This window comes from Hypomesus nipponensis, chromosome 15, assembly GCF_054491055.1.
Source record: "Hypomesus nipponensis isolate SF chromosome 15, ASM5449105v1, whole genome shotgun sequence".
Classification (NCBI taxonomy): Eukaryota; Metazoa; Chordata; class Actinopteri; order Osmeriformes; family Osmeridae; genus Hypomesus; species Hypomesus nipponensis.
Genome location: NC_140375.1, coordinates 7,024,057 through 7,311,827, shown reverse-complemented (window position 1 = coordinate 7,311,827; position 287,771 = coordinate 7,024,057). Strand labels below are relative to the sequence as shown.

The 287,771-nt window shown below is 46.2% G+C and overlaps 12 protein-coding genes across 21 annotated transcripts in view; 6 read left to right on the top strand and 6 right to left on the bottom strand.

The window, feature by feature from the left end:
* Positions 1–50,844: 50,844 nt before the first annotated feature.
* On the bottom strand, positions 50,845–56,537 carry shox2 (shox homeobox 2). Of its 2 annotated transcripts, none has more exons than XM_084674887.1 (5): positions 56,294–56,537; positions 54,563–54,771; positions 52,273–52,330; positions 51,727–51,815; positions 50,845–51,175 (listed from the first exon to the last, which is right to left on the bottom strand). In XM_084674887.1, exons 1-5 carry the CDS (start codon positions 56,535–56,537, stop codon positions 50,882–50,884), a joined length of 894 nt encoding a protein of 297 aa, XP_084531013.1. In that variant the 3' UTR covers positions 50,845–50,881. The 2 variants fall into 2 exon arrangements, with proteins under 2 accessions (XP_084531013.1, XP_084531014.1); XM_084674888.1 differs by having other exon boundaries at positions 50,845–51,139.
* Positions 56,538–59,431: 2,894 nt separating this feature from the next.
* rsrc1 (arginine/serine-rich coiled-coil 1) lies at positions 59,432–136,892 on the top strand. Of its 3 annotated transcripts, XM_084674611.1 has the most exons (11): positions 59,499–59,545; positions 59,926–59,993; positions 60,199–60,399; positions 63,054–63,176; positions 79,634–79,810; positions 90,496–90,532; positions 98,955–99,006; positions 119,640–119,708; positions 134,040–134,146; positions 134,811–134,924; positions 136,632–136,892. In XM_084674611.1, the coding sequence occupies exons 3-11, from the start codon at positions 60,224–60,226 to the stop codon at positions 136,722–136,724; spliced, it is 948 nt and encodes a 315-aa protein (XP_084530737.1). In that variant the 5' UTR covers positions 59,499–59,545; positions 59,926–59,993; positions 60,199–60,223; the 3' UTR covers positions 136,725–136,892. The 3 variants fall into 3 exon arrangements, with proteins under 3 accessions (XP_084530736.1, XP_084530737.1, XP_084530738.1); XM_084674610.1 differs by lacking the exon at positions 59,926–59,993 and having other exon boundaries at positions 59,432–59,545; XM_084674612.1 differs by lacking the exons at positions 59,499–59,545; positions 59,926–59,993; positions 60,199–60,399; positions 63,054–63,176 and adding an exon at positions 76,961–77,148.
* A 976-nt stretch (positions 136,893–137,868) lies between these two features.
* On the top strand, positions 137,869–146,446 carry mlf1 (myeloid leukemia factor 1). Of its 4 annotated transcripts, XM_084674326.1 has the most exons (10): positions 137,869–138,040; positions 138,693–138,701; positions 138,845–139,007; positions 142,944–142,982; positions 144,082–144,168; positions 144,287–144,415; positions 144,701–144,860; positions 145,038–145,179; positions 145,366–145,447; positions 146,299–146,446. In XM_084674326.1, exons 1-9 carry the CDS (start codon positions 137,994–137,996, stop codon positions 145,445–145,447), a joined length of 858 nt encoding a protein of 285 aa, XP_084530452.1. In that variant the 5' UTR covers positions 137,869–137,993; the 3' UTR covers positions 146,299–146,446. The 4 variants fall into 4 exon arrangements, with proteins under 4 accessions (XP_084530452.1, XP_084530453.1, XP_084530455.1 ...); XM_084674327.1 differs by lacking the exon at positions 138,693–138,701 and having other exon boundaries at positions 137,870–138,040; positions 145,366–146,446; XM_084674329.1 differs by lacking the exon at positions 142,944–142,982 and having other exon boundaries at positions 137,870–138,040; positions 145,366–146,446.
* A 943-nt stretch (positions 146,447–147,389) lies between these two features.
* On the bottom strand, positions 147,390–148,853 carry med29 (mediator complex subunit 29). Its single transcript, XM_084674337.1, has 4 exons — positions 148,654–148,853; positions 148,244–148,302; positions 148,067–148,151; positions 147,390–147,857 (listed from the first exon to the last, which is right to left on the bottom strand). The coding sequence occupies exons 1-4, from the start codon at positions 148,801–148,803 to the stop codon at positions 147,630–147,632; spliced, it is 522 nt and encodes a 173-aa protein (XP_084530463.1). The 5' UTR covers positions 148,804–148,853; the 3' UTR covers positions 147,390–147,629.
* A 40-nt stretch (positions 148,854–148,893) lies between these two features.
* Positions 148,894–158,151, top strand: ppp2r1bb (protein phosphatase 2, regulatory subunit A, beta b). Its single transcript, XM_084674336.1, has 15 exons — positions 148,894–149,049; positions 149,829–149,919; positions 150,214–150,314; positions 150,550–150,782; positions 151,132–151,279; positions 151,503–151,658; positions 151,955–152,069; positions 152,289–152,359; positions 153,937–154,071; positions 155,392–155,565; positions 155,667–155,727; positions 155,945–156,099; positions 156,413–156,555; positions 156,688–156,779; positions 156,897–158,151. The coding sequence occupies exons 1-15, from the start codon at positions 148,972–148,974 to the stop codon at positions 156,911–156,913; spliced, it is 1,770 nt and encodes a 589-aa protein (XP_084530462.1). The 5' UTR covers positions 148,894–148,971; the 3' UTR covers positions 156,914–158,151.
* A 3,276-nt stretch (positions 158,152–161,427) lies between these two features.
* Positions 161,428–188,337, bottom strand: sik2b (salt-inducible kinase 2b). 4 transcript variants are annotated; one of them, XM_084673839.1, is made up of 16 exons: positions 187,761–188,334; positions 187,390–187,605; positions 184,443–184,559; positions 182,071–182,134; positions 176,595–176,756; positions 173,653–173,777; positions 172,749–172,872; positions 171,009–171,235; positions 170,620–170,772; positions 169,935–170,093; positions 168,357–168,585; positions 167,965–168,246; positions 166,280–166,437; positions 165,609–165,722; positions 165,256–165,347; positions 161,428–164,991 (listed from the first exon to the last, which is right to left on the bottom strand). In XM_084673839.1, exons 2-16 carry the CDS (start codon positions 187,528–187,530, stop codon positions 164,433–164,435), a joined length of 2,706 nt encoding a protein of 901 aa, XP_084529965.1. In that variant the 5' UTR covers positions 187,531–187,605; positions 187,761–188,334; the 3' UTR covers positions 161,428–164,432. The 4 variants fall into 4 exon arrangements, with proteins under 4 accessions (XP_084529965.1, XP_084529966.1, XP_084529967.1 ...); XM_084673840.1 differs by having other exon boundaries at positions 165,256–165,344; XM_084673841.1 differs by lacking the exon at positions 165,609–165,722 and having other exon boundaries at positions 187,761–188,337.
* Positions 188,338–188,765: 428 nt separating this feature from the next.
* On the bottom strand, positions 188,766–194,788 carry laynb (layilin b). Its single transcript, XM_084673389.1, has 7 exons — positions 194,379–194,788; positions 193,283–193,592; positions 192,449–192,606; positions 192,285–192,329; positions 191,643–191,729; positions 191,251–191,362; positions 188,766–190,625 (listed from the first exon to the last, which is right to left on the bottom strand). The coding sequence occupies exons 1-7, from the start codon at positions 194,449–194,451 to the stop codon at positions 190,301–190,303; spliced, it is 1,110 nt and encodes a 369-aa protein (XP_084529515.1). The 5' UTR covers positions 194,452–194,788; the 3' UTR covers positions 188,766–190,300.
* A 7,393-nt stretch (positions 194,789–202,181) lies between these two features.
* Positions 202,182–207,213, top strand: LOC146257229 (zona pellucida-like domain-containing protein 1). Its single transcript, XM_084673374.1, has 12 exons — positions 202,182–202,284; positions 202,904–203,012; positions 203,357–203,583; positions 203,857–204,047; positions 204,355–204,427; positions 204,701–204,798; positions 204,973–205,056; positions 205,280–205,451; positions 205,858–205,954; positions 206,149–206,175; positions 206,268–206,498; positions 207,017–207,213. The coding sequence occupies exons 2-11, from the start codon at positions 202,916–202,918 to the stop codon at positions 206,423–206,425; spliced, it is 1,224 nt and encodes a 407-aa protein (XP_084529500.1). The 5' UTR covers positions 202,182–202,284; positions 202,904–202,915; the 3' UTR covers positions 206,426–206,498; positions 207,017–207,213.
* Positions 207,208–209,593, bottom strand: LOC146257228 (uncharacterized). The gene is made up of 3 exons (XM_084673375.1): positions 209,360–209,593; positions 209,162–209,246; positions 207,208–208,691 (listed from the first exon to the last, which is right to left on the bottom strand). Exons 1-3 carry the CDS (start codon positions 209,406–209,408, stop codon positions 207,839–207,841), a joined length of 987 nt encoding a protein of 328 aa, XP_084529501.1. The 5' UTR covers positions 209,409–209,593; the 3' UTR covers positions 207,208–207,838.
* A 3,439-nt stretch (positions 209,594–213,032) lies between these two features.
* Positions 213,033–232,580, top strand: LOC146257227 (uncharacterized). Its single transcript, XM_084674718.1, has 33 exons — positions 213,033–213,093; positions 213,488–213,673; positions 213,929–214,081; positions 215,851–216,035; positions 216,436–216,559; positions 217,115–217,310; positions 217,543–217,705; positions 217,994–218,182; positions 218,305–218,476; positions 219,000–219,142; positions 220,085–220,398; positions 220,717–220,874; positions 221,308–221,535; positions 221,821–222,159; positions 222,401–222,549; positions 222,921–223,005; positions 223,222–223,374; positions 223,585–223,755; positions 223,927–224,084; positions 224,340–224,480; positions 224,998–225,145; positions 226,369–226,517; positions 226,707–226,832; positions 227,064–227,268; positions 227,530–227,604; positions 227,879–227,986; positions 228,507–228,566; positions 228,799–228,924; positions 229,553–229,704; positions 231,056–231,142; positions 231,291–231,437; positions 231,696–231,845; positions 232,050–232,580. The coding sequence occupies exons 1-33, from the start codon at positions 213,033–213,035 to the stop codon at positions 232,167–232,169; spliced, it is 5,121 nt and encodes a 1,706-aa protein (XP_084530844.1). The 3' UTR covers positions 232,170–232,580.
* LOC146257226 (interferon-induced transmembrane protein 3-like) lies at positions 232,570–233,470 on the bottom strand. The gene is made up of 2 exons (XM_084675152.1): positions 233,282–233,470; positions 232,570–233,064 (listed from the first exon to the last, which is right to left on the bottom strand). Exons 1-2 carry the CDS (start codon positions 233,393–233,395, stop codon positions 232,921–232,923), a joined length of 258 nt encoding a protein of 85 aa, XP_084531278.1. The 5' UTR covers positions 233,396–233,470; the 3' UTR covers positions 232,570–232,920.
* Positions 233,471–236,715: 3,245 nt separating this feature from the next.
* The window catches only part of ttc12 (tetratricopeptide repeat domain 12), a 64,358-nt gene continuing 13,302 nt past the window's right edge, over positions 236,716–287,771 (top strand). Inside the window, exons 1-8 of the mRNA XM_084674985.1 lie at positions 236,716–236,876; positions 237,374–237,540; positions 237,675–237,705; positions 283,467–283,544; positions 283,918–284,039; positions 284,286–284,345; positions 285,063–285,134; positions 285,939–285,999. Of these exons, the coding sequence (XP_084531111.1) occupies positions 236,822–236,876; positions 237,374–237,540; positions 237,675–237,705; positions 283,467–283,544; positions 283,918–284,039; positions 284,286–284,345; positions 285,063–285,134; positions 285,939–285,999 (646 nt within the window). The 5' untranslated portion in view covers positions 236,716–236,821. The remainder of the gene's footprint in view (positions 236,877–237,373; positions 237,541–237,674; positions 237,706–283,466; positions 283,545–283,917; positions 284,040–284,285; positions 284,346–285,062; positions 285,135–285,938; positions 286,000–287,771) is intronic.

The following is a 287,771-nucleotide window of genomic DNA, read 5'->3' as shown; positions in this document are numbered from 1 at the left end:
CCCTGCTCCCCCCCCCCATGTTGCCCTCCCCCAGGGCTGATCAACCTCCACAGCTCCTTCAGGTCAGAGGTCAGAGATTAAATACAGTGCATAACACTAAAGAGAGGAAGGAGAGAGCGGCGGGAGTAAGGGCAGGAGAGAGGGGGAGAGGGGGAGAGAGAACAGATGCAGAGAAAAGGGAAGAGAGGGAACTGGAGGAGAGGAGAACATTTTTAATTCATTGAGTCACATGATAACCTCTCATAGTGTTGCGTAGCTTGGCCTGGCCACATCCAGTGCAGCACAGGCTAGCATTGTGTTCTCTCAGGTACCCACAGCTCTCAGGTTTATGTCCTCTGATTGCCTCCACATCCTCCCATCAATGTCTGTCCTTCCTTCCTTACTCCCTCCCTCCCATCCCCCCCCCCCCCCCCCGTCAATCCCTCAATCCCTCTGGTCCGTAGAGAGCCATCTAACTGTCAGGGCAGAATGTTCCACAGGGTTCTCGAGTGTTTCCGTAACATTCCAGGTGTAAAAGCGGCTGTAATTAAGATTTTTTTAACACCCTCCAAACACATCATCACTACTCTAGACTTTCCCAGGGCCCTGTGTGCTGTCTGGGTCATGGGGCAGAAATCCCTCCCTGAAACAATGGAGGCCTTCCTACACTTAACCTCTTAATGGGACTTCAATGACTCCCCTGACTCCCCCTGGCTCTCTGAAAACTATCAGCTACTGGATTCATTTACTGCCACTCCAACTGTCAGGCATGTGTGAGGTCTTGATACTTCACACTCTTCTGATATGTGTGTGTGTGGGGGGGGGGGGGGTCTACACGTGTGCATGTGCTTTGGTTGTGTGTTCTGGTTGTGTGTGTGTATGCATGTGTGTGTCATATTCCTGCGCAGCTATTTGTGATGAGCTAGGCATTTTCAGAGTAGCCATACACAGGTGGCAGGTGGGAGAGTTGAAAAAACGAAAATTCTCATCCCCTCTTTCTCATCCTCACAAAAACACCGGAATGATTATGCATGTCAATCTGGAGGGGGCACACGTATTTGGGGAACATGTATGTTCAGGAGGTGGCATGACGTACGCGCGTGTGCATGCGTATGTGTGTGTTTGAGTAAGTGTGTGCACATGCACGGTTCCGCTAGTTAAACTTCAGTAATTACTCTGCACTCTGTCCCTAAACCCGGGCAGCGCCGGTTCAGCTCAGAGAAGTGGCCTCATTCGTACCCACGAAGGGAGATCGCTTAGCAGCCGGGCTCTAACGAGCGCCAGCACTGGGAGCCCTAATTAGACTCACTTTGTTTGTGTCATTTTAATTATGGTGCGGTTCTGCGGCGACGGAGGCGGAGGTGATCTTTCAGCCTCCTAACTTAACGCTACCTGCCTGGTCCCCACACGGCCCAAAATACACACACAAACACACAAACACTTACACGCTCAAGCACACACACATACACACTCAAACACACACAATCACACAAGCCCACGCACACACACACGGAGCATGCACACGGAGCAATGCTTGAATGAGAAGACTAAAACAAACTGGGAAAACAGCAACATGAAGTATGTACACACACAGACACACACAGTGTGTACACACACACACACAGCAAGCACATACACATACACATAGGTACACACATCCATGAAGACACTTGACACCTTCCTTACTAATATAAAACAAACACACTCTAAAGTTTCATAAGTGATGAATCACTTTTTATAGTGTTGAATAAAAGACGAGGACAGCTTCTCTTTCTGCCTCTTTCCCATTCCCTCTCTGTCTCCCCCTCTCTCTCTCTCTATCTCACTCTCTCTCCCTCTCTCTTTCTGTCTGTCGCGTAAACGACGTGTTTGCATTCTGTTCTGAAGGCAAAGCTTCCCTAAACCAAAGCACTTTGAAGCTCTTTTGAAGTATTCCCCCCAGACCCGCGTGGCAATTATCATCCTTTTTTTTTTCATGATGGTTGCGGCCGGCTTCATTAGACGTTCCTAACTGATGTTCATCTTCTCAGATCAGACCTGCGCCGATGTACAGATTGAACCGTTTAGATGATTGAGTGATTAGTACAGTAGATAGCTAATGATCGTCTCTCAAGTTTTCCTGCCTGTCTCTTCATTTTCAAAGGCAGGTGGTGTTGTTATGGCGTTATTACCTGTTTACGACCACGTTGGGCTCGCTCTGAGGACTGCTAATGGGATCTCTGAGGTCAGCTAATTGTCACGCACAGAGATAAATACTGTTTTAATCTGCGTGAATGGTCCTCTCGGTCGGCAATCATTAGGTTTGAAGTGTTGCTTCACACATCTGGCTGTTTCCAGCGCTGTGAGTCTTCATTAGATTAATTGATGAAACGACACAGAAAGACAGTACCGCATCAAACCTGAAATAAATAAAATGAAAGTATTTAATCCGTGGTCGATTGAGCTTCCATAGCAAAATGAACGGGTCCCAACAGTGTACAGTCCCGCCTATCATGGCACTGCATTCAGGCTAAAGTAAACGATCAATGTGTATGAGGGGATTTCAAACATCCTTTGAGTGGTGTCTGTGTTATGCCATTGTTACTGATCTGCTCTCCACCTGCCATTGGATCCTCAACCCCAGAGAGGGTGTGTGTGTATGTGTTTGTGTGTGTGTTTGTGTGTGCATGTGTGCGTGTTTTCTCTGTAGTGTTTCATCCTGGTTCTCCCAGCTGGCCTGTCTTTCTGTCTGATGGTGACCAGTCCTGGGGGACCTGTCTCTCTCTCGCTCTCTCTCTCTCTCTCTCTCTCTCTCTCTCTCTCTCTCTCTCTCTCTCTCTCTCTCTCTCTCTCTCCCTCTCTCTTTCCCTTTCTTTCTCTCTTTTTCCTCTTTTATCTCTCTCTCTCAACTCTTTGACTCTCATTCCCCATCCTTCCCCCCTTCCCTGCTTCCCTTTCTCTCCCTCTCCACCAGACTCTCTACAGATGAGACCTTCCTGATCTGTCAATCACCTCGCTCCACTAGGTGCCCCAGCGAGACAGTGACCAGGCCAGACGGGCCAAAGAACCAAAAGCAGGCAATCAAGAACATTCTCTGCCAGTTGAGAAACAGTCAGCCAGTTCAGCCAAGCTCTGAGCCATTACCTCAGCATGTCACTACTATCTGTGGCCATGATCCATGCTCTGTTCAATAACCCTAGTCATATCTTTTGACTTATTTGGTTATGTAAAACCATGCAGAACATTTTAAAATAACTTTTTTCAACTCAGTGAGGTTCTGTCTGAAATCATGGTTGATCCCGGGCCGAATCCAGGGGGGGGCTGGGGTGGGCTGCGCCCCCGCAGATTTCTGCCGCGCCCCCCCAGATTTCTGTCGCGCCCCCCCCCCCAAGCTCCTTCTGACTTCAGCCAAAATGGTTACATGTTGAAGCTATGAAAAAGTCTGTTAGTGCTTTCAGTAATAGGCTTCTTTTTTTTTTTACCAGTGATTGTCTGGTTTATAATGGGCAACGTATGTTGGAGCTCCGCATCCACGTTTACCGATAAAAGTTAAATCAACCTCGAATCTCTTGCCACTCACTTGTTCTCGAAGTTATTGTTCAACACACATTCTTAAAACATGTTTTTTTTGTGGGTCACACAATCTGACGGCCGTTAGAAATGGTGACCTGTGTGGTAATGGCTCTATGAGGACTGTAAATCGGAAACAACGGCTAGAGATTTGTGTGAATCGATTAAATAACTACCCCAAACGATCTTTGAAAGTTTTAATACCTTTGGGAAGCACTTACAGTGGGAACACACATTCTTAAAACATCTTTTTTTATTTTGGGTCACACATTCTGACGGCCGTCAGAAATGGTGACCTGTGTGGTAATGGCTCTATGACGACTCTAAATCAGAAACAACGGCTCAAGATTAGTTTGAATCGATTAACTAACTACCCCAAACGATCTTTGAAAGTTTTAATACCTTTGGGAAGCACTTACAGTGGGAACACACATTCTTAAAACATATATATTTTGTGGGTCACACATTCTGACGGCCGTCAGAAATGGTGACCTCGGTGGTAATGGCTCTATGCTGACTCTAAGTAAGAAAAAATGGCTCCAGATTAGTGTGAATCGATTAAATAACTACCCCAATCGATCTTTCGAAATTGTAATACCTTTAGGAATCAGTTACGGTGGGAACACACATTCTTAAAACATATATATTTTGTGGGTCACACATTCTGATGGCCGTCAGAAATGGTGACCTGTGTGGTAATGGCTCTATGACGACTCTAAATCAGAAACAACGGATCCAGATTAGTGTGAATCGATGAAAGAACTACCCCAAACCATCTTTCGAAATTTGAATACCTTTGGGAAGCAGTTACGGTGGGAACACATTCTAAAAAATATATATATTTTTGGGTCACACATTCTGACGGCCGTCAGAAATGGTGACCGGTGTGGTAATGGCTCTATGACGACTCTAAATCAGAAACAACGGCTCAAGATTAGTGTGAATCGATGAAATAACTACCCCAAACCATCTTTGAAAGTTTTAATACCTTTGGGAAGCAGTTACAGAGGGAACACACATTCTTAAAACATATATATTTTGTGGGTCACACATTCTGACGGCCGTCAGAAATGGTGACCTGTGTGGTAATGGCTCTATGACGACTCTAAATCAGAAACAACGGATCCAGATTAGTGTGAATCGATGAAAGAACTACCCCAAACCATCTTTCGAAATTTGAATACCTTTGGGAAGCAGTTACGGTGGGAACACATTCTAAAAAATATATATATTTTTGGGTCACACATTCTGACGGCCGTCAGAAATGGTGACCGGTGTGGTAATGGCTCTATGACGACTCTAAATCAGAAACAACGGCTCAAGATTAGTGTGAATCGATGAAATAACTACCCCAAACCATCTTTGAAAGTTTTAATACCTTTGGGAAGCAGTTACAGAGGGAACACACATTCTTAAAACATTTTTTTTTTGTGGGTCACACATTCTGACGGCCGTCAGAAATGGTGACCTGTGTGGTAATGGCTCTATGACGACTCTAAATCAGAAACAACGGATCCAGATTAGTGTGAATCGATGAAAGAACTACCCCAAACCATCTTTCGAAATTTGAATACCTTTGGGAAGCAGTTACGGTGGGAACACATTCTAAAAAAATATATATTTTTGGGTCACACATTCTGACGGCCGTCAGAAATGGTGACCGGTGTGGTAATGGCTCTCTGAAGATTCTAAATCAGAAACAACGGCTCAAGATTAGTGTGAATCGATTAACTAACTACCCCAAACGATCTTTCGAAATTGTAATACCTTTAGGAAGCAGTTACGGTGGGAACACACATTCTTAAAACGTTTTTTTTTGTGGGTCACACATTCTGACGGCCGTCAGAAATGGTGACCTGTGTGGTAATGGCTCTATGACGACTCTAAATCAGAAACAACGGATCCAGATTAGTGTGAATCGATGAAAGAACTACCCCAAACCATCTTTCGAAATTTGAATACCTTTGGGAAGCAGTTACGGTGGGAACACATTCTAAAAAAATATATATTTTTGGGTCACACATTCTGACGGCCGTCAGAAATGGTGACCGGTGTGGTAATGGCTCTCTGAAGATTCTAAATCAGAAACAACGGCTCAAGATTAGTGTGAATCGATTAACTAACTACCCCAATCGATCTTTCAAAATTGTAATACCTTTAGGAATCAGTTACGGTGGGAACACACATTCTTAAAACATTTTTTTTTGTGGGTCACACATTCTGATGGCCGTCAGAAATGGTGACCTGTGTGGTAATGGCTCTATGACGACTCTAAATCAGAAACAACGGATCCAGATTAGTGTGAATCGATGAAAGAACTACCCCAAACCATGTTTCGAAATTTGAATACCTTTGGGAAGCAGTTACGGTGGGAACACATTCTTAAAAATATATATATTTTTGGGTCACACATTCTGACGGCCTTCAGAAATGGTGACTGGTGTGGTAATGGCTCTATGACGATTCTAAATCATAAAAAATGGCTCCAGATTAATGTGAATCAATGAAATAACTACCCCAAAGGATCTTTCTAAATTGTAATACCTTTAGGAATCAGTTACGGTGGGAACACACATTCATAAAACATTTTTGTTTGTGGGTCACACATTCTGATGGCCGTCAGAAATGGTGACCTGTGTGGTAATGGCTCTATGACGACTCTAAATCAGAAACAACGGATCCAGATTAGTGTGAATCGATGAAAGAACTACCCCAAACCATCTTTCGAAATTTGAATACCTTTGGGAAGCAGTTACGGTGGGAACACATTCTTAAAAATATATATTTTTGGGTCACACATTCTGACGGCAGTCAGAAATGGTGACCTGTGTGGTAATGGCTCCATGACGACTCTAAATCAGAAACAAAAGCTCAATATTAGTGTGAATCGATGAAATAACTACCCCAAACCATCTTTGAAACTTTTAATACCTTTGGGAAGCAGTTACAGAGGGAACACACATTCTTAAAACATCTTTTTTTTTTGTGGGTCACACATTCTGACGGCCGTCAGAAATGGTGACCTGTGTGGTAATGGCTCTATGACGATTCTAAATCATAAAAAATGGCTCCAGATTAATGTGAATCGATGAAAGAACTACCCCAAACCATCTTTCGAAATTTGAATACCTTTGGGAAGCAGTTACGGTGGGAACACATTCTTAAAAATAGATATATTTTTGGGTCACACATTCTGACGGCCGTCAGAAATGGTGAACTCTGTTGTATTGGCTCTGTGATGACTCCAAATCAGAAACAACGGCTCCAGATTAATGTGAATCGATTAAATAACTACCCCAAACGATCTTTCGAAATTGTAATACCTTTAGGAAGCAGTTAAGGTGGGAACACACATTCTTAAAACATCTTTTTTTATTTTGGGTCACATATTCTGACGGCCGTCAGAAATGGTGACCTGTGTGGTAATGGCTCTATGACGACTCTAAATCAGAAACAAAAGCTCAAGATTAGTGTGAATCGATGAAAGAACTACCCCAAACCATCTTTGAAACTTTTACTACCTTTGGGAAGCAGTTACAGAGGGAACACACATTCTTAAAACATTTTTTGTTGTTGTGGGTCACACATTCTGACGGCCGTCAGAAATGGTGACCTCGGTGGTAATGGCTCTATGCTGACTCTAAATAAGAAAAAATGGCTTCAGATTAGTGTGAATCGATAAAATAATTACCCCAAACGATCTTTCGAAATTGTAATACCTTTAGGAAGCAGTTACGGTGGGAACACACATTCTTAAAACATCTTTTTTTATTTTGTGTCACACATTCTGACGGCCCTCAGAAATGGTGACCTGTGTGGTAATGGCTCTATGACGACTCTAAATCAGAAACAACGGATCCAGATTAGTGTGAATCGATGAAAAAACTACCCCAAACCATGTTTCGAAATTTGAATACCTTTGGGAAGCAGTTACGGTGGGAACACATTCTTAAAAATATATATATTTTTGGGTCACACATTCTGACGGCCGTCAGAAATGGTGACTGGTGTGGTAATGGCTCTATGACGATTCTAAATCATAAAAAATGGCTCCAGATTAATGTGAATCGATGAAAGAACTACCCCAAACCATCTTTCGAAATTTGAATACCTTTGGGAAGCAGTTACGGTGGGAACACACATTCTTAAAACATTTTATTTTTTGTGGGTCACACATTCTGACGGCCGTCAGAAATGGTGAACTCTGTTGTATTGGCTCTGTGATGACTCTAAATAAGAAAAAATGGCTTCAGATTAGTGTGAATCGATTAAATAACTACCCCAAACGATCTTTCGAAATTGTAATACCTGTAGGAAGCAGTTACGGTGGGAACACACATTCTTAAAACATCTTTTTTTATTTTGGGTCACACATTCTGACGGCCGTCAGAAATGGTGACCTGTGTGGTAATGGCTCTATGACGACTCTAAATCAGAAACAACAGCTCAAGATTAGTGTGAAACGATGAAATAACTACCCCAAACCATCTTTGAAAGTTTTAATACCTTTGGGAAGCAGTTACAGAGGGAACACACATTCTTAAAACATTTTATTTTTTGTGGGTCACACATTCTGTCGGCCGTCAGAAATGGTGACCTCGGTGGTAATGGCTCTATGACGATTCCAAATCAGAAACAACGGCTCAAGATTAGTGTGAATCGATTAACTAACTACCCCAAACGATCTTTCGAAATTGTAATACCTTTAGGAAGCAGTTACGGTGGGAACACACATTCTTAAAACATCTTTTTTTATTTTGGGTCACACATTCTGACGGCCGTCAGAAATGGTGACCTGTGTGGTAATGGCTCTATGAGGACTCTAAATCAGAAACAACGGATCCAGATGAATGTGAATCGATGAAAGAATTACCCCAAACCATATTTCGAAATTTGAATACCTTTGGGAAGCAGTTACGGTGGGAACACACATTCTTAAAACATTTTATTTTTTGTGGGTCACACATTCTGATGGCCGTCAGAAATGGTGACCTCGGTGGTAATGGCTCTATGCCGATTCTAAATCAGAAAAAATGGCTCAAGATTAGTGTGAATCGATGAAAGAACTACCCCAAACCATCTTTCGAAATTTGAATACCTTTGGGAAGCAGTTACGGTGGGAACACATTCTTAAAAATAGATATATTTTTGGGTCACACATTCTGACGGCCGTCAGAAATGGTGAACTCTGTTGTATTGCCTCTGTGATGACTCCAAATCAGAAACAACGGCTCCAGATTAATGTGAATCGATTAAATAACTACCCCAAACGATCTTTCGAAATTGTAATACCTTTAGGAAGCAGTTAAGGTGGGAACACACATTCTTAAAACATCTTTTTTTATTTTGGGTCACACATTCTGACGGCCGTCAGAAATGGTGACCTGTGTGGTAATGGCTCTATGACGACTCTAAATCAGAAACAAAAGCTCAAGATTAGTGTGAATCGATGAAAGAACTACCCCAAACCATCTTTGAAACTTTTACTACCTTTGGGAAGCAGTTACAGAGGGAACACACATTCTTAAAACATTTTTTGTTGTTGTGGGTCACACATTCTGACGGCCGTCAGAAATGGTGACCTCGGTGGTAATGGCTCTATGACGATTCTAAATCAGAAACAACGGCTCAAGATTAGTGTGAATCGATTAACTAACTACCCCAAACGATCTTTCGAAATTGTAATACCTTTAGGAAGCAGTTACGGTGGGAACACACATTCTTAAAACATCTTTTTTTATTTTGGGTCACACATTCTGACGGCCGTCAGAAATGGTGACCTGTGTGGTAATGGCTCTATGACGACTCTAAATCAGAAACAACGGATCCAGATGAATGTGAATCGATGAAAGAACTACCCCAAACCATATTTCGAAATTTGAATACCTTTGGGAAGCAGTTACGGTGGGAACACATTCTTAAAAATATATATATTTTTGGGTCACACATTCTGACAGCCGTCAGAAATGGTGACCTCTGTTGTATTGGCTCTGTGATGACTCCATATCAGAAACAACGGCTCCAGATTAATGTGAATCGTTTAAATAACTACCCCAAACCATCTTTGAAACTTTTAATACCTTTGGGAAGCAGTTACAGAGGGAACACACATTCTTAAAACATTTTTTTTTTTGAGGGTCACACATTCTGACGGCCGTCAGAAATGGTGACCTCGGTGGTAATGGCTCTATGACGATTCTAAATCAGAAACAACGGCTCAAGATTAGTGCGAATCGATTAACTAACTACCCCAAACGATCTTTCGAAATTGTAATACCTTTAGGAAGCAGTTACGGTGGGAACACACATTCTTAAAACATATATTTTTATTTTGGGTCACACATTCTGACGGCCGTCAGAAATGGTGACCTGTGTGGTATTGGCTCTATGACGACTCTAAATCAGAAACAACGGATCCAGATGAATGTGAATCGATGAAAGAACTACCCCAAACCATATTTCGAAATTTGAATACCTTTGGGAAGCAGTTACGGTGGGAACACACATTCTTAAAACATTTTATTTTTTGTGGGTCACACATTCTGACGGCCGTCAGAAATGGTGACCTGTGTGGTAATGGCTCTGTGACGACTCTAAATCAGAAACAACAGCTCAAGATTAGTTTGAATCGATTAAATAACTACCCCAAACGATCTTTCGAAATTGTAATACCTTTAGGAATTAGTTACGGTGGGAACACACATTCTTAAAACATTTCTTTTTTGTGGGTCACACATTCTGACGGCCGTCAGAAATGGTGACCGGTGTGGTAATGGCTCTATGCCGATTCTAAATCAGAAAAAATGGCTCAAGATTAGTGTGAATCGATGAAAGAACTACCCCAAACCATATTTCGAAATTTGAATACCTTTGGGAAGCAGTTACGGTGGGAACACACATTCTTAAAACATTTTATTTTTTGTGGGTCACACATTCTGACGGCCGTCAGAAATGGTGAACTCTGTTGTATTGGCTCTGTGATGACTCTAAATAAGAAAAAATGGCTTCAGATTAGTGTGAATCGATTAAATAACTACCCCAAACGATCTTTCGAAATTGTAATACCTGTAGGAAGCAGTTACGGTGGGAACACACATTCTTAAAACATCTTTTTTTATTTTGGGTCACACATTCTGACGGCCGTCAGAAATGGTGACCTGTGTGGTAATGGCTCTATGACGACTCTAAATCAGAAACAACAGCTCAAGATTAGTGTGAAACGATGAAATAACTACCCCAAACCATCTTTGAAAGTTTTAATACCTTTGGGAAGCAGTTACAGAGGGAACACACATTCTTAAAACATTTTATTTTTTGTGGGTCACACATTCTGTCGGCCGTCAGAAATGGTGACCTCGGTGGTAATGGCTCTATGACGATTCCAAATAAGAAACAACGGCTCAAGATTAGTGCGAATCGATTAACTAACTACCCCAAACGATCTTTCGAAATTGTAATACCTTTAGGAAGCAGTTACGGTGGGAACACACATTCTTAAAACATCTATTTTTATTTTGGGTCACACATTCTGACGGCCGTCAGAAATGGTGACCTGTGTGGTAATGGCTCTATGACGACTCTAAATCAGAAACAACGGATCCAGATGAATGTGAATCGATGAAAGAACTACCACAAACCATATTTGAAAGTTTTAATACCTTTGGGAAGCAGTTTTAATACCTTTGGGAAGCAATTACGGTGGGAACACACATTCTTAAAACATTTTTTTGTTGTGGGTCACAAATTCAGACGGCCGTCAGAAATGGTGACCTCGGTGGTAATGGCTCTATGACGACTCTAAATCAGAAACAACGGATCCAGATGAATGTGAATCGATGAAATAACTACCCCAAACCATATTTCGAAATTTGAATACCTTTGGGAAGCAGTTACGGTGGGAACACACATTCTTAAAACATTTTATTTTTTGTGGGTCACACATTCTGACGGCCGTCAGAAATGGTGACCTCGGTGGTAATGGCTCTATGCTGACATCAAAGTAAGAAAAAATGGCTCCAGATTAGTGTGAATCGATTAAATAACTACCCCAATCGATCTTTCGAAATTGTAGTACCTTTAGGAAGCATTTACGGTGGGAACACACATTCTTAAAACATCTTTTTTTATTTTGGGTCACACATTCTGACGGCCGTCAGAAATGGTGACCTGTGTGGTAATGGCTCTGTGACGACTCTAAATCAGAAACAACAGCTCAAGATTAGTTTGAATCGATTAAATAACTACCCCAAACGATCTTTCGAAATTGTAATACCTTTAGGAATTAGTTACGGTGGGAACACACATTCTTAAAACATTTCTTTTTTGTGGGTCACACATTCTGACGGCCGTCAGAAATGGTGACCGGTGTGGTAATGGCTCTATGCCGATTCTAAATCAGAAAAAATGGCTCAAGATTAGTGTGAATCGATGAAAGAACTACCCCAAACCATCTTTCGAAATTTGAATACCTTTGGGAAGCAGTTACGGTGGGAACACATTCTTAAAAATAGATATATTTTTGGGTCACACATTCTGACGGCCGTCAGAAATGGTGAACTCTGTTGTATTGCCTCTGTGATGACTCCAAATCAGAAACAACGGCTCCAGATTAATGTGAATCGATTAAATAACTACCCCAAACGATCTTTCGAAATTGTAATACCTTTAGGAAGCAGTTAAGGTGGGAACACACATTCTTAAAACATCTTTTTTTATTTTGGGTCACATATTCTGACGGCCGTCAGAAATGGTGACCTGTGTGGTAATGGCTCTATGACGACTCTAAATCAGAAACAAAAGCTCAAGATTAGTGTGAATCGATGAAAGAACTACCCCAAACCATCTTTGAAACTTTTACTGCCTTTGGGAAGCAGTTACAGAGGGAACACACATTCTTAAAACATTTTTTGTTGTTGTGGGTCACACATTCTGACGGCCGTCAGAAATGGTGACCTCGGTGGTAATGGCTCTATGACGATTCTAAATCAGAAACAACGGCTCAAGATTAGTGTGAATCGATTAACTAACTACCCCAATCGATCTTTCGAAATTGTAATACCTTTAGGAAGCAATTACGGTGGGAACACACATTCTTAAAACATCTTTTTTTATTTTGGGTCACACATTCTGACGGCCGTCAGAAATGGTGACCTGTGTGGTAATGGCTCTATGACGACTCTAAATCAGAAACAACGGATCCAGATGAATGTGAATCGATGAAAGAACTACCCCAAACCATATTTCGAAATTTGAATACCTTTGGGAAGCAGTTATGGTGGGAACACATTCTTAAAAATATATATATTTTTGGGTCACACATTCTGACAGCCGTCAGAAATGGTGACCTCTGTTGTATTGGCTCTGTGATGACTCCATATCAGAAACAACGGCTCCAGATTAATGTGAACCGTTTAAATAACTACCCCAAACCATCTTTGAAACTTTTAATACCTTTGGGAAGCAGTTACAGAGGGAACACACATTCTTAAAACATTTTTTTTTTTGAGGGTCACACATTCTGACAGCCGTCAGAAATGGTGACCTCTGTTGTATTGGCTCTGTGATGACTCCATATCAGAAACAACGGCTCCAGATTAATGTGAATCGTTTAAATAACTACCCCAAACGATCTTTCGAAATTGTAATACCTTTAGGAAGCAGTTACGGTGGGAAAACATTCTTAAAAATAGATATATTTTTGGGACACACATTCTGACGGCCGTCAGAAATGGTGACCTGTGTGGTAATGGCTCTATGACGACTCTAAATCAGAAAAAACGGCTCCAGATTAATGTGAATCGATTAAATAACTACCCCAAACCATCTTTGAAAGTTTTAATACCTTTGGGAAGCAGTTTTAATACCTTTGGGAAGCAATTACGGTGGGAACACACATTCTTAAAACATTTTTTTGTTGTGGGTCACAAATTCTGACGGCCGTCAGAAATGGTGACCTCGGTGGTAATGGCTCTATGCTGACTCTAAATAAGAAAAAATGGCTCCAGATTAGTGTGAATCGATGAAAGAACTACCCCAAACCATCTTCGAAAGTTTTAATACCTTTGGGAAGCAGTTACGGTGGGAACACACATTCTTAAAACATTTTATTTTTTGTGGGTCACACATTCTGACGGCCGTCAGAAATGGTGACCTCGGTGGTAATGGCTCTATGCTGACTCTAAGTAAGAAAAAATGGCTCCAGATTAGTGTGAATCGATTAAATAACTACCCCAAACTATCTTTCGAAATTGTAATACCTTTAGGAAGCAGTTAAGGTGGGAACACACATTCTTAAAACATCTTTTTTTATTTTGGGTCACACATTCTGACGGCCGTCAGAAATGGTGACCTGTGTGGTAATGGCTCTATGACGACTCTAAATCAGAAACAAAAGCTCAAGATTAGTGTGAATCGATGAAAGAACTACCCCAAACCATCTTTGAAACTTTTACTACCTTTGGGAAGCAGTTACAGAGGGAACACACATTCTTAAAAAAAATTTTGTTGTTGTGGGTCACACATTCTGACGGCCGTCAGAAATGGTGACCTCGGTGGTAATGGCTCTATGACGATTCTAAATCAGAAACAACGGCTCAAGATTAGTGTGAATCGATTAACTAACTACCCCAAACGATCTTTCGAAATTGTAATACCTTTAGGAAGCAGTTACGGTGGGAACACACATTCTTAAAACATCTTTTTTTATTTTGGGTCACACATTCTGACGGCCGTCAGAAATGGTGACCTGTGTGGTAATGGCTCTATGACGACTCTAAATCAGAAACAACGGATCCAGATGAATGTGAATCGATGAAAGAACTACCCCAAACCATATTTCGAAATTTGAATACCTTTGGGAAGCAGTTACGGTGGGAAAACATTCTTAAAAATAGATATATTTTTGGGTCACACATTTTGACGGCCGTCAGAAATGGTGACCTCTGTTGTATTGGCTCTGTGATGACTCCAAATCAGAAGCAACGGCTCCAGATTAATGTGAATCGATTAAATAACTACCCCAAACCATCTTTGAAACTTTTAATACCTTTGGGAAGCAGTTAAGGTGGAAACACACTTTCTTAAAACATGTTTTTGTTGTGGGTCACACATTCTGACGGCCGTCAGAAATGGTGACTTCGGTGGTAAAGGCTCTATGCTGACTCTAAGTAAGAAAAAATGGCTCCAGATTAGTGTGAATCGATTAAATAACTCCCCCAAACGATCTTTCGAAATTGTTATACCTTTAGGAAGCAGTTACGGTGGGAAAACATTCTTAAAAATAGATATATTTTTGGGACACACATTCTGACGGCCGTCAGAAATGGTGACCTGTGTGGTAATGGCTCTATGACGACTCTAAATCAGAAAAAACGGCTCCAGATTAATGTGAATCGATTAAATAACTACCCCAAACCATCTTTGAAAGTTTTAATACCTTTGGGAAGCAGTTTTAATACCTTTGGGAAGCAATTACGGTGGGAACACACATTCTTAAAACATTTTTTTGTTGTGGGTCACAAATTCTGACGGCCGTCAGAAATGGTGACCTCGGTGGTAATGGCTCTATGACGACTCTAAATCAGAAACAACGGATCCAGATGAATGTGAATCGATGAAATAACTACCCCAAACCATATTTCGAAATTTGAATACCTTTGGGAAGCAGTTACGGTGGGAACACACATTCTTAAAACATTTTATTTTTTGTGGGTCACACATTCTGACGGCCGTCAGAAATGGTGACCTCGGTGGTAATGGCTCTATGCTGACTCTAAGTAAGAAAAAATGGCTCCAGATTAGTGTGAATCGATTAAATAACTACCCCAATCGATCTTTCGAAATTGTAGTACCTTTAGGAAGCAGTTACGGTGGGAACACACATTCTTAAAACATATTTTTTTATTTTGGGTCACACATTCTGACGGCCGTCAGAAATGGTGACCTGTGTGGTAATGGCTCTGTGACGACTCTAAATCAGAAACAACAGCTCAAGATTAGTTTGAATCGATTAAATAACTACCCCAAACGATCTTTCGAAATTGTAATACCTTTAGGAATTAGTTACGGTGGGAACACACATTCTTAAAACATTTCTTTTTTGTGGGTCACACATTCTGACGGCCGTCAGAAATGGTGACCGGTGTGGTAATGGCTCTATGCCGATTCTAAATCAGAAAAAATGGCTCAAGATTAGTGTGAATCGATGAAAGAACTACCCCAAACCATCTTTCGAAATTTGAATACCTTTGGGAAGCAGTTACGGTGGGAACACATTCTTAAAAATAGATATATTTTTGGGTCACACATTCTGACGGCCGTCAGAAATGGTGAACTCTGTTGTATTGCCTCTGTGATGACTCCAAATCAGAAACAACGGCTCCAGATTAATGTGAATCGATTAAATAACTACCCCAAACGATCTTTCGAAATTGTAATACCTTTAGGAAGCAGTTAAGGTGGGAACACACATTCTTAAAACATCTTTTTTTATTTTGGGTCACACATTCTGACGGCCTTCAGAAATGGTGACCTGTGTGGTAATGGCTCTATGACGACTCTAAATCAGAAACAAAAGCTCAAGATTAGTGTGAATCGATGAAAGAACTACCCCAAACCATCTTTGAAACTTTTACTGCCTTTGGGAAGCAGTTACAGAGGGAACACACATTCTTAAAACATTTTTTGTTGTTGTGGGTCACACATTCTGACGGCCGTCAGAAATGGTGACCTCGGTGGTAATGGCTCTATGACGATTCTAAATCAGAAACAACGGCTCAAGATTAGTGTGAATCGATTAACTAACTACCCCAATCGATCTTTCGAAATTGTAATACCTTTAGGAAGCAGTTACGGTGGGAACACACATTCTTAAAACATCTTTTTTTATTTTGGGTCACACATTCTGACGGCCGTCAGAAATGGTGACCTGTGTGGTAATGGCTCTATGACGACTCTAAATCAGAAACAACGGATCCAGATGAATGTGAATCGATGAAAGAACTACCCCAAACCATATTTCGAAATTTGAATACCTTTGGGAAGCAGTTATGGTGGGAACACATTCTTAAAAATATATATATTTTTGGGTCACACATTCTGACAGCCGTCAGAAATGGTGACCTCTGTTGTATTGGCTCTGTGATGACTCCATATCAGAAACAACGGCTCCAGATTAATGTGAATCGTTTAAATAACTACCCCAAACCATCTTTGAAACTTTTAATACCTTTGGGAAGCAGTTACAGAGGGAACACACATTCTTAAAACATTTTTTTTTTTGAGGGTCACACATTCTGACGGCCGTCAGAAATGGTGACCTCGGTGGTAATGGCTCTATGACGATTCTAAATCAGAAACAACGGCTCAAGATTAGTGCGAATCGATTAACTAACTACCCCAAACGATCTTTCGAAATTGTAATACCTTTAGGAAGCAGTTACGGTGGGAACACACATTCTTAAAACATATATTTTTATTTTGGGTCACACATTCTGACGGCCGTCAGAAATGGTGACCGGTGTGGTAATGGCTCTATGACAAGTCTAAATCAGAAACAACGGCTCAAGATTAGTGTGAATCGATGAAAGAACTACCCCAAACCATCTTTGAACGTTTTAATACCTTTGGGAACCAGTTACGGTGGGAACACACATTCTTAAAACATCTTTTTTTATTTTGGGTCACACATTCTGACCGCCGTCAGAAATGGTGACCTGTGTGGTAATGGCTCTATGACGACTCTAAATCAGAAACAACGGATCCAGATGAATGTGAATCGATGAAAGAACTACCCCAAACCATATTTCGAAATTTGAATACCTTTGGGAAGCAGTTACGGTGGGAAAACATTCTTAAAAATAGATATATTTTTGGGTCACACATTTTGACGGCCGTCAGAAATGGTGACCTCTGTTGTATTGGCTCTGTGATGACTCCAAATCAGAAGCAACGGCTCCAGATTAATGTGAATCGATTAAATAACTACCCCAAACCATCTTTGAAACTTTTAATACCTTTGGGAAGCAGTTAAGGTGGAAACACACTTTCTTAAAACATGTTTTTGTTGTGGGTCACACATTCTGACGGCCGTCAGAAATGGTGACTTCGGTGGTAAAGGCTCTATGCTGACTCTAAGTAAGAAAAAATGGCTCCAGATTAGTGTGAATCGATTAAATAACTACCCCAAACGATCTTTCGAAATTGTAATACCTTTAGGAAGCAGTTACGGTGGGAAAACATTCTTAAAAATAGATATATTTTTGGGACACACATTCTGACGGCCGTCAGAAATGGTGACCTGTGTGGTAATGGCTCTATGACGACTCTAAATCAGAAAAAACGGCTCCAAATTAATGTGAATCGATTAAATAACTACCCCAAACCATCTTTGAAAGTTTTAATACCTTTGGGAAGCAGTTTTAATACCTTTGGGAAGCAATTACGGTGGGAACACACATTCTTAAAACATTTTTTTGTTGTGGGTCACAAATTCAGACGGCCGTCAGAAATGGTGACCTCGGTGGTAATGGCTCTATGACGACTCTAAATCAGAAACAACGGATCCAGATGAATGTGAATCGATGAAATAACTACCCCAAACCATATTTCGAAATTTGAATACCTTTGGGAAGCAGTTACGGTGGGAACACACATTCTTAAAACATTTTATTTTTTGTGGGTCACACATTCTGACGGCAGTCAGAAATGGTGACCTCGGTGGTAATGGCTCTATGCTGACTCTAAGTAAGAAAAAATGGCTCCAGATTAGTGTGAATCGATTAAATAACTACCCCAATCGATCTTTCGAAATTGTAGTACCTTTAGGAAGCATTTACGGTGGGAACACACATTCTTAAAACATCTTTTTTTATTTTGGGTCACACATTCTGACGGCCGTCAGAAATGGTGACCTGTGTGGTAATGGCTCTGTGACGACTCTAAATCAGAAACAACAGCTCAAGATTAGTTTGAATCGATTAAATAACTACCCCAAACGATCTTTCGAAATTGTAATACCTTTAGGAATTAGTTACGGTGGGAACACACATTCTTAAAACATTTCTTTTTTGTGGGTCACACATTCTGACGGCCGTCAGAAATGGTGACCGGTGTGGTAATGGCTCTATGCCGATTCTAAATCAGAAAAAATGGCTCAAGATTAGTGTGAATCGATGAAAGAACTACCCCAAACCATCTTTCGAAATTTGAATACCTTTGGGAAGCAGTTACGGTGGGAACACATTCTTAAAAATAGATATATTTTTGGGTCACACATTCTGACGGCCGTCAGAAATGGTGAACTCTGTTGTATTGCCTCTGTGATGACTCCAAATCAGAAACAACGGCTCCAGATTAATGTGAATCGATTAAATAACTACCCCAAACGATCTTTCGAAATTGTAATACCTTTAGGAAGCAGTTAAGGTGGGAACACACATTCTTAAAACATCTTTTTTTATTTTGGGTCACATATTCTGACGGCCGTCAGAAATGGTGACCTGTGTGGTAATGGCTCTATGACGACTCTAAATCAGAAACAAAAGCTCAAGATTAGTGTGAATCGATGAAAGAACTACCCCAAACCATCTTTGAAACTTTTACTGCCTTTGGGAAGCAGTTACAGAGGGAACACACATTCTTAAAACATTTTTTGTTGTTGTGGGTCACACATTCTGACGGCCGTCAGAAATGGTGACCTCGGTGGTAATGGCTCTATGACGATTCTAAATCAGAAACAACGGCTCAAGATTAGTGTGAATCGATTAACTAACTACCCCAATCGATCTTTCGAAATTGTAATACCTTTAGGAAGCAGTTACGGTGGGAACACACATTCTTAAAACATCTTTTTTTATTTTGGGTCACACATTCTGACGGCCGTCAGAAATGGTGACCTGTGTGGTAATGGCTCTATGACGACTCTAAATCAGAAACAACGGATCCAGATGAATGTGAATCGATGAAAGAACTACCCCAAACCATATTTCGAAATTTGAATACCTTTGGGAAGCAGTTATGGTGGGAACACATTCTTAAAAATATATATATTTTTGGGTCACACATTCTGACAGCCGTCAGAAATGGTGACCTCTGTTGTATTGGCTCTGTGATGACTCCATATCAGAAACAACGGCTCCAGATTAATGTGAATCGTTTAAATAACTACCCCAAACCATCTTTGAAACTTTTAATACCTTTGGGAAGCAGTTACAGAGGGAACACACATTCTTAAAACATTTTTTTTTTTGAGGGTCACACATTCTGACGGCCGTCAGAAATGGTGACCTCGGTGGTAATGGCTCTATGACGATTCTAAATCAGAAACAACGGCTCAAGATTAGTGCGAATCGATTAACTAACTACCCCAAACGATCTTTCGAAATTGTAATACCTTTAGGAAGCAGTTACGGTGGGAACACACATTCTTAAAACATATATTTTTATTTTGGGTCACACATTCTGACGGCCGTCAGAAATGGTGACCTGTGTGGTAATGGCTCTATGACGACTCTAAATCAGAAACAACGGATCCAGATGAATGTGAATTGATGAAAGAACTACCCCAAACCATATTTCGAAATTTGAATACCTTTGGGAAGCAGTTACGGTGGGAACACACATTCTTAAAACATTTTATTTGTTGTGGGTCACACATTCTGACGGCCGTCAGAAATGGTGACCTGTGTGGTAATGGCTCTGTGACGACTCTAAATCAGAAACAACAGCTCAAGATTAGTTTGAATCGATTAAATAACTACCCCAAACGATCTTTCGAAATTGTAATACCTTTAGGAATTAGTTACGGTGGGAACACACATTCTTAAAACATTTCTTTTTTGTGGGTCACACATTCTGACGGCCGTCAGAAATGGTGACCGGTGTGGTAATGGCTCTATGCCGATTCTAAATCAGAAAAAATGGCTCAAGATTAGTGTGAATCGATGAAAGAACTACCCCAAACCATCTTTCGAAATTTGAATACCTTTGGGAAGCAGTTACGGTGGGAACACATTCTTAAAAATAGATATATTTTTGGGTCACACATTCTGACGGCCGTCAGAAATGGTGAACTCTGTTGTATTGGCTCTGTGATGACTCTAAATAAGAAAAAATGGCTTCAGATTAGTGTGAATCGATTAACTAACTACCCCAAACGATCTTTCGAAATTGTAATACCTTTAGGAAGCAGTTACGGTGGGAACACACATTCTTAAAACATTTTATTTTTTGTGGGTCACACATTCTGTCGGCCGTCAGAAATGGTGACCTCGGTGGTAATGGCTCTATGACGATTCCAAATCAGAAACAACGGCTCAAGATTAGTGCGAATCGATTAACTAACTACCCCAAACGATCTTTCGAAATTGTAATACCTTTAGGAAGCAGTTACGGTGGGAACACACATTCTTAAAACATCTTTTTTTATTTTGGGTCACACATTCTGACGGCCGTCAGAAATGGTGACCTGTGTGGTAATGGCTCTATGACGACTCTAAATCAGAAACAACGGATCCAGATGAATGTGAATCGATGAAAGAACTACCCCAAACCATATTTCGAAATTTGAATACCTTTGGGAAGCAGTTATGGTGGGAACACATTCTTAAAAATATATATATTTTTGGGTCACACATTCTGACAGCCGTCAGAAATGGTGACCTCTGTTGTATTGGCTCTGTGATGACTCCATATCAGAAACAACGGCTCCAGATTAATGTGAATCGTTTAAATAACTACCCCAAACGATCTTTCGAAATTGTAATACCTTTAGGAAGCAGTTACGGTGGGAAAACATTCTTAAAAATAGATATATTTTTGGGACACACATTCTGACGGCCGTCAGAAATGGTGACCTGTGTGGTAATGGCTCTATGACGACTCTAAATCAGAAAAAACGGCTCCAGATTAATGTGAATCGATTAAATAACTACCCCAAACCATCTTTGAAAGTTTTAATACCTTTGGGAAGCAGTTTTAATACCTTTGGGAAGCAATTACAGTGGGAACACACATTCTTAAAACATTTTTTTGTTGTGGGTCACAAATTCTGACGGCCGTCAGAAATGGTGACCTCGGTGGTAATGGCTCTATGCTGACTCTAAATAAGAAAAAATGGCTCCAGATTAGTGTGAATCGATGAAAGAACTACCCCAAACCATCTTCGAAAGTTTTAATACCTTTAGGAAGCATTTACGGTGGGAACACACATTCTTAAAACATTTTTTTGTTGTGGGTCACACATTCTGACGGCCGTCAGAAATAGTGACCTCGGTGGTAAAGGCTCTATGCTGACTCTAAGTAAGAAAAAATGGCTCCAGATTAGTGTGAATCGATTAAATAACTACCCCAAACGCTCTTTCGAAATTGTAGTACCTTTAGGAAGCAGTTACAGTGGGAACACACATTCTTAAAACATCTTTTTTTATTTTGGGTCACACATTCTGACGGCCGTCAGAAATGGTGACCGGTGTGGTAATGGCTCTATGACAACTCTAAATCAGAAACAACGGCTCAAGATTAGTGTGAATCGATGAAAGAACTACTCCAAACCATCTTTGAAAGTTTTAATACCTTTGGGAAGCAGTTACGGTGGGAACACACATTCTTAAATCTTTTTTTTTTTGTGGGTCACACATTCTGACGGCCGTCAGAAATGGTGATCTCGGTGGTAATGGCTCTATGCTGACTCTAAGTAAGAAAACATGGCTCCAGATTAATGTGAATCGATTAAATAACTACCCCAAACGATCTTTCGAAATTGTAATACCTTTTAGAAGCAGTTACGGTGGGAACACACATTCTTAAAACATATTTTTTTATTTTTGGTCACACATTCTGACGGCCGTCAGAAATGGTGACCTGTGTGGTAATGGCTCTATGAGGACTCTAAATCAGAAAAAACGGCTCCAGATTAATGTGAATCGATTAAATAACTACCCCAAACCATCTTTGAAAGTTTTAATACCATTGGGAAGCAGTTTTAATACCTTTGGGAAGCAGTTACGGTGGGAACACACATTCTTAAAACATGTTTTTGTTGTGGGTCACACATTCTGACGGCCGTCAGAAATGGTGACCTCGGTGGTAATGGCTTTATGCTGACTCTAAATAAGAAAAAATGGCTCCAGATTAGTGTGAATCGATGAAAGAACTACCCCAAACCATCTTTGAAAGTTTTAATACCTTTAGGAAGCATTTACGGTGGGAACACACATTCTTAAAACATTTTTTTGTTGTGGGTCACACATTCTGACGGCCGTCAGAAATGGTGACCTCGGTGGTAAAGGCTCTATGCTGACTCTAAGTGAGAAAAAATGGCTCCAGATTAGTGTGAATCGATTAAATAACTACCCCAAACGCTCTTTCGAAATTGTAGTACCTTTAGGAAGCAGTTACAGTGGGAACACACATTCTTAAAACATCTTTTTTCATTTTGGGTCACACATTCTGACGGCCGTCAGAAATGGTGACCTGTGTGGTAATGGCTCTATGAGGACTCTAAATCAGAAAAAACGGCTCCAGATTAATGTGAATCGATTAAATAACTACCCCAAACCATCTTTGAAAGTTTTAATACCATTGGGAAGCAGTTTTAATACCTTTGGGAAGCAGTTACGGTGGGAACACACATTCTTAAAAAAATTTTTTGTTGTGGGTCACACATTCTGACGGCCGTCAGAAATGGTGACCTCGGTGGTAAAGGCTCTATGCTGACTCTAAGTAAGAAAAAATGGCTCCAGATTAGTGTGAATCGATTAAATAACTACCCCAAACGCTCTTTCGAAATTGTAATACCTTTAGGAAGCAGTTACGGTGGGAACACACATTCTTAAAACATCTTTTTTTATTTTTGGTCACACATTCTGACGGCCGTCAGAAATGGTGACCTGTGTGGTAATGGCTCTATGAGGACTCTAAATCAGAAAAAACGGCTCCAGATTAATGTGAATCGATTAAATAACTACCCCAAACCATCTTTGAAAGTTTTAATACCTTTGGGAAGCTGTTTTAATACCTTTGGGAAGCAGTTACGGTGGGAACACACATTCTTAAAACATTTTTTTGTTGTGGGTCACACATTCTGACGGCCGTCAGAAATGGTGACCGGTGTGGTAATGGCTCTATGACAACTCTAAATCAGAAACAACGGCTCAAGATTAGTGTGAATCGATGAAAGAACTACCCCAAACCATCTTTGAACGTTTTAATACCTTTGGGAAGCAGTTACGGTGGGAACACACATTCTTAAAACATCTTTTTTTATTTTGGGTCACACATTCTGACGGCCGTCAGAAATGGTGACCTGTGTGGTAATGGCTCTATGACGACTCTAAATCAGAAACAACGGATCCAGATGAATGTGAATCGATGAAAGAACTACCCCAAACCATATTTCGAAATTTGAATACCTTTGGGAAGCAGTTACGGTGGGAAAACATTCTTAAAAATAGATATATTTTTGGGTCACACATTTTGACGGCCGTCAGAAATGGTGACCTCAGTTTTATTGGCTCTGTGATGACTCCAAATCAGAAGCAACGGCTCCAGATTAATGTGAATCGATTAAATAACTACCCCAAACCATCTTTGAAACTTTTAATACCTTTGGGAAGCAGTTAAGGTGGAAACACACTTTCTTAAAACATGTTTTTGTTGTGGGTCACACATTCTGACGGCCGTCAGAAATGGTGACTTCGGTGGTAAAGGCTCTATGCTGACTCTAAGTAAGAAAAAATGGCTCCAGATTAGTGTGAATCGATTAAATAACTACCCCAAACGATCTTTCGAAATTGTAATACCTTTAGGAAGCAGTTACGGTGGGAAAACATTCTTAAAAATAGATATATTTTTGGGACACACATTCTGACGGCCGTCAGAAATGGTGACCTGTGTGGTAATGGCTCTATGACGACTCTAAATCAGAAAAAACGGCTCCAAATTAATGTGAATCGATTAAATAACTACCCCAAACCATCTTTGAAAGTTTTAATACCTTTGGGAAGCAGTTTTAATACCTTTGGGAAGCAATTACGGTGGGAACACACATTCTTAAAACATTTTTTTGTTGTGGGTCACAAATTCAGACGGCCGTCAGAAATGGTGACCTCGGTGGTAATGGCTCTATGACGACTCTAAATCAGAAACAACGGATCCAGATGAATGTGAATCGATGAAATAACTACCCCAAACCATATTTCGAAATTTGAATACCTTTGGGAAGCAGTTACGGTGGGAACACACATTCTTAAAACATTTTATTTTTTGTGGGTCACACATTCTGACGGCCGTCAGAAATGGTGACCTCGGTGGTAATGGCTCTATGCTGACATCAAAGTAAGAAAAAATGGCTCCAGATTAGTGTGAATCGATTAAATAACTACCCCAATCGATCTTTCGAAATTGTAGTACCTTTAGGAAGCATTTACGGTGGGAACACACATTCTTAAAACATCTTTTTTTATTTTGGGTCACACATTCTGACGGCCGTCAGAAATGGTGACCTGTGTGGTAATGGCTCTGTGACGACTCTAAATCAGAAACAACAGCTCAAGATTAGTTTGAATCGATTAAATAACTACCCCAAACGATCTTTCGAAATTGTAATACCTTTAGGAATTAGTTACGGTGGGAACACACATTCTTAAAACATTTCTTTTTTGTGGGTCACACATTCTGACGGCCGTCAGAAATGGTGACCGGTGTGGTAATGGCTCTATGCCGATTCTAAATCAGAAAAAATGGCTCAAGATTAGTGTGAATCGATGAAAGAACTACCCCAAACCATCTTTCGAAATTTGAATACCTTTGGGAAGCAGTTACGGTGGGAACACATTCTTAAAAATAGATATATTTTTGGGTCACACATTCTGACGGCCGTCAGAAATGGTGAACTCTGTTGTATTGCCTCTGTGATGACTCCAAATCAGAAACAACGGCTCCAGATTAATGTGAATCGATTAAATAACTACCCCAAACGATCTTTCGAAATTGTAATACCTTTAGGAAGCAGTTAAGGTGGGAACACACATTCTTAAAACATCTTTTTTTATTTTGGGTCACATATTCTGACGGCCGTCAGAAATGGTGACCTGTGTGGTAATGGCTCTATGACGACTCTAAATCAGAAACAAAAGCTCAAGATTAGTGTGAATCGATGAAAGAACTACCCCAAACCATCTTTGAAACTTTTACTGCCTTTGGGAAGCAGTTACAGAGGGAACACACATTCTTAAAACATTTTTTGTTGTTGTGGGTCACACATTCTGACGGCCGTCAGAAATGGTGACCTCGGTGGTAATGGCTCTATGACGATTCTAAATCAGAAACAACGGCTCAAGATTAGTGTGAATCGATTAACTAACTACCCCAATCGATCTTTCGAAATTGTAATACCTTTAGGAAGCAATTACGGTGGGAACACACATTCTTAAAACATCTTTTTTTATTTTGGGTCACACATTCTGACGGCCGTCAGAAATGGTGACCTGTGTGGTAATGGCTCTATGACGACTCTAAATCAGAAACAACGGATCCAGATGAATGTGAATCGATGAAAGAACTACCCCAAACCATATTTCGAAATTTGAATACCTTTGGGAAGCAGTTATGGTGGGAACACATTCTTAAAAATATATATATTTTTGGGTCACACATTCTGACAGCCGTCAGAAATGGTGACCTCTGTTGTATTGGCTCTGTGATGACTCCATATCAGAAACAACGGCTCCAGATTAATGTGAACCGTTTAAATAACTACCCCAAACCATCTTTGAAACTTTTAATACCTTTGGGAAGCAGTTACAGAGGGAACACACATTCTTAAAACATTTTTTTTTTTGAGGGTCACACATTCTGACGGCCGTCAGAAATGGTGACCTCGGTGGTAATGGCTCTATGACGATTCTAAATCAGAAACAACGGCTCAAGATTAGTGCGAATCGATTAACTAACTACCCCAAACGATCTTTCGAAATTGTAATACCTTTAGGAAGCAGTTACGGTGGGAACACACATTCTTAAAACATATATTTTTATTTTGGGTCACACATTCTGACGGCCGTCAGAAATGGTGACCTGTGTGGTAATGGCTCTATGACGACTCTAAATCAGAAACAACGGATCCAGATGAATGTGAATTGATGAAAGAACTACCCCAAACCATATTTCGAAATTTGAATACCTTTGGGAAGCAGTTACGGTGGGAACACACATTCTTAAAACATTTTATTTGTTGTGGGTCACACATTCTGACGGCCGTCAGAAATGGTGACCTGTGTGGTAATGGCTCTGTGACGACTCTAAATCAGAAACAACAGCTCAAGATTAGTTTGAATCGATTAAATAACTACCCCAAACGATCTTTCGAAATTGTAATACCTTTAGGAATTAGTTACGGTGGGAACACACATTCTTAAAACATTTCTTTTTTGTGGGTCACACATTCTGACGGCCGTCAGAAATGGTGACAGGTGTGGTAATGGCTCTATGCCGATTCTAAATCAGAAAAAATGGCTCAAGATTAGTGTGAATCGATGAAAGAACTACCCCAAACCATCTTTCGAAATTTGAATACCTTTGGGAAGCAGTTACGGTGGGAACACATTCTTAAAAATAGATATATTTTTGGGTCACACATTCTGACGGCCGTCAGAAATGGTGAACTCTGTTGTATTGGCTCTGTGATGACTCTAAATAAGAAAAAATGGCTTCAGATTAGTGTGAATCGATTAACTAACTACCCCAAACGATCTTTCGAAATTGTAATACCTTTAGGAAGCAGTTACGGTGGGAACACACATTCTTAAAACATTTTATTTTTTGTGGGTCACACATTCTGTCGGCCGTCAGAAATGGTGACCTCGGTGGTAATGGCTCTATGACGATTCCAAATCAGAAACAACGGCTCAAGATTAGTGCGAATCGATTAACTAACTACCCCAAACGATCTTTCGAAATTGTAATACCTTTAGGAAGCAGTTACGGTGGGAACACACATTCTTAAAACATCTTTTTTTATTTTGGGTCACACATTCTGACGGCCGTCAGAAATGGTGACCTGTGTGGTAATGGCTCTATGACGACTCTAAATCAGAAACAACGGATCCAGATGAATGTGAATCGATGAAAGAACTACCCCAAACCATCTTTCGAAATTTGAATACCTTTGGGAAGCAGTTACGGTGGGAAAACATTCTTAAAAATAGATATATTTTTGGGTCACACATTTTGACGGCCGTCAGAAATGGTGACCTCTGTTGTATTGGCTCTGTGATGACTCCAAATCAGAAGCAACGGCTCCAGATTAATGTGAATCGATTAAATAACTACCCCAAACCATCTTTGAAACTTTTAATACCTTTGGGAAGCAGTTAAGGTGGAAACACACTTTCTTAAAACATGTTTTTGTTGTGGGTCACACATTCTGACGGCCGTCAGAAATGGTGACTTCGGTGGTAAAGGCTCTATGCTGACTCTAAGTAAGAAAAAATGGCTCCAGATTAGTGTGAATCGATTAAATAACTACCCCAAACGATCTTTCGAAATTGTAATACCTTTAGGAAGCAGTTACGGTGGGAAAACATTCTTAAAAATAGATATATTTTTGGGACACACATTCTGACGGCCGTCAGAAATGGTGACCTGTGTGGTAATGGCTCTATGACGACTCTAAATCAGAAAAAACGGCTCCAGATTAATGTGAATCGTTTAAATAACTACCCCAAACCATCTTTGAAAGTTTTAATACCTTTGGGAAGCAGTTTTAATACCTTTGGGAAGCAATTACGGTGGGAACACACATTCTTAAAACATTTTTTTGTTGTGGGTCACAAATTCTGACGGCCGTCAGAAATGGTGACCTCGGTGGTAATGGCTCTATGCTGACTCTAAATAAGAAAAAATGGCTCCAGATTAGTGTGAATCGATGAAAGAACTACCCCAAACCATCTTCGAAAGTTTTAATACCTTTAGGAAGCATTTACGGTGGGAACACACATTCTTAAAACATTTTTTTGTTGTGGGTCACACATTCTGACGGCCGTCAGAAATAGTGACCTCGGTGGTAAAGGCTCTATGCTGACTCTAAGTAAGAAAAAATGGCTCCAGATTAGTGTGAATCGATTAAATAACTACCCCAAACGCTCTTTCGAAATTGTAGTACCTTTAGGAAGCAGTTACAGTGGGAACACACATTCTTAAAACATCTTTTTTTATTTTGGGTCACACATTCTGACGGCCGTCAGAAATGGTGACCGGTGTGGTAATGGCTCTATGACAACTCTAAATCAGAAACAACGGCTCAAGATTAGTGTGAATCGATGAAAGAACTACTCCAAACCATCTTTGAAAGTTTTAATACCTTTGGGAAGCAGTTACGGTGGGAACACACATTCTTAAATCTTTTTTTTTTTGTGGGTCACACATTCTGACGGCCGTCAGAAATGGTGATCTCGGTGGTAATGGCTCTATGCTGACTCTAAGTAAGAAAACATGGCTCCAGATTAATGTGAATCGATTAAATAACTACCCCAAACGATCTTTCGAAATTGTAATACCTTTTAGAAGCAGTTACGGTGGGAACACACATTCTTAAAACATATTTTTTTATTTTTGGTCACACATTCTGACGGCCGTCAGAAATGGTGACCTGTGTGGTAATGGCTCTATGAGGACTCTAAATCAGAAAAAACGGCTCCAGATTAATGTGAATCGATTAAATAACTACCCCAAACCATCTTTGAAAGTTTTAATACCATTGGGAAGCAGTTTTAATACCTTTGGGAAGCAGTTACGGTGGGAACACACATTCTTAAAACATTTTTTTTTTGTGGGTCACACATTCTGACGGCCGTCAGAAATGGTGATCTCGGTGGTAATGGCTTTATGCTGACTCTAAATAAGAAAAAATGGCTCCAGATTAGTGTGAATCGATGAAAGAACTACCCCAAACCATCTTTGAAAGTTTTAATACCTTTAGGAAGCATTTACGGTGGGAACACACATTCTTAAAACATTTTTTTGTTGTGGGTCACACATTCTGACGGCCGTCAGAAATGGTGACCTCGGTGGTAAAGGCTCTATGCTGACTCTAAGTAAGAAAAAATGGCTCCAGATTAGTGTGAATCGATTAAATAACTACCCCAAACGCTCTTTCGAAATTGTAGTACCTTTAGGAAGCAGTTACAGTGGGAACACACATTCTTAAAACATCTTTTTTTATTTTGGGTCACACATTCTGACGGCCGTCAGAAATGGTGACCTGTGTGGTAATGGCTCTATGAGGACTCTAAATCAGAAAAAACGGCTCCAGATTAATGTGAATCGATTAAATAACTACCCCAAACCATCTTTGAAAGTTTTAATACCATTGGGAAGCAGTTTTAATACCTTTGGGAAGCAGTTACGGTGGGAACACACATTCTTAAAACATTTTTTTGTTGTGGGTCACACATTCTGACGGCCGTCAGAAATGGTGACCTCGGTGGTAAAGGCTCTATGCTGACTCTAAGTAAGAAAAAATGGCTCCAGATTAGTGTGAATCGATTAAATAACTACCCCAAACGCTCTTTCGAAATTGTAATACCTTTAGGAAGCAGTTACGGTGGGAACACACATTCTTAAAACATCTTTTTTTATTTTTGGTCACACATTCTGACGGCCGTCAGAAATGGTGACCTGTGTGGTAATGGCTCTATGAGGACTCTAAATCAGAAAAAACGGCTCCAGATTAATGTGAATCGATGAAATAACTACCCCAAACCATCTTTCCAAGTTTGAATACCTTTGGGAAGCCGTTGTGATGGGAACACATTCTTAAAAAAAAATATATATATATATTTGGGTCACACATTCTGACGGCCGTCAGAAATGGTGACCTTGTATTGACTCCAAATCAGAAAACATCGCTCCAGATTGATGTGAAGGGATGAAATAACTACCACAAATTATCGTTCGAAGTTTAAATTTCTTTGGGAAGCAGTTACGGTGGGAACGCATTCTTTGAAAACATCTTTTTTTTGGGTCACACATTCTGACGGCCGTCAGAAATTATGTCCTCTATGGGTCTATGGTAATGGCTCTCTGACGACTCTAAATATGAAAAAATGACTCCAGATTAGTGTGAATCAATTAAATAACTACCCCAAACTATCTTTCGAAGATAATTATTACCCTGTACACCTAAATCATAGAATCAACATACGTGGTCTGATCCAACATAGCCTAAGCCTTACCAAAGGGAATTTTGTTAATTACTTTCTCAAGAAGTTACAGAGGAGTCACATATTCTGGAGCCCCCTGGAGCGCTCCAAATAATACAACGTTTTTTGGGGGGGTCACACATTCTGACGGCCGTCAGAAATGGTGTTGTATTGGCTCTGTGATTACTCCAAATCAGAAAACATCGCTCCAGATTAATGTGAAGGGATGAAATAACTACCCCAAATTATCGTTCGAAGTTTTAATTTCTTTGGGAAGCAGTTAAGGTGGGAACACACATTCTTAAAAAATATTTTGTTGTTGTTGTGGGTCACACATTCAGACAACCGTCAGAAATGGTGACCTCTGTGGTAACGGCTCTATGATCCTTTGGGACCTCTATGGCAAATCTGTTGAAATCCATCACAGCCCTGCTCGAAGATAAAGTCACAAGAGATAGACAGAGAGGCAGACAGACAGACAGACAGACAAACAGAGATAAAATGAGAGAGAAATAAATTGAGATGCAGAGAAAGTAAAGAGAGTGGGAGATAGACAGACTCTGTTCCTTCTGTGTCTGGGATAGTTCCAAGGACAGTCTCAACATTTACAGTTCTGCAACCTGTTATGGCTAAGTCACCTCTGATCCTCCTGAATGTGTCTGTGTGCATGCTTGAGTGAGCATGTGTGTGTGTGTGTGTGTGTGTGTGTGTGTGAGTGAGTGTGTATGTGACACTAACACAGCTTATGGGTTCCCTTCAAACACCTCACCTGGCCTCTCAGCTGTATTGTTTTAGAAGCCCTGCTGGACTATAGAGGAGCAGAGGTCACCCAGCTGTGTGTCCCTAAGACCTGTGTCAGGCCTTGTCAGGGTTGGTACACACTCACAACTGCACACATCTATCACACACACACACACACACACCCGTACATCAAGGCATGCTGGTTCGAGAAACATGATTACAGTTATATTGAGTGTAGGTAGTATGGTTTAGGGCAGAAAATAACCAGGAATGAGAAATAATCATTCCCCTATGAAGTCCTCATATTCTGTGCTATTGTAATACCACAGCAATGCATGTTTATGCAAAATGCTACAGCACTGGTATGCAAAAAGCTACTGCAGGCTACATAATTTCACAAGATCATGTGTGTGTGGGAGATAATGTGCATACCCATGAGCAATTCATTTGTGAGTGAGAACACACACACACAAGATGGGGTGTACTAGCATGGGGGCCATTTGTATTTCCCAGGGGAAATGCTCTGTCCTCTAGCAGTGAGAGCTCTATTACCCGTCCCCTAACAAATGATGCTATCAGCTAGTGCTAAATGGATGAAAGCCTGCTAACAGCTAGCTAATACCTTAACAGATGACACTTACAACTAGCTTACACCATATCTGATCATGCTAACAATTACAATGCCATATACCTTGATTGACGACGCTAACATCTAGCTCTGATAAAGCTAAATGCTACCATTTATAATAATTGATGATGCTAACAGTTACAGCTAAAATAGTAGCACGCTGCGATGAAATGTACCTCATAGTTGCCGTTTTATTCATAGGTAATTGATGACATAATCAGCTAGATACTAAACTACAAATAACCAATCAACTGTTAACAATTAAAATATCAATTGGCCAACATTGAACACATATTTCTATATAAAATATTAGCTTTCACTATGAGACTCATGATGACAAAAAGTTTAGTGGTTCCCTGTCTCTGATTGAAACGACGTTCTCGGTAAATCCTACCCATCATAGACCCATGACGTCAACAACAGATGCATTTCAACGATGCAGTAAAACGCCACCCCACAGGAGAGAAGGGAGTGATGTGAATACAAGCTTAAAGTGGAATAAAACTGGTCATTTGCAAACAAAGTTAATCAATTGAGGCCAGTGAGTAGGATACAGGCTGGACTGGCCTCTGTCTCAGCCGCTGTCTCCTGGAGCCCCGGGTCGTATTGACACAGACGAGGAAGGCCGCTGTGACACGGGACACTGTCTCAGTCTATTGATCAGCCTATTATGGTTTCTCAGAGAAGATCTTAATGATCTCTGGGCTTTTTATCCAGCTGACAAGAAGACAGATTGGTCAGAATCCACTGAGATCCTTGTTCAGACGCTACTTACAGTAAACTGTATTTTTTGTGGACAAACACAAGAAAATATTGAATTCTTTTCACTGTATGAACATCAATTTTTGGACAAGAAGGAAGAAATGGCAAATGTCCCATTACATTGAACAAGGAAAATGTCTCTGAACATGGAATTAATTGAAGTAATTGAGGATAATCTAGCCATTTGTTCCCCTGTGTCATCTTGACGCTGGTGCAATATTCTCATGATTACAAAGAAGAGGGTTCCCTCAGACTTGGATCTGATGGAGTCTGCAGCAAAGAAATTATCCCTGACGCAAATTAATATGTTTATCAAGACCACCGCACGATTTAATAACTCACCTGTCACCGTTCTAACAGATATGTTCCAGAACGTTACGGATGATGATGATCCGGGACACCATTGCCAGCCGGAGCCACATTTCTCTGAGGGCAGGCTCCGCCGGAACACGACCTGAGTGAGGGACGCTACGCCCTTCCCAGGTGTGATTGGAAGGACCCTACGTCAGAGGAGAGATGCTCGGTCAGGTTGTTGAAACCATAAGTGCTCTTCCAAGCCCTGCCCTGCTCATGTGATGGCCAGGGTAAAGTTACCCGGCCTCTCCATTAGGGGGGTTGTGTTGCTGGTGGGTAGTGATCTCAGACGATTGATAGGAGGCTGTTACGGGAGGTGCAGCGGGGTGTGGGAACACCGACGGCGTCCGCACATCCAGTCCCTGCCCTGCTTTCAGGCCACAGGGTGAGGAGCGGCACACACACACACTCTCGCTGGGTCGTATTCATACAGCTTGATATGGATGCGTCTCACTTAATGCACTCTGTGGTCACTTCTGGCCACCCTACCCCCACCCCACAACCCCCCACTCTGGCCCGACAGATTTGAGCTGAGTCATTGGTTGAATCATTGGGTTCAGTAATGGGAGTGTGTGGCTTCCTGAGGTGGCATCACTTTCCTTCCCAAATAAACTACCTGATAGGTACTGTGCCACTGCAAGCGTGTGCGTGTATCTCTGCGTGTATCTGAGTGGAACTGCCAATTTCAACATGAAAACAACAGTTTTCTGTCGTTTTTTTTACTATGAAGTTCTCGAAAACGCAACCACGTCTTGAGGCTTCCATGGCATCTTGTGGCAGCGACCACTCCTGCCTCAGAAAGACCGCTCCTGCCTCAGAACCACCGCTCCTGCCTCAGAACCACCGCTCCTGCCTCAGAGCGACCGCTCCTGCCTCAGAGCGACCGCTCCTGCCTCAGAACGACCGCTCCTGCCTCAGAACGACCGCTCCTGCCTCAGAACGACCGCTCCTGCCTCAGAACGACCGCTCCTGCCTCAGAACGACCGCTCCTGCCTCAGAACGACCGCTCCTGCCTCAGAACAACCGCTCCTGCCTCAGAGCGACCGTTCCTGCCTCAGAACGACCGTTCCTGCCTCAGAACGACCGTTCCTGCCTCAGAACGACCGCTCCTGCCTCAGAACGACCGCTCCTGCCTCAGAACGACCGCTCCTGCCTCAGAACGACCGCTCCTGCCTCAGAACAACCGCTCCTGCCTCAGAACAACCGCTCCTGCCTCAGAGCGACCGTTCCTGCCTCAGAACGACCGTTCCTGCCTCAGAACGACCGTTCCTGCCTCAGAACGACCGCTCCTGCCTAAGAACGACCGCTCCTGCTTCAGAACGACCGCTCCTGCCTCAGAACGGCCGCGTGGTCAGGATGGTCAGGAGAGTCTCCTCTGTCCACGCGTCTCTCTGTCATTAACCTGCTGGCCCGCTAGACTGCTCTCAGCCCTCTCCCCCCTGACTCCCACCTGCTCCGACTAATGAGCTCGCAATTAAAGCACAAGAGGGGCGAGAGGCGATGGTGTCACCCCCTCCACAGCCCCCCTCGCTGGGGGCTACTCCAGGAATAGTGAGGGGTGAGGTGAGGAGGAGTGGAGAGGCGGTGGAGAGCCTGCGTGGTGGGTTTCTAAGTCTGTACACTTCTAAAGATGTCAGGACATCTGAAAGACTGTGAAGAGTCACTGACCTAAATATGACAGGTTCCATACTGTACTCAACTATACTGTGCTGTTCACAAACAGTTGCATGTTGAACATTTTTGTTTTCAAGGTGAATGTAAAAAAAAACATTATTTAATAGATGTTTTGGTTTGTAAAGTGTGTGTTCTGACTGGGTGAAAGAAAGCGGAGCTCTCAGTTCTGGGCCTGTGTGGACCATCCCATGAGTTCCAGAGATCGTTTGTTACAGCACCTGCTCCCCTGCTGTGTGTGTGTGTGTGTGTGTGTATAGTATACGTGTGTACAGTATGTGTCTGTATGGAGTGTGTGCAGTGTGTGTATATGTGTTTGTATGTGTAAACAGCCTGTGTGTGTGCATGCCAACCCACATGGCTGCTCTTTACCCCTCCACACCTGTGTTGTCTTCAGTGAGAGGGCTCTCTGCCCCGACTCCATTTGTATTCATTTATTTGTGCGAAGCCTGAGAACTGCCGCCCTTGTCTCAGCGTCCCCTGGGCGAGGGGAGGCTGCCCGGATTTATGCATGGCAGCAGAAATTAATTAGGCATCAATTAACACATGCTAATCTGTATGCATTGAATTCTTTCTCTTTTTTTGCACCGCCTGCCTGTTAAGTAATTTGTAAAAGTGTTTGAGAGGCACGTCTGCAGAGGGGAAGACAGTATCGGGTGTTTGTCCCTAATAAAGGCTGAAGAACAAGATGAGAGGAGAGAAGACGGGAGGAAAGGCCCTGAGATGTAAACAAACAAAGCTCTGTGTGTGTCTGTGTGTGTTTGTGTGTGTGTCAGTGTGTGCGTGCGTGTGTGTGCCTGTGTGAGTCAGCCCTTGGAGGTCTGAGTATAACAGCGTAGCTCGACTGTTCATTTACCAGTGGTCCAGGCTGGAGGGCCCTGCAGGCTACAGAGACTGACTGACTCAGAGTTGAGGAGGTGTGTGTGTGTGTGTGTGCTTATGTGTGTGTCTGTGTGTGGTGGGAGGCTATAGACAGCTAGGGACACGAAGGGGTGAGATGGGGGGGGAGTGTTTATTTGTTATTTCATTTTTTAACAGGCTGCAGAAATCTCAAAGGTAGATTTGAAGTGAGACATTGTCTTTGTGTGTGTGTGTGTCTATGTGTGTATTTCCTGACCCTTTCCAGGCCATGGAATATTCTCCATCACCAGTCGCTACCAGCAAAACACCAGTGCTTCCTGCTCTACCACACACCAGCTAGCCAACATTCACAATCTACAGGAGCTATTCAAGTAGCTAGCCAAAACAGTGGTGAACAGACACAGCAAGCACTGTTAGCAAACACTAGCAAACTTTAGCTAGCAGGGAGTAGCTAACACATTTAAAACATGCAGAGAGTAAACACGAGCTACCAGACACATCTGGCAAACAACAGATGGCAGATACAGTTAGAAAAACCCTATTTAGTAGAGTCATGACGATGAGTAACCAGCCTATTAGCAGACTAGAAAACAGCTAGTATACATTAATGGTAAAGTGATCAAGGTTGCTTAGGGCTCAGTGAAGACAGTCTTATGTTTTCCCCCCGAATAACTGATTCATTATATGAATGAACTGTCAATAAAGGTTTTGTTGTTCGTTTTTTTTCACCCAGTCATGTCCAAGCACCTGTGTTTGTTTCCTAACTTACCTCCTACGGTGCAGGCAGGCAAGCGTGCTCAGCAGTGATTGTGTCAGGCACGTCAGAAATGCCTGGAGAGATAACCCGGCATTTACATTCAAACATGGCACCTGACAAAGCTACAGCAACAGGCCCCCTTAATCAGCTGTGCTGCATAGAAACCATCACCCCCCTCCTTAACTACCACCCACAGCGTGTCACCCCCACAACTACCCCCCAGCCACCACTCTTTGCCCATCACATCACCTTCCCCTCACAAATACCCCCAACTGCCCTAACCAACTATATCCCCCTCCTGTTAAGCCACCCTCCCCCAGCTTCAAACTGCCACCATACAGCCATGATCTTGAGAAGGAGTTTTAAATTGGAAATTATTACACATTCAAGACTCAACGAGGGACAGGATCGAAGCAGATCGATATCTTGCCCAGTGCAATAAATCAGCCAGCCAGCCCCCCCCCCTCTCTCTCTCTCTCTCTCTCTCTCTCTCTCTCTCTCTCTCTCTCTCTCTCTCTCTCTCTCTCTCTCTCTCTCGTGCTCTCTCTCTCTCTCTCACTCTCTCACTCTCCTTCTCTCTCTCTCACTTACACTCACTCCCTCTCCTTGCTTTCTCTCTTTTCCTTTCTCTTTCTCTGTCTCTGTCTCTCTTTCCTTCTACTTTCTCCCCCACCTCATTTCTGTTTCCTCCTCTCTCTCTTTCCTCTGCGGTTTCTGTTTGTTGAACATATTTAAATTTTCCTTGTAACAAATTAATTCCAACATTTTCTCTTGATTGAATTAGGCCGAGTGCGAGGCCTGTCACAAGTGTTTGGCTGTTGTGTGGAGACAGATTGGCCTGGCCTGGACACGGGTAACAAGCGGCGGTGTTGAGTCCGTGATAATCTCCCCACTAATTCTCCATTACAGCAAAATGAAGCCATACATCTTCCTGACAGCTGATCGATGTAAACATTGTTTCCCCCATGATTGCCAGCCCTCCCAGAGGGCCTACTGTCCACTCACACGCTGCTGAAATTACTCCCCTCACCAGCCCAGGGTCCCTGGGACGAGGGAGGGAGGGAAGGAGGGAGACAGTGAAGGGAGGGAGGGAAAGAAGAGGGAGACAGGGAGGGAAGGGAAAGAGGGAGAAAGATGGGGGGAAAGGACAAAACAAAGAGGGGGGAAAGAAGGGAGGGAAGAAGGTAGTTGGAGGAAGGGACGGAGATAGAGAAAAAAGGAGAGGAGGATGAGGGAGGAAAGGGGTAGCACTGCATCAGTGGAGGAGGACAAGGACCCAAACTCTCTGCAGAGAAGAACCTAATTCTAGCTTGCGGCTCCTGCTAACTAAATAAGAAATATGAATCAAAATGGCTGTGTTTAACCAGTAGGCTGTGGCAATGTTTCACTGTTGAGCACAACTCTATTAACTGTCTCTCTGGTCATGCAAGAGCAATAGAATAACCTCAAACTGGGACGTGGGAGAAAAGAGGGAGATGAAAATAGATACTTATCAAAATGTTGTCAAATACAATCCAGGAGACTGTCAGCTATATGAGCCAGTCTACAGATGCAACTGACAGTCTTTCACTGTTGACTGGACACTTATCTGTTTAGGACCTCATGTGCTTTATTGCCTGTGGAGAACTAGAGAGTGTGATAGAAAAAGTATGTGTGTGTGCCTTTTTGTGTGTATGTGTGTGACAGAGAGTGTGTGGGTACATGGGTATTCATACATGTATGTGTGCAGGTGTATGTATGTGTGTGTGTATGTGTGTGTGTGTGTGCGTGTGCTTGTGTGTGCGTATGTGTAATGGCATTAAGCAGAGAAAACGCCTGTGAAAGATTGAGTTGTCAACAGTCAGAGTCTCAGTGCTCGTTATCAGGCTGTCTGATAATATTCAACACCATTATTAAAATCCAATATGCAAGCAATTACACAGGCGGGGGTGGAGGAGGGGTCCTTAAAGGGGATTTTTCTCTGTATCCACAGAAAGAGAGCCACAGAAGGGGAAAACAGCAGAGGTCTTAAAGGGGATGATGGCCTACCTAGAGTAGAGTACAGCTTGTATCTATGACAAACCCCCCCCACCCCCCCACCCCCACACACACACACCCAGGTGCCCCTGCTCCTCCACTGTCCCCAGTCTGATGACCTCAGAGTCCGGAGTGGTGGAGGACAGGAAGAAGACCAGTTTACACTCATCCGTCAACGTCCATCTCAAATTACGGCTCAACCAATCACCAGCCAGGATCAATAGGGAGAAGCCTGGCAGAGAGTAAGGGAGGGAGGGGGGAGGGAGGGGGGGGGAGGTAGGGGGGAGGGAGGGAGAGAGGGGTGAGGAAAGGGAGGAAGATGCCCATGAAAAGATTAAAGAATAACTGATCAATAGGATAGGATGGATTTTGTCATTTTGAAAAGGTCTGTCAGTAGGAGCTACTCCCACCTGCTCTGGGTGATATCCGTCCCCACACACACACCAACATACACTCAAACACAGACACACACATGCACACAAACACACATATACACACGCACCTGCACAGACTTTCATACGTCTAACCTGCTCATCACTAACTATTCATCTCTGACCTTCCACTCTGCAGAAAGACTCCACATACCAAACCCACAGTGTAGTGAGGGGCCATACCTCAGCTGTGTGTGCGCTCCACGTGTGTGCCAGCTTACGTCCGTGTCTCCATGGAAGGCAGTGTGCTGATTAACTCAATAAGGAAGCCAGATCCATGGCCTGTTCTGCTCTGTAACGGCTGGTTGATTTGTGCTCCTGGTATTGATGGGTGAAGTGGACTGATTAACGAGCCCAGGAGCCAGTCAGAACACAGTCCTTTACTGGCCTTATTTAACACTCACACAATGACGGATGCTGCTGACTTAACCTCACTCATTATGTCTGTCTCTTTCAAATAAACACGCGCGCGCACACACACACACACACACACACCTTGTAATCCCCTTCTTGGTGCCAATGAAGAGCTCTGACGATAACACTGGGGTAAGCCATAGATTAGATGGCTTGTAGATGGCTACAAGCTGTACTGGACTGTACTTTACTGTTCTGTTCTGTACTATGTTATACTATACTGTACTGTACTATGTTATACTACACTGTACTGTCCTATACTGTACTGTACTATACTGTACTGTACTATATTGTATTCCAGACTGCCTTGATACCCTCCTCCAAAGTGAGCTGTCATCGTTAATATAAATATGCTCAAAATAAATCATTTAAACTATATTCAATATTAAAAGCCATTCAACGCCTATGGCTGCCCCCTTTACCATGTGCTATGGTAATAGAGCCTGACCTCTTGTGCTCGTACAGTACAGTGTGTTTGTTGGGGGATCTTGAAGGATTTGCACATGAGTGCATCCCCCAATCTGGGAGAAATAGTCCACATTAAGAGATGCGAGTAGCAAACACAATGTCTCAGTACTGTATCTGTCATGGATGTCAAAGGTCACGGAGCGGGGTCACGGTTGAAGCTCGGGTTTCAATTCAGTGGATCAGAATATCTCAAATTGACACCAAGACCCGTCTGCCCACAGAGTTAATCCTCCACACTCCTCTACTTGGCATCATCTCTCTCTCTATTGTTCTACTCTACCTCTCTCTCTCTCTTCCTCTCCAGCAGCAGTCTCTCAATGCATTTGTTTATTCATTTTGTTGACTTGAGAGAGGGGGAGAGGTGACAAGCCTGGGGCCAAGTTGGGTTTTAAAGCAGCACACGGTTTAGAGAGTAACATTTCCAGACTGCAGGGTCACGCTCACTCTGTGTTGTTCTCCTCGTTTTCCTCCGTCTCCTCCTCCTCGTCCCCCCCTGGAAATCGATCGTGTGTGAGGAGCAGCACAGACGGAGGAGGAGAGGGAAAGAGATAGAGATAGATAGAGAGAGAGAGAGAGAGAGGGGGGGGGGGGGGAATGAGAGAGAGAAGAAAATAAAGAAATATGGGGGGGCACAACCTCAGCCTCAGACCCAGCCTCAGACCCAGACTTTGCTTCCCCCAGCCCCAGCCCCAGCCCTAGCCTCAGACACAGCCTCAACCCCAGCTCCAGCCTCAGCTTTGCAGGCAGCCAAGGCTCTCAGACTGAGTGAGTGCAAATTAAGTGGAATAAATGTTTGCAAGGTGGGTGTCAGTGTGGTTTGTAACTACATGTTGAGCTCTAATGAGGAGTGTTCTGTTCCTGCTGTCCTGATGAGCCACTAGATGTATTTTAACTCTGCTACAGTAGGCCTAGGCAGCAGGAGACAGGACTGTCTGTGTGTGTTTGCGTATGTGTGTGTGGGTGTGTGTGTGTGTGTATCAATGTTGGTGTGTTTCTGTGTGGTAGTGAGCCTGTGTAGAGCAGAGCTTTCCAGACACACAGACAGAAGACAACAGCTATGAGTGGTTATCAAACCTACAATAATTCACCAGAAAACAGCCTCGGGTGAGGGAGAAGGACTGAGAGAATGCAGGATGGATGAGCAGAAAGATCGAGAGAGTGACTGAATGAGACACCTGGGAGGTAGAGCAGGTGTGTGTGTATGTCTGTTTGTTTGTGTTTGTACTGTACTTCTGTGTGCTTGTGTGTCGATGTGTGTGTGTTTACGTACAGTGCATGTTGAAGTGTGTGTGTGTGTGTGTGTGTGCAGGTGTGCGTGTGTGTACTCAGCAAAGCCATGCTTTCCCCACATCTCTCCTTTCTCCGGTCCTGGTGTCAGCGAGGATCCCGTGCCGCCTCCGTCCGCTCCCCCCCCCCGCCCCCCCCAGCCCCGTGGGGGTCAGCCGTGTAAGGAACATAAAAGGCCAATTTAATTTAGCACGTCCGCGGCCGCAAAGTATTTTAATTCTGACAGCTGAGACTGAGGAGTTAATATCTGAGTTGTCAGAAGAGAGGCCAGGGCCAGTGAATCACTCTAATCCTCATTAAGAGGATTCTCTCCCGGCACAGCTCTAATTCAGAATAATGAAAGTAGAGATGGAGTGGTGTCGTAATGCCAGTTGAGGCCTATCTTTTAATATTCCCCTCCTGATGGATTAGGCCAGCAGGAGATTCATCTTGGATCATAGGCCTTAATTTAATAAGGGATCATTCCAGGAGTATTGCATTTTATAATAATGTCATTTAAAGTGTCGTCTTCCATTGTGACCCTCCTATATGTAAGCTTCTAGAACGTTGCCAGAGGGAGGCGTCGCCACTCTGGGATCGCTTTGCTCGAACTCACCTCCCACCCCTAAATTCCTCTCTCTCTCCCCCACTGACCCCCTCCCTCCTCAAAGTCTCCCTGCAGTGTGAAATCCCCCCCCCCCTCACACACACACACCTCCACCCAGGTGAAGGAGGACAGAGACCTGGTGATAGGAGTTGGGGATGGGGGAGATGTTCCGGCATTGTGCTATTCCCCCCAATTACACCATAATGAAAATAGTGTTTCTAGTATTTAGGGCGACGGCTGTGTGTCTGAGAGTGAGGACACATGGTGACGTCGTGTGACGGGGCTGTGAGGAGTCTGGGTGACACACGCAGCAGCTCTGCCAATTGGGAGCTTCCTATGGCATCACTTTTAACCTGTCATTACTACATTAGAACTAGATCGTTGTAAACCTGTCTATATTACGTTACTACATTTCTGTTTACCCCAGCCTGATTGTTTACCTCAGGATTACTACATTACTGCTCCATTAGGACAGCACTACATTACTACATCACTGCAAGAACATCACTACAGTACTAAATTACTGTTAGCAGCAGTATTACTGTTTCCCCCAGTATGGCTGTATATCCCAGCATTACAACGTTATTATTTTCTCATATGTTTTTATACAAGCATTGCTGTTTAGCGCATAATTTCTGCATTTCTCCTGACATTGTTTTCTACTATACTATTTTCATTGCTTTTTCTACCAGCATGACTCCATTACTCCATTACTGCATTCGAGGCTGGGCTGGGGTTGGATCCTGGGTCCTCCCCTTGACTCACACATGCTACTGACCACCTCTTATAAACATGCCAGCTGCGCCACAAAGAAGCTAACAGCTCTGGCGCGGGAGGCATTTTCACTGAGACTTGAACCCATTCAACTGGGTTCCATGCAGGCTGTGTACAGCCGGGCACTTTACTGGAGTCACTGGGTAAGGCTGCACCATGAAGGCTAAAGCCGTACGTAGGAGCCTGGGTTCACATCTGGCTTACGCGATTTCCTGCATGTCTTCTCCCCTCTGTCTCCAACTGTTCCATAAATAAATATAGCAGAAAATAAATATATTTATAGAAAAAAAGAGAGCTGGATCATTCAGGCTGTATGCCCTGGGCCTCCAAAACGATTTTCAAGTGGAAGAAAACAAAGTATTCCCTTGTATGTAATCTGACTGCATTGCTTGCCTCAATGGATATGGTCAGGTCATGGTTTGGGTGTTTATTGTTGTGTGTTCCAGCAACATTGCCTTTATGCGAGGTCTCCGTCAATTCAGAATAATGGAGAAACACATGACCGTGTGACTGCTGTCTCCATGCATTCCCCAGTCCATCCAGGGTGCCCCCCCCCCCCCTCTGCTCTTCCCTGGACCCCCCAGGGAAGTTCTAGTGGACAGCGTGTGACCCTTTAAAAGGGTCTTGGTGCTTATTAAGATAAGCTGCAGTCTCTCCAACATACTTTAGCGGGACAAAGTGCTCCCTCACTGCCCCTCTCTTGTCTCTGACACCTCCGCCTACCTCCACTCGTCCCCTCTCCTCCTCCTCCCCCTCTCCTCTGCTAGCTTCCTCTGTGTTCTCTTGACTTGACTCCTGTCCTCCTCCTCTCCTCTCGTGGCGCCTTTCCTTCTCAATCAGACTTTCTCTCTCTGTCTGTATGTTGTTGCTCTGTCTCTCTCACACACACTTTCTCTGTCTTGGTCTCTCTATTAATCTGTCCATCTTACTTTCGCTTATCTCTGTTTCTACATATGTCTACCTGCCTTTGTCTCTCCCTCACACTCTGTTTTTCTCTCTTCATTTCTCCCTTCATCTTACTTTCTCTCCATTTCTCTCTCTCCATTTCTCTCTCCACTTTCAACCTCCAGAGTGTCCTGTGCTCCAACAGTGGAATATTCATGTGAACCTTTCTACAGTTCAGACCTTGCAGTCAAGTTCAGACCTACGGTCTTGCTAATTTCAAACTTAAAAGTAGCCAGAACATTCCGAAGAACCATCTGTGTCAAAATCTTGATTTTAACTATTCAAAATTCTTAGAAGCAGAGGTTGAAAAGAGTAGTAGTAGTCTTTTATCCCTGTGAGAAACCAGGAGGCCTCCAGCCTTCCTCCTCCTCCTCCTCATGCCCTATGGACATCTCTGTGATCTCTTCTCCCAGGTTAAAGAGGAGGGTCTGGGTTACATCATAGACTATGGTCCAGCACAACTTTGATACGTCAAGTTAAAATGTTTCTGGAGATCTCTGCATCATCTTTGTCTTTCTCTCTTTCTTTCTTTCTCTCTCTTTCTCTCTCTCTCATCCTCTCATCCTCTCATCCTCTCATCTTCTCATCCAATCTACAATTGTCAAGATGAGCTACTGCTAAAGGACACATGTGGTTTTCATTTTCTGAACATGTGTCACTTCCTTCCTGGAGTATTTCCCCCCACCCCCCCCCACCCCCTGCACATATCGCCACCTAGTGTTCTGGTGGAAAATTCTAAATCTGGGGATGGTCCTTCTCCAGAAGGTTCTTTGAGAACTATGTTTCAAGGACAAATCACAAGACACATTGAATAAATACTTACTATGTTGCTGTGTGTGTGTGTGTGTGTGTGTGTGTGTGTGTGTGTGTGTGTGTGTGTGTGTGCAGATGACATTGTCATGAACATGAAAAGACAACATGTGAGTACTTTATAATGTCCTTATGTGCACATTGAACAGCGTGCACATTTAACTGTCTCTGCATATGAGGGAAACAAGGGCAGAAGAGAGAGTGAAAGAGAGAATGTGTGTGTGTGCATGGGTTTGTGTGTGTGCGTGTGTGCGCGCGTCCTCCCGTACCCGGACGGACACAGACGGAGTGAAGTGTTCTGTGAGTAAGGGCTAACTTGCGACGTCTATTTTTACATCCATTTCAGAATGAGATAGTGTCCCTCTCTCACACCCCCACTGTGCAGGAAGCTAATGCAGGGCTATTTAATTAGACGCCGGCAGATTGTTGAGCCAACAGTGTAATTCAATAGAGCTTGGGATGCCTGTGAAGTCCTGCCTGCTCCAAGCCCTGCATAGCCTCATAATGCATTTCAGCCAGCCTTTCTCTTTGTGTCTGCCCTCATCCAGCCTAGGACATCAATTTGCATTACATTGCATTATAATAAGCTGCATTCTTCCCACCAGAGGCACACACACACACACATACAGGGTACCACTTAAAGTTGAACTTGATGTCAGCCCTGGCGATCATACATTACCTCCTCTATGCTCATTATATGTGTGTGAGTGTGCGTGTCTGCATTTGTGTGTGTGTGTGTAAGTGTGTGTGTGTCTGTCTTTTGTACATTAATGGTCCATTAGGCCGGGCCAGCGGGCAGCATGGTAAATTACCATAGCAACACACCTGTCAATGCTGCAGAGTGGGCGAGGTGACAGGATCAATAAGACTAGATATTGACGGCCCAGACGACAAAGACCTCTGTTCCTCGCTCGCTGCTTGCTGAAGCTTGACCTCACGTTAAATCACACCATGCCTACCGCTCACACTACAGAGAAGGGAGCGAGGTCAGGTACGTTTGACGTCACAGTAACTTTCAGAAACAAGCTTCTGTACGGTAAATAAATACATGTTTCTGGTGGATTGTAAATGTTTTACGTCATCAAACATGAATCCAGTATTTTCTGTCATTCTGTTGGATGGTTTTTGTGCTGATAAATGTTTGTAAATGTCACCAGAATAGTCATGTATTTGTGGTTTAACTTTAAATTTGTTGTTTAACTTTGTGATGTTTTCCATCCTCGCGGTTTTGGATGTGAGTTCATAGGGGCACTGAGGCCACCCACGTTTCTCTGAGTTCTTGTGTTGTGTGTGTATTGTATTCATTTATTTATTTTACATATGTGTCTATGTGCAATTGTGTGTGTGTGTGTTAACACGTGTGTTTATATGCGTTCATTTGTGTCTGTCCGTGTCTGCGTGTGTGTACTCGGTGTTAGAACACAGTTGACTGATGGCTTCTCATGAACAGAAAGCTGTTATGGACACTGTGACAAAAAAATGTCACACACTCAGCAAAGCATGAATGAACAGTCTTCCATCTTATGCCCCCCCATTACCCACAGCCCACCCCCACATTAAAGACCCAATTTACCATTGTGATGCCAGTATGTGATGTGTAAGTATTTGATGTCTGGACCATCTATGTTATTGACTGTTCCTCCAAACCTCACACTGATGTGGTTAAACTCGGAGCAAAACAATCAACGAAGCTCAATGTAATTTCCCAGAATGCACTTTGTAATTTAAAACCCTGTGTACAAATATCAGATGATTGAAAAGCAGAAACATAATCATATTCTTTCTCTACACACTAGCTTAAACATGTACACACACGGAAACACACAAACACACCCCCACACAAAATTGATTGGATTTGGCCGAACTTCGAATATAACAGTGAGTGTAAAACACTTATAAATGTAGCATTGCATTCTCAAAGATACACACACTCACACACCTACACACACACACATGTGCACACATCCCCCTCTCTACACACACATCCTCTCCCTCTCCCCTCCACACCCACACACACTTGTACCGCGTCCTCTATTCGTATGAATACAATCCCCCTGGTCTTGCCCATGTTGAAAGGTCTCTCACACACAGCAATGTTATGACTCCCTTGTAGGCCTGACCATAAGTTACCCCCCCACACACACCCTCCCCCAGCACCCCTCCTCTTTCCCCAGCTGCAGAGGGAAATGAATTAATAACAAATAAAATGCAATGAGTACATAAAAATGATTAGATTGCCTGTGGCACCTAAACAGGAAGACGAGAAACAATTCGACTTCTTGTTTTGTTCTGGCATCGTTGTGTTCTGGTCCAGTTAGACTGCCGGAGCCAGTTGGACTCTATTGTGGCTCTGTAATCACCAGGTCAGCTTTTTCCCTCTCTCTCTCTCTCTCTCTCTCTCTCTCTCTCTCTCTCTCTCTCTCTCTCTCTCTCTCTCTCTCTCTCTCTCTCTCTCTCTCTCTCTCTCTTTCTCTCTCTCTCTCTCTCTCTCTCTATTTCTCTCTCTAAGTCTCTCTCTCTCTCTCAGTCTCTGTCTTAGTCCATCTCACTACCTCTCTCACTCCCGGGTCAAATCTGTGTGAGGTGAACACCCACTTTTTTCGCCCAGATGAAATCTCAGACAGACTTAATGTACTCTATGAACAGCAGACTGTAATTCTCCGCTGACTGCAGCCCACACCAGGTTCCATGGTGAGGCCTGCGGGCCTGCCTCCCCGTAGCGGGCATGATGGCGGGGGCCGTTACGGAGCCCTAATTGCCGGTCTGGAGTGTTGTGTTTGGAGGGGAGGGTTTTCAGCTTCACTTTCGCTCCATTTGATGCCTTTGAAGTCTCTCTTTCATCCACGATGCTCCTAGTGGCTGTTGTCTTTGGTCAGGGGCTGTGTGCTTCGCGATCCTAACATGTAACAAAGACCAGCCTTCGGAGACAGGGAAAAAGGGAGGGAGGAAGAGAGGGAGGGAAAGAGAGATGCAGGGAGAGTGTTTTCTCTTTCTTTTCTTCCAACCACCTTTTTCCATATTCTGTAGTTTTGCCTCAGGTGACACAGATACACAGGGACACAAAATACGAACACTGCAGGCCTTAGCACACACACACACACCTGCCTCCTCTCACAAAAACATTTTCCTTGCTAAGGTATCTTCCTACTTGAGGTTGTTTACTGTAACTGTGTGCCATGTGATATATCCCACTCACAGTCCTCTCATCGGAAAAATAAATCAATTTTCCATTAAACACACCGACGCCACTGTTAGTATAGACTGTTCTCTGTGAATGGGTATATAACATGAACTCATTTGATAACGTGCAAGTCAAGGGCCCCACTGAACCAGAAATGATAGTATTTGTCAGCTGTGTGGAGGTAAATTTAGCACGGCAAGAGGACCAGTTGATAGGACAGATTCCTCTCTGAGTGTACCCTGCCCTGAGATGCTGTGACTCACCGGCCAGGAGTGTGTGTGTTGGTGTGTGTGTGCGTGTGTGTGTTTTCCCGCATGAGGCCCGCTTCATTGCAACTCCACCACTGCTCTTTGTCCGCCTCCTGTGATTCACTGTACTGAAGTGAATCACAATAGAAAGAGGGAACAGGGGGAGGGAGGGGTGAGGATGGGGCGGAGGGAAGGAGGGAGGGTGATTGAAGGAGAGGAGGACAGGGAGGGCAGTGCCTGGCTCCCTGGTGCCTGTGTGAGGGCATGTGTCTAGAAGAGAGTGTGGACAGGAGAGTGAGAGTGGTTGTTGGCTCCATCTCCTATCTGGAGAACACTTGTGTGTCCCCGTCTCGTAGTCTCCTGGGGCCCTCAGAGATCCCCCACCTCAGGCTGGTCTGACTGGGGGGTGGGAGGGGGGAGAATGCTATAGGAAGTAATGGGAAGTGTTGTTGATGGTAGGTTTTTCAACTTTTTCATGAGTAGTTCACCTTCTTCTTAATTACCACAAATTACATTTGTTGTACAGTGTATAGCCAACCCAATCATAGTCTCCTTTAAAACCCTGAATGAAAGGATGGACCAAGACAGACACGCCATCAAACTATCCAGCTAATGGGCATTTTGTGGTCCGACTGAAGTCTTAAACCCGGTTGGTCATAACAAACGAATGGTGGTTCTGTCCAGTAAATACATTGTATTACTGTGCCCTCCTTCTTCCAATTACACGAAAGGTCGTGAGCAATTCTATAAAACAGTTTATATAAATGGACCTAGCCGACTGTGGTTTCCAGAACGCCTTGCGCTCAAGAACGGAATATTCATTTCCAGAGCAAGCTGGCTGAGTGGCGCGGGTCAAGTGCGCGCATTTCCATTAGTGTTTCCCCCTGTTGTCGTTCCAGCGCATGCAACAGCACCAGCAGCCAGCAGCCAGCCAGTGCGCGGCTTCACAGTTCCGTCTCCATTCCATTACTGGCGGCGCTGGGATCAATAATTCAATAGATTTGGCGTCTGAGTCCAGCCCAAATGTAAGACACACAGGCACTGCAGACTCCAGTGCATCTAAGGGGACCGGTATTAATTAATAGCTGAAGACATTGTGTTTTGTATGGAAATATCGGACTGTTACGTGATCCGCGAGCCGGGATCCTCTAAAATAGGCTCGCGTGTCAGGTGTTTATTAAATGTTCAATAAAGGGCGGTTAAGATGTCAGGAAATGAATCGGGTAATTTTGCTCTGGAAGTCAAGTGGTGTCCAAGAACTGTGCATGCGTAAACACTTCTTCATCCACAGACGCTTTAGACAGCAGTTTTCCCCCTTGCACACGCTCATAGACAGCCTTGCCTTCAAGTGGAAGCCCAAACGTAGTCCTAAAGGATCATCGTGATGTCGTTTTGCTCAAACAACAGTATATTGCTTTGTTCAATCCCCACAAATCACGGATATTAGACAGTTAATCAAACACACCTTATATACCCATGGTTTGTATTTGAACTGACAAATAGTCTAGCCTACTTCTTAGTTTCTACACCTGAGACAAAATTTCAATTATGACTCAGGCATTGTAGGTTAACTATACGTGTGAAATTAGATTATTATTTCAGGTTCTAATTCTTAATTCAGCTCCTAAACTTGTATACCCCCTCCCCTTCAAGTAATCTACACCCTCCTTCAACTCATTTTAACAAAGCGCTCGATGGCTTCTTATAGGCCTAAAGTTGAACAATAGCCTACATGGTCATGATGAGATTGGAGTGATAGTCCGCATGATCCCGACTAAACGGCTCTGTCACAGCTATCAAAAACCCACAGCTACTATAGTCCATTATTAACTAATTATTGCAAATACATAATAATAGTTATTATTATTATTGTTCGGATGCAGTGCCAAATTGTGTTTTTGTTGTTAAAATATTCACACTTTCGAGTATTTCATACAAAGAAATGTTCGTTGATTTATTGTGAACTGAAAACTGTTTGTTCATGGTGAATTCACGTTTCACATAAGTGGATGGAAAAAAATTAAATTTATATGATATTCTTTTTATAAACCCGTGCCTCTGGTACGTTCACTTTCACTTTTCATAAAAACATCAACATTACATACAGAATGCACATGATCGGAACACACTGAGTAAAATCAACTGGAAAATAGCCCCCCACAACGCATTCATAAGCCACAAAACCATAAAAAATAATGCATGTTTTTTTGTGTATTAACATATTTTACATGTGCCCGTACCGTCTTGCAGATAATAATCAAATATTAATCTGCTGATCTGATAAAAATTGTAGGCCTATTATGCTATTTTCCGTTTAAAAAACACTTGGAAATTGTATCCTGACAATTTAATTTCCAGTTTTCAAATATGTGGTGTAACCTCTGTCTTTTGTTTTAATAACACCTCGTTTCCACCGCACATACACACTCGGGGTGAAGCCGAGTTTCCCAGCAAGTGTTAAGTGTGAGTTACTTTCTCGATGTCTGTCACTGGATAGAGAAGCCTGATTGAGGGAAATGGAACCGGCTCAAATTACATCATCTTTGTGTGGAGAGAGAAATAAATGCAGAAAAACTGCCGAGGCGTTATCCTTTGGACATAAGAAAGAAAGAAAAACAATGTTTTTGTCTTTCTATTTGTTCAACAACGAACATCCGCTGTTTCCTTTTACAGAGAGAGAGAGAGAGAGAGAGAGAGAGAGAGAGAGAGAGAGAGAGAGAGAGAGAGAGAGAGAGAGAGAGAGAGAGAGAGAGAGAGAGAGAAATGTTTGAGAGAGAACGAGGCCAGCCTCTATAGTTTTCAAAACGAAATGTTCATCATAATAATTACAAATCAAAACAGAACAACGCAGAATAGTTCGCTTTGTTTCACAAAGCTTCGAACGTCCCAGCTGCATACTCGTCCCTCCGCTGCCGTCCATCTTACCCCCGTAGTGTAGGGGGTCGGGGTGGCTGAAACGTCCATCCTCTCCCCCAACCCCTTTGGCGTCCATAGTCACTATGGATTCACAGTCTGTTATCTTTGTTTATCTCATAAATAGCCTATATTTTCTATAGTTATACATGTGGTCCTTCATTAGAAAAAGAGAAACATAAATATTGTCTTTGCCCGCCCATCCCCCCCCCCCCCTCCCCGCTTTGTAAGCGCTGTTTGTTTTGATGTCTTGTCGTTGACTATCAGTCACAGATGGGGATTTTCAGACGCACGCGCCATCCGCGCGTGTCACAGTCCCAGGGCGGCCGCGTGCTTTTTGGCCTTCAGTCTCAGATCCGCGATGCTGGAGTTTTTGTTGGTGTTTTTGGCGGCAGCAGCTGCGGCCACAACCGACGCGGCGGAGGCAGATTCAGCCGCAAGCGTAGCCAAGGGCAGCCCAAATGGCGGAGCCGGGAACATCATGTAAGGCGCGTGCGCCGCCAGGTGAGAGTGCAGGTGATGGTGCGCGTGGGCTACCGCGCTGTCCAACTGCAGTTGCGCCTGGACCTGAAAGGAGAAGGGCGGCACGTTGCAATGACTATCCTGCGGACGCACGCACGGGGAGAAGAGGGGAGAAATACATTAACTTATAGAAAGGCCTGCTTCATGCTAGACTATGTGAAACCTATGCACTGTTATTTAATTATAATAAGCAAAAGTATCAGACGTTTTATCAGGATTGTTATTGTCAATATGGGCAGATATAGGCTCATACGAAAACAGGGACTGACAGCTGGGAGCGGAAACCAATATGGCATCATCAGCGGACAAATCCCCCATCATATAGCCAGCCTACATATCGCCTATCACTAAGCACAAACATTGATCAACTGTAATTCGTCTAATGACACTTTACATCTCTTGATTAGACTACTCTATATCCTCATCAGCCGTAAGGGGATTTCCAGTTGGGCCTCTACAACATCACACCATGCATGGATGGCACTACATTATTTCCAGCCTGGGTAATTAGAGTTTTGTTACCCCCTACATTGGGACTGCAGTCGCCCCGATAGCTCTTGGACCGAACCTGTGCCAAGACAGCAGTCCGGGGATGGTTTTAGTCAAAGACTACAGGCTTCAAAGTAACTTGCCTGTTGGAATGGCATCCGTAGGGCCCCCACGTTGACATATGGCGCTACACGACAAGCTTCAAACTGACTCGCCGCTCCAATCAGAACTCCTGGAAAGAGACAGAATTTGTTGAGGGAATTTTCCATCCAGACATAAACCCAATCAAGAGGAATAAACTTGACAAAAACAACATAATCTGGCATCCTTTCCAATACCTAAAATTATTGTAATGCTTACTAAACAGAGGATTGTTTTCAGACACATTTTTCAAATATTTCGCTTTTCGAAAATATTTTTGACCCCTGTTTACCAGCACTCAATTTGAGCATAACAGCATCAGGCCTATTAGCCTATGACACATTGTTATAGGCCTAAACACAACGTTATGTATTTGTTACTTTCAGAAGGCCTATTGTTTGTTTACTTCCTGTTATTGTCACGTTGTCAGTCCAAGCCTATTGTTATCCCTTTATAAATTAGCCTAATAGTAAACCATAATTGGTAACCTCAAAGTTACATCTTAACGTGGATATATCCGTGTTTGGAGTGTGTATATTATAACTTACCTTTATGTAGCTGGTTCTCCTGCTTTCTGCACTTGGCCCTCCGGTTCTGAAACCAAACCTAAGGGAAGAGAAATTAATTAGAGGCCTGTGATTGGCAGCTGCTTGTGAGGGCATGTGTAATTCGTCTCAAAGTGACAACAACCGCAGAAAAAAACAACATCCCTAAGGAGCACTGAAATTTTAATGCCGCTTAACCCTGGATTTTAATTATTATATTTACAACAAGGGGGCAAAGAAACAGCTAAACGAAAACCAAGGAGAAGAAAAGGAAGAAGAAAAAAACACTTTGTACCACAAAACGAAACGAGAAACGCCATGACTATGTTAGAGCCGCAGAAACACCCTTGTTGGAGATTTGCAGCCTGAATTGGACTATAATAAATAACCTTGTCAGCGTTGGTTTCATCTTTCTATAGATTAGCGTCCCTGAAGAACCAAATGGACCCTCAGATATCGAATAGCAGCTAGCGATGACGGTTTAGGACATCAGAGCAACGCGATCTGAGAAGTGCTCTCTCTCTCTCTCGTCCTCTCTAGTTCCCTCTCTCTCATTAATGTAGCTAAAAATTAATTACTTTAATCTTCAGGAAAATCTATGTCGCTGCAACATTTAGCTGCCTTACAGTTTTCATTTAATTACTGCCATAACACGTCTAGAACAAAGCATTTCAAAAGATAGCTTCTTTCTCTTTTAATTCTGTTCCTTACAAACGTCGTTTTCAGAGGGGCATCTTGGAACGGAGATAAAACGTCTCATTACTATGGTAATCTACTTTGAATCCCATACAAAGCGGTGGATAGATTAGCCTATAATACAGTTTATCAATTTCTCTCTACATCACTTATCACTTGCAGGATTGAAATAAATAGCATATTGATCTCGCTGTAAATTTTAACCTTGTAGAATCTATACCTTTGACACCGGTGTGTCAGACACATGCGCGCGCGCACATACAGACACACAGACACACAATCACTATTCGTTCGATAATGAAAGATATCGTGGATGATGAATGAAACGACAACAAATAGCCGTCCAATACAGACTAGAAAGGTCCTGCATTGTAACGACAAAATAATTGGGCTTTTGTGTCGTCTATACACGCAATTGTGGCCATTAAAGAAACATGTATGGTCGTTCAAATCATGGCCTGAAAATAGAGAGCGAGACAGAAAGAGAGGGAGGGAGAGCAGCGGATCTTGATTTGGGTAAAAAATAATACATAATTTATGCAAATCCTCGAGCTGTGCTCCTTGCTCTCGCCTTGCTGGTGACACAATACGCCTTGGTAAAATTCCAATTCGCGCCGGGAGACCCTGCAAAAAGCGCTTGCTTTAACTTTTTTTGTGTGTGTGAGGGGGGGGGGGGGGTTGGACCCGTTTTATGATTTTTCAGAGAAGACCGACATATTCAGCGAGGAGACAATCGCTCAGCCGTCTCCACGAGCTGACAGAAGGGGATAAAAGCAAGCGAAATAAGATATTATGGGGTTTGATAAATCAGATCAGAACCAATGTCTATGTTCATAGTCATTGCTCTGCTCGGTCTCTCCTCTCCCGTTACACGGAGATTGTGCCCCCCTTTCTAAAACGGCTTATTAGGTTTCTGTGCAGATGGTCCCTCACGGTGGAAAAAACACACACACACACACACACACACAGGAGTACAGATGTAGCTGGTTGGGGTAATGCACACCAATGAAGTGAGGACAAACATTGTAGGGCAATCTGTTTAGGGGAGTTTAAGGGAACGATCCCTGATAAAGATGACGTTTATACCACAACCACGATCCATGTAAACGATGTTAATTATGTACCACCAAATACACTTCAATTTCAAGACATTATTTAGTCTTCCAAATTGGAGGGCTGTTGTATTATAATCTAGTACTTTGTAGGCTACTGGGGATTGCAAAACATGAAAGGCGATGTTCGACTTTTGTACGTTCATTATGCCACTGACACACACATAGGCGTACACACATACACACGCACACTTTCACATCATTGTAAGACTCCTGTTTATGACTATTCGATCTATTGCTTTTCATCAATAATTCATAGTAACATCAACGTGTCACGGGGGTAAACGTATGCCATAAAAGCCTAAATGCAGAGCATCCTTCAAACACGACAGGCTTCCATCCGAATGTGTGCTGTTTGATCCAGTAATGTATGTTGTTAAATTGTTTAAAAATATTGGTTTCCTTTTAGCCACACGACAGATAGGCCTATAACTCTGAAACAGCTTGATCAACACAATAGAAGAAAATCAGCGAGAGCATCTTACTTGTACTCTTGCCTCGGACAGCCCCAGCCGCTGGCTCAGCTCCTCGCGCATGAAGGCGTCCGGGTAATGGGTCTCATCGAACAGCCGCTCCAGCTCGTTCAGCTGTTCTAGCGTAAAGTTAGTCCGACTTCTTCTTTGCTTGATCTTTGTCTGAGCCTCGTCTTCCATCGTCTTGGCGTCCTCTTTTCTGTCTTTCATGTCTGTGTTGCCTGTAAGGGTGAAGGAAGAGGATAAAACTATGTATCTGTCCTAACATTATACGTCAATTGTGAGGTAAGAGAGAAATAGAGACAGAGCAAGAGAGAGAGAAAGAGAGAGTGGGAGAGATGCTAGTGTACAAGGCCTCACCTGCAGAAGAGCATGCAGGCAGCGCAAACGAGAGTGACCTTGCTAAAACCAACATGTGGTTCCGCCCAGCATCACAAGAATATTATCAACGGATGTTTTGTACTCCTACATAAAGCTGTTCAATTATTAACAACTTATAAATATGCATGGACACTTTTGGACGTCCCGTCAGATGTGCTCAACATTCCAGTCCAATAGCTTATTTTTTCATGATGCCAGTGAATTTGATAGACATAACAGAATAATTCACACGTGCCCACGTGATAGTAAACGGATTTTAACAAGTTGGCTTATCAATTAAGATTTGGCCTACAGTCTTAAAATCAACGTGGCTTGAATTGATAAAATAACTGCATATTAGGCTACATGGGCTACATTTGTAGGTTCCTTCGGATAAAGCGTCTGCTAAATTAATAACATGTAGGCTATGGGCAGCCTTATAGGGTGAATTCAGGTAATGTCTGGGACATGACATTTTAAAAACATGTGGGTCTAATCAGAAAATGATGTAGATACATTTGTAATCAATTTATAATTTAACAGAATTCTTTTAACAGTCTATGTCTAAAATTTCTTATATAATTAGCATGGCCAATTACTGGATTTTTATAGCCTACATTTAATATTAAAGGCCCAATACATTTTATTATTATGTTGATATTAGCGTTTTTGTCTTCTTAAAATAGGCTACAATTCTCAAATACACCACAATTACAATTGATCAAATTTAGCAACGTTGCCTCACATTTTTTTAAATTGTGAAATGTGAAATTATTATTAAGTAATATGTGGTCTTGCAGTCTAATAGGCCTATATTTTGTTTATAATCTATTGTTATCCCACGGTCTAACATTTAACTGAAACAACCATTTTATCTGCATTGCCCGAAGAGGCTTCAACAATGACATGTCTTCATATTTTGTTCCTTCAACAGGTTTTAATTGAAACATTTTGTGCCAAACATATCAGTTTCTGCGTTTATTCTATCAAACCATTTGCCTGGAGGTACACCGCGAGATGTATTATTTAAAATCTATATTATGACATGATATAGGCCTAGGCTACAGCCTATACACTATACAACTAACTCGTCTACAACACGTTTGGTTGTATTTACCCCAAAGGGCCCACGACATGCCAGTAGAAAACTTTCCAAATGCAAACAAATAATCCAATTAGCTCCAAAATTATAGACATTTAAATAACGTCCCCACATTATTAAGGAGTATAATTCCGACAATCTCCTAAATCATTCATGTTTCATGTACAGGGTATTCACAAGCTATTAAACTTTTAAACACTGCAAAACATTACATAGCTACTACAAAGGCCGGGAAAGGACTGGCTCAATGATAGTATAAATTCTACTTTGCAGTGTCTTACCGTCAATGAGTTTCGGGCTTCCCGTATCACGGGTCCTCTCTGGCCCTAGCATGTCCGGTTCCCTGCCCGGAGATCGCGCACCTCCTCGTACTATAGCGTTCACTTCCTCGCGATTCGGTTCAATGACACCGTCCCTGCCTCGCGCTGATCCGGTCTCCAGCACCTCACGGTACGTGATCGCCTCCTTCTTTTCCTTCACTTTTTGATCAAAAGACTTGGACACAAAAGCGGTGAGCTCTTCCATCATTGCCCCAAAATATATTTTCCCAGTCTTGTTCTCTCTCGCTCGTTCTCCCTCTCTCCCTCACTCTCTCTCTCGTGCTCTCAATTTCTCTACAGCTTAAGACATCAATAGTGTTTCTTTTGTCGACCTAAATGCGAGGTGATGGTTCTTGCCAACTCTAGGTCTCGCGCGCAACTAAAAAACTGTGGAGATCTTGGCCAATTCCTCTCGGTGCGAAGTACCGACCCGCTGCCGCTCCTCTATTGAAGTCACAGTATTTATACTTTGCAACGCCTGCCCCTTGATCCGTGCAAATTACCTCCCCTCAGGATGCGAGGATGAGCCCCCTTCCCGTCTCCACGTAGTGACAGCGGAGGGAGAAAAAAACGACATTAGCAGCCCCTCGCATTTCACATCATAGTTACGAGGTAGCTATTGGCCATTAACCCAAGATTGACAAGAAGGACTAATTAATTTAATTAAGCGTGGATTCGTTGCTATTGTCCTGAGTTAGTTTTTTAAACACGAGGGAGATGGGCAGGAGCTCTCTGCAGGGGGTGTGGCCAAAACTGAAAATGACAAGCTCGTGTGGAGGGGAGCACATGGATGAGGAGCTTCCTCCAAATCTCTGTGATCTGGGAGAAAAAAAGAGACAGCGACAATGACACGAGGAAAGGTAAAGAGCAGACCAACTGGGAAGCTGTAGAGAATAGGAGCCTCGCAGGAGTTAAAGCAAAGCGTGCGGAGACACATAGGCCTATACACGCGCTAAAATTATGTACACTTCACGAGCTTTAATTGTGAATAAAAAAAAGAGATAGGCCCTAAATTAGTGACAAGTGGATGCCAGTTTTAATAGTGTGAGATAGACGTGTTTATCGTATAAATTATGTAAAAAAATTATACCACAAATTGCCATCAAGTATTGCTTAAGTGTGTTGTGTTTTACGGAGTATAGCCTGGCATAATAACAGATAGGCCTTATCTTATTTCTATTTCTTACGAATAACTAAGATATTAACGATAATATTTTAACTATTCATTATTAACTATTAATTATTAACACTAGCTTGTATATACTGACTATAACATCATATTCATAATATTCGTAAGAAAATAACAAATAAAACAGGCCTAAAAACCGTTGATACTGGAATAATAAGCTACCAAATGATTTTACTCAAGTTCATTTTCTATTAGTAGCAGTATATTTCTTGAAGTAACTTGAAAGAGACAGCAGTGAACTATCATTTCAGAGGCACCATTTTCGCTTTCAAATCCATAATCATGTGTTCTAAATAGAGGCCCTTAATTAAACTATATTGGTTAATATGAAATCTCGATAGACCTTTTTCAGGCCATTAGTCTGTTAAACACCAACTAAACGTTTAATTAAAACGCCTCGCGCAATGCCTTGCCATTGGGTTCGCTAATTATCGTCTCTTACTGTAAGTTGACTGCCTGTTGAAAAAATAAATTATTGCATATTAACAAAATAAATAAACAATAGTTCACGTGCGGTGAAGGTAATGCCGTGGGGACAAAGCAATTAGGTGAGCTGGAAAACCATCGTATAAGAAACGGGATACTGAGAGAATGCACAACCGTTGACATGAATTTGATGCAAAATTAAGCGTGTTTATTGATAATCTATATAAAGCTATATAAAGCCCCATTTCCACACTGAGGCTTGAACAATCCCCTGATTAAATATTTATGGTGTCTTAGCTCTTGAACCTTAGGCATTAATTACAGTTTTTTCTCTCCCTCTGCTTCTGAAATCAGAAGAAACTCGTTGTGATCTCAATCCTGCTATTTCCCGTGGTTTAATTGTTGCAGAGGTAAAATTGTTTATCCAAATGAAGGGGAAGTCGAAGTGTGCCAACAACACACACACACACATAGACTCCCGCATGATGTTCACTCGGGATGTAGGCTACAGAAATTATGGGAAACGGTAGAATATTCCCACAGATTCATCCTTGTTGATTATTACATAAGAACATTTTTATCTATTCATTTCTTTGTACGAGGCGTACACACTAAATAATAAGGGCCGGGTTTCCCAGATTCGTTAAGAAAAACGTTCTAAGAGCTTCCTAAGAAGCACTTACCGTTAAGAACTCCTTAACAAATCTGGGAAACCCGGCCAAGATAAAGATGATATAATAAGTAATATGAATCATGCACAAACCGTTTGGCCAAGTTTGAGTTGGCGTGTGAGTTTGTGTGGGTGCGCATATATATGCAGCATGTACACCTTCTCTAATAATCCATGCTTGGATACCACATAGTAAGGCTACAAGCATGGGCATTCCAAACAATATTGCCTACTATTGCAAAGCAGCAATGCTATAGCAAAGTGGGCCTAGAATAGCCTTCATTTTGTGTTTGATGTGGGTGACGTAAATGACTTCTGTAAATTGTAATAAAACAAGTTGCCACACAAATGTTGCCTTCTCGTCAGTGTAAATATAGTCTATATCGAGGATTAGTATACTAGCTCTGCACTGGTGTGAACAATAAGGAAGGATAATTAGTTTCAGATTGAAGGTCAATAACATGATGCATGGAATTTACAGTGACTACTTGTCTATCACACAAAGACATAGGTCTTTCTTGGCATGTAGCCTTGCATGAAGTTGATGCTGAAATAGTTAATGGCCTTTATCGTAGTTGATCAATATCTATCGGATGTTATTCAAACTAAGCTTTCCCAAATAATCTGGATATAAAATATATACTCAATGTAAAAATATACTTTTAAAAACCATCACTGTATTTTCTGCATGTTAACATTTACCGTCCAATTCTCCATTTTTTACATTTAGCTATTTAAATAAATATGAAGCACAAGAACATTTCAACATAGGTCTACAGAGAGAGATCTCTGATTGAGATATTCTTCACGGGAACGATCGCTCTGTTGTAGACTATTTTCCCTGCATTCAATCGACGCTCTCTAGATAGATTAGTTCTGTCTTATCGACCAGTACATGCTGTGTTGTTGTAGGAAGGAGCGCTACTAGGTAGGAGATATTCGAGTCTACTTTCTATGTAATGTCTTCTTAAACTATATTATGCGCAAGCATTTACATGTTAAAACTAGCTATGTTAGCTATTTATGTTAGCTTGCTAGCTAGCAAGGAATATGCTAACCAACAAGGCTAACGGGAAACTGTGTAGCTAGCATGGTATCACTGTGCACCTATCTTGCTGACTGGCTCATCAATTTGAATAAAAATACAAAAGTAAAGTTGGTACATTAACAGTGATAATCGATTGTAAAATCTATAGTCTGTAGACAGCTTGATACTTGTTGATTAGTTAGCTAGATAAAAAGTACTTTCAAACATATAACTTGTTCCACTTCTTAAAAAATTATCCCATGTACGCTAATTCTTAACAGCCGCTATTCAAACACAACATTGTAACTACTGGTATAACTGGCTACAAAGAAATTCCTTCACACAAACGGTAACGTCATTTAAAGCTTCTTTATATCTAACTAGCTCTGTCAGTATCTGTAGTTTTAGCTCTGTCTTACTACATGTATACTAGCTTCTGACCGTGCCTGAAATCACCACAGCCATTTAGCTCTTTGCACTCTAAAGGATTGCAAAGAAATTAGAGTTTAATTGAGTATTTGACATATTCCCCTCTTCTCTCCCTGGCTTTGCAGACGGCCAGACGTAGAGTGAAGCATCATGGGCCGGCACTCATCGGACAGCGAGCAGGACAGCAGGAGCCGCCGGAAAAAGAAACAGCAGCGTCGGCGCTCCTCCTCTTCCTCCTCCTCTTCTTCCAGCTCCTCAGGGAGCAGGGTGGCCAGCCACAGCAGGAGGTCCAGCAGGAAGAGCCGCTCTCGCTCCAGGGATAGGAGGTAGGTCTAAACAAATCGCCTTAGACAGGGACAGGAGGTAGATTGGAACAAACCCTCCGAAGACAAAGACAGGAGCTACTTTGAAACCACTGCTCCGGAGACAGGGACAGGAGGTAGTTCGAAACAAACATCCTGGGACAGGGACAGACAGAAATAGGAGGTAGGCGTATGACACAACATTATCACTGACACTGGGGGTAAGGCTGTGGAAAAGACATTTCATGTGCAGTGGGTCTGTGAGAGACCCACCACACCCAATTAAGACATGTCAAACTTTGTCCCTCACTGCCAAAACACTCACATTCGCTTATGATCTGAGCAAGGCGTACTTCCTAGCTCTGTCCTCTGGGATTGTCTGGAGGGTGGACCTGTGTGTTAATGTGAGTGTGTGTTAGTCTGTGTGTGGGTAGGGGAATCTAGTGTCTGGAGGGGGTGGGGAGGTATCCGTAGAGGACCTGGGTGCATCCAGGGTCAGTGTCTGTGAGGGCGGGGGAACCAGAGACTCATGACTAGGAGATATTGGTCTGGACATCCACCTCCCTATAGATCTCCACCCCTGCCTCCCTTATTCTTCCTCACCTCCCTCCATCCCTCCCTCTATCCAGCCCTCTATCCATTCCTCCCTCTTCTCTCCACACCTCTTCCCCAGCTTTCCACTACACCTCCCTCCCTCCCTCCCTCCCTCCCTCCCTCCCTCCCTCCCTCCCTCCCTCCCTCCCTCCCTCCCTCCCTCCCTCCCTCCCTCCCTCCCTCCCTCCCTCCCTCCCTCCCTCCCTCCCTCCCTCCCTCCCTCCCTCCCTCCCTCCCTCCCTCCCTCCCTCCCTCCCTCCCTCCCTCCCTCCCTCCCTCCCTCCCTCCCTCCCTCCCCTTCCAGACAGTGCTGTGCATGCTTGTTGAGACAGGGCCAGCTGATGCTAATTATTTATGAGTCCTGATCCGGGTCCATTACGGCTGATGGGAAATCAGTACTGTGTGGGGCGGGCCAGGGAGGAGCTCTTTAAACCATTAGGCTGCAGCCTCTTATCAATTAGCCCTATCTCTCAATCAATCAATTAATGTGTGTGTGTGTGTGTGCGTAATAGAGAGAGGTGTGCATATCATATGTGTTCATATGTATCTATTTATACTGTACGTGTGTTTGTGCAAATGTGCTGTCTATTTCCCCCACCCACCCACCCATCCTCGCTCTCTCTCTCTCTCGCTCCCTCCTTCCTCTTGCTCCCCCTCTCTCTTGGTGAGTGACATGGACACATAAGGATGGTTAATGTGTGTGTCAGATCTGTGTTCTTGTGGAAGGCTTCCATGTCAGAGAACACTGACTGTCTCCCTCTTATATGCCAACGCTTTGTTACAGTCAGTCTGGTTTGCTATATCATCTTTAAACACTTTGTGTCTGTGAGAGAATGTGTGTGTGTGTGTGTGTTTTGTGTGTGAGAGAGAATGTGTTAGTCTGTGTGTGTCTAAGTATGTGTGTGCATGCCTTACTCTGGGTGTGTGAGAGCATGTGTGTGTATTAGTGCGTGTGCAAGAGAGAACTCACATACACACACACACACACACACACCCCTCCAGTTCAAATAACCTGTCTGGTCCCGTGCGTGTTGTGTGTGTGAACTGTGTGAAGCGCCTGGCATCAGGGTCGTTTCATGAACTGACACACACACACACACACACACACACACACACACACACACACACACACACACACACACACACACACACACACACACACACACACACACACACACACACACCACACCATACAGATGCAGCTCTAAGTGCTACAAACAGGGTTTGATAGTTCACCCTCTGTGTTATTTGGTTAGTTTTCTCTTCTTCTTCTCTTCTGCCAGTCTCCCTGTGGGAGGACTTAGTGTTTGAACTACTTAACACAGCTCAGGATTGTGGTGGTGGGCGGGTGGGGGTTAAACCAAAAACAAACAGATTTTAAATAATGAATTTGACTCAAACTGTTCGTGAGGCAGACAGGCTTTTCCTCGTTTCTTCTCGTTGCTGTGGACGATCTCCGGTAGCCGCTGGTAACGGGAAGCTGGCTGGTGGTGTGGGTAGGTAGGGGGGGCTTGCTGGCCAAGAGATATTTACCCTCTACCCTCCCTGCCTCCAGACCCCCCTCCTCTCTATGGGGGGGACGACTACAGGGTCCTGGCTGCAGCTGTGCAGGGCTGCAGACCACAGACTGGTCCACTGTCTCCACAGGGATTCTCCGCAGCCAGAACAGAGGTGTGCTGGGGAACCAATCAGACGCTGAGCCGGTCTGTCCAGTGCACAACGCAGTCAGACAGAACCAGGAAGTATCTGATCCAGGACTGAACAGCACCTCCGATTAGAGCAGAAGGAGTGAGGCGGTTACTAATGCATGAGGCGCGGGAGCTGTTTGTGTTTTCGGATCCCAGTAACGCTGAGAATCCCAAAGAACACAGAGAATGAGAGAGCACCATGCCAGCAGCTTCAGGAAAGAGGGGGAGGAGGGAAAACGTGGGGCGAGATGAAGAGAAATAAGATTCTGGCCTTAGGTTGACTTGACAGCTTCCAGACGTAAGGCTGAGAGTTGAATGGACTGGCTATAAAAACAGATTGTGCATTGCTTAATGTGTGTATGAACACGTGTGTTTGTGTGGTGTGTGTGTTTTCAGGCGCAGGCGGCGTTCAAGCAGCAGCTCGTCCCCTGAGTCTTCCCGTAGGAGGCGGAGCCGGAGTGCGGTCAAAGAAAAGGGGCGGAGCCATCGCTCACACAGGTCACACAGCCGCCACCGGAGGTAGGACTCGGGAGTGTGTGCGTGGTGTGGAGGGGTACCTGGATTATATTTTTCCGTTCACAAACAGTAGGTGTTTACTTTTTATTTGATGTGAAATGCAATAAATGGCCCCGTCCTGTAAACGGCAATGGTGAGACGAATTGAATGCACCTCGATAACTTGAAACGTAGAAATTAAAACTTCCATTATTTGATCAAGGTAAATGACCCAGGATTGGAGTGGCCTTCACAGATGGAGGCTGGAATTGGGGGGGTTGGGGGTGACAGGGTCGGGGGATAGTCTGTCTGGACTGAGGTGTGGGGGAGTGGGGGGTGTGTTTCTGACAACAAACAAATACTTTCCGTGAATGTGTCTTTATGTGTGTGTTAGCTTTAATGAGGCCATTAGCACATGTCAGCTGTCATTAAAAGCTTGTGTGTGTGTGTGTGTGTGTGGTGACAGCTGTGTAACCCCTGCTCCAGCCAGCCCACAGCTTAGGCAGACAGCATCAGAGCACAGGCTTGTTAGGACATCTTATTCCTCAGTCTGTTTGTGTTAATGAACACACACACTCACACACACCACACACACACACACACACGGTTCTCCTGGTCCTCCCCCCTTTAGAAACACAAGACAAGGGGACTCGTCTCCAATTAATTAATGCAATTAAAACAGCATTATCCATTCATGGTTTATTGAATTATGGTTATTATCATCACAATGTTCTTACAGACACACCCTCTCCGCAGCATAAATGAGTGGTCCTGTGTGTGTATGTGTGTGTCTTATTACCACAGCTAATCTGAGGTAATGAAGCGCTAAACCAAAAAGCTTCTAAATCCCCTTCTACGCATCACAGCCTGTCGCCATGAATGCAGACGAGGCCCCTTGTTTACTGCTGCTGGGGGGGGGACTGTGGTGTATGTGTTGTGTGTTTGGGGGGGGGATGTGTGCATGGCGTGTGTATGGGGGGACAGTGTATATAGTGTGTGGGAATATAGGGGGAGATGTGTATATGATGTGTGTGTGTGTGTGGGGGGGCTGGGGGCTGGATATGGTGTGTGTGTGGGGGAGGTCTGGATATGGTCTGTGTGTGGGGGGGGGGCTTGATATGGTGTGTGTGTGTGTGGGGGGGGGGGGCTGGATATGGTGGGTGTGTGTGGGGGGGGGGGCTGGATATGGTGTGTGTGTGTGTGGGAGGGGGGGGGCTGGATATGGTGTGTGTGTGGGGTATTTCATAATTAGAATCACAAAGGAGTGTGTTCCCATCTTAATGAGTTAGGATGAGGGGAAGTGGTGCATGGATGGCGGGAGAGATGGACAGATGCATGGAGGGAAAAATCAAAAGGTGGACAAATGGATGGCTGGACCATAGAAGGAGGGATGGATAGAAAGAAGGTTGACAGTCCAGTTAAAACATGGGTGCTGGAGGTAAGCCATCTGACCCCCTGGGGTTAGGGCTGAGCGGTTAGGGAATCGGGCTATCAATCAGAAGGTTGTTGGTTTGATTCCCGGCCGTGCAAAATGACATTGTGTCCTTGGGCAAGGCACTTCACCCTACTTGCCTCGGGGGGAATGTCCCTGTAAATCGCTCTGGATAAGAGCGTCTGCTAAATGACTAAATGTAACTTTCTCACAGTATCCCCCCCAGTCAGTTACCCTCCACCCTCTCCTGTACCAGGGATTACAACAGTAATATCATGTTGTTACCAGGGGCCGAGCCAGATGAAAGACTGTGGTGGGATTAGCAGATTAGGAATTACAGTAGATGATATCTGTATTTACCCATGTAGCCCTGTGATTAGCAGATGTAATCGGCTTAATGCATCTAGCAGGTGGGTGTCGGTACAGGGGGCGGTGTGTGTTTGTGTGGTTAGGGGAAGGGGTGGGTGGGTGGATGTGTGTGGTTAGGGAGAGGGGTGTGTGTGTGAATGTGGTTGGGTGTATGTGTGTGTCTGTGGGGAGGTGTGTTGGGATTGTGTGTGTGAGTATGGATGTTTGTTTGTGTCGTCAGTGTATGTGTGGTTGGGGTGGAGGACTGTGGCTTCCAGACTGTGTTAACTCAGTGTTATGGCTGGTTTGATGATGCAACAGCATTCCTGACTGGGGCTCCAATCTGCTCTCTCACTAACAGACCGAAACGTTCTCTCCCTAGAACCACATGGAACAGTTCAAGAATCTTCCAAAGGTTCTGTATGTAAAACCCTTTCCAGGTGCCAAAGACTAAAGACGCTCCTGTCTGCGTGGACGGGAAGGGTGATGGTGGGGGTGGGGGGGGGGGGGGTCACGTGACACAGAGGTTGTCCGTGACTGTAGGGGGGGGTGAGGCGGAGGGTGAAGCAGGGGAGGGGGGCAGGAGAGGGAGAGGGGGGGTGGAGGCTGATGAATCAGAGGTGGATTGAGTGGACAGGAAGTCATGATTGATACTGAGACAGGATATGAGGCGCTGCAGCCCCGGACGCACGCCTGGCACGAGAATATGAGAGAGAGGGATGGAGGAAGGGAGGTACGGAGAGCTGTGAGGGAGAATGAGAGAGAGATAGAAAGTTGGAGGCAGGGAATGAGAAAGACGGAGGGACGAAATCAGAGAGAAAGGTGGAGAGAGAGAGAGAGAGAGAGGGATAGAGAGAGTGAGAGAGAGAGAAAAAGAGAGAGTGAGAGAGAGAGAGCGCGAGAGAGAGCGAGGGAGAGGGAGAAGGTAGGAACATGTGGAGAGAGGGATATTATTCAGTTGAAATGAGAATGATAAAAGCACCATAGGAATATTGCAGGTTGGAAGATTAGGACAGTCTGGGAGGCAGAGAGAAAGAGAAAGAGAATATTACCTTCTTTTCAATCTTTTATGTATAAATAAAGAATAAATGGCTAGATGAAACAGGAGTGTGTGGAGCTGGTGTTTTCTGTGGTCCCTGCCCCTGAGGAGAGCAGTAATCTAGTCATGACACGGACAGGAGGCACGCAGGGATGATTGGCTATTAGACATGAATGTTTATGCTGTTTGATGTGAGCAAGCAGGGCAGAGCACCGAAGAGATGAGAAAAGGAGAAGAGAAAAGAGGCCAGGAGGAGAGGAGTGAAAGAGAGAGGAGAGGGGTAGAGGAGATGACAGGAGGGTAGAAAGCAAAGGAGAGGTGGAGAGAAGATACGTGAGGTCAGAGCACAACAGAATAGAACATAGCAGAACAGAATAGAACATAGCAGAACACAGCAGAACAGAATAGAACATAGCAGAACATAGCAGAACAGAATAGAACATAGCAGAACAGAATAGAACATAGCAGAACATAGCACAACAGAATAGAACATAGCACAACAGAATAGAACATAGCAGAACAGAATAGAACACAGCAGAACACAGCAGAACAGAATAGAACATAGCAGAACACAGCAGAACACAGCAGAACAGCATAGAACATAGCAGACCACAGCAGAACAGAATAGAACATAGCAGAACATAGCAGAACAGAATAGAACATAGCAGAACATAGCAGAACACAGCAGAACAGAATAGAACATAGCAGAACACAATAGAAAATAGCAGAACATAGCAGAACACAGCAGAACAGAATAGAACATAGCAGAACATAGCAGAACACAGCAGAACAGAATAGAACATAGCAGAACACAGCAGAACATAATAGAACATAGCAGAACATAGCAGAACACAGCAGAACAGAATAGAACATAGCAGAACATAGCAGAACACAGCAGAACAGAATAGAACATAGCAGAACACAGCAGAACAGAATAGAACATAGCAGAACATAGCAGAACAGAATAGAACATAGCAGAACACAGCAGAACAGAATAGAACATAGCAGAACATAGCAGAACAGAATAGAACATAGCAGAACATAGCAGAACATAGCAGAACACAGCAGAACAGAATAGAACATAGCAGAACACAGTAGAACAGAGCACAGCAGAACATAGCAGAGGAGAGGAGAACTGAACTGAGCCGCCAGGTGACAAGGACAGCCCAGGTGGGTGAGGGATCTGGGGCTAGGTGTCACACAGCAGCCTGATGGGTGGCTTCGTCTGTCAATCAATCACAGGGAGGGTGTCAGAGCCAATGACTACTGCTGTATCACGAAGAGAGGCAGGGAGGATGGATGGAGGGGGGTGCGGGGGTGGGGGGTGGGGGGTGTTGGAGTTCAGGGGCGTCGCTAATCCACCACTTGACCTCAAACACCAGACGTCACACTGACAGGTACACACACACACATACACACACACACAAACATATACACACACACACACACACACACACACACAGGAACACACAGTAGCACACAGATGCTTACATTTCTCATTAATATTTCAGAGGTATGTTGTGTTGGGTGCAAAGTGCTAGCGTCAGGATTTACCCTGGCTAACAGGATGCTAGTTAGATCATGAGCTTGTCATGTGCATTAGTAGAGAGAGGGGGAGGGAGGCCCCCTAATAACCCTGCACCTCCTCCCCCTCCTCCCCCTCCTCCCCCTCCTCCCCCAGGAGAGCAAATATACAAAGCAAGCAGCACTATGGCTAGGGCCAAGAACTATGGTCAGGGCTAGGCCACAGGGACTAGGGCTACAATGTAGGACTGATAGTGCTGAGGCCTCTGGTTCCGTGGATTGTTAAAGTGCTCCACTCCTCTCCTCTCCTCTCCTTGTGTGTATGAGTGACTGATAGCCGCGTATTTATTTCACACAGCAATTTTCCGAGGTATGAGATGAGGTGCTGGAGGAGATGGGGAGGGGAGGGGGGAAACACGACGGGGGGGGGGGGGGGGGTGGAGCGGGGAGGAGGAGGAAGGAGGGGTGGGGGGGCGTAGGAGGAGAGCACTACATCTGCTTGATGGCTTTTCCTGCCCGTGCCCTCTTCCTGCTACGGAGCGCGTGCAAGGTCAGGAGGGGGAGGGGGCGGAGAAAGGGTAGGTGGACGGGGGGGGGCAAAGGGGGGGTAAGTTAAGAACGATGAAGGGGGATAAGAGAGGAGGGAAGACAGAGAGGGGGAGGGAAAGAGAGAGAGGGAGGGAGGGAGTGGCAATCAGACCCCCTCATCACCAAGCTGAGGGTGGGACGGATAACTGGACATGTGGGCTCCCCAGACCTCCATAGCATCTGGAGCAACACGTTGTGTGTGAGTGTGTGTGTGTGTTTGTGTTCTGCCAGAAGCTTTCCTTGGAGAACAGCTCTGAGTGTGTGTGTGTTGAGTACATGACAACTGAAGTCTGGTTTCCTCAGCAAAACCAGAGATCCAGATCTATAAAGTTTGGATGTCGTTGATGAAGAGCAGGAAATTAGATGAGGAGGGTGAGAAGGAAAGTCAGCATGTGTCTATTCCACCTCCGTCTTCTGAGGATTACCCCGGAGTAGTTTGGAAACTGTGAGTGTGTGTTTTAGGAGTTAGTGCACCGTTAGCATAAGACCTCCAGCTGTCATTAAAAAATGTGATGCCGTATAGCTTATAGCACTCAGCTTCACACACACACACACACACACACACACACACACACATACATTTGCCACTGGAGTGAGGCTCCAGGAGTGGTGTGAGTAGATGTGCAGAGTGTTGATTTCAAGTGAAGGATGGCCTGCTCTGAGTCCAGTCCAGAAGCTCTCCTCCACCTCCTGAAAACCAACATTTCTACAGTCCGACCGTCTGAGATGCTGTCAGCTAACCGTTCTCCTCTCTTGCTTCTCTCCCTCTTTCATCTCTCTCCCTTTTCCTCTCTGCTCGTCCTGTCTCCCCCCTGTCTCCTCTATTCCTCTCTCTATCTCCAGCTCGGTCCCCCTCCTTTCCTCTCCCTCCCTCTCTCCTCCCTCCCTCCCCCCCCCCTCTCTCCCTCTCTCCTTCTATCTCTCTCTCTCTCTCTCTCTCTCTCTCTCTCTCTCTCTCTCTCTCTCTCTCTCTCTCTCTCTCTCTCTCTCTCTCTATCTCCGTCCTGTGACCGTCCGGGGTATTGGTGTCTTCTGTGTTTATCTGCTTCTGAGCGTCAGTCCTGCTTTGTTGTCAGAATCCTTTATTTAGTAAAGAGCAGAGTAAGTGACTGACACGGACGAGGCCTTTCATCCCCGGCTCGCCGCGAGCACTGTTCTCTTCTGCCAGAGAACTCCCTCCTCACCCCCTCTCCCCCTCCTCACCCCCTCTCCCGCATCCTCACCCCCTCTCCCCCTCCTCACCCCCTCTCCCCCCTCCTCTCCCCCCACCTCCCCCCTCCTCACCCCCTCTCCCCCTCCTCACCCCCTCTCCCCCCTCCTCTCCCCCCACCTCCTTCCTCCTCACCCCCTGTCCCCCCTCCTCTCCCCCCACCTCCCCCCTCCTCATCCCCTCTCCCCCCTCCTCTCCCCCCACCTCCCCCCTCCTCACCCCCTCTCCCGCCTCCTCACCCCCTCTCCCCCCCCCCCCCCTCCTCACCATCCACCCCCCACCCCTCAGGCTCCTACCCCAGCAGTCCTCTCTCTCTCCCCTGGGTGGGGAAGCTAGCTGCTCGGCAGATCCTGAGCCCGTCCTGCTAAACACACAAACAAACACACACACTCACACAGATATATAGATCAACACACAAACCATACGCACAGACATATAAAGACACACAGAAATATATACTTTCGGGGCACACACACACACAGTCCACCCCCATGATGGTGGTGTATGGAGAGGTGAGTGGTTTGGACGTAAAGCCCAGCATGACTTCTGTTTATGTTCATCTGCCTTTGTGATGTTATCTGAGCTTCAGGCTGTGGCCTTGCCACAGGGCGGTGTGTGTGTGCGAGGGCACGTGTGTGTATCTATTGTATAAATCTACGTGCGTGTGTGTGTGTTCGGCATGCCTGTGTGTGTTTCTCTGAACAGCTAGTTTTAACAGTGGTGATTGACCCTGAGAGAGAACAGTTGGATGTGTTCCCCGGCTACCCCTCTGTAAAACTGTGTCCACAACCAGAACAGACAGCTAGACAGACAGCTAGACAGACAGCTAGACAGACAGCTAGACAGACAGCTAGACAGACAGAGTGAGCGAGCAGCTTCCTCCTGTCCCGGTGTCGGAGAGTGAATACCAAATGGATATCTCCTTCCTCTCCCTCATTCTGCCTATTTAGGCTTCTTGAAGTTGGTCCAAATGAGGTTTTAAATGCCAATTAGGGGGTTGAATGTAGTAAAATAAAAGCAAATTCAGGCAGGATGGCCTCCCCTTCTGTCTGCCCAGGCTTCAGAGGGCCCGGACCAACCTTTGGCTCCCAGCAAGGCTTTGAGAGAAATACCCTGCCTAATGAACACGTTAATTAGGACCATAACTATTTATAAGATGATAATTAGAAACGAAGGGAGGTAAACCGGGCTTTTCCTGCAATTAATGGCGGATTAATTACCTTGGGTAATGAAGTGGGGTTTTGAAACGCGGCGAGGTGAAGTACAGAGAGGGAGCGGACGCTTTGTGATCACTGCCGTCATTATTTTTTCGCGCGGGAGACGTTTGAGTGCGGGCCTGCGCGGCCCAGCCCGGCTAATAGGCATCATCACCGTGCTATATGCACTTAAAACGACTCGCCACAGAAATGACTGGCTAATTATTTCTAATTGGCAGACCTGTGTGTTGTCACAGAGCTGTGCGGACCCCTTGGGTCTAATGACGCCCTGGGCTCCTGTGGGGACAGGGGCGGAGGGGGGGGGGGAAAGACAGAGAGAAAGGTAGAGCTAGAAAGAGAGAGAAAGAAATGGGGAGAAAGAAAGAAAAAGAGATGTGTGAGAAAGAGAGACATCCTGGTGTTTGCTGTTTCTAGACTGGACCAGCTGACCGCTATGCCCCCCCCCCCCCTCCCTGTGTGCTCTGGGCGGTGGCGTGGAGGAAGCCACCGGCAGACTTTCATATTTTGACAGTTGTCCCTCCCCTGTCCTGCCTGTCCTTGTCTCAGCAGCCTTATGCTATGTCTGACTGGTTCGATGACCAGGTCAGAGGACAGAGATCTAGATATCAGCCTTAGGTTCAAGGCCCAGACAGAGAAAACGTCTGTGTGTCTTGTACAAGGTTGTGTGGGTGAGTGTGCACCTGCGTCTGAGAGAGATTGTTCTAGAGGTGTGTGATGTGTGTGTCCTAAGCAGAGCCATATGTTTCTCCCTGCTACAGAAACCCTGTCTTTCCTCCCTCTCTGACGGAGCGGAGAGCAAATAACTGCCTAATGGAAGCCCAGTCTAACTGTCACAGTGTGTGTGTGTGTGTGTGTGTGTGAGACAAGCTAATGGGAGCCCCGTCTGCACTTGTCTGCTCTGCTCTGACACACAGCACACATGTGGCTCCGCTCACGCGAGGGATAGCTTAATTTTTTTACAACAAAACGAATGATAGAGAGAGAGGGAGGTGTGTGAAAAAGACATAAGAAAGCGAGAGGTGTGGGAACGAGCGAGAATAAAGAGAGAGCGAGAGAGGTAGGGAAGGGAGGGTGAGGCTTTGTGTGAAAGGAAGAGAGGAGAGAGAGAGCAGCAGATTGAAACTGGGATCAAGTGTGTCTTGACTGAAGTCGAGTCACTCTATGAAAGTAAAGTAATGAAACACTTTCTCAGTGAGGGTGAGTGTTCAATCTCCCCCCTCCCCCATCTGGTCAGGACTGGGGGGGGTTGTGGACAGGAGGAGGATGTGGGGGAGATGGATTACCTGTCCCGCGGCTATGATTGGTTTAGCAGTCTGGAAAGCCCCTCTGTGATTGGTTGAACAGCTTTGCTTCTCTGTGATTTGGTGGAGCATTTATGGAAACATTTCTATGATTGGTTGAACAATCAGCTGTGTGAGGCTGTATTCAAGCCTGGCAGACGTAGGCCAACACCGGTGTCCCTAGCAGCAGTGTTAGCCATGTTCACTGATCCTTAACCTGGGTGCTATGCTAATACTTAAGAAGTGTTATCCCTATTAGCATTGTCATTTTAGTGTTGGCATGGGTTCTATGCTATCACATTGGCCGCGTTAGCCGTCAGCCACTATTACCCTTGTCAGCGCTACGCTATCATGTCACCATTGTTAGCCCATTAGCTGGGTGCTAGGCTACGCTATCTGGGCGCTAGCTCCAGGACTTCCTGTTGAGATAACGGAGAGGAAGTGGGTCTGTTGTAGCAGCAGTCGGAGGAGTATGCACTGTGAGGCCGCTACACTGTTGAGAGTTCTGACACACACACAGCAGGGCCAGCAGCAGGGCTTAGGCAGTGGTAGATACCCTGCCTCTATCTGGGAGGGAGTATGCCCCTGTCCTGGCTTGTGTCACTGACCTGCCTCTATCTGGGAGGGAGTATGCCCCTGTCCTGGCTTGTGTCACTGCCCTGCCTCTATCTGGGAGGTAGCATGCCCCTGTCCTGGCTTGTGTCACTGACCTGCCTCTATCTGGGAGGTAGCATACCCCTGTCCTGGCTTGTGTCACTGACCTGCCTCTATCTGGGAGGGAGTATGCCCCTGTCCTGGCTTGTGTCACTGACCTGCCTCTATCTGGGAGGGAGTATGCCCCTGTCCTGGCTTGTGTCACTGACCTGCCTCTATCTGGGAGGGAGTATGCCCCTGTCCTGGCTTGTGTCACTGACCTGCCTCTATCTGGGAGGTAGCATGCCCCTGTCCTGGCTTGTGTCACTGACCTGCCTCTATCTGGGAGGTAGCATACCCCTGTCCTGGCTTGTGTCACTGCCCTGCCTCTATCTGGGAGGGAGCATGCCCCTGTCCTGGCTTGTATCACTGCCCTGCCTCTATCTGGGAGGTAGCATGCCCCTGTCCTGGCTTGTGTCACTGACCTGCCTCTATCTGGGAGGGAGTATGCCCCTGTCCTGGCTTGTGTCACTGCCCTGCCTCTATCTGGGAGGGAGTATGCCCCTGTCCTGGCTTGTGGTACAGGCAGCTAGCATAGTGCTGCAATGAGGAATAAGATAAGATCTTAGGTAGGTGTGTACCTACCTAAAAACATAGTTTTGTTTTTGTGTGTGTGTGTGTGTCAGGCTATATGACATTGTTTGTGTGTGTGTGTGTGTGTGTGAAAACCAACTGGCTCTTTAGAAAGTGTACCTTGTGTGACCCCATCTCCTTGTTACCGCGCAGACAGCGTTAGAGACCCTGCATTTCTACCCGGCGACGGAGCCCCATCCGTCAGCCTCGCCGTCGCCACGGCAGCCCACAGCGATCCGCCACCAGAAGCGATATCAGCGGGCATCTGTTTTTTCATTTGGAGCAGCGATGCTTTGATGGGGCATGGCGACAGATGTGCCGATGCTGAGAGTCTCTGTGAAGGAGAATGACAGACGTAAAGTAGAGAGAAGGGAGGGGAGGGAGGGAGGGAGGGAGGGAGCGAGAGAGCTGTTCTGTCCCTCAAACCTTGTTCTTGACAGGAGCCCTCCTGTTTATGAAAATGAAGAAAAAGAAATGAAGAGATATCCTTGAGAGGGAGGCAGAGAGTTTTTAGTTTTTCTGTGTTTATCAGAAGATAGATGACAACTTCGTCTTGCTCTCCGCAAACTCAAGAAAAAAAACTAAAATGTAAATATATCTCAATACATACATACATATATATATATATATATATATATATATATATATATATATATATATATATATATATATATATATAAATAACCGAAATTAGACCTGAAAGTGGAGTTGTTTTATGAGTGGATATTTTCAGATTCAGACGCGTGTTTGTTTAATTAAGTGTACTTTTCCCTTCAGTAGGAGTGGAATGTGTGTCTGCTTTCTGTCCTCCCGTTCCTCTCCCGTGCTTTTACAGTCCACCCACATGGTTATTCTCAGCGTTTATGATTTTTCTTATACCGGAGTTGTGAGGTTCCTAAATCACGGCGAGGCGGGGAGAGTGTGCAGCGTTTCAACAATAAAGGCCTGTTACAGGCCAGGCCTCAGATCTGCTGCCACTTCATAAATACAGCAGAGGGAAAGCCACAGTCCCCAAGCCCTGAGAGCACACCTGCTAATGAAAAACAGGCTCGCTCCTCTCTCTCTCTCTCTCTCTCTCTCTCTCTCTCTCTCTCTCTCTCTCTCTCTCTCTCTCTCTCTCTCTCTCTCTCTATCTCTCTCTCTCTCTCTCTCTCTCTCTCTCTCTCTCTCTCTCTCTCTCTCTCTCTCTCTCTCTCTCTCTCTCTCTCTCTCTCTCTCTCTCTCTCTCTCTCTCTCTCTCTCTCTCTCTCTCTCTCTCTCTCTCTCTCTCTCTCTCTCTCTCTCTCTCTCTCTCTCTCTCTCTCTCTCTCTCTCTCTCTCTCTGTCTGTCTGTCTGTCTGTCTGTCTGTCTGTCTGTCTGTCTGTCTGTCTTTTTCTTTTTCTGTCTTTCCTTCTGTCTCTCTAGCTGTCGTTCTTTCTCTCTCCTCTCTTTCTCTCTCTCTCTCTTCCTCTTTTTCTCACTCTCTCTGACCCTTGATATCCACCTCTCCCTTCATCTCTCTTCTCAACCCTCGGTTCTCCCCCCTCCTCACCCGTCCCAGTACAAATGAACTCCTGACAACTAAAGTGAGCCTCTCCAAACTCAACATGACTAATTGTCCCACTCGCATTAAAAGAAAAAAAAAGAAAAAAGTGAGGGATGAGAAAACGAGTGCGGGCTTCTCTGAGTGGCTGTGAAGAGTTGGCGAGTTAGCACCTAGTCTCAGCATGACCTCCGCTTGACCTTTGTCAGGGTTCGCCCCCCCATCGCCCACCCACCCTCCAGCTGCTAATGGTCGTCACGGCAGCCAGCGCTGACACAGGGGTCAGGGGTCAGCTGAGCGCCAGACGACCCAGTTTAGGATTGCAGTGTTGTGGCTGAGTGACGCTGGGCATCTGGACCAGAGGAGCCAGTCCTCACCTCCTCCTGCTCCTCCTCACCCCGGCTCTGGACTCACCCCTCCTCCAGCCTCCTCAGGCCTCACCCCTCATGTGGCCTCACCCCCATCCTTATCTCTCCATCCTCATCCAGACACACCCCCCAGACTCACCCCTCCTCCAGCCTCACCTCACCCCCCCCCTCCCCTCCCGGATGAAGACTTCATTCACAGTCCTAATTTTTCTTTCTTTTCTTTTCTCTCTGATAGAGTTCTGATAGTCTTCTCTCCATCTTTGTCCGTGTGGGATCATGCAGATCTGAGGAGGCTTTGAAGGCCTTTGAACTCTGAGCTGAGTGTGGCCCTAATGCCCATCTGTGTGTGTGGGCCGTGGGGGGGTAGAGGGTGTGTGTGTTTGCCTATGCATGCGTGTGTGCGTTTGTGTGTGTTTAATGTGTGCGTTTGTGTGCGTGTTGGGGGGGGGAGTTTCCTCCCTACATCTTAGACCTGCAATAACACCACCAGCAGAGCAGACCCCACACTGATGTCAAAAGAAGATGATGACAAATCTAAACATTTGCTTTTTATGGAGTCTTTTTATGGGTGTGAGGGAGAGAGGGAAGGAGAGAGGGAGGGAGGGAGGGAGGGAGGGAGGGAGGGAGGGAGGGAGGGAGGGAGGGAGGGAGGGAGGGAGGGAGGGAGGGAGGGAGGGAGGGAGGGAGGGAGGGAGGGAGGGAGGGAGGGAGGGAGGGAGGGAGGGAGGGAGGGAGGGAGGGAGGGAGGGAGGGAGGGAGGGAGGGAGGGAGGGAGGGAGGGGAAGGGAGAGAGGGCGGTAGGAAGGGAGGGAGGGAGGGAGGGCGGGCTTCCAGGGATCAATGTTCTCCACTGTGTTAATTGTGCAATCAGCTACTTTACAACTCTTTGTTCTGCGTGTTTGTGTGTGTGCAACATATATTTTATGGATGTTCATGTGCGCTCATATCAGTGTGCGTGTGTGTGTGCACGCGTGTGTGTGTATTCTTGTGCGTGTATTTTAGTGTGTTTGCATGTGTGTGTGTGAACTATGAGAACAGAAAGTGTGCTGCTTGGAAGAGGGAAACAGCCTGGGAAATGATTTCAACAGCTCTCATAATTAGAGGAATATCATAAATTAAACTTGTGTCTGGCGCTGTGTTTGAAGAGCACTCAAAAGTAATACATTCTGGGTGGTTAACATATTTGCATTCCACTCTGCAGGCAGCTTTTGGGATGAACAGCTGTTTTCCAAGTCTTTTGGCAACAGGAAATGCACATTGCTCATTCAAGGTGCTTTTTTTGCAGAGAAGAAGAAGAAGAAAAAAAACTCAATATCATTATGAAAAACAAAACCAAAAAAACGTCTTTTAACGGCAGTGTTGCAAGCGACTGCTGTGTCTCTCTGCATCTCTCTCACCACGTCTCTCTCGGCAGGGAGCAAGGCTTTAATGAAGTTCCTCAAATACGGTCTCTGTTTCTCTCTCTGTCTTTCAACACAGTTCGTTTATTTTTTCTTCATTTCTATTTCTCCCTCTTCATCTCCATCTCTATCCTTTGGAGGTGTTTTTTTGTAGTGTGTGTGTGTGTGGATAGAGACTGAGTAAGATGCAGAGTTATATAATGTCCAGTTCTTCTCCAGGCCATTAACCATGTTAAGGTCCCGGTTAGGTCCAGGTCCAGATGAGCCTGTGGAAAAGAGGTGAAGAGGAGGAGGGAAGGAACGGCAGGGTCTGAGAAAAAGAAATGAGACTAAAAGAGAAGGCCAGGTCAGGGGAGGGAGGGGTTATGAATAATGATTTGACCAGTGTAGGACTCCTGATTTCTCTCTCTCTCTCTCTCTCTCTCTCTCTCTCTCTCTCTCTCTCTCTCTCTCTCTCTCTCTGTCTGTCTCTCTGTCTCTCTCTCTCTTTCTCTCTCTCTCTCTGTCTGTCTCTCTGTCTCTGTCTCGGTCTCTCTCTCTCTCTCTCTCTTTCTCTCTCTCCCCCCTCGTCTCCTTTCCTCCACCACCACTAATGGTATCATGTGGCTGCCATTAATGTCCAATTTCCTATGAAAACGGTGTTTGGCAGAAGCATAATAGGACCAGATAACGGTGCCACGCCACCCAGCTTCACACCGGCCCGTGTAATTACCCCTCTGGGCCGTTCCGAGGATCATATCCAGCGGCCCGCCGGGGGGTCAGGGCCAGATAAGCTGCAGCCGCGGCAACCAGCAACACCAGCGTAATTACTTCATTGATAACTCCCTGAGAAAACTGGCCCGGCGCAAGGGAGGGAGGGAGCCACACGGAATAGATTGGCCTAAACAGAGGGATGGAGGGATGGAGGGGAGCAGAGGTGCAGGGGAGGATGGACGGGAGTGTGCAAGGGATGGATGGAGGAAGGGAGGAATGGACAGAGCGAGCGATGGATGAAGGAGCGATGCAAAAGAGGAAGGTAGATGGAAGGAGGGATGGATGGATGGATGGAGGAGGGATGGAGGGAAATGTGTCGGAAGGGACTGATACAGAGGGATGAAGGGAGCTGTGCAGTGGCAGAGAGCCAGTCTCAAGGCCTGTCACAGAAATGGGGACGTGCTCAGGGCCATAGGGGTCTGCATCCCCAGGAGATAATGAAAGACAAATCCAATGTAAACTGGTAGACTGCCTGGCAGGGGTGTGTCTGCCCCAGCCCCTGTCCACATGCACGTTTGTTTATCTGCCCCCCTCAAGCCCCCACCCCAGGTCCGCCGCTGACCCCTCCTCCCCACAGCCCCCAAATTAGCTAATCATTCGCCAAGGGGAAGGACTTGCTCAGGAAATTGACATTTAACAGCATAGCCTCACTCTATTAACTACAGTGGATGTGATTTGCGGCACCCTGCACCCCCCCCCCCCCTCCCCCCTCCGCCAACCCCAGAAGTGCTGTTCCTGTCCCCAGGCCTGGGGGAGAGAGACCCTGAGAGTGTGTTCACAGCCTGGGAGAGAGAGACCCAGACACTGTGTTCACAGCCTGGGAGAGAGAGACCCAGACACTGTGTTCACAGCCTGGGTTTGGCCCAGACTCGCAGGCTGGCTTCTCCTAACCAGCCTGGCTCTCCTGTTTCCTCAACATATGTTCTGATTATGAACATGTGCAAGGCTTGTTCTCTTTCACACACACACACACACACACACACACACACACACACACACATATTAACACAGCATTAGGGTATACTGTATATACAGTATAATCACTGTATAATACATACATGTAATGTATATGTAATTATTTTTACAGTATGTGATAGAATTAGTATAGAATTACAGTGGGTCAATAACAGAGAGGTATATAACTGTAGGGTGTAGCAGTACGGTATAACAGCAGGGTCTATAATAAAGATATATAACAGTAAAACAGGATTTATAGGGAGTCAAGTGACTGAATGGTGAGGGAGTCGGGGTATTAATCAGAAGGTTGCCGTTTCGATTCCCGGCCGTGCCAAATGACAGTGTGTCCTTGGGCAAGGCACTTAATTCTACTTGCCTTGGGGGAATGTCCCTGTACTTACTGTAAGTCGCTCTGGATAGGAGTGTCTGCTAAATGACTACATTTTAATTTATAACAGTAAGGTATAACAATAGGATATGTAACTGTTTAACAGTAGTGTATGTGACTTAACAGTAAGGTTTATAACATCAGGGTAAATACCAGTAAGGTATGAAACAGTACGTTTTTTACCAGTAAGATGTAACACCATAACAGTAGGTTATATAAGAGTCAGGTATATACCTGTTATAGATATTACTGATATGTAGTGTTCTGTCACGGGGACCGTGGGCTGCTGGTGGTGTAATTGTTTGTAACAGTTGTCACGGTGCTGTCAGTACCTGGACGACAGCCCTGCTGAGGGAGGATTAGCTGTCTGTCTGCAGAGGGACAGCTGTTGCTGCTTCAAACAGCAAACTAATAAAGAGGGAAGCAATAATGCTGCTGGCCAGGACAGGAGCTCTCACTGTTTTTATAGACAAATCAATAAAATGATAGATGATAGAATACAGCACCTCATCTCTGCTGGAACCACTCGTCCCTCACTTTCTTCTCTCAATCTCCCTCTCTCCCTCTCTCCCTTTCTCTCTCTCTCTCCCTTTCTCTCTCTCTCTCTCTCTCTCTCTCTCTGTCTCTCTCTCTCTCTCTCTCTCTCTCTCTCTCTCTGTCTACCTGTTTCTCTCTCTTACCTTCTCCCTGTCTGCATGTCCCTCACTCTCTTGCTTTATCTGACTTTCTCTATCTCTGTATGTCTGCCTGTCTCTCTCTCTTCCTCTCTCTCTCTGCCTCTCTCTGTCTCTCACATGTCACATCATTCTTCACTTGCAGTATTGAAAATGTCTCGTCTGAATCAATAAAGTTATGAAAGGTGTGTGTGTGTGAACAGGAAGTTACTGTGTGCCTGTATCGTAAAGGCATGTAGTGCTCTGTGTGTGTGTGTGTGTGTGTGTGTGTGCTTACAGTCCAGGCCAATCTGTCTCATAACTAGCAGAGTAAATCTCTGTCCCAGATCAATACTCCCAACCATCCCTCCATCCTACCACCTCCCTTCTCCCCCCTTTCTTTGTCACTCCATCCGCCACCTTTCTTCCCTCCCTCCATACCCCACCATGATTGGTGCATTGTGTATTCATCTCTTGTCTAATTGGTGTGCTGTGTTGCCGTCTGTTGCCTAATTGGTGTGTTATTGTGTGTCCAGGTCCCGTTCCCGCCACAAGAGGTCAAGGAGCAGGAGCAGTGGAGGTCGTGGCAGCAAGAGGAGAAGTCGCAGCCGAGACCGCCGCAAGGCTCGCGACCGAGAGAGGGAGAGAGAGAAGGAGAGGGAGAAGGAAAAGGAGAGAGAGAAGGAGAGGGAGAAGGAAAGAGCTCACAAACGGTAGGATGACACTTTCTTCTTTTTTTCGTTTTTCTTTCATTCTCTCTCTCTCTCTCTCTCTCTCTCTCTCTCTCTCTCTCTCTCTCTCTCTCTCTCTCACACACATTTTTAACAGGTTATGTATACCCTGGTGCATCAAGTATTAAGTACTGCCGGGTGTATCAAAGCTTTGATATCTAAAGAACAGATCCCAAATCACCAGCTTATCCATCTCTCTATCCATCTCTCTATCCATCTCTCCATCCATCTCTCCATCCATCTCTCTATCCATCTCTCCATCCCTTTTAAATATCAGTACAGCAGTAATATTGCATTCAGTCCCCATGTAATGCTGCTAGTGGATTGTCTCCTCCCTACCTGGTACAACCCCAACTCCCGCCCCCTTCGGCATGCTCTAACCTAATTGGCAAGGATACTGATGTGATTGGTGCCCAGGAGCTGTCAGTCATAACAAGTACGCCAAACAGTCACACTCAGCCCAGAGGGCCAACAGAGAATGCCCAGTGGAGACTGTGGACATGACTTCTGACCCCTTTGCACACATTCCTGTATTTACATGTATTTTTAGACTCTGAACAAAATCCCTCCACGATGAGGTAACCGTATTAGAGTCTTGGGCCCCAAATGCCCCTGTTATGATGTCACAGTTATTTCAGGTTGACCTAATACAGTCGCAGTCTGCTGAGGGAACCCTAATTGTATTCTCATGTATTGGCAGGGTTCAGAATGTGCTAGAAGGTATGTGGAGTGGTTTTGTAGCATTGATTTACCTGTGGAATCCATCTCCACAGCACAGCCCTATAAGCCATGGTTTAATGCCCACACTCACCACAGGCTTTTACCATGGTGGCTGCTATTACCAGCAATCGGCCTCCATTGATTTTTTGTTTTAAAGGGGCTATATATATGTATTTATGTGTGTGTGTTTTATTTATTTGTTCCACACATTATCTTTCTGAGATGGCTATCAGCTAAACAAATAAAGGGAACACTGAAATAAAGGCCAACAGAATATCTCCCTTATTAAGGCTCCAATATCCTTAAAGCAACGATACTGATCTGTGATACTATCTGCTGACCCCGCTTAGTCTCTGTGTGTGTGTGGACTGGATCTACGATACGGTAGTGTGACTCTGTGTATGCTAGTGCGTGTGAATGGAAGAGGATGAGAGAGGTACACACAGAAGAGACACACACATCCATTCAAAGCTGGCCTCGGTGTGTGTGTGTGGGTGGGTGTGTGTGTGTGTGTGTGTGTGCGTGCGGCCTGTCAAGACAGCCTTCAGATGTGAGGTGATTTTACCAGTCTGGATGTAAAACACAGGCTTCCTGTCAAGTCTCCTCTCTTTACCGTGTTTTACCTTCTTCCTCAGCTCTAATCTGGAATACGGCTTCGTTATGTTAAGTTAACCCCCCAGCACACACACGCACACACACAAACACACTGCTTGGGGTGTGAAGCTCTTTAGAGTGTCTGTCAGGATGAAAGGGGGGCCCCACAGAGTGTCAGCCTGACACAGAGCTGTGTGTGTGTGTGTGTGTGTGTGTGTGTGTGTTGTTGTCATTAAACATTTAGTAGGGCTGCAGTGTGACAGCAGGCTCTCTGCTCCGCCAGCGTGTTTTCATGCAAAATTTATTGAAGAAGACGAGACGTTGTTAGGAGATCTTGTTGCCTTTCACCAGTGGCAAAGGGTAAATGGTTGATTGTGGGGTGTGTGTGTGTGTGTGTGTGTGTGCACGCACGTACGTGTCTATGTTTGTTGTGGTGGATCATTGACTGGTCAGGCTTAGTGTTTACCAAGGGGAGGAAATGCAAACAGAATTGTAAGTGTGTGTTTGCCCAGTCTAGACCAGAGGGTCAGGATCGAGGCTTTGCTCAGTGTAATCCTCTGTGTGTTTATCTGTGTGTGTGTGTTTGTGTGTGTGTGTGTATTCACAGTGTCACTCACTGGCAAGACAGCTTCCTCTCATCAACAGCATAAACATAAAGTAAAGACTGCCTCAGGATGGACATGTTATACACACTGTGATCCCTCCCTCCCTCCCTCCCTCCCTCCCTCCCTCCCTCCCTCCCTCCCTCCCTCCCTCCCTCCCTCCCTCCCTCCCTCCCTCCCTCCCTCCCTCCCTCCCTCCCTCCCTCCCTCCCTCCCTCCCTCCCTCCCTCCCTCCCTCCCTCCCTCCCTCCCTCCCTCCCTCCCTCCCTCCCTCCCTCCCTCCCTCCCTCCCTCCCTCCCTCCCTCCCTCCCTCCCTCCCTCCCTCCCTCCCTCCCTCCCTCCCTCCCTCCCTCCCTCCCTCCCTCCCTCCCTCCCTCCCTCCCTCCCTCCCTCCCTCCCTCCCTCCCTCCCTCCCTCCCTCCTGTTCTCAGTGTGTTGTGGGAGGTCAGTCAATGGTACTCTCTTCTCAGCTTCTTCTCAACATCTATCAGCTACTACTAATACACACTCACATGCACACACACACACACACACATACACATCTCCCCCAGACAGCAGAGTGAGGGCTGATAGGTACAGCTACTGTCTTTCAACTGCTGTCGATCTGTGTGTGTGTGTGTGTGTGTGTGTGTGTGTGTGGTGGAGCTGGAGTCTAGTCACCAGTAATCTGTGAACAGACACCCATAGTGAGCGATAGAGAACTGTGACAATCCACTTAGCACGCTCTGTAATCTGTTTAGCCATTTAGGAGTAAGTTAAAGAAGCACACACACACGCGCTAATTCGAGGCCCCTTCAGGCTCCTGAACCACACAGGACAGAACCACACAGTGTGTATGTGTGTGTGAGTGTGTGTGTGTGTGTGTGAGGGCTGCCGTCGGCACAGAGAGAAGCCAGGCCTGGAGCGTGATGACAGAGACCAGATCCCCCTATCCAATTACCCTGCTCTCCACCATCCATCCCTCTATCCATCCATCCTTCTGTCCCTCTATCCCTCTATCCTGTCCTCTCCAGTCCTCTCCTCTCCCGTCATCTGCTCTCCACTCCTCTCCTTTCTCCTCCTCCCCTCAATCAATAACCATCTCCTACTCCAATTTATGCCTGTTTCCGGTCATGGCAGTGTGTGTGTGTGTGTGTGTGCGTGCGTGCCTGTGTGTTCATACGTCCGGCTGTGTGTGTGTGTGCTAGGTAATGCATCTGGCCATGTGTGTGTGTGTGTTTGTGGTAATACTTCTGGCTGTGTGTGTGTTTGTGGTAATACTTCTGGCTGTGTGTGTGTTTGTGGTAATGCGTCTGGCTAGCTGTTTTATGGGGCGTAGGAGCTGCAGGATTAGAAGCAGCAGGTTATGGAAAGCGGAGTGGGCCAGCAGATTTAGGAGGGTTATGGAAATGTCCTCAACAACAAAATGTGTTTTTCCTGCTCTCAATTTTTCTCACTGTCTCATCTCAATATAGTAATCTGTCTGTCTGTTCCTCTCTCTCTCGCTCAGTCTCCCAGTCTCTGTGTGGGTGTGGACTGGGGAGGGGGACAGGGGGGAGGACAGGTTAGGAGAGATCTTCCTACGGGTGAGACTAAGAGACTGTCCCGTCTCTGTGTGTGCCTCTCCCCCCTCACAACCACCAACTCAACAGTAGTTGGAGTTCCTGTACATGAGGTGAATAACCAGGGGAAAATAGACCCAGGTTTGATTTCCTGATTCTAATAAGTCACCTTGGTGTTGTGACTGAGCAGAGGACGCACACACCCACACACACACGTGTGTGTGTTTGCTTTCTTGTTTTTATGTATATAAGACTACAGAGCCTTGGGTCAAACTCGTATTTTTCCTAAACCTGACCTTGACCCCCCCCCTCCCCACATACACACATTCATACACACACACACACACCTGACGACCCTCCCAGCAGGCTGAGCTGGTCTCGGGGCCATGTAGTTTTGTTTTGTGACTGACAGACGGAGAACAGAGAGAGATTTACACAACTGGCTGCTGGAGGCAGGAAGGAAGGAAGGAAGAGGGAAAGAAACAGGGAGGGAGGGGGGAAGAGAGACGGAAAGAGTTAGAACAGTAGCCCCAACCCCAACCCCAGCCTTAGCCTCAGCCCTAAGGCCAAGTGACAGGAGGGCTGAGTGGCCACTTATCCCTGCTGTACACCCTCTCTGCAGAGCCTGGATGATCGCCCTAATCTAATTAGGCCTAAAGAGGGCCATGACTGGCCTGGACACAGACACCTCGCCACACAAAGCCGGTTAGCATCAGAAAAATAAGGCTGTCATATTGATTATGTAGATGAGAGGCTAACAGACTGGGGCAGGAGAGAGGGAGAGAGAGAGGGAGAGAGGGAGAGAGAGAGGGAGAGAGAGAGGGAGAGAGAGAGAGAGAGGGAGAGAGAGAGAGAGAGAGAGAGAGAGAGAGAGAGAGAGAGAGATGCAAATGAGGGCTAAAGCGGATAACAAGGATCCAGCTGACACAGACCTGCCCAGGAAGAGATGGCAGGACAGGTGGAGGGAGGGATGGAGGGGTGGAGGAGGGAGGGGTGGACAGATGATGGAGGGAGGGGTGGAGAGATGATGGAGGGAGGGGTGGAGAGATGATGGAGGGAGGGGTGGAGAGATGATGGAGGGAGGGGTGGAGAGGTGGAGAGATGGAGGAAGGGGTGTAGAGATGTAGCGAGGGGTGGAGAGGTGGAGAGATGGAGGAAGGGGTGGAGAGATGGAGCGAGGGGTGGAGAGGTGGAGAGATGGAGGGAGGGGTGGAGAGATGGAGCGAGGGGTGGAGAGGTGGAGAGATGGAGGGAGGGGTGGAGAGAGAGAGGGAGTGGTGGAGGGAGAGAGGGAGGGAAAGAGGGAGTGGCGGCCGAAGGGATGGAGAGATGGACTGAGGGAGGCACGGGCAGATAACAGAGAGGATTAGACGTGGTTTAGCCATTTAGTGTTTTTCATGCTCCATTTAGACAAAAATGAGAAATGCTGGGATCTCTGCCTCGGTGCTCTGCAGTAGAATGATCTCTTCGTGCATGCGTGAGCGTGTGTGTGTGTAACAGATGTTGCAGTGGGTCTAACTATTCTCTGGATGTGTGTGTTTAGGTAGCAGGTGATTATCTAGCTACCTTCTGGCCCTGGTCCCTCTCTTCTCCCCCGTCTCTACCTCTCCCCTCCTCTCTTCTCCTCTCTCCTCCTCTCCTCTCTCTTTCCCCTCCTCCCTCTGTACCTCTCCTCTCCCTCTTCGTACCCCCCCCACCCCCCTTTTTCCCTATTCAGTGCCAAGATCATCTTTTCATACTCGGAGGTGGCAGATGCTGTGCTGGTCTAGTATTGTTCCCTGACAGAGCGCTAGGCTGCATGGGGAAAGGAAGGGGGGGGGGAGGGTGTAGAAGACCTCCACATGTGACTCCAACCACCCCACACACACACACACCTTCTTACATATACACACCCCTCCCCATACACACACACACCTCCCCATACACATACACACACCCCAGACCAGATCTTTGTGTGTGAGAGTTCCAAACTTCCTTCACAGGCTTTCCAGAATGGACGAATATTGAGAGGAGGTGAGAGGAAGAGAGAGGAAGAGAGAGGAAGAGAAAGGAAGAGAGAGGAGGTGAGAGGAAGAGAGAGGAAGAGAGAGGAGGAGAGAGGAGGAGAGAGGAGGGGAGAGGAAGAGAGAGGAAGAGAGAGGAGGAGAGAGGAGGGGAGAGGAAGAGAGAGGAGGAGAGAGGAGGGGAGAGGAGGAGAGAGGAGGGGAGAGGAAGAGAGAGGAGGAGAGAGGAGGGGAGAGGAAGAGAGAGGAGGTGAGAGGAGGGGAGAGGAAGAGAGAGGAGGAGAGAGGAGGTGAGAGGAGGGGAGAGGAAGAGAGAGGAGGAGAGAGGAGGGGAGAGGAAGAGAGAAGAGGAGAGAGGAGGGGAGAGGAAGAGAGAGGAGGAGAGAGGAGGGGAGAGGAAGAGAGAGGAGGTGAGAGGAGGTGAGAGGAGGGGAGAGGAAGAGAGAGGAGGTGAGAGGAGGGGAGATGAAGAGAGAGGAAGAGAGAGGAAGAGAGAGGAGGTGAGAGGAGGTATATAGGGAGAGGAGAGGGAGTTGTGTGGTCTGAATGATGGAGCAGGAGCCCTTGATTAGAGCTGCCTCTAATTGGAGAGGCATGAATAGGAACTGCTGCCTATTGAAGGAACCTGGGGGAAATGGATTGCTCTCTCTCTCTGTCTCTCTGTCCCCTTTCTCTCCTTGTCTTTTTCTCCTGCCCTTTCTCTCTTTTTTTTTTTTTGCCTTCCCATTCTCTTGCTCCGTCTTTCTCTCCCTCGCTTTTTCTGTCTTGGGTCCCTTTGTCCTCTCCTCATCTATTCCTCCTCTCCTCCTCTCCTGTCAGTAATAGAAAAACTAATTTTACATCCTTAAATGTCCTGTCTGGACAGGCTGCTTCGGTCTGTCCTGTGAGTGTGTGTGTGTGTGCGTGCATGTGCACGTGCGTGCACGTGTGTGTGTCCAAAGGCGCGAGCTGAAGAGAGGCCAGTGTCACATCTTAAACCTCAGCCTTTCTTCCTCCATCTCCCTCTCTCTTTTATTGAGTGTTCTTAACCCTCTTTCAGAGGAACAGAAAGGGTTACCCCCACTTTAACAGACTGCAGCCAGGCCAGGATTAAACTACAGACCTTGCTAGTGAGGTGTGTGTGTGTACCTGATTAAATATGTACTGGTGTGTGTATGCGCATGTTATATACTCTATTGTGCTATGAGAAGAAGGAGTGACAGGCCCTGCTTACTGCCCAAACACACACACACACACACACAAGAATGCAATTTTAATGTCAATGTGCCTGTTGAGCAAAGATGTATATCACAGCAGCAGGGAAAGCTGAGCTTATTGTGCTTTTGCGTTTTATCTCATCTGTGTGTGTGTACGTGCGTGTTTGTGTGTGCGTGTGTGTGTGATAACTAAGCCGGTGTGTTTATCAGGTGTGTAACAGGAGTGAATGACACGCCTGGCGAGGCGTGAAAGAGGAGTTGTGACTGATGCCTTCCTTATCCAGCTGTCCTACACCTCTCCTCTTTACCTGGGAGAGAGGGGGGAGAGAGGGAAGGAGATGGAGAGCGAGAAGGGTAATGAGAGAAAACGAGAGGGAAGGAGAGATAGAGATAAGGGAGGAAAGAGATGGAGAGAGGAAGGAGAGAAGCAGAGCGGGATAGAGAGAGAGGTATAGAGAGAGGTATAAAGAGAGAGATAGAGAGAGAGAGAGATAGAGAGAGAGTGTAGAGAGAGAGAGAGAGAGAGTTATATATAGAGAGAGAGGGATAGAGAGAGAGGTATAGAGAGAGGTATAAAGAGAGAGATAGAGAGAAAGAGAGAGAGAGATAGAGAGAGAGTGTAGAGAGAGAGAGAGAGAGGTATAGTGAGAGGTATAGAGAGAGGTATATGGATAGAGAGAAAGGAGACCAGCAGAGAAAGAACGATACAGAGAGAGAGAGGGAGAGAGAGAGAGAGAGAGAGAGGGAGAGAGAGAGAGAGAGAGAGAGAGAGAGAGAGGGAGAGAGAGATGGAGAGAGAGAGAGAGAGATGGAGAGAGAGAGATGGAGATTAAGAGGAGAGCAGCACAGGGACAGTGATGGATCCAGATAGCAGGTCTAGTATTGACAGCTTGAAGCTCCTGGTTGACCTGAGCCTGTTTAACACTCTGTTCTGCTTGACCACTCTGACTTAATTAAGTCACATAACGAATGTTCTCCTTACTGGAACCCCAGCATTTGTCTCACCCCCTCTTCTCTCACCCCCTCTCTTTCTCTCTTCACCAGACTCACTCCGTTTTCTACATCTCTCCCTCACTTCTCTGTCTCTGATTGTTTCCCTCCCTCTCTCGCTCCCCCTCTCCCTCCCTCTCTCCTCCTCCCTCCTGTACCCTCTCTGTCTTGTTCCTCCATCCTTGCTGGGTCTTGTGTAACAGCTCCATTACTGTGTGCCCTGCCTCAACTACAAATTGACTCAACAGGCCCTGACATTTTTTCAATATTATTACATTAAACCAAGTGGATTTTGATTGATAACCTAATATTGGCCTAATGCAAAACATCAATCACAGCAAGTATATTAATTATTTAATATCCTGGCCTAATTCAGAAATCGATGCTGCCGTGTTGAAGGAAAGCAGAGAGGGGTGGTGGGAGGGAGGGAGATAAGGGGAGACGGAGAGAGAGATCAGTCCCCATGGAGAGGAGGAGAAGATAGGACGTAGAAGAGAAGATAATGTAAAGATCTGTGTGTGTGTGTGTGTGTGTGTGTGTGTGTGTGTGTGAGACCAGCAGACTATTGATGAAGTCATGACAGCAGAGAATGAAAATGAGAGCAGGGGACGCGGATGAGAGGAGGAGTAGGGCAGGCAGGAGAGCAGAGGACAGGACAGAGAGGAGAGGAAAGAGAGGAGAGAAGCGCCAGAGGAGAGGAGGAGCAAGGGACAGAGAAAGGAAATGAGAGGAGAGAAAAGCATGCGATGGGGGAGAGGAGCGAGGGAGGGAGGGGAGAGCATTGAGCGAGGCTAGGAGACGAGGGATGGGGGAGAGGAGAGGAGGAGCAAGGGAAGAGAGGAGCGAGGGAGGGAGGGAGGAGAGGAGGAGCGTAGCAGAGAGCAGAGACAGCAGCATCAGTCTCCTCCATGTTAGATTGTTTCTTGCTAATTGCTCTTCATTAGGGGATTACACACTCTGTCGCCACGGTAACTAATGTGTGTGTGTTTTCTCCCCTCCCCCCTGAGCGGGTCATGTATAATAAATGTGTGTGTGTGTGTGTGTGATGTAATTACAACTAGATGAAGATTCTCTTAAGTGGTGGCATACAGTTGACTGAACTAACTGAGACAGAAACAAATAACTAAAATTTCCCTCTCTCGCTCTCCCTCTCGCTCTCTCTCTCTCTCATACAGATTAGTTTGTGCAGGTTAGGAAGGCAGGGGAAAAGAGGTGGGTAGGAAGTGGATGAGGGGGGGTTGACAGAGTCTGCTGCTGCTGCTGGTGCTGCTGGTGTAGCTTTACAGTGGGATGCTGTTGCTGGAAAGATAGAGGGAGAGAGAGAGGGTAGGGAGGGAGAGAGAGAGGATAGGGAGGGAGGGAGAGATGGAGGGAGAGAGGGTAGGGAGAGAGAGAGGGTAGGGAGGGAGAGAGAGGGCGGGAGTGAGGAGAGAGTGTAGGGAGGGAGAGAAAGATGGAGGGAGAGAGAGAGATAGAGGGTAGGGAGAGAGAGTGAGAGAGAGGGTAGGGATGGAGAGAGAGAGGGTAGGGAGGGAGAGAGAGAGAGAGAGAGAGAGAGAGAGAGAGAGAGAGAGAGATTGAGAGAGAGAGAGAGAGAGAGAGAGAGAGAGAGAGAGAGAGAGAGAGAGAGAGAGAGAGAGAGAGAGAGAGAGCGAGGGTAGGGAGAGAGAGGGTGCTGTTTGCTTCCTCTTGATCTTTTGATTTCCTCGGCTGCAATTTTGAAATATGCCAAAACTGTATCTATTATTTACTGCCAATTTGCTCTTTTAATCCTACTGTTTGCCCCTCCTCCTCCTCCCCTTTGCCTCCCCTCCTCCTCTCATCCTTCCTCCCCTCATCCCCCCCTCCATTCCCACCCTCATAATCATAGTCATGTTTTATATTAATTCCCAGATAATAAGCTTCCAGTTTCTCTTCTCTACTGATGGAGTAATCATTATAGCAGAGCAGAGACGGTATTAGTTAACCCCTCTCACACACACAACACACATACACAAGACACACTCTCTCTCTCTTTCTCTCTCTGTCTCTCTCTGTCTCTCTCTGTCTCTCTCTCTGTCTCTCGCTCGCTCGCTCCCTCTCACTTGCTAATTGTCCATTCCTCAGGAAGGTTAGCAATAAGGACCATTCATTCTTGTGTTTTTCCCTTTGATTAAATGGTGCCTGTTTGATGGGATGTTAATCTGCTGTAGACACATTTATACCAGTCAAAAGTTTGGACATAAATGTGAAAATACTGGGACTGTATATCTGGGCTCCATTACTCTGGTCCAGATCAGACACATTTAGTACCCTATCTGGACCCCGTTACACCTCAGTCCTGTCTTTTGTGGAGCACACACTGTTTACATGTACACAAGGTTTAAGCTATTATTGTCTTTCAATGTAGAAATATACACTTTCTCTCTCTGTCACACACGCACACACACACACATGGAAATCCCCCCACTCAGGCTATCCTATTAACATTATAGTCATGGTTGTGTTGAGTACAGAGCCAACACCTTTCCGTTGCCCAGAGCAATCGTTTGTTCCTCTGCAGTGATGGGATGGCACAGCTCTGGAACAGGAGGCCGGGCTGGCAGCAAACAAACAGGAACTAACACACACACAGGAAATGACACGCCAACAGGAAATGACACACAGGCTAATCGATTGACACAGAAAACAAATTGTAAACGTTCTATCTGTGGTCAGCTGTGGTGAGAGGTTAGATAGCGGCTGGTCCGGTCACCAGCCTGGTCTGTATGTAAGGGTTAAACAGGTATGACATAACTCAGACCAGTATACTGTGAGCTCATGAGAGCAGCATGCAGGGATGGTGAGGAGGGTGTGTTATTCTGACTCCACTGTATCTAGATCTGGATCTTTGTATCTGTCTGTATATCTGTACCTGTGTGTGTGGATCTGTCTAAATATGTGGAACTGGATGTGTATCGCTAACGGTGTGTGTGTGTATCTGTGTGTGAGTGGATCCGTGTCTGGATCTGCTGTTGAGGAAATGTGTTCTTGTGTTGCAGAGACGCAGCGAACATCAAAGCAGCTCTGGAACATCTGGTAAGTTCTACTGTTCCCCTCAGTGTTCCACGCATCTTTGATATCCGCATTCCAAATGAACATTCCGGAATGGGCTTTGAATAGCGCAAGCTGACAGGCAGGTGGGAGGGGGGGGGGTACAGTCTCCCTTAGGACCAGGTCAGTCTTTCATATCACTGTTTCATTTACCCCAGTTCCCCTTGAACAAACACACACACATACAGATGCACACACATGGAAACACGCACACACATGGAAACACACACGTGTGCTGACACACACACACACACACACACACTGGCACATTCATGCTGGTGTCCCTGGGTGGTTATCAGGACTCTCTCCTTGCTCTTTCTGTTGCGTTTTAAAATACTTTTTGATGTGAGGATGAAATGTGTGAATGAGAGAGGGAGAAAGAAAGGGTGAGGATACAGGCAGGGTAAGGGGACAGAGAGAGAGAGGCCACCCATTTTCTAGCTTTCTGACATTGATGATGACTTGATAACGCACAATTAGCTTGGTACTGACACGCATACATGCATGTTATTTTAGGTAATATTTCACTCCCTTATTCTCTTTATCTTTCTCCTTCTCCGACCCTCTGTATCTCTATCCCACTCTATCCTTCTCTATCCTCCTCTCCCCCCCCCCCCTCTCTCTGTCTACCCAGACTCCTTCAGTTCAGAGTGTCTGGGCCGCCTCATCAGCAGGGCCCGTGGGACGGTGTGAAATTTTAATGTGGGACATTACCTGCTTCTAATAGGAGGTCAGGGGGCCATGCTACCCCCGCCCTCAGATGTTCCTCTCCTTCCCCACCCTACGCTGCTCGGGTGAAGGGAAAGGGGGGGCAAGGGGGTGCGCATGCAGGAACCAACCTACCCAGGCTTCTGGATTCCGGGGGATGAATTATATAAAGGGGTCAGAGGGGGTGCTGTCTCTCTCTGGGCATGGTGCCACCCAGCCCCCCCCCCCCCCCCCCCCTGCCAGCCCCCCTTCAGATTATTCCACGCAAATGACCCCACATTTAGATTTGAACACCTCCCCCCACCACCATCTCACCCCTCATTCTGGTTATTCTAAACGTCCGGCTATGAATGACCTTTCAGACGTGAATATGGTGTGTGTGTGTGCGTGTTTGGAAAGGAAGTCCTTCTCCTACAAGATTTGGTTTATCATGAAGACACTACCTATGACAGCAACTTGTGTGTGTTTGTGTGGGGGGTAGCCAAGATCTTAGGGGTAGATGTGTGTAGGATATGTGAGTGTTTTTTTTGGGGGGGGGGAGTTAATGATGCTGGGGTGGGGCCTGGAGGTAGTGATTGATTTAGTAGTCTATAAAAAGATATGTGAATTATTCAGAACAAGATTACATGCATAAACAGCATCAATCAATACGTTTATTTGCTAGCCTCTCCACTCCCTGAGTCATTCTGTGTGACGGTACAGCCAGCCAGGCAGGCAGAGCCTACCCTCCCTCTCTCTCTGATTTGACTTGTGGGGAGCTCTGTTCACTAGTAGCAGTGGAGGCCATTGGTGCCGCCGTGGTGTGAGGGGGATGAAACAAGTGCCCTTGAAGTCGAGGTAGTGTTAGGGTTCCCCTGTAAGCTGTGAGACTGGGACCAGTGGGCTTATGGAAAGCCAGGACAGGCATGGTGAAGGTTGTCTTCTAATGGATGTGTGTGCGTGTGTGTTTGTCATGGAGTTGTTTGTGCATCTTAGTATTACTCCATGGGCTATGTGTGTGTGTGTGTGTGTGCACATGTGTGTGCGTGTGTGTGCGCACACCGCTGGGAACTAACTAATGCAGTGTCGTAATGTTGGTATTAGTGTCAGCATGGCTAAGCTCTCTCACTCACATGCACACACACAGACACACACACCTGTGTGTGTATGCTTATATATTTACAGATGCATTTCAGTGAACGCAAACATGGAATTTGAATATGTGAATATTGAGTGTGTGGATTTATGTGTGTGTTTATGCGAACGTGGAGATTGCACCCCAGCCATCAGGAACCTGGGGAGACCAGGAGACCCATTAAGATTCTGGACAGAGAACAGTAAATAACACACACACACTCACACAAAGTCACACTCGCCCACGGTTCCAGACCTTGTAAATACAGCCCTCATAAACAGATAGCTCTATCTCTTTCTGATCAGATGTATCATTGTTGAGAGCACAGCGGGAATAGTACACACACAACACTTACCCACACACTCTACACTTCCACACACTACCAATACGCATGCTGTACACCCACACCGAACACATTACACTTACACACACTACACATATACAGGCTAAACACACACGCACACACACCATTGACATTGAAAGTCAACATTTGAAAAGGCCAACATTCAGCTGATGCACACATCTTGTCCTGCCGTGTGTGTGCGAGGGCCAACTAACCTCAAGCCCCAGACCGAGGCCTGATACGGCCTCTCCTATGGAGCTGGTTATCAACAGCTCATCACCCTAACCCTGGACCAGATGGACTGTGTGGAGAGTCGAAGGGAGAGAGATAGAAGGAAGGAAAGCTAGGAATGGAGAGAGAGAGAAAGAATGAGGGAGAGGGGGCGGGGAGAGAGAGAGAGAGAGAGAGAGAGAGAGAGAGAGAGAGAGAGAGAGAATAGCAGCAAGAGGATAGAGGGAGGGAGGGAGAGAGACTGAGAGAGAGGGGGAGGATGTGGGTGTGGGGGTCACTGCAGGGTCCCTGGTTCTCCAGGGTCATGTCCAGGCTACAGTCAAGAGTTCACTGGAACTCCTAGAGGACTGCCCTGCTGACAGACAACACGGGGCAGGTGGACAGGCCTCACACACACACACACACACACACAAAATGAAACACTCACACAGACAAACACCTAAACAGACACACATTCATGGGTAAGCCTTAGTTAGCTTTCCTTCTAGTCAAGTGAGAAAATAGGAGGATGTGAAAGACAGAAATAGACAAGAGAGGAACAGAGAGAGAGCAGCGAGACAGATGAAGGAGAGAGTGATAATCTGAAAACAGGTTTCCATGCTTATTACACTAATGATTCCATCAGATTTGATGTGGCTGCAGGGTGGAGGGGAGAGAGGGGGGCGGAGGGAGAGGAGGGTGGTGAGGGAGGAGGGGAGGCCTCTCATCTCCTCCGCTCCACTAAATGATGGAGTAATTTGAGTGCCCCCTGACCAGGACTCTGCCCACACATAATTGCGTGTCATTCTGATGGGCCGATGACTGCCATGAAACCTGAGTTCCCTCCCTCCCTCCCTCCCTCCCTCCCTCCCTCCCTCCCTCCCTCCCTCCCTCCCTCCCTCCCTCCCTCCCTCCCTCCCTCCCTCCCTCCCTCCCTCCCTCCCTCCCTCCCTCCCTCCCTCCCTCCCTCCCTCTATTTATTTATCACTCTCTCCCTCTCTCTTTCTCCTTTTTGTGTCTCTCTGCCTCACCCCCATCTTCACCCCTCCTCTCCACCTCCTCTCCTCTGGTACTCTGATCTGAGTGCTTGACTGTACCAAAAAAAAATAACAAAAGAAATATTGCATTAATTTTCAAATGATGATATTACATTTAGCGTGCGGGTCCCATATTTCACGTCTTCGGAGCTAGTCCTTTACTGAGCGCGCTCCATCTCGCCTGTATCGCCGGGTGTCAAGGGCATGGAGGAAATTAAATCGGAAAGTGAAGATAGACCAGAGAGATATTATCGTGGGATGATTGCAGTTTTGATAGGTATTCTACTGAATTTCATTTTCTCCGGATAGGGAGAAGATGAGTTAGGCCCAACATCTCCTCATTTTTCTTCTACATGATTTATGTGAGTTGAGTATAAAACTTTTCCCCTCCTCCTCCTTCATAGGGACACACACTCGTGTTCACTCACGTTATCACATACACACACACAAATTGTGAATTTGCATCCTAGCTCTGGCCATGTGCGCACACACATTTATTTGTGTATGTGTGTTTATTTTTTATTTGTGTGGGTGCTATTTTTATTTGTGTGTGTCTGTTGGCCAGTGAGAGAGAGAGACACAGTGAGAGGGGAGGACAGAGAAAAATAAACATAGAGAGAGAGAGAGAGAGAAAGAGAGAGAGAAAGAGAGAGAGAAAGAGAAAGAGAAAAAGAGAGAGAGAGAGAAAAAGAGATGGAGAAAAAGAAGGTAAGAGAGGGAGAGGGAGGGAGAAAGAGAGAGAGTGAAGTCTGGGGATACCGCTGGTGTCATTACTCAGTCCTGTTTACATTCTAAACACCTAATGAAATCTTGTTGGTGATAATGAGGGGAATAAAAGTTTGGGAAATTGTAAAAGTGGTGAAGTTTGAGAAATGAGCCCCGGCCGGCGAAATAGCATTTGAGACGAGGAAAGTACGTTATTATGCAGCAGCGCTGGCAGCCTGAGACAAGATGAACTGCCAGCTCTCTATAAAACACTGTTAGACTGGGCTGACGTATGGCTGGCTGTAACACAGACCTGCTCCCATATTGCCATTATATATAAAAGTAGATCCATACACAACATTATTTCTTATATAAGATGAGGCTGATGCAGAGAGCCCAGCTCAGAGCTGATAGGACGGATTTGTATCTATTTTTATTTATTTATTTATTTTTGATATAAATAAACATATTGCCATGGAACCCGTCCCTGCCCTGATCTTATAGACCTCGATATTAAAAACACAGATATTGCATCTTCCTCTGTCTCTATTCTCCCTGCTATTTAGGTTATGGGGGGCTGGGGTTTGAGGCCGGGGCAGAAGCTGGGGGATGGGGTTGAGGCCGGCGCTGAGGCTGGGGCTGGAGCTGGGACTGGGATGCAGGGGGGATGGGGGGGAAAGGACAGGGAAGAAAGCAGAGCAACAAATGAAAAAAATATTGAAATGGATGAAGACTTAAAAATCTAATGAGATGTATAAATATATTTGAGTGTGCTGAGAGGTAGATGGTTTAGAGTTAAAAGATGAGGGCTCATCCATCTATCAATCTGTCCCTCCCTCTCTTCTCCTGTCTTTCTCTCGCTCTATCACAATCTAACTACATCCACTACTCTCAATCTCCCTCCCTCCCTCCCTCCCTCCCTCCCTCCCTCCCTCCCTCCCTCCCTCCCTCCCTCCCTCCCTCCCTCCCTCCCTCCCTCCCTCCCTCCCTCCCTCCCTCCCTCCCTCCCTCCCTCCCTCCCTCCCTCCCTCCCTCCCTCCCTCCCTCCCTCCCTCCCTCCCTCCCTCCCTCCCTCCCTCCCTCCCTCCCTCCCTCCCTCCCTCCCTCCCTCCCTCCCTCCCTCCCTCCCTCCCTCCCTCCCTCCCTCCCTCCTTCTATTTATCTGTATTTCTGATAATTGTCTATATCTGTCCATCTATCTATCTTTTCTCCATCTAAATTTTTTCCTCTATTTCTCCATCTATATCTCCAGCTCTATCACTCCTATCTCCATCAAATGTTCTCCCTCTATCTCCTCTCTTTCCATCTCTCCCTTCGTGTCTCTCTCTCTCCCCCTCTCCGGCCCTGGTGTGGTCTCACCTATGGGCTCAGTGTGTTTGGATGGGTGGATGAGGAGGATGATGAAAAGGATGAAGGTGCGGCAGGCCCACTCGTCTGGAGATGATTGGTTACTGTGTCGTCTCCTTATTCTACTCAACTAATCATGAGCCAGACCTCACTGTCCTCTCTGTCGGTTCTTTATTGCTGTTTCCCTCCCTCCCTCCCTCTCTCTCTCCCTCCGTCTCTCTTACATCCTTTACTTCCTCCTTACCCTATATGTCTCGCTCAATCCTCTCCCTCTCTCTCTCTGCTCCTCCTTTTCTATGATCTTTTTCGCTCTCTTTCTCTCGCTGCCTCTTTCTCTCTTTTATTTCTCTCTCTCTTGGTCCTTTCGGTCCTTTCTCTCCCTCTCTCTCTTCCTCCCTCTCTGTTCTAGCCTGTGAGGATGTCTGGGACTGCATACAGTGTCACAGAGATGAAAGGGAGGACAGAGAGAGACAGAGGCAGTTAGGTCTCTGTTAGAGAGGAGATGAGAGCAGAAACATGGACAAGGCCACAGGTTTGGATATAGTTGGTGTGTGTGTGGGGAGGGGGGGGGGGGGGTACCTGTTTCAAGGTCACAGCAGGATGGGTCTGCAGGCACCTGTCAATCATCCAGGATCTGATCCATCATCAGGGTGGTATTGGTCGTTTCTAACGGCGACAACAACAACAACAATCACGACTGTTAGAACTGTAAACATAAAACTGAGGGTTCTCTCTCCTCTCCTCCCCCCTTCTCCCTCTCCTGCCCATTCTCCCTCTCCTCCCCCCTTCTCCCTCTCCTGCCCATTCTCCCTCTCCTCCCCCCTTCTCCCTCTCCTGCCCATTCTCCCTCTCCTCCCCCTTCTCTCTCTCCTCCCCCCTTCTCTCTCTCCTCCCCCCTTCTCTCTCTCCTCCCCCATTCTCCCTTTCCTCCCCCCTTCTCTCTCTCCTCTCCCTCTCCTCCCCCCTTCTCTCTGCCCTCCGATTGTGTGTGTGTGTCCATGTGTGTGTGCGTGTGTGTCTCCACTTCAGATGCACCCTGCACCACAGCAGCCGAGTGTGAGACCTGGGCTCTAGGGAGCTCAGACTCTGTTACTGCTTAGTGATGAACTCCAGCCCCACCGCTCACCTCTGACTGTTTAGGAGCATATGGGGGGGGGTGTCCTAGTGCTCCTTGATTGATCCTTCAGTCCGGTAATTAATGTGTTTATTTAACAGATATTACATGAGCCAGCTATCAGGAGACTGGTCTGTACTCATAACATGCATACACACACTAACACACACACACATATACACACAGACACACACACTGTGACTGACTGAATCTCTCTGGTTGTCACAGCATGCACACACGCACTGTGTGGATAGCGAGAGGTGAGGTGTGTGCACACCTGTGTGTGTGCATGTGTGAAGTTCTAAAATGCCCCAACACTGGCCTTGAGCTTTGGCCTTTGTGGTCACCGTGTGTGTGAGCGTGCTGTGCTGTCTGTGTTTGTGTGGGGTACAGTACATACAGATACATCCAGCTGTCAACCAATCACAGCCCTCTTCAACCTGATCTACTGTGTCACCTCCTACCGGGCTAAAGACTCTTCACACACACACACACACACACACACACACACACACCTAGAGACACCCATGCAGTGTAGAATATGTAGAATGGAAAGAGTGTGAGGTCTTGGTTGATGTTTCATCAAAGATGGCATGCGGGCACACACACACACACAGACACACACACAGACACACACAGACAGACACACACACACAGACACACACAGACAGACACACACACACAGACACACACAGACAGACACACACACAGACACACACAGACAGACACACACAGACAGACACACACAGACAGACACACACAGACACACACAGACAGACACACACACACAGACACACACAGACAGACACACACAGACAGACACACACAGACAGACACACAGACAGACACACACACCATCACAGGCATCGCTCCCTGACATCCTTTTGCTTTCCAGCAGGTCATTAGAGCTGGGAGCTTGCAGCAGAAAAAGTGACATTTTTACAAAGTGACAAGTTTACAGTTTGATAAATCAGATTTGCGGGTGGCGGAGGTGGCGGGATGGAGGGAGGGAGGGGAGGATGGATGGATGGATGAGTGCGTGTCGGAGCTGTCAAAGGGAACCCCTGTCTTCTAAATGATCCTCCCCAGCACCACATTCAAATCTCATCCCATTAGCATTTAATTTCTTTCTAATCCTACACACACACGCGCACACACACACACAGACACACACTTGCTACATTGTAAGCGCTCCGCGCCTCAGAGAGCAATCTAACCCAGCTCTCGTCTTTTTCCTCCTCTCCCCCCCTCCCCCACCCCCCCATCCTGCCATCATTCTTTCTTGACAATTAAGACCCTGGAATCTAATCGTTGAGATATTGGAATTACACCAAAACCCTTTTGAGGCATGTCAGAAAAAATGCCCTACCTTCCAATACAGCTGTCACAGCAAGAATAACCCCCCACCCCTCTTGTGTGTGACATACACGCACATGCACACGCGCACACACACACGTTATTGTTGTTATAGCAAGGGGAGTATCCTGAATCTTTATCTCACTTTATCTATCATCAGTCTCTGATCCTAAGACTTGTTACTGTAGCTTATTGTTCTCTCCATTCCTCTCTCTCTCTCTCTCTCTCTCTGTCTCTCTCTGTCTTTTTCTCTCTTTCACTCACACACACATTTTATCCCTATGATAGCTATTATCACATGTTTTTCTAAACTTCCAAACCGACAGCTTAATTTATAATTTTTAAGTTTTTAATGTGTCATCATGTTTAGTGACTGTAACATTAGGAAACATGTTTTAATTTAGCAGGGTGTACATGTCTGACCATTTTCTCTCTCCCATCTATCTCCCCCTTCTCTCCCCCCCTCCCCCCAGACCCCAGCAGAGCAAGCCAAGGCTCGTCTCCAGATGGTCCTCCAGGCTGCAGGTACACTCCTCTAACACTGCTCTCAGACCAGTCTCTGTCCACCATGCTGACTTAAAGAAAAGACTCTCTCTCTCTCTCTCTCTCTCTCTCTCTCTCTCTCTCTCTCTCTCTCTTTCTGTGTAATCTCTCTCTCTCTCTCTCTCCCTCTCCCCCAGTCTCTTTGTCTCCAGTGTGTGTCTGCAGTGTTGGTCCAGCAGATGTTTCAGGTCTCTTGGTAGTGTCTTGACGTAGCCACGCACACAACCTCTCCTTCTCCTCCTCCTTTTCGCCTCTTCCTTTTGCTCCTCCCCCTGCTCTCCCCTCCTCCCCCTGCTCTCCCCACCTCCTTCCATCTCCTTCTCCCCTCCCCCCATATCCTCCCCCTTCTCCCCCTTTCCCCCTCCTCACTCTCTCTTTTCAGCAGCCTTTGTCCTCTATGGACTGCTCCAGTCGGTGGAGAGCAGATCAGCGCTGGTCTAAAGCAGCTCAGCTCTTTGTGTTCTCGGCTCAGAGGGTCCATAATGAGGCCTCCCGGCCCGCCCGCCGGCCCGCTTAACGCTCGCTAGGGGCCCCGGTGTGTGTGTGTGAGTGAGGGATCGGTGTGTGTGTAATCTGAGGAGTACGTTTGTGTGTGACAGAAGGATATCTTTGTGTGTGTGTGCTTGTGTTGTCTGAGAGCTGTGTGAGAGGGAAGCAGAGGGGTGACAGAGGTGTGTGTGTGTGTATAAAAGAGCTGGACCAATCTTTTTTACGGGTCACTTCCTGCCTGGCCTAGTATATTGAGTGTCCCCCTGCTCACACACTGGCAGACACACGCTAATTCAATCAATCCAATACTGAATGGATGAAGTCTGCTCTCGCTTTTTTGGGAGGTGGGGATTAGGGTTAGGGTATTTTAGAGTGTGTGTCAGCCTGTGTATGTGTGTGTGTGTTTCAGCAGGTGTGTGTTTGTATCAAAATGTGTGTCACCTTGTGTGTGTGTGTGTGTGTGTCAGCGTGTGTGCCACCAGGACAGCTAAGCTAAGCCTTCGTGTAAACACTGATTTTCTACCATCTTTCACGGCATCCATCTAACACATGGACCTCTACACTCCCTTAATACACCTAATACCCTGGACACACACACACGCACACACACATGTTCATATACACACACACAGACACTTTCATATACACACACACATGTTCATATACACACACACACACACACACAGACACTTTCATATACACACACACACAAACACTTTCACACACATACAGTCCATGTTTTGAGCCCTCACACACACACACACCCACACACAGACTTGAACCCGTTCCATAGGATCCTCCGTGTATCTTTAGTTCTGTTGGTGTTGGGATCAGTCTTGTGTGAAGGTGTGAGTTTCCACTCAAATAATCCTTTGCTTGGCTTCTTCTCATTCCCCAAGTGTGTGCGCTTGTGTTTGTGTGTGTGTGTGTGTCTGTGTGTGTGTGAGTGTGCGAGAACACCCACCAAGCTTTCAGAGGTCAAGGGTCATCACAACTCCAGCCCACTCCCTGTTTGAAGCACTAATGCTGAAAAAACAAACGCCCCTTAAGAACTCATTAGAGCTGAACTTGGCAACAGCTTTCTGTTCTGCTGTGTTCTGCTGTGTTCTGCTGTGTTCTGTTCTGCTGTGTTCCGTTCTGCTGTGTTCTGTTCTGCTGTGTGTTCTTGTGTGTATATGTGGACATGTGTGTGTTTGAGCCAGAGCTTATCAGCATCATAGGAGCAGACAGACTCTCCTGTAGTAAAGAGAGGGTATTATCACTCAACGTCACAGTGGGGGTCCTCACCACACACACACTTACACACACACCACTTACACACACACCACATACACACACACCACATCCCCCCTCAGCATTGACGTTCTTTGTTCAGTCTTAACACTATGCTTTCTCTCTTACTGTCCTCTCCTCCACCAGCTCTGACATCATCACTATCATCATGGAGGGGGAATCCCCAGTCACCCTCTGGGGAACCCCCCCCCTGTCTCTCCCCTCCCAATGAGAACCCAACCTGTACCTTACCTGCTGAGGGAGTACTGTAGGGAGAGCCCCTGTAGGGAGAGCTGGGGGGTGAATTAACATGGTAAATACTGAGGTCAGATGCTTTGTGAATCCAGTTGACATCCAGAGAATCCTGTTGGAGAGTGTTTCAATACCATACAGTTACCTTGACCACCAGCAGTCTGTGGCTCGTCTCTCACTGGTGTCCCACGCAAAGAACAAACAACAATGTACACAAACAAACAGACCGACAAACTACCAAATACAACAGGAAAACCCCCTCCATCTGTCTCTGTCTCCGTGCCCCGCCCCTCCCAGTCCAGGGAGAATGGCGGGCGCCGGCCTGTAATTTAGGGCCTGTTCTCATTGGTCAGCAGTATTTCTGTGCCATTACCTCACTCTTCCAGTCACCAGCCGTGATTATACCCTGGGTCCGACTGCCACATGCACACACATGTACACACATGCATACACCCACACACACACACGCCTGATTAAGCTTTTACTCTGGATTTCAGTCCCTCACACATTTACACACAATCCTGGACACACACATGTACACACACACACACACACACACTTACAGAGCCCAACTCAGACACCACTCACTTAAAAGTATTACATTTCACAGCAGACAGGTTGAGTGATAACCTGATGGCTGGATAGAGGGGTGGGTGGAGAGATGGATGGAGGGATGGATGGAGAGAAGGATGGATGGAGAGAAGACTAGAAGTTCTGTTAGGGTAGTATTGTAACTGTCTGACTTTAACAGAGATTTAATGTTACATTGATTTCTTCCATTGGTTTATGACTACAATATACAGTAACCACTGTGGACTGTCTTTCTTCGCTCCCACCACCCCTGCTCTCTCTCTCTCTCTCTCTCTTACTTACTTTGTCTGTGTTGGTCTCACACACACACACACACACACACACTCAGGTGAGGAAGATAGGTGAAGATAGGTGAGGGTAAGAGGCTGGATTGGGGAGACTAAGAGTATGGGGTATTTAGGGGGTATACGGGGTACGTGGATGGGGGTATGTGGGGTATGTGGAGGGTGGATGGGGGTATGTGGGGTATGTGGATGAGGGTATGTGGAGTATGTGGAGGGTGGATGGGGGTATGTCGAGGGTGGATGGGGGTATGTGGGTTATGTGGAGGGTGGATGGGGGTATGTGGGGTATGTGGATGAGGGTATGTGGAGTATGTGGAGGGTGGATGGGGGTATGTCGAGGGTGGATGGGGGTATGTGGGTTATGTGGAGGGTGGATGGGGGTATGTGGGGTATGTGGATGAGGGTATGTGGAGTATGTGGATGGGGGTATGTCGAGGGTGGATGGGGGTTGGAGGGGCGTGTGTTTCTTCAGTTGGCAGATTTCAAACAGCATCTGGTGAGCTCTGAACATCATGAGCTCAAATCCAAACTGAATCATTCCCCCCCTCCTTCTCCTGCTCCATCTCGCTCTTTTCTCTCTCTCTTTTTTCTTCCCCTTGTTGTCGGTATTTAAAGCCACATGGTAAAGTCCCTCCCTTCCTCGCTCCCTCGCTCTGTCTTAACATGTACACATTTCCATAACAGAAAAAGAATATTTTTAATTTGCTGCTTTCCATAATTTTGCAACATATGGTATAAACGATTTTGATGCAAATGTATGTGCTAATTATTTGCAGACCAGCCTTAAATAGGCCAGCCATTGAAGACAAATGAAAGCAAATTTGCAATCACCTTAAATTTTGCTAACCATTTACTGTTAAGTAAACTTTGCTAATTACCTTGGACCGCTGGCAGACATTTGGGGCTTTTTTTTATAGAAGGAGTGGGGAGAGGGGGAGGAGGAGGAGGAGGAGGGGTAGAGAAGGGGAGGAGGAGGGGTAGGGAGGGGGGAGGAGGGGTAGAGAGGGGGAGGAGGAGGGGTAGAGAGGGGGAGGAGGAGGGGTAGAGAAGGGGAGGAGGAGGGGTAGAGAGGGGGAGGAGGAGGGGTAGAGAAGGGGAGGAGGAGGGGTAGAGAGGGGGAGGAGGAGGGGTAGAGAGGGGGAGGAGTAGGGGTAGAGAGGGGGAGGAGGAGGGGTAGAGAGGGAGGAGAAGGAGGGGTAGAGAGGGAGAGACTAGAGAATGATGGGTTAAGGGGGAGGAAAAGAGTAAAGAGAGAAAGAGGGAGTAGAGGGTTGCAGGAAGGGAGGGAGGTGGAGAGGAAGGGAGAGGGAGGGAGGATGGGTTGGAGGTGTAAAGGAGGGAAGGTAAAGGTAATGGGAAGTATGAAAGAGTGAGGGCAGACTTTTAGAGGGAGGGGGATCAGTGGTTTCAGGATCATAATGGAAGATCTGGAGACAACAGTGGACCTCCATGTGGAACACATCTAGAAGGTGTGTGGGGCTGGGCTTCTTGGGTTGGGCCGTGGAATACAAAAAAAAAGTCTAGATGGGATTTTCTGATCCAGCGTGTGGGTGTGTGTGCAGCAAGTGTGTGTTCCAAAGCTAGCTGACATGCCAAGACCATTTAACTAGCATGCCAGCTCCAGCTGGACTTGGTCAGAAGAGTCTGGATGAAGTGAACCAGTTGAACATCTTTGTGTTTAATCTGGGTCCTCTTATTCTTCTTCTTCTTGTTCTCCTGTTTGTCTGCTGTTGGAACCCTGTTGGGGTAAAAAAAAAAAAAAACTTTCGACTGCCTGTCTTTCACTCCTGATTTGTTATATAGCACAAAGACACACACACACTGGGGGACTGGGTGAGAGATCCCAAAGTAATAAACTTCTTTGTTTTAGTTTCTATTGGGCCATTCATCATGACTTTATTTAATACGAGGCTGTAATTGTGCCATCCTGGCCCTCGCTAATGTCTCCAGCCGGCTCTGTTTGCTCTGCTGATAGAAATGAATGAAATTACAGTAAACAGTGGCGTCGTCGCGTGTAATCAAGGCCTGATTAATGGATCCCCGTTTCAGCGCCGGGTCTCATTCCGCAGCACCTGATATCTCCCTCATAAACAAATTGTGTTTGTCTAAATGAAGAAATGAAATGACGCATTTGATGAGTTTATGATTGACCCTGCCTGAGCGTGTGTGTGTCTGTGTGGAGATAGAGAACACGCATGCATGTGTGTGCGTCTGTGTGTGTATCTGTGTGGACGTGTGTGTTAGGACCTTGTTGACTAATGTTCTGTCAGACACAGTGGATTTATCACCACAGCTGATTAATGGAGCCCAACAACATTTTAATAATTTTATGATTGTGGTCCCTGGCAGAGAGAGGGAGAGAGGGAGAGGGAGAGGGGGGAGGGAAAGGGAGACTGAAAGAAGGAGAAAAGGAGACGTATTGAAAGATGGAAGTAAAGAAAGAGAGAGGGATTCAGAGAGAGGGAGGGATGAAGTGGAAGAAAGTGGGAGAGAAACAAGAGAGGAAGGGATTGTTTCACCTCTTCCCAGGTAAAGTGCTTCTGATTAGATGCCGCAAAGCATAATGGGTCCCTGGTGTCAGCGTGGATACGCATCTCGTGAACATCTCACCTCATCACTGCGCTGTTTTCACGTCTGTACTGGCGACACACACACCTCGCTACACGTCTATGTAGAGAGATCCCTGCATAAACAGATGACCATGGACAGATGGAGGGATGCGATTGTGGATTAGCTCTTAGATAATGATATATACCTTAGTGTTAAAGGTGGAGAGAGAGAGTGACAGAGAGATAAACAGTGAGAAAAGAGAGCAAATGAAAACATTTTAGGGAGTGAGATGTGCATGCCACTGGACTCCAATGTGTGTGAACCCCCCCCTTCCCTCCCCACCACCCTGAGTTGGAGGGCTTGTTAGTTGGAGCTAGATTAGTGAGAGTCATTTAGCTGCAGTTAGAAACACAGGAACAAGCTATGCAGGGTTGATAAACATTTAGACACCTGTCCACTCCAATATCAGGTTCCAGAGCTCACGGCCAGATGGCCTCAATGTGCACCGCTTGTTCCTTCTAATGGACTCTTAATTTCATACAGATTTCCTGTCCCCCCCCCCCCCCCACACACACACACACACAAGCACACACACACACGTCCCTTTCTTTTCCTCTGCTCCCTCTTTCCGAGAGGTCTGGCTTGGTTCCCACGCGGTCACCTCTCCCCAGCACACGCGCCCGTACTCACTCTACACAACACAACAGCAGACGCTTTCCTCTCCTCCCCTCCTCTTCTTCCTCTCCTCCTCCTCTCCTCTTCTTCCTCTCCTCCTCTTCTCCTCTTCTTCCTCTCCTCCTGCTCTCCTCTTCTTCCTCTCCTCCTCCTCTCCTCTTCTTCCTCTCCTCCTCTTCTCCTCTTCTTCCTCTCCTCCTGCTCTCCTCTTCTTCCTCTCCTCCTGCTCTCCTCTTCTTCCTCTCCTCCTGCTCTCCTCTTCTTCCTCTCCTCCTGCTCTCCTCTTCTTCCTCTCCTCCTCTCTTCATCGTCTTTCTCTCCTTCTCTTCTCCTCATTTTCCTTCTCCCCTCCTTTTTTTCTTCTCTCCTCCTCTCCTTCTCTGCTTCTCTCCTCATTCTCATTCTGTTTTCCTCCTCCCCTCTCCCTCACTTTTCTTCTTCCTGTCTTTCTCCTGCCATTCGTCTGACTTGTCATCACTCCTTTTTTTCCTCCCTCTCTCCATCACTTATTCCTTCCCTCCCTCTTGTCATTGCTACCTCCTTCCATACTTGGATCCTCCTCTCCATCCCTCCATCCCTCCATCCCGGTCTGCTGTCTGATGGCAGCCATGACAACTAATGTTAACTCCATCTCTCTGTTCTAGAGGCTCCGCCTCCTCCTACATGTATGAATGTCACTGGTAACACACACACACAGGTCCTCATTTCATTTAAAGACTAACTCATGGTGGCACCAACACACTTTCTCTCCCTCTCTTCCTCTCTATCTCTCTCTCTCTCTCTCTCTCTCTCTCTCTCTCTCTCTCTCTCTTTCTATTTCTATCTCTATCTCTCACTCTCTATCTCTCACTCTCTATCTCTCACTCTCTATCTCTCACTCTCTATTTCTCTCTCTCTCTCCAGGGCAGTCCCAGGGAGGGGTGAAGAGAAATAAACAGTTAATTAATCCTCCATTTTCCCTAAGTTGCATATTTCTGCCTAATTAGTCAGCGCAGCAATCAGAGGCCTTGAAGTGGCGTGCTGTGGCCTGTGCCGTGTTTAAACTGCTGCCTTGCCCCTCCGCCAAGCAGAAATAAATACCCTAAATTACATTACCGCTCTTTCATCTCCTTAGAGACAGACCCAAGCTTGTGGAAGAATTAATGTTGCTTTAATTTGCCTCTTTCTTCTGCTCGTATATCTACATTCTTCAGGTACCTTACTCTCCAAGACCCCTTCTCTCTCTCTTGCTCTTTCTGCTCCACATCTGTACCACATCTGTTTGAGCGCGTGTACACGTGTGTGTGTTCAGGTTTGCTCTCTTACGTGGGCAAGTGCTGTACTCTGACTTAGAATCCATCTGAATTTTGGCCTACGTAGTGGAAAAGGAGAAAGAGATGGAGAGGAAAAGAGATAGATCGAGGAAAGAAAGAAAAGAGAGACAAACAAAAGAAATGGGGATGTTGTGTGTGTGTGTGAGGCAGGGGGGGGGGGGTTGTTAGGAGGTTTCAGTTAAGCAGTCATCAGACTAAGCTGAAAGAAGGAACAGGTGTTGTGATAGTGAGTTGGATGGTGACCAGGACATAAGGTTTGACGATAGAGTTCCAGTCCTTGTTATATTGTTATCCTGTCTGCTCTCTCGTTCTCCTCACTCACTCACACACACACACACACACACACACACACACACCCAGAGAGAGACAAGGGGATGAGCATCAATGATAAAAATTATAATCCCTACACACATACACACACATTAAACCCAGTGGATTACAGCTATGGGAATTACAGCAGGGATTTCTGTTGGGCTCTCTCTCCTCCTCTCCTCTCCTCTTCTCTCTGTCCTCGCTTGTCAACATCTCCACTTGGCCCAGGCGTGCAGCTCCAGCTCTTTGATGAAGCAGTGTCAGCTATCAGCTTTGGCCAGGGACAAATGGATCTCTGGATAGAAACACAGAATGAGACAGGGAGGGAGGGAGAAAGAGGGAGTGAGAGGGCCATTCTGTAACGAGAGAATGGAGAGAAATATGTATTATTGTGAGAGTAATCTCTATCCCTCCTCCACGTCCTCCATCCCTCCCCTCCGCTACGCCATTCTGTCTTCCACAGAGGGCCTTCCTGCGTGTGTGTGTGTTTGTGTGTGTGTGTGTGTGCTAATCTGGCTCAGCGGTCCTAGCTGCTGTAGGCTGGGGATGAGAATGTGTAATCTCCTCTAGTTTAGATGATCTGATAACAGAGAGGCCTCCAAATCATCCTTACCCCCGCACTACCACCTCCTCCTTCAACATGTGACGGGGGCCAGCTCAACTACTTTATATTTTGTCCTCAATATTTTCTGTAAACCAAACATTAGCCCTGCAAATTCCCCCAGAAAAGCCCAGTTAGAACAATGCCATGGTAAGCCCACTCTCCCAGTGTGCTGTCTGCTGCGCTGGGCTGGAAAGCCAGGATTTGCTGCTAAGTAGATTTGGAGCACAATGTGTAAGCACAAGTGGAGTTGATGAAGCTAACTAACTAACTTAGTACTGGCTGCCTGTATATGGCATACATGTGTCATTCTTGGCCTAGCAGTAGTGGCTTTGAACAGAACAGTTGTTAGAGTTGTAGAACCAGGAACAATGTTTTTTTTTTTTTTTTTTTTCTGTTGTCCCCAAGCTGTGACACACACACACACACACCTGTCTGCTGCTCCAGGCAGGGTGATCTCAGGTGGTTGTGATGTGTGTGTGTGTGTCACAGCTTGGGGACCGTTAATCACCCATGAATACGTCTCCCCAGCAGAGGCCTGGTGGTCCGGGGGGCCCAGCCGGGGGGGTTAGGGGTCTCGGGGCACCAATAGCAGACCAGATGAACCAGCAGGGGCTCCTCTCTGTTATTCAAACCTGGGTTAGCTGAAAACATGCTCTAGTCCACACACACACAGAGGGAGAGACACACACACAGAGGACAGAGAGAGGTATGATGGGTACAGACCGTAAGAAGCAAGACTGTAAAACAAAGATGTTGCTGGCAGTGAATGTTAGTGCTCTTCTGCGTTGTTTATTCATAACTGTGTGTGTGTGTGTGTGTGTGCGTGTCCAGGGATGATGATCCACTCCCCCTTCGCTGGGCCCCTGTGAGAGACCGCTAAGCCACTTGATTCTCTTTGATCCAGTTTTGGGGGGGGGGCAGTTTAATTTCCCATAATGCCGCTGATCAATGTTGTCCTTCCAGCGATGATGTAATTAGTGTTTTTTTAAGCCAGTTGTGCAGCCCTGGCAGACTGCTATAGGGATCTATTATTGAGGAGCTTAAAAGCAGGATCGATACGGGCTAGCCCATCTGCAGGGGTGTGTGTGTGTGTGTGTGTGTGCGCCCCCAGGGTGGGTGTTTTGGGAGTGCCTGTGTGTGCAGGCCCTAGACACAGCAGAACAGAAACAGCCAAACCACCATCCCCCCCCCCCCCCCCCCCCCTGCGGTGCTCCACACAGCTACGAACATTAACTAAAGCAACAATTTAAGTCCCAGCCTAAACAATTAGGGCTGTGATACATTTTTCATTATATGAATATAAAGACCTTGAAATTGCTGTGCGAGTCGGTTGTTTTATGAATTAAGTTGATTAAAGGCAGGCCTTGAGCATCGTGGGATTGGAATATGGGAGTGATTAATACCGGCGTATCTCCTCTCAATCGCTCAAGTGCCATGACTTCCACATTAGAGCCAGTCAAGTCTTCTTCCTAACGTCATTACAGACGATCTAGCCAGTCAGGAGAAGCAGAACACGCTGATTGTGGCTATTAAACACAGGAGAGAGATTAACACTCTGGGAGGACACACACACACACACTCCAACACACACACTCCAACACACACACAAACTCGGAGATAACATGCGCTCAGGAGACACACACACACTTGAGACACACTCCAAATCAGACCTACCCATACACCCTCATGCACTTGCAGACACATGCACATACATGCCCAAATAGTACCCTTGTCACACTCCAAAGCAGACCTAACACAAGCAGCAGGTCACTTCAGTCCTGTCCATTAGGAAGACCGGGTTTGATCTTTAAGAGGAGGAGGATGAGTGTGTCTGTTGGTATGCAGATTGACTTACAAATCTGACTGATCTTAACTGTCATTACCTGGGCCGGGCCAATCACTGCTCTCCTCTGATTAAAGGTCAGAGGTCATTGGCTAAATACTGGTGTTATGGCAACTTAAGCTCTGCCTCTGCACTCCCAGTTTTTGTGTTTCTTTGAAATGGCTTCTCTTCTGTAATAGAGGCACACACTGAGACAGGGCCTGTGTTTAAAAGATGTCTAGGAGGTGTGTGTGTGTGTGTTTGTTTGTTTTTGTGCATAAACGTGAAGGTCAGTTTGTGTGTGTGTGTTTACTGTCAGACATTCCAGGGATCCACAAGCACTTCCTAATGCTGCTGTTGTTATTAACTTCCGTTTTACTGAGTCACAACAACAACATACTGTTGATCCTAATGCTCAACACGTTACTGTTACATAAGGATTTTTTGGGGGGTCAGGGACATCAGCCACAGGCAGACCTACAGCTGGCTGGTGTTCACAAGCTTCCCTGTTGGCTAGGGAGACTGCGGATGGGTCCAATCAGTGAGGAGTGAGCGTGTATGTAATCTAACCCTGACACACCCTGAAGATGAGCCCAGACTTGGAGAGAGACATCAGGCAGGAGGAGACCCAGGAGAGAGAGAGACAGACAGACAGACAGAGAGACAGACAGAGACAGAGAGAGCAATGGGAGACCCAGGAGAGAGAGAGACAGTGAGAGAGACAGACAGAGAGAGAGCGAGCGGGGGGAGACCCAGGAGAGAGAGACGGAAACACTGAGCGATGGGAGAGCTATAAGGGGAGGCGGAGGACGAGAGAGGTAGCTGCAGACAGGAACACGCAGAGAAAGAGAGAGGGGGAGAAGGATAAGATGCAGAAGATGTGGACAAAGAAAGAAAAAAGTGGGAGAGAAAGGAAAGGAGACGGAGATAGGGCGTGAAAAGGAGAGAAGGAAGAAGGAAGGCCGACGCTATGCGGCATGACTTGAAGGAGCTTGTACGTCTAATTGGGTTAGGAGGAACCAAGAGGTCGCAGTAATGGAGTTTTAAAGAGGAGCACGCTCCAAGAAGGATTGTGTAACACAGCGTGTGGGTGTTAACAGGATGTGCGTAGAGGGAGAGAAACAGATAAAGGGAGAGATGGAAAGAGAGAGAAAGAAAGAGAGGGGAGATATGGAGATGGAAAAGCGGATAAAGGGAGAGATGGAAAGAGAGAGAGAGAGAGGGAGGGAGAGGAGATAAGGAGAGATAGAGAAAAGGATAAAGGGAGAGATGGAAGGAGAGAGAGAGAGACACAGACGCAGTCAGAGTGGGCGGTATTGTGTTATGAGAACAAAAGGCCTAAAGTTGGTTCTCTGAGGCGTTGGTGAACACCAAGCAGCCTGCTAATTACTGACACTCATTGTGAGAGAGAAGGACGCGCAACAAAATCAGGATAAAGATTCATTTCACAGCTCGCCGTCGCAGACACAAACAGATCCAGAACATTTAAAAAAGAAAAAAAAGAGCAAATAGAAACGTGGAGCGAAAGGATCAGAGGGACGGCTGGAGCGAGGTCTATCCTCCCTCTATCCCTCCGTTCTCTCTGTCTTTCTCCTTGTCTTTCTCTGTGGCTTTGAGTGGTAGAGGGGGATGAGGAAGGATGAAGACAGTGGGAAGAAGAATGAAGAAAAGAGAGGGAGCAGAGGAGGAAGGATCGACAGAAGAGAATAGGAGGACGAGAAAGTGGAGAACAGACAGGGACTCTGTCCTGGAGCGAGAGAGAGAGAGAGAGAGAGAGAGGGGGGGAGAGGGGGAGAGAGAGAGAGGGGGAGAGAGAGAGAGAGAGAGGGAGAGAGAGGAAGAGGGGGAGGGAGGGAAGACAAAATTGACCATTCTACACACTGTCCTCTGACCTCCCTAACCCTGCGCTTCCACAACCTCTCTGCTACCCCAACCCAATCCTAACCACATTTGTCTCAGCTCAGACTACCTACCTCTCCTCTGTCAGACCCAGAACAGGTTTACGGGGATTTTGTTGCGTTTGTGCGTTTTTTGTTTTTCTAAGGGGGGGGGGGGGGTTGAGAACGTACGCCGGCGATTTGGAGATGAAAGTGTTTGTATCACCCTGCCACTGTGCTGCCCGCTCCCCCTGACAGGCCTGTCAGAGGCGGTTAGGCCCCTGCCCGCCGCGCTGTACCCACCTTGCCACGCTCAATCAGCCGAACGCACAGCCGCCGTCAAAACACAACCTGTCTGTCCTGACTGGGCCAGCTGTGGAGTCTGCCTCTGTCTCTCTCTCTCTTTGCCTTTTTCTCTCTGTCCATCTCTCTCTGTATATTTGGTCTCTTTTCTTCTCTGTCTGTCCATCTTGCTCTATCTCTACTTTTCACCTCTATCATACTCCTTCTCCCCCACTTCAATCCAGTTCTTTATTCTATAAATAATATTTGAGATAAACCCAGCCCAGTTCATTCGTTCCTCTCATCCCTCCTGCTATGCTATTGCGTAATTCTCAGTGTGAGTGAAGGAGAGGAGCCGTTGGCGCCGGTGTTCCGGGTCATTCCGGGCTCTCTGTCGGGGTTTTCATACATCACCCTGCCACAGGTCTGCTCTGTTTGATCCTAGAGACACTTGGGTGGGGGAGGATGGGGTGGGGGGAGGGGGAGGAGGAGATCGGAGCAGGGGAGAGGAGGAGATATGGGTAGGAGGAGAGGAGTGGAGGGGGGGGGGGATGGGGAGGGATACTGGCTGGAGAAGAGGGGGAGGAGGAGAGACTGAGGCACTGGCTGTAGCAGAGAGAGAGAGAGAGAGAGAGAGAGAGAGAGAGAGAGAGAGAGAGAGAGAGAGAGAGAGAGAGAGAGAGAGAGAGAGAGAGAGAGAGAGAGAGAGAGAGAGAGAGAGAGAGAGAGAGAGAGAGAGAGAGAGAGAGAGAGAGAGAGAGAGAGAGAGAGAGAGAGAGAGAGAGAGAGAGAGAGAGAGAGAGAGAGAGAGAGAGAGAGAGAGAGAGAGAGAGAGAGAGAGAGAGAGAGAGAGAGAGAGAGAGAGAGAGGCTTCCCCTGTTGGGAGAGGAAGAGGTCGAGGCCTTTCATGATAGAGGAAACCCAGGAGAGGAGAGATGTTTACCTGAGAACTAACCCTGTCTGAGTGGACTGGGGTTGAGGCTTGGGCTGAGGCTGAGGTTGTGGCCACATCTGGAGCTATGGGCTGGGGCTGGGGTTAGGGCTGGGGCTGGATTAATATAGACAGCTGAGAGAGCACTGGGCTGGACAGGTGAGAGAGTAGTGACCATGGTTAGAACTGGACAGGTGAGAGAGTAGTGACCATGGTTAGAACTGGACAGGTGAGAGAGTAGTGACCATGGTTAGAACTGGACAGGTGAGAGAGTAGTGACCATGGTTAGAACTGGACAGGTGAGAGAGTAGTGACCATGGTTAGAACTGGACAGGTGAGAGAGTAGTGACCAGGGTTAGAACTGGACAGGTGAGAGAGTAGTGACCATGGTTAGAACTGGACAGGTGAGAGAGTAGTGACCATGGTTAGAACTGGACAGGTGAGAGAGTAGTGACCAGGGTTAGAATGACGGTGCACGGCCTTGACACAGTCTCACACGTTTTCACAGTATCTTCATTATCACCAGTCTGTCCTCATAACATCTAACATTAGGAGAGTGGAATCGGTTCTCCATCCCTCCCTCTGTATCCCCCTCTCCCCCCCCTCCCTCCTTCACAGCCAGCGTTGTGTCCTGAGCAGGGTGCCGGCATGTTCATTCTACAGTCAAAGGGGCAGTTCTCACTTCATCATGCAGAAGGCTGAGAATATTCAGCACACTGCAGATGTTCATGAATAATGTCCCTGTCCAAACCTCTGGCTGGCGGGCTTGGGGGGGGGCAGAGGTGGGGGGAGGGGCAAGGTGAAAGGGGGGGGGAGGGGGCAAGAATTGAATGGGGATTGTGGGAGAGAGAGGCAGCGGAGAGGAGGGATGGAGGGAGGATAGGGAGGGGAGGGAGAGGAGGGGGGATTGGGAGGGAGAGGAGGGGAAGGTAGAGATGGGGGGAGGACAGGGAGGTAGCGCGTCCAAACCACTGGCTGCAGCTGCTGCGGGAGGGTTGGGGGAGGGGGAGAGAGGAGAGGAGGGCAGGGGGGAGGCAGATGAATTACACGTAGGGGGGATCTGACAGGCGGGCAGACGCTTTGTGATCATTCCAAAGTTCTAATAATCTCTCTCACCTTCTCTCTCTGTCTCATAATGAAAGGGAATAGGTGATAGCACCCCAGGCCATGTTCCTCTGCTAATGACTCCCCCTCAGCGCACACACACACACACACACACACACAACATTAGACACACACCGCACTGCACACACACACACACACACACACACTACAGAGCCATACACACTCCACGCAGAGCAGAGACGCTCAGGGTGAGGGCGTCTGATGGTGTCTGACAGCATGATAGGCCGTGACAGTGGTTCTGTAGCAAAACAGACGTAGCTCTAATTGATTATCAATATTTTAAGCAAAGTGATGAAAATAAGCATTAAGAGATGAGAAAAGAGAGGGAGTAGAAGCGGGAGGAGGGGGTCTGATCTGCTTCTGATCTAACCCCACTGAGAGGCTCCTCCCCCTCTCTCCCCCCCCCCCCTCTGTTTCTCCCTCTTTCTCCCCCTCTGTATCTATATTTCTCTCTCTCTCTATATATATATATATATTTTCCCTCTTGTCTCTATTTCTGATACTATCTCTCTGTCTCGTCACATTCTTTATTCTGTTCCCAGTTACTGATCTGCCCCCAGCATTGGAGCTTAGTGATGGTCTGATGTTAATCTTGTAAAAACATTGGTGGGGTTGTTCTGACCCCTGGAGTGTGGAAAGACTCTCCTCTCCTTTATGTTCTTTTCTTGTCTTTCGGCTCCCTCTGCTCTCTCTTCTAAGTGGCCGCCCTTCTCAACTGTCTAGTGTCCAACAGACTATTAACAGAGTTAGCGTTTCATGTGTGTCTGTGTGTGTGTGTGTGTGTGTGTGGGGGGGGGGGGTTCCACACTAGTCACAATAGGATCCAGCACGCTTTCAGCAGTAAAGCTGAGCTCTGTACTCAACTCTATTCTTCTCTATTGAACACTTCGGCCCTCACACACCAACACACACACACAGACCTTTGAACACCAGGCCTGCACACACTTCTCCAACTGCCACACACCATGCACAAAAACCCTCTCGCACACACACACACCTAACTCCAGCGGTGTACTAGCAAGTTCCAAGAACCAGACTCTTGTCACTGCATGAGGGGGTGGGGGGTGAGGAGAGGAGTAGAGAGGCGCGGAGACTGGGAGGAGTGGATAAGAGAGGAGAGGAGACTAAGACAGTGAGGCAAAGAGAGAGAGGAGAGATAGTGTGGGTGAGGGTTAGGGGGGTTAGGAGGGTGAGGTGTCATTGTTGCCCCAGTCCTCCTGAATATTTCACTGTATGATCTTTGCATTATGGATTGGTTCATATAGCTCTCTCCAGACCTCTCCTCTAACCTACACCTCTCTAATCTTCTCCTCTAACCTACACCTCTCCTCACTACTCCCCCTTTCCTTTCCTATTCTTCTCTCCTCCTTTCCTCCCCCTCTACTTGAACCCAGTCTCTCCTCTAATACTCTGGATTATATGTGTGTGAATGTGCATGTCTTACTGTGAGTGATGCTTTATTTCCATAACCAGTCATGACATCTGCTTGGCCTTCTGCGGGGTTGAAGACCTGTAGTTCTGTTGTTGCTGTTCGAGCTGTGTGTTCACCTCAGGGCACAGTGTGTGTGTGTGTGTGTGTGTGTGTGTGTGGTCCTCTGGGTTATCTGCTCATTCTGATCTTTTCACCCACCGGAGGCTTCAGGTTCTCCCAGTGAATCCCACAATGCTCTCTTCTCCGTCCAGGGTCTCTGTGTCCCAGGGGGAGGTGGTAAATGTCGAGATCGGTGCAAGCCAGGGCCTGTTGTTCATGAGGCGAAGGTGATAGACCTGCAGCTTGAACCTGAATCCCCTCCTACTGTGGGGCACACTGAGGTAGACTCTCAGGACCCCCTCATTCCCCCCACCCGAGGGGGAGGGGGCCAAGCCATGCCCTGGGGTGGGGCCGGTGATAGCTCTAGAGAATGAGTTGGAATTGGACTTTCTATCGACACTGAGGCTTTGTTGAGTTGTAGTCCTTAGGACACTGAGGCTTTATGGAGTTGTAGTCCTTAGGACACCAATACTTTATTGAGTTGAAGTCCTTAGGAAACTGAGGCTTTATTAAGTTGTAGTCCTTAGGACACTGAGGCTTTATGGAGTTGTAGTCCTTAGGACACCAATACTTTATTGAGTTGAAGTCCTTAGGAAACTGAGGCTTTATTAAGTTGTAGTCCTTAGGACACTGAGGCTTTATGGAGTTGTAGTCCTTAGGACACCAATACTTTATTGAGTTGAAGTCCTTAGGAAACTGAGGCTTTATTAAGTTGTAGTCCTTAGGACACTGAGGCTTTATGGAGTTGTAGTCCTTAGGACACTGAGGCTTTATGGAGTTGTAGTTCTATCGACACACTCTCAGCAGCTCTTCCAGTGGGGTCATTCATCATCAGCCAGCATCAAGCGCTGTCTAGCTATCTGAGGCCGAATGAATGCCCCTCAGAATAGCCCTCCAGCAGGAAGCAGAGTGGAAAAGCCTGGCAGAGTCTACTTGTACTGAATAATTAATTGAATTTGTAAGATATCTCTTTCTAATTGTTTTGTTTGTTAATATTTCATGGGCATCTTTAAATCCTCTTGATAGCAGCAGCTGCAGTGTTTTCATCAGTGGGCTCGGACTCATGGGGGCTGCTTGGACAGGCTGGAGGCTTTATTGAACATCCACCTTTTTAGCTCTCTCCTCTTCTTTCCTCTCTGCTCTTCTCTCCTCCTCCTCTCCTCTCCATGGTCTGGATCATGGATTGTGCCACCTAGTGGTAAGTATTAGCCTCCATATAATTGCCTAAACTGGGACCAGGCCATCTGATTATTTGATTCCTGCTGGTGAGGGAGGTGTGTGTGTGTGTGTTTATGACACTCCCAGCATTTAGGTTCCAAGGGTCTGTGTTCAGGTTGTGTGTGTGTGTATTCAGACCGTGTGTGTGTGTTCAGGTTGTATGTGGTGCGTTTAGGAAGTGTGAGTGTGTGTTCAGGCTACGTGTGGTGTGTGTGTGTGTTCAGGATCCGGCCCGGTGCGTCAGGGTAAAGCACCTTGCTGATGTGAGGGGACGTTTTCCCGATGGTGCCGAGCTGCAGCTGGTATTGTGTTTGTCGTTGGGCGGAGCTCTGATTTATCACTGGCTCTCTCACTCTGACAGTCAGATTCCCTGTGATTGGCATGAGGGGGAGAGGTGGCCCTTCCTCTCACCCTTCTTCTGCTTCACACACACATGCATACTACTGCATTCACACACACACACACAGCTGCATACAGTACACACACATGTACACAGACATACATACACACATGGGCCCGTGTGCACTCAGACACACACACACAATGATGATAAGGATGTGTGATGAAGGTGTGTAGAAGCACTTATCAATAGGCAGCATGGTCTGTCTGCTGACAAGTGTTTGCTTGTGTTGGCTTTGTGTGTGTGTGTGTGTGCGCGTGTGTGGGTGTGTGTGTGTGGGTGTGTTTGATTGTTGAAGATGACGATTGAAGATGAGAGAAAAAGAATGAGGAGAGGTGGAGATGGAGAGCAGATGAGGGGTAGAGAGGAGAGAAAGGGAGAGAGGAGAGTCTGGCCTTGCCCCTGTCTTGGCTGGCTGTTTAACTTGCCTGACTAATATCACCCGCTTCACTTTTAATATCCTTAAACTCTACAGTACAATCACCCATCTCTCTCTCTTTAGCTCTCTCTCTGTCTATTTTTCTCTCATTCTCTTTAACAACTCACCTTGATCAGAGCAGATGTGATATGTGTGTGCGTTTGTGTATGTGTGTGTCTGCATGTGTGAGTCTGTGCATATGTATGTGTGTGCCTGTGTGTGTGTGTGTGTGTTAACCGTGTTAACCCTCTACTGTGTGGGTCCCTGGGGCAGCAGGGTGTGTGTGCTCTAACTCACCAATGAATAGTCCACGCTAGTCACAGCGGTGTTAGCCGAGAGCGCCCGCACGCGTACACATAAATCATTCCGGGGCCTCGTGCTTCGCTAGTTTATTGAATCTAAATTGCGTCTTGCGTTCCCCCCCTCCCGCCCTCCTCCTCCCCCACCCAGCCTCTCCCTGATGGTGGGGTTATTACATTACCCTGCTAACTAGGCTACGCTAATAGGGAGTTAGGAGAGGATGGAAGGGGAGAGGATAGGATGAGAGCAGAGAAGAGAGGAGGGTAGAGGAGAGGAGGGGACAGATACATGAAGTGAAACCAAATCTCAGCATGGCTACATGGCCCCTGGGCCCCCAAACTGCAATTACACTCTCCATCCTTCTATACCTCCATCTTTCCTATGGCCCTGCAGCCCAGAACCAACCAACGGTAAATTAAGTGAAAAGCATTGCTGGTTCCAAACACCGTGGCTTTTATTATGTTGTTTTAATAAAAGGTGTTCAGTGAACTACAATGAACTCTGTCCCTAACTGTGTCCCAGAAGGAGGAGATGTGCTACGTACAATGACTGATTGTTACATACCTGCGTGTGTGTTAGTGTGTGTGTGTTTTTTGTTTGTGAAAGGAGTGAGACTAGGAGAGAGCCTGTTAAAGAGGCCGGGAGAGAGGCTGTATTAGAATATATAATAGAGGCCGGGAGAGAGGCTGTATTAGAATATATAAAAGAGGCCGCGAGAGAGGCTATAATAGAGGCTTTCTAAGAGACTGTAATGGAGGCCGGGAGAGAGGCCATTGTTTGTGGGGGCAGCCCCCTGAGGCAGCGGAGAGATGAGAGATGAGAGCAGGATAAACAGAGTGATTTGCTGCTGACGCCCCCAGCGCAGGGAGGGAGGGAGGGAGGGAGGGAGGGAGGGGGGGGGAGGGGGGAGGGGGGAGGAGGGGAGGGGAGGGGAGGGGAGGGGAGGGGAGGGGAGGGAGGGAGGGAGGGAGGGAGGGAGGGAGGGAGGGAGGGAGGGAGGGAGGGAGGGAGGGAGGGAGGGAGGGAGGGAGGGAGGGAGGGAGGGAGGGAGGGAGGGAGGGAGGGAGGGAGGGAGGGAGGGAGGGAGGGAGGGAGGGAGGGAGGGTCTTTAAGTGGAAGGATAAGAGGACCACGAGTTCAGGGCTGGGGGGTGACAGGTGAATGGGGGACAAATAAACTAAACAGAAGTCAATTCAACTGTCTCATTGAGGAGGTGGAGGACGGAGGGATGTGGGGAGGAGGGAAGAAAGGGCATTAAAGAGATAGAGGAGGGATAAAGGAGAGAGAGTGAGGAAGAAGAGAGAGCGAGAGAGAGAGGAGGTGTTAGAGTAGAGGGGTCGTTGTGTGAGAGAAGCAACGCTTCATGATGGAGTGTATCAGGACTTTGATGGCCCTTTGTTTGCTGTGATTACCCAACAAAGAGACTAGCAGAGTCACCAGTAGAGGGTTAGGAACTGCTGCCTGCCTCCACACACACACACACACTTCCTGTCTCGCAAACAAACCGTACACCAACTCTACCCTGTGCCAACCCTCTCTGTTTCAGAAAGTTTAAACTCATTAAGTTTAATGATATTGGAGACTCAATTTTACACCGCTCACTCATCACACTAGCGAGGCAGCAATAAGGCAGAATGGTTCCTCAGAGGACCCCAGTGCTTTGGAATAGGTGATGTGCTGCAACAGGAATGTAATTAATTTACAGGCTGTATTGATAGTGCTGCCAGGATGTAGTTCTCTCCCTAGTCCTAGTAGTCTTAGTAGTCCCCCTAATCTATCTTACATCTTCATTATTGGGGAGGCGGCGGGGGGGGGGGGGGGGGGTCCTCACACACACACACTGTCTTTCCCTCCCACCACTGTGCCGGACTTCCTCTCCGGTAGTAGTAGTCTGGGGGAAGTGAACTGGATTGTAGGTAGACCAGGAAGCCGACTCCAGGGCGTCCAATTGGGAAGCCGGGTTGATACCTGGACAATCGATAGCGAGGCGTGACAGCATGCCAGCCCTGTGGAGGCTTTCTGAGAAGCCAGGCTGACAGGGCAGGCGTGGAGCAGACGCCACCTCACGCTTCACAAGGGTGCAGTTTAGATGCAGTGCTCTACGTAGGGTTAGGTCACCTTCTAGTTGTGGTCTGTTCTCCGTGTGCTGCTCATGCAGTGTGGCCCTACCGCCACACGTCACAACACTGTGTCTCTGGCGCTGTCTCTCTGACTCTCTGACTCTCTGACTCCCTCTCGCTCTCTAGACGTTCAAAGAACACCTTTCTTTTACCACATCTAATCCCATTATTTTACCTGTAACCTCTAAGCACATTATTTTTGTCTCATTTGTTTGATTTGTCCCCCTTTCTGTCTCTCTTTCTCTTCAGCCAAGACAGATGACATCCTGAAAGCCAAGGAGAAGAGAGTAGAGGAGGCCAGGAAGAAGAAGGAGGAAGGTGAGTGATCCTGTGTGTGTGTGTGTGCGTGTGTGTGTGTGTGCGCGCGCAAGCGTGTGTGTGTGTGCAAGCGTGTGTGTGTGTGTATGAGCACTTCAGGCCCTCAGGTTGTGCAGCCAGTCAGACATGTAGACATGGATATGGTGGTGTGTGCAGGTGTTCCTTGACACTTCCTCTCTCTATTCCTCTCTCTCTGTTTTTCTCTTTCCCTCTTTTACTCACTTTCATTTTTAGTCTCTATCTCTCTCTCCCTGCCTCTCGCTCTCTCAGAGTAATTGTGGGTTTGGTTCAGCAGGCATCTTTCTGACCTTTAAAGTTAGCTGACCTTTTAGCCCAATGAAAGGCCGGCCATCAGAAATTAATTAGCCCAGCAAAACCCGCTTTGGTCTTTCACTTCTTGGAGGAAATAATTCAATCTCTCTCCTACACTCTTTCCCACCCTCATTTTTTGCCTGTCAATTCTCTCATTCTATTTTTCATTTCCCTTGCTCCCTCTCTTCACCCTCCCACTATGTGCCGTTTGTCTCTCTCCGTTTTTATTTCCATCCCTCTCTCTCCCCCTCTTTCCCTCTCCTTTTCCCACTATTTCCATCTTTCCCCCTCTTTCTCTCTCTTTCCCCCTCTCCCTCTCTCTTTCCCTTCTTCTCTCTCCTTCTCTCCCTTCTCTACCACCCTACTCTCTCTCTCTGTCTCTCTCTCTCTCTTGGTGGAAGCATTGCCAAAGTGTTGAGTCAGTATTTCGCTCAGGGCTACGGAGCCCAGCTCCTAGTGAGACCTTGTTTCTTAAGCAAAGTTCACGCTGTAATCTCGCCTTTTTTTTTGGAATCAATTGACTCCTTCCCCTCCGCTCAGAGCCACTTCATCCCTCTCCTACTGTTCCTCCTGTGTTAACTAAGGCCCTCTTCAGCCTGCCCTCAGCTCCACTATGTGCAGCACTGCTGCCTGCCAGGCACTGCTTTCATTCCTGGTGTGTGTGTGTGCATGTGTGTGTGTGCGCGTGTGTGAGTCTCTTTGGCGCGGACAAAAATAAGCGTTTTAGAAGGACTCTTCAAAGTGACCCTGTTGACCCTTTCATCGTCATCACACTTACACACACGCGTGCACACACACACAGACACACACTCCCTCTCCTCACCGGGCTCTCAATAGAGGAGGTGGGTTGTAGTTAAACAGCGGGTCACAGGGGTCTCCCTGTCTCCCCCTCAGGGGCTCAGTGGTTTAGCCCTACTAGAAAGTTCCAGTTGATCCGCTAAAAAGGCCCAAATGAACAAAGGGAACAGTGCCCACCCCTGCCGCCCCCCAGAATGTTCCGGTCCAGACGAAAGCGGTCTGATGTAGGGCCACCTGGATTCATGTGTTATCTGTGGGCTGAGCGGGTATTATTATTGTGCTGTACACAGTGGAGGGGGGTCTGCCCTATGATCAATATTTGGCCCCCCAGGTCGTCATTTAGCAAAGTATTCTCTGTTTGAGAGACGCGTTCCTCTCCCCCACTGAGGGCAGGAAGGGCGTTGAAAGGGAAAGATGGAGAGAGAGAGAGAGAGAGAGAGAGAGAGAGAGAGAGAGAGAAAGAGAGAAAGAGAGAGAGAGAGATCCATTGTCTGTTGTATTTCCGTCCTAGCTAACTGTGTTATTGATCTGCTTTATTTACCCAGATAGGTTATTGAGGAGAGAACACATTCTCTTTAATGATCTCAGAGAAGGTGTAAGAGATGGTGCTAGCTTAGGGGCGATGAGCTAATACACCAGTGTGTTCTGACAAGAATCGGAAGGCCTGGGAGGAAAGTAGTGTGTGTGAGGGAGGGAGGGAGGGAGGGAGGGAGGGAGGGAGGGAGGGAGGGAGGGAGGGAGGGAGGGAGGGAGGGAGGGAGGGAGGGAGGGAGGGAGGGAGGGAGGGAGGGAGGGAGGGAGGGAGGGAGGGAGGGAGGGAGGGAGGGAGGGAGGGAGGGAGGGAGGGAGGGAGGGAGGGAGGGAGGGAGGGAGGGAGGGAGGGAAGTATATGTGCTAGCTGGAAGGCTAGGGATGCTAGCTGTGTGGTGGTGGTATATCTGGTGGGCTATGGTTAGATCTATGCTGGGGTTTCTGGTGGAATCTCTGTGTAAATTTGTGGGATCTTTGATGGGATCTCTAAGGATCCATGGTACGATCGGTAAGGATCTCTGGTTAGATTTATACTGAGATATCTGGTGGGATATTTGGCTATGGGTATTTGGCTATTAGATATGTGCTGACCATATAGGCTCTGCCAGAGAGATACAGTGATGGCATAAAGCCACCTCTGTTTTACACTGACTAAATCAACAAGCAGACCATAGAGAAAGAGGGGAATGGAGAGAGAAGAGGAGAGAGAGAAAGAGAGAGATGCAGAGGGGGGTAGAGAGAGAAAGATTGTTTGCTCTCCAGAGTAAGGATGGAAGAAGGCTTATGTATCAACAATTCAGACAAATCAGGAGTGTGTGCTTGTGTATGTACGTGTTTGTGGGTGGATGGTTCTGTCTGTGTGTGTGTGTGTGTGTGGGGGGGGGGGGGGGGGGGGGTGCTCGCCTGTGCAGATCTAACCGGGCCTCATTAGGACCCTTAACTCCTCCTCTTTTTATGCGCTGTGTCGATCAGAGGCGCCAGGGGACATAGGCGAGTCACCATCCCGTCACTATGGAAATGAATGTCAAATGCTTGATGACCTCGCGGGCGCACACCCACGCCTCTTCAAGGCCTACGCACCTCAGAACACCGCCGTCGCCCATGCATCGGTAGCCCGTGTTAGTCAACCCCATGCCGTCCAGCTGTAACGGCTACCTTTCAATGTTTTTTTGACGCATATGGTGTGATTACGTTGTGGATAAAGCGATAGGTTGAAGGTTCTGGTCCACATGCGACTGCTGTCCGGTGCTCCTTCCCCGTCACCTTCAACTGCTGTCTCATTGGAAGATCTTATATTTTAATGGGACGTATAATAGCTTTTTAACCCATATCATTAAGAGGGATATATACTCGGTATTGCTCTTTTGGCATTAAAACGAAATAACTGTTTCCCTAATTACGCGGTGTAGGTCGGGTTAGGGGTCCTCTGTGTGTGTGTGTGTGTGTGGGTGTGTGTGTGTGTGTGTGTGTTCGGGAATTATAAGGCTATTAGATATTCCGCCAGGCCTCTCCCCCCTCTGCCGACCTCGCATCCATTAACGCCTCATACCGCTCTAACAAGCCCTGTTGTCAATCACCAGCCCCGGCCTAAAGAGCCTCGTGTCTGGGTCTCCGGTCCGGAGCATTGGACTAAAATAGAGTGAGAAGTAACGGGGGAGACCAAAACAGAGGTCTTTAGCATCTCTAGCCTATTTTGTGCACGGGTAGATTTAGTGCTGTCTGTAGCATTTACATTTATTCGTATCGTTTGATATGTGGCAGTGTAGTCGGTGTTGTTATATTCTGCACTAAACGATTTGTCAAATTTAGAATTCGCCGTTTACAATCTCATTACCACACCCGCATGCAAATCATGGCGCGCAACACGGCCGCGCATAACAAATGATTTGATCCGCATTCTAATTGAAAACAATAAATAGTCGTACGGATAACAAGCGCCCCTAATCTTTCATCCTCCCGTTTGTGGCCCTATCTTTACAGCAGTAAAAGACCGGAAATGAGAGGAAAGTGAGAGCTCGGTATTGGACATTGATGCTTAATGTAATCTGCCTGGAAATCAAATTATTTGACCTCGAAAGCCTAACAATACAAACTCCTGCTGGACTGCTGTTAAATATTTAGCACCTTCCTGTCATGAATACAAATGACGCGCAAATTAGAATCTACAGGCGCGTGACCCCCGTATCACACCCGGGGAGCGAGAGGGCTCGTGCTGCTTTAAATGTTTTAATTACCGCGGCGCGCGGGGCTGCTCCTACTTGAAGGACACGTGGAGATATTCAGCACCTGGTAAACACGGGTGATCTCGTGTCTATTATCTCCCGGCATTAAGTCACTCCAAGAGATGCTGAGGTGTTATGAAGAGAGAGAGAAATAGAGGGGAAGAGAGTGATACTCCGTGAATAACGGCTTACATATCATGATTGGCCCTAACATTCTTCAGTGGCTTTTTCACTTTACAGAGACTGTGCGCGTGCGTGTGTGTGTGTGTGTTCCCTGTAATATTTCAGGTAGCCTACTGTCTGTTGTCTCCCCATAGACTTGCTGCCGGAGGCTCTGCAGTCGCGGCCACGCAGTGTTTCTATTGTGTAGTCTGAGGGAAGATCACTCTCACTGGTTTTGATGTAAGAAAATCTGCTTTGTATTGATCTCAGATCGATCCCGAGAATGCTCTCATCGCTTGTCGTTATTTGCGATGGATTACCTTATTTGTTGCGTTATTATGTTCAACACAATAATAGTACCGAGAACGGTCGGAGGAATATTGAACCGACAGCTAAACTGTTTTTATGTTTGTTATTTGTCCCATAAATTACATAAACGTCATGTTTCCCCCCATTGCAAGAATTCTACTTGAGATTTGTTTTCATGTTGACCAGTGAAAGACAACTCGGCAGCTAACATATTTTCACGTTAAATTCAAAGTAAAGAAACATTTTAGATATGTAGCGTATCCCTGACGCCTCAGACATTTATATCTCCTTAAATGCTGTTTGATTTGGAGCGGGATAGTGTCGTCCAGCAGACGATATCCTCCTCCTCTCACTCTTTTCCTCTCTCTCTCCCCCATTCACATTAGCGGTTCCCCCAGGTTGAAATGATTAGTTATGCCTGGCTTGTAAGCACTGAATCAGAGTTATGGACCCTGGGGAAATAAATTTGGCAGGAAATCAGTGTGAGAAGATTTAATTATCACGAGGAGACCTTTCTCTCACTGGCCCACTGAACCCAAACTCCGCGCACTGGCTGGCTGCAGCCAAACGGTGCCGCGCGGACGCCAGCATTTTCCTCTCCCCAATTTGTTCGCTCGCACAGTGATAAGCCAAGCAATTACTGCTTTATTGATTTTTCATCACCGCAAATTTAAAGTTGATTTTTTTCTTTTGAAACGCGACGGTGGGTGATTAGGTGGCCTCCCAGGCGGTTCAGGGGAGAAGTGAAGCGCGTGGCAAATTCTACTAACCCCGACGCGACCCCTGTTGTTACCGGGATAATGTGATGCGGGGACGCCTGCTTGTGACTGTCACAGGGGCAGGCAGGCAGGCCACCTATATGGACGCAATAGGCCTAATCTACAGCACCGTCTCCACGCAGCACGTGGATGTTTGATTAAAATAGAGCTGTTGGTGCACCAATTCCCGTAATAGCCTAGATTACGCAAAGATTGCGTGCGCATAGCCTTCTGCCGAGCATGGGTCAAATGGACGGATGATTGACAGCAACCTTTCACCCTTGGCGGATCGGTAATCGTTTCACGGGTCACCCCTATCAATTACCCCCGGTGTTTCGCTGGCGATGTTGGGTTGGACAACACACTCTGATGTATTAGAATGTTAACCTTGACAAACAAGGTATCAGGCTCGTCCTCACAAATTCGTGCGGAATGATCGGTTATCTATTTTCTGAAAACTATTTTTTAGTATTTGAGTAGAAATAGAAAGCAGAGAATGTGTGTGTTTTTAGTATATGTGTGTGGATTTGGTCACTCTAAAGCCCACCAGTGTGTTCACACACACACATACACTGAGCGCTCTGGGTGGCTGGCTGCCATGTGTTCCTGGTAAGGGCTGCCCTCAGACAGAGGTCATGCAGCAGACAGGAGGAGGGTACACACCACTCTGTACAGGAAAACATGGCGTGTGTGTTTGTACCTTTCTGTAGTTCAGTGCAGGAGGCCCTTGCTCTTGCTTCGGTCAAGTTTCAGTGTGGGAAAGAGTGTTTTGACGTTAAGGTGTGTGTGTGTGCGTGTGTGTGTGTGGGCGAGCAGGCGCGAGGGGCTCTTTCACACTTCATCAAGACAGGGCCGGTGGTCCCAGACTGCAGGGTTGTGGTCTGTGTGGGTTGGAGGAGGAACAGAAATGACTTTTGGGGACACATGGAGGGGAAGGGTCACACCAAGGCCTGCCAGAACTCACACACCACTCTCTTACACACACACACACACACACACACACACACACACACACACACACACACACACGCACACACACACACACAGACAGACAGACACAGACACACACTGCAAGAGGGTAGACCAGACTGCGTAAAAAAAATATATAAAAATGTTTCTAGTCATTATTATTTTAATGCCATAGAAATCATTTGCTGGTATTTAGTGGATACAAAAAAAATACAATAGTAAATTATTCTTCTTATTTTTCTATTTTCATATGATTATAATAATAATTATATATATTAGTGCTGTCAAACGATTACAATATTTAATCGCAATTAATTACATTAATGTCATAGTTAACTCGCGATTAATCACACTTTTTCATCTATTCTAAATTTCCATTGATTTATTTTTGTCCCATAATTTTTTTCTCATTTTAATGCGCTTATCAACATGGAAAAGTGGATCGGATTGCTTTGTGCAAATGTTTTTTTTAAATTGAAAACAACATTGCAATCGCCTGGCTTTGGCAAGTGGTTCTTTCAGACTGGACGTGCTGCTATGATAGCTCAGTTCACAACAACAAAGCACACAGATCACTTTGGTTTTGTCAATGGAACCATTTGGCAACTTTTTAAACTTTCCATTCAGAATCTTATTGGCATCCATTTTGGCGTTTCACGTTCGCCATCCACTCAAAACGTAACATTAGCCTACTACTCTTAGCCAGCTCACAAGCCCAAACAAGTGTGTGCGACGTGCCTGTTTTGTTTCCGGTCTAGCTAGATCCAATGTGGTGTTGTAGTTTTTCTAACGTCAGAAGTTGTTACAACAGCATGTGAAAAAAAACAGTTGCTAGGCCAAAAAGAACGTTAATCTTGCGGAAAGAAAATGTAAGCCGTTAATGCTTTTAACTGACAGCACTTATACACACACAGACACTCACCTTCTTAGGAGATCATCTCCTTATGATGTCACTGAGCTACAAGCTGTGCTGTGTTGTTGTTATTGGCACCTCTCTGCTTCAATAAGCCAGAGTGCAGGGAAGACAGTACAATAATGTATGAAACTGTTTTAACATTATCAGATGACAGCAGAGGTCAGCTAGGGCATGGTGCTTAATCACACACACACACACACACATACACTCTTTCACACACACACACACACACATACACTCTTTCACACACACACACACACACACATACACTCTCTCACACTCACTCACACACACTCACACGGCCATGACCTTTCCTGCTGTGGATTGTCCAAACGAGCATTAAGTTCCGACTGTCTCATAACACACACACATACACACACATGCACACACACTAAGAGAAAAGAGAAATCAATTACTAGCCTCTGTAGAGGGAGGGGAGGTGAGGGGGGGCAGGGGGTTGAGGGTTAGACGTCGACAAGGCTGTAGGTCACTGGCGATGTGTGTCGTTTGTAAATCTAGCCGTTTTCCTGGATTCTGATGACATCATTTTCATTTTAAAGACCGTGCTCCAATTACGTAATGAGTTGTGCCAGTGTTTTCTTAATGACCGGGCCTTCGTAAAAGACCTGCTGACCAGCCCAGCAGGAGAAAGTGGACAGCACTGCACTTTTCCCCTTGAACACACACACACATGCACTCTCTTGAACACAGACATATTACAGCTTACTAAACATAGCAGTGAAATGCAGTGAGATAGTGGCCCTGCAGGTTGTCTGTGCAGCTCTATGTCTCAGACACTGACCAGGACGCTGGGCTCAGGGGAGCTCTAATCACCTGATAAACACTGCACCACAACTGCTCTTATTAAGGCTGTTCACAACCAAGTACACAAACATCATTCACTTAGATATTACTGACAGACGGGACTTTAGAGCATAACCCTCCCTACGCATACGCACACACTCACACACACACACACACACACACACACAAACACCCTCTTGCAGATGGGGTCGCAGTGGAGTGGCCTGGTCTTGAAGACCTCACCACTCAGCCTGTGAAAGCTTCACTTTTTAATGTGACTCCCTGATGCATCACAGACACAGGCCCTCTGCAGACACATGCAGACACACACACACACACACACACACACATATAACCACACAGTTCACACAGACACAACCACCTGGCTCTGGTTACTAACCCCGAGTTCTCTGACCCCCCCACAAACCAGGACCTAGTGGCAAAACACCAGTTGATGTAGGTCAGTGTTGACTGAGGAGGGATGGAGGGGGATAAAGGGAGGGTGAGGGAAAAGAGAATGGGGTTGCTTAGAGAGACATAGAGAGATGGGGGAGACAAAGGAAAGGGGAGGGTGGCGAGAGTTGGGGGCAGAGAGGGATGGAGAAGTGGGGAGACAGACAGAGTGGGGGACATGGAGAGCCAGAGAGGGAAGGAGGAGCCAGAGAGAGAGAGGGAGAGAGGAGAGTGATGACTGGAGGGAGATGTTCCAGGAGATGGCTGAGTGGGGCTGCTGTGTTGAGCTGTCATTAGACCAGTGTCAGCCTAATGAATTCATCAGCCTCCTTATTGAGTGGTGAGAGAGGAGACAGAACGGACGAGGGGGAGGGAGGGAGGGAGGGAGGGAGGGAGGGAGGGAGGGAGGGAGGGAGGGAGGGAGGGAGGGAGGGAGGGAGGGAGGGAGGGAGGGAGGGAGGGAGGGAGGGAGGGAGGGAGGGAGGGAGGGAGGGAGGGAGGGAGGGAGGGAGGGAGGGAGGGAGGTGGATTAGAGGGTGAGGTAGGGGGAAAGGGAGGATGGTCTATAGGTGAGGGAGGGGGGACCCTCAGGCTAGAAAGCTGCAACACTCGATGGTATCTAACTCGAAATGAGTGTGTGCACGGCGACACCTGTAACTGGAGTCCTGGTACCCTTCTTCATCAGGAGGGGGGGGGAGGCTGACGTGTCATGATGAATGTGACAGGAGTCAAGCGGGGGGAGGGGGTACAGTCCGTAGAGAGCTGTGATAAGATAGGTGAGGGCCGCAGGGAATGGTTTAGCACGCGTCGGTTTTGCAAGGGGACGCGTATGTGTGACACGTGTGTGTGTGTGTGTGTATTCCTGGGAGAAGTGTGTGTGTGTTGTGGGTTATGGGTTATGTGTCTCAAGGGGATCTTGCGATGCTGTAGCGTCATTAGAGCATCTCAGCCACCTGCTGTGACAGTGGGGGTCCCCACACACTTTCTCTCACACACACACACACACACACACGTGCGGGACAGTTCCCCTGTGGGACCAGTGGGGACATCTGGCCCATGCTGCTTTCTGGGTCTCCTCTGCCTGACCCCTGACCCCTGTCACTGTGGCCAATCACACGTCAGCAGTCAAAGCAGCCTGCCTACCACAGCCACATCTCAGGCCAACACACACCTCCCACACCTAACAGACACACACATAAGGGGACTTGAGGTACGAATGCTTTGGAACCATTCTGTTGGTTTGGCTGCAATAAGTAGATCAAATCAAGCACACTTGGATATATATATATATATATATATATATATGTAATTTTGTATTATTATTCGGTATTTATCGACTTTTTGCTACATGGCCATGGCCTTTTCTAAGATCCATCTTATCTTTACTTCAGTAAATTCCGTCTCTTTCTCTCTTCCTTGTCCTGCTAGTTCTTCTGTTCTCTCCCTCCCCTTTTCCCTCCCTCCTCACTGTGATCTCATCAGTCAATGCCCTTAGCTGCAGGGGATTCGTTATGCAAATATTGACGTGCAGCTTTGGCCTGGTAGCTATCAATTGAAATCAGCTAATCGATGGGTCTAATAGCTGCTCATTAGGAACTAGATGCATTCTCAGGGCCAGCATCGGAAGCTGTCAGACCCTTAATCAATGCAGTCTTGCACTATTACCTGAGCATGGAGCAGACATCTTTCTAATAACCGGGCTTGGTCTGGACCCTTCTCTACTCCTCTAAGCTGTCTGGTTGACTGGCTGTCTGGCTGACAGGCTGGTTGGCTGACAGGCTGACTGGTGGGTGGGTTGCTGAAAGGTCTCTTTTGGTCTCTTCTCCTTTTCCCTGGCCTGACTAGCTTTCTGGTTACAGGGCAGAGTTTAGCTTGGCAAAACATGATCAGAATTCATTTATCAATTCAGTGCTGATAGTCTACACTTCACTGATCTACTTTAGCACACCCAGAGACACACCTCTGGACTTACAGAGTCCAGTCATGTGTCCAGTTAAACAGCAGGATCTGCTGCATCCACTGAACCAGAACCAGAGCAACAATGGCAACTTAACTATGGTACCGCCCCAGCTCTGAGATAAGCACAGCATCTGATGGTAGGGTGTGTGTGTGTGTGTGTGTGTGTGTGTGTGTGTGTGTGTGTGTGTGTGTGTGTGTGTGGAGGGGGGAGGGAGCTGTGAGTGTACTGATCTCCAGGGTAGCATACACAGCGGTGGACCACAGATGCAGACCACAGGGGATAGAGCCCAGAGTCCTGGGGGGGAGGATGAACCTCTGGTTAACACCATAAGCAAGCTGGCTTATGTGTGTGTGTGTGGGGGGGGGGGGGGGTGTAGGTGTGTGTGGATAGGGCTGGGTGAGGGTGTGTGTAGGGCTGGATGGCTGTGTGTGTGTGTTGCGAGGCAAGGTGAGGATGTTCAGGGCCGCTGTGCTGGGCTCCACAGCTGAATCATTAGAGTGCAGGTTATTGGAAACGCGGGAGATGAAGGAGGAAAGAAGCGGCAGAAGATCAGACTACAAAGCATTACTCGAGGTTTTACAAGGCCAGCCGGCAACAATAGACCCGTAATTTATGATCTCAGCGTAAAAGAATAGCATAATTGCATTAAAAATTAATGATAACGAGCCCTTAAACGGGGAGGGAGGTTATTAAGGAAGTGTGTATTCATCTGGTGCTGCCTGACTGATGGCTACTGGCTTGATTAATGGCTTAATTTCTATCAATTAGCAGCAAAAAAACTCCTGTGAGAGCCTGGCCAAATTGGGCATTGAATTACAGTTCTAACTATGGGGGGGGGGGGGGGGCACACATTATTGAAACCTGGGACACCAAGGGACTGTGTGTGTGTGTATGTGTGTGCCCTTGCCTTGTCCTAAATTGAGTTTATTGGTGTTTACTTCCCTTGTTACTGCTGGGATCTGTTCTGGCTGTCTGAAGGGGTGGAATCACTCTCCCACCTGGAGAAGTGCAATCACTCACCTGAGGTGCACTTGATCTGGTACAACCGCTACAATTAAACCGATGGAACGACTCCCAGCACTGGGAAGGCAATTGGATAATCAAACTCACCTCGAATACTGTTAAACACTGTAAAGAATTTTAAAGACTAGCCTACAGTGTTTTTGGTTTGTTTACAGTCCTTATTCCTATTCGTCCATTAAGTTAGCAGCACAACTGTTTGCCCCCACCGCATCTCCGCCCTTGTTCAGTTGAACACATCAATTAAATACCTTCTCTCCCTGTCTTTCTGCAATATAATTCTATCCAGAACACCGTTAAATTTTGCCTTAATTTGCGACCGACCTCGATACAACAAGCAGTTACTCTCCGTTATTTATTCCCCACACAAACACACATACAACAACAAGCGCCGCGGCAATTCAGCAGCTCGCTTGCACGGTCAATTACTGGAATTAATCAGCGGCCGTGATCTATTCGGCCTCACTGGCGCTGATTGACAAACTGGGAACGAAAGTCAAGTTTACGGAGACACTTTGGGCGCTTGCGTGGCGATGTGTTGTTAAATAGCGCCCTCCGCTGACGGCAGGACGACACTGCTATCACGATGTCATTCTGTATACTCACATTTCTCTCTGTCTCTTTTTCTCTCTGCCAAACAGCGAAAGCTCAGGAAATGTGCTTCCATTGGTCGGTTTGATTTTCTCTCTCTCTTCTGTCTTCTTAATCAATGAAGTAGACCAACAGCTCTTTAGGGGAACAATTCTCTATTGATTCACACACACACTCTCTCATCAAGAGCCTGTCCAACTCATTTTGGTAATGAGTTTGCAAGTGAGTTTTCTTACCATCCCACTCACTCACCCGTGCACAAGAGGTTACACACACCCACACACACGCATACACACACACACTCCCAGCTGAAGAGGATGATCCATAACTGCTGGGGTAATGTTTAATTAGGAAATATGGGTTTTAAATGAATGACAGCTTCCAACAATTCCTTTTAGTTGGGACTTCCTCTTTAGGTCAGCGTGGTTACAGAAGCAGAGTTAAAGTTCTTTTAAATGACCGTTAGATGACAGTAGTCTAGGATGAAAGATGTTTCTTCCAGACGTGCTACTGAGTTGCTGGTTGCGCTGTAATTGTTTGTCCTTATTTTGATCTCTTTCTCCACCTCCTCCTCTCCACTGTTCTCCCCTTGCCCACTTCTCCATCCCTCTCTCTTTCTATTTGTCCTGTTTTTTCTTTCTTCTCAGTCCATCTCCGACAGCAGTGTGCCCCTAATGCGGTGACAATTGACTGGGCCAGCTAAATTAATTTGCCAGATAATGTGTCAATATTAAATATCCAGTTTGACCTCCAGAGTAGTGGAGAGCTCTCAGAAGCAGCTATTGATTTCTGCCTGTCTGGATCTCGCCCGGCCTTCTCTCAGGTCCATTAGATTTGATTTTGCTATGAAACGCATATCTTCCCTCCGCTGGCATCTGACAAACAGCATATGGAAGTCATTTTATCTACCAATAATGTGTTTGTCAAAAAGGCAGAGTCTTTAATGGATTCCTGCCGAGTAGCGCAGACTGTCTCCAGCTGACCGCTTCATGTGTGTGTGTGTGTTTGGGGGAGGGGGGGGCTTCACTGTGGTGCTCAGAAGACAAGCAGAGATGGAGGGGCAGGGCCGACGGATCAGTTGTTGATCAGTGGAAGGTTTTAGCGGTGATGTGTGTGTGTTATAGCGGAAGGTTTTAGTGTGTGTTATATAGTCACCCATTAAACCCAGGTGTGGATTGTGGCATGTAATAATGTGTGTGTGCGTCTAGGGATGTGTGTGTGTGTGTAGGGAAGTGTCGCATTGCTGCAAACACTAACCAAATGAAAAACTGGAACAAATATTCATTTATTCATTAAACAGCCGGCCATGGAAGATCTGCTGTGACAGCTTCTCTGTGCCACTTAATGGATAAAATTAATTCCTGCCATTAGACCAAACTGGTGTGTGTGTGAATCCTCTCATAAATGGGTGAATATGCACACCATGTTTTCATGTCACAGCATGTGTGTGTGTGAGTGTGTCGCTTACGTATGTGTGAGTGTGTTGCCTATGTGTGTGTATCTGAGTGTGTAGCTTACGCGTGTGTGAGTGGGTAGCCAACAGATGTGTTTTTGTAACTGTTTGTGTGAGTGTATTGTACTGAGTGCCTAACCTACCTGTGTGTGTGTGCGTGTGTGTGTGCATGCGACTTGAGTGTGTAGCCTACCTGTGTGTGTGTTTTCCTATTTCGGGGCGCCGTCGCTTCTCTCACTGGATCTGAAGTGGAAGCGCGCGTGGCTGGGATTGACAGGCGGAGCGAGGGAGGCGTGCAGGGGAGGAGGAACGAGAGGGGAAAAGAGGGATGAATATGGACGGATCAGTCAAAAGATTGACAGCCGTAGAATAATAACAGCATTCAGACTCTCGTTCAGCCTCCTTTCTGTCGCTAACTTTCCAGACGATCATATCCCTGTCCTCCTACGCCATAGACAAATTGAAACAGTTTTATATTAAGAAAATATTCTCCATAGATGTTCAGATGGATTGACTTTGTGGGTAACTTGAATGAATGGGTCCTGTTATAGCAGGCGTTTAGTTGGAGATGAGATGCTGCTGTGGTTTGTTCTCTGCAGGAGAGCCTGACTACCTGCCTTTATTGTGGAACTGTCTGTCTCTCTCTGTCTGCCTGTCTACTTTTCTCTACTCTTTCTTCTTGTTTTTCTGCTTTCTTCTCTCTCTCTCTTCCCCCTCTCTCTGTCTGGATCTCTCTCTCCTTAAGGATCAGATCAGGGCATCTCTTAGCGGATGTCAGGCAGCATTAGCCAGCAGAGACACAGGCTGCTGCTCCCCAGTCAGTTCACTTCTCCAGACGTAGGCTGGCCCCTCTGTAAATTTGACAGGGGACAGGTGACAACCCCATATTGTGTGTGTGGATGTGTGTGACTTCACTCCTGTATTTTATATATTTAGTTTGACGTGTATATTCTGCAAGTGTGTACTCGTGTGTGTAGAGCTGCCTACTGTGTGTGTATTCACGAGCACATGACCTCCCTATATATATGTGTGTGTGACCTCCCTGTGTGTGTGTGTGTGTGTGTGTGTTTCAGAGGGCACGTCTCTGGCAGAACAAGTGAGAAGGATAAAGGACATTGAGGCCATCGAGAGTGATTCCTTTGTTCCTCAGGCTTTCAAATCATCCCGAGATGGTTTAAAGGTGCGTCTCTTTCTCCTTCCCTCCCTCTCTCCCTCCCTGGGTCTCTTATTGAATTTCTCTCCCCAGTGTTCCCTGGTCCACAGACGGAGCCGACCGAATCAAGCCTCCTATTCAGGGCCGCTTGGCTCCTCCGTCTGTTGGAGAGCGAGACGCTCCGGCTCATCTGCCGCCCTCGCCACGGAAACGAGAAGGGCGCCACAAAAGAGACGGGCCCCCGTCTTCCTCTCATTGTCTCTCTCTCCCTTTCTCCCTGTCTCTGGGTCCATTCTCTCTCTTTCTTTCCCTCTGCCACTCTCTCTCTCCTTCCGTCACTTTCCGCCTCTCTGTTCCTCATCCCCTTGTCTTTCCGTCTCTCCAACCCTTTCTCTCATTTTCTCCGTCCATCTCTTCCCTCCCCCCTGCCTTTAATGGGGGCATGAGAAGCTGATTCTTTTGTTTTCTCGACTTCTCCTCTCCTTTTCTGTCGCGAGTTCCTCTCTTGCCCCCGGTCCAGATGAGGACTCTGTCTGGCTGTGTTTGATCGGCTCACTGCCAGACCTGAGCGCATACTGCCTCCTGCTGGACACATACCACACCACACCCTTAATACCTTGCAGAGCAGTCTGTGCGTGTCAACATGCGCATGTATGTGTGTTAACCTGTGTGTGTGTGTGTGTGTGTCCAGGCTGAGCCCGTGGAGGTGCAGCAGGAGCCAGAGGCAGAGCTCCAGGAGGCGGAGGTGGCCTGTCTCCCTACAGCCATCCTCTACAACGACACCCACACCCTGGCCCACCCCGCCGTGCGTACTCACCACCACACCCACAGCACCAGGGGATATGAACCCGCAAGCCCCCTTGATTTGCAGTCAAATGCTCTGCCACGAAGCTATAGCTATTCCATGGTGATCTGATCACATGGGGTGCGTGTGGGGGAGGGGGGGGGTAGAAGAAACAGTGAGGGGTGGAAGGAAAGGGGGGTTGGGGGTGCATGCAAGTGGGGTCTGAAGCTAAGGAGAGCCGGGGTGGATGGGAGTGAAGGGGGGGAGCTGAGGGTAGTGAGGGGGTTTAGGAACAGAGAGGAGAGGGAGCTGAGGGTAGTGAGGGGGTTTAGGAACAGAGAGGAGAGGGAGCTGAGGGTAGTGAGGGGGTTTAGGAACAGAGAGGAGAGGGGGAGCCCACACTATAATGTATGAGTGTGAGGAAGTCATCCATCTCAGGATGGGAAACTGAGTTAGTCCTGAAGCATGCAGATCACACACACACACGCGCACACACACCGACAGTCTGATCTATGGCAGCAATATGCCCTAGGCGGGCACTAACCAATTAGGACTGATGATTCCCATTACCCCCGGCAACCGAGCACTTGTCACCCTGGGCTCATTACCACGGCGACAGCGAGACAGGCCCCGCTCCGACACGCATTGCGCGTGTTGAATCTAACACGCAGATAACACGCCTATGGATCCATAAGCTGGCATGTTACTCACTACACACATGTTTAAGTGTGAAGAGGGTGGGGAGTTAGGCCAGAGATGAAGAAGAGGTTGTCACACACACACACACTCTCACTCAGATAGAGCTCGGATGTGATTGAGGCTATTGCTCATGCATCGCTACACACATCGCTCCCACACACACACTCGTAAGCCTTCACAGACACGTACACAGACGAATGCACACACTCACACACACATATTGAATCTAGGAATGATGCGTGTCTCTACTGCTTGTGTTTGTCACACTCTGCTACATCCTGTCTCTACCAGTAGAATGTACTCAGGCTTTCTAATAAATAATGTTAATAAACACACTGCACGTCTGTCAGAGCAGTCTCTCTCACACAAACACACACATGCACTCGCATACATACACACACATACACCGTCTCTGGCACAAACACATACACACAGTGTGCTGCAGTTTGTGCTGTCGTATGCTAGGTGGCCTAGCCTGTGTCATCACATGCTGCTGACCCCAGGCCCTCACTCAGGACTGACCCAGGGGTCAGTGGGGCGGGGCTAACACTCCTGTGCCAGCTTCATCATGACCGTCCTGCCGGGCAGGGCAGGGCACTGACTCACACATCCTGGGTGTCAACCTGGAGGAGGTGGGGAGAGAGAGGGGAGGGAGAGAGAGAGAGAGAGAGAGAGAGAGAGAGAGAGAGAGAGAGAGAGAGAGAGAGAGAGAGAGAGAGAGAGAGAGAGAGAGAGAGAGAGAGAGAGAGAGAGAGAGAGAGAGAGAGAGAGAGAGAGAGAGAGAGAGAGAGAGGAGAGAGGGAGAGAGGGAGAGAGGGAGAGAGGGAGAGAGAGAGAGAGAGAGAGAGAGAGAGAGAGAGAGGGAGGGAGAGGGAGGGTAGGGTGGTGGTAAGAGAGTTAACCGGTTGGAGGCAGATTACCATCACCAGCATGGACATGAGTTGGTTATACATGTACCCATTTGTCACTTCATCTCTATGTGCTGTAAACATGTGTTTTGTGGGTTTGTTTGTGTGTGTTTCTCTCCAGTTGTTTGTGGAAAAGGAGAAGGCTGAGGAGATGTGGCTTGCTAGGCTGGTCTCTATGCGACAGGAGAGGCTCATGGGAAGTCCTGTTCCGTGAGAAGATCCATCCTGGCCCTGGTCCATTCTTCCATGTCTAGCTATGGTCTAGTTTAGTTTGAAATCTCAGATCTGCTGTGTTGAGGTTGTGGGGGTGGGGTATGTTTTTGTCTTTTGAAACTGTTTTATGACTTTTCCTTTGATTTGTAATAAACTTCAACAAATGGGACCCAGTTGTGTGTGAGTCATAAGAGGGAGATGATGATGATGATGATGATGATGATGATGAGGGTGGTGGTGGTGATGAAGAAGGCTAACTGTATGCTGTCTGACTTGTCAGACTTGCTGTAAGTATGGCTGGGCTGCAGGCACAAACCCACTCGGCTATTTGTGGTATGACCACATGCTTGATTTATAACAGGACTGCTGAGGATGCGACGAAGGGCAATTCCAGCTTCTTTCCCACACACTACGCAGACACACACTCACACTACACACGCACACACTAACTCAGTAATGCTCATGAATATTGTTGCAGACTCTGTGGGCAGGTGGAGACCAGTATAATCTCGTACATTCAAAGGTAGACCTGTGCTGGTCTGAAGTGTGTGCTTATGAGTATGTGTGTGTGTGTGTGTGTGTGTGTGTGTGTGTGTGTGTGTGTTTGTGTGCATGCTTATGAGTACAAGTGTGTTTGTCCGTGTGTGTAAGGGTCTGTCTTTGTAACTCTCTCAGCAGATGGCGGTCCTTACATCAGTCAGCCACATGCCACAGTGTCGGGTGGCACTCCCCCTGAGACATGTTCTTCAACTCAGCTGGTACTAACAAAGAACCACTTCAGTCAACAAGCCAACTATGTTGGGTTTTATGTGAAGAAAGACATTTGATGAAACAAAAACTTGTATTATAGTACAGTATGTGTGCCGTTGTCAACTGTATTTGAAGTTGTTTGGGATAGATTGGGACTTTCAATTCAGCCTTCAAGCAAGTCTGATGAAAAGTACACGTGTGCTACTGATACAGCTAGAAGTAAAGTCGAATTTTTCTGGACATTTCCATCGTTACGTTGTCATGGCAGCCACCCACAACATACCGTTCCACTGATACAACCCTGTCGCGCTGGGAATAGCCGACCAATAGGAGGTCGAGACTGAGGTCATATGGCTCCTTGCGCTGCAACGCACCGCTTTGATATGCGGTTGGTTTCTATAGTAAAGCACACACCGCGCAGGGGCTGGGACACCTGCAGTAGGACGCGATCTCTGGTCAGCTACTTAGACCTCTGTGACAAATCTATATTTTGCACCGCAACTTTACAGCTCAAATCAACATGTTCAACAGTCTTCTCAGGGAATTCGATGAGGATCCATTCTTCTCGTGAGTAAATACGTTGTCACGTTGTCTCTTGTTCACTAGTCAATTTGCATGGACCTAATTCCAGACCTTTAGAATGTTTATTTTCATAACATTAAAACGTAAACAGCGTCACTCAGACTTGATATCTCAATATCTCAAGGACAGTTATCAACTACTACTGGCTTCTGTAACTATTGGACAGTTTTGGCATTCGTCCAAATTATAGTATGACAGCTGTCATAAATATGATCGCATCACAGCTTCTCCATGTAATAGTTCAAACATAGTCTAAACGTCAGTAATCATGCTGCAAAGCTTAATGACGTTTAAGTTATATAATAACGTAACTTTAATGCAAAATCATATTTATATTAAAACATATATTTATTTAAACGTATCAATAGCATAAATCAGTAGATTACAATTACACCAGTCCTTTGATGGTGGTATTCTCTCTTTAGTCATGACCTATGACCCTTTCTACCCGGCCTATTGTAGCTACTTGGTGTGTGCATGTTTACCAGCGGTTGGGTCATGCCTAACTTAGCTATGAATGTTATATTGGGTTGATGCTTAAACTGAACAAGTCAGGAGTGTATGAGTATGTTGTGCAACAAACAATCCATGGTGTCATCCTTCCTCTCTCTCCATCTACCCCTCTCTCTCTCTATAGCTCATCAAGGTAAGACTCGTTCGGTCCTCTTGGCATGCCTCAGTAATCATTCTCTATTCTATCAGTTTAGTTTGGGAACATTCCAGAACTTGGTCTCTACAGAATGTTTGAACTCGTTGAACCGATATTCTACTTCTTGTCCTTCTCGTCAGGGATCCATTCCAGGCTCACAATGAGCGCATGCGTCAGATGATGCGTAGCTTCTCGGATCCCTTCGGCCGAGACTTCGCGCCCAGTCTGATGGACAGGCAGGACCGGGGCCGTGGTAACCAGGGGCAACCAGGCTCCAGTTTAGCACTAAGGGATGGACATAGAGTAAGATCATCTCTCTCTCCCCCCCCTCTCTCTCTCTCTCTCTCTCTCTCTCTCTGTCTTGTTAGTTTCAGACTCAGTCAGGTTTTGGAGAGGTATTTTGTGTTTACATAGTTACCTGTGGTTGTCAGGTCTGTCTTCCTTGGTTATAGCATGGATATATTGCGTGAGTCAGCTCTACCATAGAGGACCTCTGATTATGTGTGTATGTGACTGGTTGACCTACATACTCCTCATGTAGGTCAGTGAGTGTAACATCTCAAACACATGGTCAAACTCACCTTCATTGCCCCTCTGTTAGACATGCTTGATACAGAATCCCGCCTCTTTATCCTACCACAGCACTGATCACGGACACACAAACACACACACCTCAATCTACTGAGACTTAAAAAAAAGGACTAAAACATATATTTTTTGCAGTTAGAATTTTAATTAACCCTGCAATTGTTGCATTATCTATTTGTATTTGATATTGATGTTCTTACCTTGCTTTTATAATCTTAACTGTTAGCACTTTGAGATTTGCTTTAAATGTAAAGTGCATTACAAATAAAATCTATTATTATTATTATTACATACGCACGCGCTTAACACACACATGCACTCACGCACACACTCTCACACACACACAATGAGTGAGGTTTACCAGGGTCAGTGTGGACAGCAGCCATGGCTGTGTAATGTGATCTCTTTATCACTGATGTGCTGCTTCTCAACAGCAGCGGAGCAGAGCCTGGCTGCAGGGGGGGGCAGGGTTACGTGGAGGGTAACTGAAGGGGGGGGGGGTGCTGCTCCCAGACTCCCACACCCCCTGCATAGTTATCTTTATCCCCAGGGAGAAGTATTTATAGGACTTTGATCCACTGACACACAGCTTTCGGACACCTTGTCCCCAGGGCACCGTCACCCTCCAGTCTGTCACATTTGAAAAATGTTCAAGGTTTCGATGCAGTCTCTTGATGCAAGTCTGCAAACATAAAAAAAGATAACTTTTTGTAATTTTACGAAAAGCGTGGCAAGGTGAGAACACATCCTCGTCCGACGGATCCAGTCACCAATCAGAACCCTGTAAAATCCCAGTCCCTTTTCAGTAGTGCCTTCCACGCCCACCAGGTCTGTCCTAAAGCGGCAGGCTCCTTAAACTAGATATCTGCAGGGGGGGGGGGGGGGAGAAGACCCAGGAGAGCCTGCTTCTAGGAGAGCTGCGAAGAACACACGTCAAAATACACTCGTTTGTTTTGACAGCAGCCTGGTTCGAGGTTACGGTTATCTGGGCTAAACCGGGACATCTACATTTCACTGCTTTACCTGGGATAGCTACAGAAATATTGTTAAAGGGATTACATGCACAGATGTTGAAAAATTATCTCGAAAGACTACGTAGACCAGCGTACTAGTGCAGTTGCCTGTGTTGTAGTGTTTTGAGTGTTAATGTAGTAGTGCTGTTGTGTTGTTTTATAGAGGTTGGTGTAGTAGACTAGTGTTTTAAGTAGATGTTTTGGTGTAGTATTATATTGTAGAGGTCGGTGTTTCGGTGTAGTAGTGTTTTGTAAAGGCAGGTGGTGGGTGTTTTTGATGTCATCTTGCTGTTGTTTTCCTCTCTAAGCATTTGTTTGGCAAAGCGTCCTGGCATGAACACACAGTTATCATGACCCACAGATCTGCCCTGCATAGCTCCCCAGTATCAGGTGCACTTCCCTTCAAACATCTGTGCCCTGTGTGGATCATCTGTCTCAAACACACACACACACACACACACACGCACACAGGACTGTATAGGCCTATTAGGTGTCACTCTCACTACCTTCTTAATTAATCTCACCTTTCAGGAGGCTAGATTCGGGACAGCTAATGTGCTGTCTATAATCAGAGAAGACATAGGTTCAAGTGCTATATTGATTTCATGTGTTGTTTTGAGGTAGTTTAGCTCCACTACAGCTAAAGTTTCCTCGGCCTAGCTGGTTCTAGAAGCCATTCTTCCAAAGCACGCCTCTCTCAGGGATCCGTCCCATCAGTTCCTAGAACACATGCCTTCAGAGCTCATCTCTCACCATGGTGGTTCACAGACAGCTGGCCTCTGATACCCAGCTGGCCTCTACCACCCCCCCCCACACACACACACACACACAAACACACCCTCTGGCAAGGAAACCTAGCCTGCTAGTTACAGGAACCCATATGTGTGATTGTGGAACAGTTCCTAGAACTCGCACCTTGGAATAACAGCAAGTGGGCCTCTTTGCCCCCTAACTCCCACCCAGGGGAAAAGAGATGGGGTGAGCTAGACATAGAGACAGGGAGACAGGACAGGGAGTCAGGACAGGAGAGAGAGACATGACAGGACCAGTGAGATAGAGAGACAGGACAGATAAATGAGACAGGACAGGGGGACAGGACAATACAGGGAGACAGGACAAGACAGGGAGACAGGACAAGACAGGACAGGGAGACAGGACAAGACAGGACAGGGAGACAGGACAAGACAGGACAGGGAGACAGGACAAGACAGGACAGGGAGACAGGACAAGACAGGGGGACAGGACAAGACAGGGAGACAGGACAAGACAGGGAGACAGGACAGGACAAGACAGGGAGACAGGACAGGACAAGACAGGGAGACAGGACAAGACAGGGGGACAGGACAAGACAGGGAGACAGGACAAGACAGGGAGACAGGACAGGACAAGACAGGGAGACAGGACAAGACAGGGAGACAGGACAAGACAGGGAGACAGGACAGGACAAGACAGGGAGACAGGACAAGAAAAGGACAGGGAGACAGGACAGGACAAGACAGGGAGACAGGACAAGAAAGGACAGGGAGACAGGACAAGACAGGAAGACAGGACAGCACAGGGAGACAGGACAGGGAGATGGGACAGGACAGGACAGACAAATGAGACAGGACAGGGAGCCAGGCCAGGACAAAACCCAAAATAATGTGTTAAAGACCCCCTCCATCCATGCTCTACATTTTGCACTCTCACCCTCTCCCCGTCCATCTGTCTATAAATACACACCAGTGCTCCAAAAGGAACCAGCATGTATTAGTGCAGAGATTCCTCTGGGATGTATAATTGGCTGTGGACTTCATAGATCCCCATCATCCGGGAGCATTTTACATCACAGTGACCTTTGGAAAGAGCTGAGTGGGCGGGCTGGGTCCGCTGCTGTTGACCGGGCCAGGTCTGCAGCCCGTCCAGAGCTTCCCAGAATGAGGTTCTGTTTCAGCGCTAAAGCCCACCCTAATCCCAGGCAGCGTGGCCCAATTACACACACTGCACCGGGCTCTCAACACCATGGTGACCCCTGTCCTGCACACACACACACACACACACTCTCACACACCACACATACTCTCTCAAACACACATACTCTCATACACCAAACACAAACATATGTTCTCTCAAACACCACTCATACACACACGTAGGCCTACGTTTACACACCACATACACCAAAACACACACACACACATAAAACACCACTGTGATCCTTGTACCATGCACAAACTCACTGCCCCCGGCCAGGGCCAGACTGCTGGGATGTTTGTCCAGGACTGCAGGGTCATAAACACCCCAAGGGACTGGTCCGAGGTGATGAAGGAGGGACGGTTCGCCTCTCCTCCTGTCCTTCTCCCGTGGGCACGTTCAAGGCCTTGTGCAGCACAGGAACTGTGTCAGGAGCTTAGTAGCCGCCGCGCTCAGTAAACTGACCCGAGAACAAAGCCTTGAGAACCTTGAAGATCGTTTGATGGATTGTGTGTTAAAGTCCTTTGACATGACATGAACATGTGTGTGCCCAAATGTGTGTGTATGCCAGAATAGTTACACCTTTGTCTGATTCCATGCTATTATATTCTATGCTTGGCTAGTTTAGGCCAAGCTATGCCATGCTATGCTAACTTCTGACTGTTACAATGTGCTGCTTCTTCAGGGGATGAGTCAGTCGCTTTCTCCCTTCAGTGACAGCACGGTCAGTAAGCCTAACCCTAACCAACGCTGTTTGAATTTTGAATCAAACGTTTGACAGACATGCAGCATGCGCCAACACTAACCCAGCCCAGACAGCTTAACCCTGTTTAACACACTCAGCATGGGGGAATCTTCTGGTAGGTGAAGGAGATAGCTAGAGCAGACATATCCACATATTAGGTTACACTTGGGCCATAGAGTTGATCTATCTCAGCTGTCTATACTGGCTGATGAGGACACTTGCTTGAAGGGGGGGGGGGGGGGGGTTCTGTTATGACCTATAGACATTAAACAGTAAAGTAAACATTGATATCTCATATCAGCTGCAGCTCTGTTGATGTGTAGCAGGTGTTGGAGGGGGGGCTGGAGGAGGTGTGTTGATAGTGATCTCCCTGCTGGAGCCAGGGGCCACTCTAAATAAAGGGCTGCCCAGTAAGGTCTGCTCTCTGATCAAGCTCTTCAGATACCTGAAGGGGGAACACTGCTTTATTATTATACGGCATTGGTGTGTGTGTATGTGCATGCATGTGTGTGTGTGTGTGTGTGCGTATGCATGCGTGTGTGTGTGCGTGTGTGCTTGCGTATGTGTGGATATTTACTGGATATGGCTGTTTTATGAGCTGGTAATGCCAGTCCACCAGCTGGCATACTGGGGCAGGTCAGTGAGCAGGGCAGGCAGGCTGACTGGGAAAGCTACAGTTCTGCTTTGTGTAATGGAATGGAAGTGTTCATCCAGATATATTAACTGCTGTGCTGTATTCTGGGGAAGGTTATGAAGCACTTTAACATGTGTGTTTGTATCTAACCACAGGTCGTTAAACTGTAGGAAATGTTTACAGGCATTTGTTCAAACTTGTAAACTTCCTCCATGATGAGAACATATACATGCAACCTCTACACAGCCTCTATTTAACCTCTGAACGATCTCTGACAATCAAGTGACAAACTCTGCTTTTTTCTCTCTCTCTCTCTCTCTCTTTCTCTCTCTCTCTCTCTCTCTCTCTCTCTCTCTCTCTCTCTCTCTCTCTCTCTCTCTCTCTCTCTCTCACACACACTTTCTCTCTCACTCTCTCTCTCTGTCTCTCACCCCTCGCTTCCAGAACATGGAGGTGAGGAATCCCTTCAACATGTTTGACAGCATGATGGTGGGAATGAGGAGCAGGATGGAGGACATGCACCGAAACTTTGTGAGTAATTTAAGGCTACTGTCTCCATGTGTGTGTCTGTGGGTATAGTCATACCTATCTGTGTTTGTGTACAGTATGTGTTTACTCATGTCTACCTGTGTTTGTGTGTGTTCCCCAGGAGAACCTGTCGACAGACTCCAACAGTCACTCGTTCAGCTCCTCGTCAGTGATGACCTACTCCAAGGTTGGGGATGAGGCCCCCAAGGTGTTCCAGGCCTCCTCACAGACACGCCGTGCTCCAGGAGGGGTAGGGAACACTCCGGAACATGCCCCAACATAAGATGACATGCTCGGACACACCTTAACACGCCACACCATAACATGCTGGTATATGCCTTAACGCAACTTAACATGCTCGTAAACATTATAAGATGCCTTAACATGCCGCAACACAACAAGAAACACCCAAAACCTGCAGTTACACACCCTAGCATCTGGGGCCTGACCAATGATTGGTCATCCTTACACAGCAAGCCTGTTGATTGGTCCAATGCGGCATGCTGATGGTTGTGATTGGCTATTCCTGGCCCAGATCAAGGAGACGAGGCAAGCTGTGCGGGACTCGGAGAGCGGCCTAGAGAAGATGTCCATCGGCCACCACATCCAGGACCGAGGTCACGTGATGGAGAAGAAACACAACAAGAAGACTGGGGAGAAAGAGCTCAACCAGGACTTCGAGAACCTGGACGAATGTAAGACCGCCACACACACACACCAATAGATACACACACATACACCAATAGATACACACAGGCAGATAGATACGCACACACATCAATAGACACACACACAGAGATAGATACACGCTGCACACAGATAGATTGAGACTGTACGCACGTGTGATGTGACCTCTGACCCCATCTCTCCAGCTGAGGCTCAGTCCTTCGATGAGGAGTGGCAGAGGGAGGTGTCCAAGTTCAGATCTTCTGGCCCCATGTCTTCTCTGGAGGCCCCCAGGCCCCCCCGGGGAGTCCAGCGTGCCGCCCTCACCGGCCCCCAGCAGGGCCACAGGTCAGTACCACACACACACACACACACACGTGCATCAGAAAACACAGTACAAACAGTGACCCAACACTATGACACCTTACACCATACGTCTCACCCAGTCCTGTAACCTAAGCGGTACAGTCAGTTTTCAAGTTCATGAACGTCTAGACATAACTGTGTCTCTGTGTTCCCCTCTCTCCTCATCAGGAACAAGCCTGCAGCAGAAGGCAAGCAACAATCGCACTTCAATAACCTCAATGTGACAGGAACTGGGGTGCCCAAGCAGTAGGTGTGTATGTGTGTGTGTTTATGTGTGTATGCTAATAAAGCTCTCTTCAACATCTACACACTGGTGCTTCACATGCAGTACATGCTCCTCTCTCTACATGTATGTTCCTCAGAGACATACATGTTAGTCCACACACGTGTCTCCCTCATCACAGTGTAGAAGGTAGCAACCTAATCACAGGAACGCTGACATTAAGCTAACAGAAAATGCTGAAATGATTTTTTTCCTTCAAAAATTTGGGTAAAATTGTGTTTAGAATCACGTTTGGCAAACTTTGTTTTATAGCTGTGTCGTCCTGCCAAAGGGGTGGGATTTGTAACTAATTTGTGACTAATTTTGATTGGTTCCTCAATGCCAGTCAAGCTTACTTAAGTAGCTAAACCTACTGAAGTGTTAGTGAAATGCAGTAGCACACACCAGGAACGCATAAGCTATCAAGTTCAAATGATCTCAAAAGTTATTTCAAAACAGTACAAGGACACAAACTTCTGATAGAAACCAAAGTTTCCAAGCACTGAAATGGTATAACTACATTTTCGCAACTGTAAAGTATCAATTAGGCATACATTTCAAAGGTCATGAATACAAAGTCTCAATTTGCCTCTGCTTGTTCTCCATTGGTCATAAATGCACCAAAAGGACACTAAGGTATATTAATGCATTTAGATGGCTGAGCCCTGTAAGTGCACTTAGACATCCTGTCTGTATGTAATTATGTTTGGAAGTTTAGTAGTGGGCACTGTTCTATAAAATGTAATGTATCTGCTGTAATCTTTGTAAAAAAAAAAAAAAGATGATTATAGCCTTTTTATATTGTTACTTTTTGCAATTTTTTTCTGTTTTGCATTCAGTTGTCTACTCTGTTCCGGTCAAGATGAAAATGTCTTGAGTGCTATTCTAAAAGAGTCTCTTGGAATCTTTACAGATTGTATTGGGGTCTTTGGTTCATTGGTTTCAAATGAAAATAAATGTCTCTAAAGAGTCTCTCTCAAAGAAAAATTGGCCGTGTTTGTAAATTATTTGTTGCACTGTGTATCTAAACTTTAACTTACAATGTAGAGCAGGTATGCTTGTGTGCAGTTTGTGTGTTTGGGGTGTAGTGTGTATATTTGTGTGTTTGGGGGGTGGATGTAGTGTGTCTGCATGTATGTGTTTGGGGGGGGGGGGTGTAGTGTGGGTGTGTGTTTGTGGGGGGTGGTGTAGCAGGGGCGTAGTGTGTGTGTGTGGTATTTTTAGGGCAGACCTGTCAGTGACTCAGAGCCTTCTGAGCTGTCTCACACAGCTGTTAGGAGATCAGTGACATCACGTGCACTGTCATGTGCTTTGTGATTGAGCTATGCCTAATTTATCAGTGTGAACTCCACTAAGACTATTAAGACCACAACTTTCATCTGTAGTAAAATCTGTACCACATGTCATCATGTTCATACATCAGTTAGATTTAGATCCATCCATTCTTTCAAGCTTTATTTAATCAAATCAAGTCAATCTGATGTATTTATTTTTATAACTTTCACTTGCCATCCAAAAGCCTACTAGCTACTTTACTTGATGCATGTCCACAGCCCCTGCCATCTCTTGGAAGTTTCTTGAAGAATAATGAAACCTTGAGCCATTCAGACGCTTCCCTCCCAGTGTCCAAATGTGGAATGCCAACATAGAACATGAAGTGCATGTTGGGAAGGGAGGGAGAGGGTCGATCATGGGTCTACTGTGTCAGAGAGAGGGGGGTCATGGGTCTCCTGTGTCAGTCTCAACACCCAGAGGTGTGTTTATGTGACAGAGACCATGAGTCACCAAGGATCGCTGCCCTCTCAGGGGGTCAGGGCGAGACTGGATCCCAGAGAACACCTGCATGGCCTGGGTAGCTGGTTATGGCTACCCCCCTCCATGGACACTAGTCTGGAGCTGAGAGGAACTGATAGATCTATAACTTCAAACATTCAATAAGAAACGTTTTATTAACAAAAATTGCAAGTTTTAGCATAAAGGTTTTTTGTTTCGTTGTTTTCATCTGAAAGCATTAGGTGTGCTACAACACTTTTGACACCTAGTGGTCATATTGTATAACTACACCCTATTTACATCCTCCTCCAATACAAAGCAAGACAAAAACAAAATAACCTCAATTATTATTATGATGGATCATAATAGTGGAACAATCAATCAAGAGTCCATATCTCTACATAATGCCTTGGGGTTGTCCCTTGCCCGCAATCTTCTTGGAACACTCTAGCAGGGCGTTGTGAATGTCTTTGGCACAGGAGATCTGAGACTTGATCATGCTGAGGTACTGCGAATAGGACAGGGACTCCGTCTGCACTGTGTCTGGCTTGGTTGCTGTGGGAACCAGGTTAGGGGAGTGCTTGGCGCTGTCGATGCTCTGGGAGAGACACTCGTAAGCCAGCCGCTAGGAAGATGAGAGAAGGATAAGAGATAAATCAATCTTTCTTTATAACAAAATAAATTGTGGAGGGAGAGAACTGTTGAATTTTCTACTGATGTAGACTTTAGAGTGTGAGAGGGAGAATGAGAAAGACAAATACAGGGATGGACAGAGAGAGATAGAGTGAGAGAATAAGTGAGAGATGAGTGACACATGGATAGACAGGGTCTTACCAAGCACAGTTCCAGTTGATCACAAAGGGCATAGAACTCCTCCAGGCTCTTATCAAAACGCTGTACAGAGGCATCGCTGCTCTTACTGAAACAACACAAAACACACATGTAATTTACGTCAACAAACAAAAGCATTTCTCTACTTGTGTGGCGTACATTTGCATGTACGCTACTTACATTCCATTATCGATTGAAGTATTGTGTCCTAGATTCAGGGATGCAATCTTCATCACATTCTATAAACGAGAAATAGTACAGTATTATTCAAATGAATAATCCTTTGTCTTACTGACATTGAGGCCTAACAAGGGTGTAAGTGCACAGTTCTGATAGGAAATTGCATTAGGCTACTACAGTAAAAAATTAAGTAAGGTATCGATGTTTTTTTCTTTCTTTTTTTACAAAAATGTGTGGATTAATCAATTTGTAGTAAATTCTGGACTTTCGTTTAATTGATAACATTTTCAATTTTAAAACAGATTAGTATTAGTAGCCTACTAATAAGCTAAAAGATACATTCTAAATCCAATCGACAACCAGTCCCAGCCAGTGCGTCTGAAAAACGAAGAACACTAACGTGTGCATACCTGAAGACTCTCTTTCAGCTGAGGAATCAACATTTTAAATCGATGAACAGGGTCAAAATCTTGCTGTTGACTCAACTGCTGTTGCTGTAAAGAAGCAGCTTGCTGCATTCCAGCTTGTGAAATCGCAACACCAGGTTGTTGGGCTGCCATTTTGACAGACTTCCTTTCGCTCTGGCGAGAACATCAACTACCGGGATCTCAGACTCTAGCGCATTTCAAAATAAGAGTCGACTGAGAAAGGCCCCTTGGTGGCGTTGTTGTTTCCTACAGAAACCCCGTAGTTCAGAGCGCCATTCGATTACTGCAACACTATCCAAAATGGCAGGAGCTGATGGAGACGATTCCCTTTACCCCATCGCCGTGCTCATTGATGAGCTGCGGAATGAGGATGTTCAGGTAAGAACAAATGTTTCATTAATAATTTTGAGAGTTTATGCCACCATTTGCTGTCATTTATTTGAGTAGTGGCTATGCCTGTTTTTGAAATACACGGTTGCTATTTACCGACATATCCCGGGCAAGGCCTTGGCCTGTCTCCAGCCGGGCGGACCCAGCCTTTTTGCTAAGCTAACTGACTTGCCAACGTTAGCTAGCTGCCAATATTGCGAAATTGGTAGCTACGAATTATGAAGTGGGCACCATTTATTTATGTATGTATTACTTTCTAAATATATGATAATATGAACACATTCATGGTATTTAATTTAAGTACGCAACCAGGCCAACAAGATGTACCTAACCAGGTCACTGGGTTGATGTTGGCTATGCTAGTTCTGGCTCGCATTCAATCACCGTGATTAGCTAGCCAGGCTAGTTGGCTAGCTCTAACGACATTAGCATAACATCATCCATTATCTCAACTATCAACTGGGTAAGTTTGGTTAACCGACTGGCAAACGCAGCTATCGCAATCTTAATGGCGTTATGACGTGCACTAATCCTGTGTATATCACTAAGAACGCGCTTTCTAAATGTTTGCTGACACTACAGTACCGTGGCTATCTAATTTAAATCACAGCCCGCATCTTTTACCCCACGCAGTCAGCTAGCTATGAAAGTCCTAACATGGATCTAAACACGTTTGATAAGTTCCTGACGGCTGACCTTAGCCTAGCAAGATTAATTTCCATGTCATTTAATGATGTTGAATTGTTTTTGTTTTTTTTCCTCTGCAGCTGCGATTGAACAGCATTAAAAAGCTGTCCACCATCGCTTTGGCCTTGGGAGTGGAGCGCACCCGCACTGAACTCCTCCCCTTCCTCACAGGTAGGAGCACAATGCCTCAGCTGACAGGCACAGGTTCATTAGAATCCTGTCATCCAGTTGTCATTCTATCGAAGCCTCAGTCTTCTCTACACTACTGGGGTTTATGATGACATATTAACGCCAGTAAGGCAAACTAGACAAGATTGCCCAATATGCTGTATGCATGGAATCCTTGAAACAGTGAAAACAATGTTGAAGCTCTAGGGTGATAAAGTTTGACGGTAGTGAAACGATTTAGTGGTCTTCTTAGGATTGATTGATTCATGTATTGACTGTGGGATGGGACTTGGGCAGACACCATCTATGATGAGGACGAGGTACTCCTGGCCCTGGCAGAGCAGCTGGGAAACTTCACCATGCTGGTTGGAGGACCAGAGTACGTCCACTGTCTGCTGGTGAGTACCGCTGGTTCTACTGGAGGGAGCCGTGGCGAAGACTTACCCCTCTAAACTCAGAGATTTTGGATTGAGATATCAGTTTCTCAGTCTTAAATGGCCTTGGTTTCTGTGTTAGAAACTCCTAATTAAAATGGAAGTCAACAAACATGTTATTGCACATGACATGTCTACCTCTATCTCTCTGTCTAGTGTCATCATCTTCTCATTGTGATGTGTGTGTTCCTCCCTCCAGCCCCCCCTGGAGAGCCTGGCCACAGTGGAGGAGACAGTAGTGAGGGACAAGGCTGTGGAGTCTCTGAGGAAGATCTCCCAGGAGCACTCCCCTGTGGACCTGGAGGTGCACTTTGAGCCCCTGGTCAAGCGCCTGGCCAGCGGGGACTGGTTCACCTCCCGCACATCCGCCTGCGGCCTGTTCAGCGTCTGCTACCCACGTGTGTCCAGCACCGTCAAGGCAGAGATCCGCCAGTGAGTACCCCCCCCCCCCCCCAAGGCCATGTTAACAACGCTGATGTGGAGTTTTGTTTGTCATTGAGTTATGTCATTGAGTTATGTCATGTGTTATTTTATGCTGCTGTGTGTACTGAGGGTTTAACTTGTTGGGGGGTGTCTGTTTTTGCTGCCTTGCATTGTGTGAAGAGGGTTTGTGAGCATTCAGTGAAGACTTCCTTGTACATTTAAATTCTCTTACTACTGTAAAGGGGTTAGCTCTTGAACGTGCAACTTTGCTATGAAAACACCTGGTGTTGTGAGAGACAACACGGCGCTTGCAGCTGCAGTGTGTCCTGATGGCTCCGTCACCTCCCCCTCTCCCCAGGCACTTCCGCACGCTCTGCTCAGACGACACGCCCATGGTGCGCCGCGCCGCCGCCTCCAAGCTGGGCGAGTTCGCCAAGGTCCTGGAGCTGGACTATGTCAAGTCTGACATCATCTCGCTCTTCACCGCCCTGGCGTCCGACGAGCAGGTACGCTACTACACAACACACACACAGACATGAGGCAGGTGTACACACACTCACAACAGTAACAAACACCACATACAACTACCAACACAACATACAAAGCTAAATCAAGTGTTGTTGGATATGGACCCCCAGTCGTCCCCCCTGTCTCGAGGTATCGCGATGTTCCATTGATACGTGTTACAACTGGAGCTGTGTTGCCCCCCTCTCCTCCTGCCGTCTCCAGGACTCGGTGCGTCTGCTGGCGGTGGAGGCGTGCGTGAGCATCGCCACCCTGCTGCCCCAGGAGGACCTGGAGACCCTGGTGATGCCCACCCTGCGCCAGGCTGCTGAGGACAAGTCCTGGAGGGTTCGCTACATGGTGGCTGACAAGTTCTCTGAGGTAGGCATCGTGTGTGTGTGTGTGTCTACCGTTGTGTCTGTGGTGGCTGAAGTAGGCCGGGGCTGGACATGCCAGATTCACAGTGTTAATTCACCGATATTGGCATCTATAGAAGCTGTATAACAGTTCCAGTGTTATACATACAGTATAAGAGGACTTCCACAGAGTCCTCCATTTTGTTTGTTTCCTTCCAACGTGATATTTTAGAAATATCTACTGGTTGTGAAGCCACAGTTGTTCTGTGTCATCCATGTAACCCGCTTCTGGATACTTAATGTGTGTGTGTGTTCCTGCAGCTCCAGAAGGCTGTGGGTCCAGAGATCACCAAGAACGACCTGGTCCCAGCCTTCCAGAACCTTCTGAAGGACTGTGAGGCCGAGGTCCGCGCGGCTGCCGCCAACAAGGTCAAAGGTGAGCGTTGATCCTGGATGTTGAGTCGTGATTTCTCTCGTACCCCAGAGATGGTTGAAACGGATCAATACGTTTTCAGACCTCAATGTGCGTCAACTTAGACCTCAACAAGATGACGCACAGCTGCTCCCAAAATAATCCTGTCTATTCTAGAACTTCTAGAGCCATGTTCCATCCCCTCTCTCGCCTAATCTGTAGTTCTACTCTTGTTGTCGTCAGAGTTCTGCGAGAACCTTCCGGAAGACAGCAGAGAGACCATCATCATGACTCACATCCTTCCCTGCGTCAAGGTAACGAACACCTCGCCAAAACCAACCCTCTCCACACATCAGTGTTCGCCCTATCAGAAGCTCGACCCAAGTGGTGTCAGTAGTGAGTCATGAGATGTTGGGACCTGAGGAGCTTGTGTTTCCAGAGGCTAGCGTCATGAGTTCTGCTGCAGCACTAATATAAGACTCTGGGGAGAATCACCAGGCTGTTTCTGCCTTTCTCTCAAATGCAGACAAAAATTCTGGTTGTATTTCTAGACCCACGGTGAATCGGTTCTTAGTTTGTGCAGAGTCTCAGTGGTGATTGACCAGTTAATGTTATGTTCTCAAACATTCACTGCCGACTGGGTCGATGAAATGGGTGTCATGGTGCTGTGTGTTGTGCTGTCCAGCAGAGGGCAGTGTCTACTTGTTTCTCCATGGCTGACAGCAGGGAGGGGACTGTCCAGTGGGCTGCTGTTCATATGGGTGCTGAATGGGAGTTTAGTCCAATTAACACAATGTGTTTTTCAACGATCATTGTGTTGATGATTCTGGAGAAGTGTTTGTCCTAGTGTCTGACTATAAGTGAGTTGTTATGGGCCAATTCTAAACTTATTTATTTTCCATTCAAAATCCATTCTAGGATTGCTCGTTTGTTTTGCACCGATCTAAAATTAATCTCAATAAGAGCTCTTCGTAGAATGCTGTTTTTCTTGTGTCACTTGGTGTAAACAGCTCAGATTGATGTTCCCCTCTCTCTCAGACACACACACACACATTGTCTCTCTGTGTGTGAGTGCCAGGTCCTGCTTACCCTGTCAACACAGGAGCCAGGCAGCTCTGGTGACAGCCTCACGCCTCGGAACACCCAGGGCTCAGCCAACAGCCTCACCTTCTACAACAGTCACTTACCCAACCATCTCACGTGGTTCTAGAACTGTGACACGGAGACGTTGCCCCAGAGAGCCAGGCCTATCAGTGCTGCCTCACGGCCTGAGCCCACCCCCTGCTAACACAGCTGAGCTGCTGTCCACAGGGCTGGCTTCTGATGGCTCTGATGGCTCGACTAGCATTTAGTTTATAGTTAACAACACAGGGTTTTCTGTTGGTTGGTGGTTTTGGTTTCAAATCTTTCTGAAAATGTGTTAGTTAAGGTTGTAGGGTGGGGTTTGTCGTCAGATCGGGGGGGGATAGTGCTAGTTTGTGCGATAGACTGTGTTCTGCATAGAAGGGAGACTGGCGCTGGTCACGGTTTGGAATGGAAAGGAGTAAACAGGACAACGGCGGATATCGCAAAAAAGGCGTGTGTTGCTTAGTCGGCCGCCTTAACTGAAAAGTGCTGCGGGAAAACCCTGAAAACGACCATATGCATATCATGTCTCTTATTCTTGTAATAATGTACTTATTTAGAAGTTACTATTTAATCCAAAACTACATATGGGGGAGGGCGGGGTGATTGAACCTGCAACTTCTTGATCTGCAGTGAAATGCTCCACTGCTGAGTGATCCATCCCTGTCTTCCTGTCCTGTAGTTTGTGTTTAGCAGTAAGTGTCATGTGTTTCCTGTTGTGCAGTGGCTAACTGAGTGTGTCCTCACCTGCTCTGTCCCTGTGTAGGAGCTGGTGTCTGATACCAACCAGCATGTCAAGTCTGCCCTGGCCTCCGTCATCATGGGCCTGTCCACCATCCTGGGCAAGGACAACACTGTGGAGCACCTGCTGCCCCTCTTCCTGGCTCAGCTCAAAGATGAGGTAGGCCCACTGCTACACTGGTGCTGTCTAGAGGGAGGTAGGCCTACTGTCTAGAGGGGGATAGGCCTACTGTCTAGAGGGGGGTAGGCCTACTGTCTAGAGGGGGGTAGGCCTACTGTCTAGAAGGGGGTAGGTCTACTGTCTAGAGGGGGGTAGGCCTACTGTCTAGAGGGGGGTAGGCCTACTGTCTAGAAGGGGGTAGGCCTACTGTCTAGAGGGGGGTAGGCCTACTGTCTAGAGGGGGGTAGGCCTACTGTCTAGAGGGGGGTAGGCCTACTGTCTAGAGGGGGGTAGGCCTACTGTCTAGAGGGGGGGGTAGGTGTGTGTGGCGGTGGTAGGCCTACTGGTGCACTGTTTTTATTAAGGGAAGTAGGCCTGATGATGTTAGTGTTTATTGTTGAATGGTTGAATGGAAGGTGGTCTTGATGCTACAGGCCTATTAGATTGCAGGAAATGTAAGGATATTGATCAGATGGCTACATTTCAAGGACAGTGCGGTTTTCATCAAACCACCTCTGGGTTTAATATCCTGCCAGCCTACCACGGTCCATGTAGCTGCCTCACATAGAAGGTACTAGAGGCTGTGAGGGCTCCAGCCTGCTGGACCGTATGTAGGTCATCCATCCAGAGCGGCAGGTCTCAGGGGCTGATCCTGTGACTCATCCCAGGCCTGCTGCGGCCTGATGGCTGGATGGCTGCTGAGTCATACCTGCCCCAAGGCCATCAGACAGGTTCTTGGTAAGCAGCATTAACCTGGCTGTGGTTATGCCTGTGTGGATCCCAGGCACACTGTCTCTGGGCCTGGCCCAGTAGGATGGGTAGCTTCTAATGCCTGCACCTGGGGCCTTCAGGAGGTGAGCTCTGTGGGTTGCAGCCTCCCTTTACCTCATGGGATTCCATCTGATGGGATTTGATTGGTGTGGGCGTGGCCCCAGCCTGCGTGCAGGACTGCAGGAGATGAGAAGGTGTCAGAGCTGAAGCCCATGTGTGCTCAGGCCCAGACGCCTGACCCAGCCGCCTATTAAAAGATGGCCTAGTTGTCTCCACGCTCATATCTGACGTCGTCTTCACGCTCTTACCCCTTCCCCCCCGTATCTGCTTTTTGATGGAATCAGTGAAGGTCTCCTCGCTGTTCTAGTTTGCTGATGACTAAACCAAACCCAAGCAGAGGAGAAAAGGAAGGAATGATATTTCCACACTTCTTACACATTCTGTCATTCCTTCCCACCCACCCACCCTTGCTCTCTTTCTCCTTTGCTTCCTCCTTCCTCTCCTTCTCTCTCTCTCTCCTTCTCTCCATCACTCCTTCTGTCCCTCCAGTGCCCCGAGGTGCGTCTGAACATCATCTCCAACCTGGACTGCGTCAACGAGGTGATTGGGATCCGCCAGCTGTCTCAGTCGCTGCTGCCTGCCATCGTGGAGCTGGCAGAGGATGCCAAGTGGAGGGTCCGCCTGGCCATCATAGAGTACATGCCCCTGCTGGCAGGACAGCTGGTGAGACACATACTTTTACTGATTTTGAAATCAGTCTTTGAAAGCTAGTGTCTACCTTTTGATCGGGGAGCCTGTACTGACCTGTGTGTGTGTGTCTTCAGGGAGTGGAGTTCTTTGATGAGAAGCTCAACACACTGTGTATGGCTTGGCTCATCGACCACGGTAAGACCCCTTCACCCCAGGTCACAGCCAGGTCTCTTTAGGACCCTGGAGAGCTGGGTGGGGGTGTGTGGGTAGTGCATCTGTGTGTCTAGCCAATAGAGACGGTGTTCTGGGCCTTGTGTGCCGGTCTCCAGACAGCCTTTGAGTAGCTACTTTATCAGTGTAGTGTTTGTTTTGTTTCAGTATCTTCATAGGGGTTGTTTGTTTTGTTTGACAGTGTATGCTATCCGGGAGGCTGCCACCTGTAACTTGATGAAGTTGGTGGAGAAGTTTGGGGCCGAGTGGGCACAGAACACCATCGTACCCAAGGTGCTGGGCATGGCCAATGACCCCAACTACCTCCACAGGATGACCACGCTGTTCTGCATCAACGTGAGTACACACACACACATACACACGCTGAAAACACACAGAAATCCAGACTTCCTAACTTAACCCTAATACTAGGAAAGCTTCTTATAAGGGATAACATTTTAATGACTGGACCAGGGACTTTCTGTAGCTCTTCCATCTATTTCTCACAGCGCGCGCACACACACACACACACACACACACACACCCTACTTTCCTTCTCACACACGCAACACACTCAAAACTCACACACATTCTGTCACACACCCAAACGTCCCGTGCCCTACAGCCAGTCTCCTGGTGTTGACCCTCTGCTCCCCATGTGCGCCCCCAGGCCCTGTCTGAGGCGTGCGGTCAGGACATCACCACCAAGCACATGCTGCCCGTGGTGCTGAAGATGTCCAACGACCAGGTGGCCAACGTGCGCTTCAACGTGGCCAAGTCCTTACAGAAGATCGGGCCTGTCCTGGAGAGCAGGTACTGTGTGTGTCAGGAGGCGTGCTGGGAGACCAGCACACTGTTGCGGTGGTCCTATCGCCTGCAGGCGGAGGGGGGTGTTTGTGTTGTGTGTAGGGTAGGGTAGAGTAACAGCCTGTGGTGTCCCTGCAGTGCCCTGCAGACAGAGGTGAAGCCAGTGCTGGAGAAGCTGGCCACAGACACAGACATGGATGTCAAGTATTTTGCCCAAGAGGCCATCAGTGGTACGTACACACTCGCACACACTTCAAATAGAGATGTGTTGCCATTTGAAGGCATGTTGTTTTAGCCGTCAGGTATTGTTCTAATTCTTTCCCTTCTGCCTGTTCCTCTGTCCTCAGTCCTAGCCCTGGCATAATCCAACCGACACAGATAACCAAGACTCCAGACGTCAGAGAGATCCCTTTTCACACGACAAAGATATTTATTGATGTTCAGGAGTAACTGGTTCATCTAGAACTAACAGAGCCGTTCTCACACTCTCTCTCTCTTTCTCTTTGTCCCTTTTTACTTTTGCCTGATGAATGGGCGATACCTGCCCCCCCCCCCCCCCCGTCTCTGCCCCTCCCCCTGTCCTCCAGGCTGTACATGAAGCCCCCCCTGCCACTAATAAAGCTGCTTTGTAAGAAGTGCATGCTCCGTGTTGTCGTGCTGTGCGACTAGAACCAGCCACATTCCTCCATGCTCTCTTGTACCTCTGACCTGCTCCGCCAGGCGCCTGGCATCCACATCTGATCTCCCAGGACCCCGGTGGGTGTGAGAGGCAAAATGACCCCCCCCCCCCCCCCTATGCACCAGGTGGGGGGGAACTCCCACCCAGGCGAGGGTCAGAGCCCGTCCGGTCCTTTCTGATGTGGTCCAGGGTGAGGGGCCAGAGCCATGCTACTGCACAGACGACACATGTAGTCATTGAGCTGTGTTCCCTCTCCTCCCTCCCTCTCCTGTGTCAGGACGCACGGCACAGGGCAGCCAGAGACAGGATTTGCTCTTCCCAATGTTCTAGGGCTGTAATAGGAGACCGCCACAGACGCTCCATTATGGCTTTTCTCTGCATTTAACGTTTGGCTAATCACAAGCTTGTTCTGTCCCATTTTCTAAGTCATGTTGTTAAGTTGACTTGTTCAGAAGGAACAGGAGTGGTCTTTCCTGCAATCTTCATATTGCTCTTAATTGTTGTGCCAATTACTTGGATAAGCAATGGCGTATTTTTGGTTGTTTTTTTTTGTAGGCATCAGTATGGTTAACCCCTTCAGTGTCCTAGTGCTGAGAGAGCTCTTCCTAAGGAGAGAAGCTCAGTGGCAAGGGTGCCTGGAGGGGTTTCTGAAAGCTAGTTGATGTTGGGTGAATTTGGCACAGTATGATCCACAGGTCTGAGGGGGGAGGGGGTCTGACATGGCTCTGGACCTGGAACTTATTGTTTAATATGTCCCTCTGTAGAACACCCCCATTCTCCCCCTCCCCCCCACACCATGTTCTCTCTTAAATAAACTTTGATTGTTGATTGTCCTGTATCATGACTGTTGGTTTTATTGAAACTCTGAAACCTGTACAACTATCTGAACTGAATAAAGTACCACAAAGACCAAGGTCAATTTACTCATGCCTTTTTCTCAGTGTCATTCCCCTGATTTATAAAGTAATCTATTCATAGCTGCACTAAAACTCTTTAAGTTCAACATTCAGCTATTTTCTGCTCAGTGAGTCATTGCGTACAGGGTCGTCACGCTGTTGGCTAGAACGCATTATCACTTCAGTCAGAGCTGCTGTGGAGATTTAGCTGGAATAGAGTGAGTCATAGTAAAGAAACTGCTGCAGTTCTCTACTCGGGAATAGTTGAAAATGCCAGTAATTACATCACTGTTTTGTTGACTTCAGTTTCTAGAACTGTTTTTAAAATCCTTTAACTCAGAGAAACGATTCAAAAAAGGCTCTTGGAGATTATCTCCTGTTTCCCAGAACAAGGGTTTGGACTCCTCTCTGACGGGGCTGGTAAGCTAGTTAGCTCCAGCTGGACTGCATGGAGATCCAGAGGAGTGGATTGTTGTTCTTCGTGTTTGGTTGACTGAGGAATGGCAGCTGGGGAGATGAAAGAGGGGCACCCAGGGGAGGAGTGACCCTCGGAGACCCAGAGGGAACCACGCGAGGCTGCATAACAGCAGCTTCTGATGGCCTGCGCACACCTGGCCAACCCTGCTGCTGTTTCAGCAGGGATGTGGTCTAGATGAGAACCAGGGTTCGGCCACAGCTGCTCATACAGAAATAAGGGTTGGGTTTATAACAGCAGGTACCTCAAGTTTCTGTGTCATATTAATCCATTCCTATTCATGTATGTCATCGAATGGGTGTCAATATTAGGTGCTGGTTATTCATTTTAATCATCAAAGGTCAAGTACAGTATGGATGAAGATACTCAAGTAGCTGGAAGTGACTGATGACGTCAATCAAATTGACTCGATCTACAGCCTATTGCAGACAATTCACTGGTAACAAGCGTGGGTGTCCCATCTACAGTAACCTGTCTTCGCCTCTATACACAGACGCCCTTGTGTGTGACAATCTCAGCTCCGCTTGTTCAGAGACACCTGTTTTCGAACCAACAACATTAATCCTCTCCTTTACTCCTTAAGTCATCACGGCTCTAGGTTTGTTAGGTTAAGGAATGTCATCGGGTTTATCAAGTCATGCCAGCAAACTTGCTGTATGCCGACGTGCCCACGTAATCAGCCCTGCCCTGTCTTACACACTAATGCATTAGGTCTATCTAATGCCCCTTAAAAACATCAATTTACGTGTTTGTAAATACTGAAATCGTTCTCCGACTCAACCACCGATTGTTTGACTGCACTACGGCTAAATTAGGTATCTAATGGATGGCCTGTCGTGACTCCATGAATGGATTCAAGCGCTCGCATGACAACTATTTTGATAAATCCGCTGTGATTCACCACCCTTCCAGATCATTACCCCACGCCCACGCAGGCACCGCTTCTAGCGCATCATTAGAGGGGGCATAGGCCAGGTTGATACTACCTACCTCATGAGATGCTGCCTAGTTGAATCTAACTGTGTCTCGAATCATAACGTCAAAACTGAGTATCAAGTCGATAGGCCAGTTAGGTTACCTTGACAAAAATAGTAAATGGATGCCTTAATATGCGTGTTTTGGGATCAAAGTAGTTAGCATATGTGTTTTGGAAGAAATGACCAAACATTGAGTCTCAAAACAGACTGCTCGTTTTAGATCTGTTGGTGCTTTCAAAACTGATTGGCTTGACACTGGGGCCCATCCAGTTGGCAAAGCACTTATAGAACGAAAACATGCATGATGCAGTTAGTTTGGAGCATGTGGTTCCCCATAGACTCAATGTTAGAGCTAGATCTGCTAACTGTTTCTATCCTGGGGATTGTTGCATTAGATCTCATTCATCTGGAAAAATTGGTAATGGTCATGTGATCCGATTACCAATCAAGACCAACAATTGTCAGGTGTTTTTCATAAATGAGTAACTGATTATGAGCAAGTGTGACTTTCCACATCCTCATTTGTGGTGGAAGGGATAGCTCAGTGGTAGAGTGTACGACTGCGAGTTAACAGGTTGGAGGTTCATATCCTCCAAGGTGCTGTTGAACCTTTGTCTTTAAAGTGGCTTTTCATAAAGATCTATTTGAATTCTGAAGGCAACTGAAGCAAGTCCCTGGTAGCGTAGTGGATAAGCATGTAAGCTGTCTCAGGTTGCAGCTCATCTGGGTTCAAATATGTCTGGCGTACACTATGTGTAATGTTCTCACTGTTTCCTTGCTGTCATGTAAAATATGATAGTATGTGTTTAACTAGTGGTGTTTTTAAAGATACATGTTACTATTCCAGGTAGGGGGAAGTGGGGCCCCGGTGGCACAATGGAAAAGCGTGTGAGCCATGCAGGTAGGCCAGTCAGACACGGCAGCATGGCATCGAATCCCAGCTCAAGGCTGGTATACAGCAAGGCCTCCGACACACAAGCACCCCAGTTCATATCAGTGGTGGGCTGCAGTAGGGGCTTCCAACACACAGCAGGGCCTCCGACATTCAAGCACCCCAGTTCCCATCATGCTTGCAGCACATTCCAGTGCGCCACTGTGTAAGCTCCCCAGTCCCCATCATGCTTGAAATGGAACAGGAAGATAAAAATGTTTAAGTCATGTGGACATTTTAAATACATTTTTTTATGTATTACATTCTAATTCTTTAAAGGCAGACCACAGTAACCTACCATGGGATTTGAACCCAGACCCTTAACTTTCATGGACCACATTCTTATTCACTGAGCCATCAAGGACACAAGCATACATGAACTTGTTGACAATTACATCTTTGAGGTTAAGTATGAGGTCATTAAAGAGACTATTTCTGCAAGGAAAGACCATTGCAGCCTTCCATGGGATTTCAACCAAAGACCCTTAACATTCATGGTACACATGCTTAGCCATTGAGCCATCAGGGATGTGTGTCAGTGTGTGTGTGTTGTGGACAAAATGACCAAAGGGGTTAGCATGTGTGTTTTGGGGTAAACAACCAAATGGGTTAGCATGTGTGTTTTGGATGAATTGACTAAAGGGGTTAGTATCAGGGTTTGAATTATGGGGGGGGCTTCACCCCCCCTAATTAAGACTAAGACTATATATACACATTTCTATATCGTTTTTACCTGTAATCGTAAATATTACTTTACGCCCTGGAGAAGAAGCTGACCCCTCCGATTATCATTGTATAATTCACACTGGATGCCCGGGCAAAAATGTTGCATACAAATTACATAACAGAAATGTTGGATGTATTTTTTGGGTTGAGCTTTTTCTACACAGAAATCTACACACAAAAACACTAGGACAACATTTTGTTCAATAAACCTTTTTTTTAATCTCAACAGCAAGTTAGCTTATGTGTGGTCAACATCAATGAGAAGGTAAAATATAAAACTGGATTTATTTTCCTCAAGTCTGTTTTTTTTTTTCTTCTTCCCCATCAGCAGGAGGTGCAATTATGATACTGAAACACGTCCACTAGTACTGTACGTTTCTTCACCACATAAGTCTTCAACTAGTACTCTGAGATATTGCTATAATACTTTTAAATGGCATATACTGATTGACCAAAGAACAGAAAAGCACAACAGAGAAGCCAACACAGCTCCGTCTCCTTACATGGTGGGGAAGTGTACTAGAGGACTTCTGAGGAAACTTTGGTTTTGTACCTTGGTAAAACATGACACTGTTACCTCTGGAGGCAATTACTGTAGGGAAAACAGAAGGGAATCCGACCAGAAATAACAGCTTCTATTCAATTCTTAATTTAGACCAGAAAAAGTAAAAAGGCACACTGAACACTACCATGCTCAACACTATATTCGTTGAGTCTTGAGGAGCACTCAAGATTTATCTAACCCCTTAATTTGTACAAAGCACAATAAACAACCAGTTAAAGTCTGTCTCTAGTTTTCCTTCTCTCCCTCAACCATTAAGTGTTCATGAATCAGATCTTTCTTTGAAAGAACCTTCTGTGTGTGTGTGTGTGTGTAGGGGGGGGGGGGGGGTTGGGGGAGAAAGATGAGACAATTTTCTTATCAAGTTGAATGAAAGAAATAAGCCATTTAGGGCCTTCTTCAATAGTCCCAGAAAGCATTCTTCCTCCTTCTCACCCTCTCATCGAGAGTCGGAATTTGCATCAGCTGTGTAGAGGAGCATATGCTTCCACTCCAACACTGGCCAGACACTAGGACCAGACACTAGGACCAGACACTAGGACCAGACACTAGGACCAGACACTAGGACCAGACACTAGGACCAGACACTAGGACCAGACACTAGGACCAGACACTAGGACCAGACACTAGGACCAGACACTAGCCCAGAGAAGGGATGAAGGAAGCATTCTGAGACTATTCACAGCCTTGGATAAACTCATCCTTTCTCATCCTCATCCTCCCTTCTCTCACTTCATCTTTTCACCTCCAAGTCAAAAGTGCTCCAGTATTCACCTGCAGCCGTTCCAGTAGAGTGGTCGTCTGTGTGGATGACCACAACCACACTCCTGCCTGGACTTGCTCTGGCGACCATGACCATCTATGGTCTCTGGCCCCTTGTCCCTGACTCCTCCTGGTTACCTGAACCACTAGATCTACTTTGGTCTAGACTCTCTCCTGCTACATTTCAGGCTGTTCCATTATTTTACCTACATGTGTGTGTGTGTGTATGTTTGTGACAAAAGACCTTTGCACTTCAAGTAGATTCAAAGTTAGCCCAAGTGCTGTGTGTGTGACATCTCTTTAACGTGGCCTGCTGTAGGGCGGCCCTGGTGAGCCAGCGTCTCCATTCACCAATCAGGGTCGCGTGTGCTGGTTGGGCGTGACGGCCTAGCACAGCGCGGAGAGAGACAGACACTCGGCTTCACTGGGATCAAACGACTTCTCATCAACACCATTGAGTTTAGAGTTCACACAACATTGGAGGCGAGGATGCTACCAGGAGATGAACCATTAGTGTCCACACTGAGCAAAACACAATACAATATGTACATATTATTGGAAATTGGAAAACCTTTTTTTTTTTTTTTTTACTATTCAATGTCGTGCACACGCACTAAAACCAACCCCAAACCACCCAATGTACTGCATGCCTATATCTAGATGAATGCATCCAGACAGGTTAAGCCTGTCAGCATCATGCCATCATCATTCAGCCTCAACTACTAGTTGCTTCAAACTGATTAGTAAAGATGCAATTGCTGACTTCCCACACTGTTGTGACTTGCTAACTAGTGAAAGTTATCTAAAAGGTTGGCTTCACACATCCCTTCTGATGTGGCTGACTAGCTAATGTGGATGATCCTACTGCCGGTGGGCGCAGGCTTCCAGCTCAGGCCCAGCAGACAGTGCTATTGCCATCAATGAGGATGGAGGACGGGGAGTAAGGGGCCTAGCAGTCATGGCTAGCTGACTGGCTCCACCCTGCTCTGCAGATGGGAGTTATGCTGCAGGTACACAGAGTGGAATATCTCCTAATTACATCATCGCCTTCATGGATGTCACTGTGCATTACCATTGACTGATGAGTCCAGGCCAATCAGAGTCCTCTGCCTTAGAACCGGCTATCCAATCAGAGTTGGTTATTCGGGTGAATAGGCGCTGACAACCTCCCACAATCCCTCATGGAATTAATAGTATTGCTTCAATATTGCCACAAAAATATATATCGACTACTAACACTGCACTTGTTAAGCGCGTAATCATAACATTGTCACTTGTTCGTGTTTCTCTCTTTTACAAAGTCCAGAGAGTTGTGTTTTTTTTCTTCTTCCTTTGCCTATATCAATACAAAAAGCATAGCTGTTGCCATTGTGCTTATGCTAACTCGTCCTGTCCACACACACACAGTCCACATGCCCAGACAACAGGCCGTGCGCTCGGCTGCAGCTGCTGCGGCTGCAGCTTCAAGGGCTGCAGCTCTTCACGGCTGCAGCTTCACACAGCTGCAGTCAAGATGCCGAGCGGTCCAAAGTCCCCAAAGAGCCTCCCAGACATCAGCTGCCCCAGGCAACGTCCATGCCAGCCAGCCTGGTCCTGGACGCCGCGGGGCCCAGGCGCGGGTGAGGGCGGAGGGGTACGTAGGGAGGTAGGCTAGGGAGGGTTTTGGTAGAAAGGATTCTCAGGTGTCACTCAATACAACTAAAGAGTAAGCATTGACAAATAAGAAAAAAAACAAAAAACACTTTTCCTTCCCTGTAACCTTGACAATGACTCCTCCCTCTCCCTCCCCCTCCTCCTCTCCCTCTCCAGAGACTTAATGCTGCGTGGGTTGTCAGGATAATACTGCCATCTGTCTCCTGCCTCAGTCCCACCGGCTCAGTTGACCATGACGAAGCCGTGCGTGGAGTCCACCGTCTCCATCATCTCGCTGTCCAGCAGGGAGCCCTGGATCTCAGGCAGGCCAGCCAGGCCCCCGTACCCAGGCTGGGGGGCCTCTCCCTGGGCAGAGGGGAGAGGCTGCCCGGGGTCCAGAGGGTACTCATACTGCTCTGGGTAAAGTGCCTCGGCGGAGGGGGGGCCCAGGACCGGCTCACAGCTGGGGTAGCCGTACAGCAGGCCCTCCTGGGGGTGTTGGGGGTGGGACTGGGGGTGCAGCAGGGGGCCCGATGACAGGTGAGAAGGGTAGTGCCCCACCAGGTAGGGGTCGTACACCAGCCCCTCCCCGGGCTCCATCAAGGGGACGAGGCCCTGGGGGTGGCCTGCGGACATGACCCCCTGCTGGGAGGGGGGCGCGGAGGGGTCCTGATGGGCCATGGGGGGGCCGGGGGAGTACGTGCCCCCCTCCACGATCTGCATCTGGTTGAAGTAGGTCTGGAGGCCCATCCCCTGAGGCTGCTGCTGCTGCTGCTGGAGGAACATCCTCTTCTGATGCAGCCTGGGGTAGGGGGGGCAGAGGTCATGCACTTGAACAAGCTGTGTACTACGATGACTCAAGGCACAAACCAGTACTACAGCATACCATACCGTATACAAAGGTGTGTGTGTTTGTGTGTGTGTATATATACACACACACACACACACACACACACATATATCAGTAGCCTACCTGTACATGTGTAAGGCACACAGCTACTTCTCAGTATCTATTGGATACAGTACAGGATCCGACAGTGCAAAGGGTGCACCTGTTTTGACTCACCTGTGCTCCTGCAGCTGCTGCTCCAGACTGCGGGGCGTCTCCTTGCAGAAGAGCTGACAGCTGGCGGGACTGTTGGCCAGGACGCTGGCCTTCTGACACAGGGAGGGGGGGGGTTAGTCCACCTCTCATAAACAACCAGCAGATGTTTACAAACATGGAGGCTGAAAACATTTGGTGGACGTGCCAGGGAGACGAAGCTCTGTCTGCATGACACGAAACAAACTGTCCCATTAGCAAGTCAGTAATACTGTGTAGTACGTGTAGCTTGTGTCTGTGTGTGTGTGTGTACCTGCAGCTGAGTGTCTGTGTGTGTGTGTGTACCTGCAGCTGAGTGTGTGTGTGTGTGTGTGTACCTGTAGCCTGTGTGTGAGGTACTGTGTCTCCAGACTCTGTCTGCGTGACAGCAGGGGGGGGTGGCCTCCTCCCTGGAACATCCCCAGATGGTCCTGCTGTGTCGCCGCCTCACTCTACACATACACACACACACACACACACACACACGTTACATAGCCTCTACATACAACACACACCCCAAACTCATCCAGTTATTTTGGAGCAAGATTCACATGGCTCGCTGCCTCTTGAATTTCAAGAGTTCCATCAGCCAGAGTTCTGGGTTGCTGATTGGCTGACAATGGGGACCGGACTCTGCACGACCAGTCTGACCACAACAATGGCAGCATTCACTCCCCTGCCCCCACACCCAGGGACTAGGACCAGGGCCCAGGCCCGACGGACAGTAAACAAGCCACAGTTGGCTGCCCCTGCTGGGCTTACATAAGCTGCTCTCTCCCCCGGACGGACGACCTCTGGAGAGTTACTGGGTGAGGGCTGACCTCCTGGAGGATGAAATGTAGATGGGTTTTGTTTGTGTGTGTGTGAGAGCGTGTGTGTGCGTGTAAGAGAGTGAGTGTGTGTGTGTGTGTGTGTGTGAGTGTGTTTAGATGTGAGTGTGTGTGTGTTGGTGTGTGTGTTGAGGGACTGCAGTGACGTATGTGTGAGTGTTTGTGCATGTGTGTCCTACCTCTAAGAAGTGCTGCAGGTGTTGGTGTGTGTTGAGGAGGTCCATGCCAGCCGCGTCTCCTGGGTCCATCTGCTCGTACAGCTGCTTGTTCAGCTCCAGGATGCCCTTGGTCCGGGCCAGGTTCTGAAGGTGCTGACGGAACGCCACCAGGCCCGGACCTGCACACACACACACACACACACACACACACACACACACACACACACACACACACACACACACACACACACACACACACACACACACACACACACACACACACACACACACACACACACACACACACACACACACACACAGTCAGGGTTTCCACTTCTACATCAATCAGCAGGTTTCATTGAAATTGTCCTTCTCCCATTTCCAATTCATACAATCTAAACAGTATCACATTGGAACACTGCATTGAAGAAGCAGCACCGTATTTTATACGGTTTGTAAGATTGATTACATGCACATAAACAAACCCAACAGAGACTAAAAAGATGACATCCTAAAAGCAATACATTGTGTTCTGAGGGAGTCTCCGTGGCAGGGGGGCCAAGTTCAGGGCTGGCTTTCTCAACCACACGGTGTCCCGTTGACTCAACCTGCATGTTTGGAAGGACGTTTCCTTGCTGTGACGAGTGTAAAAGACTGTGGATGTACCCAGTCAGTCAGACGCTGTCACAGAGTCCCCACCACCTCATTACCCTGGCAGCATTCAGTGTCACATCCCCCCCCCCAGCCAGCAGAACAGCCATGACTGGCAACCTACGTCAATGACAGTGTGGGTGGATGTCGAGTGCGTGTGTGTTTTGTGTGCGTGTTTGGAGTTTGTGACACAGACGTCAGAATAGGTGTGTGTGTGTGTGAGAGGGAGAGAGAAAGCGAGCGTGAGTGTTCTTGTTCACGTCAGAAGCCGGTGTGTGTGAATCAGACACAATCATGGTTATTAAAGTGAGTGTGTGTGTATGAGACTGTGTGTGTGTGTATGAGACTGTGTGTGTGTGTGTATATGAGTGTGTGCGAGCTTGTCCTCTGCACCACTGATGTTGACTGTAAACCTGCAGACCTGACTCATCATGAACAGAGGGTGATATGGGGAGCAGAGCCGTGTGTGTGTGAGTGAGAGTGCACATTTGAGCGTGTGTGAGCGTGTGCAGACGATTCCCTGACGTCACAGGCAGCCAACACAGCAGCCTCTTTAGGGCTTTAGGAGGGAGAAACAAGGGAGATGAGAGATGCAGGGAGAAAGACAGGAGAGGCAGATGAGAAAGGGAGAGAGAGAGAGAAGAAGGAGGAAGAAGAAGATTAGAACAGAGGGAGAAAGAAGCAGCTGTGCCATTGTGACTTGTATGTAGGGGAGAGAGGGAGGGAGAGGAAAAGAGGGAAGGGAGTTAGGAAGGAGGAAGTAAGGTAGAGAGGGAGGGAGGGAAAGGAGGGAGGTGATATTTGGAGCTCTCTGGGCTGAGCTGTATCTCCACAGAGCTGTGTGACTCACCACATGAATAACCTTCAACCACCCTACAGGGGCAAAAGACAGAATACCGGGAGAATATAGGGAGAGAGAGAAATAAGATGGAGAAAAGGTTGGGAAAGTGGGAGCGATACAGAAGGTAAAAAAAGAAGAAGAGAAGAACAGAGAGATTGGGAGAGCGGAATAAAGACACAGCAGGGCGGGGCAGACGGAGCAGGGCGGGGCCTACCTTGGGTGAGGGAGGTGTCGGACGCCCGCCGGCCCTCCCTGAAGCTGACTGGTGAGCGGTTGTGTGTCTCCCTGCGGGGCGAGCTGAGCGCCTGCATGGCGGGATTGGGCGGCCGTGCGCTGAGGAAGGGCGTGGTCATGTGAGGGGCGGGGCTGGGCAGTACCACCTCGCTGAGGGACGGGGGGTCCTCCAGCAGGCTCAGGTCACTGTGCATGGAGCCCATGTCATACTCTGAATCCACACTGCCCAGGGAGGGGTTGTGGCACAGGCTGAATAACTTCCCTGAGGGAGACAAGACATATTAGCAACCATATGCATATGTGTCTGTGTCATTGTCTGTGTGTGATTGTATGTGCCTGTGTGTGTGTGCATGCATGTGTGTGTCCCCCTACCCTGGTTGCCAGCCCCAGGCTGGTTAGTGACCTCAGACAGGGTGTGCCTGCGCTGGCCGAAGCGAGCCGTCTGATAGGCTGAGAGGAGGTGGGCGGGGTCGTCCTCGGCGTCGGGCTCCTCCGTCTCGATGCCCTCGTCTATCGACGTCTCCATCATGTTGGAGGGAGACGAGGTGGACGACTTGCGGAGCACGGTGGGGGGCAGGGGGTCCAGCAGACAGCCGTTCACCTGGTGGGGGCAAACACACACACACACGCCTCCAGTCAGTGGTGTCGTCGGGGGGGTTGAGCACAGCGGTGGCCTTGTTGTGGAGCAGACATGAGGCCTGAGGATATCTCTCATCACAGCATCTACCACCTCTCCCTCCCTCTCCCTCCACACTCACACACTGGCTGGGGAGTGGGGTGTGTGTGTGTGTGTGTGTGTGTGTGTGTGTGTGGAGACGGGGCTATAGTCTGGAATGCAGGGCCAGGAAGTGTGCTTTGGCCCAAAGTCCTACACACACACTCACAGACACAAACACATACACACGTCTAGCTAACATGGATCATGTGGATGAGTTGCCGGGGTAACCAGAGAGGGCAGCTCTGTCTTGTCGACTTCCCTAGCCCAGCTTCCTGAACCGTGCTGGGTTAGGAATGCAGTTACCCAACACTGGAAGGGGGAGGGGAGACAGGGGGGAGGAGGGGAAAGGGGGGACAAGGGGACAGGGGAGGTCAAGAGAGAGAAGAAAGGAAGAGAGAGTGGAACAAAAGGAAAAGAAAAAAGAGGCCGAGAGGAGGAGAGGATGCAGGGGCTGGTGGGCCTCTCTCCGACCTCTCGCTCCTCTGGCTCACCACACTCATCACAGGACTGTTACGCAACGCCCTCTCCCCCCCCCCCCTCTCTCTCTCTCTCAAACACACCCCCCCAGCCAGTGTGGGCAGAGGGTGTGTTTCCTGGTGGATGAGCGTGAGGGCCGGCCTGCTGTTGTCTGCTGGTCATCCTCTGCTTATGAAAGAGCTGTTCTGTTATGAAAGTGTCTATAAGCTGCCGGGAACAGCGACAGTAGCACACTCTGATATAAGCCTGTACACACACTCCCAGGAAACTGGCCTGTGTGTGTGTGTGTGTGTGTGAGTCGCAGCACAGCTGCCCTATCTGCTTACATAACCCTCTCAGCCGCTCCCCTGTCACCCAGCACGGCTCACATCTGACATGACACACGTTTGTTCCCCACGTCTTTCTCTCTCTCTCTCCCTCTCTCTCTCTCTCCCTCTCTCTCTCTCTCCCTCTCTCTCTCTCTCTCTCTCTCTCTCTCTCTCTCTCCCTCTCTCCCTCTCTCTCTCTCTCCCTCTCTCTCTCTCTCCCTCTCTCTCTCTCTCTCTCTCTCTCTCTCCCAAGCTCTCCCCTCAAGTCTCTCACTATCAGTCTCTCTTCACACAATGTTCAGTCAACCTGGCTTCCCTGGAAATCAGTTTGGCAGGTACAGCATGGGTGTCTGAGTTCATGTGTGTGCAGAAGAGTACCTGTCTGTGCATGCGTGTGTTCCTGTGTGCGTGCATGTGTGCGTCCATGTGAGTGTGTGTGAGACTTACTTTAGGCGTGGCCACGTCCTCCACCATGAGGCTATGCTCTGGAGGACATGAGGACTGAGGGAAGGAGAAGGCCTCGGACGAGGCTGGAGGGAGGGCAGGGGACCGCAGCAGCCGAACCCCCTGGGGGAGCAGGCCCACCTGGCCAGAACCACTGGTGGACTGGGGGGGGGGGGGGGGAGAGGATAAGATCATTTAGGAGAGGATGTCGGGAAAAAGACAGGAAGGACAGGAACATGGTGAGAGAAATGAGAAAGAGAGAGTACGAGAGGGAGAGCGAGCATGAGAGAGAGGGCGAGGCAGGATTCGAGACAGGCGGCGAGGTAGGACCGGAGAGACAAGAGGAAGTGAGGATGAAGGGAGGGTGAAGTGGAGGGAGAAGGAGAGAGAACCGGAGGCAGGTGAAATGAGAGGACGTGAGCGAAGGAGCGGGACAGATGAGAGGAATACAGAAAGAACGGGGATGCAAATCAGGGCGAGAGAAAGGGGAGAGGGGGAGAACAAGACCAGCGGAAGAAAGGATGAAGGGACACGGAGACAAAGACAAACGGAAGAACAAGGTGTGAGTGAGTGAGCGAGGAGGAGGAAGAGAGGCAGGTGAATGAGAACCGTGCCGTTTGATGGCGCAGGTGCGACCGGATTTCATTACGGCGTCTCGGCCCGCCGTGGAAATGAGGGCGGCGGTTACCTTGGCGACGGTCTGCTCGGCAATGGTGCTGGGTCTGCGTTGGCGAGCGTCGAGGCGCTGCTCCACGGGGAAGCTGCAGCGATGAGCCTTCAGTCGCTCCACCAGAAGGTAGTAAATGGCTGCAAAGTGGTTATAACTCTTGTTCTGGAGAGACTGGGGGAGGAGAAGGAGGGGAGAGACACGGAACGGTCACCTTCCAATAAAGTTTGTTCAAAAGTGGATTCAAATAGCTGTCTAGTTTCTTAGAGTCGGCTTCACATTCTGATACCCTCCTGTCCTATTTTAGTATCAATAGCATGAAAAAATTAAGAATCGATAAAGTTCATAATAAATAAATGTTGTGGTAAATAAACGTTGAGTTCAGATCTGTCTGAAGTTGGGGTCCCCACCTCCACGGTCTTGTGCTGGTCGATGCCCAGGCTGTGCATGAGCCGGAGAACCTGCTCGCTGTACTCGCCCACGCCCACGTCACCCTCCGCCGGCACGGGCCTCTGGTACAGCACCGGCCGCTGCACGGGCACGTCCAGAGCCATCCACTTGTGCTCCTTGATCTGGGCCACGGACAGCCGCTTAGACGGGTCCAGAACCAGCATCCTCCGGATCAGGTGCTCACAGTCTGGGTGGGGGGGTGGAGAGAGAGGGAGAGGGGGGAGAGAGAGAGGGGAGAGAGAGAGAGAGAGAGAGAGATAGAGAACGAGAGAGAGAGAACGAGAGAGAAAGAGAGAGAGACAAACAGGGACAAAGAGAGAGTTAAAAGGGAACACAATGTTCCAAAATGTTTTGGATAATGTTTCACCACATTGAGCCAGACTGCATTTGAAACAAATCTCTCCTTCCGTGTCCATTTCTCTCTCTTCCTCTTAAGCTCTTCCCCAACTAATCTCTTTTCCTCCTCCTTCCCTCATCCAGCCCCCCATTATTTCAGGGTGAGTGGCCTACTCTTTTCTGGTTAGCTGCCTGGGCAGTTTGACGTCATCCACAGCTGGATGTTAACAGGATTACTGCCCCCTGCCTGTCAGGCTGTCCTGCGTCAGTGGAGCTCCCCACCTCAGGATCTAATTAACCTGCACTAACCCTAGCAACCCCCCTCCTCCCACATGGGACATGTGTACTGCCATACAGCAAGTCAGACGGCCGGACGGTTGTTTACCAGTCAGTCAGGCAACAGGTTGGTCATGCACTAATGACTCATCAGTCAGATGTACAGCTAATAAAGGACATTGTAGGGTACGCACACACACACACACACACGCGCGCGCGCGCGTGCACATGCACACGCCTTATCTGAGACAGCTCGACACCAAATCCCTCTTTAACAGATGGGGAGTACTGCTGTACTGTATGTGTCTGTGTACGTGCCTGTGGGTTGTACATTTGAGCCTGAGTGGGGCGAACAGGAAGAGAGGAGATCCCTTCTGGAAGAAAACTGCACAGTGTGTTCCTCTACTGAATCAAAGCTGTGCTGGATTGGGGGGTGAGAGGGAGAAATGGGGAGAAGGGGGGGATGACTCGGGGGGGCCAGGGTTAGACGGAGAAGGGGGGAGGAATGAGCTAGTGTTAGGGGGTCTAAAATATGGTGTTCGTTACATTCTCTACATGACTAAATTGTTTCAAGGTCCTGAACAAAGCCTGTTGACCCCTACGTGGCCCACCGTCTGCTGAAAAAAACCAGGGCTGCAGACCTGCAAAGCACTAGCCTAGATTAGCTGACTGGCTGAATGGATAGATGACTGACTGGGAGGGCTGACTAGCTGGCGGGCAAATTGACTAACTGGTTGGCTGACTGGTTGAATATCTGACTAGCTGGTTGGTTGGATAGCTGATTAGCTGACTGACTGGCTGGATAGCAGGCTGGCTGAATAACTGGCTGGTTGGTTGGTTGGATAGCTGACTTGCTGAGTGCAGAATGTGTTGGCTCTGCCGCAGGTTACGTAAAGTGGCTCTAGCTGGAGTTCTGGAGCCCATCTCCAGCTCCCTCTTCCTCTCAAGACGACGTTCTCACTGACTCACTCACACCAAAAACAGATTCTCCCCCCCCTCCTCTCCTCCTCCTCCCCCCTCCTCCTCTCAGTCCATTCTTCCCCTCCTCCCCCCTCCTCTCAGTCCATTCTTCCCCTCCTCTCTCTCACCTTCAGTCATGAAGTAGGGGATCCGGAACCTTCCCTCCAGGACCCGTTGGCGCAGCACGGGCAGCGTGGGTCCGTCAAAGGGCAGGGCACCACACACCAGCACATACAGGACCACGCCCATGCTCTGCAGAGGGAACACACAAACACCACACACAGGTTACGGGAGGAGCCTGGGAACAATCACTACATCACAAAGCCAGATAGATTACATAGATCTACTGTAGGACAGAGGTATGTAGATCTCCAAGAATCTAGGCCCTAACCATGGAGATAAAGCCTAGGCCCCGACCCTGAAGATAGTCCAGGTTCTAGGCCCCAAACCCTGGAGAAAGACCAGACCTCAGGTGATCCTGACCCTAGAAAAGACTCAGATAGCAGCCTGTCAGCTACGTGGTCCTGGTCCACAAGGAGCAGGGTTGGAAACATGGTCGACATCTCCCCCCCCCGGTATATCCTTAAGATCTCGGAGTAATCTAGCACAGGAGCAAAGGCTTTCTACTTTACGACCCTGGCTGTCCTACATTAACCCACAGGCTACCACAGGTGACTGGCTGGTCAATGATTGGTTAACACTCCATTAGGGACAGGGTTCACACATGTGAGCCATCTTAAATATTGTCTGCAGCCTGATTTGTTTCTTTAAATATATATATATATATTTTTTTTCTTTCTTTCTCTCCACCTCCCCCTATTCCTCTATCCACCCTGCAACCTACCAGGATTTAATCCCCCCCACACACATTTATTCCCTCCCTCCCTCCCTCCCACCCTTCCTTCCTTCCTTGCTCCCTCAATCCATATCAACCGCTCTCTCCATCCCTCCCACTCTCCATCCACCCACCCATCCATCCATCGCCCTGCAAGTAGTTATTCCTCCCATCGATCCCTCCCTCCCTCCACCTACCCAGATGTCCAGTTGTGGGCCCTCGTACTGCTGGCCCTCGAAGACCTCTGGGGCAGCGTAGGGGGGGCTGCCGCACCACGTGGACAGAGGCTCCCCGGGCTGGAAGAAGTTCCCAAAGCCAAAATCTACACACAGGACAGGGAAGGGGTTAGACATGCTGTCTTGCATCCTTCACCTTCTCACCTGTACCTCCTCTGGGGGTTTATGTTGGTTACGGGTGCTGATCTGTGGCATGCTCTGTAAACCCCTTTCTGACGTGACAGAGTGTAAAAGGGGAACACAAATACACCGAGTTGATTTGAGATATCTGCAGCGGTCCCCCCCGGTGGAGCGCCAAGCTAAGCTAACACTAAGCTAACGCTAAGCTAACCCTTTGTTCGAGAAGCACGTTACGGCCAGCCCGGGCTGAGGTTTGTATAACGGTGCGATATGCAATCCACATTCCTGAACGCTGAGGACAGGGGGCAGGGCTTGTATGTGAGGTCACTTCCCAGGAGACTGGCAGGATGAAGTCATGGTTGGACTCTGCGTTTTGATTGGCCCCCCCCTGGACAGGGGGGTGTTGCTCCTAGCAGATGCCACTGGAGACGCAGCCATGCCTGAAGGAGGCCAAGATGCAGGGGCAGTTGTTCTCACCCTCTCTCCCTTCCCTTCCTGTCCTTCTCTCTCCCCCTCTCTTTCCTTCTCTGCCCCCTCCCCCCCCACATACCCATGTCATGTCTCCTGGGTATGTGTGTTGTACAGTTGACACCAGGGTGAGCTTCAGCAGTGGGATGGCTTCATTATATGAAGACATGAGGACTACACGAGAGCCCTGAATCAACCTCCTTCCCCCCTCCCTCATCCGTACCCCCCCCCCTCCCTCATCCGTACCCCCCACCCCTCATCCGTACCCCCCACCCCTCATCCGTACCCCCCACCCCTCATCCCTACTCCCCCCAAAGCCTCTCTCTCTCGCCTTGTTTTGATGTTGCAAAATGACCTCATGAATGTTATATAAAAAGCAAGGAAAAATGTATTACCAACCAAACAAATAATGCTGATTAAAAAGGGCTGGCTTACATAACGGGGAGGTCAGCAGGACTCAGAGGTGCACGCATAACACATACACTCTCACACACACATACACTCTCACACACACACACACACACAATACTGTCCTCTAGTGCAGCTAGCCCCCCCTCAGTAGGCAGGCTACTAGCCACGTTGTAGCTGATCAAAGGTGCCTCTGACTCACTGATGTGGAGCCTATTATCAGAGCTAGAACACATTAAGTAGGGTCAGGAACATCCTAGCATCTTGACCACAGCAGGGTCAGAAAGATTCTAGATTTTAAAACACTCCACACACAGCAGGGTCAGAGAGGTTCCAATGCAGGATCTAGAACACAGCAATTCTAGAATGCAGAGAAAGATTCAGCTCAAACCAGAGATAAGCTGGGGTGACACTGCAGCTGGACGGAGGCCAGAGTGCTCTGTAGCAACACACCGCACGGCTAGTGCTCTCTCTGCAGGTTATCTGATGTACTGAGATGATCAGGGAGGACAACAAGAGAATGAGAGGGGAAACAAGAGAGAAGACAGGTGAAGGAAAGGAGAGGAGAAGGGAGAGTCGAGGAGATAACTAGAGGAGAGGAGAAGGTGGAGAGGACCAGGGAGGGAAGAGGAGAGGGAGGGAGGAGGTTTATCACATGGGTTGACCCATTTCATGTGCTGAATACTGAGTGACTGACGTCAACACCCAGCACTGCAGGCAGGCAGGCAGGGAGGAGGAGGGGGGCAGGGGTGTGTAGTGTGTGTGTGTGCGTGCTGATAAACAGCCAAGCCAGTAGCAGTCTACTGTAGCCTAATAGTAGCACCAGGCAGGGGATAAGACAACACTTTCTATCATCTGTTTTTGTTGAAACCAGTTAAGTGTCACTAACACTAACACTAACACTAACACACGCACACCCCCCCCCCCCCCCTAGCAGTTACCAGGAGGTTGTAGATAAGCAGGTGTGATGAGCACACAGATCTGGGTGGAACTTGGAACATGATGTCCTCTCAAGCTATCCCTTCTACTTTAGTCCCTCCCCCTCTCTCCCTCTCCTTGTTTTACTCCCTCATTCCCTTTCTTTCTCCGCCACTTCAGTCCCTCCATTTCACCATACCATTTCCTCCACTGGCCTAAGCTCTACATATCCCTCCCTCCCTCCCTCCCTCCCTCCCTCCCTCCCTCCCTCCCTCCCTCCCTCCCTCCCTCCCTCCCTCCCTCCCTCCCTCCCTCCCTCCCTCCCTCCCTCCCTCCCTCCCTCCCTCCCTCCCTCCCTCCCTCCCTCCCTCCCTCCCTCCCTCCCTCCCTCCCTCCCTCCCTCCCTCCCTCCCTCCCTCCCTCCCTCCCTCCCTCCCTCCCTCCCTCCCTCCCTCCCTCCCTCCCTCCCTCCCTCCCTCCTGCTTTAAGGGGTTCTTTGAAGTATAAACATAAAGGCAACACCCCCTGACACACACACACACACACACACACACACACACACACACACAGCAGTGACCTTTCTTTGACTGTCCAATGGTCAGCAGGACTTCCGACAGACTAACCTATCATGACAGATCTTATGAAGAGAGAGAACTGGACATGGGTCAGGAAGAATCAACTTCTACCTCAAACTCTTCATCACCATCCTCATTATGAGGCTCACCAAGGGTCCCTCACAACAGACACCGGTACATGAGCTGCAGCTGTGTTGCAGTGAAGTGCTGTGTTGCAGTGAAGTGCTGTGTTGCAGTGAAGTGCTGTGTGTGTGTGTGTGTGTGTGTGTGTGTGTGTGTGTGTGTGTGTGAGAGAGAGAGAGAGAGAGAGGCCATCTCAGGGAGATGAGGGAATGTGCAGAGGAGCAACCTGCTATCTTGAGGTTCCTATGTTCTCAGTCGTATACTGGTGTGCTAGTGTGCTAATGCACCCACCTGCTATCTTGAGGTTCATGTGTCCGTCTAGCAGCAGGTTCTCAGCCTTCAGGTCACGGTGGACAATGTTCCTGTTGTGACAGTACTCCACTGCTGACAGAATCTGCCAGAACTTCCTCCTGGACTCCAACTCACTCAGTCGACCATGCTTGGCCAGGTAGTCTGAAGAGAGAAGGGGGGGGTAGGAGAAAGGGACAGAAAGAGAAAGGAGACAAAAAGAGGTAGTGTCAGTTAGCTTTATTACTTCACAGTCTTGACATCCACACAGGTGGTATGCATCTGGCAGTGTGTGTGTGTGTGTGTGTGTGTGTGTGTGTGTGTGTGTGTGTGTGTGTGTGTGAGAGGAGTGAGTGAGGGGGTCACCTCTAGAGTCTGGTCACCATAGCCTAAGGGTGCTTCTATGAACAGCCTAGCTTATATCAACAAAAGCTTCAGAGAAGAGAGGGAAAAATGTATTCCTTTTATTACATCCTGGTCATTTTACTGAATATAGTCAATCCAAACAAATGCGCAAGCTGAATCCTTCTGTCCACACTTGGACTGGGCTGGAACACAGCCTACTGTTGACAACACACAATCTGTGCCACACAAAAACACAAGTTTTCACCTTAAAATCTCATATATACTCTACAACTCGTGGTCTTGTCAAGAGGCAGGCAGAGGAAACAGACGCACACAGAGGTAATAGAGGCAGAGGTAATAGAGGCAGATGGAGAGGGACATGGGTAGAGACAGTCAAGGACAGAGACAAACAGGGAGAGAAAGAGAGAGAGAGACAGATACACAAAGAGACAGGGACAGAGAGAGAGACAGAGAGAGAGACAGGGACAGAGAGACAGGGACAGAGAGACAGGGACAGGGACAGAGAGAGAGACAGGGACAGAGAAAGAGACAGGGACACAGAGAGACAGGGACAGAGAGAGAGACAGGGACAGAGAGAGAGAGACAGGGACAGAGAGAGAGAGAGACAGGGACAGAGAGAGAGAGACAGGGACAGAGAGAGAGAGACAGGGACACAGAGAGACAGGGACACAGAGAGACAGGGACACAGAGAGACAGGGACACAGAGAGACAGGGACACAGAGACAGGGACACAGAGAGACAGGGACACAGAGAGACAGGGACACAGAGAGACAGGGACACAGAGAGACAGGGACACAGAGAGACAGGGACAGAGAGACAGGGACACAGAGAGACAGGGACACAGAGAGACAGGGACACAGAGAGACAGGGACACAGAGAGACAGGGACACAGAGAGACAGGGACACAGAGAGACAGGGACACAGAGAGACAGGGACACAGAGAGACAGGGACAGAGAGACAGGGACACAGAGAGACAGGGACACAGAGAGACAGGGACACAGAGAGACAGGGACACAGAGAGACAGGGACACAGAGAGACAGGGACACAGAGAGACAGGGACACAGAGAGACAGGGACACAGAGAGACAGGGACACAGAGAGACAGGGACACAGAGAGACAGGGACAGAGAGATAGGGACTGTTAGTTTCTGAGGAGGCAGCTTCACACCTCCAGTCAGAGCTGCAGGTAGCTGGACACACTGCTGACCTCCACTTCACACCCAGGCAGGCGGAGGGGGGGAGAGAAGAAGGTAGAGGGAATGGGAGAGAGGCAAAGAGAGAGACAGACATAGTAAGAAAGGGAGAGAGAGACAGTAACCACGGCTGTATAAGACCAACAAACAATTCACCCATCTTAACTACTTGAACCACTTCAGACAGCCCGCAATCAGAGAACAGAGTTCCGCCTGGCTACCAGGAAACTCGTCAGTTCCAGGAAGTGATGAGGCCATGAGGAGAACATCATGTTGCTTCCTCACAGCCATGAACAGATAGGCCTCTACACGCATGTTACAGATCTACAGATTATCCTGCTGCACACGTCAACAGCCTGGGATACAGAAACTGAAGAAAAGTGGGGCAAAACAGAACCCCAGGGCAGAACTACAGTAGGCGTGACGATTACCTGATCACACCCTCTCCATACCAGCATGCCAGCCTCATGATGCCCGGGTGCCGGGCGGGTAGTCATGACAGGCTGGGGGGGGGGGGGGGGGGGGGGGGGGCGGAGGGAGGGAGACAACAAGTGGAAAACAGAGAAAGAAAGAGTGTGTGTGTGGGGGGGGAGGGTGACAGAGAGACACGACGTGAGAAAGAGAGAGTGGGGGAGAGAGAGCGGGGAGTATAAGAGAAACAAAAAGGGGGCGGGGAGCGAGACGGAAAGAAGGAAAGAGAGAGGGAGAGAGAAAAGGGAGGACCTGATGAATGTTTAACTTCTGAGAGGCTGATTGGAGTGAAGGTGAAACATTCCGGCCGCGTGTCCCTCAGTGCAGCCAGGGCTTCATGCTGCGGCGCTAATCAAAAACACAGCAGGTGAGGGAATGTGACAGGGCGGTCTGAAGACTGGGGGTCGCAACAACAGCCCCGCTCTGCTCAACGTGTGCCCTCACCACGCACGCACTGACTTAGGACAGGGCTGACTCATAGAAACATCACAAAGACACACACACACCCCAGTGCTGTGGCCTCATGACCCGTGGTGCCCATGTCTTGGCAGAGCAGATGGTTGGACTTTGGAACAAGGATGCCTGTTTGCTTGTTCGGCTAATGTACACACAGACGCACGTGCACTCACAAACATCCTGCACAGAAATCTCTCTGTTTGGATAAGCAGATCCTTTCAGGGCACAGCGAAAAGGAGAGAGAGCACACACACTCAATGTCAGCAGGGTCAAGGAACCAGGCCGGGTGCTCTGTTGCATTGTGGGAGAGAGGTGTGGGGGGGTGAGAATCCACGCAGTAGCATTACAACATTCTGCTGTATGTCTATTACAGGTGGTACGGTAACTGTGGTACATTCTCCCACTACCTCCATCCTCTCCCATCACCAAAACCTCCAGAGCTATTAACAAGACAGACGAGACAAGAGATCAGATAAACAGGCATTCCTATAGAAGCCACCCTGAAAGACTCGCACAGGCTGTACACCGGCTGAGTAGACAACACAAAGACCTCCATAACATGGACAGATCTGGGGAGTTTTTGTTGTGTGTGTGTGTGTGTGTGTGTGCACACATGACAATTAATATTGTCATCCCTGTCTCTGAGGAGGACAGGCCACAGAGATGAAGTTCTGTTCCTGCCCTCTCCACCTTCAGCCCTCTCTGTTGCTTCCTCTCCATTCTCTTTCTCCCTCCGTCTCTCTCCAGCTTAGCTTTCTTAAATATGCATGCCCTACATTTCCCCCTCCTGCCAAAATTTGAAATCTCCTTCAGCCCACCCTCTCTCCCTCCCTCCCATCTTCTGCTGGGGCTCAGTGGATCCTCCTTATTGGAGCTTGACCTAGTTTCCAGGTCTGATCCGGCCTGCAGCGGCCACTGATGCTGAGACAGACAGGCAGGTAGAGAGACAGACAGACAGGCAGGCAGAGACAGGCAGGCAGAGACACAGACAGACAGGCAGAGACAGACAGGCAGGCAGAGAGACAGACAGGCAGGCAGAGACAGGCAGGCAGAGAGACAGACAGACAGGCAGAGAGACAGACGGTCAGGCAGAGCGACAGACAGACAGACAGACAGGCAGGCAGAGACAGACAGGCAGGCAGAGAGACAGACAGGCAGGCAGAGAGACAGACAGACAGGCAGAGAGACAGACGGGCAGGCAGAGAGACAGACGGACAGAGCGACAGACAGACAGACAGACAGACAGACAGACAGACAGAGACAGGCATGCAGAGACAGACAGGGAGGCAGAGAGACAGACAGGCAGGCAGAGAGACAGACAGGCAGGCAGAAAGACAGACAGACAGGCAGGCAGAGACAGACAGGCAGGCAGAGAGACAGACAGGCAGGCAGAGAGACAGACAGGCAGGCAGGCAGGCAGAGAGACAGACAGGCAGCGCGACAGACAGGCAGACAGACAGACAGACAGGCAGGCAGGCAGAGACAGACAGGCAGGCAGAGAGACAGACAGGCAGAGAGACAGACAGGCAGAGAGACAGACAGGCAGAGTGATAGACAGGCTGGCAGGCAGGCAGAGACAGACAGTCAGGCAGGGACAGACAGGCAGGCAGGCAGAGAAACAGACAGGCAGAAGTCTGATCCTATAGGCTGTGGTAGGTCTGATCCTATAGGCTGCTGCTGGTCTACAGGTTTGATCCTATAGGCTGCTGCTGGTCTATATGTCTGATCCTATAGGCTGCTGCTGGTCTACAGGTCTGATCCTATAGGCTGCTGCAATGCAAACTGTTTGCAATTAAAGCAAGCAAAAATAGCGATTTGTCTTATACACTCCATACTGACCCTCATGCTATCATACACAGCTCATAAACATGGCCAACCACAGGTTTCTTCCAATAGGCTGTTGCTCTTAACAACAAATATTGTTGTTGTTTATGGAAAATAGGAACTGACATGCTTACCCTTTTCAAGCAAGAGCCCACTTTAATGATATGGTGTCCACTACGACGACGATGACAACATTTTAAATCCTTGCGTAACAAATATTGCACAATCAAGTACTTAGAGAGCACAAACCAGAACACGGTTTCATAATGCCATATCCCCATAGAGATGATCTGTCAGGTATCTATGGATTGTGGTAGCACCGTGAACCAGTGACAAGGGGGGGGGTTTGTCCTGCACCAGGACAGGATGTTCCCTGGAGACAGGAGCTCACGCTGGGGTCTCTGAGCTCCTGCTGGTCACACAAAGCATTAAATCCCATCTTGATGACATCATTTAGCGTCTTCCAGGAAAAGTTTTTTTAAAGCTCACAATACAAAAACGTGTTCAGAACTAGCTAAATTAGCTATGGTTCCAGCATCCATAAAGCAAGTGACTGCCTGTAATGACCAGGCCCTGGTACACAGCCCTCTTCTACCACATGGCTGAGCCCTGGCCATGCCCAGGCAAACCCCTGCCATCTGTGACATCATCAGAGAGTGCCTGTGCAGTGAGAGTGTAAACAAAGCTGTCGGCCCAGACACAAGACCCCCTCTGAATACAAACATTTAGTTGGCCTAGATCACAAAGCGACATGCATGTTCACCATCTAGGCTTCTGGCCTGCTACTTCACATCCAAACAAGTGTTGGGCCATCTCAACATGTGTTTGGCTCTACACACTGTGCTGGAAATGCAAGGCCAATAAACTGAATTTAAGCTGCCTTCAAATTCGTCATGTTGTTATGTCCTGGTCTTTTGGGTAATGTAATTTCAGACCTTCATGATCTCTATGAAGATTGGCTTTGGCCAATTAGCCACAGTAGCGGCCCTGGTTATTTTAAGAGTTTTAAGGCTTGAGTGCTTGGTCCCAGGTGAGATGAGACGCGTTCGTGTTTCTGTGGAGGATGCCTGTCAGTCTCAAAGTCACCTCGGAGCTCTCTTGATGAGGTGTAACCGTCAGTGATGTCATGCGATATGTCACGTGATCTGACCCAGAATGCATCACTCACCGAAGATCTCTCCGTTCTTGGCGTACTCCGTCACCAGATACAGCATGTTCTTAGTCTCCATCACCTTTAGGAGAAGGAGAGAGGGAGGAGAGAGTGGGAGGGAGTTAATATACACAGCAGAGTAAACGGACCAGACCTTGCTTTGACCTTAGTGGGGCTGCAATGGACGGTCATCAGATAACAGTCTGCATTGAGACACTTCCTGGTGCTACTGTATCACATGACCCCTAGCAGATGGGGGGGGGGGGGATTGGGAAGGGGCGGGGCGGGGGATAACAGCCCACAGGAACCACACCATTAGAGAAAACAGTAGTTATGTGAACAGTTTATTCATACACTCTCAACCACCTCCCTGGCTGAATCACACAGTTGTGCCTATATTAAAACACACAGGCCTGATCCACTCCACATGTCTGAAAGACATAACTGGGAGAGATTGGAGGGCCTGTGGGATGGGGGTCCTCTCTGTGTCTGATACTGAATGGCCCTTGTGCTGGCAGCCCTGACACACAGCCAGCCGTATGTGGGAGGACACCAGATATAGACACAGCCAGAGCAGAGATGAATAGAGCTAAAAGCGGAGGCCGAGAAAAAAGAGAGAGAGAGAAAGAAGGATGAATCACACACATTCACACTTTGAAATACCACACTAGTTATTTCATGGTGATATGCCTGGTTGGCTGGAATGTGGAGTTTGGTCCTGTCTCCATAGGGCGAGAAGCCCCCCCCACCGTACGTGTGGAGTGGGGTATGGAGAGGTGTCAGGAAGGGAGGGGGGGCAATTAGGAGGTCTGAGAGAGATAAAAAGGGAGCCGTTTAGAGAGAGACTCAATGCTGGGGATGGTAGCTGATGAGGGCTAGGGGGTGTTGGGGGGGCTGGAGGGGAGTGTTGGGGGGGCTGCAGGGGAGTGTTGGGGGGCTGGAGGAGAGTGTTGGGGGGCTGGAGGGGAGTGTTGGGGGGCTGGAGGGGAGTGTTGGGGGGCTGGAGGAGAGTGTTGGGGGGCTGGAGGGGAGTGTTGGGGGGCTGGAGGGGAGTGTTGGGGGGCTGGAGGGGAGTGTTGGGGGGCTGGAGGAGAGTGTTGGGGGGCTGGAGGAAAGTGTTGGGGGGCTGGAGGGGAGTGTTGGGGGGCTGGAGGGGAGTGTTGGGGGGCTGGAGGGGAGTGTTGGGGGGCTGGAGGGGAGTGTTGGGGGGCTGGAGGACAGTGTTGGGGGGCTGGAGGGGAGTGTTGGGGGGCTGGAGGGGAGTGTTGGGGGGCTGGAGGGGAGTGTTGGGGGGCTGGAGGAGAGTGTTGGGGGGCTGGAGGGGAGTGTTGGGGGGGCTGGAGGGGAGTGTTGGGGGGCTGGAGGAGAGTGTTGGGGGGCTGGAGGAGAGTGTTGGGGGGCTGGAGGGGAGTGTTGGGGGGCTGGAGGGGAGTGTTGGGGGGCTGGAGGAGAGTGTTGGGGGGCTGGAGGAGAGTGTTGGGGGGCTGGAGGGGAGTGTTGGGGGGCTGGAGGGGAGTGTTGGGGGGCTGGAGGGGAGTGTTGGGGGGCTGGAGGGGAGTGTTGGGGGGCTGGAGTGTGTTGGTTCAGGGTGCGTGGGTATGAGTGATGACAAGTGAGAGCACCGTGGAGGCCCGCTCTCTTTTTAAGCACTGAGAGGAAGTGACTAATTGACCCATGGCGTTTGATTGGACGAGCCATTGGAAATAATGACACTCTGCTCCGTGACTACACAGCACACAGTCTGGAATGCAGCCAGAGTTGTGTAATAATAACCAACCGCTCATCTAACTCCCCTAAACAACCCAATAGGACCTGGAGTGGGCTGACAGTTCAGAGCTCATGCTAGGAGTTTTGGGGGAGTTTCCAGGCCATTTCATGGAGGTTGGACGCTTGTTTTTTCCCCCACCAGGTCCAACAAATAAAATGTCAAATATCATCAGTGAACATTGTCACTGTGTAGCATGACGTTCCACAGCAGACGTTCACTAGGTGGGACGAGGAGTCCGGGATTGAGTGTTTAGCTGACAGAACATTCTACAAACGTAAATTGTGAGTGTCGTTGGTCTGACCCAAACCAATTCTAGGCTACGCAATACAAGTAATCTAGCACCTTGGCAGACTACCTGCCAGGTCAGCAGAAAGCAATGTTAGATATTAGATATTAACTAGGAGCTGATATCCATGAAGGTCTGGTGGCACTATGACGACAGCCTGCAGCCAAGGTGTTTACTAACCAGAGTCTGACATTGGAAGAAACAAGGTTATGACAATCAACACTGACTGGTGAAACTGTGGAAGTCAGCCTAGTTCTAGACCTCACAAGCCAGTTCTAAGATGGGCTCTAGAACCATGCAGGTAAACCTAAGAGGAGACTTCAGATTCTGGCATACCTGGTACAGCTTAATAATGTGAGGGTGGTCCAACATCTTCATGATCTGGACCTCCCTGTAGATCTTCTCCAGATTCACTGCGTCCAGCTGGGTTTTATCTATGATCTTGATGGCCACCTTAAAGAGAACACAAAACACACGATTAGGCTCCAGCTGACATTGCAGCACTAAAATACTTTGTCATGTCATTTTCAAGTTTGTGTATGTGCGTGTCTGGTAGCGTTCACAATAGCCAGCCTCCAGTCTGCAGCCTGTCAGCTGTCCTATGTGCAAAACAAATATCGCTGGTGTTTGTATGAGAAGATGACAACCGGCTGTTTGAACAAATGTTTGCTGAGGAGAAAACAACAGAAACTGAAGACCACAACTGGCGACCAAATTCAAGCTCTTTGGCGTTGATTAACAAGGTCGGATCACTGCAGAACCCAGTTTCACAAACAACATTTCATCACTTGGACTTTGTTCACAACTGTCTGTGAGCCAAGTGGAGACAGAGGGGAGAGAGAGAGGGGGAGACGGGGGGGGGAAGAGGGGGAGACAGAGAGAGAGAGACCCAGAAGGCTAAACAATGAGTGCTAGAGCGAAAGCAAAAGAAAGAGATGAAACAAATAAGATAGAAAAACCGAGAAAGAAAGGGGAAGAAGAGAGAGGCCACTGTGCCCGCTCTCTCCCTGTAATCATGCCACTCTAATCTGAGCTGAGCTAACTCCATGTCTGATTACTGAGAACCACAACACTAACACTCCTCTCATCAGCAGAAGAGAGTACACACATGCACACACGACAAACACGCATGCAAAAAAAGGAATGCATGTACAAACACGGGTCTGACAAACACGTCACACACACACACACTACGGCACCGGACTGTGAAACATGACACACACGCCACAAAATAGAGGAACCTGACACACACACACATACACACTTTCTCAAGGGGCAGAGTGGAGTGACTGCAAGGTCATGTGAGGAGAGGAAGGCGTCCGTGGACAACTCCAGGCCACTGAGGATGAGGTGTCTGGCTATTTGCTGAACCAACGTGGGGTGATGTTGAAGGACAACAGTTGGTGACAATGACGAGGACATTTTAGGGTTCCAGACCTTTCTGTCCTCCCCCACATCCTTCGACCAGCTTTGAAACCCGGCCCACATGAGGACGAGGGCAATGCATGTTGTTGCGTAAGCCAGATTGTATCCAATGTCAGGTTCTGGTCAGTGGTGTAGTCCAGCATGAAATAGGGGGGGTACTGTAAATGTATCATTGCTGTGTCACTGCTCATGATATCATGGGCGTCCGGGAAATCCTTGCGGACATTTGACGTTCACTCACGTCCCGTACACTGCACCACTGGTTACTGATGCGGTGTTCATCAACTATGCTCAGTGGCCCACATAGGTCTAGCTGGCTGGGGTGTGGCATGACTGACCTGACCACAGAATGACCTTCCGCTTATCAGCCAAGACACTGGGCCACTTGATACTTTGAACAGAGGGAAAGGACATGTGGACAGAAAAAGCCATTTCAGTGAAATTTAGTACCTTACAACTAAGATTCTTGGTTACAAGGACGCTTTCAATTTAGAGACCACTGAACTACACTTACACATAACACACACACACACAAGCACACGCAAAGACACACAGACACACTCACACAGACAGTCAGAGACACACAGCTGGTACTGAGGGAAGCCTGACCATGACAAGTGTCATCACAACCAGGGTCGTGGAACTGGCTGGTACTGGGATGATGTTATCGGGTCATTCTCCAGACACAAGCTAGTACTGGTCTGCTCGACAGACCATCGACAGACCTGCCATTCACTGAGGCCATCTCGTTACAATGACTCACAAGAGTGCCTAGGATCCCAAGCATGCCTAGGGTATGTGCTGAGCCACACTACAGCTCAGTGTGTTAATGGTGGTGGTTCATTGACTGAGGGAGAGGTTTTAAGGTTAGTCCTTGACTCTATCCTGTAGGAACTTTTAACCCATTGAACAAAATGAACAAGACAAGAATACGTTTTTAGTAACTCTAGCAGGCGTATGTGCACATGCACATGTAGGCTTAGCCTAGTTATCTTAGATTCAATGTAGTGTAAAACCAGGTAAAAAGTAAACCGTTTCACGTAAATAAAGTCATACAAGCCTCGGAATACACTAATTATACACTTACAACGCCGTGTGAATGCGTGGCAAATCGCTTATCTAGTGGCATGGTATTGTCCTTCCCTAAACCTTCATGTCACTTAACACTAACCCGACACTCCACTGCTGTTGGTAAGACCTAAAAATGAGAAGATGTCTGCTTTAAGGCTGCAGGGTATAAGACGTTAGATTGCCGTTAGTACCCACACCTTTCAGAACAAGGGTTTACAGCCACCCCCCCCCCCCTCCCCCTCCACAGAATACTACACATAGTCTTTCGCCTGTCCCAACCAAACCACATCAGTATTGGGTTATGTAACTATAACGGGAGCAAAGACCTATGCAGCATGGCCCAGACAACCAGCACCGTATTTACAAGTTAGCTAGCTTGTTTACAGTACACAAGTCCCAGGGGCTGCTTGGCTGTCTCAATCCAAGCGGATAGTTCAGAGCCAAGTTTAGGATAACGTGTGTTACACCTTACACAACGTGTTAAGCTTTACACAGGCAGCACTGTCATAGTTTGTAATGCTTGACTCCAAGTGCACGAATAGTTGAATCGGCTATACACTGTAGGTTGACAACTTATTCTAACCAGTATGAATTGAGATCAAGTTATCTAGTTAACTAACTCTTGCAATGTAGGTTGCAGCTAGTTAGCAACCAGAAGTTGCAATAATAAGGAACCACTGGTGCAGATTTGCTGACTTTAGTTTAGATGATGTGAAACTGACGAGAATGCACAACATGTAAAAAGGTTAAATAGTCACACTTTTGGCGTTGCAAGAATGACACCCACCTCTGTCTTGGTAATACGGTGCCTGGCAAGCTTCACGACCGCGAAATTTCCCTTTCCTAAGGTGCGTTCGATATCATAGAAGCCCACGCGGACAGGACCCCGGACAGGACTCGGTTTTTGGAGAGTGTCAGCCATGACCATGCTGTTCTGGAGGGGCTCGGGGAAGAGGAGGAGGTAGCTCAACAACCAGCCAGCAGACTCGCCACTTGAGTCCTGCTACAGATGACAAGGAACAGAAAACAAATTGCCCGCTGAAATGTGTCTATCAAAAATAGACAAAAGTTGAATTCTTAGTCGCCCGGCCAGCTTGGCGTTGACGGCCCTTTCTAGACCCGCTAGACCAAGCAGTAACGTATGTTAGCTACATTTACTTTTGCTTCGGGCTGTCAATCCACAGTGTCCAATACAATAGAGCTATAATATTTCAGCTAAGGCTAGCTGCCTGTATTAGCTGGAGTACAAGAGTTGACTAGCAGGAGGCATCGTGTTCTGTGGTTGACGTGTATTGACGTCAGAGCCGATGGGGGTATTTGTACAGGGGGCGGGCCTCCGAAGCCGTTCCACACTTCAGTGCCAATTGGTTTCCATAGCGACCGGACCCACCTCTTACGTCAACCGGTAACATTGCTATTCTGAAATCTGTTTGCTCGGCCGCCCTGGGTGCACGGATAACTTTGAAGTTCGGTCCCTCCAGGTGCTTAGTATGTGCTTTTGTCTCCCTTGAGTCGAAGTACGGAACACGGGTGCTATTCATGCCTATTCACACACCCAGGCAAATTGCTTCTACTATTGTGCTGACAGATGTGTGTGTGTCAGCTGGGCCCAGGAAGATGTGAGATTTGAGAAAGCTTTGTGCACACCAACCAGGCATCATTAAATTATGCTTATTCTAGAGGAATGAATATGTATGACATGATTGCGTAAATCGTGGTGAATCTGGTCAGATGCATAACTGAATAAGAACATTTAAAAGTGTAAGCACTTTTTGAAACATCCCCACAAGTTCGTAATCTCACCCTCCTTCTTCCTGTATAGTTAACTGATCTTTGTTGACATGCTTGATTAATCAACAAAATTCTAAGAATATGTTACTACAATTCATTGGTCATATTCACCTACAGCTAATACGTGTGAGAAAGGAATAACTTTTAGAGAATGCATATGTTCAACGTACTGATATATGACTGTTATAACATATCAATGTTCAACAGTCAGTCATGCAACAATGCGAATTTTAAGCAAAAATGTCCCTGAGGGAACATGTTTGGAATAACTGCAGTAGAATGAACCTGATTCTAAGAAGTTTCTGTGAACGCCAGTAAATTCAGTCAAATACTGCCACCTGCTGTTAAAAAGAAGAACGTTATGAAACAAGGTAGAAACATGACGTCAGTTATTCTCTCTTTATTAGACGTCGTAGGAGAACAACCACTGGCTTCATCTACTGTACGCATAAACTAATCTCGCCGTTTTGGAAATACAAACAAATACTAATTGATAGAGAACACACAGGCAATTTGGCCTCACATCAACTGACTTAATTTGCAATCCATCCGACGTGCCATAGAACAGAAATATTGATCATATACTGGTCCTGCAAGTACATGTTTTCATATTAAATCTGACTATCCTGTTCGTAACACGTAGGTGCGTGGAGCTTGCCTATGCAGACCAGGCAGCACCCTCTAGGCCTCATTTCTGCTCCTCTGTCATGGACAAACTTCCTGCATGTAGGAGTTCCAGATGTGCTTTTGGCATTTCCTGCCCAACATCCTCCAAGAACACGCTCACGCACTCCGCCCCTCTTTCTCCTCCTAAGGCAACACTTTTCCACCCCACTCTCAGAAGCTTACAATTTGCAAGCACAAACACACAACACATACACACACAGCCCCACCTGAATTGATTATGGAAGCAACACAACATATTGGATATTTTCTTATCTGAATTTAAGCTAGTTTTCAAGGACTGGAATAGGCTAGAAGACAATACTATGATACACATTCAGATCGGGGTTTGAGATAAGATCCATGGGCTAAATCATTCTGAAGCAATCATATTCTCAGAAAAAACAGGGATGAGTAAGTAAACATTATAGTTAGGAGAGTAAAGGGAAAGAGAGAGAAAATGTAGAGAAAAGGGAAGCGAGAGAGAGAAAACGGGAGAGAGAGCTTGTAGTCTCTCAATTTCTGTAGGAATTGTCCTGCTCCCTGACATCAGCTTCCACACAGGAAACGTCACACAGGGGTGACAACACACAGCCACACACACGCAGACAGACACGTGCAGACGTGCACACACAAGACACACACACATGCACACACACACGCACACACACACACTCAAACAGTCAGCTTTGTAGGCACGGTGACAGGGACATCCAGACCCAGAAAGAACATCCATGGTGAGACAGGCCAGCTGGGCCTCTCTCTTTGTCCTTATGGAAACAACACTGATGCAGTGAACTAGTCACTCTTGTGAGGAGGGGGAATCTGGCCTTAAGGCCTGGAGACATGCATTACCTCCCCAATATCAAGGACCAGCATTTAGTTTAACAGGTTAAGGCTACGGAGAAAAAAAGGCAGGAGACCCGAGTTCAAACCCCCCTGCCTCTGCACACTCCCCACCCAACCAGCAGACAGGAGGCGACAGTATGGGTTAGGATCAGTCAGGTGTCCATGTGACCTAGGATTACCAAATCTGATTTGACAGATGTTACTGAGGGGGCAACAGCAAGGGGGGGGGACACAACATCATTTGGACAACAGCAAGGTGAGGTCTAGAGTCAAGACCGATGGCGACTGTTCCGGATCATCCATGCCTTTCATATGCATGTCTGGATGTTGTGTTTTCCCAAAACAAAATGGAAACCCTTCACCACAGAGCCCGGTCTGGCCTGATAAGACCTCGTTCATCCGTAGATCTCGTTCTCCACCCAGCCTGTCTGGCTCCGGCCCCTACAAGTCTCGTAGATGTCATTGGTCACAAAACCGCACTCTGTCCCCGGGCTCGGCACGTTCTCGTAGTCGTCCCACTGCGAAAGCTCCGGCGAGGCCGGGCAGTGGGACATCCTGGCCACAACCTCCACCCTCCCTCTCAGAGCCTCCAGGGGCAGCTTGGTGACGGGGCTGCTGGCGTAGGGGCCCTGGAAAGGGGGACAAGGCCCCAACAAGTCTGCAGACACCCACTGCTCTGGAGAGGGGCTGCAGGGGAAGTGGCCTGTCTCTGTCTTCCTCCTGCATGGGACACACGTGACACAGGCTCGTAGACAGATATATATATAACACAGGCCAGACTGGAAACTACGACACAATCTGGAGTTGGTTTCCAGACTTAGATTAAGTCTGTTGTTTTTGTCAGGTCACCCTGATGTGTAGAGAGCCATGGGCACACACAGCCAATCAAAGAGTCTAGACGGTGATGTCTATGCTATGTGTCGAAAGAGCGTTCCTTGGTCTATTTGTACCGTGCATGAAATTGACTTCTATAAGCAGACCTGAGCCTGCTTAACATGACATTGTGTGATGTTGCACTCATGATGTTGGACACCCATCATACCCTCTTCATAACCACCACAAATTGGACTGTCAGTATGAAAAATACAGTGTGTTCAAACCTTTGACTGGTGCTGTATATAAACATTATAATATACGTATACAAAAATATAAGGTATAAAATGTTACTTTTTCAGTCACCACAACATTTACATTTACTAATTTAAAATACACTTTTCTTGAAAGCGACATACAAATGTGCCTGTGCTAAGTGCAGCAGCATGATCTAGTATGACTGACAAGCTTCTTTCGACACACTTGTGCACAGTTCCAACAGTATTCCAGTGGTCAGTGCTCCTGTGGTTACCTCCCAGCACAGCGTCGGTAGCAGTAGATGCCTGTAGCCAGCAGCAGGATCAGCAGCATGACGGGGATGGAGCCAAACAGGAAGTAGGACAGGGTGCTATCTGACAGAGACACTGGGAGCAGGGGCGGCAGAGACACATGTTACTGTGTCAATCGATGAAAGGGGCTTGTAATACGATATGATGATAATAATGTTGACGACAGCAATGCAAAGTGTTTGAGATGTGGTTTAAAGTCGTCATGATCGACTTGTGATTGTACCAGTGTTGAACGAATGTGCTGGGTAGTTGTGAGGTGGAAGCTATCCAGTTCTTGTTCAGTGTTTGAAAATAAAAACTGTCAAAGGCAAATGAGTTGGGAGTTATGACAGAATGAGAGCACGTTTGGTCTTACCTGATGATTCAGGTACACCTATTTTGGTTGTCTCATCTCGCTCCGTCGCTGACAGGACGATCGTCCTCAAAGACACGTTTGTGGGTTCTAAACACAGAACCCCACCGGGACTTCAGAAGTAGCGGATCATTTTGTGGTATCTAATCTATAGTCAGTCAGTCAGTCAGTCAGTCAGTCAGTCCATATAAACCAAGGCAGTCCAACCATGTTCCTGGAGTGCTGCCATCTTTAAGGTTTGGGCTCCAACCCCAATTTCGCACAGCGGATTCTTATTGTTAGCTGGTTGACAAGTTGAATTGTCAACCATTGTTAGTTACAATTGGGGTTGAAGGACGGAAAACCAACAGCAGGGTAAATTTCCAGGATCATGGTTGGACAGCCCTGACTCACTCTGGGTGACTTTATTCAGTGTCAACACTAGAGGCCCCGCTTTCCCAGTTTCCTCAGAACCCAACATGTAAATATGTTTCCAGATATTTTGTAGCCCAGACATTAACAATTGTCAAGTGCCAGGGACAAAATGACTGGTTGTGAAGAATCCTAATGCCCAGCACTGTTTAAAAATAGCTCACCCATCACAAATATAGGTCACAGAGACAGGCTATTATTTTCTGTGTGGGTGGGTGCTGGGTGAGTGTTTACCTGTGTGTGCTGCGTTTGCCCCCACTGTGAACGCCAATATTTTCTCTGAGAAAAATAACATTGAAATTGAGCAGACAATTAGCTATTCTGAAGGGAAGTCTCCAGGTTGACCGTATGAGTGTTGCGGAATGTCCCGGATAGTTCTAGAGTGTTCCAGAGCTCACCCTCTGAGTATTTGCAGACAAAGTTGTTCTTTAAGTTGCAGTTGTCATCATTCCACCGGAACAGGAAGTGCCCACCCTGGTTTGGCAGGGCAAGATGCTGGTGGGACATGACCACACACCTCCCCTCGCCACAGGATGGCGCGTCCCAATGCCAGTTCCTAAACAGTAAAGACAGTTTGGCACAGGGTCAATATCTATACCAACAATCCACAACCACTCACAACCCCTCTTAGCTCACCATCCACAACTACCATGTATCAAACTCCTCAATAACCTGTATGCACCACCAAGTCACGTGTACGAACTACACTTTATCTTAGTTGTGGCTACACGTCCTGGACTCCAACATCTCCCACCCTAGCTTGCTCAGCAGCAATCCAACCAACTGCAAACACCTGCCTTGTTCTCTCTCCACCGTCACATATCTGAACCCAAGTCCCTAGCAACCTTACCTTATGCACAACATACCTCATACCTCATCAGCTCTGGCCCCAGAACTAACCTTCTTAGCTCTAGTTCTTAGCATACCTAATTCTCCAAACATGGAATCCCATTCCTTCTGCTGAACACTCATAAATACTTATCCTTCAAACAAAGGTTAACTCCATTTCGTTTTTTCTCATGATTAACATTCTTCAAGGACAAGGTTCTCTGGAGCTTCTTAGCATGAGATCAATACTACAGATAGCATTATGCCTTAACAGAATAATAGGCTACCTTCCATGCTGATCCACCATAGACGGTAACAGCTATAGTCTGGGATTAGTCTTAATCTGTGTGCGCTCACCTAAACCCTCAGATACCAACACTGAGATCAGTAGCTAATCTGAGCACCTGAAGGTGTCTTTGCTGCCGTCCAGCCAGGAGTAATCTGAGGAGCATCTCTGGGAGGTCACGGCAGCTCTGTGAGGCTCTCTCCCGGCCCCCTTCAGCCCAATCCAGAAGTCCCCGCCTCCAGACTTCACCTGCTGGATGAACCTCTCCACCAGGTGCTGCTCGTTCTCCGTCTCGATGCTCAGCAGGTCCCCGCCGTCGCCCAGGCATGCCCTCCGCGCCTCCTCGAAGGTCAGACGGCGCCGGCTGTCCTGGTAGTATGAGATCTTGTAGCACGGGCGCTCCGTGCCTCGCCGGCAGATCCTCTGGCCTGGAGGTGGGAGACGCCGTTGAGGTTATCATCATCAACATCCTTTTTATCATACTCAATAGCAGTTGTATTATAAACCCCATCAATAACATTTAGCCTACTAATCTTTGCTCCTACTGGGGTCAGACTTTTCATCCCCATTATCTTCGATGTTACTTGTCATTTTCAGCCTCTTTGTCCTACTGATGATTTGTCTTGTCTAAAGTTTACACAGCTGGATTCAGATATTTCAAAACATTCACTAAATGAAGTCTGTCTTGTTATATTGCATGTAGATGTGCAACAGAAACGCAGTTCATCTCAGTCTCAGCTTCAGAACAAGAAAGTCTGTTGACAGAGAAGTTTCCACTCCATCACATGACAGGAACGCTGGCTGCAGCGTTGTCCTCTGAAGACTGCGTGTCTGCTCTTCAGAGGACAACGCTGCAGCCAGCAAGTTCAGTCCTGTCATTTTAATACTGCGGTAACGCAATTAATAAATTGGATTAAAAAAAACATTTAGAAAAAACATTGGAATACACAAAACGCACACCCACCCAACGTTGTAACTCTGCGTACACAAAAAATGTGGACTTAATAAGAAAATATTTGAGTCAGCAGTGTACTGATGAATCATTTGTTCAACTATAATTACATTTTCACGATATGCCTTCTAAAGTATAGACAGGGGCAAATATTTGCATAGGTCTTTATAGATAGGCTAATTACGATATCTTAGGCTAATAACTCATCTCGCAGTAATTTTCTCTGACACGCGCCGTTAAGTCGAAGACGGTAAACACATACCATTGAGTTGGGAAGCGGATCCTGGATGGAAGAAAACGGCGAGAACGGTTCCGAGCAGTCTCATAAAATCCATGTCTACATGTTCACAAAAATCCGCGTGTAGGCTATTCAAATGTATCTATACACTTTTATCTGAAAGTATTTTGCACGTATACGTACTACTATGGATTCCCACAAAGAGAGAGAAGCAAACTTAGGAGACCCAAGTGATGGTCCAATCAAATTTCCATATGTAGGTGGGCTCTAGACTTGTTGAAAATAGACTAGAGAGCGCGCAAGTTCACGAGAAGCCAGTAAGAATAAAAACAAGAAATTATAATGTTTGCTTTCGGTTGCTCTCTTCTTGAAATAATGACGTTCTGTACAGAACAGGCAAAGTCTATAATCTAAACCACATTTCCCTGATAACCTTGGAATTGCAATGGGATGAATGGAGCTCTTTATTGCGAACGCACGCTCAACAAGACAAAAATACACTGCCTACTGAAACACACAGACAAACACACGCACAGACACACACAAGCACACACAAAATCTGGTTATAGAACAACCTCCTAGACTTGCATCAAACTATGTGTGACACTCTGGGGCAATATAACTTTCTGTTGTGGTACATTTGGACAGAATGCCCAGGATGTAACAAAACAGCCACTCTTACCACCCATGCAAGACTAAAGTAAGCCATGAAAGCCAACACATCAGTATGCTCTGTACGCTAGCTAGGTCTTCCTCTGCTTTCCCAAACAAGGGGGAGCAGAAAGAATCAGAGGCTTGTTTCCTGCCACCAGAGAGACATGCAGGGAGAGACTGTGCTAGCCCAGCAAGCTAAAGGCTGGCTGCAGGGAGGTGGGTCCTGGCAAGAAGGCACAGGAAGCAGGAGAAAAGGAAAGGGAAAAGGCTTTTTTTTGCTTCATATTTCCTGTTCAAATCTTTGGTTTGATTTCCAGGCATTTCCAACACAATTCCCTCCAAAGAAAAATACATCCCTTTGATTTTCTGTTTGGAGCCATTGCAGGGAGACTTAATATGGATGTGGAATAATGCTATGCAATAATCTCAAAATGACTCAACTCAAACTACCATTCCCACCAGTACATTTACCAGACGCTCTTATCCAGATTTACAGACTTACAGTAAGACAGGGGCATTCCCCCGAGGCAAGTAGGGTGAAGTGTCTTGCCTAAGGACACATCGCCATTTTGGCACAGCCGGGAATCGAACTGGCGACCTTCAGATTACTGGCCCGATTCCTTTAACAGCTCAGCCACCTGACTCCGGTAGATTAAATAGACACCATTTCATTTTTAATTCCAAGGATTAGTTAGGTCTAATGTCATGAATCTCATGACGACATGACATGTACATATTTCCAGTGGAGTGCAAGGTACAGGCCGCGCACAGTTCCACAGTAGTGGAGCAGACTGAACCAGGTCGAGCAGAACACCATGCTGGGAGGTCAGACTCAGCAACACAGCCCACAGTCTTCCTATCAGGCTGGGTGGTGGTGTCTGTGAGACACTTGCAGCAGATGCAGCATTCTGAGTGACACACACTCTCGGTCTCCCTCTTTGCCATTCTGTCCGTCTGTGTTTGTGTCTCTCTCTCTCTCTCTCTCTCTCTCTCTCTCTCTCTCTCTCTCTCTCTCTCTCTCTCTCTCTCTCTCTCTCTCTCTCTCTCTCTCTCTCTATTTCTTTCCCCTCCAGACAGGCCCGATCTTTGTTCCCCCCAGTGTGTGAGTGTGTGTGTTCTCTTTTGTCAGTCTAGTGTGGCTGGGATCCAGAGCTCTGCTCCTGGAGGAATACTGCTTCCTGTCTAGTCTCCTGATGGCCATGGATAGTCCCCCTCCTGGGGGGTGAAGGGCCCCCTCTCCAGGGATGGAGGAGGTTTGTGTGTGTAGGGGGAACTCCACGGATGGGAGACGTGAGGAGGTGTGTGTATTGGTGGGTTGGGGGTTACACACACTACAGGGATATGGGGAGGTGTGTGTGTTGGTGGGTTGGGGGTTACACACACTACAGGGATATGGGGAGGTGTGTGTGTTGGTGGGTTGGGGGTTACACACACTACAGGGATATGGGGAGGTGTGTGTGTTGGTGGGTTGGGGGTTACACACACTACAGGGATATGGGGAGGTGTGTGTGTTGGTGGGTTGGGGGTTACACACACTACAGGGATATGGGGAGGTGTGTGTGTTGGTGGGTTGGGGGTTACACACACTACAGGGATATGGGGAGGTGTGTGTGTTTAGAGGAGGTGGGGTGACACTTTCCAGGGGGAGAGTTTGAAGCCTCGCTTCTGTGGCTTGAGCGGGGACATCTGCTATTCTGTCCATGCTTCCTGCATGTTCTCCACGCCAAGCAATTCTTCCTAGGGTCCAACAATCTACAATCTCTCTCTCAAAACTTCATTTAGATTCTATAGCTTAAAAAATAATTTGTTAGTCATGTGAGATGAACACAAGAAGCATTCAGGGAGCGGTGAAACCAACACATACACACATGCACACACACACATAAACACACACACATACTTTCATGCTTGAGTGTCCACACAAACTATGGAGCTGTCTGTCTGTGTAATGTTTATTCCGGTACATTCAGTAGACTCTCTTATCCAGAGCGACTAATGTGTATTTATCAAAATGCACCACCCACACCTGACATCCTCTGTAATCGCATTGCCACCCACTGAAATGACATGTTCCTGTATCTCCTGTCACACAAGACGGCTTTTAACAAGAAGGAGAAAAGCCCCCATGACATCTAATGTCATCGACGCATTGGAATACTAATTCGATTGGTGCTTCGGCAGGCAAACTCAGGTGTCATACGTTCTCTGTCCTAACACCGATATCTCTTTGATACTAGAAAGGGTCTTGCATTGGATATCAATGTACGTGGAATAATTTGTTCTCTGAAGTCCACAGAACAAGCTTGAGGTTGTTGGTTCACATGTGGAGTACCATCGTTTGACCAGCAGGTGGCAGGCAGGGATAGGCCTTAAAATCTGTTTCAATGATCAGTGCATTCACTCAAACTCTTGCCATAACTTTGCTAATCACCACAGTTGCAACTTCCTGTTTAAAATGTGGGCATTTGTCATTTGTTCTAATAGTCCCTATAGACTATAAACAATACATATCTTATGTTCTCAAAGAAGCACCACCTTCAGTAGGAGATAGACCACTTCAGCACTGTCTGTGGTTCATTATTGGAGACCAAGGGTGCTTCATCCCAGGAGGAGGAATCAGAGAGTTAGCTGGGTGTGTCCTCTGGGGACCTGGGGAAACCCAAAAGTGATTAGTTCACTGTACACCACTTTACTGCAGCTTAACAGATACACACACATACACACATACACACACACTCCACACATCCTTCCCAGTGTATCTTCTTTCCCCGCCAAACCTGCACCTCTAACTAGCGTAGATCGCCGTCGGTCACGGCTGCGACCATGCTCAGGTGTCAGCCACCTTTGTTAGGAGTGAAGAAAGGATCCGGTAGAGGAGCACAATGAACGTTTATCACTATAGCCTGACAGACGCAGGCTGGTCTGGGTGGCCGCACACCCACCCACGGAGACAGACGCTTAGGCTGGGTGGACCTCAGAGGACCAGAGAGACCAGGAGGGATCTCCCCAGAGAGACCAGGAGGGATCTCCCCAGAGAGACCAGGAGGGATCTCTCCAGAGAGACCAGGAGGGACCCCCCTAGAGAGACCAGGAAGGACCCCCCTAGACAGACCAGGAGGGATCTCCCCAGAGAGACCAGGAGGGATCACTCCAGAGAGACCAGGAGGGACCCCCCTAGAGAGACCAGGAAGGACCCCCCTAGACAGACCAGGAGGGATCTCCCCAGAGAGACCAGGAGGGACCCCCCTAGAGAGACCAGGAGGGACCCCCCTAGAGAGACCAGGAGGGATCTCCCCAGAGAGACCAGGAAGGATCTCTCCAGAGAGACCAAGAGGGAACCCCTTAGAGAGACCAGGAAGGATCTCCCCAGAGAGACCTTCCATGCCAGCGACTCTCCCTTGCCTGTTGTTGTGTTTCTTGTTGCTCAGGAAAGTCACGATGACAAAGATATAACAACTTATTACTCATTTAGTAACGTTTCTTCCAGTCACGCATATTACACCTGTCTTTAATCATCCTGTTTGTGATGGATGCGTTTGTTATTGTTCTGCCCATCACATTGTAGGCTCTGACACAGCCCTGCCCCCACCTCTCATACCAGAGCTGCTGGAAGGAGTCGCTGCTACACCTTACTGTGTGACTTGTTGTTGCATTGTTAGTCGTATGTTGATAAGTAAGGGTTACGATGTGGTCTGATTGTTCTTCAGATAATACTTGCGTATAAAGGGAAACGTTAAGTACTGTTATCCAGAGCCTTGATCTTCTGAGGTCTTCTCCTCAGCTTTGGCGTCTCCTACACCTTCTGCTTCCTCACCTCTTATTCTTTCTCTCCGCTTTCCAATTTACAATAATCATGGTGGAGTAAATACGATTTCAAATCTTCCCTTTGTAGCATATTTGCTTTGTAATTGCAATGTTAATAAATGTATATTTCATGCAACTTACTTTGAACATTTTTGCTCTGATTTAATTAACCGATAGACTCAACTGCACTTCCAGCATATTCAGTTAAGATTAATACACACTCCAGTTTACTCCTCTTCCTTTAAACATATAGGGAATAGTCTGGTTGTTTAGCCAACATTACAAACCCTCTAGAATGTTCTGTATTCTGTTCTTGTTCCTGCTCTGTCTCCTGTGAGACACGGCACTTAAGAGGCCTTTTGTCTCTTACCAGAGAATACAGGTCAAGTAAAAAATACAATGAAACACCCTCATCCTGTCATCCTGCATGCTGGCTGAAGAGATGGAATGGAATGGGATACAACAGAATCAATACCTTTTTATGTTCTGTTCTGTTATTTGATGTGATTCATTGTGGTGTCACACACAGCACCTTCATGCAGTGTCAGAGACAAGTCCCACCTCCGGGCAACTTGTCTCACCCTGCAATCTCGACCGTTACCACATCAACACACGCACGTCCAGGATTTTACATCATACCAATTATCCCATGTGTCCAGCGCCTGCAGCCAGTGTGCAGGATTAATGCAATCTGAGAATGAGATTAGAGAGATGCCAGTGGAGACCATGAAGGGGCAGGTGTCACAGGAGAGGCATCTGGGCTTGGACAAGGACAGTGGGCTCTGTCACACGCACGGTGACGCATCCCTGGGTAGGGTGACAAATGTCTTCTCTGACCGAAGGCGTTTCTGGCAAGAAAACACAGATGTCTTCAATCCATTCTACACCTTTGAGGGGACAATAGAGGTTCTCATTTGAGGACTAGTTATCATAGCCTATAGCTAGAACTCAGCAGCCCCTCCACGCACACAAAAGACCACAGACCTGACATGCAAGATTAACGAACAAAGGTTATTTTTGGCGCTGTCTGTTTCATACCTTGTGGCAATTTTGTTTTCATCGTTCATACTGATCCGTTCTCCTGTTGAAGTTACCTCCTTCTGTTTTTAATTGTTTGATAAGGACACACATGGGGATTCAGTGACTTCTGGATGAATAGGTTTTGTGGTGGAGGTATCAATGTGTGCACAGATTACACAGACACACCCGTCTCCCAGTCAGGTCTCAGCCATGAAATGTGAACAAGCTTTATTTGTTATGAGCATTTTTAGGAGGTCTTCCAATTTCTTCTAATCCATGACATAGTGGATGGGCTATGCATTGTTCTTTGTAAAGCCCTTCAGCTTACCCAGTGTTATGTACTAACGTGAGATGACTGCACGATGGTGTGTAAGTAAATAAAAATGACAAATATTTGTTTTGTTTTTCTTTATGGCATGTTGTTACATCATGATGCTTCCTACTGAAGGTCAGCCGATGAAGCACCATGATGTTCCAGGCACTCCTAACCCTCCCCACTCTCTGTTCAAAACAAATGCCAAAACAGTTTATTTAACCAAATGATTCTCATCAACTGTCCATGTATTTCTTCAGAAGGCCCAGTACACCTGCCGCAGAGTCCACACTCCACCCTCTACCTCCTGTCTTTCTGGACAACTCTTTCTCCAAGTTCACAGATTTGAACATACAGTACATTTACATTTATTCATTTAGCAGACGCTTTTATCCAAAGCGACTTCCAAGAGAGAGCTTTACAAAGTGCATAGGTCACTGATAATAACAACAAGATAGCCCCAAAGCATTGCGGGTAGACAAAAAAAGAAGCACACATTGTGAACAACCAAAAAATAAGTGCCAAAGGGAAGAACCATAAGAGCATGTAGTTAAGCAAGTTACATTTTAAACAACATGAATCTTTAAGTGCAAGTGTACCTGTAGAAAAAGCAGCAGCAGTAAAAGTAAAGATAAGATTAACTATAATAGAATATTTTGCAGCGAATACAACAGTTTGAATCAGTTGCCAGTAACCAACAAGAGCAACAAGTCTCTAAGCAAGAGTCATTGTGATCCTTGAGGAAACTAGCATTGGGTTCAGCAAACCATTCCTAAGTACTGTTACTCCCGGAACAAGTGCGTCTTGAGCCTTCTTCTGAAGGTGGAGAGACAGTCTGTGTCTCTGATGGAAGTGGGGAGTTGATTCCACCACTGGGGGGCCAGGCTGTGTTGGGACCGGGTGGTCTTGAGCGGTGGGACCACCAGGCGGTTGTCTGAAGAAGGCCGTAGGTGGCGGGTGGGGGTGTAAGGCTGCAGGAGAGACTTGATGTAGTCGGGTGCAGTCCCGTTCATTGCTCGGAAGGTCAGTACCAGGGTCTTGAATCTTATGTGGGCTGTGATGGGTAGCCAGTGGAGGGAGATGAGGAGCAGAGTGACGTGGGAGCGTCTGGGTAGATTGTAGACCAGGCGGGCCGCTGCATTCTAAATCCTCTGAAGAGGGCGGGTTGCGCATGCTGGGAGACCGGCGAGCAGCGAGTTGCAGTAGTCCAACTTGGAGAGGACAAGTGCTTGGACAAGCAACTGGGTGGAGTGCTCAGACAGGTATCTCCTGATCTTCCGGATGTTGTAGAGGGTGAATCTACACGACCGGGAGACCGCAGCAATGTGGGCCGTGAAGGAGAGCTCATCATCCATGGTAACCCCAATGTTCCTGGCAGAGGATGAGGGGGTCACCGTCGCAGATCCCAGGGTGATTGAGAGGTTGTGGGAGATGGAGGGTTTGGCTGGCATGATGAGAAATTCTGTTTTGGCGAGGTTCATCTGGAGGTGGTGCTCAGTCACCCAAGCGGAGATGTCTGTGAGGCAGGCCTCAGTCCTAGCTGAGATCCCTGGATCGGTCGGGGGGAACGACAGGTACAGCTGCGTGTACAGTATGTTATCATACATACATATACAACAGCAGATTGTGTTACGTAACTATGAGAGATAACATGCATCAGGCATTGCATCCAGCATGGACAGTATGCCAAAAAACAAGCAACAACAACATCATCAACACAGCAGCAGTTCTCAAGGCCATGTTTGCGTCAGAGAAATCTGAGAGGGGTGTGCAGTGTAGGATGCATGTCAAAACCCACTGACACACAACTCTGATGGCACGGTCAGGTCCGATGGTGAGATTTCCTATCCCCCTCCATGAAAGAAACAGTGAATGGGTGTAGGTGTGTGTATCTCTGCATGTGTAAATGTGCACGTGTGTGCATGTGAACAGACTCAGGATGGAATGAGTGGGACTCTCCCCTGTTGTATCAGGTGTCAGGAGGGCCGTATAAGACTCGTCCCAGTCCTGCCCTCTCTCAGACTGTCTTCTCCCCCAACAGCAGCTGCACCAGACCCTGCTCCACCCCTCACCTGGGCAAGCTCCTTTGTGGATGTTCTCAGAATCTTCTTCAGTCTCCCATTGAAATAATATCTATCCGTGAGTAAAATATAATTTTAATTCGTTTTATGTGTGAAGAGTTTGTGCTGGAATTGCATCTCTGTCTTCCTCTCTTTCTCTTATTTTCTCTTCCTTCATCTCTCTCCATCTCTCTTCCATCTATCTTTCTCTGTCTTTTGCGGATCTCTATCTATCTATTTATCTATCTATCGATCGATCTCTCTCTCTCTCTCTCTCTCTCTCTCTCTCTCTGTCTCTCTCTCTCTCTCTCTCTCTCTCTCTCTCTCTCTCTCTCTCTCTCTCTCTCTCTCTCTCGCTCTATCTATCTATCCATCCACCCACCCACCCACCCACCCACCCACCCATCCATCCATCCATCCATCCATCTCTCTCTCTCTCTCTCTCTCTCTCTCTCTCTCTCTCTCTCTCTCTCTCTCTCTCTCTCTCTCTCTCTCTCTCTCTCTCTCTCTCTCTTTCTCTCTCTTTCTCTTTCTCTTTCTTTCTTTCTTTCTTTCTCTCTCTCTCTCTCTCTCTCTCTCTCTCTCTCTCTCTCTCTCTCTCTCTCTCTCTCTCTCTCTCTCTCTTTCTCTCTTGCAATGTTACTCCATTCCTCCTTTCTCTCTCTGGTAGATAACTCCATGCTCCTCCCTCTATCTAGAGTTGAAACAGCATGATGCTCTACCTGTGTGTCACCGTGGTGACCCTGCTCCTACAGCCAGTGGTGTCAGTCACCTATAACTGCTCTGCACAACATGAAAGGGTCCCAGGTAAGCCAGGGAGGGGTGCTTAGATGGTCAACATGTTTCTGTCATGCAAACAAAAAGGACATTATCGATGTACTGACTCTTTAAAAGGTTTTAGCTGTGAATTTACAAACGAATATCCATCAGTGGGATTGAGTTTAATTTCAACTTTGTGGATTGATCTTTAAGATTGTTTGTTGAGTTTAGAGTGTACTGGTTTTGGATTGATTTGTATCAGATTTATTAACTGAGCATCAGTAAATACCAGTCTTTCAACCATACTAATCCATGACATCTGCCCTCTGCCCTCCTCGACACCCACACCTCCTTCTCCCTTTGCTCCCACCTGCTCCCCTCTCCCCCTGTAGACAACTCGGACCTGACGGTTGACTGTGGCACCACCATGATTGTCCTCGAGGTGAATATGTGTACCGCCCAGTGGGCCGGCTTTGACCCCAGCAGCCTGGCCATGAATGGACAGCACAACAACAGCCAGTGCGTGGGCAACATCGACACCAGCGTCGAGCCGCCGGTCATACGCTACCAGCTGCCAGTCAACCACAGCCAGAATAACCCCTGTAGGCAATCACTGCAGGTGAGGACACTTTAGACAATACATGGAAGAACCATGTAGACTCAGTGGTCAGATGGTGAGACCCTTCTGGACTCAAGTTAAAATGGAAATGTACAGTATATACAATATTCCAATAGCTGCTTGTTATGACAGTGCAACAGTTACCAATCATCTGGTACTCTCACATGGGAATACCTACTCTGGTCTCACGTTGTCCGGTGTTGTGCGTATGTGTGTTTGTGCGTATGTGTGTTTGTGCGTGTGTGTTTGTGCGTGTGTGTTTGTCTACGCCAGATTGTGGACGAAGTGCCGGACCAGTCTGGGCCGTTCAGCTTCTTCTCCACCATCCAGTCAGTCATCATCACAGGCTTCATCGACACGCCCACCTCCTCTGTGGGCATCATCAGCTACTCCACAGACCTGTACTACCACTTCTCCTGCCGCTACCCACTGGAGTACCTGCTCAACAACACCCAGATCGTGGCGTGAGTGAATGCTCCGGTAGAATCCTCCACACTCTGCTGTACTCCTCCACGCTCCCTTTCTCAATTGGCATGACAATGTGATGTGCAAGATTGCCTTGCGGAATGTCTGGTCACATTTTGTAACGATAAACTAACATCCTCCCCCACCAATAAATGTAAGACAAAAACTAACAAAGAAACAAACATAAAAAACTGTAGTAAATTGATATGTCTTCTTAAATACACTGATCAAAAGGTTGGTTTGTAAAACGAAATAAAAACATAGAAACATGATAATTCTCATATCATGTCTCTCTCCATCCCTCAGGTCTTCAGTATCCGTAGCTACCAGTGACAACAACGGCTCCTTCATAGACACCCTCAGTATGAGCGTGTACAACGTAAGTACTAGTCCACAAACCACCTCAGAGCTGTGTCGCTATATCTGATCTCAAACAGAACAGCTTTCTGTATCGTTGAGCATCATTGTCTCACGCTCAATGTCTCACGCTCAAAATCCTCATTTGTCAATTGATGGTGAGTTGAAACGTCCTCCAATCAGATGCCTGTTTATGGCCTCTGCTGTCCTTTCCCTTTGATCAGAATGGCAAAACATATGCAGACTACCTGATCTCACAGTATACCCCGCCCTCCTCCTCCTGTTTGATGTTCAGGACACAAACTACACCTATCCCCTGACGGTGCCTGCTACAGGGCTGGAGCTGAGGACCAAGATCTATGTGGAGGTGAAGGCCACCAACCTGACAGGAAAGTAAGTCCACATCTGGATCACGCCTCCACCTTTCTATCCACAGTTACACGTTTGCAGACAAGTTAGTCCACATCAGTGTCTGAGTTTGGGTCTCATCGGCACGACCACCACATCCAATTGTATGCTCCGTTGTTTTATTCTGTACCAAGCTGACCTGCAGTCTTGTCTCCAAAGTTTCAATGTGCTGCTCGACCACTGCTTTGCAACGCCATCTGCCTACAACATGTCGACCAGCGAGAAGCACAGCTTCTTCACAGGGTAAGTCTTCACACCCAACCCAGGACTGAAGTGCCTCAGAAAACATACCATCAGTACCATAAATGATCACACTCACTTGTTCAAGTTAGGAGAAATGTGTGATTTTTTGAACACACCAAGTAGTAGTTTTAGTGATAGACCATTCAGCACAGAAGGTTCTGGAACCATAAACACGAGGTTTCAATCCTTGAAGTTTCATCACACATCTCTCTCCCCCGCCCAGGTGCGTTGATGACTCGCGTACCGAGGTGACGACAAACGGACAGTCCACAAACGCCAAGTTCAACTTTGAAGCGTTCCGTTTTGTGGAGCACCGTGACCAGGACAAGTCCAGCACCTTCATCCACTGCATCCTCCGGCTGTGTGAACCCAACAAGTGCCAGGAGCTGCTGAACGTGAGTGGATCCCATCCACAGCCCTGCTGCCCTGCTCTGGGATCCCATCCACAGCTCTGCTCCCCTGCCCTGGGATCCCATCCACAGCCCTGCTCCCCTGCTCTGGGATCCCATCCACAGCCCTGCTCCCCTGTCCTGGCTGTGGAGACGGGAAAACACATACGTCTGATAGTGATAGTGAAGAACATTTCAAATTACGCTTTTAGAACCTTTCAGTGAATCCAATAGAACATTGGAGATGATCCTTTAGAACTTCAGAGGATTTTCCGAACGTTTCGCATAATTCTGCGGAACCTTTTAGATTCCCGATAACCCCGAAGAACATTGCAAATGATCCTTAAACCTGTTCAATAAGCTGAATGTTGAAATGAAGGAGCTCACTCATGTGCGTGTCCGCCCTCCTCAGGCTTGCAAAATCAGGAAGAGGTCTGTGATGCCGTTTGGAACAACTGAGTCCAGCGACTCAGCCACCGTGTCCATCGGCCCCCTCTACACCAGAGCTGGTGAGTCACGCTGTCACAAGATAGACAGGACATCAGAGGAGTGAGTGAGTGAGTGACTAAGTGAATGAGTGCGTGAGTAAGCGAGTGAGTAAATAATTACATCAGTTAATGGGTTATGGGTATAAGGAAAATACAAAAGCACCACCTTCTCTCTTCCACTGATGCCCCTGTTCTCGCTCTTTCGCCCCCTCTAGTGGACCTTCCCTCTCCAGCAGCTTATGGTGAGTTCAGTTTCACTGCTTCCCTCAACGGTATGAATACCATATACCGTATACCCCTACAACATGCCCTACTTTTTCTCTACATGGTCCAGGTGGAGGGACACAGACAAAGGACAGCAAGGGAGACGTGACAGGGCTGGTGGTGGGGATCGTGTTTGGGACTGCCGCCGTGGCTCTGCTGGTCCTGGGGGGGTGGTTCATCATGAAGAAGTTCTACTGGGCAGGAGGTCTTCCACACGCCTTTAACTGATGCATCCCTCCACCACCAATCACTGACTCATGTCACACAGCAGTCAGACGTTCTAACTGATGTGACTTTGTAGGTAAAGGTGTTCACCTTTGCGATAAAAGATAAAATATACGTTAAAATCTTATTAACTTTATCTAACTTATCATTAGTCAGTCAAATAATAAATAATGTCTACTATTGTTTTACCAGTGATGAAGGAATGTGTATATGCATGAACTATGTACATAATTACACTGTGAGAGTTGGAATTTTACCTCCCTTAAAATGATAAATGTATCCAGTCATGCTAAGTAAGCACTTTAGTATGAAATCTATCTGTCTCTGTCTTTCACAGTGTTGATAAGGGTATTGGAATGTGGGAACTGCCAAAGTACATTCTGCATTTGGTGGACTATTCACCCAAGGCTGCCTGAGCTATAACCAGCCAGTAGATACAAAGCCAAAAATAGAACAATATTTGGGCCTGTTTGGAGTATTATGATAGGGAGTTTGTTGTATTTACCAACTTCTGAAGTTGTCGTGCCAACAAGGCTCTGTCAAATAATATAGTATCAAACCTTGATCTGCTGCTTTGTACTTTGTTGTGAGCAGGTCTGGACTGGGACTGAAAAACGGCCCAGGACTTTGAGACGCAGACCAGTCCACAGCCGTGTATTATTATTATACTGTATATATGTTTTTGCATCATACTGCGGCCGTTTGACCGGCCGTTCGGGAAATCTTCGGACTCTCCGGACGGCCATCCCGACCCTGGTTGTGAGATACATTAAAATACAAACATGTTTAAATGAATCTTGGATTTTTATTTACAAAATGAACATGAGAACATGAGCCCATTACATGTTTACTTTACAGTTTACAAATCTTCTTTATTTACAACTTTTTTACAGTGTACTGACCTTCACTTCTTATTATACACGGTTCAACAAACACAACAACACATTCATAAATACAGACTCACTGTATGTACAACCCTGGTGTGGGCGAGGAGGTAGAAGGACTGCACAGACGATAGGAGTTCATGTCTTTCTAGTGGGTCACTGTGCATGGAGCCAGGGGTAGGGGCAGGATGGGCCGTGAGAAACTCAGGTACATCTCTGGGTTCAGCTGCCCAGTCATGTTGGGGTGCGGGAGAGAGTTCTATAAGGGTGGGGAAGAAACTTATATCGAGTAGTTGTGGGGGAGATCATTATTTAGGGGTGGGGCAGAAACTTATATACAGTAGGGGTGGGGGATAAAGTTCTGTAGGGGTGGGTGAAAAACCTCTATAGAGGCTGGACAGAGACATATATACAGTAGGGGTGGGGGAGAGAGTTCATTAGGAGTGGGGGTGAAGGTTTTACAGGTGGAGGAGAGATGTATATACAATTTGGGTAGGGGAGACCGTTCTGTAGGGGTGGGTCGTGATTGAGATCATGTCTGGCTCTGTGATGGGAGAGAGTCCTTGATGTCTTGAAGCAGAGCACTCAGCTTGGCTGAGAAGTCCTCCTGCAGAAAGCTCAGGATATCTGGCTCCTGGGGGGAGGAGGAGGAGGAGGAGGAGGAGGAGGAGGAGGGGTGGTCCTCCTCCAGCCCCAGGACTATCCTTTCTATCCTGGCTTGGAAAAGCTGGTTCTGGAGGGTGGTGCTCTTACAGTACTGGTCCAGAATGGACAACACCTCAGCCTTGAGAGGCTTGCCGGACAGCAGGAGAGTGGCCAGCTCTCCCTTCAGGGACCCAACCCTGTTCTGTGCTTCCTGTCTCAACGACCTCACTTCCTGTCCCAGCCTGGTGCTGAGGTCCTCCCAGGGCCCTGCCCCGTCGTTGCCGGCCCTCAGCTCTTTGATCACGCTGGAGGCCTGCGTCTGGAATTCCTGGACGATGGCGTCCATCTTGGCTCCGTTGTCCTCCAGCTTCCGGCTCACCCACTGCACCGCCTCCCTGTAGATGGCCGCCCCCGGCTGGGCCTCGGCCACCTCCAGCTCCTGGAGGTAGAGCTTCAGCTGGTCACACATCTCCCTGGTGCTGCCACTCACTGCACTCTGGAGCTGCTGGGTCAGGGGGGCCAGGCGCTCTCTGGTGCTGCCCAGGACAAAGTGAGGCTGGGCTGGGTACGAGGAGAGAGGGGACAGCCTCTCCCGGAGCTGAGCCAGCTCATGGCGCAGACGAGCCCGCAGCCTCTCAGACTCCATGTTGAGCTTGTGGCGGATCTCTCCACCCAGGGGGTTGTCACCGCCTTGCTGGTGGTACAAGTCACTGCTCTCCACCTGGCTCTTCCACATCCCACTGAGAGAATCAGAATCAGAGTCAGAACCAGAACCAGAATTTGTTTTATTTGCCATGTAGGTTTACACAAGCACGGAATTTACTGTGGCAGGAAAGTGCAAACAATAAACCTATACGGATCTTAAATTAAAAGTAAAAAAGTACAATAGTCGAACTAATTCTAGGAACTAAACAATCCAAAAATGTTAACAATTTAAGATATAAAATATATATAAAAATAGAATAAGAATATGAATGGGAGGGAGGGAGGCAGGGGGAACATTTGAGGGAAGGAGAAAGACAGGGACAGAGAAACCAAGAACATTTGAGAAAAGAGAGAGATAAATAGAGAAATAAACCAAGAAAGAGAGGGGGGGAAAAGATAGAGTGGAAAACAGATACAGAAGATGAGTCAATTGCTTCTAATTATTCAATGACAACACAACACGTTTCTACGTTTCCAAAAGGAACTGGAATGAGGAGAAACTTACTGTATGTCCTTGGAGAGTTCAGTCTTATCATGAGCCTGGTTGCTGTGTGAATCAGTCCACTGCGCCTCACGGTGGAGAGGGTATGCTGGGAACCACACACACACACCTGTCAGCACCAGCCACAACCAGCCACGTAAAAACAACAACAACACAGTCCTCAGGAGAACACTCGCACAAGAACGCTTCCCCAGAACACACCTGGGACTGCCACGAAGGACAAGGCGAAGATCACCACTTTAACAATCATGCTTCTTTTGAACTCTGTGGAGAGAGAGAAATGGAGAGGGGAAAAATGAGTCAAGATTCAACAGCAAATCCTTCTGGTCTGATCTTTATGTGAAGGCATGCAAAGACAGGCTGGTGGTGGAGCCCCAGAGAGGAGGCAGGGCAGCTGTGGATCAATAGGAGAGAGCAGTGCTGGCTCGTACCTGAGAGACAGGGTCTGCATGCCGCAACATTGCTCCCGCCTTGTCTTATATAGGGGTCTGTCTTATCAGGGAGGCCGTCTAGAACGATGCTTGTGTCAACGCTCAACACGTGGAGGGTCGAGCTGATAACAGCTGCCAACACAGTGCAGATAACAAATGGACGGGACGTCGGAAGGAGGCCTGGGAGAGGACGCACACACACACCTACACACACACACACACACACACACACACTACAGCATTCCTGCTTACATTGATTCAAGGAGGCTGAGGTGATGTCATGCTGGTGCAATGGCAGAGTTCAACCGCGAATGTTGGGTCAGGCGGGTTCAACTCCACACTGGTCTGTCTGGTCACATTCGACATTCTTTATTTCCAACTGATAATATTGGCTGTGTTTGACACACAAATACATTGTCAACAAACATCAAACCATTTATTTAGGGGTCAAGGGATTGATATCAAGCACATACATGCAGTGCTCTATGTTCTCTGCCATCAAAACAATATTTACTTTAGGAGAAGACAAAAAAAAAGGATGAATCTCTCAGGTGCTCTCAAAGGGCGTCCGATTACCTTCTCAGTACAGTCAGCTTTCTCAGTTAGTGTGAGTGTTTATCCGGAATGGATAGGGAAAGGTTTGTGTTATTCACTAGTACAGAGTACCAAATATTCAGTCTGTCAAGGTCACAACAGCATACTGGGGAGATCTGCTGTCCTGCGTCATCCTAGCAAGGTTAATGACCCTCTGATGACAATGTTTGGACCCGGGAAAGTTCATTCAATTTATTGAAGAAGCCAACAGATAAAAAGTTGGCATAAACATTTTCTGAAATCCTAGTATCCTACTGTTGAATCCTTCTCTTGCATCCTAGGATCTTAATCTTGCATCCTAGGATCCTGTTGTTACAGAGACCAGGGTATCAGACCCAATGACATGACACAAGGACTAGAAGGTAATTTGATGGGGTATTTAATGAGGGGTTGGAGGGATAGGGAGGCAGGGAGGACAACAAGGCAGGCAGGCAGAAAGGATGGAAGGTGCTGAACAGGAGACAAGGTGGGAACTGGAAATCAAACAGAGCAGTTACGGCAAAGTAACAATTGTCAGTACAAACTGGAGTGACTGGAAAACTGTGGTTGAAAAACAGTTGGGTGATGAGCTGATGGACCGCAAGTGTGTCGGCATGACTGGAGGGTGGAAGATATGGACTGGATGACCGGATCTTGGAGACACGAGAGAGAGAGAGAGAGAGAGAGAGAGAGAGAGAGAGAGAGAGAGAGAGAGAGAGAGAGAGAGAGAGAGAGAGAGAGAGAGACAGAGACAGAGACACAGAGACAGAGAGAGAGAGAGAGAGAGAGAGAGAGAGAGAGAGAGAGAGAGAGAGAGAGAGAGAGAGAGAGAGAGAGAGAGAGACAGAGACAGAGACAGAGACAGAGACAGAGACAGAGACAGACAGACAGACAGACAGACAGACAGACAGACAGACAGGACACTGCTAGGAGTGGAGGGCGTGACAACTATTCTTGAATCCGAGCCTTGAACTCAGTAGCATACTTTATTAAGGAGAATGCATGACGTCATAATGTTTCATCACATCTGTACAGTGTCTAAAGTATGCACTGACATGAAAAGCATGTCACAAAATGTCACAAAAATCTATTGATCTGAGTAAACATAGTTATCAAATCATCCGTAATGCCTGCCAATGTACAAGATCAATACAGTACAGCTTTGTCAGATACACCACTAAGGCTGTGTGTGGGGGGGATCAATTCAATTGATTCTTCTGAAACTATCATCACTATAATGATCCTTGCTTGGACACACACTACACAAACCGCTAACAAACCATCTCTAATCTCCCCTCCAATAAACAGAAACTCCTGTCACAGCAGTCTGTTGACCCATCAATAAGCACAGGCGGAGGGTTCAAACCAGGGATGTTATTTTTGCTTGCCCCTAATCCATTTTTGATCTTTCATCTCTTTGATGGGAATGCTCAGCGTGAAATCAGAGCTGAGCCAAGCTGTGTTGCAACTGTACCGATGTGCAATCAATGTTATGGAGAGTCTGAATGTTAGATGCAGGCAGTCATGACAATTACCCAGACTGGATCTGTGTGAAAGGTCAGTTCTGCTGCTGTCTTAGGTAACCCGCCTATCATCACTGAGCAGGGCAGAGTCCACAGCAGCCATGAGGAAATATCAAAAGACTTCCATGTACCCAAAGTCCAGCATTTCAATACAACAATACCAGTACGTTCTGAAAAAAAAGACCTTTCCATATTGGGTCAATTGAGTTGGAGTAATGAATGTGATGAAGTGATGAATGGAGTGATGAAAGAAATAATGAATGGAGAGATTTTTGATGGAGTGTGAATGTGACTGTGCTTATAATGGTTATAGGACACAAATGTACACAGACACATGCCAACTCACAAACACACACAGACATGCAACATTACACACACACACACATGCACGACATACACACACAAACACCTGCACTCACACCCAAACACATGCACAGAAAACCCCGCACACACCCAGGTACCCCCCCCCCCCCACACACACACACACACACACACACACACACACACACACACACACACACACACACACACACACACACACACACACACACACACACACACACACACAAGCACCCACTGTCCAGTGTACTGTAGCTTGGCCCGCATTCTTGTCAAGTCTTGTTTTGATGAAATCTTTGCTGATGTGTTATTGGCCAACTTGTGTACGACTAGATTCAGTGAACCGCTCCAAGCTTTAAAGCGCTCTGTTATCAGTGTATTTGATTAGGAGTGACAATGTTGCCTTGGAATTTGAACACTGACAGGCAGAATATCAGCTCACAGCAAACACAACATGTACACAGTTGTCACGCTGAGTTTCCCCGAACACAAATGACAACAAAGAGTTGCTATTCTTCTGAATCTGCAAGGAGAAACATGCAGGTGCATGCTTGGTCTTGTCCCCTGCTGGACGGCCCCCCAGTAATGTGAGGAGTTCAGACTTTCATGTCGTGGTGTTACATCTGAGGTGGTTTTGAACCAGCAACCTTTGACTGCACGCTGGCACACTAATCACTAGAGCCAAGCAGGTGAAGGTACATTGGGGGCATTTGGAGGGGGGGGGGGCAGGAGGATCAAACTCTCTGATATTTCCCACCACTACTCCCCGGCCTTAGGATTCCCACCAAGATGAAGTAGGCTTGATGATGTCCATTCCTTCATTAGCTGTCTGCTGCACTCCATTGTCTGCCATCAACTCAGCAGGGGTTCTGATAGTTACTGTGTTTAGAATGGTTGGACTAGTGCTTCTGTAATGTTGCAGTGGTTAACTGTTGAGTTGTGTAACTAATGCGTCCTGTTTTCAAAGGTTGCACTGCTGGTCCTGAGTTGTGTGTTCTGAACAGTTCCATGGCTGGTAGTGTGTACGTGTCAGCCACGCTCAGGAAGAGTGCGGTGGATGTGTACCAGTGTGAGCCCAAATGACTAATCAGTTCCATCGAGAGATTGAGGAGAACAAAGGCTGTAACCAGAGCCTACTGTATCAAATAGCCACAGGAACACTGACCACAGGTGTGTGTGCAGTTTGTGTGTGTGTGTGTGTGTCTGTTGTGTGTGGTGTGTCTGTGTGTGGTGCGTGTGTAGGTGGTGTGCAGTGCTGTGTCTGAGTGTCATCCTACCCCAGAAAACCCATGCATCATTCAGCAAGAGAGTGAAAGTGTTCCCTCCCTCCCCTCCGCTCCCCTTCCCCTCCCTGACCCCCCCTCCCAATCCACTGCCTGTTCCTCCTGTCAGTAAGCCTGGAGAGGGGGTAGAGAAGGGACTCTAAGATCCATCCTGCCTCCCTAATTTCTTCTCCGACACAGACACGGATGCTGGCGCAGTCTGCCTCTCCACCTGGGTGTCTGAGCCGGGACTCAGCGATGCAGCCCACACCGGCTCCACCGTGACCCAGGCCTCCACCTCCGTCACTGGGTCTGGATCCACAAGCCATCCCCTGACCCCATCTGTGCCCGGGACAGGCCAGCCATGCTGGGGGTCCGTGGCCCCAGGTGGAGCTCTCTGGTGGGGTGTGTGTGGAGGATTTCTCTGCTGGTCCATGGAGATGGCTTCAGACAGGACGGCAGGGAATCACTGACGTGTCGACCAGGTAGGGGACTGACCTATCGATTGGATTGTTTGATATCTTGGTTTATTGATTGTTTTTATGGATTTGTGGATTCCTGTCATCACAACTATTGTGTTCCACCAGGATTCTACTCAATACAATCAGGCCCCAGCATGACTCTGTAACTGTGTTCTTCTAGGGTTCTACTGTGTTGGGGACGGCCAGGTCCCAGAGCCGTGTCCCAGAGGGACATATGGGCCCAGTGCTGTGGCCACGTCCAAGGCCAGCTGTCTGAGCTGCCCCCCCCATCACTACTGCCCCTGGCCAGGCCTGCCTGCCCCCCTGCCCTGTGGTTCCAGGGCTGAGCAGCCTCTGGAGGGGCAGTCTGCCTGCGTGTGTCTGGAAGACGGGAGGAGCTTCCAGGTGGTGTTCTGGCACACGCCTCTTTACTGTCTACTCTCTTCTACTCTCTTCTGCTCTACAGCTGGTGTACTGTGATGGTATTGCGTGCGTAGCCCTGAGCCCAGTCAGGTGTCGATCTGCCTCCGTGTTGTCCCCAGAGGAGCTGGATGCTACCGTGTAGCTTCTCAGACAGTATCGTCCCGTAAGACATGACCTCACCTCGGTCTCCTGGGTCCTCTACCAGTCATGGAGGGAACTCCCCTGTCTGGGTCCTCTACCAGTCCGCACATACTTCCTCAGTTTGTGCAAGCATGACCCACAGACTCCCAACAATCTGTAGCTCAGGGTCTGGAAGGTTCTCTCATCAGGTGTCTCCAAACAGGAGGGTTTGGGTTTCAAGCTTCGTCCGTCAGCCCCCTCACCTCCCCCCCAGTATCTCAGGTTTAGGAGCTGCCAGGTCCTGTGTCACCAGGGCAGATTAGGTGTTGATAAACACTCTCCCACCTAGCTCCCTGCCATTGTACGATGTGACGGTATCAGACTTCGGGTCAAACACACAGACCAAACGCTTGGATATAAATATCGGATGTTTGATTTTCTCCTTTGTGTTCTTGACACGGTATTCCAATGAGTTGAGTGAACTAGGTGAACGTTCAGATGCCCTGAATCAAGTGCACCCAAAGTGTGACTCCTTCTGGCCCAGATTTAAGACACATGAGCTTGACCTATGGTTCATGGTTGATAAAAGATGTTCTCTGTATGGATGCAGGCCAGTGATGGGCATTGCCCTTGTGCCCTGGGCTATGAGGCAGCCAGTCAGGGCGATGTGTGTGTGCTCAGAGTCTACCATGTCTGCAGAGATGGAAGCAGCCGCTCACAGTATGGAATCTGTCTGGACCCCAATCAATGGGAACAGCAATGTAGGCAAAAGGTCAGTGTGCAGGTTAAGTTCACACGTACTCGCACACACACAAACACACACACAAACACACACATACACACAAAAAAAGAGCATTGGAAGATCTCGGAAAACACATAAAAAGTTTTAAATATATAATTTTCATCAATGATATCCATTCGCTTGAATTGTTTTTCTCCACTCAATCCTGGCGTTTCAAATGCTGTCTAGCTAGCTCTGTTACCTGGAACCAATCAGGTGGCCGGCCTCTAAGTCAGTGAACTCTGGCTGCTCTTCAATATGAACCGCTTATCCAGAGCTTATCAGATATTTGGCTTTAGAACACATGTGATCTGTGAATGAGCCCCGATGAATACGTAAGCCTGTTCTCATTGACTGCTGTCATTGGCGGTGGTGGAGTCCTCTGTGTTTATCTTCCCAGGCTCTCCAAGTCCCATGTAAATGTACACATACAGTGATACTCACACACACCACACACAGACCACACACACACACACACACACACACACACACATAGACAGACATGCACATATACACACACACACACACTGTGACCTCTCTACAGACATTCAAAAATGTAACCTTGCGACTATTGAATTTGGTGCACCCTTTCCCCTAAATAACAGTGTGTGCAAAGGTCGACAGTTTTTCTTGTTTTCTTGATGTGATTGATTTGATTTGCAAAGAAGCAGCACACAAACCCACAAACCCGTGATCTCTGTCTGTCCTGTACTGTACCTGCTATGGCTGAATACTGAGGCCTGTGCTCACTCTTCTCCTGCAGGTGTGTGTGTCTCCAGGAGCCTACCAGGGCTATGATGGGGCCCTGGGGATGTGTGTGTGTGGGGAGGGCCCTGGCGCTGCTGAGTGTGGGAGCTGGGGCTGCAGGACCGGGGCCGGGGCCGGGGCCGGGGTCACACCCTCGGTGAAGTTGGTGTGTGACTCTTCTGGGGAGCTGAGTCTGGGCTGGAGCGCTGGGAGCAAGGTGAGGCAAGACATACACACACAAATACACACACACAATAACACTCTCACATACACCCAATAATGCTCTCACCATGACACGTGCAAGCAGATAACCAAAACTACCAGAATACTTGATTTTAGGGTTTCCAGGTCAAGTCAATTTAATTTGATTGCAGCATGACCTCCCAGGAGAGTATGTATTCTCACAACATGTCGCAGACTAATTGTTCCTTTACAAGGACATATAGTATGACCAAGCTAGAGTTACAACTTCTCAACTATATACACCATAGAAAACATTCTTATCCTCTTGTATGGAGTAAGAGGAACGATTAGGCTCTAATGTCTTCCTGACCTAGTAAATCTTACAGGTGTGTGTATTTGTGTGTGTGTGTACTTGTGTGTGTGTGTGTCTCCAGTTCCACGGGCCTGTCTCAGGCCGCTTGCTGGAGCATGTGTTCCGACACTGGGACTCCCAGGGGATCCTGCGCTGTGGCAGGAACCTCGTGGCCTCTCGGCACGTCCACATCCTTCAGACAAGCGGTGAGTCAGGTCTCCCTGTGGAACTCCTCACCATGCAGGACAATGCCACACCTCAACCCCCGCACTTGCTGACAAAGGCTGCCCCACTCTGTTTGTGCGTGGCTTTTTTTGCGTCTGTGTGTGTCTGTATGCACGTGTGTGTGATGGGGTGCGTGTATGCGTGTGCATGCGGGTGTCTATGTGTGTGTGTGTGTGTGTGTTGGTGGGTCTGCGTGGGTGTTTAGACGCTGGTTTCCTCGGACTCCTCCGTGGCCTACCAGAAAACCTTCTCCAGATGTTCTCCTCAGACTCACAGAGAACTCCCGGCACCACAGGTCCATCCACCACACCACAGCTTCAAGAGCAGACTCACACTGAACAGGAATCCTTAGTCGCTGATGCTACATCTAGAAATGCTAAAACTGATGCTATTCATCCACAGTACTAACTTATTAATATATAACTGCTTTCTATGCTGATGGACTGCTTTATAAGTACCACTAGAGGGAACCTCAGATTCATTGATGACCTGTGTTCGAGGAGAAATCTTAGAGTCACCTTTGGTATGTGTTGTAGAAGCAACCTCCAAACTCAGAGAAGGAGAGGGCCTGAGAGGAAGTACCTCCAGCTCTGTGGGCGGAGAAGGAACCCCCCGGGTTGGAGGCGGAACCTGGATCTCCAGCGTGGGTGTTCTGAACCCTACAGCCTGTCTGCAGCTGGGAGACGTTCTGCTGTTCTCTGTCAGTAGGGAACACCACCCTCAGTATGACATGTGAGTCAGTCTGTCTGTGTAGACCCCCCACTTTGAGGACCTCTGGTGTACAGCACAGATTCACTGAGGGGTGGACTTACTAACTGATTGATTTCTTGATTGATTGTTGGAATGACTACATTTCTGAAAATGAGGGAGTTTGAGAGTGAGCGAGTGACTGCATAGGTGAATACATTTGTGAATGATTGAGTGTGTGAGTGTATGTATAAACCCTGACATCCTCTGTGCTCAGGGAGAACCTGTATAACACCAACTCTGAGTTTGACTGGGGGCCGTTCAGACAGCTGGAGGAGGAGTTAACGCTCTCCTGGACCCCGCCTACTCTCTTCTCATTGGTTCTCAGCCAGCCGGGGGTGTACGTCTTCAGGCTCAGCAGCCAGCGTCACAAACACATGGTAACCAATGGTACCTCACAGTAACCCATGGTAACCCATGGATGTATCAGCCAATGAGAAAATACTGCAGTTCCGCCTCAAAGAGAGCATGAGTCTGTGGACTGAAGGCCAAAGTTTATAGGTCAGAGACCATTCTAGCTCAATAAACTCAGGAGAAGGGTTTCCAAACAATACATTAGGCAACTAAAAGAGCAATGGGAAGATCTGTCAACATCGGTCAACTTCAAACAATCAAAAGAATGTTGTGATATGGTTGATATTTTAATCTCTGACTCCTCTCCACTGCAGTACGTGAGAGTGATGCCTGCAGGCGGCCAGTGTTATGAGGCCGGCCCCTTCTTTCCCGCTGTCCCTCGTCACATGACCAGGATGGGCATCGCCAGGCAACGGAACCTGTTGCTGAGACCCGATTGGCTGGTGACCGGAGGCTTGGTGGTTGGAGCCATAGTGATCCTTAGCTTGTGTGTGACACTACTGGTGAGAGAACACACACACACATGCACTCTCTCACACACACACACACACACACTCACTCACTCACACAAGCAAACTGTTCCAGAGATTCTGGGAGGCCCACTGATTCACTTTCGTTTTCGTAGATCTTGTTCAGAGAATATGGTTGGCCAGAGAAGGAGCCAATCAGAGTGCGGTATCGTGCGTTGCAGAAAGCTTACCTCATGGATGACTACTCATCCAGGGGCTCCAGGGTGACCGCACTGAGGAAGACACACCGCAACCTGCAGGGCAGGATAGACACCACTCTTCAGCCAGGTTCAATCTATCATCACCACACACATACCGACACAAACTTAGGCAAACACTCACACTTACAGGCACACATGTGCTGACACACTACAACGTACACAACTTACACACAGCAGGTGAAATAAACACACTCACGTCTGCTACTCCAGGACCTTATGATCGCACTCTTGTGTAACTCTTGGGTCTCTCACGCCCAACCAATTGCGTTCCAGCGCACACATGCAATCAGATGGTAATACTACAGCTCCATCTGATAAACAGACAGAAATAGACCTCGGGTCTCGTATGAATACATTGCTTTATCATTTTCATCTCCTTAGTGAACCACCGGTCGTAAAGATGGGTACAACTGTTTGTGGTGGTCAAAGGGCTATTATGCAGGGTTGATAAAACATGGGCATACTGTATGTATGTGATGTGAACAACGTGATACTTTGTGTTTTGCTTGTGTGTGTGTGCATGTGTATCTGTATGTGTATCTGTGTGTGCATCTGGATGTGTATCTGTGTGTGTGTGTGTGCAGCAGGAGCAGTGCTGAGCGTGGAGGCTGAGGAGTTCTGGGACTATGAGCAGCAGGTGGACCTAGAGGCCTTCAGCTCCACCACGTTTTACCGCCTGCTGCTCACACACAGCCTGGCCGTCACCTCCCGGCTAGGCCAGCTCACCGGAGAGGTATTGCCCACTTGGTTCTCAAACACAGCTAGTAGTCACATTCAAGGCACTGCACAGCCTGTTTTTTTTTTTCCAACTGGTCTTCACTCATCTTGCAACCTGGTTTGACCTCATAGCACCTGCTCCCCCCTGTCTTTTCATTTCCCTACACTAGATCTCTCCATCCATATTCCTTCCTTCTACGCCCCCAGCACTGTCCCTCCTTACTCTTTGCCACCCTCCCTCTTTTCCTCTCCCTCCCTCCTCCCTCATTTCCTCTCCCTCCCTCCTCCCTCATTTCCTCTCCCTCCCTCCTCCCTCATTTCCTCTCCCTCCCTCCTCCCTCATTTCCTCTCCTTCCCTCCTCCCTCATTTCCTCTCCCTCCCTCCTCCCTCATTTCCTTTCCTTCCCTCCTCCCTCATTTCCTTTATCTCCCTCCTCCCTCATTTTCTCTCCCTCCCTCCATTCCTCCCTTTTCACGCATTCTCTGTCTTACTGTCTACTGTTACTTTCTCAGGCCTCATATGTCCTCCCTTGTGGGAATATTGGAATGTATATGTGCTGTGTATTTGTGCGTGTGAGTGTAGCACCCCAAGGGTAGCTGCAGTAAAGTCAGAAATATGTAAGATGAGTTGGCAGACTTTGCCGGTCATTGTTATCCTGCAAACATGCAGGTCTTCCTAACATGTTTTTGTTACAATGTATATGGGTGTATCCATGTATATGGGTATATGGGTGTACATGGGAAGATGTATACCGGTGTGTATATGGGTTAAGTTTGTGCGAGTGCAGTGTGTGTGTGTGTCTGTGTGTCTATTTGTGTCAATACATTCATTGTAATTGTGACACGTGACATGTGCATGTGTGTGTGTGTGTGAGTGCTTGTGTGTCTATCTGTAGCTACACATTTGTCTAAGCGTAACAGCACCATCACAGGCTTGCCCCCCCTCCCTCCCCTGCAGGTGAAGGAGCTGTACCAGGAAGTGCAGGCCAACCTGCGGAGCCTGCAGCCCGGGTGGTCTGCGGCCCTGGGGAGGCTGCAGGAGGGGGAGGCCCACCAGAGGCTGCAGAGGGAGCTGGAGAGGGAGGTGGGCCGCCGCAGGAGTCTGGCCCAGCAGACCAGGGCCCTGCTGGACAGCCAGATGCAGGTTTTGAGGTCGGGGCTCCAGGCCCAGAGGAAGGCCCAGCAGGCCTTCACGGCCCGGCTGAGGGAGAGCCTCAGGCTGCTGGGCTGGAGCCGCAGCACCGTGCCTGTCTGGGACCAACACTCACCACAGTAATGTCCCCGGCTGGGGGTCTGGGACCATCTGTCATGTCTTCATCAGTGTAACTGTGATCCACAGTGCAGTCTACATTACATGTTTAAACACAAAAAAAGAATCATACGAGAATAACTTGACGTGCAGGACAGAATCCTGCAAAGAAGAGTAGGATCTTTCTGAATTTAAGATTAGGATGTGTTTTGTCTTGTACCACATGCTTTACAGTACTACATTCCATGTAGAAAATGTGTCACGGAGCAAACATTGGATTGAAACGTTAACTAAGCCCATGATCGGCTGATCGACTAACTGATTGGTTGGTCATCCTGCAGGGTCCTGCGGAGGGTGTGGTCCCTGGTGGGTGCACTGGCAGAGCAGGTGAGAGGGGACTGCCATCGCCAGGGGGCCTGGGCCCTGCTGGGGGAGGGCACCGGGGCACGGCCGCTCTGCCCCCTCACAGGAGCCGTCCTCACCAAGGACGACATCTTCGGTAAGCTGGTTGTGTCACCAACCTTGGCTTCCTTCATGTTTCTATGCTGTGAACTGAAATGCAATCCTGTTGTTTTAGTCGGTGCTAAAAAGTAGTGTGGTTACAGCGCTAACAGCCCGGGTCTCTGAGTGACTGGAGCTCACTCAGTTGTTTAATGGGATGTCACAGGAAGTGTTCTGGTGTCACCTGCTGGATATCCTTCTGACCTGCAGGAGGCAGGGGTAATTGTGTCATGAGGACAGACCAAATCATTATAAAAGAACTGTCTCTATTACATGTATTATTACAGATTTAAGAAATGTAGGTATTGACCTATGAAAGTCAGAAGGTATTCTTACTTGGTGGACTTTTGTGAAGCATTTTCTGACTTTGATTGTAATGCTACGTTTACTTGTTTTTATTCAGTTCACTGTACCTGCTCTCTGTGTTCCAGCTCCAGATGGCTCGTTGCGTGTGGGCGGAGTGTTGCATTCTGATCCAATCACAGGCCTGATCCGACCAGGCACCCATGCCCACATGCTGTTGGGGAATGGGCACAGCATGGCGGTGCCCCCAGACTTCTTCCTGCACCCTCAGACCTGCAGGCTGATGCCCATCGCGGGCAATGTGGCCTACGACCCCGACACTTCCACCCTGATCCTGACCACCGACTGCTACACCGGCAAGGAAGGCTCTCTCTCTCTCTCTCTCTCTCTCTCTCTCTCTGTCTGTTTGTATCTGTCATCCCCTCTCTCTGGTCCTCTCTCTCTGTCTATCCATTCCCTCTCCCTCATTCTGTGTCTTTCTCATTCTCTATATTTATATCTTACCGCCTCTCTCCCTGTCATCCCCCCTCTTTCTCTCCAACCCCTCCCTTCACCTTCTCCTTCCCTACTCCCTCCACCTCTGTCCCCAGCACATCCTCTGATAACTTCTGCTTCTTGTTGCCCTTCCATATTAATGCCAGGAAACAGTAGGAAATGGGAGTGTGCTCTCTTGCCCTTCGTCCTTTACCCGGTTTCCCGTCACTCTGAGAAGCCCCTGGCGCCCACCAGGCTGAGGGGCCTTCGCCCAGGCCAGAGGCTGCAGCTGGGGGGGCCCATGTTAGATCCAGACTCCGGGCTCCTGGTGCCCATACTGGCTGTCACCATCCACCCCAAGACGGGCCTGGTCTACCCCCTGGGAGGGGTGTCTGTCTGCCCCCTTACCCGCCTGCCCCAGCCCATACAGCTGGGCTCGCCTATGCTGGACCCTCGCACAGGCAACGTGGTCCTGACTGCTGGCGTTGGGCTGGACCCAGTCACAGGTGAATATAGAGCTGGATCTGTACCTGATTAGAGGTGAGTATGCTAGGTTCTGACCCAGCCACAGGTGAGTATACTGTAGCTGGGTCAGGAACCAATCACGGGTGAGTATGCAGAATGACTGCTACAAAAGAGAACCTAGGGGGAGGGACAAGATACAGGCAGGGTGTCTATTGGTTGATCTGGAATCACAGCGTCTGTCTTGATTGGCCTGTTCACCCTGTTGATGTGTCTCTTCTCCAGGGGCAGTGTTGCCAGTGGGCGGACTCCTACTGGGAGAGTCCTTCATCGAGCCTCTGAGTGGTCGACTGGTGAGAGTGGGCGGGGCCAGCGTCAGGGCGGGGCAGTTGGTGCCCCATGCAGGAGGATACCAGACCCTGCTGGATTGCCAGGTGAGATATAATCATTGCACACAGTACACAGTACATAGCACACAGCACACAGTGGGGAGGGTGTACTTCAGTGGTTCGAGAGTTTGACTGTCAATCTAAAGATCTGAAGTTCACATCTTTTCTGGGCTGTCACTTTGAATAAAAGTCATGAGAGCAGATCATAGTGCATTGGTTTCAGCACACTATACATTTAACATAACCCCCAGTGATGCATACAGGTGACCATAATTAGAGTTACTCAGTGTTGTAGCAGCGTTTTCCCTTGAAACTCAGGCCACCATCACTGTGGGAGGATGGGTGGGCTCCTGCTTTCTGGTGTGACTGGATCTGACTGGATCTGACTGGATTCTGCTGGATCATCCCTCTCCCAGGTGCTGCTGGGCCGGCTCAGAGTGGTGGAGCTGCTGAGAGAACTGTTGGAGGAATGGGGCTCCAGGGACACTAGACTGCAGCCCCCACCCAGCCTCACTGACCCTCCCCAGCCCTGCCATTCCCTCCTCCCTCAGACTAACAACCCTCATCTCCCCCAGCTCGTCCCCAACTCCCCCTTGATGAAGTTCTCCAACCCACCCCAGCTCAACAACCCCAACCTGACCCAAACAAACCTCACCAACCTGCCCCCACCCAGTAACCCTAATCTGCCCCAGCCCGACCACCCCCTACCCCAGCCCGACCCCCAGCCTGACCTGGGACGACTGCAGTCTGCAGTCTCGGAGCTGCAGCAGGTTTCTAGAAGGAGTCTGCACTGCCAGCTGCAGCTGCAGACCAGACTGGAGATGCTGCAGGACTGGGCCTCTGCCGTGGCGCGGGATGGAGGGGTTCTGGGTATTCATCCAAATCAAATGTATCCTCTAGTCTATAAAAACACAGAAACTACACGCAGAACGCAAACCCTGTGTTGAAACTTCTCCCCTTCCGCCCTCCACCACACCTTGTTGACCCTTCCCACCCCCATGTCCTCCCCCACCGTGTCCACCCACCCCCTGGCCTTGCCTCCACCCCAACTACATTGTGTCCCACCCACCCTCTGTCTAGGCGAGCTGCCCCTCCCAGACTCAGAGCTGTGTGTCCCAGCGCTGCTGGGGCAGGAGTACCCTGACCCCCAGGGCTCCGGCCTCCAGGTGCCTGTCCTGGGGGCCCAGCCGGACCCCCTGTCTGGGCGCATCTTGGCCTTGGCTGGCACCATGGAGGACCCCCAGGGGAAAGGTACACAGAGGAGGCTGGACAGTCTTCTGTACTAGACACCAGAGTCATACGAGACCTCTTCATCAGAATTCTTCATCAGAGTTAGACTCTACTAAACTCTACTGTACCGTACACTAGAGTTCAACAGAGACAGGACATCATTCAGACCCGTGATGGTTGTTGGTTTTCCAGGACTGGTGGCGATCCGCTGTGGTGCCCTGGCCATCGACCCGGTGACGGGGGGACTGGCCGCCGTGGTGGGGGCCCGGCTGGATCCGAGCACACGCACGGTGGTGCCTGTGACCGCCCCCTACTGGCTAGCCCTGGGAGAACAGCCTGACAGCATACAGGTACTGCAGGAGAGAGAGAGGGATATCTCTAGCATATGCTGGGAAGTTGCTGCTGAATCTATAGATGGTGTGCGTACATGTGAAGTTTTCATCTGATGTTTCAAAGAATAAAGCAGAGCTGACCCTAGTCTTTCTGCTTCCATTTTCTTCCAATCCTCTTACAACATTGACTTTGAATAAGTTGATAGTGTGGACGCTGTGTTTTTGTTGTCACTGATGATGTTGTCTTTGGTTGTTGTTGCGGACCCCCGCCAGGTGGAGGCGCTGCAGAAGGAGGTGTGTGTCAGGACCAACCAATGGCTGGAGCAGAAACAGAAGGAAGAGGAGCTACTGTCTGACCTGGACGTTGCTGTACAGCGCTGTCTCCACACGGTCTCACTGGACCCTCCTGGACAGGTGATGAGAGGGCAGGAGGGGAGGAGGAAGGAGAAGCGGAGGAGGGAGGAAATGAAGCAGCAGAGATGGCCCCCCTCCCCTTCCTGCATGCCTCCCACCTCAGAGACTAACGTCATGTTTGTTGCAGGGCAGCCAGCGGCAGCAGGACTCACCTCCAGGGGGGGCTATACTATGTAACCAGCAATGTAGTGTGCCTGCCTGCGTGCGTGTGTGTGTGTGTATATAGTTTAGTTTTGGGGGCCATCTCATTGTTTACAATCATTGACCTATGCACATTTTTTTTAAATCTCTCTCTTTGCAAGTCGCTTTGGATAAAAGCTAAATGAATAAATGTAAATGTATTTCTGTGTTTTCAACATGTGTGGGTGTGGTATTTGTGTGTGTGTTTGCTCACGTCTGTGTGTGCTTGTGTGTGTGTGTGGATGTTCTCTGCGTACATGTATACTCATGTCTGAGTGTGTGTTCTTTATGTGTGTGTATATGCTCATGTGTGTGTGTGTGTGTGTGTGTGCTGCAGATCCCCTGGGCAGACAGTGAGCGCCAGCTGAGAGAAGCTGTGCTGGAGCTCCAGGAGTCTGGCCAATCAGAGGCCCAGAGCCGGGCCGCTCGCCAGGGCCACTTAGCCTTGGTCCTGCCTCCCTGCACCCTGCACACACTCACAACCAGTGAGTAGCACAGGCTTGTGAGTGTGTTTGTGTACATGTCTGTGACTTTATGCTTTTGTGCATGTCTTTATGGTTTTGTGTGCGTGTATTTTGTTGTTGTTGTGTTAATGGGTTTGTATTTATGTGTATGTTTATGGTTTGCTATGTGGGAGGTGTTTTGAATGTATTAGCAACAGGTCCAAATGGTTTAATGGGTGCTTGTGTGGAGTTTTGGAATGTCTCACTCATCACCTAAGCAACCCCTTCCAAAACAACTTGTTGCTAGGCATCTGGAGTGTCTCCTGGTTACCTGTGCACTTGACCGGTAGACAGGATAACACATTATTGTGAAATTCTGATTTACACCATGCTTTGTTCTCTGTCTCTTAGTGTGTGTCTATTGATGAAGAGTGTTTAGTACGTCTCTTCATAAACGGAGTGACTAAGTTCAGTTGAGTTCTGGATTTTAATAAGTATTATCAATCTGGAGATTGGGAGAGAAAAACCAGACCTCTGACACTAAATGACAACACAACACCAGGCTTAGGTCCCAATCAAGTCTGTCTCCACTCTAAAGGCTGGAGGACCATCTTTTATAGGGCACAAGAATGTAAATATAGATAGTGACAGTCAGGCAGTAATGACGTTACAACAGTCTCAGAGAAAGAGATTCACAGCTCCCAACCCATGACCATTCTCAGATTAGAGAGGTCATAGTTGGCGCTTTCCTTGTATTCATGACAAGGGACGTTTACCCAGTACTTTCTCCTGACCTCGAACATCTACTAACCTTGACACATAGACACAATCTACTCTTATTACCTAAAAGCAAGCTTACATGAGAACATACTAACTAGTATCCAATGACTCGTTCTATTGATTAGTGAAGAATGTACGCACACAGGAAATCTACATTTCTTCCACACTATGCTGTCTGAGTATAAGCATATTGATTCAGTGCTCTCCTCCAAAGTAACACACAGAGTGTAAGATTTGAACCTGAAACCTCTTGATCTGTAGTCAAATGGTTTACCACTGAGCTATACCCGTTAATGTGTGTGTGCATCTATTTGTGTGTTTTTATGTGTGTAATGGTGTGTCTATGTATGTGTCTATGTGTGTGTGTGCCTATTTGTGTGTTTCTGTGTGTGTCTATGTGTTTCGATGTGTATGTGTCTGTGTGTTTCAATGTGTCTGTGTGTTTCTATATGTGTGTGTGTGCTTCTATGTGTGTGTGTGTGCAGGTGATGCTGCAGAGTGGGAGCAGCGGTGTGTGTGGCAGGCGGAGCTGCTGGCGGGGCTGGACCTGGTCAGTGTGTGTGTGGAGGGCCTTCAGCAGGACCAAGAGAGATGGACCAAGGAGGGAGAGCTGACAGGAGCAGGACACACCAAGGTCAGGACACACACGCACACACACACACACACACACACATACACACTGAACGATAAATTGTTGCAAACAACTCTGACATGCACTATGTGCTCTGGCTTGTCTCTAAATGTATCTGTGCACTACTCCACTAGTGTAGCTGTGTAAGTAATCCTAAATGACTTACAAATCTTGTATGTGTGTTTATTCCAGGACTGGTCACTGAGGCAGAGAGAGTTGTGGGAGCAGCTGACCTCCAGACAGGCAGAGCTGGAGTCTGCTCTCTCAGCCCTGCACTGTACCAGACTCCTCAGCCAGCTTCACGCAGAGACAGCCCAGGTCAGAACACACACACCACACACACACACACACACACACACACACACACACACACACACACACACACACACACACAGAACATGCACACACACACACACACACACGGACTCACACGTACTCACACACACAACAGCTCACACTCCAACACACAGACACACACGTATGCACTTACACACACACACACACACACACTGCATTCATACAATCCTTTCAACCTCTGCTTGTTTCCAGGCGGTCCTCTCCAGAAAATTCTGGTACCGGGACTATGGGCTGGGCCAGCCTAGTGGGCCTGCTTGGGCCGGCGAAACCAGACCTCCTGTGAAGGTTGTGGGTGTGGCCCAGCAGAAGACCCTGGTCCTGCTGGAGAGACTGACCCAGCTGCTGGAGCAGAAGCAGCCCAGTCTACCCCCCAGCGCCTGCTGCCAACACCTCTCTGGTACTGGAGGCTACTGGGCCGGCAGAGTACTGTGTCTGCAGAACACTAGGTCTACAGAGTACTGTGTCTGCAGAATGTCGGGTCTACAGAGTACTGTGTCTGCAGAATGTCGGGTCTACAGAACACTGCGTCAGCAGAGTATGGGGTCTGCAGTTCAAATAGATCTTCTGAGCTATGTCACTGCAGAGTACTGCAGTGCAGAGTACTTCAGCCACTGATGTGATCCAGGTGGTGTTTCTGGTCATGTGACGTGTGTTTCAGGTCTGTCCACAAAGCAGGCGTATGGCCTGGAGGCCTGCTCTCCTGTCTGGACAGCATCGCTTCCTGGGGTCAAAGGTAAGACAACTGATCAGCGGCACTGAATACCCTCTGAGGTTTCTGGGTTACATTGCTGCTGTATTGGGTTTGACTGTACATGACGTTCATTGGGGAGTTTATTGATAACAGTGTGTGTATGTGTGTGTGAGCCTGTGTGGGCCCACTTCCATGCCCGTGCGTGTGTGTGCCTGTGGGAGTGGGCATGCATTTGTGTGTGTGTGTGTGTGTGTGTGCGCGTGGCTGCATGCGTGCATGTGTTTGCATGTGTGTACGTCCGTGTGTGTGTGGGCAGGAATCTCCACCCAGTCTCTGAGGGAGCCAGTGAGGGCCCAGGGCAGTCGGCCTCACACACACACAGCTCAAAGACACACGGCTGCGTCCTCAGGAGTGCACTCCCAGGGTGAGGCTCACCTCGACTGTGATGACCTCACAGTGGCAGGGGCTCCAGAGACAAGACCATCCCTGGTCCCTGTTCTCAACAGCCAGGGGGAGGGAGGACAGGGCTCTCTCAGTCTCATATCAAGTATTTTGTTCCAAAACACGACACCTTCCAACAACTGAAATGAGAAAATGTAATCCAAAAATCTCCACTGGTATGAATTTGTTTAACTCGATTATTTTGTATTAGTCCTTTGACGCCTTTTGAAGAAAAAAAATGTTTCAGTAAAAAAAAATGTCCTGCTTATACAGTCATAATGTTTCCAGGAACATGTTGATGGAATAAGGCTGAAATACAAAATAAATAAAACTAGACTTACTGCACTTTGAACCAGATGTGTACTATGAACCTTCCTCATCAGAAGAGTCAGGTCTAATATGGATCATCAACAGATGATCAGGATATTGTGTTCCCTTCTCCTGGTGTTCTTTACAACTGCACCACCAGTGATCAGATCATGCTATCCCATTGTTTTTTCTAGAAAGCCAACCAATGAAGGAGCAGGCTCATCCAACTCATGTCTGTGTCCCCACGCTGTCAGGTAAGTATCCCAGCAGCTTCACTTTGGCATTCTGGGTAGCACTTACTGAATATCTCCTTCACAGATTTTTTTCACATTTCTAGAAACTGTAGCTAATGACCTGTCACTTTCTGTTCTGTGTGTGGTATCAGAAGAATGGTCCTGTTGACATCTGTCTGAGTATCTAGTCTATCTCTGAGTGTCTAGTCTATCTCTGTTTGTCTAGTTTTTATCTGTGTTTTTGTTCCAACAGAGGAAGAGTGGGACAAGCTGCTGGAGCTCTCTCCTCTGTTCCAGCTCCTCAAAGGGGTGGAGCTACAACTGAGGGGGCGGGCCAGAGAGGTGGGGCTCCTGAGAGCAGAGGCCTGTGATAAGTCAGGTAAGAGGACCAATAGGATCCCTAGCGACGGAAGACCATCACGAAAATAAATAATGCTCCATGTCTAACGCATCTAAAAGAGTTTCCAGTTCAAAAGTATATAGACAGGAAGGAACATATTGAATTACATCGTCAAATATTGCAAGAGATACAGCCACAGAAACTAGTAAATTAAGTTAAACTTTAATATAAGATATCTAGATGGCAGGCATTGGAGGCTAATGCAGGACACTAACCAGATTAAATTGATTCGAGGGGAGATGACACCCACAGGAGCAGCCATGTTTCTGGGTTCTGCAGTAGCCTCTCTGCAGTCAGGCTGTCCCATGTGAGAGCGCAGGAAAAACTCTCCAGCTGAAAGCCATTAAGAAGATGGAAAACAAGAGTGAGGGAAATGAGGGCAGAAAAAAGAGAGAATTGGACAGCAGTAATGCCGTTGCGAAAAAAGGCTGCTCTGTGGGCTTTGATGATAATGTAAACAATTCCACCCACACACTCGCGGGCTGACTCACACACACACACACGTATAAACTAGCTTAGATATTCACACACACACACACACACACACACATACACACTCTCTCTATCCCTCAACAGCTGTGTGTGTGTCTGTGTGTGTGTTCCTCAGGTGTGAGAAGCTCGTTTGTTGATGTGATGGATGCCCATTGGGAGTGCGAGGGAGAGTTGATCCCCCTGGAGGTGAAGTCCCTGAACCTTAGAGAGACGCTGGTCCTCCAGCATGGCCTCTTCCTCCTCGGGACCCTGCACTCCCTGGGCCTGGTAAGGACCCTGCACTCCCTGGGCCTGGTAAGGACCCTGCACTCACTGGGCCTGGTAAGGACCCTGCACTCCCTGGGCCTGGTAAGGACCCTGCACTCCCTGGGCCTGGTAAGGACCCTGCACTCACTGGGCCTGGTAAGGACCCTGCACTCACTGGGCCTGGTAAGGACCCTGCACTCACTGGGCCTGGTAAGGACCCTGCACTCCCTGGGCCTGGTAAGGACCCTGCACTCACTGGGCCTGGTAAGGACCCTGCACTCCCTGGGCCTGGTAAGGACCCTGCACTCACTGGGCCTGGTAAGGACCCTGCACTCCCTGGGCCTGTTAAGGACCCTGCACTCAGACGCAGACATAGAAAAAGCACCAAGCCAAGCTAAAGTGAAGCTTAAGGTTCCCTAAATGGTGGATTTTGTATTACTTCGACTTGAGAGTCCAGTTAAGAAATGTTAGCACTATAATCTGGGTTTAATTTGCATCATTCAGTACCAATGAAAGCACAAGTCCTTCCCTACAACGACAAAAGATGCCAGAGGCCTGAACAGTTTCTTAACATACAGTATGTGATGGAGTTGAGAGAGAAGCTATGGTTTCTTCTACACCACAGAGAACTTCCCACTCAGGAACCTGTCACAACAGGACCTGTCAACCTTTGCGGTTAAGAGTGGTTCACTGTTCCTTGTCCGGTAACTTCTTAAGCCATATTAAAAATGCCAAATGGTGTTTTGCAACACACTTTAACTTTTGCAACAACAGAAAAGGAAAATATTTGCATTTAGTTATCTCCAATGGAGACGGATGTGTGCAACCCTAAATGGTGTGCTTTCAATGGTGTGACACAGGGGCGTTGTTAGAAATAAAGCCCTACTGGGGCACAGGCCCCTATTCAGTTTTTTTTCTTCCCAGCTTGCTGTGCACAATGCACTAGTAGATATATAAACTCCCCTTGCTTAACCGACTATACAACGGTTCAGGGACGCAAGTTTGATATCAGCTTTGGCAGGGACATCAACAGTTTACTGGAACACTTGCCCCAGTAAAAAGGGTCGAGCAAGGCCCCTGGTGTGACATCTTACAAAACCAACTGACCATTTGTGAGATTAGCCAATCTTCGCAGTGTGCAATTCACCTTTCGGAAAATGTATAGTTACAAAACAGCGACATCAGTCATACTTACAACACGTCTGTTTTTGATAGTGTGCTCCATGGGCTCCTAAAACAATACTAGTTATATAAATATCTACTTGAAGTCAGGATGGAGTTTTTTGACCCTGATTGTATCCATGCTGTGCACATTTCCTCTTTTTTTTCGCATTTCCTTCAGAAACCCTGTATCCTGTAATGTCTTCCTCAGACTCCAGCTGTGTCACTCCAGATAGCAGCTAGTCTTCCACCCAACAACTACCACAACAACGCTTTCCGCAACTCCTTCTTTTACGAGGTTTGTGTGTGCCTGTACATGCTGTGCACTGGACTTAAGCACGGCTGTTTGTGCATCACTGAACATTCCTGTGTGTGTGTTTGTGCCTGCCTGCTTGTGTGTATTTGTATGCGTGTGTGTGTGTGTGGTCATTGTCGTGTGTTCCCAGGAGGTGGAGGAGACGGTATATGTGCGTCGCCAGCGGCTGCAGTGCGTGGGTGGGTTCTCTCTGCTGCTGACTCACTGCGTGTCACACATCGCTGTCCGAGACCTCAGCAACGACTGCAGCCCCGCCTTCCAACGAGTCTTCTTCAAGGTCCACACTATCGCCTGCTCACCCTCTCACACTCCACTAGGTCTTGGGTAGAGATGCGGTCACTTTGAATTCAAATATAATTTATTTTGAGTCTTTTGAGACTTTCTCAGTGTTTATTGAGAGGCTTTTGGAGTGGAGGAAATGAAATTAATTGGACGTTGAGCCGCTTAGTTGATGATACATTCATTTGAATTCAGAAGGGTTGCCAAAGCAACCAATGAACGTTTGTGTGTTTGGGAATGTGTTTGTGTTTCCCAGGCACTGCAGGCCTGCATGGGAGAGCTATTCCAAGCCAGACTGGGAGGTCTCTCCCCAGCAGAGGAGGCCTCTTCCTGGGACTCCCTCTCCTACTCTAGCCCCCTGTTAGAGAGGCTCCAGAGGCCTAGTCGGAGCCTGCTATCTCAGGATGTAGGTACACAGTGAGTGGTGTGTGATGGAGAGTGATAGATAGTGAGAGGAGAAAGAGAGACACAGATAACAGGAGCACAAGAAAGAGATTGAGGCTGCTTAAAAGAGGAAGGAAAAGACACGTGTCAGGTTTATCTGTGAAGATGACAGTCCTTAGCCATACAGCGTGTATGTGTATGTTTGTGTGTGTGTGTGTGTACACAGGACGTGGGGAAGCTGCAGCAAAAGCACAGAGAGGTGTCCCTGCTGCATAGGGCGGAAGACCTACTGAAGGAGATGAGCAGTTCGGACACACAAGGACACCCTGCAGGGATGACCCACTGACAGATGCAGACCCAAAGCATCAACAAGGAACCTGCTGGAGAAATGAACTACTGGCAGACACACAGAGGGAGCCTGCTGTAAAGATGAACCACGGACTACCACAGACAGAGGTCTGGGTGAAAGGAGTATTGTATGTTTATTAGTCAGCTCTTGGACGTTGTAAAATCCTGCACACGGAGCATTGAGTCTGAATTGGACTGCTTGTATAAATAAACATCCTGACAAGTAGGAATCTCTTACAGTAATCTACATTACATCATCTCAATACCTAAGATATGAGCGTCCAGCTCATGTTGATGTGATGCTAAATGAGACAGCTTTAAAAGTGTATCGAAAATGTTTGTTTACATCAGCATTTGTATGGACAACTAAGAATTGAAATAACTTACAAACAACAGAAAAAATAAAAATGATAACTAAAGATGTTATCCTTTATTATTGTTTTTTTTATTATTCCAAAACAGTATTTGAATATTCCTGGATAAAGGCACAAGCAAGAAAGTCTGTCTAACATATTTCATTCCAGATGTTTATTTACTTTAAAGCTGGGCAGGATCAAACAAACACACTCACAATCACACCCATGCACACTAAAACTACATGCACACACACACACACACACTCACAAACACACACACAGCTTGTTTTAATCACCGTCCCCCTCAAGGGGCAATGGAGATACCGCAAGCCCACAAACGAACAAAATCTGGAACAGATGTGGCTCCAAAAGTCGTCCTCAACTCCACAGTTTTCATTCTTTCGCAGTGACTCTGATGGCAACGACAATGATGATCATCACAATCCCGCAGACCAGGGCCACAATATTCAGGATCTTGGCTGTCCTGGATGCTTCTTCGGCTGTGGTGTTCTCTCCGATGGCATTGGCATTGCTCACCTTTGAACAATACAGAAGTCCCAATCAACATCCAGTACTGAACCCACTCCAGTTTAAAGATAAGTGCACTCCGTTAGACTCAGTTAATGCAAACTTTTACTGGATGAATCCTTCAAAAGAGCAATAACTTCAAACTCTTGAACAAAATACTTTAAATCAGAGCAGATTTCTTTTAGGAGAGGTCAAATTTTCAAGAAGGTGTGGTGTGTAGTCTTACCCTGCAGGAGCAGATGATGGCAGCGATGCCCAGGGGCAGGCAGCAGCACAGGGTGTTAAAGATGGACCATGCCAGGTAGGTTGGAACCACACCACGAGTTTGACCTCCTTCCATGGTGTTTTTATGTCTCTGCTGTCTTGAGGAAACAAAGGACAAGGCAGGTCTCTCTAAGATAGAGCGTTTGTGGGGGCTGGGGAGCAAAGGGGTTTTATATGGCCTGGGAAGGGTCTGAGTGAGAGGAGGGGCCAGGAAAGGGGTGGTTGAGGCTCACCAATCAGGGATGCAGCCCACACTGCTTGGGCCTGTGATGTAATGGATTTCTGGTCTGGCTTGACTGGAGAAGATGGAGGAAAAAGGGTGTGGTGGAGAGGAGAGGAGAGGAAAAGAAGAAGGGGCCTCTCGTTACTCTGCAAGTTACGGCTGCAAGAGTCTATATCCATGAGTAACTGATGTTGCACTTGATACTTGATGTGATATGTTGCTGTTAATGTACTGTACTGGGCACTGCTGTAATCAAGGCATTATTGTGAGACTGTAGTTAAAGAATTGGAAGCGGTTGTTTCCCTGTCGGGCAATTTGTTTTGTCCACCATAGCTTGCTGCTGTAATTGAGATGCCATTGCATTGTTGCACTCAATTTACTCAATTTACAAATGAGATGTTGCACTGTGATATTCTGTTTTTTCTCAACATGCCTGGTTGCTGAGAAGAGACTGTTTTACGATGTGGTTAGCTAACACAGTGTTCATTGATTGTGACCTCCGAAGCACTGTATAACTATGCATTTCTGATCAATGATCTCCTGCTGTACTTTCAATGTGCACTATTTGTACTATGCTTTGAAAAAAAGTGTGTACAAAAATGAACAAAATATAAATGTAGGCTACTGTGTTTCAGCAACCAGTAAAAGTGCTTGTAAAACTGGGAGTTTCAAGGTTTTAAGCGTCATGGCCATAGGACAAATGAATGGAATGTTGTGGGGGTAGGTGGCTATGAATTTAGGGGCTTGGTAGCCTCACTACAGAACTTGGAGCTAGATGGGAATAGTGCTATCAGGCTACAGGGATAGGAAGCTATGGGACAAAGTTGTAGCAACATTTCAGAGAAGCAACAATTATTTATTTGATCCATTTAATTATTTTATCATTCTATAATTGTACTTGTTCTTTGTTATAGTGATTTAGTAATGATCTGATTTGAGTACTTTTATCACATGTTGTCGACTGTGTCTAAAATGTGTGCCGAGATGGATGCCTTGTTATCTTAGTGTAAATGAAATCTACCCAGAGGTTCAAATAAGGTAACCTGAACCTGGGACTGGGTGGCTATGTAGCACATTACTCTATTTACTTTACAGGGACAGTGCAGAAACAATAGCCTCAATCTTTGGTGTTCAACACAGTGTATGCTGCAGCTGCCAAATGTACTAGTCACATCGGGTTTGGGAAGCAGGAGTTCTTGGTATACAGGGCTGGATGTTAACTCATCCAGTGCAGCATGAAGGGACTCATTGAGAACAGAGGAAGCCATTCACGGTTATCAACTTGCCACTGTGGACAGCAGCTTTCCCATTTCACAACTGGGGAGACTCCGGCATGTCGGGTCACTGACTGAAGTTTACACACTTCCTGTTTACTGTAAAGTAAAGAGGCAATGGTGCAAACACTTGCAAGATTGTTTTTTGGAATCAAACTTTCTCTGTGAAGCCCCATTACGTAACTATTTCAAAATAGTCCTGAAACAAGCCGGTACTTACAGTGAAGAGCTTGAAAACAATTCAAATGTGTCTGATTGCTGCATTATAACTAACATCCAACATCCATCCGACATCCATGTTGCTACTCAAAGCATACTTTAAACTGTCAACTTGGAATGTGAAAGATAAGGCACGCGGTGACAAGCCACTGAGGTTACCAAGTAAGTGGATGTATACAGTGTGCATGCAAACTGTGAGTGAAAGAGAGGGTAAGAGTGAGAGAAAGTGAGAGAGAGTAAGAGGCAGAGAGACAGAGAACAAGAGAGAGAAAGAGAGAGAACGGGAGAGAGAGGGAGAGAGCGAGGCAGAGATAAAAAGACAGAGACAAACAGGAAGAGAAAGCCATGATGTTGACCAGTTCATTCACCGTCTGTGTTAACATGGATCCAGACACATGCCAGGCTTTCTAGATTTCTCTTGTTTGGCAACTGAATGCCAATGTCTGTCTGAGACAACGACAAATACTACTCTCTCATCATATTCATAGAATACAGACTACATAGATAGAGAGTTTGGGAAATTCTTGTGGGCATACGTGGGAGTAGGGGAGAAAAAAACGGACTGAAATAAACAACGAGATAAAAAAAAAACAGAAGTCTGTGTTCCATTAACATTCTTGTTATAAGAACAAGGGGGAGTTGAAATCCGAGCCAACTCCGCCCACATGCACGCAAGAAGATGTCTTGCTCCCATAACAGGCGTAGGTTTCTTTATACTGGGTGGAACATGTCCCACTCTCTTTTTGAAAAGGGCAAATATGTCCCTTCACTTTCATTAAGAACATTTGTATTTAACAGCAACATCCTCATTTGTTAAACAAGCTGTCCTGGTACCCACATTTGAAAACAAACATATGCCCCTGGCTCACATTGTGGGTCCATTAACATTTGTAAAGACAATACTTGTCAGAAGACTTTGTATAGTAAGAAGGCTCAATGAGAGAGAGATCACAGTTGTGGGACTACAACCATTTTCTCTTTTCTTCTGCCAGGTATACAGTATACCACCCTCATTCACATTGCAGTGGCTGACTGAATTTCAGTTTGCCAAGTTGCTTTGATCAAGTAAATGGCACCATCTGGTGTCAGGAATGGTCCAGTTGCGTGGTCTACGCGATACACGTGCAACCACCAGGCCCAGGAGGATTTCCCTTTGCCCACTACTAAATGAGCAGTTTCACATGCACAAACACAGGAGGAAGGGGGTCTTGGTAAATTGACAGCTTGGCCACTACTTAAAAGTACTAGACTAAGTTAGCCCAAGCCGCTGGTACAAATGTTACTTCAGGAACCATGATGATACTGAGGGTGGCAGTATTGGTCCGTTATGTGCAGCGGCAGTATAATGACTGTAAAGAGAGCTTTACGATCTGGAAATAAGCGAAGTCTCTGGTTTATGATTTATAAAGGTATCATTTGGTAGCCTACAGGAGAGACACGATTGTCTTGCGGTGGTAGTAGGTACGTGTGTACCGCTAAATATCAAACATGAAAAGTCGCTTCTGCTTGGAAGAGTCTGAAAGTGAAGAAAGATTAAATTCTAAAGACACAGGATACATGGAAATGGATGGAGCGGTCCTGCTTGTTTAAACGCGGAGGAGCACGTGACCACTGGAAATCCAATCCCGTGCTCGAAGAGAGTGACCGTTTCCATAGTTACATATAAACTCGATCGCCTCTCGAGCTCAAAACTAATGTTGGTCATAATAACTAAAAGTATCTCAAGAGTCTTCGCTACAAATTGTTTTGTATTAAGTACAACTTAGCTTTCAAGTAGAAAATAAACATGAATATAAATGTCGAGGACCTCGAGAGTTTTTTGAAGAACGTTGACAAAATAAGTAAGTAATTATCAAGATATTATTCTGGCTGGTCCTGCTAAAGAAATCTTGCATAGATAATGAATGTTAACGTCAGTTACTAATGTTAGCTAGCTCTAGCACATGTATTGTTCTTGTATTAGGCTACATGGAGTCCAAAAGTACGAAATCTATGTGACATAAAATCCATAGTTTGTCATTGACATCAATCTTTCTTTTATCTACTGTATCTCCCTCTCCCCCAAACTCTATCCCTCTCCATCTCCCCTACTCCCTTCATCTCTCTTCCTCCTCACTCTATCTTCCCCTTTCCCCCACACCCTCCATCTTTCTTCCTCTCCCCACTCCCTCTATCTCCCCTTCTATCTATCTCTCTCCCTCCGTTTCCCCTTTTCCCCTTCTCCCCTACTCCCTCCATTTCCCCTCTCCCCCACTCCCTCCTTCTCCCCCACTCCATTCATCTCCCTTTCTCCCACACTCTTTCCATCTCCCCCTCCCCCATGGTCTCCACCTCTCAGGTGATCTGGTGAAAGGTCTCAGCTCATCTGATCTGGAGGTCCAGCAGAGATCTGCAGAGAAGGCTGATCACTATATAGCTGCTTTGGAAGACGAGGAGCCATGCAAAACACTGATCAACAAAACCAGGATCAACACCAACCCCTCACAGCCAGACCCTGCCTCTCAGGTGGATTACACACACACACACACACACACACACACACACACACACACAAACACACACACACACAAAGGACAACGCAAACTGGATGACATAATTACACAAACGTAATTTCTCATGAGTCACCATCTTCTTTTCAGACAGGCATACAGGATTCCAGTAGCTGTCCTGGTGAGTGATATTACAGTGAAATAGGCTCTTTATCAGTCAGAAGCTAAGAGTAGCTAGTTTGTATGAAGTAAAAGCCATTGAAAGATACTTCAAAACCAAAAGACATACTGTATTGTGCAGCTTTAGACAGGGGGCTGTAGTCTGTACATGTATATCAGCACTATGCAGATTCTAATATAGAACCACCACCTTGACAGGAAACATCACCACATTGAAACTCCATTCAATACTTTCAGTCAATTCCACTTTAATGTAGCCTGATCCGAAGGTCAAACCAAGTTTTTTTTACCAGTGATTGTCCGGTTTATAATGGGCAACGTATGTTAGAGCTCCGCATCCACGTTTACCGATAAAAGTTAAATCAACCTCGAATCTCTTGCCACTCACTTGTTCTCGAAGTTATTGTTCAACACATATTCTTAAAACAAACATTTTTTTTTTGTGGGTCACACAATCTGACGGCCGTCAGAAATGGTGACCTGTGTGGTAATGGCTCTATGACGACTCTAAATCAGAAACAACGGCTCAAGATTAGTGTTAATCGATGAAATAACTACCCCAAACCATCTTTGAAAGTTTTCATACCTTTGGGAACCAGTTACAGAGGGAACACACTTTCTTAAAACATCTTTTTTTTTTTTTTTTGGGTCACACATTCTGACGGCCGTCAGAAATGGTGACCTGTGTGGTAATGGCTCTATGACGACTCTAAATCAAAAACAACGGCTCCAGATTAGTGTGAATCGATTAAATAACTACCCCAAACCATCTTTGAAAGTTTTAAAACCTTTGGGAAGCAGTTACAGTGGGAACACACATTCTTAAAACATATATTTTTTGTGGGTCACACATTCTGACGGCCGTCAGAAATGGTGACCTGTGTGGTAATGGCTCTATGACGACTCTAAATCAGAAACAACCGCTCCAGATGAATGTGAATCGATTAAATAACTACCCCAAACGATCTTTCGAAATTGTAATACCTTTAAGAAGCAGTTACGGTGGGAACACACATTCTTAAAACATGTTTTTTTTGTGGGTCACACATTCTGACGGCCGTCAGAAATGGTGACCTCGGTGGTAATGGCTCTATGCTGACTCTAAGTAAGAAAAAATGGCTCGGGATTAAAGTGAAACGATTAAATAACTACCCAAAGGATATTTCGAAGTTTTAATACCTTGTGGAAGCAGTTACAGTGGGAACACACATTCTTAAAACATGTTTTTTTTTATTGTGGGTCACACATTCTGACGGCCGTCAGAAATGGTGACCTGTGGTAATGGCTCTATGAAGACTCTAAATCAGAAACAACGGCTCCAGATTAGTGTGAATCAATTAAATAACTACCCCAAACCATCTTTGAAAGTTGTAATACCTTTGGGAAGCAGTTACAGTGGGAACACACATTCTTAAAACATGTTTTTTTTAAATTGTGGGTCACACATTCTGACGGCCGTCAGAAATGGTGACCTGTGTGGTAATGGCTCTATGAAGACTCTAAATCAGAAACAACGGCTCCAGATTAGTGTGAATCGATTAAATAACTACCCCAAACGATCTTTCGAAGTTTTAATACCTTTGGGAAGCAATTAAGGTAGGAACACACATTCTTAAAACATGTTTTTTTAAATTGTGGGTCACACATTCTGACGGCCGTCAGAAATGGTGACCTGTGTGGTAATGGCTCTATGACGACGCTAAATCAGAAACATCCGCTCCAGATTAATGTGTATCGATTAAATAACTACCCCAAACGATCTTTCGAAATTGTAATACCTTTAAGAAGCAGTTACGGTGGGAACACACATTCTTAAAACATGTTTTTTTTGTGGGTCACACATTCTGACGGCCGTCAGAAATGGTGACCTCGATGGTAATGGCTCTATGCTGACTGTAAGTAAGAAAAATGGCTCGGGATTAATGTGTATCGATTAAATAACTACCCCAAACCATCTTTGAAAGTTTTAATACCTTTGGGAAGCAGTTACAGTGAGAACACAAATTCTTAAAACATATATTTTTTGTGGGTCACACATTCTGACGGCCGTCAGAAATGGTGACCTGTGCGGTAATGGCTCTATGACGACTCTAAATCAAAAACAACGGCTCCAGATTAGTGTGAATCGATAAAATAACTACCCCAAACCATCTTTGAAAGTTTTAAAACCTTTGGGAAGCAGTTACAGTGGGAACACACATTCTTAAAACATATATTTTATTTTGGGTCACACATTCTGACGGCCGTCAGAAATGGTGACCTGTGTGGTAATGGCTCTATGACGACTCTAAGTAAGAAAAAATGGCTCGGGATTAATGTGAATCGATTAAATAACTACCCCAAAGGATATTTCGAAGTGTTATACCTTTGGGAAGCAGTTACGGCGGGAACACACATTCTTAAAACATGTTTTTAATTTATTGTGGGTCACACATTCTGACGGCCGTCAGAAATGGTGACCTCGATGGTAATGGCTCTATGCTGACTGTAAGTAAGAAAAATGGCTCGGGATTAATGTGTATCGATTAAATAACTACCCCAAACCATCTTTGAAAGTTTTAATACCTTTGGGAAGCAGTTACAGTGGGAACACACATTCTTAAAACATATATTTTTTGTGGGTCACACATTCTGACGACCGTCAGAAATGGTGACCTGCGTGGTAATGGCTCTATGACGACTCTAAATCGGAAACAACGGCTCAAGTTAGTGTGAATCGATGAAATAACTACCCCAAACCATTTTTGAAAGTTTTAATACCTTGTGGAAGCAGTTACAGTGGGAACACACATTCTTAAATATTATATTTTTTGTGGGTCACACATTCTGACGGCCGTCAGAAATGGTGACCTGTGTGGTAATGGCTCTATGACGACTCTAAGTAAGAAAAAATGGCTCGGGATTCATGTGAATCGATTAAATAACTACCCCAAAGGATATTTCGAAGTGTAATACCTTTGGGAAGCAGTTACGGCGGGAACAAACATTCTTAAAACATGTTTTTAATTTATTGTGGGTCACACATTCTGACGACCGTCAGAAATGGTGACCTGTGTGGTAATGGCTCTATGACGACTCTAAATCAGAAACAACGGCTCCAGATTAGTGTGAATCGATTAAATAACTACCCCAAACCATCTTTGAAAGTTTTAATACCTTTGGGAAGCAGTTACAGTGGGAACACACGTTCTTAAAACATATATTTTGTGGGTCACACATTCTGACGGCCGTCAGAAATGGTGACCTGCGTGGTATTGGCTCTATGACGACTCTAAATCGGAAACAACGGCTCAAGTTAGTGTGAATCGATGAAATAACTACCCCAAACCATCTTTGAAAGTTTTAATACCTTTGGGAAGCAGTTACAGTGGGAACACATATTCTCAAATATTATATTTTTTGTGGGTCACACATTCTGACGGCCGTCAGAAATGGTGACCTGTGTGGTAATGGCTCTATGACGACTCTAAATCAGAAACAACCGCTCCAGATTAATGTGAATCGATTAAATAACTACCCCAAACGATCTTTCGAAGTTTTAATACCTTTGGGAAGCAATTATGGTGGGAACACACATTCTTAAAACATCTTTTTTTGGGGGGGGGGTCACACATTCTGACGGCCGTCAGAAATGGTGACCTGTGTGGTAATGGCTCTATGACGATTCTAAATCAGAAACAACGGCTCAAGATTAGTGTGAATCGATAAAATAACTACCCCAAACCATCTTTGAAAGTTTTAATACCTTTGGGAAGCAGTTACAGTGGGAACACACATTCTTAAAACATATTTTTTGTGGGTCACACATTCTGACGGCCGTCAGAAATGGTGACCTGTGTGGTAATGGCTCTATGACGACTCTAAATCAGAAACAACGGCTCCAGATTAATGTGAATCGATTAAATAACTACCCTAAAGGATATTTCGAAGTTTTAATACCTTTGGGAAGCAATTATGGTGGGAACACACATTCTTAAAACATGTTTTTAATTTATTGTGGGTCACACATTCTGACGACCGTCAGAAATGGTGACCTGTGTGGTAATGGCTCTATGACGACTCTAAATCAGAAACAACGGCTCCAGATTAGTGTGAATCGATTAAATAACTACCCCAAACCATCTTTGAAAGTTTTAATACCTTTGGGAAGCAGTTACAGTGGGAACACACGTTCTTAAAACATATATTTTGTGGGTCACACATTCTGACGGCCGTCAGAAATGGTGACCTGCGTGGTATTGGCTCTATGACGACTCTAAATCGGAAACAACGGCTCAAGTTAGTGTGAATCGATGAAATAACTACCCCAAACCATCTTTGAAAGTTTTAATACCTTTGGGAAGCAGTTACAGTGGGAACACATATTCTTAAATATTATATTTTTTGTGGGTCACACATTCTGACGGCCGTCAGAAATGGTGACCTGTGTGGTAATGGCTCTATGGCGACTCTAAATCAGAAACAACGGCTCCAGATTAATGTGAATCGATTAAATAACTACCCTAAAGGATATTTCGAAGTTTTAATACCTTTGGGAAGCAATTATGGTGGGAACACACATTCTTAAAACATCTTTTTTGGGGGGGGGGGTCACACATTCTGACGGCCGTCAGAAATGGTGACCTGTGTGGTAATGGCTCTATGATGATTCTAAATCAGAAACAACGGCTCAAGATTAGTGTGAATCGATGAAAAAACTACCCAAACCATCTTTGAAAGTTTTAATACCTTTGGGAAGCAGTTACAGTGAGAAAACACATTCTTAAAACATATATTTTTTGTGGGTCACACATTCTGACGGCCGTCAGAAATGGTGACCTGCGTGGTAATGGCTCTATGACGACTCTAAATCGGAAACAACGGCTCAAGTTAGTGTGAATCGATGAAATAACTACCCCAAACCATCTTTGAAAGTTTTAATACCTTTGGGAAGCAGTTACAGTGGGAACACATATTCTTAAATATTATATTTTTTGTGGGTCACACATTCTGACGGCCGTCAGAAATGGTGACCTGTGTGGTAATGGCTCTATGACGACTCTAAGTAAGAAAAAATGGCTCGGGATTAATGTGAATCGATTAAATAACTACCCCAAAGGATATTTCGAAGTGTAATACCTTTGGGAAGCAGTTACGGCGGGAACACACATTCTTAAAACATGTTTTTAATTTATTGTGGGTCACACATTCTGACGACCGTCAGAAATGGTGACCTGTGTGGTAATGGCTCTATGACGACTCTAAATCAGAAACAACGGCTCCAGATTAGTGTGAATCGATTAAATAACTACCCCAAACCATCTTTGAAAGTTTTAATACCTTTGGGAAGCAGTTACAGTGGGAACAAACATTCTTAAAACATATATTTTGTGGGTCACACATTCTGACGGCCGTCAGAAATGGTGACCTGCGTGGTATTGGCTCTATGACGACTCTAAATCGGAAACAACGGCTCAAGTTAGTGTGAATCGATGAAATAACTACCCCAAACCATCTTTGAAAGTTTTAATACCTTTGGGAAGCAGTTACAGTGGGAACACATATTCTTAAATATTATATTTTTTGTGGTTCACACATTCTGACGGCCGTCAGAAATGGTGACCTGTGTGGTAATGGCTCTATGACGACTCTAAATCAGAAACAACCGCTCCAGATTAATGTGAATCGATTAAATAACTACCCCAAACGATCTTTCGAAGTTTCAATACCTTTGGGAAGCAATTACGGTGGGAACACACATTCTTAAATCATGTTTTTTTTAAATTGTGGGTCACACATTCTGACGGCCGTCAGAAATGGTGACATGTGTAATGGCTCTATGACGATTCTAAATCAGAAACAACGGCTCAAGATTAGTGTGAATCGATAAAATAACTACCCCAAACCATCTTTGAAAGTTTTAATACCTTTGGGAAGCAGTTACAGTGGGAACACATATTCTTAAAACATATTTTTTGTGGGTCACACATTCTGACGGCCGTCAGAAATGGTGACCTGTGTGGTAATGGCTCTATGACGACTCTAAATCAGAAACAACGGCTCCAGATGAATGTGAATCGATTAAATAACTACCCTAAAGGATATTTCGAAGTTTTAATACCTTTGGGAAGCAATTATGGTGGGAACACACATTCTTAAAACATGTTTTTTTTGGGGGGGGGTCACACATTCTGACGGCCGTCAGAAATGGTGACCTGTGTGGTAATGGCTCTATGACGATTCTAAATCAGAAACAACGGCTCAAGATTAGTGTGAATTGATCAAATAAATACCCCAAACGATCTTTCGAAATTGTAATACCTTTAGGAAGCAGTTACTGTGGGAACACACATTCTTAAAAAATGTTTTTTTTTATTGTGGGTCACACATTCTGACGACCGTCAGAAATGGTGACCTGTGTAGTAATGGCTCTATGACGACTCTAAATCAGAAACAACCGCTCCAGATTAATGTGTATCGATTAAATAACTACCCCAAACCATCTTTGAACGTTTTAATACCTTTAGGAAGCAGTTACGGTGGGAACACACGTTCCTAAAACATGATTTTTTTAATTGTGGGTCACACATTCTGACGGCCGTCAGAAATGGTGACCTATGTGGTGATGGCTCTATGACGACGCTAAATCAGAAAAAACCGCTCCAGATTAATGTGAATCGATTAAATAACTACCTCAAACGATCTTTCGAAATTGTAATACCTTTAAGAAGCAGTTACGGTGGGAACACACATTTTTAAAACATATATTTTTTTGGGGTCACACATTCTGACGGCCGTCAGAAATGGTGACCTGCGTGGTAATGGCTCTATGACGACTCTAAATCGGAAACAACGGCTCAAATTAGTGTGAATCGATGAAATAACTACCCCAAACCATCTTTGAAAGTTTTAATACCTTTGGGAAGCAGTTACAGTGGGAACACATATTCTTAAATATTATATTTTTTGTGGGTCACACATTCTGACGGCCGTCAGAAATGGTGACCTGTGTGGTAATGGCTCTATGACGACTCTAAGAAAGAAAAAATGGCTCGGGATTAATGTGAATCGATTAAAAAACTACCCCAAAGGATATTTCGAAGTGTAATACCTTTGGGAAGCAGTTACGGCGGAAACACACATTCTTAAAACATGTTTTTAATTTATTGTGGGTCACACATTCTGACGACCGTCAGAAATGGTGACCTGTGTGGTAATGGCTATGACGACTCTAAATCAGAAACAACGGCTCCAGATTAGTGTGAATCGATTAAATAACTACCCCAAACCATCTTTGAAAGTTTTAATACCTTTGGGAAGCAGTTACAGTGGGAACACACATTCTTAAAACATATATTTTGTGGGTCACACATTCTGACGGCCGTCAGAAATGGTGACCTGCGTGGTATTGGCTCTATGACGACTCTAAATCGGAAACAACGGCTCAAGTTAGTGTGAATCGATGAAATAACTACCCCAAACCATCTTTGAAAGTTTTAATACCTTTGGGAAGCAGTTACAGTGGGAACACATATTCTTAAATATTATATTTTTTGTGGGTCACACATTCTGACGGCCGTCAGAAATGGTGACCTGTGTGGTAATGGCTCTATGACGACTCTAAGTAAGAAAAAATGGCTCGGGATTAATGTGAATCGATTAAATAACTACCCCATACCATCTTTGAACGTTTTAATACCTTTGGGAAGCAGTTACAGTGGGAACACACATTCTTAAAACATATTTTTTGTGGGTCACACATTCTGACGACCGTCAGAAATGGTGACCTGTGTAGTAATGGCTCTATGACGACTCTAAATCAGAAACAACCGCTCCAGATTAATGTGTATCGATTAAATAACTACCCCAAACCATCTTTGAACGTTTTAATACCTTTAGGAAGCAGTTACGGTGGGAACACACGTTCCTAAAACATGATTTTTTTAATTGTGGGTCACACATTCTGACGGCCGTCAGAAATGGTGACCTATGTGGTGATGGCTCTATGACGACGCTAAATCAGAAACAACCGCTCCAGATTAATGTGAATCGATTAAATAACTACCTCAAACGATCTTTCGAAATTGTAATACCTTTAAGAAGCAGTTACGGTGGGAACACACATTTTTAAAACATATATTTTTTTGGGGTCACACATTCTGACGGCCGTCAGAAATGGTGACCTGCGTGGTAATGGCTCTATGACGACTCTAAATCGGAAACAACGGCTCAAATTAGTGTGAATCGATGAAATAACTACCCCAAACCATCTTTGAAAGTTTTAATACCTTTGGGAAGCAGTTACAGTGGGAACACATATTCTTAAATATTATATTTTTTGTGGGTCACACATTCTGACGGCCGTCAGAAATGGTGACCTGTGTGGTAATGGCTCTATGACGACTCTAAGTAAGAAAAAATGGCTCGGGATTAATGTGAATCGATTAAATAACTACCCCAAACCATCTTTGGAAGTTTTAATACCTTTGGGAAGCAGTTACAGTGGGAACACACATTCTTAAAACATATTTTTTGTGGGTCACACATTCTGACGGCCGTCAGAAATGGTGACCTGTGTGGTAATGGCTCTATGACGACTCTAAATCAGAAACAACGGCTCCAGATTAATGTGAATCGATTAAATAACTACCCTAAAGGATATTTCGAAGTTTTAATACCTTTGGGAAGCAATTATGGTGGGAACACACATTCTTAAAACATCTTTTTTTGGGGGGGGGGTCACACATTCTGACGGCCGTCAGAAATGGTGACCTGTGTGGTAATGGCTCTATGATGATTCTAAATCAGAAACAACGGCTCAAGATTAGTGTGAATCGATGAAAAAACTACCCAAACCATCTTTGAAAGTTTTAATACCTTTGGGAAGCAGTTACAGTGAGAAAACACATTCTTAAAACATATATTTTTTGTGGGTCACACATTCTGACGGCCGTCAGAAATGGTGACCTGCGTGGTAATGGCTCTATGACGACTCTAAATCGGAAACAACGGCTCAAGTTAGTGTGAATCGATGAAATAACTACCCCAAACCATCTTTGAAAGTTTTAATACCTTTGGCAAGCAGTTACAGTGGGAACACATTCTTAAATATTATATTTTTTGTGGGTCACACATTCTGACGGCCGTCAGAAATGGTGACCTGTGTGGTAATGGCTCTATGACGACTCTAAGTAAGAAAAAATGGCTCGGGATTAATGTGAATCGATTAAATAACTACCCCAAAGGATATTTCGAAGTGTAATACCTTTGGGAAGCAGTTACAGCGGGAACACACATTCTTAAAACATGTTTTTAATTTATTGTGGGTCACACATTCTGACGACCGTCAGAAATGGTGACCTGTGTGGTAATGGCTCTATGACGACTCTAAATCAGAAACAACGGCTCCAGATTAGTGTGAATCGATTAAACAACTACCCCAAACCATCTTTGAAAGTTGTAATACCTTTAGGAAGCAGTTACAGTGGGAACACAAATTCTTAAAACATGTTTTTAATTTATTGTGGGTCACACATTCTGACGGCCGTCAGAAATGGTGACCTCGATGGTAATGTCTCTATGCTGACTGTAAGTAAGAAAAATGGCTCGGGATTAATGTGCATCGATTAAATAACTACCCCAAACCATCTTTGAAAGTTTTAATACCTTTGGGAAGCAGTTACAGTGGGAACACACATTCTTAAAACATATATTTTTTGTGGGTCACACATTCTGACGGCCGTCAGAAATGGTGACCTGCGTGGTAATGGCTCTATGACGACTCTAAATCGGAAACAACGGCTCAAGTTAATGTGAATCGATGAAATAACTACCCCAAACCATCTTTGAAAGTTTTAATACCTTTGGGAAGCATTTACAGTGGGAACACATATTCTTAAAACATATATTTTTTGTGGGTCACACATTCTGACGGCCGTCAGAAATGGTGACCTGTGTGGTAATGGCTCTATGACGACTCTAAGTAAGAAAAAATGGCTCGGGATTAATGTGAATCGATTAAATAACTACCCCAAAGGATATTTCGAAGTGTAATACCTTTGGGAATCAGTTACGGCGGAAACACACATTCTTAAAACATGTTTTTAATTTATTGTGGGTCACACATTCTGACGACCGTCAGAAATGGTGACCTGTGTGGTAATGGCTCTATGACGACTCTAAATCAGAAACAACGGCTCCAGATTAGTGTGAATCGATTAAATAACTACCCCAAACCGTCTTTGAAAGTTTTAATACCTTTGGGAAGCAGTTACAGTGGGAACAAACATTCTTAAAACATATATTTTGTGGGTCACACATTCTGACGGCCGTCAGAAATGGTGACCTGCGTGGTATTGGCTCTATGACGACTCTAAATCGGAAACAACGGCTCAAGTTAGTGTGAATCGATGAAATAACTACCCCAAACCATCTTTGAAAGTTTTAATACCTTTGGGAAGCAGTTACAGTGGGAACACATATTCTTAAATATTATATTTTTTGTGGTTCACACATTCTGACGGCCGTCAGAAATGGTGACCTGTGTGGTAATGGCTCTATGACGACTCTAAATCAGAAACAACCGCTCCAGATTAATGTGAATCGATTAAATAACTACCCCAAACGATCTTTCGAAGTTTCAATACCTTTGGGAAGCAATTACGGTGGGAACACACATTCTTAAATCATGTTTTTTTTAAATTGTGGGTCACACATTCTGACGGCCGTCAGAAATGGTGACATGTGTGGTAATGGCTCTATGACGATTCTAAATCAGAAACAACGGCTCAAGATTAGTGTGAATCGATAAAATAACTACCCCAAACCATCTTTGAAAGTTTTAATACCTTTGGGAAGCAGTTACAGTGGGAACACATATTCTTAAAACATATTTTTTGTGGGTCACACATTCTGACGGCCGTCAGAAATGGTGACCTGTGTGGTAATGGCTCTATGAAGACTCTAAATCAGAAACAACGGCTCCAGATTAATGTGAATCGATTAAATAACTACCCTAAAGGATATTTCGAAGTTTTAATACCTTTGGGAAGCAATTATGGTGGGAACACACATTCTTAAAACATGTTTTTTTGGGGGGGGGGTCACACATTCTGACGGCCGTCAGAAATGGTGACCTGTGTGGTAATGGCTCTATGACGATTCTAAATCAGAAACAACGGCTCAAGATTAGTGTGAATTGATCAAATAAATACCCCAAACGATCTTTCGAAATTGTAATACCTTTAGGAAGCAGTTACTGTGGGAACACACATTCTTAAAAAATGTTTTTTTTTATTGTGGGTCACACATTCTGACGACCGTCAGAAATGGTGACCTGTGTAGTAATGGCTCTATGACGACTCTAAATCAGAAACAACCGCTCCAGATTAATGTGTATCGATTAAATAACTACCCCAAACCATCTTTGAACGTTTTAATACCTTTAGGAAGCAGTTACGGTGGGAACACACGTTCCTAAAACATGATTTTTTTAATTGTGGGTCACACATATTGACGGCCGTCAGAAATGGTGACCTATGTGGTGATGGCTCTATGACGACGCTAAATCAGAAACAACCGCTCCAGATTAATGTGAATCGATTAAATAACTACCTCAAACGATCTTTCGAAATTGTAATACCTTTAAGAAGCAGTTACGGTGGGAACACACATTTTTAAAACATATATTTTTTTGGGGTCACACATTCTGACGGCCGTCAGAAATGGTGACCTGCGTGGTAATGGCTCTATGACGACTCTAAATCGGAAACAACGGCTCAAATTAGTGTGAATCGATGAAATAACTACCCCAAACCATCTTTAAAAGTTTTAATACCTTTGGGAAGCAGTTACAGTGGGAACACATATTCTTAAATATTATATTTTTTGTGGGTCACACATTCTGACGGCCGTCAGAAATGGTGACCTGTGTGGTAATGGCTCTATGACGACTCTAAGTAAGAAAAAATGGCTCGGGATTAATGTGAATCGATTAAAAAACTACCCCAAAGGATATTTCGAAGTGTAATACCTTTGGGAAGCAGTTACGGCGGAAACACACATTCTTAAAACATGTTTTTAATTTATTGTGGGTCACACATTCTGACGACCGTCAGAAATGGTGACCTGTGTGGTAATGGCTCTATGACGACTCTAAATCAGAAACAACGGCTCCAGATTAGTGTCAATCGATTAAATAACTACCCCAAACCATCTTTGAAAGTTTTAATACCTTTGGGAAGCAGTTACAGTGGGAACACACATTCTTAAAACATATATTTTGTGGGTCACACATTCTGACGGCCGTCAGAAATGGTGACCTGCGTGGTATTGGCTCTAGGACGACTCTAAATCGGAAACAACGGCTCAAGTTAGTGTGAATCGATGAAATAACTACCCCAAACCATCTTTGAAAGTGTTAATACCTTTGGGAAGCAGTTACAGTGGGAACACATATTCTTAAATATTATATTTTTTGTGGGTCACACATTCTGACGGCCGTCAGAAATGGTGACCTGTGTGGTAATGGCTCTATGACGACTCTAAATCAGAAACAACGGCTCAAGATTAGTGTGAATTGATCAAATAAATACCCCAAACGATCTTTCGAAATTGTAATACCTTTAGGAAGCAGTTACTGTGGGAACACACATTCTTAAAAAATGTTTTTTTTTATTGTGGGTCACACATTCTGACGACCGTCAGAAATGGTGACCTGTGTGGTAATGGCTCTATGACGACTCTAAATCAGAAACAACCGCTCCAGATTAATGTGTATCGATTAAATAACTACCCCAAACCATCTTTGAACGTTTTAATACCTTTAGGAAGCAGTTACGGTGGGAACACACGTTCCTAAAACATGATTTTTTAATTGTGGGTCACACATTCTGACGGCCGTCAGAAATGGTGACCTATGTGGTGATGGCTCTATGACGACGCTAAATCAGAAACAACCGCTCCAGATTAATGTGAATCGATTAAATAACTACCTCAAACGATCTTTCGAAATTGTAATACCTTTAAGAAGCAGTTACGGTGGGAACACACATTTTTAAAACATATTTTTTTTGGGGGTCACACATTCTGACGGCCGTCAGAAATGGTGACCTGCGTGGTAATGGCTCTATGACGACTCTAAATCGGAAACAACGGCTCAAATTAGTGTGAATCGATGAAATAACTACCCCAAACCATCTTTGAAAGTTTTAATACCTTTGGGAAGCAGTTACAGTGGGAACACATATTCTTAAATATTATATTTTTTGTGGGTCACACATTCTGACGGCCGTCAGAAATGGTGACCTGTGTGGTAATGGCTCTATGACGACTCTAAGTAAGAAAAAATGGCTCGGGATTAATGTGAATCGATTAAAAAACTACCCCAAAGGATATTTCGAAGTGTAATACCTTTGGGAAGCAGTTACGGCGGAAACACACATTCTTAAAACATGTTTTTAATTTATTGTGGGTCACACATTCTGACGACCGTCAGAAATGGTGACCTGTGTGGTAATGGCTCTATGACGACTCTAAATCAGAAACAACGGCTCCAGATTAGTGTGAATCGATTAAATAACTACCCCAAACCATCTTTGAAAGTTTTAATACCTTTGGGAAGCAGTTACAGTGGGAACACACATTCTTAAAACATATATTTTGTGGGTCACACATTCTGACGGCCGTCAGAAATGGTGACCTGCGTGGTATTGGCTCTATGACGACTCTAAATCGGAAACAACGGCTCAAGTTAGTGTGAATCGATGAAATAACTACCCCAAACCATCTTTGAAAGTTTTAATACCTTTGGGAAGCAGTTACAGTGGGAACACATATTCTTAAATATTATATTTTTTGTGGGTCACACATTCTGACGGCCGTCAGAAATGGTGACCTGTGTGGTAATGGCTCTATGACGACTCTAAGTAAGAAAAAATGGCTCGGGATTAATGTGAATCGATTAAATAACTACCCCAAAGGATATTTCGAAGTGTAATACCTTTGGGAAGCAGTTACGGCGGGAACACACATTCTTAAAACATGTTTTTAATTTATTGTGGGTCACACATTCTGACGACCGTCAGAAATGGTGACCTGTGTGGTAATGGCTCTATGACGACTCTAAATCAGAAACAACGGCTCCAGATTAGTGTGAATCGATTAAATAACTACCCCAAACCATCTTTGAAAGTTTTAATACCTTTGGGAAGCAGTTACAGTGGGAACACACATTCTTAAAACATATTTTTTGTGGGTCACACATTCTGACGGCCGTCAGAAATGGTGACCTGTGTGGTAATGGCTCTATGACGACTCTAAATCAGAAACAACGGCTCCAGATTAATGTGAATCGATTAAATAACTACCCTAAAGGATATTTCGAAGTTTTAATACCTTTGGGAAGCAATTATGGTGGGAACACACATTCTTAAAACATCTTTTTTGGGGGGGGGGGGTCACACATTCTGACGGCCGTCAGAAATGGTGACCTGTGTGGTAATGGCTCTATGATGATTCTAAATCAGAAACAACGGCTCAAGATTAGTGTGAATCGATGAAAAAACTACCCAAACCATCTTTGAAAGTTTTAATACCTTTGGGAAGCAGTTACAGTGAGAAAACACATTCTTAAAACATATATTTTTTGTGGGTCACACATTCTGACGGCCGTCAGAAATGGTGACCTGCGTGGTAATGGCTCTATGACGACTCTAAATCGGAAACAACGGCTCAAGTTAGTGTGAATCGATGAAATAACTACCCCAAACCATCTTTGAAAGTTTTAATACCTTTGGGAAGCAGTTACAGTGGGAACACATATTCTTAAATATTATATTTTTTGTGGGTCACACATTCTGACGGCCGTCAGAAATGGTGACCTGTGTGGTAATGGCTCTATGACGACTCTAAGTAAGAAAAAATGGCTCGGGATTAATGTGAATCGATTAAATAACTACCCCAAAGGATATTTCGAAGTGTAATACCTTTGGGAATCAGTTACGGCGGAAACACACATTCTTAAAACATGTTTTTAATTTATTGTGGGTCACACATTCTGACGACCGTCAGAAATGGTGACCTGTGTGGTAATGGCTCTATGACGACTCTAAATCAGAAACAACGGCTCCAGATTAGTGTGAATCGATTAAACAACTACCCCAAACCATCTTTGAAAGTTTTAATACCTTTAGGAAGCAGTTACAGTGGGAACACAAATTCTTAAAACATGTTTTTAATTTATTGTGGGTCACACATTCTGACGGCCGTCAGAAATGGTGACCTCGATGGTAATGTCTCTATGCTGACTGTAAGTAAGAAAAATGGCTCGGGATTAATGTGCATCGATTAAATAACTACCCCAAACCATCTTTGAAAGTTTTAATACCTTTGGGAAGCAGTTACAGTGGGAACACACATTCTTAAAACACATATTTTTTGTGGGTCACACATTCTGACGGCCGTCAGAAATGGTGACCTGCGTGGTAATGGCTCTATGACGACTCTAAATCGGAAACAACGGCTCAAGTTAGTGTGAATCGATGAAATAACTACCCCAAACCATCTTTGAAAGTTTTAATACCTTTGGGAAGCATTTACAGTGGGAACACACATTCTTAAAACATATATTTTTTGTGGGTCACACATTCTGACGGCCGTCAGAAATGGTGACCTGTGTGGTAATGGCTCTATGACGACTCTAAGTAAGAAAAAATGGCTCGGGATTAATGTGAATCGATTAAATAACTACCCCAAAGGATATTTCGAAGTGTAATACCTTTGGGAATCAGTTACGGCGGAAACACACATTCTTAAAACATGTTTTTAATTTATTGTGGGTCACACATTCTGACGACCGTCAGAAATGGTGACCTGTGTGGTAATGGCTCTATGACGACTCTAAATCAGAAACAACGGCTCCAGATTAGTGTGAATCGATTAAATAACTACCCCAAACCATCTTTGAAAGTTTTAATACCTTTGGGAAGCAGTTACAGTGGGAACAAACATTCTTAAAACATATATTTTGTGGGTCACACATTCTGACGGCCGTCAGAAATGGTGACCTGCGTGGTATTGGCTCTATGACGACTCTAAATCGGAAACAACGGCTCAAGTTAGTGTGAATCGATGAAATAACTACCCCAAACCATCTTTGAAAGTTTTAATACCTTTGGGAAGCAGTTACAGTGGGAACACATATTCTTAAATATTATATTTTTTGTGGTTCACACATTCTGACGGCCGTCAGAAATGGTGACCTGTGTGGTAATGGCTCTATGACGACTCTAAATCAGAAACAACCGCTCCAGATTAATGTGAATCGATTAAATAACTACCCCAAACGATCTTTCGAAGTTTCAATACCTTTGGGAAGCAATTACGGTGGGAACACACATTCTTAAATCATGTTTTTTTTAAATTGTGGGTCACACATTCTGACGGCCGTCAGAAATGGTGACATGTGTGGTAATGGCTCTATGACGATTCTAAATCAGAAACAACGGCTCAAGATTAGTGTGAATCGATAAAATAACTACCCCAAACCATCTTTGAAAGTTTTAATACCTTTGGGAAGCAGTTACAGTGGGAACACATATTCTTAAAACATATTTTTTGTGGGTCACACATTCTGACGGCCGTCAGAAATGGTTACCTGTGTGGTAATGGCTCTATGACGACTCTAAATCAGAAACAACGGCTCCAGATTAATGTGAATCGATTAAATAACTACCCTAAAGGATATTTCGAAGTTTTAATACCTTTGGGAAGCAATTATGGTGGGAACACACATTCTTAAAACATGTTTTTTTTTGGGGGGGGTCACACATTCTGACGGCCGTCAGAAATGGTGACCTGTGTGGTAATGGCTCTATGACGATTCTAAATCAGAAACAACGGCTCAAGATTAGTGTGAATTGATCAAATAAATACCCCAAACGATCTTTGAAATTGTTAATACCTTGTGGAAGCAGTTACAGTGGGAACACACATTCTTAAAACATGTTTTTTTTTATTGTGGGTCACACATTCTGACGGCCGTCAGAAATGGTGACCTGTGTGGTAATGGCTCTATGACGACGCTAAATCAGAAACAACCGCTCCAGATTAATGTGAATCGATTAAATAACTACCCCAAACGATCTTTCGAAATTGTAATACCTTTAAGAAGCAGTTACTGTGGGAACACACATTCTTAAAAGATGTTTTTTTTTATTGTGGGTCACACATTCTGACGGCCGTCAGAAATGGTGACCTGTGTGGTAATGGCTCTATGATGATTCTAAATCAGAAACAACGGCTCAAGATTAGTGTGAATCGATGAAAAAACTACCCAAACCATCTTTGAAAGTTTTAATACCTTTGGGAAGCAGTTACAGTGGGAACACACATTCTTAAAACATATATTTTTTGTGGGTCACACATTCTGACGGCCGTCAGAAATGGTGACCTGTGTGGTAATGGCTCTATGACGACTCTAAGTAAGAAAAAATGGCTCGGGATTAATGTGAATCGATTAAATAACTACCCCAAAGGATATTTCGAAGTGTAATACCTTTGGGAAGCAGTTACGGCGGGAACACACATTCTGAAAACATGTTTTTAATTTATTGTGGGTCACACATTCTGACGGCCGTCAGAAATGGTGACCTCGATGGTAATGGCTCTATGCTGAATGTAAGTAAGAAAAATGGCTCGGGATTAATGTGTATCGATTAAATAACTACCCCAAACCATCTTTGAAAGTTTTAATACCTTTGGGAAGCAGTTACAGTGGGAACACACATTCTTAAAACATATATTTTTTGTGGGTCACACATTCTGACGGCCGTCAGAAATGGTGACCTGCGTGGTAATGGCTCTATGACGACTCTAAATCGGAAACAACGGCTCAAGTTAGTGTGAATCGATGAAATAACTACCCCAAACCATCTTTGAAAGTGTTAATACCTTGTGGAAGCAGTTACAGTGGGAACACACATTCTTAAAACATGTTTTTTTTTATTGTGGGTCACACATTCTGACGGCCGTCAGAAATGGTGACCTGTGTGGTAAAAGCTCTATGACGATTCTAAATCAGAAACAACGGCTCAAGATTAGTGTGAATTGATCAAATAAATACCCCAAACGATCTTGAGAAATTGTAATACCTTTAGGAAGCAGTTACGGTGGGAACACACATTCTTAAAACATATATTTGTTGTGGGTCACACATTCTGACGGCCGTCAGAAATGGTGACCTGTGTGGTAATGGCTCTATGACGATTCTAAATCAGAAACAACGGCTCAAGATTAGTGTGAATTGATCAAATAAATACCCCAAACCATATTTGAAAGTTTTAATACCTTTAGGAAGCAGTTACGGTGAGAACACCCGTTCCTAAAACATGTTTTTTTTTTATTGTGGGTCACACATTCTGACGGCCGTCAGAAATGGTGACCTCGATGGTAATGGCTCTATGCTGACTGTAAGTAAGAAAAATGGCTCGGGATTAATGTGTATCGATTAAATAACTACCCCAAACCATCTTTGAAAGTTTTAATACCTTTGGGAAGCAGTTACAGTGGGAACACACATTCTTAAAACATATATTTTTTGTGGGTCACACATTCTGACGGCCGTCAGAAATGGTGACCTGTGTGGTAATGGCTCTATGAAGACTCTAAATCAGAAACAACGGCTCCAGATTAGTGTGAATCGATTAAATAACTACCCCAAACGATCTTTCGAAGTTTTAATACCTTTGGGAAGCAATTACGGTGGGAACACACATTCTTAAAACATGTTTTTTTTTACTGTGGGTCACACATTCTGACGGCCGTCAGAAATGGTGACCTGTGTGGTAATGGCTCTATGACGACGCTAAATCAGAAACAACCGCTCCAGATGAATGTGAATCGATTAAATAACTACCCCAAACGATCTTTCGAAATTGTAATACCTTTAAGAAGCAGTTACGGTGGGAACACACATTCTTAAAACATATATTTGTTGTGGGTCACACATTCTGACGGCCGTCAGAAATGGTGACCTGTGTGGTAATGGCTCTATGACGATTCTAAATCAGAAACAACGGCTCAAGATTAGTGTGAATTGATCAAATAAATACCCCAAACCATATTTGAAAGTTTTAATACCTTTGGGAAGCAGTTACAGTGGGAACACACATTCTTAAAACATATATTTTTTGTGGGTCACACATTCTGACGGCCGTCAGAAATGGTGACCTGTGTGGTAATGGCTCTATGAAGACTCTAAATCAGAAACAACGGCTCCAGGTTAATGTGAATCGATTAAATAACTACCCTAAAGGATATTTCAAAGTTTTAATACCTTTGGGAAGCAATTATGGTGGGAACACACATTCTTAAAACAACTTTTTTGGGGGGGGGGTCACACATTCTGACGGCCGTCAGAAATGGTGACCTGTGTGGTAATGGCTCTATGAAGACTCTAAATCAGAAACAACGGCTCCAGATTAATGTGAATCGATTAAATAACTACCCCAAATGATCTTTCGAAATTGTAATACCTTTAAGAAGCAGTTACTGTGGGAACACACATTCTTAAAAAATGTTTTTTTTTATTGTGGGTCACACATTCTGACGGCCGTCAGAAATGGTGACCTGTGTGGTAATGGCTCTATGATGATTCTAAATCAGAAACAACGGCTCAAGATTAGTGTGAATCGATGAAAAAACTACCCAAACCATCTTTGAAAGTTTTAATACCTTTGGGACGCAGTTACAGTGGGAACACACATTCTTAAAACATATATTTTTTGTGGGTCACACATTCTGACGGCCGTCAGAAATGGTGACCTGTGTGGTAATGGCTCTATGACGACTCTAAGTAAGAAAAAATGGCTCGGGATTAATGTGAATCGATTAAATAACTACCCCAAAGGATATTTCGAAGTGTAATACCTTTGGGATGCAGTTACGGCGGGAACACACATTCTGAAAACATGTTTTTAATTTATTGTGGGTCACACATTCTGACGGCCGTCAGAAATGGTGACCTCGATGGTAATGGCTCTATGACGATTCTAAATCAGAAACAACGGCTCAAGATTAGTGTGAATTGATCAAATAAATACCCCAAACGATCTTGAGAAATTGTAATACCTTTAGGAAGCAGTTACTGTGGGAACACACATTCTTAAATTTTTTTATTTTTTATTGTGGGTCACACATTCTGACGACCGTCAGAAATGGTGACCTGTGTGGTAATGGCTCTATGACGACTCTAAATCAGAAACAACCGCTCCAGATTAATGTGTATCGATTAAATAACTACCCCAAACCATCTTTGAACGTTTTAATACCTTTAGGAAGCAGTTACGGTGAGAACACCCGTTCCTAAAACATGTTTTTTTTTTATTGTGGGTCACACATTCTGACGGCCGTCAGAAATGGTGACCTCGATGGTAATGGCTCTATGCTGACTGTAAGTAAGAAAAATGGCTCGGGATTAATGTGTATCGGTTAAATAACTACCCCAAACCATCTTTGAAAGTTTTAATACCTTTGGGAAGCAATTACGGTGGGAACACACATTCTTAAAACATGTTTTTTTTTACTGTGGGTCACACATTCTGACGGCCGTCAGAAATGGTGACCTGTGTGGTAATGGCTCTATGACGACGCTAAATCAGAAACAACCGCTCCAGATGAATGTGAATCGATTAAATAACTACCCCAAACGATCTTTCGAAATTGTAATACCTTTAAGAAGCAGTTACGGTGGGAACACACATTCTTAAAACATATATTTGTTGTGGGTCACACATTCTGACGGCCGTCAGAAATGGTGACCTGTGTGGTAATGGCTCTATGACGATTCTAAATCAGAAACAACGGCTCAAGATTAGTGTGAATTGATCAAATAAATACCCCAAACCATATTTGAAAGTTTTAATACCTTTGGGAAGCAGTTACAGTGGGAACACACATTCTTAAAACATATATTTTTTGTGGGTCACACATTCTGACGGCCGTCAGAAATGGTGACCTGTGTGGTAATGGCTCTATGACGATTCTAAATCAGAAACAACGGCTCAAGATTAGTGTGAATTGATCAAATAAATACCCCAAACGATCTTGAGAAATTGTAATACCTTTAGGAAGCAGTTACTGTGGGAACACACATTCTTAAATTTTTTTATTTTTTATTGTGGGTCACACATTCTGACGACCGTCAGAAATGGTGACCTGTGTGGTAATGGCTCTATGACGACTCTAAATCAGAAACAACCGCTCCAGATTAATGTGCATCGATTAAATAACTACCCCAAACCATCTTTGAACGTTTTAATACCTTTAGGAAGCAATTACGGTGAGAACACCCGTTCCTAAAACATGTTTTTTTTTTATTGTGGGTCACACATTCTGACGGCCGTCAGAAATGGTGACCTCGATGGTAATGGCTCTATGCTGACTGTAAGTAAGAAAAATGGCTCGGGATTAATGTGTATCGATTAAATAACTACCCCAAACCATCTTTGAAAGTTTTAATACCTTTGGGAAGCAATTACGGTGGGAACACACATTCTTAAAACATGTTTTTTTTTACTGTGGGTCACACATTCTGACGGCCGTCAGAAATGGTGACCTGTGTGGTAATGGCTCTATGACGACGCTAAATCAGAAACAACCGCTCCAGATGAATGTGAATCGATTAAATAACTACCCCAAACGATCTTTCGAAATTGTAATACCTTTAAGAAGCAGTTACGGTGGGAACACACATTCTTAAAACATATATTTGTTGTGGGTCACACATTCTGACGGCCGTCAGAAATGGTGACCTGTGTGGTAATGGCTCTATGACGATTCTAAATCAGAAACAACGGCTCAAGATTAGTGTGAATTGATCAAATAAATACCCCAAACCATATTTGAAAGTTTTAATACCTTTGGGAAGCAGTTACAGTGGGAACACACATTCTTAAAACATATATTTTTTGTGGGTCACACATTCTGACGGCCGTCAGAAATGGTGACCTGTGTGGTAATGGCTCTATGAAGACTCTAAATCAGAAACAACGGCTCCAGGTTAATGTGAATCGATTAAATAACTACCCTAAAGGATATTTCAAAGTTTTAATACCTTTGGGAAGCAATTATGGTGGGAACACACATTCTTAAAACATCTTTTTTGGGGGGGGGGTCACACATTCTGACGGCCGTCAGAAATGGTGACCTGTGTGGTAATGGCTCTATGAAGACTCTAAATCAGAAACAACGGCTCCAGATTAATGTGAATCGATTAAATAACTACCCTAAAGGATATTTCGAAGTTTTAATACCTTTGGGAAGCAATTATGGTGGGAACACACATTCTTAAAACATCTTTTTTTTATTGTGGGTCACACATTCTGACAACCGTCAGAAATGGTGACCTGTGTGGTAATGGCTCTATGACGACGCTAAATCAGAAACAACCGCTCCAGATTAATGTGAATCGATTAAATAACTACCCCAAACGATCTTTCGAAATTGTAATACCTTTAAGAAGCAGTTACTGTGGGAACACACATTCTTAAAAAATGTTTTTTTTTATTGTGGGTCACACATTCTGACGGCCGTCAGAAATGGTGACCTGTGTGGTAATGGCTCTATGATGATTCTAAATCAGAAACAACGGCTCAAGATTAGTGTGAATCGATGAAAAAACTACCCAAACCATCTTTGAAAGTTTTAATACCTTTGGGAAGCAGTTACAGTGGGAACACACATTCTTAAAACATATATTTTTTGTGGGTCACACATTCTGACGGCCGTCAGAAATGGTGACCTGTGTGGTAATGGCTCTATGACGACTCTAAGTAAGAAAAAATGGCTCGGGATTAATGTGAATCGATTAAATAACTACCCCAAAGGATATTTCGAAGTGTAATACCTTTGGGATGCAGTTACGGCGGGAACACACATTCTGAAAACATGTTTTTAATTTATTGTGGGTCACACATTCTGACGGCCGTCAGAAATGGTGACCTCGATGGTAATGGCTCTATGACGATTCTAAATCAGAAACAACGGCTCAAGATTAGTGTGAATTGATCAAATAAATACCCCAAACGATCTTGAGAAATTGTAATACCTTCAGGAAGCAGTTACTGTGGGAACACACATTCTTAAAACATATATTTTGTGGGTCACACATTCTGACGGCCGTCAGAAATGGTGACCTGCGTGGTATTGGCTCTATGACGACTCTAAATCGGAAACAACGGCTCAAGTTAGTGTGAATCGATGAAATAACTACCCCAAACCATCTTTGAAAGTTTTAATACCTTTGGGAAGCAGTTACAGTGGGAACACATATTCTTAAATATTATATTTTTTGTGGGTCACACATTCTGACGGCCGTCAGAAATGGTGACCTGTGTGGTAATGGCTCTATGACGACTCTAAGTAAGAAAAAATGGCTCGGGATTAATGTGAATCGATTAAATAACTACCCCAAAGGATATTTCGAAGTGTAATACCTTTGGGAAGCAGTTACGGCGGGAACACACATTCTTAAAACATGTTTTTAATTTATTGTGGGTCACACATTCTGACGACCGTCAGAAATGGTGACCTGTGTGGTAATGGCTCTATGACGACTCTAAATCAGAAACAACGGCTCCAGATTAGTGTGAATCGATTAAACAACTACCCCAAACCATCTTTGAAAGTTTTAATACCTTTAGGAAGCAGTTACAGTGGGAACACAAATTCTTAAAACATGTTTTTAATTTATTGTGGGTCACACATTCTGACGGCCGTCAGAAATGGTGACCTCGATGGTAATGTCTCTATGCTGACTGTAAGTAAGAAAAATGGCTCGGGATTAATGTGCATCGATTAAATAACTACCCCAAACCATCTTTGAAAGTTTTAATACCTTTGGGAAGCAGTTACAGTGGGAACACACATTCTTAAAACATATATTTTTTGTGGGTCACACATTCTGACGGCCGTCAGAAATGGTGACCTGCGTGGTAATGGCTCTATGACGACTCTAAATCGGAAACAACCGCTCCAGATTAATGTGAATCGATTAAATAACTACCCCAAACGATCTTTCGAAGTTTCAATACCTTTGGGAAGCAATTACGGTGGGAACACACATTCTTAAATCATGTTTTTTTTAAATTGTGGGTCACACATTCTGACGGCCGTCAGAAATGGTGACATGTGTGGTAATGGCTCTATGACGATTCTAAATCAGAAACAACGGCTCAAGATTAGTGTGAATCGATAAAATAACTACCCCAAACCATCTTTGAAAGTTTTAATACCTTTGGGAAGCAGTTACAGTGGGAACACATATTCTTAAAACATATTTTTTGTGGGTCACACATTCTGACGGCCGTCAGAAATGGTGACCTGTGTGGTAATGGCTCTATGACGACTCTAAATCAGAAACAACGGCTCCAGATTAATGTGAATCGATTAAATAACTACCCTAAAGGATATTTCGAAGTTTTAATACCTTTGGGAAGCAATTATGGTGGGAACACACATTCTTAAAACATGTTTTTTTGGGGGGGGGGGTCACACATTCTGACGGCCGTCAGAAATGGTGACCTGTGTGGTAATGGCTCTAACGATTCTAAATCAGAAACAACGGCTCAAGATTAGTGTGAATTGATCAAATAAATACCCCAAACCATATTTGAAAGTTTTAATACCTTTGGGAAGCAGTTACAGTGGGAACACACATTCTTAAAACATATATTTTTTGTGGGTCACACATTCTGACGGCCGTCAGAAATGGTGACCTGTGTGGTAATGGCTCTATGAAGACTCTAAATCAGAAACAACGGCTCCAGGTTAATGTGAATCGATTAAATAACTACCCTAAAGGATATTTCAAAGTTTTAATACCTTTGGGAAGCAATTATGGTGGGAACACACATTCTTAAAACATCTTTTTTTGGGGGGGGGTCACACATTCTGACGGCCGTCAGAAATGGTGACCTGTGTGGTAATGGCTCTATGAAGACTCTAAATCAGAAACAACGGCTCCAGATTAATGTGAATCGATTAAATAACTACCCCAAACGATCTTTCGAAATTGTAATACCTTTAAGAAGCAGTTACTGTGGGAACACACATTCTTAAAAAATGTTTTTTTTTATTGTGGGTCACACATTCTGACGGCCGTCAGAAATGGTGACCTGTGTGGTAATGGCTCTATGATGATTTTAAATCAGAAACAACGGCTCAAGATTAGTGTGAATCGATGAAAAAACTACCCAAACCATCTTTGAAAGTTTTAATACCTTTGGGAAGCAGTTACAGTGGGAACACACATTCTTAAAACATATATTTTTTGTGGGTCACACATTCTGACGGCCGTCAGAAATGGTGACCTGTGTGGTAATGGCTCTATGACGACTCTAAGTAAGAAAAAATGGCTCGGGATTAATGTGAATCGATTAAATAACTACCCCAAAGGATATTTCGAAGTGTAATACCTTTGGGATGCAGTTACGGCGGGAACACACATTCTGAAAACATGTTTTTAATTTATTGTGGGTCACACATTCTGACGGCCGTCAGAAATGGTGACCTCGATGGTAATGGCTCTATGACGATTCTAAATCAGAAACAACGGCTCAAGATTAGTGTGAATTGATCAAATAAATACCCCAAACGATCTTGAGAAATTGTAATACCTTTAGGAAGCAGTTACTGTGGGAACAGACATTCTTAAATTTTTTTTTTTTTATTGTGGGTCACACATTCTGACGGCCGTCAGAAATGGTGACCTCGATGGTAATGGCTCTATGCTGACTGTAAGTAAGAAAAATGGCTCGGGATTAATGTGTATCGATTAAATAACTACCCCAAACCATCTTTGAAAGTTTTAATACCTTTGGGAAGCAGTTACAGTGGGAACACACATTCTTAAAACATATATTTTTTGTGGGTCACACATTCTGACGGCCGTCAGAAATGGTGACCTGTGTGGTAATGGCTCTATGAAGACTCTAAATCAGAAACAACGGCTCCAGATTAGTGTGAATCGATTAAATAACTACCCCAAACGATCTTTCGAAGTTTTAATACCTTTGGGAAGCAATTACGGTGGGAACACACATTCTTAAAACATATATTTTTTGTGGGTCACACATTCTGACGGCCGTCAGAAATGGTGACCTGTGTGGTAATGGCTCTATGAAGACTCTAAATCAGAAACAACGGCTCCAGGTTAATGTGAATCATTAAATAACTACCCTAAAGGATATTTCAAAGTTTTAATACCTTTGGGAAGCAATTATGGTGGGAACACACATTCTTAAAACATCTTTTTTTTATTGTGGGTCACACATTCTGACAACCGTCAGAAATGGTGACCTGCGTGGTATTGGCTCTATGACGACTCTAAATCGGAAACAACGGCTCAAGTTAGTGTGAATCGATGAAATAACTACCCCAAACCATCTTTGAAAGTTTTAATACCTTTGGGAAGCAGTTACAGTGGGAACACATATTCTTAAATATTATATTTTTTGTGGGTCACACATTCTGACGGCCGTCAGAAATGGTGACCTGTGTGGTAATGGCTCTATGACGACTCTAAGTAAGAAAAAATGGCTCGGGATTAATGTGAATCGATTAAATAACTACCCCAAAGGATATTTCGAAGTGTAATACCTTTGGGAAGCAGTTACGGCGGGAACACACATTCTTAAAACATGTTTTTAATTTATTGTGGGTCACACATTCTGACGACCGTCAGAAATGGTGACCTGTGTGGTAATGGCTCTATGACGACTCTAAATCAGAAACAACGGCTCCAGATTAGTGTGAATCGATTAAACAACTACCCCAAACCATCTTTGAAAGTTTTAATACCTTTAGGAAGCAGTTACAGTGGGAACACAAATTCTTAAAACATGTTTTTAATTTATTGTGGGTCACACATTCTGACGGCCGTCAGAAATGGTGACCTCGATGGTAATGTCTCTATGCTGACTGTAAGTAAGAAAAATGGCTCGGGATTAATGTGCATCGATTAAATAACTACCCCAAACCATCTTTGAAAGTTTTAATACCTTTGGGAAGCAGTTACAGTGGGAACACACATTCTTAAAACATATATTTTTTGTGGGTCACACATTCTGACGGCCGTCAGAAATGGTGACCTGCGTGGTAATGGCTCTATGACGACTCTAAATCGGAAACAACCGCTCCAGATTAATGTGAATCGATTAAATAACTACCCCAAACGATCTTTCGAAGTTTCAATACCTTTGGGAAGCAATTACGGTGGGAACACACATTCTTAAATCATGTTTTTTTTTAAATTGTGGGTCACACATTCTGACGGCCGTCAGAAATGTTGACATGTGTGGTAATGGCTCTATGACGATTCTAAATCAGAAACAACGGCTCAAGATTAGTGTGAATCGATAAAATAACTACCCCAAACCATCTTTGAAAGTTTTAATACCTTTGGGAAGCAGTTACAGTGGGAACACATATTCTTAAAACATATTTTTTGTGGGTCACACATTCTGACGGCCGTCAGAAATGGTGACCTGTGTGGTAATGGCTCTATGACGACTCTAAATCAGAAACAACGGCTCCAGATTAATGTGAATCGATTAAATAACTACCCTAAAGGATATTTCGAAGTTTTAATACCTTTGGGAAGCAATTATGGTGGGAACACACATTCTTAAAACATGTTTTTTTGGGGGGGGGGGTCACACATTCTGACGGCCGTCAGAAATGGTGACCTGTGTGGTAATGGCTCTAACGATTCTAAATCAGAAACAACGGCTCAAGATTAGTGTGAATTGATCAAATAAATACCCCAAACCATATTTGAAAGTTTTAATACCTTTGGGAAGCAGTTACAGTGGGAACACACATTCTTAAAACATATATTTTTTGTGGGTCACACATTCTGACGGCCGTCAGAAATGGTGACCTGTGTGGTAATGGCTCTATGAAGACTCTAAATCAGAAACAACGGCTCCAGGTTAATGTGAATCGATTAAATAACTACCCTAAAGGATATTTCAAAGTTTTAATACCTTTGGGAAGCAATTATGGTGGGAACACACATTCTTAAAACATCTTTTTTTGGGGGGGGGTCACACATTCTGACGGCCGTCAGAAATGGTGACCTGTGTGGTAATGGCTCTATGAAGACTCTAAATCAGAAACAACGGCTCCAGATTAATGTGAATCGATTAAATAACTACCCCAAACGATCTTTCGAAATTGTAATACCTTTAAGAAGCAGTTACTGTGGGAACACACATTCTTAAAAAATGTTTTTTTTTATTGTGGGTCACACATTCTGACGGCCGTCAGAAATGGTGACCTGTGTGGTAATGGCTCTATGATGATTTTAAATCAGAAACAACGGCTCAAGATTAGTGTGAATCGATGAAAAAACTACCCAAACCATCTTTGAAAGTTTTAATACCTTTGGGAAGCAGTTACAGTGGGAACACACATTCTTAAAACATATATTTTTTGTGGGTCACACATTCTGACGGCCGTCAGAAATGGTGACCTGTGTGGTAATGGCTCTATGACGACTCTAAGTAAGAAAAAATGGCTCGGGATTAATGTGAATCGATTAAATAACTACCCCAAAGGATATTTCGAAGTGTAATACCTTTGGGATGCAGTTACGGCGGGAACACACATTCTGAAAACATGTTTTTAATTTATTGTGGGTCACACATTCTGACGGCCGTCAGAAATGGTGACCTCGATGGTAATGGCTCTATGACGATTCTAAATCAGAAACAACGGCTCAAGATTAGTGTGAATTGATCAAATAAATACCCCAAACGATCTTGAGAAATTGTAATACCTTCAGGAAGCAGTTACTGTGGGAACACACATTCTTAAAACATATATTTTGTGGGTCACACATTCTGACGGCCGTCAGAAATGGTGACCTGCGTGGTATTGGCTCTATGACGACTCTAAATCGGAAATAACGGCTCAAGTTAGTGTGAATCGATGAAATAACTACCCCAAACCATCTTTGAAAGTTTTAATACCTTTGGGAAGCAGTTACAGTGGGAACACATATTCTTAAATATTATATTTTTTGTGGGTCACACATTCTGACGGCCGTCAGAAATGGTGACCTATGTGGTAATGGCTCTATGACGACTCTAAGTAAGAAAAAATGGCTCGGGATTAATGTGAATCGATTAAATAACTACCCCAAAGGATATTTCGAAGTGTAATACCTTTGGGAAGCAGTTACGGCGGGAACACACATTCTTAAAACATGTTTTTAATTTATTGTGGGTCACACATTCTGACGACCGTCAGAAATGGTGACCTGTGTGGTAATGGCTCTATGACGACTCTAAATCAGAAACAACGGCTCCAGATTAGTGTGAATCGATTAAATAACTACCCCAAACCATCTTTGAAAGTTTTAATACCTTTGGGAAGCAGTTACAGTGGGAACACACATTCTTAAAACATATTTTTTGTGGGTCACACATTCTGACGGCCGTCAGAAATGGTGACCTGTGTGGTAATGGCTCTATGACGACTCTAAATCAGAAACAACGGCTCCAGATTAATGTGAATCGATTAAATAACTACCCTAAAGGATATTTCGAAGTTTTAATACCTTTGGGAAGCAATTATGGTGGGAACACACATTCTTAAAAGATCTTTTTTGGGGGGGGGGGTCACAAATTCTGACGGCCGTCAGAAATGGTGACCTGTGTGGTAATGGCTCTATGACGATTCTAAATCAGAAACAACGGCTCAAGATTAGTGTGAATTGATCAAATAAATACCCCAAACGATCTTTCGAAATTGTAATACCTTTAGGAAGCAGTTACTGTGGGAACACACATTCTTAAAACATGTTTTTTTTAAATTGTGGGTCACACATTCTGACGGCCGTCAGAAATGGTGACCTGTGGTAATGGCTCTATGAAGACTCTAAATCAGAAACAACGGCTCCAGATTAGTGTGAATCGATTAAATAACTACCCCAAACGATCTTTCGAAGTTTTAATACCTTTGGGAAGCAATTGGGAACACACATTCTTAAAACATGTTTTTTTTTTATTGTGGGTCACAGATTCTGACGGCCGTCAGAAATGGTGACCTCGGTGGTAATGGCTCTATGACGACTCTAAATCAGAAACAACCGCTCCATATTAATGTGAATCGATAAAATAACTACCCCAAACCATCTTTGAAAGTTGTAATACCTTTGGGAAGCAGTTACAGTGTGAACACACATTCTTAAAACATATATTTTTTGTGGGTCACACATTCTGACGGCCGTCAGAAATGGTGACCTCGGTGGTAATGGCTCTATGACGACTCTAAGTAAGAAAAAATGGCTCGGGATTAATGTGAATCGATTAAATAACTACCCCAAAGGATATTTCGAAGTGTAATACCTTTGGGAATCAGTTACGGCGGAAACACACATTCTTAAAACATGTTTTTAATTTATTGTGGGTCACACATTCTGACGACCGTCAGAAATGGTGACCTGTGTGGTAATGGCTCTATGACGACTCTAAATCAGAAACAACGGCTCCAGATTAGTGTGAATCGATTAAATAACTACCCCAAACCATCTTTGAAAGTTTTAATACCTTTGGGAAGCAGTTACAGTGGGAACAAACATTCTTAAAACATATATTTTGTGGGTCACACATTCTGACGGCCGTCAGAAATGGTGACCTGCGTGGTATTGGCTCTATGACGACTCTAAATCGGAAAAAACGGCTCAAGTTAGTGTGAATCGATGAAATAACTACCCCAAACCATCTTTGAAAGTTTTAATACCTTTGGGAAGCAGTTACAGTGGGAACACATATTCTTAAATATTATATTTTTTGTGGTTCACACATTCTGACGGCCGTCAGAAATGGTGACCTCTGTGGTAATGGCTCTATGACGACTCTAAATCAGAAACAACCGCTCCAGATTAATGTGAATCGATTAAATAACTACCCCAAACGATCTTTCGAAGTTTCAATACCTTTGGGAAGCAATTACGGTGGGAACACACATTCTTAAATCATGTTTTTTTTAAATTGTGGGTCACACATTCTGACGGCCGTCAGAAATGGTGACATGTGTGGTAATGGCTCTATGACGATTCTAAATCAGAAACAAAGGCTCAAGATTAGTGTGAATCGATAAAATAACTACCCCAAACCATCTTTGAAAGTTTTAATACCTTTGGGAAGCAGTTACAGTGGGAACACATATTCTTAAATATTATATTTTTTGTGGGTCACACATTCTGACGGCCGTCAGAAATGGTGACCTGTGTGGTAATGGCTCTATGACGACTCTAAGTAAGAAAAAATGGCTCGGGATTAATGTGAATCGATTAAATAACTACCCCAAAGGATATTTCGAAGTGTAATACCTTTGGGAAGCAGTTACGGCGGGAACACACATTCTTAAAACATGTTTTTAATTTATTGTGGGTCACACATTCTGACGACCGTCAGAAATGGTGACCTGTGTGGTAATGGCTCTATGACGACTCTAAATCAGAAACAACGGCTCCAGATTAGTGTGAATCGATTAAACAACTACCCCAAACCATCTTTGAAAGTTTTAATACCTTTAGGAAGCAGTTACAGTGGGAACACAAATTCTTAAAACATGTTTTTAATTTATTGTGGGTCACACATTCTGACGGCCGTCAGAAATGGTGACCTCGATGGTAATGTCTCTATGCTGACTGTAAGTAAGAAAAATGGCTCGGGATTAATGTGCATCGATTAAATAACTACCCCAAACCATCTTTGAAAGTTTTAATACCTTTGGGAAGCAGTTACAGTGGGAACACACATTCTTAAAACATATATTTTTTGTGGGTCACACATTCTGACGGCCGTCAGAAATGGTGACCTGTGTGGTAATGGCTCTAGGACGACTCTAAATCGGAAACAACGGCTCAAGTTAGTGTGAATCGATGAAATAACTACCCCAAACCATCTTTGAAAGTGTTAATACCTTTGGGAAGCAGTTACAGTGGGAACACATATTCTTAAATATTATATTTTTTGTGGGTCACACATTCTGACGGCCGTCAGAAATGGTGACCTGTGTGGTAATGGCTCTATGACGACTCTAAATCAGAAACAACGGCTCAAGATTAGTGTGAATTGATCAAATAAATACCCCAAACGATCTTTCGAAATTGTAATACCTTTAGGAAGCAGTTACTGTGGGAACACACATTCTTAAAAAACGTTTTTTTTTATTGTGGGTCACACATTCTGACGACCGTCAGAAATGGTGACCTGTGTGGTAATGGCTCTATGACGACTCTAAATCAGAAACAACCGCTCCAGATTAATGTGTATCGATTAAATAACTACCCCAAACCATCTTTGAACGTTTTAATACCTTTAGGAAGCAGTTACGGTGGGAACACACGTTCCTAAAACATGTTTTTTTTTATTGTGGGTCACACATTCTGACGGCCGTCAGAAATGGTGACCTGTGTGGTAATGGCTCTATGACGACGCTAAATCAGAAACAACCGCTCCAGATTAATGTGAATCGATTAAATAACTACCCCAAACGATCTTTCGAAATTGTTATACCTTTAAGAAGCAGTTACTGTGGGAACACACATTCTTAAAAAATGTTTTTTTTTATTGTGGGTCACACATTCTGACGGCCGTCAGAAATGGTGACCTGTGTGGTAATGGCTCTATGATGATTCTAAATCAGAAACAACGGCTCAAGATTAGTGTGAATCGATGAAAAAACTACCCAAACCATCTTTGAAAGTTTTAATACCTTTGGGAAGCAGTTACAGTGGGAACACACATTCTTAAAACATATATTTTTTGTGGGTCACACATTCTGACGGCCGTCAGAAATGGTGACCTGTGTGGTAATGGCTCTATGACGACTCTAAGTAAGAAAAAATGGCTCGGGATTAATGTGAATCGATTAAATAACTACCCCAAAGGATATTTCGAAGTGTAATACCTTTGGGAAGCAGTTACGGCGGGAACACACATTCTGAAAACATGTTTTTAATTTATTGTGGGTCACACATTCTGACGGCCGTCAGAAATGGTGACCTCGATGGTAATGGCTCTATGCTGAATGTAAGTAAGAAAAATGGCTCGGGATTAATGTGTATCATTAAATAACTACCCCAAACCATCTTTGAAAGTTTTAATACCTTTGGGAAGCAGTTACAGTGGGAACACACATTCTTAAAACATATATTTTTTGTGGGTCACACATTCTGACGGCCGTCAGAAATGGTGACCTGCGTGGTAATGGCTCTATGACGACTCTAAATCGGAAACAACGGCTCAAGTTAGTGTGAATCGATGAAATAACTACCCCAAACCATCTTTGAAAGTGTTAATACCTTGTGGAAGCAGTTACAGTGGGAACACACATTCTTAAAACATGTTTTTTTTAATTGTGGGTCACACATTCTGACGGCCGTCAGAAATGGTGACCTGTGTGGTAAAAGCTCTATGACGATTCTAAATCAGAAACAACGGCTCAAGATTAGTGTGAATTGATCAAATAAATACCCCAAACGATCTTGAGAAATTGTAATACCTTTAGGAAGCAGTTACTGTGGGAACACACATTCTTAAAAAAAAAATTTTTTTATTGTGGGTCACACATTCTGACGACCGTCAGAAATGGTGACCTGTGTGGTAATGGCTCTATGACGACTCTAAATCAGAAACAACCGCTCAAGTTAGTGTGAATCGATGAAATAACTACCCCAAACCATCTTTGAAAGTGTTAATACCTTGTGGAAGCAGTTACAGTGGGAACACACATTCTTAAAACATGTTTTTTTTTATTGTGGGTCACACATTCTGACGGCCGTCAGAAATGGTGACCTGTGTGGTAAAAGCTCTATGACGATTCTAAATCAGAAACAACGGCTCAAGATTAGTGTGAATTGATCAAATAAATACCCCAAACGATCTTGAGAAATTGTAATACCTTTAGGAAGCAGTTACTGTGGGAACACACATTCTTAAAAAAATTTTTTTTTTATTGTGGGTCACACATTCTGACGACCGTCAGAAATGGTGACCTGTGTGGTAATGGCTCTATGACGACTCTAAATCAGAAACAACCGCTCCAGATTAGTGTGAATTGATCAAATAAATACCCCAAACCATATTTGAAAGTTTTAATACCTTTGGGAAGCAGTTACAGTGGGAACACACATTCTTAAAACATATATTTTTTGTGGGTCACACATTCTGACGGCCGTCAGAAATGGTGACCTGTGTGGTAATGGCTCTATGAAGACTCTAAATCAGAAACAACGGCTCCAGGTTAATGTGAATCGATTAAATAACTACCCTAAAGGATATTTCAAAGTTTTAATACCTTTGGGAAGCAATTATGGTGGGAACACACATTCTTAAAACATCTTTTTTTGGGGGGGGGTCACACATTCTGACGGCCGTCAGAAATGGTGACCTGTGTGGTAATGGCTCTATGAAGACTCTAAATCAGAAACAACGGCTCCAGATTAATGTGAATCGATTAAATAACTACCCCAAACGATCTTTCGAAATTGTAATACCTTTAAGAAGCAGTTACTGTGGGAACACACATTCTTAAAAAATGTTTTTTTTTATTGTGGGTCACACATTCTGACGGCCGTCAGAAATGGTGACCTGTGTGGTAATGGCTCTATGATGATTTTAAATCAGAAACAACGGCTCAAGATTAGTGTGAATCGATGAAAAAACTACCCAAACCATCTTTGAAAGTTTTAATACCTTTGGGAAGCAGTTACAGTGGGAACACACATTCTTAAAACATATATTTTTTGTGGGTCACACATTCTGACGGCCGTCAGAAATGGTGACCTGTGTGGTAATGGCTCTATGACGACTCTAAGTAAGAAAAAATGGCTCGGGATTAATGTGAATCGATTAAATAACTACCCCAAAGGATATTTCGAAGTGTAATACCTTTGGGATGCAGTTACGGCGGGAACACACATTCTGAAAACATGTTTTTAATTTATTGTGGGTCACACATTCTGACGGCCGTCAGAAATGGTGACCTCGATGGTAATGGCTCTATGACGATTCTAAATCAGAAACAACGGCTCAAGATTAGTGTGAATTGATCAAATAAATACCCCAAACGATCTTGAGAAATTGTAATACCTTCAGGAAGCAGTTACTGTGGGAACACACATTCTTAAAACATATATTTTGTGGGTCACACATTCTGACGGCCGTCAGAAATGGTGACCTGCGTGGTATTGGCTCTATGACGACTCTAAATCGGAAATAACGGCTCAAGTTAGTGTGAATCGATGAAATAACTACCCCAAACCATCTTTGAAAGTTTTAATACCTTTGGGAAGCAGTTACAGTGGGAACACATATTCTTAAATATTATATTTTTTGTGGGTCACACATTCTGACGGCCGTCAGAAATGGTGACCTATGTGGTAATGGCTCTATGACGACTCTAAGTAAGAAAAAATGGCTCGGGATTAATGTGAATCGATTAAATAACTACCCCAAAGGATATTTCGAAGTGTAATACCTTTGGGAAGCAGTTACGGCGGGAACACACATTCTTAAAACATGTTTTTAATTTATTGTGGGTCACACATTCTGACGACCGTCAGAAATGGTGACCTGTGTGGTAATGGCTCTATGACGACTCTAAATCAGAAACAACGGCTCCAGATTAGTGTGAATCGATTAAATAACTACCCCAAACCATCTTTGAAAGTTTTAATACCTTTGGGAAGCAGTTACAGTGGGAACACACATTCTTAAAACATATTTTTTGTGGGTCACACATTCTGACGGCCGTCAGAAATGGTGACCTGTGTGGTAATGGCTCTATGACGACTCTAAATCAGAAACAACGGCTCCAGATTAATGTGAATCGATTAAATAACTACCCTAAAGGATATTTCGAAGTTTTAATACCTTTGGGAAGCAATTATGGTGGGAACACACATTCTTAAAAGATCTTTTTTGGGGGGGGGGTCACAAATTCTGACGGCCGTCAGAAATGGTGACCTGTGTGGTAATGGCTCTATGACGATTCTAAATCAGAAACAACGGCTCAAGATTAGTGTGAATTGATCAAATAAATACCCCAAACGATCTTTCGAAATTGTAATACCTTTAGGAAGCAGTTACTGTGGGAACACACATTCTTAAAACATGTTTTTTTTAAATTGTGGGTCACACATTCTGACGGCCGTCAGAAATGGTGACCTGTGGTAATGGCTCTATGAAGACTCTAAATCAGAAACAACGGCTCCAGATTAGTGTGAATCGATTAAATAACTACCCCAAACGATCTTTCGAAGTTTTAATACCTTTGGGAAGCAATTGGGAACACACATTCTTAAAACATGTTTTTTTTTTATTGTGGGTCACAGATTCTGACGGCCGTCAGAAATGGTGACCTCGGTGGTAATGGCTCTATGACGACTCTAAATCAGAAACAACCGCTCCATATTAATGTGAATCGATAAAATAACTACCCCAAACCATCTTTGAAAGTTGTAATACCTTTGGGAAGCAGTTACAGTGTGAACACACATTCTTAAAACATATATTTTTTGTGGGTCACACATTCTGACGGCCGTCAGAAATGGTGACCTCGGTGGTAATGGCTCTATGACGACTCTAAGTAAGAAAAAATGGCTCGGGATTAATGTGAATCGATTAAATAACTACCCCAAAGGATATTTCGAAGTGTAATACCTTTGGGAATCAGTTACGGCGGAAACACACATTCTTAAAACATGTTTTTAATTTATTGTGGGTCACACATTCTGACGACCGTCAGAAATGGTGACCTGTGTGGTAATGGCTCTATGACGACTCTAAATCAGAAACAACGGCTCCAGATTAGTGTGAATCGATTAAATAACTACCCCAAACCATCTTTGAAAGTTTTAATACCTTTGGGAAGCAGTTACAGTGGGAACAAACATTCTTAAAACATATATTTTGTGGGTCACACATTCTGACGGCCGTCAGAAATGGTGACCTGCGTGGTATTGGCTCTATGACGACTCTAAATCGGAAAAAACGGCTCAAGTTAGTGTGAATCGATGAAATAACTACCCCAAACCATCTTTGAAAGTTTTAATACCTTTGGGAAGCAGTTACAGTGGGAACACATATTCTTAAATATTATATTTTTTGTGGTTCACACATTCTGACGGCCGTCAGAAATGGTGACCTCTGTGGTAATGGCTCTATGACGACTCTAAATCAGAAACAACCGCTCCAGATTAATGTGAATCGATTAAATAACTACCCCAAACGATCTTTCGAAGTTTCAATACCTTTGGGAAGCAATTACGGTGGGAACACACATTCTTAAATCATGTTTTTTTTAAATTGTGGGTCACACATTCTGACGGCCGTCAGAAATGGTGACATGTGTGGTAATGGCTCTATGACGATTCTAAATCAGAAACAAAGGCTCAAGATTAGTGTGAATCGATAAAATAACTACCCCAAACCATCTTTGAAAGTTTTAATACCTTTGGGAAGCAGTTACAGTGGGAACACATATTCTTAAATATTATATTTTTTGTGGGTCACACATTCTGACGGCCGTCAGAAATGGTGACCTGTGTGGTAATGGCTCTATGACGACTCTAAGTAAGAAAAAATGGCTCGGGATTAATGTGAATCGATTAAATAACTACCCCAAAGGATATTTCGAAGTGTAATACCTTTGGGAAGCAGTTACGGCGGGAACACACATTCTTAAAACATGTTTTTAATTTATTGTGGGTCACACATTCTGACGACCGTCAGAAATGGTGACCTGTGTGGTAATGGCTCTATGACGACTCTAAATCAGAAACAACGGCTCCAGATTAGTGTGAATCGATTAAACAACTACCCCAAACCATCTTTGAAAGTTTTAATACCTTTAGGAAGCAGTTACAGTGGGAACACAAATTCTTAAAACATGTTTTTAATTTATTGTGGGTCACACATTCTGACGGCCGTCAGAAATGGTGACCTCGATGGTAATGTCTCTATGCTGACTGTAAGTAAGAAAAATGGCTCGGGATTAATGTGCATCGATTAAATAACTACCCCAAACCATCTTTGAAAGTTTTAATACCTTTGGGAAGCAGTTACAGTGGGAACACACATTCTTAAAACATATATTTTTTGTGGGTCACACATTCTGACGGCCGTCAGAAATGGTGACCTGTGTGGTAATGGCTCTAGGACGACTCTAAATCGGAAACAACGGCTCAAGTTAGTGTGAATCGATGAAATAACTACCCCAAACCATCTTTGAAAGTGTTAATACCTTTGGGAAGCAGTTACAGTGGGAACACATATTCTTAAATATTATATTTTTTGTGGGTCACACATTCTGACGGCCGTCAGAAATGGTGACCTGTGTGGTAATGGCTCTATGACGACTCTAAATCAGAAACAACGGCTCAAGATTAGTGTGAATTGATCAAATAAATACCCCAAACGATCTTTCGAAATTGTAATACCTTTAGGAAGCAGTTACTGTGGGAACACACATTCTTAAAAAACGTTTTTTTTTATTGTGGGTCACACATTCTGACGACCGTCAGAAATGGTGACCTGTGTGGTAATGGCTCTATGACGACTCTAAATCAGAAACAACCGCTCCAGATTAATGTGTATCGATTAAATAACTACCCCAAACCATCTTTGAACGTTTTAATACCTTTAGGAAGCAGTTACGGTGGGAACACACGTTCCTAAAACATGTTTTTTTTTATTGTGGGTCACACATTCTGACGGCCGTCAGAAATGGTGACCTGTGTGGTAATGGCTCTATGACGACGCTAAATCAGAAACAACCGCTCCAGATTAATGTGAATCGATTAAATAACTACCCCAAACGATCTTTCGAAATTGTTATACCTTTAAGAAGCAGTTACTGTGGGAACACACATTCTTAAAAAATGTTTTTTTTTATTGTGGGTCACACATTCTGACGGCCGTCAGAAATGGTGACCTGTGTGGTAATGGCTCTATGATGATTCTAAATCAGAAACAACGGCTCAAGATTAGTGTGAATCGATGAAAAAACTACCCAAACCATCTTTGAAAGTTTTAATACCTTTGGGAAGCAGTTACAGTGGGAACACACATTCTTAAAACATATATTTTTTGTGGGTCACACATTCTGACGGCCGTCAGAAATGGTGACCTGTGTGGTAATGGCTCTATGACGACTCTAAGTAAGAAAAAATGGCTCGGGATTAATGTGAATCGATTAAATAACTACCCCAAAGGATATTTCGAAGTGTAATACCTTTGGGAAGCAGTTACGGCGGGAACACACATTCTGAAAACATGTTTTTAATTTATTGTGGGTCACACATTCTGACGGCCGTCAGAAATGGTGACCTCGATGGTAATGGCTCTATGCTGAATGTAAGTAAGAAAAATGGCTCGGGATTAATGTGTATCATTAAATAACTACCCCAAACCATCTTTGAAAGTTTTAATACCTTTGGGAAGCAGTTACAGTGGGAACACACATTCTTAAAACATATATTTTTTGTGGGTCACACATTCTGACGGCCGTCAGAAATGGTGACCTGCGTGGTAATGGCTCTATGACGACTCTAAATCGGAAACAACGGCTCAAGTTAGTGTGAATCGATGAAATAACTACCCCAAACCATCTTTGAAAGTGTTAATACCTTGTGGAAGCAGTTACAGTGGGAACACACATTCTTAAAACATGTTTTTTTTAATTGTGGGTCACACATTCTGACGGCCGTCAGAAATGGTGACCTGTGTGGTAAAAGCTCTATGACGATTCTAAATCAGAAACAACGGCTCAAGATTAGTGTGAATTGATCAAATAAATACCCCAAACGATCTTGAGAAATTGTAATACCTTCAGGAAGCAGTTACTGTGGGAACACACATTCTTAAAAAAAAATTTTTTTTATTGTGGGTCACACATTCTGACGACCGTCAGAAATGGTGACCTGTGTGGTAATGGCTCTATGACGACTCTAAATCAGAAACAACCGCTCAAGTTAGTGTGAATCGATGAAATAACTACCCCAAACCATCTTTGAAAGTGTTAATACCTTGTGGAAGCAGTTACAGTGGGAACACACATTCTTAAAACATGTTTTTTTTTATTGTGGGTCACACATTCTGACGGCCGTCAGAAATGGTGACCTGTGTGGTAAAAGCTCTATGACGATTCTAAATCAGAAACAACGGCTCAAGATTAGTGTGAATTGATCAAATAAATACCCCAAACGATCTTGAGAAATTGTAATACCTTTAGGAAGCAGTTACTGTGGGAACACACATTCTTAAAAAATTTTTTTTTTTATTGTGGGTCACACATTCTGACGACCGTCAGAAATGGTGACCTGTGTGGTAATGGCTCTATGACGACTCTAAATCAGAAACAACCGCTCCAGATTAATGTGTATCGATTAAATAACTACCCCAAACCATCTTTGAACGTTTTAATACCTTTAGGAAGCAGTTACGGTGAGAACACCCGTTCCTAAAACATGTTTTTTTTTTATTGTGGGTCACACATTCTGACGGCCGTCAGAAATGGTGACCTCGATGGTAATGGCTCTATGCTGACTGTAAGTAAGAAAAATGGCTCGGGATTAATGTGTATCGATTAAATAACTACCCCAAACCATCTTTGAAAGTTTTAATACCTTTGGGAAGCAGTTACAGTGGGAACACACATTCTTAAAACATATATTTTTTGTGGGTCACACATTCTGACGGCCGTCAGAAATGGTGACCTGTGTGGTAATGGCTCTATGAAGACTCTAAATCAGAAACAACGGCTCCAGATTAGTGTGAATCGATTAAATAACTACCCCAAACGATCTTTCGAAGTTTTAATACCTTTGGGAAGCAATTACGGTGGGAACACACATTCTTAAAACATGTTTTTTTTTACTGTGGGTCACACATTCTGACGGCCGTCAGAAATGGTGACCTGTGTGGTAATGGCTCTATGACGACGCTAAATCAGAAACAACCGCTCCAGATGAATGTGAATCGATTAAATAACTACCCCAAACGATCTTTCGAAATTGTAATACCTTTAAGAAGCAGTTACGGTGGGAACACACATTCTTAAAACATATATTTTTTGTGGGTCATACATTCTGACGGCCGTCAGAAATGGTGACCTGTGTGGTAATGGCTCTATGACGATTCTAAATCAGAAACAACGGCTCAAGATTAGTGTGAATTGAGCAAATAAATACCCCAAACCATATTTGAAAGTTTTAATACCTTTGGGAAGCAGTTACAGTGGGAACACACATTCTTAAATGATATATTTTTTGTGGGTCACACATTCTGACGGCCGTCAGAAATGGTGACCTGTGTGGTAATGGCTCTATGAAGACTCTAAATCAGAAACAACGGCTCCAGATTAGTGTGAATCGATTAAATAACTACCCCAAACGATCTTTCGAAGTTTTAATACCTTTGGGAAGCAATTACGGTGGGAACACACATTCTTAAAACATGTTTTTTTTTTATTGTGGGTCACACATTCTGACGACCGTCAGAAATGGTGACCTGTGTGGTAATGGCTCTATGACGACTCTAAATCAGAAACAACCGCTCCAGATTAATGTGTATCGATTAAATAACTACCCCAAACCATCTTTGAACGTTTTAATACCTTTAGGAAGCAGTTACGGTGGGAACACACGTTCCTAAAACATGTTTTTTTGTATTGTGGGTCACACATTCTGACGGCCGTCAGAAATGGTGACCTTTGTGGTAATGGCTCTATGACGACGCTAAATCAGAAACAACCGCTCCAGATTAATGTGAATCGATTAAATAACTACCCCAAACGATCTTTCGAAATTGTAATACCTTTAAGAAGCAGTTGGGAACACACATTCTTAAAACATATATTTTTTGTGGGTCACACATTCTGACGGCCGTCAGAAATGGTGACCTGTGTGGTAATGGCTCTATGACGATTCCAAATCAGAAACAACGGCTCAAGATTAGTGTGAATTGATCAAATAAATACCCCAAACGATCTTTCGAAATTTTAATACCTTTAGGAAGAAGTTACTGTGGGAACACACATTCTTAAAACATCTTTTTTTTTTGTGGGTCACACATTCTGACGGCCGTCAGAAATGGTGACCTGCGTGGTAATGGCTCTATGACGACTCTAAATCGGAAACAACGGCTCAAGTTAGTGTGAATCGATGAAATAACTACTCCAAACCATCTTTGAAAGTTTTAATACCTTTGGGAAGCAGTTACAGTGGGAACACATATTCTTAAATATTATATTTTTTGTGGGTCACACATTCTGACGGCCGTCAGAAATGGTGACCTGTGTGGTAATGGCTCTATGACGATTCTAAATCAGAAACAACGGCTCCAGATTAATGTGAATCGATTAAATAACTACCCTAAAGGATATTTCGAAGTTTTAATACCTTTGGGAAGCAATTATGGTGGGAACACACATTCTTAAAACATCTTTTTTGGGGGGGGGGGTCACAAATTCTGACGGCCGTCAGAAATGGTGACCTGTGTGGTAATGGCTCTATGACGATTCTAAATCAGAAACAACGGCTCAAGATTAGTGTGAATTGATCAAATAAATACCCCAAACGATCTTTCGAAATTGTAATACCTTTAGGAAGCAGTTACTGTGGGAACACACATTCTTAAAACATGTTTTTTTTAAATTGTGGGTCACACATTCTGACGGCCGTCAGAAATGGTGACCTGTGGTAATGGCTCTATGAAGACTCTAAATCAGAAACAACGGCTCCAGATTAGTGTGAATCGATTAAATAACTACCCCAAACGATCTTTCGAAGTTTTAATACCTTTGGGAAGCAATTGGGAACACACATTCTTAAAACATGTTTTTTTTTTATTGTGGGTCATAGATTCTGACGGCCGTCAGAAATGGTGACCTCGGTGGTAATGGCTCTATGCTGACTCTAAGTAAGAAAAAATGGCTCGGGATTAATGTGAATCGATTAAATAACTACCCCAAAGGATATTTCGAAGTGTAATACCTTTGGGAAGCAGTTACGGCGGGAACACACATTCTTAAAACATGTTTTTAATTTATTGTGGGTCACACATTCTGACGGCCGTCAGAAATGGTGACCTGTGTGGTAATGGCTCTATGACGACTCTAAATCAGAAACAGCGGCTCCAGATTAGTGTGAATCGATTAAATAACTACCCCAAACCATCTTTGAAAGTTTTAATACCTTTGGGAAGCAGTTACAGTGGGAACACACATTCTTAAAACATATTTTTTGTGGGTCACACATTCTGACGGCCGTCAGAAATGGTGACCTGTGTGGTAATGGCTCTATGACGACTCTAAATCAGAAACAACGGCTCCAGATTAGTGTGAATCGATTAAATAACTACCCCAAACCATTTTTGAAAGTTTTAATACCTTTGGGAAGCAGTTACAGTGGGAACACACATTCTTAAAACATGTTTTTTTTTATTGTGGGTCACACATTCTGACGGCCGTCAGAAATAGTGACCTGTGTGGTAATGGCTCTATGACGACGCTAAATCAGAAACAACCGCTCCAGATTAATGTGACTCGATTAAATAACTACCCCAAACGATCTTTCGAAATTGTAATAACTTTAAGAAGCAGTTACGGTGGGAACACACATTCTTAAAACATGTTTTTTTTAAATTGTGGGTCACACATTCTGACGGCCGTCAGAAATGGTGACCTGTGGTAATGGCTCTATGAAGACTCTAAATCAGAAACAACGGCTCCAGATTAGTGTGAATCCATTAAATAACTACCCCAAACGATCTTTCGAAGTTTTAATACCTTTGGGAAGCAATTGGGAACACACATTCTTAAAACATGTTTTTTTTTATTGTGGGTCACACATTCTGACGGCCGTCAGAAATGGTGACCTGTGTGGTAATGGCTCTATGACGACTCTAAATCAGAAACAACCGCTCCAGATTAATGTGAATCGATGAAATAACTACCCCAAACCATCTTTGAAAGTTTTAATACCTTTGGGAAGCAGTTACAGTGGGAACACATATTCTTAAAACATATATTTTTTGTGGGTCACACATTCTGACGGCCGTCAGAAATGGTGACCTCGGTGGTAATGGCTTTATGAAGACTCTAAATCAGAAACAACGGCTCCAGATTAATGTGAATCGATTAAATAACTACCCCAAACCATCTTTGAAAGTTTTATTACCTTGTGGAAGCAGTTACAGTTGGAACAGACATTCTTAAAACATATATTTTTTGTGGGTCACACATTCTGACGGCCGTCAGAAATGGTGACCTGTGTGGTAATGGCTCTATGACGATTCTAAATCGGAAACAACGGCTCAAGATTAGTGTGAATCGATAAAATAACTACCCCAAACCATCTTTGAAAGTTGTAATACCTTTGGGAAGCAGTTACAGTGTGAACACACATTCTTAAAACATTTTTGTTTTGTGGGTCACACATTCTGACGGCCGTCAGAAATGGTGACCTCGGTGGTAATGGCTCTATGCTGACTCTAAGTAAGAAAAAATGTCTCGGGATTAATGTGAATCGATTAAATAACTACCCCAAAGGATATTTCGAAGTGTAATACCTTTGGGAAGCAGTTACGGCGGGAACACACATTCTTAAAACATGTTTTTAATTTATTGTGGGTCACACATTCTGACGGCCGTCAGAAATGGTGACCTGTGTGGTAATGGCTCTATGACGACTCTAAATCAGAAACAACGGCTCCAGATTAGTGTGAATCGTTTAAATAACTACCCCAAACCATAATGTTCACTGCCCCCCCAGTCAAAGCAGGCTGCATCTGGCCCTGCTGGACATGTCAGTAGGTTTCTGTAATAGGATTATCCTTCTTGTCTAATCAGGCTTCAGCCCTAGCTGTTTTCTGTTCCTTTTGTTTACAGACAATTTTGCTCTACAGAATCCAATTAATAAGCTGCTTTTACTGTAAACCCTGCTGCCTCTCTGGCAGAACCCAGCCTCTGGCACGGCTCATCTCTGTGTCCTCAGGCCCTGCATGGTGCTCTGTGTGGGTTAGGGGGGTCTTGCATGGTGCTCTGTGTGGGTTAGGGGGGCCCTGCATGGTGCTCTGTGTGGGTTAGGGGGCCCTGCATGGTGCTCTGTGTGGGTTAGGGGGGCCCTGCATGGTGCTCTGTGTGGGTTAGGGGGGCCCTGCATGGTGTTCTGTGTGGGTTAGGGGGGCCCTGCATGGTGCTCTGTGTGGGTTAGGGGGGCCCTGCATGGTGCTCTGTGTGGGTTAGGGGGGCCCTGCATGGTGCTCTGTGTGGGTTAGGGGGGCCCTGCATGGTGCTCTGTGTGGGTTAGGGGGGCCCTGCATGGTGCTCTGTGTGGGTTAGGGGGGCCCTGCATGGTGCTCTGTGTGGGTTAGGGGGGCCCTGCATGGTGCTCTGTGTGGGTTAGGGGGGTCCTGCATGGTGCTCTGTGTGGGTTAGGGGGGTCCTTCTGGGGGCTGCTGTAGGGTTAGGAGGTTCACATACTCACACAACTGGCCAGAGCAGACATGCCACAAAAATGAGCAAAATCACTTCATTAGTATTTGTGTATGTGTATTTGGTTATTATATGTTTCTTTGTTTCTTTCCTGAACATGGCTGATATCAGATTTCAAAGAGTCAGTGGTCACTTGATCTGCAGCCAAATGTTGTACCCATGAGATGTACTTATTCCACTAAAGCTGCCTTCTTATTCCTGTTGGGTTGGCAGGGGGCTTCCTGAAGGTGATGGAAGAGGATGCGGCAGAGAGGAGCAGGAGGAGGAAGGTGAACCAGATGAGGGCCAACGGTGTGTACGGGTGCAGGAACTGTCAGCGGCGTCTCTCATCCCCACTCACACTGAATCACAGCCCCTATCACTGTCTAAAAACACAGTCGAAAACACTCGAGCACTTTCCAACAGACCTGTTTGTTTAATCCCACACTAGTACTCAAAATACTCGAAACGTGCTCGTTTTTGATCCCCCCCCGGGAACAATGACGTCAATGCAACATCCCTTGAAGTTACAACCCTGGTTGTTAAATCACACTCACCTTTAAGTGTTTTAGTGTCTACTTACGCTTCCCCTCTGCCTGTCTACCCTCTGCCTGTCTGTCCTCTACCTGTCTCTCCTCCGCTTGTCTCTCCTCCGCCTGTTTCTCCTCTGCCTGTCTCTCATCAGCTCTGAAGCAGAAGGGGAACGAGGCCTTTGCGCTGGGGGACTACGAAGCGGCCGTGCAGCACTACAGCGCTGGGCTGGAGGAGCTGCGAGACATGCAGCCCCTCTACACCAACAGAGCACAGGTCACATCCATACTGCTAGGCTGTTCGTTCATCTTATTTACTAGCCAGATAATACTTAGACTGTACCGTGACCCCTCGACAAGTGTTGAGTCAGACATCCGTACCACCGGCAGGTATATAACAAGACAAAGACAACTTCTACTGTAGTTAACTTTCTCTCTCAGGCCGCAGGGTGTGTGTTTACTGAGAGGCCGTGGCATACATGACTGTGTCCCTTTGTTCTTCCCTGCTCCACCTTTCATGCAGGCCTACATCAAGCTGGGGAGGTTCCAGCAGGCCATCGAGGACTGCGAGTGGGCCCTGAAGGTAGGTCCGGCTGCTGGACTGCAGAGCCTGGGGCTGCGGGGTCAGGGAGCTGGGCCCTCATTCATCATCATGTCAGCTCAGAGCTGGGGGAGGGGTGAGCTTCGCGGTATGCCCCGGGAGCTTACCGGGCAGAGGGATGGAGGGATGGGGAGGAGATGAAGAAGAGGAGAAGAGTGGGGGGGGGACAGTGTAGAAGATAAGCTGGAGAGGGGGAAGAGGAGAAGCAGGACGGGAGGAGAGTGATGGGAGGAGAGTGAGGAGAAGGAGGCGAGGTTGGAATTAAAGCTATAAAGTAGGTTGAAGGCAGGCCCGCAGAGCTTTGCTGTGAGGAGCTCTCCTCACATGAAAGTGCTCCTCGGTCCAAACAAGGCCAGCTGGGCCGGGCACCAGAACTGCTGTTCTAAACAGGAAGCTGCCCGTGTTGAACTGTAATCACACAGTAGGTGCTGACAGTTGGGACTGAGGACAAGAAGCTGTGATTGAAGAGCAAAGTAAACAAACATTGTCAAACCGTATGTATCAGACTGATTTAAAAGGAACAATTGATTTTCGATCTTTCTCTCCATCCAGAACGTCTCCTTATCTGCTTCCCGCTTTTTCAAGGCTTTATTTTCTGTTTTTCGGGTTCTCTCAACGGTGTCGGTTTTTTGGTTGTTCATGAATTTTGTGTGAGGACGTGTCAAGGAGTGCCTCTCATGGTGTTTGTCCCTGTGCCAGTGTGATGAGCGCTGTGTGAAAGCCTTCCTGCACATGGGCAGAGCACGCCTGGCCCTGCGGGACTACAATCAGGTGAACTACATGACTGCATGACCCCACAGGACTACTCTCACTACCACATTACAGCATTCAGTATGACATGAATACACTAATCAGGGGTGTGGGGTTCATTATACAGTACATGGATGGGACCACTTTTTAGAAAGGTCTGTCACCCCTACTTTTTATTAAATTAAAACAATTATATTTAACGGCTGCTTCCTCACTTATTAAATAAAGCTGTCCCACCCACACTTGAAAACAAACCTACGCCCCTGGCATCAATAGCTACATTATTACTACATAACTCCTTCACTGTCATTTGTTTCAGCATTAGAACATGCTCTACCAGATCACTACAATCATTGACACATTACTACATGCATTACCACGTCACTACATACATGATTACCAAATTACTTTGTTCCTTAAACCTGAAATGCAGGGGTATCCTTCTCAGTTCAGATGTACAATCTCCTGAGTGAGGCAGTTTGTTGTTGTCTCCCTCTGAGACCGCCTATTGATCTATTAAAATGCAGACTAGACAGCCCTTTAATTTGCTCCTTTCAATGTCTGCCTAGATTGCCAGCCCTAGATACTAAGCTTTCTACAACAAATGGATTTCTGCTCGCTTTTTGTTTGGTTTCATTTTTTGCTTGGTGCTGTATTCTAGAGAACAGAAGAACAGCATATGATTTTCTCCTGAGCTGAGGGAGAACAAACTTGACGAAGCTCGGATGATTTATCGATTTTGGGAGCTGGAAGAGATCATTGGAAACACGTTGACCCATCACATTACCCCAGCGCTCCTAAAAACATCTCCTGCCTGTTTTATAGGCGAGAAGTAGCTACCGGATGATGGTGGAGATAGATCCATCCAAGGCAGCCATGGTTCAAGGTAAGATCATTATCGGATCGAGACAAGGATTGAAATGAGAAGCAGGTAATTGCTCACTTTGGACCTAATTATAGACATGAGCAATGCTTATCCATTTAGTTAATCAATACAGATTTTAATGTATTCTACATTTCTTCATGCCCAAATCCTTCTGTGAATTGTTTTGGTCTTTGGCCAAACCTATTGACATACTTATTTGATAGACTGGCCTGCTACAGAAGGGCCCACACACTCACTGCCGTAAACACATTTTGACCACGTTTGACTTGAAAACGAAGATGCCCGAATCGTTGAACCCATTGAAAGTGCATTTTTGTGAGAGGCAGAGTGTGCCTTCCCAACTTCTCAAACTCAACAGTTCTGCGTCCCTCTGAGACTCAGAACCAGAGGAGAAGGGGCATTAATAATGTAGGATTGATGGACTCCAAGCCTGAACTCTCCCCCACAGCTGCGGTCAAATCAGACCGATTCAAGGTTAGCGTGCCTCTAATCCTTAAGAGAAACCTTGTCCATCTCAGTCGATCTCGCATCCATCCCCCAAAATTGCCTCCTCATTGGTCTCAAGCTACCATGGCAACCGAGGGCTTGAGACCGCTCACTGTAACCCTTCCACTGAAGCCAGGTCTGGATCTCAGGTGTGTGTGTGTGTGGATTGTGTACATTGTGTGCTTCCGTGGGTGCATGTGTGGGACGGCTCTCTCTTTCTGGAAGGCCTCATTTAGTCGTCTTCATAAACAGATGGTTCCAGCAGCTCTTCTGAACCGGAGCTCCTCTGCTCATTCTGCTGTTTTAGTTTGTCAATATGAAATGCTGCTTGGTTCCCTGAAGAGTGAATACATAAACACATGCACACATGTGCATGCAGCACGAACACACACACACCATATTGTTGAGCTGTGCTTTATTGAAGAACAGATGTTAAGAACCACGTTAGACAGGAGACAAGGATCTCTCTGGAAGCTTATTAACATTCACAACACAGACCAAGTCGGGCCTGGATGAAGCCTTTTCAATGGATAAAGATTCACTTGAATTTCCATTTTGAATTAATGACCATGGCCTCATCGTTGCCTGTTCAAACCAAATTAACCACCTCAGCTTTATTTATTCAAATGTAAGGGGGAACCATCTCAATGAATGTATCTACTGTATATAGGTTCCCCTTCAGTGGATTCTTGGGTAGCAGATTTGCATCCTCAAACCTCCCCCAACCTAGTCTGTTGTATTCATGCTATACACATGAGCTGGTTTCCCAGACTCTTCCTCCAGGACTTCACAGGAGGAAACTCTGATCTGCCTTCATCCTCTCTGCAGGGGGTCGTAAGCAACACAGAGGGATGAGCCTCTATATCCACACTAAGTGTGACTTAGTGCACCATGAAATCCTTTTATTTAATTATCTTACATTTTCCATTTTATTTTTAGTGTTAAGAAAATGTAGTTTTTTTTTCATCCAACGATTAAAAATGTTCTCGCTCTCACAGACACATCACCACTTGTTCACAGTTAACACCTTTTTTGTTAAATCCATTTGTATTAAAGCAAAAATAATCCGAATCTGTGATGCTTGATTCCGACCATGTTTGCTAGGTTGTGACTGGGTTCCCGGTGTGACTGGGTAGCATGGCTCACCTTCATGCTTCATGCACCGCTGCTCCCAAGACTGTTTGTCTCTCAGACCAGGTTCTCTGTGGTTATCTTGCCTGTTTTCTCCCTCCCTCCCTCCCTCCCTCCCTCCCTCCCTCCCTCCCTCCCTCCCTCCCTCCCTCCCT

Excerpts from the sequence above, each read along its gene's own strand:
- shox2 (XM_084674887.1), bottom strand. The coding sequence starts at position 56,537 with ATGGAAGAGCTCACCGCTTTTGTGTCCAAGTCTTTTGATCAAAAAGTG. Across the intron at positions 52,331-54,562 it reads TGTCCGAGGCAAGAGTACAA|GTTTGGTTTCAGAACCGGAG; the intron begins GTAAGATGCTCT and ends CTCTTCCCTTAG. Across the intron at positions 51,176-51,726 it reads TACGGATGCCATTCCAACAG|GATAGTCATTGCAACGTGCC; the intron begins GCAAGTTACTTT and ends GTGCGTCCGCAG.
- rsrc1 (XM_084674610.1), top strand. The coding sequence starts at position 60,224 with ATGGGCCGGCACTCATCGGACAGCGAGCAGGACAGCAGGAGCCGCCGG. Across the intron at positions 60,400-63,053 it reads TCTCGCTCCAGGGATAGGAG|GCGCAGGCGGCGTTCAAGCA; the intron begins GTAGGTCTAAAC and ends GTGTGTTTTCAG. Across the intron at positions 119,709-134,039 it reads CAGGAAGAAGAAGGAGGAAG|AGGGCACGTCTCTGGCAGAA; the intron begins GTGAGTGATCCT and ends TGTGTGTTTCAG.
- mlf1 (XM_084674326.1), top strand. The coding sequence starts at position 137,994 with ATGTTCAACAGTCTTCTCAGGGAATTCGATGAGGATCCATTCTTCTC. Across the intron at positions 144,169-144,286 it reads AGGACATGCACCGAAACTTT|GAGAACCTGTCGACAGACTC; the intron begins GTGAGTAATTTA and ends TGTGTTCCCCAG. Across the intron at positions 144,416-144,700 it reads CACGCCGTGCTCCAGGAGGG|ATCAAGGAGACGAGGCAAGC; the intron begins GTAGGGAACACT and ends TTCCTGGCCCAG.
- med29 (XM_084674337.1), bottom strand. The coding sequence starts at position 148,803 with ATGGCAGCCCAACAACCTGGTGTTGCGATTTCACAAGCTGGAATGCAG. Across the intron at positions 148,303-148,653 it reads AGCTGAAAGAGAGTCTTCAG|AATGTGATGAAGATTGCATC; the intron begins GTATGCACACGT and ends TCTCGTTTATAG. Across the intron at positions 148,152-148,243 it reads ACTTCAATCGATAATGGAAT|TAAGAGCAGCGATGCCTCTG; the intron begins GTAAGTAGCGTA and ends GTGTTGTTTCAG.
- ppp2r1bb (XM_084674336.1), top strand. The coding sequence starts at position 148,972 with ATGGCAGGAGCTGATGGAGACGATTCCCTTTACCCCATCGCCGTGCTC. Across the intron at positions 149,920-150,213 it reads ACTCCTCCCCTTCCTCACAG|ACACCATCTATGATGAGGAC; the intron begins GTAGGAGCACAA and ends GGACTTGGGCAG. Across the intron at positions 152,360-153,936 it reads ACATCCTTCCCTGCGTCAAG|GAGCTGGTGTCTGATACCAA; the intron begins GTAACGAACACC and ends GTCCCTGTGTAG.
- sik2b (XM_084673839.1), bottom strand. The coding sequence starts at position 187,530 with ATGGTCATGGCTGACACTCTCCAAAAACCGAGTCCTGTCCGGGGTCCT. Across the intron at positions 176,757-182,070 it reads CAAGAACGGAGAGATCTTCG|ACTACCTGGCCAAGCATGGT; the intron begins GTGAGTGATGCA and ends TTCTCTCTTCAG. Across the intron at positions 166,438-167,964 it reads CGACACCTCCCTCACCCAAG|GTCCGGGCCTGGTGGCGTTC; the intron begins GTAGGCCCCGCC and ends GTGTGTGTGCAG.
- laynb (XM_084673389.1), bottom strand. The coding sequence starts at position 194,451 with ATGGATTTTATGAGACTGCTCGGAACCGTTCTCGCCGTTTTCTTCCAT. Across the intron at positions 192,330-192,448 it reads TGTCTGCAAATACTCAGAGG|AGAAAATATTGGCGTTCACA; the intron begins GTGAGCTCTGGA and ends TATTTTTCTCAG. Across the intron at positions 190,626-191,250 it reads TACCGACGCTGTGCTGGGAG|GAGGAAGACAGAGACAGGCC; the intron begins GTAACCACAGGA and ends TGTCCCATGCAG.
- LOC146257229 (XM_084673374.1), top strand. The coding sequence starts at position 202,916 with ATGATGCTCTACCTGTGTGTCACCGTGGTGACCCTGCTCCTACAGCCA. Across the intron at positions 204,428-204,700 it reads TCAGTATGAGCGTGTACAAC|GACACAAACTACACCTATCC; the intron begins GTAAGTACTAGT and ends TTTGATGTTCAG. Across the intron at positions 206,176-206,267 it reads TCCCTCTCCAGCAGCTTATG|GTGGAGGGACACAGACAAAG; the intron begins GTGAGTTCAGTT and ends TACATGGTCCAG.
- LOC146257228 (XM_084673375.1), bottom strand. The coding sequence starts at position 209,408 with ATGATTGTTAAAGTGGTGATCTTCGCCTTGTCCTTCGTGGCAGTCCCA. Across the intron at positions 209,247-209,359 it reads GTCCTTCGTGGCAGTCCCAG|CATACCCTCTCCACCGTGAG; the intron begins GTGTGTTCTGGG and ends TGTGGTTCCCAG. Across the intron at positions 208,692-209,161 it reads GAACTCTCCAAGGACATACA|TGGGATGTGGAAGAGCCAGG; the intron begins GTAAGTTTCTCC and ends TGATTCTCTCAG.
- LOC146257227 (XM_084674718.1), top strand. The coding sequence starts at position 213,033 with ATGGCTGGTAGTGTGTACGTGTCAGCCACGCTCAGGAAGAGTGCGGTG. Across the intron at positions 217,311-217,542 it reads CACCACCCTCAGTATGACAT|GGAGAACCTGTATAACACCA; the intron begins GTGAGTCAGTCT and ends CTCTGTGCTCAG. Across the intron at positions 229,705-231,055 it reads CCCTGCACTCCCTGGGCCTG|ACTCCAGCTGTGTCACTCCA; the intron begins GTAAGGACCCTG and ends TGTCTTCCTCAG.
- LOC146257226 (XM_084675152.1), bottom strand. The coding sequence starts at position 233,395 with ATGGAAGGAGGTCAAACTCGTGGTGTGGTTCCAACCTACCTGGCATGG. Across the intron at positions 233,065-233,281 it reads CCATCATCTGCTCCTGCAGG|GTGAGCAATGCCAATGCCAT; the intron begins GTAAGACTACAC and ends TATTGTTCAAAG.